This window comes from Aquila chrysaetos, chromosome 3 (genome assembly GCF_900496995.4).
Source record: "Aquila chrysaetos chrysaetos chromosome 3, bAquChr1.4, whole genome shotgun sequence".
Classification (NCBI taxonomy): Eukaryota; Metazoa; Chordata; class Aves; order Accipitriformes; family Accipitridae; genus Aquila; species Aquila chrysaetos.
In genome coordinates, this window is record NC_044006.1 from 59,532,653 (window position 1) to 59,741,133 (window position 208,481).

General features: G+C 41.1%; 1 protein-coding gene across 1 annotated transcript; it reads left to right on the top strand.

Annotated features, from left to right (window-relative positions):
• Nucleotides 1–19,825: 19,825 nt before the first annotated feature.
• Nucleotides 19,826–207,708, top strand: KIAA1217 (KIAA1217 ortholog). Its single transcript, XM_030008522.2, is given in 22 exon segments — nt 19,826–20,112; nt 25,056–25,342; nt 105,170–105,365; nt 122,470–122,668; nt 128,143–128,236; nt 152,201–153,033; nt 161,225–161,329; nt 161,759–161,811; nt 169,296–169,456; nt 176,042–176,217; nt 185,012–185,142; nt 185,388–185,535; nt 187,210–187,711; nt 188,449–188,629; nt 194,350–194,504; nt 195,123–195,269; nt 198,694–198,813; nt 202,911–202,988; nt 203,103–204,791; nt 205,251–205,373; nt 206,084–206,437; nt 206,439–207,708. Coding segments are annotated over 22 exon segments (5,946 nt in total). The 5' UTR covers nt 19,826–20,042; the 3' UTR covers nt 206,583–207,708.
• Nucleotides 207,709–208,481: the final 773 nt, after the last annotated feature.

Below are 208,481 nucleotides of genomic sequence, written 5' to 3' on the forward strand. Positions count from 1 at the left end.
GGTGGCTGGGAATCCACTGCTGCTTATGGGCCCCCTCGTAGGAGCTGTTATACAAATGCCAAAGAGGTTCTGCACCCCAAAAGTCTTAAACTGTGGAAAATTCACATTTGTTCTCCTTTCGCCACCCCCTAGGAACTGAGATTTAGTAAGCAAATGAGGGACTTCCTTAAACTTTCGTGCAGCCGAACTCAAAATAAAATAATTAATTAAAAAAAAAGAAGAAGAAGCTGGAGATGGAAGAAACATCTTCCACCAGGTAATTTATCAAGGTATTCTCTGCAAGCCCTTTCAAGCCAAAAATGTTGCTGCAGGTGTGAAGTTAGTTTGCTCGTAAAGCTGCTTGTATACCCAGGTGTGCCACCCTCACACACCGTCCCTGTCACGTACGTGCTAGCCTTGAGAAGAGATGCATTCCGGCGTTGAGTGTCTCATCCCATCCCATGTTTTGCTTTGGGACTTGGCCAGGTGGGACTTGTTTTCACTTTTATCTTCCACAGACAGTATCACCTGCTTTGGATTTCTTAAGATCTCTGTCAGATGTGCGTGCCAAAATGTGAAACTATTAATGTTTGTTTCATTCGTGCATCCATTTAAGAAGATTATTACTAGTTTTAAATGAAAGTTAAATATTTAACTGAGAGAGCATATCTGCAATCCATTTTAAAGTATCATTTATTTTACTATGAGTAGTAGCCTGAAACCCATACCAGAATTCAGTGGACCATTGTACCACACACTGTACAGGAAATTCTTGTGCCTCTTGATACAGTTTATAATTTAATTAATGATGAGCAATATAGAGAGGGAGAGAGATGCTGTGAAACATACAGGTGTAGCTTTATGTGTTTGTGCATACAGGTGTATATATGGGATAGTTCAAAGTTTAATCAGGAATAAATTGAGAATGTCAGATTGTCTTCCAGCCTATCTATATGAACTTATACGTTTTTTGAAAAGTGTCAAATAACTAAAGATTGCAGCATTGTCTTTATTTCACTTTTCTTACATCACTTTATTTTCCTGTAACTTAGGGCCTTTGTATTTCTTGCAAGCAAAAGCCCAGATTTCAACTTTTAAACTACATCTTAGGCAAATTTCAGGAATTCATGTGCCTTACTTTCATTTTTATCCTGCCATTGGAAATCCCGAAAGAAAATTGGTAATTTGTCTGTAGAACATGTTGGGTGCTTTTAGTGTGTTTCAAGTATTTGGAAATTTTACAGTTATCTCTTCCTTTAAATAGAACTGCATCCGTTGTCATTCCAAGTGCTGAGAAGTGGCATTGTAAGGCAATTCTTTTTGCACTCGTAAACAAGCTTCCATATGACAGTACTTTGAAAGTGTTTTTTAAATTGTGCTACATCTGTGTCTGATGTTAAAAACATTAAAAAACAGCCAAAACCCAAGCCCTCCTAACAACCTCAAAATGCAGAATATGTATACACCATATATATTCAAAACTGCCTATCTTTAATTTAAATAGCAAACATAAAAGATAAATGCCCCCCTAAGCTTTCTCCACAAGCTTTGCTGCTTTATAGACTTTCTCTGCCAAACTTCCCTGTTCTTGCTTACAGCTTCCACGTCTGGGCAGAGCCAGTCATTCCTTCCACTCTCTGACCAGAGCTATTTGGATGTTACCTTGTCTGCAGGGTGACGTGGCAAAAGACCCGTGCCCCTTGCCGCAAAGCCCGCAGCACCCAGTGCCCTACACCTTTGCACCTTCTTTAATTGACCCTCGCCACGCTGCCCCAGGGCTGGCACAGGCAAGGCTGCGGAGGTACGGGTGGCACTGCAGGAAGAACCAGAGCAGCCAAACCCCACCTGCCTGTGGTGCAAAAACATTGGGTTTAATTTATCATTGGAGAAGCAGCGCAGATGGGGGAAAAAGTGCTGCAGCAGTCTGCAAAATGCCTTTGGAGAGCAGGCTGCTCACATCGCTGTGTGGTGGTGAAGTAGCAGAAATCACGACCTGACACCCGGATTGAGTGGTGCTGGGTTTGTCCAAGGTATGTGATGTTGTGAATGGACTTGCACTGACTTTGTGTAAGGGTGGTAGAGGCTGTCAAAGCCCAGCAGCCGTGTATTGGTAAATTAAGCCAGCAGCGGGCTGAGAGAGACTAGATCAGCAGAGTAATACTGGTTTAAAACGTAAATAAGTTCATAGAATTCATTAAAAAAGAAACCTTAATTACATTTTAATTTTTTACCTAATATGAGTTTAGAAGTATTATATTGTGTGTAAATAAATTATGGTGTCTTTTTAGGAGACAGTAAGGCCTCATATGTGTATAAAATAGAAGTTAAAACACATAAACAGTAAAGTTAAGTATATGTGGGAACCACCTTGTGCAGATATTACCAAGATACATTAAATTTTGCCTTGACAGTTTAGCTTTGCCCAGAAAACTTAATGTATTGGGTTTTCAGGGGCTTTAAGTCAAAGTCAACAGAATTTTTAGGTTGTAATTTTGCAGCAAATTGTGATTTTTATACAGACCGGTGAGGTTCAGCATGGTGAGAGGAAATTTATCCATCATTGGAAACTGTGTGAAAATGAGTTTTACTTACTGTTTGGATTTAAATCGATTCTCTTTTTATTTCTTTGCTTATTGATTAATTTAAAGTATAGGAATAAAAATTAATAGGTTATATTACAATGGCTAAATCTTGACAATAGTTCTGTAGGAAACAGACCATGTAAATGCAAAATCAGAATGGTGTGTTTTCCTAAAGTGGTACCATATGTTAGTTGATTAACAAGTTGTAGGGCTATTAGAAGATCTTGGCTGCTGGTAAGAAGGAGCATCTGTTTTCTAAGTCTTTTATCTAATATGTGTAAAGACTTTGCCAAGTCAAGTTTAAGCTTTTTTTTGTTTGTTTGTTTGGTTGGTTTTTTTTGGTTTTGTTTTTGTATATCAGCTATAAATTCCTTGGGTATTTTTCTTTCCATAGGCAACACTAATGCATTCTTGGGGTTTAAATCTAATCCCATCCCTGTGAAGAAAATGCAGTGATGTTAAGAAGTAATGCAGAATGTCTCATGTGTGGGTATTTTATATGAGCAGTTCAAAATTCTTCCAGCATCACAGCTTGTATTTGGTGTAAGCCATTATGTTTTGTTTTGTTTTTATCTTCAACCAGACATCAACCCCAGTAACTGAAAAGCAATTATAAAAGTTGCATTTTCCTTCAGAACTCAGCAGTTCACATTGATGGCATTGCAGTGAGTATGCAAAGTGCCAAGTGTGCATGCCTGCATGCATCATCAGTGTAACTACAAAAACAAGCCTCATGAGTTTTTATAGAGTAAAATGTACCATCTTCCACTTAAGACCTATTTTGAGATCTTAAGTAGAGTTTAAGTGGTTAATCAGTCTTATTATACTGGCTTGCAGCAGATTCTCTTGTGGTCTAGCCAGTTTTGGGGCTGTGGTGAGAGCCAACAGTCTGAGGCTTCACCCTGAAAACAAATGAGGTCTTTCTTAGAGACAGACCGGGGATTTGAAGTTGTTTCATGCCTGCCCTGTAGAGCACTTTTACTCCTCTGTGTTCAGGAAGATCACAATCTGAGGTTTCCCAAACACAGCAACTAAGAATAACATTTAACTTTTCTTATCCAGGCCTGATAAAGTTTTTGGACTTTTCTCTCAGTCAGGGGTCTTACCTTAGCAGTCTGTTTTGATGTGACTTCAGGCTTGGGTTTGTGCACAGCACTTTGCTCAGAGTTACCTGGGAGGAGAAGGCTGAGGCAGGAGCTGGCTGGCCATTAGATGCTGTAGACCAGCAAGGACAGATCGTATAAGCTCTCTAGAGCTGCGCTGGCTCCCTGTCTGCCGAGTCCTGCGGCATCTCTGATTTATGCAGCGCTGCATGTCATCCTGTGCAGTTGGTTTTGTTCCAGTGGACGAAAGCAGCAGTTGAGGTTAGATGAGGCTTCGCAAGCCTCAGATTTAAATATCAAGAGACTTTTCTCCTGGTCTGAGGGAACCTGAGCACGTTGACCCTTCAGAGCGGGTGTGAGCCTTTGGTACAAGGAGTAAGTACATCAAAGAAATAATTTCTCTCCACATGTTTTCAGTGGGAGACTCAGGTTTATGGAGAATAACTTTGTTTTGCATCCAGATGTAAACTGGCTGGGAATGTTTCTGTTTTGTTTGTCCGTCTGTTTTTAATTAGATTATGTATCCTCTGCCATGGGAGAGATGTCTTACAAATGCAGCCAGAGAGACCTCTCTAGGAGCAGCCTGTCCGTATTCAGCATCTCTCCCTCCCCTTTGGCGCTCCCACCCTTTCTGCTAGCTACAGCGCTACCAGAGCCCGTCCTTGCCTGGCGAGTCTCCGGAATAACCTCGCCCTCGATGGGAATTTCAGGAGCTGTGTACTGACTGCCCGGCAGCCGAGCCGGGGCAGAGCCGGCCGGCACCCCGGCTGCCCGCTGCCAGCCCTTCGCCCGTGTCTCCCCTTCCCTCTGTAAAATGCCACGCACCGCATCACGGCAATACACGACGGGTCCTGCGTGGCTGTGACCTCGGTGGGCGCGGCGGCGGGCGGGGCTGCCCGGGAGGGGGCAGCAGCGCACCGGCTGCCCGCTGCCCCCCTGCCCGCTGCCCCCCGCCCGCTGCCCCGGGCACGGCTCCCGCCGTTACCAGCCGCAGGGAGAGCATAGGACGTGCTTCTGCAGGTTATTCTTTTTGGGGTCATTTTGTTTCGTTGAGGATGAGGGGCAAATGAAAATTTTAAAAAGATTAAAAAAAAAAAAAGTGGTTTGCATGTTGTTGATATCTCTATTGGCAAAGTCTGATTTCTCTGTTCATCTGATTTCTCCTTACTTTCATTAGAAGGCTGTAATTTGAAGCTGCGAAGGAAGTTTTGAAGCAGACAATGGGTGGAGATCAACCTATTTTCTCAGTGCTTTGGGACTTTCCATGGTAGGAAGCTGTTTGTTTAGTTTTGCAAAAATTGCGTGTATTTCATTGGCAGTACATTGAGCATAGCCGTCTGATGACCACAAAGTGAAAAGCTAGGACAAGTCTTAAGACAAAGTAGCAAGACAGGAAGCAATTTCCCTCTCCTTCTGCTGAGCTGCATGCTTTAAGGAATAGCAGCTTCCATGCCTGCAGGAGGTGAGTGCTCGCTTTCCCTGTAGGTACTTATGCTGATGCTGAACGGGCTTCAGCTGTTGTAAACCCCCAGCCCAGCTCTCTGCCTCTCACCAGTCCAACTATCCAGTCTGTCCAGCTACCGACAGCTTTGAAATCTCAACCTTTTAACTATGCCTTCATCTCTACATACTACCGTAGCTTTTCTTCATGTGTTTTGCGGTGGGTGCTATATGGGGCAAAGTAAGATATGTTGTCAGCAAAGTATGTTGAAGATGACGAGCCAAGAGATGAGAGGAGAAACAGCTAAGCAGGCAGTCGCAGCGTGCGCGTGTGTGTTTGCGTGAGAGGAAGAAGCGTTACCTTCTCTGCGTGGTGCCATATGCTGCACAGACCTGAGATCCCGGCGCTGCTCAGCAGAGCCCAGTGTGGATGTCGCGATGCGCCTACATGGATTGGGGTCAAAGTGTAGAAGGAAGCGCTGTTTGCAGCTCTTCTGGCACAGCCACAGCAACCGCTCGTGAAGTGTTATGGACAGAAGTTTAAGAGCAGGCTTCATGCTTCAGTTTTCAAAGCCTGGCCAGGAGTCATGCAACAACTCCATCTGGTATGAGACTGCAAACAGAAACATAGTGCAGGGGAAAGACAGACAGTCCTCAGCCTTGTAAAACAGCATTTTATGATGGTGAGAGTCTCCTTAGAATATGCTCTGGGTTGGATTGTTCTGTTTCAAGAGAGAAGTGTTTAAGAAACTGTTTGTCTAGTCTGCTGGCAGCAAACCAGTATGACAAAAAGTGTTGGGCAAAAATAGAAATAGGAAAGTCTTCACACAGAGAATCTGGAACATGAGGCTAAAATTTAGGATTAAATATATGCTTGGCTCTTGAGGAAAACAGTCTACATGTGAATCACCCACTGCCGAAAACATTGTGGATATGTTAAAAAGAGTATTAGAAGATATTTCCACGTATAGACAGTACATGTTTTTCCAAATAAAAATTTAATTTTATTTTGTTCTCAGAACTATTTAAGGAAGTGTGATACCATCCAAAAAGCTGTATGTGCAGATGTTTTCAAGAGACCACCACTACTTCCAGTGGAGAGCTGCCCACTGAACAGTGCTCTGCTCTGCCCGTGTGTGAGTCACCTCCTGTAACATTGGCCCTATACGCATTGGGCGTTTAGTCTAATGTGTATGCCTCTTTACAGTCAGGGAGAGATGTCTCAGAAGACTAATTCACCCCATCCTAAAACAGGTGTCTAGAAGGAGTGGGTTTACTAGGTGAATAGCTTACACTACTTGCTTGTATTTTTGATGGGTGAGACTAGGTGAGGTGTGGCAGGTTGACTTCTATTTGGAAGAAGGAAGCTCTAGGATTCTTTGGTGGCATCTAAGGAGAAGTCCCATTACCTAGAAAATAGCACTCTGATTTTGTCTTATTTGTAGTGTCAGTATTGCAGATGGGCATAAACCAGCTCTAGAACAACCAGTGCTTCTGCAAGCCTGCAGCCACCTTTGCAGGTCCGTATGCAGGGGCCCTGGTCTCCAGCAGAGGACAGATTTGGCTGCTCTGTCCAAACAGCAGTATGCAAAGGTTGCTTATGCAAGGTGTTGTGAACTGTGTGTGCTCCACACCCATGAAGCTTCTGTCGGTTTATTTTTAACCACTTCAGATTTTCTGGGTCAAGAGTTACTGAGATACATCACTGTATATCGTGTCATATGTGCATCACTTTGAAAAACAGTATTTAATCAGGCAAATAAAATGTTTACAAAGAGTATTCTCCAATATATCCCAGCAGCTCCCTGTTACTGCAGTAGCTCCAAGTGCATGACACTCCTTACTAGTCTGATACGTTTCTGCAGTTACCACAGAAGTACATAATCTCAGGTATGAAACTGCCATTGCTTTCCTGCAAGTTTGATAATTCAGTAAGAACTGCTTTCTAAAGTACTTGAAAATCTAATGAGATTCTGGATAGGCCTCTTTCAAGTCAGCCAGTCATAACATTCCTTGAGAAATTGGTAGTAAAAAGTTTCTTACTGTGCATAGCTGCTTAATAAAAGGTGTATTATTCTTTGCCCTTGAAAAATCTCCTGACTAACAAAAAAAAAAACCCAAAACCGAAAAGCCCCCAAATGCTCTCCAGTTTTCTTGGAACAGGAAAGCAGGGAGGTGGTTAGACATCTCAATAAGGTAAGGAAATAGTAAAAGCAAATTTCCAAAGAACTGCAGGGACGAAGCATCTGATGCCTTCATGGAGAGGTTGTGTGCGGTAGTGTGGGCAGATATTCAGGTTTCATGCTTCCAAATGAGAAAATTGCAATGATCCTGCTGCTGCCAGATCCCAGTACTATGCTGTGGAGTACTGTGCACTAACCTGCACAGCCTTGCCTGCCCTTAACCATGGGTCCCATATCCCAGAAAGATGGGGAAGGGTGAGGGAGGCTTGGTGCCACCTTGTGCTTCAGCTTGAGTCATGGCACCTGAAGTCCTCCAGAGTGGCCTCTCTGTAGTGGGGCGTTAATGAGGGAGAAAAGATGATCTCAGCCCCCCAGAGCTGTACGGATTCCTTGTTCAAAAGGTTTACTAGCGTTCTGACACTTGGTGGTAGCCCGAGCTTCGGACGCTGATGCCATGTAAGATTTATGCTGCATTGTCCGCCACAACTGTGGAATAGCTGAAGCACTGCAAATTCATTCTCTAGCTTCCACTACACTAACTTTCCTGTGTAGACAAATGTTTAAGGCCTTTTTTACAACAGATGAGATGATATGACTTACTGTATTGTATGCCATTCATTCTCTCCCATATCCTCACTCCAGGAGATTTCCGTACGATTCACACTACACAGCAGAGTGTTTTGATTAGGTCTGGGGTTGTTATTTTTCTGTTGTAATGTAAGTGCTTCTGTTTCTTTATGTTTAGTGCGTATGACAAAGTGTTACTGTCAGCATCAGGGCTTCTTGTACCTTGTCAAATGTAACAGCAGTTGTAGCAGGTCAGACCAGAGGTCCAGCCTGACAACCTGTCTCGAATGGTGATGGTTACCTAGGGAAGAATACAGGATCAAGGAGAGTACATAGTGATACTTCTGGAATATCCTCCCAGCTCCCAGCAATATATGATTAAGAGATTACTTGAAAGAAACCAAGGATTATGTCCTTTTTTTTAACATTGCTCAATGGAATTTTTTTCCATTATCTTGTTGTTTTTTTTTTTTAAACTCTTGTAAACTCAGCAACTGCAGTGTCCTACAGCAAGAAGTTTCCCAGCTTACCAGCACTTCCACAGTGCTCTGTGAAATTAATATTCACATCTATGTAGTTTTGAATCATTAGCCTACTCGTTTCATTTGATGACCCTACAGTCTGTATTGAGAGAGACAATGAAAAGTCTTTCCCTATTCAGCTTCTCTCTGTTACTCATGTTTATAGACCTCAAGCAGATGTTTGAGTCATCTGTTTTCAGAATGGAGAGTCCTACATAATTTAGTTGTTCCTTGTACAGAAACCGTTCCCTAACTTGGATCATCCATGCCTCCTTTTTCTTAACATTTCTATTTCTGCTGTATCTTTTTTTTCCTGGAGTGAATTAAAACTGCATGCAATATTCAAAATGCGGGTAGGCTGTGGATTTGTGCAGTAGCATAATGATATTATCTGTCTTGTTCACTATTCTTTTCCCAGCATTTTCTAACATCTGTTTGGTTTTTTAATCACTAATGAGCACTGAGCTAAAATTTTCATAAAATGGTTATAACCTCAAACTCTTTTTGAGTGCTAATAGTCTGTTCAAAGTCAGTGTGCATCACTTTGCATTTACCTACATGGGATTTAATCTGTCACTTTACTGCCTAGTCAGTGAATCTTGTGAAGTCTCTTCTTCATAATCAGCCCTTGTCTTTACTTCACTGAATATCGTAATGTTCTCAGCAAGCTCTGCCACCTCACTTACACCCTCTTTTCCAGCTCACTAATGTTGAGAGCTGCCTGGACCACTGCATTCTCTGTGATGCCATTGGTAATCTCCCTCCCCTGGGAAATTTGCCTTTTGTTCCTATGGGGTCTTTCCTATTTTTAGTCAATTTTTTATCGATGGGAGAATCGCCTCTCTTTGTTTCTTTACCAAGGGATGTTGCTACATGGCCTGGGGAAATCCAAGGGAACCGTATCTGCTGGCTGTCATGTGTCTGTTCTTTCACTGGGTTGGGAAATGGAAATGCAGTTCTTGCTTCTGCTTTCCTCAACGCATATGAACTTCTGTTTCAGGTTCTCTCTGCAACACTAAATTATTAATTTCACAGGACCACATTGGGGTTTTGCTACTTGCCTAACACGTTGTCCACAAGCAACGTGTCAAGAGTCCTATTGGGGAGTGACATACGCTGCTTTCTGAAGTCAGGGGGAAGTGTTTATGGTTCTTATTTTAGCTCCATCAGCAAAAGAAAATTATGAGCGATAGTGCCTCTGTGGCTGAATTTGTGGTTTATTGAAAACTGTGGCAGAGCCCACAAGATGAGGAGAGAAAATAATGTCTGATTTTAAATTTCAGCTGTTGGCTGCAGCTGCAGCTTTCAGAAAGCTTTTCAGCCTGGTTCCTGCCCCATTTTCTCCTAGCTTCCTTTACTGCAAAAGGAAGCTGAATTGCAACACTGAATGCTCCATGACTTAGGTTTTTTAGTATGCAAACAACTTAGCCTTTAAACGGCATGGCTTTGAGCATAGGAATTACCAGATGTACATTATTTAAGAAGGGGCTGAAGATACAAAAATTTTTAATACATTTTTTGAAGTCTGAATATGTAGCAATGTATTAGATTTTTTAAAAAAATAGAAGGTGAATGATTTAAGCTGTCTGCAAGGGGCTGAGTTTTTATGTTGATGTTTTATTGAGATGTCATTCCCTCAATGAACTAATAGCCTCAGAATTCACAGTTACTTATCATGTATCGAATAAAGCTGCTATATTCTTACAACTGGTGACAACTTCTGCAAGACGAAGGGGAATTAGTCTTTAACCAAATAAAGAATCCCTGCAGCATGGCAGTCCCACGCTGATGAAGACAGCTGAGGAACTGAAAACATGCTACCTTTCAACAACCGAGGCTTTATTCGTGTCTTGGAAACACTCCTGAGATTTGCATGGAGCTATGAAGAAAAGGTATTTAGCGATGATTTGCAAAGCACTGCCACACTCTTAATGTCTGTGACTAAAATCAAGTACAGTGTAAGACACTGCTGAAAAAGGACCTCATGCTGCCCAGGAGGCCTGGTGCGGCCTTGTCCTTGAGAGGAATATTTCTCAGACTCTTAAAGTCAGAAGACCACCCAGTCTTTTCCTTGCAGGGTGGGGAAAACAAACAAATTACCTTCTTTGATGGTTGGGAAAAGAAAGTGATTGATAATTACTGCCTGTAGCATTTTAACCTGTAATTGTGGTATTCAGCGTGTATTTTCTGGCTGCATTTAGGCACTTCTTTAGAAAACTATCCAGATTTGATTTAGGTGTTTCAAGTAATGTCAGACTTCTAAAGCCTTCCGTCCTAATTTCCATTCTGCAGACCATCTTCTGCACTTAGGTTTACTCCCATAGTCCTGGATAAAGGATAGCTCTGGATAGAGCTTATCTACCAGGACCTGGCTATTCTTGGTTTGAGCTCTTACAGCAAGACGCCTTGCAAAAAAGCAGACTAAAAGCATTGAATGAATACTACTCATGGGTTGCAAACTCATCCTTCGCTTTCCCAGCACCTGCTTCCAAGGGCATTCCTGCTATGAGAGAGGATTTATAGGAGCTTATAAAACTGAAATGGGGGCATGTAAGTAATATTGTCATCTTGTCTCAAAGAGATTTTGATACTTTATTCCTTCCAGCACTTTGCCCAGAATTTCCTCCAAATGGTAAAAAGATTTAGATATCATTCCAGCTGCAGTCTTGAAGTACTATCTTTTAATGGCAGTTGTAGAGCAAAAAAGCAAAAGAGGGAAGAAAGTCTGAATTTATCACTGGACCTTGTTGGGTTAATTATGAAAGATTAAGGCAATAGTATGAAAATCATAAATAAAATTGAATAAATCACAAAGTTATATTTTGCAGGTGAGTCTTGGAAATCAGAGTATTGGAGTATTTGTGTATGCAGTAAAAGCTATGTTACCAATTATTATTTAATAACCTTGTCCTTTGGAGTGAAGAAAACCTGTCATTGTCACTACTTGCTTCCTGTTCCCTGTCCTCAGCTATGCTGCATGTAAATACATGTGCTATATTATGAGAGGTATTTGTATACCTCAGTGCAGACTTCCAGTTTGTAGAGGGAGCTAACTAATATGATGTCATTTTATGTTGTTGGTGGAGAGCTTACTTGTGAGTCATCACATTGTTTGAAAAGTTTTTGTAAGAAATACAAAGCAGTTGGAATTAAATTGTCTTGGGTTATGTATTTATTCATGAGAGAGACAGAGGCTCTACCTCTGAATAAGCTTAAACCTTGTATGACACCTTTCTATGCTGACGTTGCTTATTCTTGCCTTCACCCCAGGCAGTTTTGTGCGCTTCTTGGAGCCTGATGAGACGAATCATTGCTACTTTTTCTCCCTTTTTGTCTTCTGCAAAAGTGTTGCACAGAAGGAGCAGACTTCCCCTTGTAGGAGAAATAGGATATGACACCAGAGTCGTGTCAATGCGGTTTGCTCGGTGCTTGGACATTTTGCCCTTGCCAAACCTGGAGCATGGTCTCCCTTTTCGGGAGGAGGTAGCCACAGCCACGGACTCCCTGTCCTGTCTGGGGAAAGCTCTCCAGCCTCACATCCCTTTCCCTGGGACATCTGTGCTGTCGTGCAGCATCCAGCTGCACCAGTGTTTTCAGAGGTAAACTTAGGTCTTGTACCCCTTTGTTACTGTTAGTATATTAAGTTCAGAAGAATAGGCTCTGATAATCCTGCTAGCTGTACTACAAGAAGATGGGAATACTAGAAAGAAAGGGAAGATAGGCAAAGACTTGATTTCCAAGATGAAAACCAAGACTGAGGTATAATGCAAGTCTTCAGGAGCTCAGCTGATGTGAGCAATTGAGGAGGAGGCTGTGAGGTGGCTTTCTTGCCAAGCACAGGTCCTACAGAATTGGTGGGTCTGGCTGACAAAGGGGGAACAAGTCTGATCACTGGAAACTGAAGTTGTCAACTTTACCCTGATGAAATAGGAAGCAATTTCTTAGCGCTGAGAATAATTAAACATCAGTCAATTAACTATAACGTAGTCTTTGAAATGAGAATGGGTATATTTGCAAAGCCATGTTAGCCCAGGTGCAGCAAGAAAGCCTGTATTTAGGGGGGTGGTTGTTGCAGGGTGGAGGGTCGTGGCAGCCCTGCTGCTGCTGGATGTGGTGTGCCTGAGCCGTCAGCTCCATCAGCCACCTTCGTGGGCCTGCGTGCTGAAATGCCCTGAAATAACATGCTTGTAGCACTGGCAGCTCTGTATTAAAGACAGTGCTTATAATCAACTGTCGTGCTTCGGCCTTGCAGCAGGTAATGTGCAACGTTCAGGGGGATTTGACCCCTTCCATGTACATTGGGCAATGTATGTTTCGAGGTGCTTTTCTTTTTCCCTTCAGGTTGTTTTCATGCACAAGAGACTGACTGTGCTGGAGACAGTGAGTGGCTGTGTGCACCACAGCTTTGAGGTTAAGATAGTTTGGGGTTTTTTTAAGGCAGATGTCTGATCTGGGAAATTAAAGGCAGAGGAAAGAACTTTCCTCAGGGTTAAGTTAGTTGGGAGCTTGATGTCCTTCTCTTTCTTATGCTGATCATCAGGGTAGATCTCATCACATGTGTGGTGGGGTTTGAAACAAATGCTAGTGCAGATGCAGCATTGGTCTCCTGAGATCAGTAATGTGTTCTTCATCTCATTTAAGTGTTTGGCCTTTGTGTGAGGATGCCATGTCAAATTCAATGGCTTGTGATAGATGGGAAGTCAGACAAGATAATCAAATGGTCCCTGTTGCCCTAAAGCTATGAAATCCTAAATACTGAAGAGTGAATTAATAAGCGTGCATCCTGGCAGAACAGATTGGGCAGGCCTGAGAAAGAGCAGGAGTACCACTGCTGTCAGCTCTGATAGCTTTCTTACTAATCAGCTGTCTTAATGATAGCATCAGCATGGTCCGCGTACGTCAGAGAGGCACTTTTGAGGGAAGGGGAGGTACATACTGTTGGAGAGGTCATGGAATCATTTCCAAGCTGGAAGTTCTACACTAGCCCGCTGCTCAAAAGCTTTACAAACCGCAACCTGTGACCATCCATGCTGGGTTAGAAATCAGATCCGCATGGAAACAAAGCTGTAAGAATTTATTCTGCTTGTCTTTATCTCTTTTCAGACATTCCGATTGTCATTTGCTGTGTGGTACTGCCTTTGTGGCAGGAGACAAAGGAAAAACTGTAGTAAGAACAATTAAACATGCCAACTAATTTGGTCACTGTGGCGCTGACCTCTCTAGTGATTTTAGTCTGAGTCCCAGAAAAATATCTAGTTCTTGCCAGTGACATTGTGGAGAAAAGTCAAATATATGATTGGGTACAGACCAGAGATGAATAAAATAATAGTGTTCCCAAAAAAGTGACTTTTCAAGAAAGACCATCATCACGAATTGTGTGAATGCTGTGGGTTGGCAGTACTGGTACCATTGTGTTAATTTCTAATCATTATTTACTAATTATTTTATTTAAACCATTCTTTTGCAGTAGAATATTTATCAGAATGGCCTGTTGGTGAGTAAGTAGTTACGGTAATCACAACAAAACTTGAACTATTATATTATTTCTGGACCCAGGCTCCATCAAAGTACACATCAAAGTATTTCCTATTAATTCAAGCAATCACCTGACAATCTTATAAACTCCATGTGTACTTGGTAAGAGCTGAAATAAAGGATCTCTCATGATTCTTTTGAAGTGTAATTGTACTTTGCAGAGAGCAACTCTCGGTACCTTTGATCACTAAAGCATGCCACCTCATACATTTACAAACAGATCCTGCAGACATCCATGAAACCAGCAATAGTCAGTGTTTCAGGCGTTAAGCCTATTCTTCTGGCAGTGCTAAAAAGTTGGACCAATTTGAATCCAAACTCTCACCAGAGCTCTGTTTGAGTGAATTCATCCAAAAGGGAACTTAACAACCCCAAAATGCTTTACACTGGGGAGAAATAGAATTTGAATGTAGAGCAGATGGACTTAAAAGTGACCTTCTCCCCTCCCTTTCTTCCACCTCCCTCAGAAACAATTCCCTACACTGTTCCTTCCCACCCACATATTGCTTTTTATTTGATTAAACTCCAGTGATTGAAATTTCCGCGATGTAAGGCACATTTTCCTTTCACAGAGTTATTTGTTTGGTACCTTACAAAAACATATGTTCATATTTTCTATTTCTATGTTTGCAGGCTGATCTCATTCCTTACCATAGGTGATCCTGTAATGGGAGGTGTGATGTGTGAAGGGCTGGCCAGGCTGGCAGGCACGAGGAGGAGCTGTAGTGTGCCAGAGTCTTCAGTTCAAAGTTGGCTGCGCTGGTGGCAACATACTAATATTAATGTTAGTTTCGTATGGTGGGATGACAACTATGTGGGGTTAAAAAGTCTGAAATAAGGTGTTGCGTTACACGAGTCAGAAACATGCATCCTGTAATTATGCTCATTTAGCTCTGTTCTATCTTACCTCGGGCAGCGGGAAGGGAAGTCATGTTAAAGTGTATCTAGAGTTAGCTTTGTTGGGACTGTCCCAAATTAAAGAGGAAGATAAAGTTATGGATGAAAGAGAAGAATCATCTTTTTTTTTTTTTTTCTCCCCCCACTTGCATGTTAGTGCCTCTTTGTGATGACCACAGTCCTTTTTCTCAGTTTGATTTAGGGCATGCACAAGTGTTTACTGCTTTCAGACCTTTTCATTTATTTAAAAAATTGGAGGGGAAGGAAGGAAACAAGAATAAAACTGGGAAAACCTAACCTATTTAACGTGAGGTAGGTGTCCACGTGTGAGAGTTGTGAGCTTGAGCAAAATGTCTTTTGGAGTGAATGAAGGATGCTCTGTTACTTGGAGATGTGCGAGACACTTAACAGCACAGTGCTTGTTGGTGGGAGGTGGGCTGGGACACCGCATCCTTTTTCATACCTGAGAGCTCAGTGATGCCAAGTGGCAGGTGATCATAGCTGCTCCCCAGAGCTCCATTTGAAATGGAATTAGAAAGATGAATGTATCTTCTGCCTGAATATCTCATGTTCAACCTCTTAGTGACTCTTTTTAATAGTTGTTTTAGTGATTAAGGCTGGTGGTGGCTCTTGGCAGCACTGTCAGTCTCTGAACTTCTCTGAAGAGCTGAAACCTGTAGGTCTGTCAAGACACGATGAAATTCTGTTGCAGAGATGTGTAGAGAAGCTCATATTCAATTTTCTTTTTTAGTTCAGCTGGAGTGTTACCGTTTCACTCCTTGGGCTAATTTTTCCTCGCAAGTATGAGAGTTCTTAACTGAACTGGAATGTAGGGAGTATAAATATTGAAACTCTCCACAGATTTTTTAACAGCGAAGGTAATTTCATGATAAATAATCCCAGAGGTTGTATTAGATTGTTTGTCATTGTAAATTTTAAAATCAAATTCAGATGTTTTCCTTTAATTTAACCACTGGATAGTTTAACCACTATCCTTGCATTAGAAACAGGACCCAGTTCACTGAAAGCCCTTACTAAGCAGATGAGACCAAATGATCATAAAGCACCCCTCCACATCTTAAAAACCTTTGATTCCTTGTTGTACAATACCAAATCACTAGACAATTAATTTTAAAATAGTGTGAACCTCTTTCTCCCCAGATCTACTTGCATGGATTCGTATTGATAGACCTCAGAGACTTTATTCATTTTGCTTGTACAAGCTAGTGGCTAGTATTATATCATCTTTGATAATATACTATCTGAACATAGTCCTTTTCTTTTAGGAGTGAGTCTGGTTTAGTTTTAAGCATTGAGAGACTACAGCAAGGACGACAGTGAACTCGCTGAGCGCAAATGAGAACAGAGACGCGCTCAAATGAATTGCAGCACTGAAGCTGCTCTCTGCTGGCTGAGATGGAAATCAGAGTTTCACCCCCCTCGGGGCTGTTTTTCCATAGTTGGTTAAAGTTATTTTCTCCATTTCAAATCTGACCGGTTGGTAGCGAATGGCCACCCACAACTCCCTGGCATGGAGGGGAGGTTTCCTGACTCGCTGGAGCATCCTCTGGGTGCTCCCCTCCTCCAGGGAAGGCCCAAGACATCTCTGGCTGGGGAATGGCTTGGAGAGGTGCTGCAGTGTGACCTGCTTGGTGCTCGTAACTCCTCCCAGACTTCTGTCTCACCACTCCAGGTCTAATATTTATTGTGTTTCTGAACTATTGTAGGCTAGACAGCGGTTGGCTGGTTCCTGCCGAGAGCATTCATGACATTTTTCTCAGTGGCTACATGATTTCACATGGGCATGGAGACAGGTCTTTAATTATGGGATGCCTCTTCTGATTTAACTATTAATAATTAACTTCCCAGTTTTTTAGTTGTGAATAATTGCTAGAGCCATGGAGTTGTTGTATATTATAAGTTTGACTAATTGAGCGCAGCCAGTATTTGTTAATCGTTCCTTTTATGCACATTCTAAACCCAGAAGTGTTTAAGTTGCTCTGAGACATTAATTTTAAACACAATTAAAACAGCATAACCTGTTAGCAATTATTCTCCGTGCATTGTTTTGATATTGACGGGTCCAGATCTGAGCACAGTAATTAAAAGGAACCACTGTTATTGTTGATCCCAAAGATAAACAAATGCTGATTGCATGCTGTGAACTGGTTAATCAAGTTTATTTAACTTGTCGTTAGTGATTCATCCCAGTGACTGTGCTGGGGAGCTCTTTATTTGAGCCTAACAGTATAATGGTTCTGGCTGTCTCCAGATTCTCAGCTGGTAAAGGAGTTTCACCAATTCTTTTAAATAGTCTTAGGTAACATCTTAAGGAATGGCATTGTTACATATATTATTTAAATGCAGTTTGGGACCAAGGACTTTTCCCTTAAAGTCAGGACATGGTTTGGGACCTTACTGTCGCAACTATTCCCTGTCCTGAGCAGCAGCAGAGGCGATTATGTTTCCTCTGAGGCTGGGCGGGCTCTTTTGTTTTGTTTGATTTTGATGATACTGAAGCGTGCCATGTTTAGTCTCACCTTTTGCCAATGCTCTTTAATCTGGTTGGAGAGACTACTTCTGCAGCCACAGAAGTTCTCCTAATGTGACACCAGCTTTTCAAGTCACACATCCACAACCAAATAAGCAATCTTTCTTAGATCATCTCTGCATTTTGGGGTCCATGCTGCTCAGGCCCCTTAGCAGCATCAGCAATGACATTTAGTGTCAGTCTCAGCAGTGGGAGCATCTTGCTGTGGCCGTGAAAGCAACAGCTTCAGACCAGGTTGGCACCGTCCCAAGGGGCACCTGGCTGGTCACTAGGACATGTCAGTGGGAGAGTCAAGAGACTAACTCTCTGTCTTGTGCTCTTGGCTGTGGAAACTAATGGTGCTGGCTAAAAGTAGATATTTTAATATTAATGATTTTTTTTTTTTTTTTTTTTTTTTTTTTTTTTTAGTCTTAAACTAATTTTCTAGGGGTTTTTTTTCCCTACCGTGGATGGAGGTAAAGCCTTCTCAGGGGCTAGAATACATTGGTTTTGATCTTATCAAAGCTCTTGGTACAAACTGTACTGATCTCCAGAGCTAACCCTGTTTTTGTACAGGGCTGCAAGAGCATCTTCCTTTTAGGCATTTGTAGGCAAGTATGTTTTGTGCTTTCTGTTGTGTTATTTCAGGATAAGGTCTTTTTAAATGTCCTTAGTTTCCTAACTCTCAGTTTCTGAGGCCTGTGTACAGGTAATGTCTCGGTACAGCTTTCATTTTGCTACTCCAGGCAACTGCACTGGCTTTCTTTTCTCATCAGGGGTTTCTGAGTTATTTTTATATTTCTTGAAGTTGGTGGTGTTCAGCGATCACTATTCCTGTAAGATCCCTCTTCTCCTTCCAGCTGGCTGTGAATGTAAATTGCAAGAGGATCATCACGCTTGCCAGACTCTGGAAAACCTCAGTGTTAAAGGCACATTATTTGTCCATATCACAAAAGGCAACATCAGATAAGTGGGATGGCTGGCCATCACTTCTCCTCCTAAAATAGTCCACAATCAGAATGAGCAGGAGTAACTCAAGGCCAGTAAAAACACTACTCTAAATACAATGTGTATCACACTGTTTTCTTTATATTGCAGGGCAACTATAGGAGTATTCTGTTGGGAGCACTCTACTGCAGACCTTAAATAACAGTGCTAATGTTTAGATTGTATTTTCATCTTTTCTATGTTTTCCGTGCCAGATTTCTGGGACCTTTGCCAGGTTCCGAGACCATATAGAATTAATTGTTAAAAGGGAAAATAAATATTTCTTAAGTGCTGGAGAATATGTACGTCTGATCTAATGAACAATAGTTTTGTTCATTTATCAATTGTTAGTTGTAATTTACTCAAATGGTTTTTCTGTCTGGAAGGAGGAGGATCGGGCCATGAGGAGAGTGATTCTCCTTGAGCTTCTGTATTGAATTTATATATACACAAAACATTTCTGCATTCAATAATCTAAGTAGACAGGATGACATTTCTGCCAGATAGAGGTGTAGAAGGAAACATAGGGGAATTTTCCTAGCCTGTTTGGACTGGGTGGTTGAGAGGTCATTGCAAGCAATTTAGCTGATGTTATATTGAAGTCAGAGTTGAAGAAAGCTTGGAAGATGAGATTATGCTAGATCTGTGTAAAAAGACATCCAAGATACTAGCTGTTGTCTGGTGTTGCAGTATGAGGTTGATTTAAATGAGAAATTGCATATTTTTATTAATATCTCAGTTATGCTTTGTTCTTAACCTCATTCAGAAGTTGTCCGCAGATAAACCTTTTGGTCTCGATGCTGTAACTCAACACTCGGTTTGTTGCACCATCTCTGGCTCTGCGTTAAGATTTTGATAGACTAATTCGGTCTGATATTCTCCACTAAATCAACACACGTGGCAGCTGCTGGAATCTGTGGGATTTGATCTCGTCCTTCTCAGCCACGTTATTTTTTGCCTCGCAGCCCAGTGGATCTATCGATTCTCACGCAGGCTTCCGGCCTCTGATCTGCCAAAAGAGAATTAGTTCTATGTTTCTAATACGCTTTGCTACCGAGGCTTCAAAATCCCTCTTAACCGAAGTCCCCGCTCACGGATTGCTACCATTCGTTTTTATTGGCTCCACTAAAGTTGCATTCCTGTATCTTGATTTTTCCCCAATTCATTCTCCGAGCAGCTTGAAAGAATTCGGCAGAAAACAAAACCTCAAAGCGCTTATATAATGAATTACTTTTAAACGAGACGCTAAAAAAGACAGAGGAGCATTTATCAGGAATGTTTGTGGGCTTGGTGGTTACGAGCTTAAAAAAATATGCTGTGGAAAGGCTTTTGTCCCATGACAGAGATTTAAAAGGCTACGGATTCGGATTCCAGCAGAGACCCGGGCCTGTAATCATGTTTGAAACGTTCCCTTTCATAAGGCTCCCCGGCTGCAGCGGGAAGCGAGCCGGCTAGGGGCTCGCCTGCAGAAAAGCCCATCACCTGTTGGGGCCCCGGGCTCGGGGGGCTCGTCCGGCCGCCGCCGCCCGCCCTGCCCGCCGCTGCGGCGAGGAGCCCCGCTCCCGGCACCGCGGGCACGCCGGCGGCTTGCGGGGGGACCCGGCACCGGCGGGAGGGCGACTCGCCTTTCTCCTCCCTGAGCCTGGAGCCTGGCGCTGACAGCCCGGGCGCTGCGGCTTCCAACTTGGAGAGGGGAGCTTGTGCGGTAGGCAGGGACAATGGAGGAGAAGGAGAGCCAGAAACTTGAGCTGTGCCTGGCTTGCTCCGCAGACAGCAGGCAGATGAAGGGTAAGTAAGGGAAGCAGGCAAAGATGGAGTTACATTGAAACGTGCCCCTCGTTGCTGCTTTTTGTGACCGGAGGCAGAATGCATGGAGGGGGAAGGAAAAAAAAAAAGAAAAAAAAAAAGCATGTCTTTCTTGTGCTAACGGCTCTGCAGATTTCCCTAACGCTCCGACTTTGCGAGTTTAACTTTCTCTTCAGAGAGATTCCTGTCTACCCTTTAAAGCAGGGAGCATGCTATACTGCTGTCACAGTTTGCAGGACACTCACTGCCTGGTGCGGAGGGTGCTGCTCCCGCGGGGTGGGGGGGGGAGAGACATAATGTCACGTTCCCTTTAAATGCTCTGCATGCTTCACCTATGGCACAGAAATAGCTCTTTTTTCATAAGAGGAGGTTTGAGCTCACCTTTTCCTCGGGGTGTCTTTTGAAAGAGGGAGATTCACGGCAGATTGTCACAGCCGTAGTTTACTTTGTGTGAAACCAGTTGGGTTTGTTTTGGAGCAAAGCCAGGAAATTATAAGCGTGGTTTTCACGGCGGGTCAGCTGCGGTGCATTTGTACCATTACTGTTGCACTATATATTTTGTCTAAAAGCGAACGAAAACTATTTCCTGGGGAATTCTACGTGGGCTATTCCACGTGGAGCGTAACATTCAGGTAGCATGACAAATACCTAATCTAATCTGTATCTATTATAGTATTTGTGGAGCACCTGTGAACATTCCCAGTTCATGTGTATTGTATTCTTCATAGGCACTTCAGAAAAAGTTATGCTACTGTGCTTCTGTGAAACAAATAGTGCATGGTCAGGTACATGTGGTTTTAAAAAAAAAAAAATCACACAAGTTTATGAGTCTGTAATACCAGAAAATAGTGCCTAGAGAACTCTGGAGAAAAAAATACTCCCCTCTTTTTAGGGGGAAGGGGTTATTAATTGCTCTTTTGAATCATTTTTTTAAGTTAAAATACTGGGCAGTGCAAGTCACGTGAATCTGTGTCTCTATGTGTTTGTGTTTAGTGGGACGGAAATCTTCACTTAAAGGATGTGTCTGAATAGGAAAAAAAAAAAATGAAGCCTTCAGTAACATATTTCTTCTGTAATGGTTGTATGAAGCTGCCTGAGACATGTGTGGAGCTAGGAAGACAGACGTCTGACCAGACCGATCCTATGATTCCCCAAAATTGTGAATGCTGAAAGCTCATAACCAAATGCAGTAGTTCTGGCCTATATCCAAAATTTACATTTGAAAGTTCCTTTGAAAGAGAGCTAATTGTAAAGACAGTGGAGTAAATTAGAATAATTCCAAATAATCTCAAATTTACTGCTAGCATAGATATAATGGAGGTGGGTTTGACTCATGCTGTTAAAATTGTATTCTTTTTTAAACTTTAAGTATTGAATGTGGTTTGCTTCAAGGCTCAGTTTCATAGCATCGGTACGGGTCAGGTCCATACTTGTTCCTTTCTCAAATTATTCTGAAAATGTTCTTCTTTCGTGTCACCTGGGTTGCAAAACGGGACTGTTAAACTCTTCACAACATTTAAAGTAATGAAGCAAAGTGACTTTCCTGACCTTTGTAGACTTCATGGAGGGTGTGACTTAGAATTGCATACCAGGACATGTTGAAGGACTTTTTTCTTTTTTCTTTTTTTAAATTTCTAGCTCATAGCAATTAATCCTTCATGATAATTTTCCTTATAGTCCTAGGCATACTGCTTCTACGCTGCAGACCTGGGCCTCTCCTGTAGTTATATCCACTGCAGTAATAACTGCATGTTTTTTCTTTACTGATGTAAAGAAATCTTGACATTTGTTTTCAGATCAGAGAAGCAACTGAAGTGTAAGGGTTACTCAAGCCTTTGGATAACCAAAGCCCTCCCCTGTCAATCAGCAAGTCTTGCTTTTTGTTGCCCTCTAGACTTGCTACTATATTGAACAGAAAGACCTTCAGCTTTTAGCTTCTGAATATGAGGGAGGGAGAGAGGGAGACAAGCTTATCTCACACCTCTGTGTTTTCCATTGGCTTCTCTTTACTCCTTTTCCAAGGAGGGTACTTGCATAATTTATCCTTTCGCTACTCTTAGCTCTCTTCTGGGAACCATCACATGATCCTTCACACATTTCACAGTCATCTGTGGGGATCGATCTTCTAGGCCTATTATCTTCACTTGGAAGATACGGAAAGTTTGCCCACGCTGTTATCGAGCAACCCCAGGACCCAGAAAACCTCTCTCAGTTTGTCATCCCTGTGGAGCTTATGTACCCTGAGGTACAGGGGGAGGGTTCACAGTCCCAGCTTTCAACCTTGCCATCAAAGTCACTTGTCCCTATCTAGGAAGTGGCCAAGGATGATTTTTTTCAGCAATTACTAGGGGAAAGACCCGTATTCAAACATGACAGAGAGTTTGGTTTGCAGAGAAAGTCACGTGCTGCTGTGTGCTGTAATGCTGCGGGATCATGCTGAATGCCCAGGTCAGCTCGCTGGCAAGACTAGCAATTAGTTTGCATAGTTTACATTCCTTTCTTTTCACTGGTATTTATACAGTTTTTTCCAAATATATGAAAGAAAAATAAGAGAATTTGTTGATCTTTCTAATGTAGTATAAGAAAAATATGTTATTTTTGATTCCTTTTCAAGGTTTCACCCAATAACAAATAGTGGTAAAACACTGTACTTGATATGTCTCTTTATGTTCCAAATAATTAGCTTTTTCTTGAACCAGTGAAATGACTGAAGTACAGAGTAGGGAAAGGCTTTGCATGAGAGAGATTTAGGACCTGAAATGCACATTCATGAGCTCTCGGTTGTGTTTCTCAGCATAGGTTTACCTGCCTTCTTGAGGAAGTGCCTGCCACCAATTCAGTGATTGAAACTGCTGCTGTGACCATACTTTAAGGGTTTATACCAAATTGCTGCACTCAGTCACCCACGCTCATGCTGACTCCCTTGAGCTCCAAGGAAATCCCTTATTTATGTCTGCCGCCTTTGTTCCAACAGCCTCAGGGATATAACCTCTGGGTTCTTGGTGCAACAAATTGAAGATGGTAAATTCCAGCCAGCCCCAGCCCACCTCTTTTTCCTGCTGTGTAAAATCCATTGAAATGACTGTCCAGCTTTCAGAGGCTGTTGAGGCTGGATGTTTTTTAATTGAGTTGTGCTTGGAAAAGTTTTGTGTGTGTGTATGTACACATGAGGCTGCTGCTCTGAAGGTTTAACCAGGATTGTGCTTCTAAGAAGGTCTTAGAAGGTGCTGCAGAGATCAGAGATGGCATTTTGAATCTGCGTGAGAGCAAAATTTCTCTGTGAACCAAACCTGCTTCCAAAGTCGCGCCTGGATCTGTGCTCATCAAAGCGTGGTGCCACCTGCAGTCTGGGCTCCTGTGTCCAGTTCGGCTTTCGGGATAGGTTTCCATGAATGCAAACAAGAGGGTGTTGTTGGTATTTTGGAGTCCTTGAGCATTACAGGGAGCTTACAGAAACATGCAAAGTCTTTGAGGACCTTCCAGGGCCCAGTCCTGTTGTGAAACCCAAGGGATTTGGTTCCCCAAGGGAATCGGTGGGACATCACACTGGCAGCGGCTTTATTACCGGGGCTTGATGTTACGTGGGACTTGGCAGGCAATTGACAACGCACACCAGAAAGCTGAAAAATCCTCAGCATAAAATCCTGAGGCAAGTGGTAGGCAGGGTGTCAAACTGACTGACTGAACCATAAAAAGAAGTGAGTAGGTGCCTGTTTCCAAACAGCAGTGCCATATAAATGGCAACACACAAGGGAGACGGTCGCTGGAAGGATAAAAGGCTTCGAGGCAAAAAGTGTCAGACGGAGAGGAATAGAGTTGTGTTAAAAACACGTAGAGGAAGGAGCTTCCTGCTCCTGGGGAGGTGCTGTAAAGGGTTAATGCTGAGGCTGCCGGGTAAAGACAGGGAAGGCCACATCAGACTTGGAGAGGCCTTTTCAATGCTTCTGGTTTTTGTGGTTTGGTTTTTTTTTTTTTTCTTTGCTGACAAAGGAGTGAGGCATTTTTCAAAGGTATTAGGTAACAAGGCTCCAGACTACACTTTTTCATGCACCAGAGGGTTCGTGTTACACAGTTACCTGAAGATAAGCCAGCACTTACATACCCTTCGTGTCTGCCTGTCTTTACAAATGTCGTCATGGTCTTTAGTCTTAAAGTAGATTTTAAAGTTAAAAAATGTATCTGAGGGGTTTTTTTTTCTTTTTATATCGCACAAAACTTGCTTTTATTCTGTTTCTTAAGAAATGGTTTATTGAAAAAGTGATGTAGTATTTTCCAGCCTGCTGTCCTGAGACGTATAAAATCCAAGGGAGATCCGTGAAATTTAAAACCAGACCACAGTCAGAAATGAGGGAAAAAAGCCTCCAAAACCCTCTTATTATTTCATAGGTGTTTCAGAGCATGTTGATAACACTCTGAAAAAGATTAAGGATTTCAAATCTGCTTTGTCAAAGGAATTTTATCAGTTGCTATCCTTAAGGATACTAGTTACAGGGCCATTGAGTGTACTGGAGCCTATTGAAGAAACCCGTTTCTTCTCGTGGAAAGCATCCTGTAGATTTTAAAGGTCAGGGAATAAGGGCCCTGTCATATCTTCTTTTCAAGTCACATAGTGGTAAAGATGATATAAAAGGAACATCTACTTTAATGATGCTCACTTTTCTGTGAGGCAATACTGCGCTTGTGTGTTAAAAGTATATAAGTACAGTGCATAGCTTATATAAGTGATTATTTCCGGGCCAGTTCTTATGTATATATGCCTAATGATGCAGGACATGCCGTTGAACACTACCAGACTTTTAGAAGTACCTAGCTTTTGTATTGATTATTTTCTTTTTCTTATTAATGTGAATGTTGGATGTTGGGATTAAGTTCTTATAATACACTTTTTGGTTTGGTTTTTTGTTTGTTTGTTTGTTTGTTTTCAGACCAGGCAAAAACCAGTTTGCATGTAACATCACTAGACGATGCAGAATGTCTCCGATCTAAGGAGCTCCTTTCAACCCCAAACAGTCACACGTCTTCTAATTCCAAGCCCACCCGAAACATCCCTCGAAGACATACAGTAGGTGGCCCTCGCAGTTCCAAAGAAATACTGGGAATGCAAACCTCGGAAATGGACAGGAAGAGAGAGGCTTTTCTTGAGCATCTGAAACAGAAATATCCCCACCATGCTACAGCAATAATGGGACACCAGGAGAGACTGAGAGATCAGGTATGAAAGTCAAATTTGTATCTTGCTTTTTGTTAAACAGTCTTTATAACTCCTACAAAATTGAGTGTTACCTCATTGCAAAAGGTGAGAATGTAACAAAGCGTTAAACAGATTTTTTTGATGTAGCCTAAGATTCAGTTGTTCCCTTGAAATTCAAAGAAACAATAATAAAAATGAAACTGTTCAATATTACCTTGGAATTGCTTGTTGAAACTGACATTTTTTGAAGAGCTTTTCAATTTTTTTTAGAACATACACGGAGAAAGGGATGAAGGTGAGATTCTTGATCTTAGTATATGGGTCTCCATCTACTTTTCACAGCTGAAGGGAAAATACAGAACAGCTGTTAACTTCTGTTACACTTTCAGTATTGGCACCACTGCCTGGGAGAAAAGAAAATATCTGTAGCGTGTGTCTATATGCTTTAGCTGGCTCTGTTACCCTTTCATTTGCTTTCTTTTCTATTTTTGAGTCTTTTAACACAAACAGAACAGACTTATCCACAGGTATCTGCCTCCTCCAAGCTGTTTTGACATCCACGTTGGTCTGTCAGCAGCGTACCTTAAGGTGGTTTGCTTCTTGCCTGCCCACAATTGCTTTTCAGCAGCGAAAAGTAGATGTAGGGTCAGAGGAGATGTGACACGCTGATGTATTTCTCAGAGCAGGTGGAGGCTGTCGTCACACCGACCTTCTGAATTCGGGGAATGCCGTGCAAGGATCTCTTTGCAGCCTAACTCTGGGCTCTGGTTTTAGGTGCAATGTTAGAGTTTAATCTGTTCAGCTTTACAGACAATCTACTTTCTATTCCATAATTCATTTTTTGCAATCAACCAGCAGAATTTAGAGTTCAGGCTCAAAAATCTTGTGCCCATTATTCCCAGTTTAGCAAATGATTGACAGCAAACCTTTTATAGAATTTTTTTTTTCTTAGTGTTTTATGGGTATTTCAGCACTAACAGCAAGTTAATTGTAAGTAAGGAATAAAAACAAGTTGGAAAAATATTGTACTCTGTTATGGGAGTTCTTCCTGAATTCCCAGCCTCTTTTGAAGCTTTCCAAACCTTTGGGGATCAGACCGTTGTTATAGGTTTGGAAAGATTGTAATTTGGTAACTCCCCTTTACAACGTCTCTTTGACAGGTTCTCTAGAGATCCCAGGTGCTATCACTGCCTCAGAACACAACTGCTAGAAGCCATATGTATCCAGCTAAAATTGCTGCAAGACCTCAGCTCTAATGAGGATGATCCATTCCTTATATTTAAACAGCTTCCCTCCTTTCCTTTGAAAGTCTTGATTTTTTTTTTTTTTCTTCCCACTTATCTCTTCCATGAACTTTAGTGACTGTGTGGAATGTGCTGGGTGGTGGATAAAGATAGCATACAAATTAAATAAAGGGGATGGGAGGGGGGTGAAATCCAGAGATTAGATCTTTTGGAGTCATGTAAATATTTAGTTCCAGGGTTGCAGACACTGCAAACCCAGTTTGAACAGCCTACAGCATTACACCCTACACATTTTGTAATTTGAGTCTTTTCTGAAGGCAATAAATTACAGAAGGAATGCAGTAACTGTTCCTGCTATTTGTTTAAAATGTGTCATCCTTGCTAATTTATTGAGGGTAAAATTCATGTGAATGTCTCCTGCTTCTACTTTTTGATGATTAGACATATGTATTATATGTAATGAGTTTTTTAATAATTTTAAAACAAAATAACTTTAAGTTACTATTAGAGCATCAAACTATCTTTCTTGGGAATGGGAAAGACCGAAGACTTCATCCATTCAGCATAACTTAAAAAAAAAAACCAAGATAACTGAACAGAAGCCACATTAAAAACATGCAAAAATAAGTTATACCAGTCGACAGTAAGAAATTTGCTTAGTTGAAATGTAATGAATCAACAGTCTGGCTCATTGGATGCAGTAAGATTATTATGGTCGTGGTATTACAGTTTGGAGGGTTTTTTTCTTACCAATTTTGTCTGTGTGTGCACACACATATCTGTGTATTTTGTGTGTGTGTGTTTGTGTGTGTGTATATATATGTACCTCTGTGTATACACAGCTATATGTATGTGTGTATATATATGTGTGTGTGTATATACAATGCACGCTTACCTAGCTGCTCCATGAATAAGACCATGATATAATTTTGCTTTGGAGGGTGTAGCATACATACTTCCTTTCCCCTGCCCCATACATATGTATGTGTGTAGCTGTGGTATAGAAGACAAACTACATACACATGTAGTAGGTATGTGAATGTGACATATATATGTGTATATATATCTCACATACAAAATCTGTAAAATGTATGGGAAGACATAGAATTAAAATGTCATGATTTATTTTCCAGGTTCCTTTCCTCCCTTACTTCTCTAGCCTCCTCCATTATCTGGAAAGTGGCAACATTATCCATGGTGGGAATTTCCCCACGGTGGGAGATCTATCAAGGATAGTAGCTAATGCAACAGCATTTTCTAATCTCTATGTCAAATGGTGCAGCTGGAACATAAAACATCCCACTACTTACAACCAGGAGATAGTCCCTTGAATATCATATAATTTGTCTTCTGGCTTGCTCTAAACCCTGGCAGGTCCATAACCAACAAATATGAGCCAGAAAATCAAGATTAGTAATTGCCTCTTTTTCTGTGGACTTTCTTCTCTTGTCCGTTTTAACCATCAGTATCTGAGTATGGCAAACTGACCCCTGGTTTGCAGAAAATAAACGTCAGGAAAAAAAATATTTGATGTTGTCAGATCATACTGTATCACCTCCACCGGCAAGGTTAGCTCTGACTGTTGTCCGTATCTTCCACTACATTATTAATGGTTTCCTGCAGGCTTCGTTTATTCAGATAAATCCCTCCCTGCATGTGCCTCCTGAGGACCCGTTTCTACTCTTGATAACCTGCCACAAATCAGAAGTACAATCATGGCCAGGTAAAATGCCAGCGGGGATTACTGATGGTTAACTAACGTGGTGACCTGAAACCTCCCAGCTGCGCACACAGATCATCCCTCCTCCACCCCGCGGGTTTGTTGGCCTGTTTGCCATACCTTATTCTGGAAAGGAAAGCTGACAGAGACGGGGGGGCTGTCTTTATTTGCACAAGGGCCTCGGCATACTGCCGCAAGGCAAATAACCTGCAGCTAAGCTGGTCCGTGTGGTAAACTGGGACGTGAGTTTGCAGCGGCTGCGGGGGTGCAGGCGTGCCATGCCTCGTGCTCCCCAAAACGCCGCAGGGGAATGCAGCACCCCACGGCCGCAGCTCGGCGACCCACAGCCCAGCGGCTCGCCCTCACGCTGCAGGGTTTCCCCCTTGCGAGACAACCCCGCAGCCGGGCACCAGAGCTCCCTCCACCTGGAAGCCTGGAAAGCCCAGGAGCAAAATCTTTTTTCATAGGTAATGCAAGTTTCTGCAGGAGCTTTGGATACCTTGCCTCTGCCAAGGCTGTCTCGTCTGCGTTAATGAAAGCAAGGCGCTACCGTAATCCCCAGGAAAGTTAGGAAAAAAAAAAAGAGAGAGGAAGGAGGAAAACGGTCTCGGTCTTCTGAAGTTTGAGATGGTGTGAATCATCTGCTGAGGAGCTCATGGCAGGACGCGGTCACCCACTTAGGTGGGGCTGACTCCGGTCACCAGAGAAGGAAAGAGCAGGAACAAGGGTAAAAGCTGGGCCAGCGGCTGCGAGGGTGAAAAAGAGTTAGCAATTAAGAGGTTAAAATGCTAACCTGGCCATGGGAGGGGGCTAATCCCTGCCGCGAACCTGTTTTACAAGTCACCTCGCTAAAAAAAAAAACTTTCTGAGGGGCAGAGAGCAACAATGAGTGCGTAGAAGTTTTTCAGAGCCAGAGCTTATGAGCGTGCCATAAGAAAACGAGCTGGAAGATGTTTGCCACAGCTTGCTTTTGTTGTTGTTTGACTAGAAAATACACTGGGAGATGTGGAAGGGTCAGGAACAGCTCTAGTGTTTCAGCCAGTGATCCGTGAAGAACAAATATATTGGCAAATGAAATTAGATTTCCATCAATTTAAAAAAAAAAAACAACCAACCTTCTGCTGCCTGTGCAAGCCTGGGTGCCTAGAAAATGGTGGCTGAGGGTTTTTTTGTTATGTTCAGTTAGGTCTGCACATGACAGGTTACTTTGGCATCTGGGCAGGTGTGGTTAAGGTTACCATGGAGATCCATGATGTCATGCTTGATAGAGCATGTCAAGACAACTAATCTAACATGTAGATGTTCAAAAAGTCCCATAGGCCAGAACTAAGCTTTATGCAAATAACAAAGTTACACTGCAAAAGGGTGAAAGAAAATACGGCTGAGATATGGCGTGCGTTTTACCTGGCTGCTTGAAAGGATTATTACAGGCTTCATCATAAATTAAAACTTTTGGAACTAAAGGAAGAGGATTTCAGACCGTCTCTGGCCTCACCTGTGGAATCTCACATTTTGGTAAATAAGCCTCTTTCTCTCTCTGCCCTCGCTGTAAAAAAATGCTTTTGAAATCGTGGAATTTACTTCACCACGTTGTTCTTCCTGGCAGTAGGGCTGAGTCAATAAAGCAAGTTTTCTGGCATGGCATGTTCCCTTTTCTCTTTCGAAAATGAGTTCTTTATTGAATGAACAGAGAATTCGGAATTATTTGAAAGACATTGTAATGTATTATGTTGATTATATGAATCATGCTGCAAAAATGTCCTAGGTAGTGTTTTGGAGGAGAAACTAAGAATGGAGACACTGTATTTATTTGTAGATTATTGCCAGATGTCTCTCCTTTAACTGTTAAAATAGAGCCCTAAAATTACAACAGCATTTATTCCAGGATTTGATATCTGCAAAAATATCAAAGCTTTTTTTTTTTAAATGGATCATAGTATCAATTCGTTAAACTGACTTTGAGTATGTGCTTTGATACCATAGGGTAACGCTGGGGCATTTCTTAATAGATTTTTTTCTTGGGTAAAAGTACATTAGTAAAGGGTAAGCAGATTTGGAGGTAAAAGTCCAGCAGCAGAAAGGCTGTTGGGACTTTTGGGTTTTAGGTATAGCAAAAGGGGGATATTTTCAGTCCCTCTGGAAAGAGAGTAAAATCCCTGGGTTCTTAGTTGCAACCACTTTTGTGCTTACATCAATCACGACAGATCCAGTAAACATCAGTAGGTAAGGGATAGCCCCCCCTCTGGCACTGCTGTGATACGGTGACGGGAAGCAGGTTCAGGGCTACAAAGTTCAGTTGGTTCAAATCGCTCAGGATGAAAAGGGTTAGATGTAGGTGGGAAAGGGTGGGGGCTTGCGGTAGTTAACGTCCAAGCTTAAAAACGTGAAAAGAGAAAAATCTTAGGTTCTGCCTAAAGACACCTGAGAAACGTAAACTTGAGAGAAACTTCAGTTCAATGTAAATCCTCAACAGGATTTAGGGAATGAGGCGGCTGCAGAATATGGTAAGAATGTTATCTAATTCCTGGTGAAAAAACAGGTTATAAAGGTTTTCTGATGTTCTGCGTTGCTTGATCAGGCGAGGTTAAATAAATTTTTGGAACATGTATTGGTTATTAAAGTGAATGGATTGAAAGGAGTACAAAGTGAAGAAATCACTAATTTTTTTTGACCACAGCTCTTTTGCTTTTACTCCTGTATCTTGAAACTAAGCCACTAATGGGAATATTTTAGAATTAATTTCAATTTAACCTTTCTCCCAAAGTCTGAGTGTTAATTATTTAGTACTAGAATATGTACAAATGACAATGTGTCCAATGAACTAGCATTTTTGCATTCATTACACTGTTGCTGGTTGATGCCATGGAATTGGGTAAGGAGAAATTGATTTAGTGTTAATATTGTGTGAATACTTTTCTGGTCTATACCATTTAAAAACCAGAGTTAAAAAATTACATTTGTTTTTAAAATGTACACAGTGTCTGTGAAGAATGTGATTTTAATCTGGATATATGTTGCTGCAGATTTTTCTAGTTGAGAAAATCCATTTTGTTGCATACTACTTAGTTCACATACTGCTGTACATAATGTGTCATCAAAAAACGCCTATTTTTATCTGAGAGTTCACTGTCATACAGCTAGAACTTGCTGTTGTGTAAGCATAGGCTGTAGGTATTTGTTTAGGGAATAAAAAAAGTTTCAGAAGTTGTTTCAGGAGATTTCTGTGAGTTCCTGCCTCCTCTCTGCCGATGGCTACTATGTCCCTGCCCAAATGAGATGGCAATTCCCCCTCTTCCCTGGAGAGTCTTTGTAAGCCCAACAGAGCACGTTGCACATTCGGGAAGGGGGGACCCTCCGCAGCATCCACACGTGTCCCCTGTCTCACGTACCATCTGGTGCAACAATTTATTGCTTTCTAGTGCTGCAGTATGTTAAGGGCAACTGCTCTTATTTTACAATGTTAAAAGTACCTAAGAAAAGCTATGAAAATGAACGTAAGAAACATGATTACAAGCTTAAGTCTCTGCTGGATTCCAACCCCTTAGCTTTTGTTTATGGAAGGACATGACATGACATGTCCATTTGTTTTGAGTTGAAACATGCTCTTTAGCCCCCAGATAATGCTGTGATTGCGAGATATTTATAAATAGCTCAATAGATAAATGAACAAAGAGCTTGTTTATTAGCAAAGAAAAGTGGATTTATTTGTATTCATTATAAGTGAAAAAGTTGAGGAAGAAGAATATTCCTAGTAGAATGTCTCAGTGGAAAGTCTTTCAATTTTACTCTTTAGTTTAAAAAAGTAAGGCAGCATATTAAAGTACGTATTAAACTACTAGCCCTAAGGTATCTCGGGGGTGAGTGGAGTTTAACTAGAGTGGTAACACTTGCTTTGATAAACATAAGTTTCTTCATTTATATCTATTCAGTTAAAAGTAATAAAAAAAAAAAGCTGTTCTTTTTCAAAAGAAAACAAAACAAAGCTGCAAAAAGGCTCATAAAGCAATTCCTTTTCTTTTTCCTTCCCTCCCCCCATGCAAACCACACACCAGCGCAGTTACTTTGCCCCAACAGGATTAGTAACTTCTCTTCTATGGCAACGCCTCTGCATTTTAAATAGCATGTATTGTTTGTAACTCAGAAGTCCCAGGTAGTTGTTACATGCTTACCTTTGTTCATGTGAATTTTGTACGTGTATTTTTCTAATCTAATTTTATGACAGTAATCTTGTTTCGGTACTTAGGGTTAGATCCAGTAAGAATCTGCGACTTTGGTACCCCTTAAAGCACAGTTCGGGCAGACACCTGAGATTCCTTAGGTTTCAGAAACTTAAGCTTTTCTGGCTGAAAATATCCTGAGGCATTTATAGATGTGTTTTCGCACGTATTCAGTTTAGTCCTGGTGCTTTCTGGGTTGCCTCTGTAGATGACTACCAAAAACTGCACCGAAGCAGTCAGCAGGGCCTCGTTTGGCGGATGGGTTCAGTGCAGGACTAACTCCTTCAGCGGTGGTGGAGAGGAGAGGAGAGCCCGCGTCCTGCGCGGTGACCTGGCAGTGCCACCCCCGTGGCAGAGGCATTTCCTGCCTCCTCCGAACCTCTGCCTGGTGCCCTCCTTCCTCTGGGGATGCTTGGCGGCATTTGGGATAGGCAAACCCTACATTTTCCCTTTTGAAGTCAAGCCGCTGGGCGATGACGTGTTACAGGGTTCGGTCGCTGTAGCCTTGTGGTTAGCCCCTCAGGTCAGCTGCTGAATGAACCTCATCACAGGGCTGCAGAACTGAGCTCCTCTCTTCATGCTCTCCCTGGCCAGGGAGCCTTGTGCTCCTTCTTGGCAGCAAAGTTTCAGGAGTGAGTGATGGAGAGAGCCCTGGCCCCGTGTTGCTTTAACCTGGTTATCGAGGTCCTCTGCCCTGAGACGGAGACGTGGCTGTAGGACTTCCTTCAGGCTTAGGCAACCAGAAAGCCAAATCTTCCCCTCCTTCTTTACATATTCTGCAGAAGTAGATTGATGTATGAAGGGTGCTTTGCCACTGCTTCCTCTTCCAACTCTACTTTTAAACCAAAGCACCTCAGGTTGCTGTGTTTCATGCCCAGCTCAGGGGTGAACAGCATGGGAGATGTCCTCCGAGCACCATTCTAGGCGGGGCTTGTCAGTGACCCCGGTGTTCATTTCAAGCCCCTTATTCACTTAAGAGAGCACAAGAAGTTTGTGATGGAAGTGAAAATGAAGCCCTGTTCTACAGAAATCTTTGGCCATGCTGTTTTTGAGCAGGCGTTCTCCCTTGTCCGTAGTTCTGGAGGTGTGTTACAGAAGGTATGAGAATCACTTGGCTGGCAGAAGAGGAGCATCACAGACAGGCAGAGGTCTTGGGTTAGGGCAACAGATAGTGCTGGTGGTAGAGCTGAGGTTACAGCGTAGCTTCCCTGGTCATTGGTCAGGGGTTCCTTCTGTAGCCTGTGATTAGCCTCAATGTTTATGAATATTTGCTGTGTCTCAAGATCATTTCCCTGCAAATGGCTGTGAATGTGCTTGGGTTGTTCAGCTGAATAGTTCTGTTAGCTTCCCACTGGGAACATTTTTGTGCGCTTTGCACATTGTCACTTGGGAGGGGAGCACATATTTATGTCAGTCGTTAGCAAAGTAAATGCACCTCTGGACCATTGCTGCTGCGTTACACCATTTTTCAGTTGATTTTCTAACAAAGGCAAATTGCACTGAAGTCACCTGATTAACTGGCTTGGGTTAACCATAATCCCTGGGATTTAGATCTCTTTTCTGGGCTCAAATAAAGGAACAAGAGTAAATAAGACAAGCAAATCTCTTATGAACATATATTCCAATTTCCTTTCTCTTCAAATGAGTACATCAGGAGAAAGAGTGCTATTGTTAAAATTGCAGCCAACACCTATGACTCTGACAGCAGCTGCTGAAATGTGTGTTTTTAATGTTCACCCAATCATGGTAATTGTACCAGTTCAGTAAATTCAGAATCTGGTGGTATTAAATTTTGCATCTTGAGACATCAAGCCAACGCAGGGACTTATGGTTGGTTAAGATGGTTTCGAAGGATCCTTTTTTGGTTTTGTGGATTTTTTTGTCATTAATTACCTTTTGTACTACTGCATTTTGTGTGATCTCTTGTGTTGTGGATCGTAGTGATTCCATTTGTTCACTGGGAGATTGCTGCGTTAGTAAACACGGAGTGTCGTAATTTGTTTAAGTTTAGGAGAGGTTTTCACTGGCTGATTAATACACTGCCATAGGTGCACTTCACTTGGAAAAAAAAAAAAAAAACCCACAACCAAAACCCACCCTAAAAATTAAAATTAGTTGTTAAAAAAAGGAATAGAGAAGCTATTCTCTTAGGTTATGTCTGAAATGCAGAAAGACCAGTAATATGTTTTTCACCATGGCTTCTGCTGTGAGTTCTTAAGGAGGTTCTAACAACCTCTCAGGAGGTGGGTGTTGGATAGTCGGCCATGCACATCATGTACATCTTTAGTAGTTGCAGATTATTTTGTCCCACATCTTGAGATTTATTTTATCTTCAAAAATTACATTCTTGTTAGTTGTAAGACTGGATCTTCTTGATACCTGCATGACTGTCCAGTTCTGGTTTGGATTGCTAAATTCTTGATTATGTTAATGTCTCATGACTTTAAATTCCAGAGCTCAACTAAGTTTTAAGAATATTTCAGCCTCTAAATGGTTTGCATTTTTTACATATACATTTAATAGACTGTCTCCATGCTCTTGCACTGATTACATTCAAAATAGAAAAACTAATTGTAATTCAATTTCAATCAAAGGTCAAGTATTTTTCCAGTCTGGAGGGAGATGTCTGTCTTCCAAGGACGGAGGAAGGCAGCAAGAGGAAGAAGTAAACAGTGAAAAACCAAAGAGTTAAAACATTTTTTTGTTTGTTTGAAAGAAGTTGAGTCTGATTTTAAATTTTACATGTTATATTCACTTCCAAATACACTTACTGCCAGATGAATAAGTAGAGGCTTTTCCAATTTGCACCTATTTTGTGGGTATGTGGGTGTCCAAAGTCTGGAAACAGACCTGCTGTCAGTGTCTGTGTATGAGCTTTGGGCTTTCTTCCACTGTGCTTTGAAAACATAATTTTAGCTGCATTTATTCATTTGTAGCCCTATTTTTAGTAACACAAAATACCATACATCAGACTGTTGTAATTAGTAATAAATTACTCACAGAAGGAACAAATATTTGACTTTGATTAGAGTAAGAAAGAAGAAATGTCACTTATTTCCCATTGGCTGAATAATTGTACGACATTGGTTGGTTGATTTAAATAACAGTAAATATTGTTTGGAAGGAAGAATTATTATTTAGCACACTGTAAAAAATTTAATTTATAAATATACATGTAACATAAACACTTCCATTAAAAATGTGTACCTGAAAAGCTAGGACATTTATAAAATTTCCTATAGATCTTAAAAAACTGTTTTGTTTTGGTTTTTTTACAGAGAGATGGTCATTACAGTAAATTCTTGATCTAGGTTATATTTTTCCCTAAAAGCCTTTAAAAAAAAACCAAAACAACACTCCAGAACCTCACAGGTGATGTGTGCGAATTTCACTCTTTCATTATGCATATCATGCATTCTTTATTTTTAAAAAAGCTATTTCATATTAAAATTGCTCAGTAGCTTTGCATTAAAAAGACAACGTTATGTCAACATCTACTACCGAGGGCTATGGAAGAACTGGAATCACCAGGGCATTGCAGGTACCATGATTTGTCAGTAAATGCTGGCAGTATTTGGTGTTTTTTTTAATTGGGATCACTATTTTTTCAGTCGGTTTTCAGCTGCTGGTCCAAGCTGCCATCTTTGTTGGCTAATACTAAATGCAGTGCTGGGGGTACAGGCAGGATGGTGCCTTCTGCCAGCCCCTGGCATGCTCCTGTGTGGGTGAGCGGGGCCGCGGGGGGTTTCTGTGCTCCGCAGCCCGGGGACTCTCTCTGGTTTACCACAGGCAATTGGTATGGTGTCTGCCGCTGGAGAATTTAAATGAAAACACGTGATAGAAGCAGCATCGAAATCTTTCTGGAAATCAGGGGAGAACTTCTCCCTTCTGAACATCGTAAAAGGGTGGGATGGGATGGGGTGAGGAGGCGCAGATCACAAAATGTTTTCCTTGGCCCTCACGGCGCTGGTATTGTCGATAAAAACGTTCCAGCTGACCGGAGTACAGTTGGCTCAAACCCCTAGCAGGCTGTCTGACCAACGTGCTCTTCCTCTGAAATCAGATGCAAGCATTTCTGGCTTATGTGTACTTCCCTTCTATTTTATTTTTACCAAGCGTTTTCCGCGCCGGACACCGTGGCAGGTCCCGCAGGCACCTGCTGCTGCTCTTGCTGCTGCTGCTGCTCGCCGGCACGCCGGGCTCTCACAGCTCCTTTGCACTCGGCAGCTGACGGGCACTGCTGCTGCGAAGGCAGGGCTCCCGGCCACGGCTTTCTAATCCCGTCCTGAACAACTGGGTTAATCCCATACCGAGCCTGGGACCCTACTGCAAGGAGTCAGGTTTCTTCCCGAGGCCAATGAATAGCGTTCAGTAACGCAGGAGCAGGACCGTTGCGGAGGTCGCGTGTGATACTTGGTTGTTGCTGTAGCTTAATTCCACGAGAGATTTCACCGTAGCATTAACTATTTGTATTACTTTGGTCGCACTTTTTGCACATGTCTTTTCGGTGTGCATGTTTTACCCTCTTTCTTCATTGTTAAATCGTGACCTCCTTGGTCTTGGGTATTAATCCTGTCACAGAAGGGTAGCTCTAGCCCATGTGCAAATGTGTATTTGTTCAATCCCCACCCGTATGCAAGCATGCAGCCGTGAGAAACTAGTATTTTTTATTTATATGAGTCATTCATACACCCGGATGTGTAACGAAATTTCACGTCAGATGAGGCTCTGCTGCATATGCACACCTATAGAAAATCTGCACTGGGAGGAAGAGGGACTCGGGCTGCTCCTGGTTCTGTTGCTCTGTGCTGGCGGCAGTCTGCTACCGAGGGGATGGATTTTGAGGAGGAGGTAACCACTCGTACTCCTGTGGCACAACCAAGAAGAAAAAGGAGCCTCTCAGCTCTTTGCTGCTCCTCTGGTGCCTCTTCCGCAAGCCAGGTACAGCTCTGATGAAGAGCCAGGGCTTTGCTTTGTGGGGCTTGTGTAGGAGCTAGTGGAAGCTTTTGGATAGATCATTTTTTTTCAAAAGCCTGCTCCCTGTAAGAAGGAATGTCCTGAAGTGTTCGTTAGTATTATCCTATTGTCTATACACATTTCTAGTTGATTTTGAAAAGCGCAAAAAACTTCAGGTTGCTACAGTAGTTATCAGAAGTTTTTGAGAGGGAGACTGACAGTCTACAGAAGAAAGGCTTCCCGTGAACCATGCTAAAATACAATTCGATTTCATCTCATGGTTTCAAAATTTGTCATATGCTGTCCAAAACCCAAGATGCTTTCTTCTGTAATTATAGAGAGTGTTTATATGTAAGGTTTAATCTATTTACTGGAAGTCTTCCAGGACTCTGGAGTAACTGCTACTTTGTGGGCCTCTTCTGAATTGAAGGGTTAGAAAACAGGAGACTTCTACTCCGAAGATACTTGGACAGTGAAGATGAGCGAGCTACTTTTTTTCCCCATGTCTTCTCTTGCTTCTGGTGTAATATTTTGGGTTTGAGATATCTTTTTTCCTCATGCTGTGACAGCAGGTATTACTTTGTTTTAAAGAAACTGCAAACTCACAAGTTCAGTCTTGTTTCTGCATGACTTAAACCTGTCTCAGAGATGTTATTTTGCCAAGAATAGTTCCACTTACGTTAGACAGATTTCTTTGTGACTGTGTTACATAGGCAAAGCCAGATTGGAATTTAGGGAAACTTTTAATAGTTTATAAAAGGATAACTGAGGAAATTAAAAAAAAAAAAAGTTCACAAGTACTTCAACAGGTACTTGTGAGATGCTTCTCATGTTGGGTTGGGTCTTTTTTTATTGTATTTTTGCGGATTTCTCACAATACTATTAGCAATGTATTACTAGAGAGAGAAGGGGTTGGGCTTTTTGCAATATGTCACAGCTATGTGATTTTAGTTGTAGAAACTGGAGCAAATAATTCTGAATTGATACCAAAAAAAGATTTTCTGTTTAAGGTGATCCCTCGCTGTGAAGACTGTTTTTCCTAAGGAGATGTGTAACCTTTTAGGTTAGATTTACTCGCTGTGTAGCATTTTAAACACACCAGACTAAAACTAATGCGGGGTAAAACCTAGAGATGTATTGAGTTGCCTGGCAAAACAAGGGCAGCTTAGATAACCGTTCAGTAGCTTATTGTGGTAAGATAAACATGGAATTCTAGGTATTTTCTACAATAAAAGAACTTATGTGTTCTTTTGTTCTGTGCTTTCTGCTGCCGCTTGTCAGACTTCCCTGGATACTGCCAAAATGTCGATGCTTTTTTCATTGTCTTTCTCTTTTTTTAATTTTAGGATCACACTATTAGATTCTGAGGGCAGAATAGCTTTTCTAACTTCTAACTTCCTCTGAAAAAAAGCAGTCAGACAAAAGTTATCGAGCCTTTCAAGTGAGGTTTGTCTAGCCACTGCTGCTTTGTTTTTGGCTTATCTTCCCTGGGGTTTGAAAACCTTCTTGAATGTCTGGGTTCTGTGATCTTTCAGAGGTCTTTTAAAATGCAGTCATCGTTTCAAAGTGTTCACTCTGCCTTCAAATAGTTTCAGTGGAGACGAGGGTGATGATCTGGTTTTACTTACCTCAATATATGGCAAGGACCTATGTTTGGAAACATAAGCTTACATACTGTTTGACTGCTCATTTAACTAAAACAGCCAGCCTGATTTCATATTGATATCTCTGCCAACCTACAAAATCACCCAAATTCAGCAAAGTAGCTGAGTCTGGCGGCGTCCTGTTGCAATAGTAAGATTTAAGTTATTTTATCTGAAATCTAAGAGGGAGGGAAAGTTGAATAAGAGTTATGGGGGGAAGAAATGTCTTGATTAGCCATGGCAAACGTTTCACCTTGAGTCAGTTCTAGGTGTGTTGGGTGTTGCACTTAAGAGCAGAACCATTAAAATCCTTTTGAAAACTAATGACTGGCAGAGACTGCAGGGTTAACAGTATATTGTGATATCATGCTCAACAAAACCACGTAGTTTGTCTTTTACATTGCTAGACTGCCTTGGTTCATAAATAAAGGGAGAATTTCCAATTTTCTTGTTAGTAACAGACAGGTAAGCAGTCATACCGTAGCTCTACTATTTGATAATTTGAAAGTTCAGGCACCAAGAAGCACTGCAAAGAACAAATCTGCCCAGCTCCAGAGCCCATGTGATGTCTCTTATCTCTCCTGTCACTTTGTTCTCATCTAAGAGGAGGATCAACCAGTTGTTTCTCATCTAAGCCCCTGCTTCAGACACACATTAGGCATGATGCTCAAATATCCCCCATGGAAGTGAAGTTGGTTGTCAGCAGTTTAATAAAGGCACTGTTTTTGCCCACTGCCTTTCCTAGAAGTTCCATGTAAATGTATGACAAGGCAGATGGTGTGTAATAACTAAGCTCTTCCTATTGGAAGGTCTCAAAAAGTAGGAATATACAAACATCAAATTGACTTCACCATCCCAGGTGGGTGTTTGGGTTAACTGCTGTTCATTGTAGATGATTTCAAAAGCATCTGATTAAACTGTTAATACAAGTGCTGTTTTTCAGCAGTATTTTTTGACTGCTAATATGATTGCAGTTTGCTTCTGTGAGTCCAAAGTGCACTGATCAAAAGAAAAGTGATGCTGAGATTTGGAGACATTATGGGAGTTGTACTTCTTTGCCTCAGCCTAATCCAAAAAGACACAATTGAAACAAGTTAATAATTCATCATATTGGAAAATTTCTTAAATAAATACTGTACTACAAACTCTGTTTGGCTTGAAGGAGAGCAGCTACTCTACCTTCACTTAAAAGAGAGGGAGATACTCCTTCTTATCAGTAGAGCTATTTCTTTCCTGCCAGATTGTGCTGGTCAGAAAGGATAAGGGATAAGATCACAGGCCATGTAACAGGGCCTTTTCACCCTTTTTCTAATTAGCAGTCTGAGAGTCAACAGGACAAAACCTGTATTTGTTTCTCTGACACATCGCTGTGCTACTTCACATGAAAGCAGCGCAGTCTTAATCTAAGCAGTTTTATACAACTTGAATTAATCCAACTATTAATAACAAGCTCAGTGTTTAAAGGTTTGCAGATACTGTTTCACAAGCCAAGAAACTTCTCAGAGTTTTGTTCAGCCACAGTATTAGATAAACAAAATGAAAGCAAACCATGAGGCAGCTGTTTTGCTTTTTCTTTCCTTTGCAGGGTGTTTTTTTGTCTTCCCTCCTGCATTACAGGCTACCACAAATCATTTGTAGAGTACAGTGACCTTTACAGAAAGACTAGTAGTAGCAAGTGCTTAGGGAACACTGTCTTGATACCTGGAGAGAGAAGATTATTGTAGCATCCAGGAAATTATCTAAAGGATGAAATATCAAAAAGATACAGATTCCTCCCAGCCTCAACCCCTTGTAGAGGAGCCAGAGGTGTATTAGCCTCCAGTGTGGCTGGACCATTGGAACAGGTCATCTGCTTTTAGTCCTGGGAAATAGCTGGTCAGCGATACCAACATAGTTTCTACTTTTCCTCTTGGAAAACTGAAATCAAGAATGTGATTTACATGTGGTCACAGGCAGGGGAAGGCCATCATCTGGATGTTTCCCAAAGGAGGTTTTCAGGAGAATGATCAGGGTGCCTCAAGACTTGCTCCCCATTGGGACTAGCAGAGGGAGAAGTAGGTGATGTTTAACATTTGAAGAAATCCGTGGATTGCTCCAAAGGTTGGTAATAAAGTACTCTCATCCTGGTTTGTCAACTTGAGTTTAACACAACATTGTTGAATTTGGTTGCTCAAACCTACTTTATATTTTTTGTAAATTTGTGGTGAAATGAGTTCATTTGGGAAGAGGTAAATATAGCTAGAAGTTAAAATTTTCCATATAGAAGAACGTTATATGTGGTCACTTCTTGACACGGTTGTTGGGAATATGTTAAAAGGCAGCTTTTATAGAAATGTAGCTTGTTACTGGGATCTGGGCTTTGGTCAAGAAATTCACTCTGCTTAGGCTGCCAAACAATTGCATTACAATCTTTTGCCATAGGAGTTTGACATATTGTCCTGTCAGGTACACAGTACCTTGTTACAAAATCAGAGTGTATCCTAACCTCAGAGGGTGTATTTTAATATGAGATTATCTTTTGTTTCCTGAATACTTCATACTAAAATACACAAAAAAGGTTGGCAAGAAATTCTTTAAAGATGTGGAGAGACACAAGTGTTAGAATTGTGATTTTACAAAGAAAATTGCAAATGAAACAGGTGAGGAAGGATTTTAGTCAGATGCGTAAACATGTCCTTTGGGCTAAAAGGTAAAGCCAGAGGTAATGAACTGTCAGACCAAAGTGACCATCTTTGGAAACGTGTGCATGTGTTTGTGCGCAGACAAGCGTATGGCCCGCACACAGTTCCTGTGCGGCCAAATCTGCTGCTGATGGTGTAGAAGCATGCAGCTGCCTGCAGAGTCACTTTCTGGTGGTAAAGAGTAGAGCCAATTAATGATAATGATTATGAGCTTGGTATAAATACATGATGTATCTAAAACGTTCAGTAAACTGCAATACTACATGGATCAAACTTTTCACACACAAGAGCCTAAAAGAAGATACCAAGTTGGTATTGAAAGAACTAGCAGTGGCATTACAAACCTACAAGACCAAATGATTTTGTAAACTTCTGCGTTACCTTTTGAAAAATTTAATGGAGAATGAATTAACCGCATTTGAGCAAGCATGTGATCATGAGTCATAGCAAAGTCTAAGTTGGAAAGGACCTCTGGACACTATCTGAACTGCTGTAGAAAGCAGGAGCTTAGATTAGGTTATCCACGGCCACATCAAGCTGAGTCTTGAATATTCCAAGTGAAGGAGATTCCATCACTTCTCTGTTCAATGTATTGAAGTTTTTTATTGTTGTCGTGGTGAAGCTTTCTTTTTTTTTCTTATAGCCAGACAATTTCCAAGAATGGGGTAAGCTGTACCCTGGAAAATAGTAAGTCTGGAAGGGATTTAAGGATCTTTTGAACTGCAAGTTCACAAGAGTTCCTAGTGTGATGCTATCATATAAGGAGAAGGAGTTACTTTCCAGGAAGACAGTGGTTAAGACTCAAGAACAGTCTTCTCTCTGGATGCGCACTGTGACGAATGCATGCTATAGTTTCAGGCTCAATATTGTTGAAGGGAGTGTTGCAGAAGTAAATCACCCCAAATGGTATGACATCTGGTGAAACTATTTCTCTCCAAGAACCATGAATTTCTTAATCTGTTGATCCTATCAAAATAGAGCACCTCCTTGATTAAGAAATGTAAGTCTCCTGAAGCAGGAGAAAATATGCTGGTTTTATATTGGCTCTTTGGAACAGCAATGAAAATCATAACACAAACTAAAGGTTATAACTGGAGAGTTGGGCAGATTCAAATCAGGAGTAATGCACAACATTTTTCACAGTAGAAATGATTCATTATTCTGACAAATTATCAAGGGAAGCAAGAGGTTCTTCATCTCTCTAAATCTTCCAGCTATGACAGGTTGCTTTTCTAGCTGATACGCTTTAGTCAAACAAAAGTTACTGATGAATAGGGCTAACTGGCAGAGATTTATTGGTTCCTCCTTGGCCTTGGTTATGCAACTGAGGCTCTTGGCTATTCATGCAATTTTAATGTTTCAAGGGCTGTTCATAAGGAACTGAGTTTGACCCAGCTGCTTCTGAATATAGCACTGTAACAAGCATGAGCTATTTCAGAAATAAAAAATTGCTTCAGTTTTTAGAAATTTAGGTTACTTGAAAATTTAAGATACTAATAGGAGTTATAAGTGAAATATTACAAGAAAAAGAATTAGGGTGAATAGAATTAGGGTAAATAGAATTTACCATTTATCATTATAATAGTAATAATAATATATATTTTCTTATTATCCCAGTCAGGGTACCAATATATAGCTATCATAAACAAGCACGAGAAAGGTCTGAGTCATCACGGCGTCAAAAACTTCCCAGTTTTTCTCCTCGGCTATTCCTTGGGAAAATTCTTGTTTACATCAATAAGAGTTTGGGCAATATTAGAGATCTCGGGACTGGTCCACCCTGAAATTATTACTTCGTAAGGTACTACCAAAGTCCCCTATTGCTTCATGTACTGTCGCTTGCAAGTAATGGATCTGGTTACTGTGAATTTTTCTGAACATGGACAGAACTGCAATGTATCTTAAAGCAGTCAAGAAATAGCCCACACCAAATTATTTTGGGGCATGGTGGGATCAGGAGGAGACACAAAAAAAAAACCTTTCACCGGAGCTATGTTCAACAATGCATAGAACTGTACCTGAAAATGGGACATTGCACCAGATTGACAGTTATTTGCTGGCACAGTAGAATGAGAAATGGGAGTCTGTCTGGAGGAAGAAGGTGACAGAAATCAGAATGAGTTTTCCGAGGGACAATGAGAACGAAGTGACATAGTCTGAGAATGGGGAACTTCTGTTAGGACTCGGGCCAGAAACAAGAAAGGGGCAAATGCTATGTTTGCTAAAGTAATATGAGAAATCTCTAAGCAGAAAATAATTCTCGATATGCTTTTATAATCATAGCAGTATGTAAAAAAAGGAAGGGAGGCAATGTATTGCATCTGTAGTGTTATAGGCTCGAGGCACAGCACGAATCTTGCTGAAAGGCATGCACAATTTTAGAAGGGGTTAAGTGAACGCCTGCAGTGCTGCAGAGCTGATTGCAGCAGAAAAGCGTTGTGAACCCAGTGGCTGAGGAGAGTGCTGCACAAAGCTGCTGGTGCTGAGGAGCCTAATGCTAGTAGCTGGGAAGGATGCCCTGAATGATGTACAGGAGGACTGTATGTCTGTGCCTGGGGAAATTAGGCTTTGATTTGGTTGTGTGTAGCCCAGCTGGAGGTACTGTCCATCCACTGGATGGATAGTTGGGGTTTGGACTACTGGTTCCAGAGACCGTCTGAACTGTATCTACTTTAGAATACATTTACCTGTGAAAATATAATTTTCTTGTAAAACTTTCTTTATTGAAACCGTCAGCAAAAATTAAAGTTTTTGTGATTTGTAATTTCCAGTCATGAGAAGGATAAATTGGCAGTATTGTCAGTTGTAAAGTTGTTATCCAGCTCTGCTTTCTTTCTGTAATGCCTGTCTTCCCTTCTTTCTTCTTAGACCTTAATTCCATTTTAAGCAAAATCAAATTTGTAATAAAGGTTAACAATTGCCTAAGTTTAAGAGAAAAAAAAGTCTCTATCCAGGTTATACTTTGTCTAGTTTAGACAGTCTGCATTCATAAATACCCCATTATTGCATTAAACAGTAGCAAACTTGACAGAAGTAAGCATAAGAACTAAATTTTCCTCATGCCCCAGTGGTAGACTTTCCAAGTTTGTGTGGGCACCCCCCCAGAGGTTTGCAATCTCACTGTGAGCTGTATTGACTCTGCAAAATAAGCAGAGAAGTTCATCTGCAGATTCCTTTGCTGGTGTTTAAATGCAGGGGACATGAATTTTCAAAAAATAAATGCTATTGCCAAGAATTTAGAAAGACATTTTCCTGTTTTTTTCCTGAAATTTCAGCCTGAATGAATCAATTCAATTAAGAATAAAAATCAATCTCAGCTTTGTCCCAGCCTCAGTATGTACCTTTTTTCAGTTTAATTGGCTTTCTTTTTTTTGATGTTGTTGTTTGGGTTTTTTGTTTAAAGGTCACTGTTTTAATTTCACTTCCTGGTTTTGGAAGCAGAATTTCTGAAATGCTGTGAGGCTGGAATGCTTTGAAAGTGCATCTTTCCATGAGGAGTACCTAATTAATATATAAACTGTGCAAATTTAGATCAGTTTCAGATGAAAAATCAGCCACATTTCAAAAGGTGAGTCAAGAACTAAGGCTGTGAACATGGGGGTTCATTCAGTGATAAAGCTCTTCAGCTCTGCTACCAAAACGTCATTCCTTAGACCCTCCTGAAAAGAAGCACCCTGAAATGGAAATTTTCTAAAGAATAAAAGTTATTTGCTGTTTTCCAGCTAATTGTGATCTAAAACATTTCTTCTTCCAGAGTATGTCAAGTTCCCTGTAACATTCATTTCAACCAGTAGTTCCTCCCTTTTAAAGGGAATGAATGTTTTGTTATATGAAACAGAAGACCAATGCACATTTCGGTCTTTATTAGAAGTGTTTTAATTCTCCATCTAACATGAAATAAATAATTTAAAGGAAAACAAAGCATCCAGAGAAAGTGCTAATGAGTCAAGTATATAGTTGCTCTTTATATTAGAGTTCTTGGTGGGACTGAATATTATTTGGCACAGGCTTTTTGAGCTTTGCTAACAACTACAACACACCTGTAGGATGTGGGTGATGGAGTCAACCAATTAATTACTCAAAAAACCCCCAAAACCCCAACACCAAAATGCACCCTGCCGTGTGTTAGGCAGTCCTGGTTTTCTCTCCCTGTACTTTTCCTGAGTTTGGGCCTTGTTCTCTATGAAGTCTCCAGGCTGTGTGCAGAGCTTTGCAGCTGATGAGACATGCACTTCTGATGTTTTATGCTGCTTGACCTGGGTCGTCATCAGTTCTGCCTGTGGTCCTCAGGCTGTGGGTTGCCGGTGCTGTATAAGTACTGTGAATAACACTAAGCTTATGGAAGACCTTTAAAATTACGTGTTAACCAGCATGAGACAGAGGGACTGAGTTTGTAAAGCTCCTTGAAAAGAACGCTGGAGTATGAATTTGTTTTATTTTCCTTTATCCCCTTGACTCTGTTGCTGTTACAGACCCAGCACCATTTCACTAATCATCCTCTCTGCAAATACCCACCCTGTGCTTTGTTCCACCACTTGGTGAAGCCTCAATTTCATCGTCTCTGGAGGCTTCTGACCATTTCTCCATGGTCTGAAGGGATCAACATGAAATGTGGTGCACCCTTTCTTTCCAGGACCTGTGCTTGGCTTGCACTGCTCTCTCCTGCCATGGAGCACTGAAGTGAGGCCAACATACGAATGCGTGCTACCAAATTTTTTTCTGAAATGCAAGCACATTTTATATTTGAATTAACGCAATTGCATTTCTGCATAGAAATGGTACTTTTAAGCTATTTTCTTCATAAAATTTCAAAGGATTGCTGCCTCCCCTCTCTGCAGTGAGGCTGGAGAGCTTGGGGAGGGGAGGGATAGCTGTGAGAGCACGGATGAGCCTGGCAAAGCGCCGGGGGCGGCCCGCAGACCCGTGCCATCAGGCGAGTGCAGCCGGGCAGCAGTGACCTTCGGTGTCCTTTGGCCGTCCAGTGCCAGTGGCCAGGGTCAGTGGTATCACTGCGTGACCTTTCCCAGGGGAAAGCTTTCTCCCACGGCATATTTGTGGAAGCCTCTTGTATTCAGGCTTGGAGAGGAGGGGAATTTTACCCTCTATTTATGCTAAAGGAGCATATTTATGGTTGCTGCCAGTGAAGCATTTTGCACAGCATAATGCTATTTGGATAAGATGCTAAGATGAGGATATCAGAGTTCATACCACTTCTAAAGTTCATGTAATTCTTTTAAATACTGAAAATGTTACTTGAAGGAATATCTGTGTACTGTTGTGTTGCAAGAATGAAACAATAGCACATTTTACTTGAGACCTTGAAAATATTTTCCTCTTTCTAATAAGATTGAAATAACTTTCCAGCCACTTGCCTGGAAAGTTGGCAAGAGGCTGAAGAACAGTTATAGAGTATTACTATTTAAGTTAACTTTTGTGGTCGTGTTTGTACCTGGATGGAGAGACATTTATTTACTCAACTGTGCAGAAGGAAATCTCAACTGCGGGAAACAAATCTTAGAACGTGTTTACTTTTAATTGTTTTCTTCACTGAAAGTTGAGGAGACTCATAGTCTTGCATTAAAATGAAAGTCAAAATGTCACTCAATATCTTAAAAAAAAAAAAAAAGCCAAGACATGTTCCACCACACCTACAACTGGTGGAGAATTTTACGGAGATCTGTATTATAATATGTGGTGTTTGTTTATAATGAAAGCAGCCGTCATTTTAGAAAACCAAAACCAAATATTAAAATCCATTTTCTGCCTTGGTTTGCAGTCCATGCATATCCAAAAATTAGGGCTTTAAGTCATATGAATTACAGAGAATTTGATGTTGTCACACAAGGATTTTAATAGCATTTTTATGTTCCTTAAAAGTGGTGACTGTCTTTATATTCAGTTTTAAATATGTAGGAACAGCATCATCTATTACAGATACTATTTTAAGTTTTGTGAAGTGAGCTAGTATTTGTTCAGCTGATGGGCCATGGCATGGAGGCTTTCTTTGCAAAATAAAAGGAAAAATAGAACATCTCATCCAGATAGAACTGGACCAAAGGTGGATATTCAGGGCTGTGAGCACAACAGGGACGCATTTGGATAGGAAGGAGAGTGTCCACCTGCCAGCTTCAAACACTTCTTGTCCCCGGGAAAGACAATTTTTGTCTTAGCTCTTCATCCAAGATCAATAGGTAACTCTTAAAAGTGTGTACAGCAATGTTTGTGCAGTGAGGGCTAAGGGCACTGTCCGAGCAGCCTTCCCAACACACCCACGTGAGTGAAGCACCGCAGGTGGGATTTTGACTCATTCCTCTGATGGTGCAGATAAGCCGTAAGCTCTGGCTAGACAGCAGGAATTTCTCTAGTGAAAGGAAATTGCCAGGTGGTTTAAAGCCAGTATGTCCAACTTTACTCAATTTCCTTGCAGTGGTACTGCAGGATGAGGTGGAGCGGTCATGGCCAGTGCTGTCACTGTCTGGTGGTCTGTGGCTGCCGGCAGCTTCCCGGGACAGGAGAAGCTTAGAAATCCCATGGGCTCCTCATGCTTGTACCAGGGAGGTTGAGAGTTTATTACAGGAGCACAGAGGTAGTTACCTCCCCACTCAGATCCCTATATTCAGCTAGATCTGTGGTTCATGTAAGTTTGGTTGTGGTAATTTTAATAATATCTGAAAAGCTCAGATAGTGGCGTACCGAGGCAGAGTAGTTAAAATTGACAGGCACCCAAATAAAATGGGATGAGAACAGTATAAAAACCTTGGAACTAACAGATCTGAAAATATACTTCAGGATTTCTACTGAAAGCAGAAAAAAAGGACAGGGTGATTTGAGGTTTTTATTAAAAAACAGCAAACAAAACAGATGGGAGACATCTTAGATTTGTGTCTTCCTAATGTGAAGTACCAAAGGGTATTTTTTCTGTTTTTCATTTTGAACATGGGGGTGGAGATAGATTAATGGGTTTTGTTTTAGCCTCCAGTTCTTACATGTCTTGCACTTGAAAACAGTGTTTTTCTCCTCCTTTATACCAGATGTTACACTCTGGAGAATAATTTCTTAGTATTTTCCAAGTTCAGTGAACTGCCTTGTATTTTAATGATGTTGGTTAGGAAATGTACCAGTTCATAGCCAATGATGTACCTAAGGCTGTTTATAGACTGCAGTATGGGATCCATCACAACTGAAATGGCTTAGGAAGATGAAGCTTGATCCTTTTGGACAGCTGTGTACTTGCACTGAGGAGGGGCAATCAAAAGAGGAGGGATGATGCTGATTTTTTTACATGATGAGAAGTTGGGTAGTTTGCAGTTGTTTAAACAATTCTTCAGGATTTACAGGACCAGAATGATCCACAGGTGGCAGGGCAGCACACAGTTAAGTTCAGATCGTTTATGACTTGCTTAAGCTGAGTATGTTAAGGTAATGTAGATAATATTTGTGAGCTTTTTTTTTTTTTGCTTTTTCAGGGATGGTTTAGTGAAATATGAACAATTTCCTGATGGATTTCTTATGTCTCCTCTTTGTGGACAGGGTGTAGCACTAGGCATTTCTCTGAAATTCTCAGTTCCATTTCCAAGTATTATTTCGAGCAAACTAATTGTGAGAGATCATTTACTATTACTCACTCCATTACACTTTGTCCTTTGTTTTGCAACATGTTTCTCTGCTTGCTTCTTTTACATTATTTTATGCCCCCATTAAGCCCTGAACACGCTGCTTGAATAAGTTTGTCCCTTAAGATTTTCTGCCTTTAAATCCCTCTGGCCGACTGGCACATTCCTCTCTGAGGTCTGTGCGTACCATGGCATCTTAGTGGACTAACAGGGTGCAGCTGCATGGCTAGTTAGTGCAAGCAATCTCGCTAATTAATAGAGCCTCCCCTTAGGGAGTGGAATCCACAATTCAGTACTCACCCTGAAGGAGTTATCTAAAATGGATCAGATGACACGTGTCTTTAAAATGCCCACTGTTTTTTAAGGGAACCCAGAGTGACAAGCTCAGCTGTGGGAATCTACAGTGTAGGTGTCCCGGGTTAGCATTAGGGAAGATCAGTGCTTGAGTAGTTTTGTCTTCTAAAAATTTTTAATTAGTGGAGTTAGTGCATTGCCATCCTTTACTTGTTTTTCTTAAAGTTTGAGCTCTGTGGGGAAGGGGCCATCTAACTTCTTGTTTGACAAGTGCTTAATGCATAGTGGATACTGTCATGATGTTAGTTAATTAGGGTAATAACAAATTTTAGAACTTGGGGTCAAGGCTGAAAAAACCCCAGGTGTTACAGGGCAACACAAGGGCTGCAAAACTCAGTTCAAAATCCAGAATTCTTACTGCAGGATCCTGTCCTGTTTCATGAAAAATATTGAGATACCTGAGAATCTTTTAGATAAATTACAGTTTTTAAACAGCTGCATCAATTAGGTTACAAATAGAAAGCATAAAGCACTGTCGAATGGTACATTTCCTTTATATAGCAACACCATTGTGTGGCAGTAGTTCAAAAACCAGTAGAAGGAAGAAACAAAATATGGCTGGGTAGTTCAAATACGAGGATATATAAAATGTCACACAGGGCATAGAATCAAATAGTAGCTGGGAAGGATGCCAGAAAGACTTATGGTTTCAGTTCAGAAGTGCTTTTAGTTACATGTCTTTTTTGAGGGGGGAATTAAAGTACCATTTTTTTCTCCTACGGCCTTTCCTTCAAGGGCTTCTCATGTAGTTGTTTATTAGTAAACAGCTGCTTGCAATGAAAGACGATTACTTTATAGCCATAGTGGTTTCTGTTAGATGTGTTTGTTGATTGGGGACTGGTTGCACTTTTGTTTGTTCTAATATAATCCAGATAAGAATATGTAAGTATTCTTAAACTGGGCAGATAACTCACAGAAAAGCTACATAAAGACCAGATAACAACCATGATTATACATAGAACTTTTGACCCTTAGAAATCCTTAAAGTAAAATAACTCATTAAAGTGTACTAAATGTAAGTGCTCATATGAAAGCTTTTTAATATATATAATATATATAATATATATAATTACTATCTATATATTATCTGCCTATTTATTATATGTGTGTATATATAAAAAAGTAAAGATTATTACAAACATGTCTACTGAGCTCTGCTTTTGAGGTAGGTGCTTGAGAACACTGGAAGAAGATACTTGCTTGATATTCAAGTACAACAGTATCAGAATTGCTGGTGTTGTCAGCTGGTGTCTGATTTGTTCAAACTGTTTAAAAGATGGGATTTATTGGAGATTGAAATCTGTAAGATTCAAATAATTAAAATAACTCTCTATATAAATATGGTTCAAATCTATAAGATACAAATTCATTAAATTGCAGTTACATACTAACCACTCTTGTCAAAAATTTGAGGCTAGGCAATTGTAGTTGAGTACCTGATATAAGTTGATCTTTCAATTGGGATGGTTTTGTCCAGTGTGGAGTCCAAAGGGGATTGAAATGTGGGAGCTTAACATTTTGTATAGACTTGAAGCTTGCTAAGCAGATGAAAGATGACAAGCTACAACATCACTCATGTTGGTCATCTGACTGTATTCTCACAGCTTTGAATAATCAGGAAAGTATTGTCTCTAGGATGTGGGATATATAATTTAACACAAACAGGTCGCTGTAGCTTCACTTGATTTGCTTTACCGAGGTACAGTAACCTAAAAGACTAAGCTTCTATGAACATCATCATTAGACTATTCTGTAGATGATTTTTTGGGGAATGTTTTGGTATTTTGAAGTAAAAGAATTGTATTTTCTTTTCCTTGTGCTTGCATAAGATGAGCTACATAATGACTCTTTAGCGATATGTCTCAAAATGATTGACAATTGGTAATTGCTGAAGACCAACTGTAATGAACTGCAAAATGATCTTCACACTTGATGTTAAAATGGCAGGTGATATTCAATTTAACCAACTGTAAAATGTACCACATAAGGAAGACTAATCTTAACTTCATGTACAAAATGGTAAGCACTGAGCTGAATATTACCACTCAGGAATAAGATCTGGAGGATATTATGGATCCATGCAAATGTCAATGCAGTGTTCAAAAACAATCGAAAAAGCAGATCTGATGTTTGTAGTTATTAGAAAAACAGACCAGAGAACAAGACAGAGAGTATCACCTGCTCTATAAATTAATGGAGCATATGTGGTGTGTGCAGTTCAGGTGTCTCCAACACCAAAAAGGTGTGATAGAACTGGGGACAAGGTTTAGAGAAGGACACCAGTGATCAAAGTTAGGGAGTGGCTCCAGGGACAAGTCAGCACAGTAAGAGATGAGGTGACTGAGTGAGATATGATGGAGGGGAGGAAGAATAAGCAAGTTACAGAGCTGCAAATCTAGGGACCGGAAGAGAGTTTTGGGGTAGCGTCACTATTTGCATCCCTGTTCTTAACCTCTTCCCTAGGTATCTATTTCAAGCTGGTGGTGGAAACAAGCTACTGGAGTAGGTGGACCTTTGGTCTGGTCCTTCTTACTCCTGAAACAATCTCTAGACCACAGTAACCCCTGAGTGGCTAGGATGAAGTACAACATAGCACCAGGAGAAGCACCAGGTGTGGGGAGAAAAGTGAAGACTTTGCCATTTGAGTCCCCTGCCGTAAGCACTGAACGCAGAAGGGTCTCCAGCTCTCCAAACATCACCAGGCTGTCTTTCTCCAACTGCTCCCCAATATCCTGCCTCACATAGTTTTTCTTCTTCCCAGAAGATTGTTTTCTTGTCAGCAATTTCTCCTCTGGCATGCTATTGTTTGAACTGTTTCTCAAGGGTGCTTTGACCATCTGCTTCCATGACTTGGACAAGCAGTTTTTCCTTTTTTTCAGTAGCTGGTCTGTGATACGAATGAAAGCCTGTTTGCATGCAGCCAGCTTGCTCTGTTCCAAGTATGAAAGTCAGAGGAGTGGGAGGCAGGAGTGTATTGTTGAAAATTTTCCAGCGCCATCCATCCTTGTGTCACACTAAGTTAAACTCTCACCTACTTAGTGACATGCAGCTTGTATCATCTTACATATGACCTTTGACTTTGTCCTGCTAAATGGAGCTTGAGCTTGTGAAACTTAAATGTCAGAAGGCTAGAGCAGGTCGGAGCAGCAGAAGAGCGTAAGTTAAAGTTGGCCCTACTATTAAATTTGTGCTTTACTATACACAGCCTTTAAAGAAACACTATTGGCTTAAGAATTTGCACTTTGTCTTGAAAAAATTGTGCAAGTGATAAATGAAATCATTAGACAGAAGGCTTAGAGAAAAATTTTCTTTTTATTTCAGCTTATTTATCCTCTTGCTCACATTCGTTGTACATTTGGTCAATATTTCATCTCTTGTTTGGTTTGTTGGATTTTTTTCCAGAAGAAAACAACTTTAAATCCACCGCAGTAATAGGTAACCCAGTAGTCGTAAACTGCTTTTCCTTTGTTGACATCTTTTGAAAGAGGAGGTGTCTTGGTACTGATTTAGAAAGGGGACTATATTTGGATAAGTAATTACAAATTCAATGTAGAATAAGTTAACATTACTTAATGTACATTTTTAATGCTAATAGGATTTGATGGTCTGACTTCTGTTTCTCCTCTAAGAAAGCATACATATGCAATAGAAAACTTATTTGTAATGCATTTATCTAAATACTCTGACTGTTCAGTAAGATTCACATGCAAGCTATGTATACATTTGGATGCTTGTTTATGGGGGTAAAGACCTTTCTTTCTAGGATACACTCTTAGTGCCTCTCTACTGATTTTCAGCACTTTGGTTTTTTGGTCGCAGGAGGTCATTGAAACCCAAATGAACTGGGCAAAGAATTTGGTTGTGACCTGTGATCTCTTTCTTTCTATGGACATACTCTTGAACTAAATCTTCCCTTGATAATGGTTTATAACAGTAGCATGTGGACTTTAAATCCTTAAAAATTATTCTAGCTAAAGACCAGAAAGAATAAATACATGTTTCATGGCCTGCTTACTCATGAATAACTTTGCCTGAGATGTCTGATTTGTAAACCTGGAGAACAAGGAAGAGGAGTGTGTCTGAGCTGCTTTTGAGGTTTTGTGGCCGAGTGCCTTTCTGTTCCCTTTCCTGGAGGTTTTGTGGCCAGCAGGGAGTAAGTAGGGGTTTTGGCTCTTAGTGATCAAGAACATTGTGTCAAACCTTTTAAAAGATGAAAATATGTAAAATTGACAGTAGTCTGGTATATAGCTTAGTTTAGTTAGATCATAATTCTGGCTCTTTTTTTTTTTTTTTTTTCATGTAATTACATCCAGAAGTGGACAGTTTTCAGCTGTGTTTAAATTGTTGCTTGCTACTTGAAAATAATAAGCTACACGCAAAGTTGATTCTTGGTGTGAGCCTCACATGGTTTCTTCTAATTCCAACTTGAAAACAGAGTCTGTTGTTGAGCACACTTGCTGTACCTTTCTTGCCTCCATGAGGCTCTTGAACTGATGCTTTCTAACTCCAGAGCTTCTTTTTCCTGAGATTGCCTCAGAAGAAATCTCAACCAAAGAATGCTGTGGTGAGATTTATAGAGGAGGTGCAGCAAGACGTGAGGGAGAAAGAAGATAATTCCTTAGTTTTCAAAAATAAAAAGAATCCATTCCTATTACAGGTCTTGGAAATCTTGTCCAAGCTCTTGTGAATGTCGCTATTTAAGTATACTGTTCATGCATGCATGCATCATCTTATTTCCAGCACTGTTTAATCACCAACACTAAAGCTCCAATCTCACCCCTGAGACAAACAACATCCTTCTGGTTAGCTTTTATTAGATTAAGAGAAAGAAGGAAAACTTACTACTCACGTCTCCAGTGAGGCAGAGGTATTTCCCATTTCTGGAAGAACACAATGAAGGAAGCACATTTCTCTACTTGTCTTTTTGCAAGAACTTTTGGGGCCTTATGGACCTGCAGCTTTCTCCTTCAACAGTGGCTACAGCCTTTAACTGCATGGCCTGGCTGCCTGGCAATCACTTACATCAACACACCTCTCCCACTATATAAATCATAAAGCTCATCATAGAACCAAGGGCTAAGCTAGATAAAGTTTAACAAATTCAGTGGCATGGAGCAAGGAGTGTTTTGGACAGAAGAGTAGGCTCAGAGGGCAGGAATGGAAAGAGACCCAGGTTTAAAACTGCTTTCTTCCTCCTATCCTGAGAACAAAGGTGCCCTGTGACCTGCTGTTTGTGGCTCAGTCATCCTGAATAGTTCCTCTGGGAGAAAGAGAGGAGCAGAGGACAGGGGCAGGCTGCCTCGCTTGGTTCCTGGCTCCTCAGTATGAGAGTAAAGCTCAAACCAGTCCCTCAGCCACATAATGTTGCTGGAGGAGCCGGTCTCTGGGGAACAAGTCTCGGGGGAAAAAAAGCACAAGAAAGAAATGTAGTAATTGAATACATTAAATTGTATACAGAAGGGGTTATAAAAGTTTTTTACCTATTTTTTTAACAGACTTTATTCATGGAAAAGTCTTCGTAATAAAGAAAATAGGCAGAGGATGCAGCTTAGACTGGGATACTTCACTGCACAAAGGGAAATTCCTCCTCTGTGCAGTAGGAAATGCCATAAATGCATTCCCTGTGAGGTGTAACCATTGTACACAGCAAATACAAACCTGAACTTTTCAGGAAAAACATGAGCCTTCAAATAGAATCTGTCATTCAAGCAAGTTAAATTTGATCCTTTTCTAGCAGCAGAAAAAACAGCCTGGCTGCACCATCTTGGTCATTGGCTAGTTCCTTAGGAAGGTCCCAAAGGCATTTTGTCTTCGTCCGTGTGCCTCTGAGCATTTGCAAGGTGAAATTGCACCATGCCCTGTGGCTTTGCTGGCTTTGCAGTTTGCAAGGTGTAAATATGAAGTCCAATGATTTGATCGAAAAAGAGAGGCTTGGACATACTTCTGCGTATTGTTGTGATCCAGGGTGAAGCGAGTAAACCTCTTCGTTATCTGCTAATGTTGGAAACAGAAAGGCAATAACTTCAGGGTGGAAATAAAAGGTGCGTCAGAAACTGAGTTACGCACCCGTACTGTCTCGCTGGGTGCCTTTGGTGCAGTGCTTAGCAGTGGTGATGAAACTGTGCCCTGCATTTACTCATGTCACATCTGATTTGCAAACCGGCGTGTCAGAGTGGCAGGTCAGTGCCTCCCTGCCCTGGTGTGAACACTCGTGTTCCCTCTCCTCTGCAGCCGCTGCCAGGAGCCTTTCCAGAGCGTGCCTTCATCTGAGGAAGGACGCAGACGCTGAAGTGACGATATGTGCAGCAGAAGCACAAATGGGGATGATTTAATACAGCGGGCAGGCAAGCTCTGTCACTCAGGCCTGTGACAGGGAACTTAGCACTTCCCTTTCTTCAAGAAACTTCCATCTGGTGGAAGTGGCTGTACATGACACTGCTGCATTGGCTGGTCCTGTCCTCCTGTTTGTCTGCATATCTCATCCTGGCATGGATATTCCTTAGTCTGGGAAAGTATTGAGCTTTTGAAGAGGAAATTTGGTGTCTCTTCTCTTCCTAAGTGCTTGTAAAGAGTGAGAATCAGGCATCTTGATTTTCAGTTTCATAGAGATGCTCCAATGCTGATGCAGACCTGAGGGAAGGTGCTCTCACTTGCCACAAAGGTGGCTGGAAGGATTTGGAAGTTGATCTCTCTCTCACAGATGCAATGTTCAAGGTGTGCTGTGCTGCCCCTGGTGTTCAGATTTTAAGATCTACTCTTCTTTTGCAGCCGTGTTTGAGATAGCTGATCTGCATAGCAGTTGAGTGCACTATGTCCCTGAGGTAGTGACATGAGGTTTGGGAGGATTCTAGGCAGAGAACACTACAAGGTTGCTTCCTCTTCTTTTGGGGTTCTTGTTCACTAAAAGATCACAGGATTAGCTTAAATGTGCTTTAGCCTTTCATGGACCATGTGGAAATGAATACCAGAACGCTGACAGCATTAGGTGGAGAGAAGTAGAAGGTTCTTATTCACAGTGTTCTTCAGAAATTAAAGTACAACTTAACTTTTAAGACCTTAGCTTAAGTCTAACAAGTAAATCTGTGTTAAGAGAATAAAAACAAGCCTTGGCTTACCAGTGATCTTGGAAACAGGTGGAATGAAGGCAGGGGTTCTGCCTTCAAACTAGGCAAGTCCTCAAACATATTGGCATCTGATGGCCACCAAGAAGCTTGCCCACTGCGTCTTAGAATGCTCCGTGCTAGCTAAAAATACATCTCACCTATTTCCCCCAGGTTGTTTCATTCAGATCTCCTCAGAGTGTCCTCTTTAACCTCACCTTGAATGAATCCCAGGAGGAAGACGGGTGGCCTGTAATCCACTCTTAAAAAACGCAGAGAGAAAGACCAGGCAGTTTGTGGGCTTGCCCAAGGACTCCAAGGGAGCGGCAGCGAAGGCAGGAGCTGGGGCTGCTCCACGACCCAGGGGAGCACTGCAACGTGAGCAGAGCTGGCTCCATGGGACCATCACCTCCAGGGGTATGGAGAGTTCTCTCCATCTCCTGCTGCTGTGTCCTTCTCACTGGAGGGACCACGCAGTCTGGGAGCGAGACCCAGAGTAAACCTGGAGTTTCTGACCAGGGCCAGTGCCGTGGCAAGGGAGAGGCCAGCTGGTCATCCTTGTCAAGGCCCTTTCAGATCTTACACAAAGGCTTGTAATTACATTTGGATTGGATTTAAATAATACATGAAAAGCCAAGTCTATGCTCATGCATTTAAATACAGCAACTACTCTGCTTTTCTGGTTTAGTGAGGATTGTGTGAATCAAAAATACCTTACTCATCTGCAAAAAGGCTTAGTCCCAGCAAATCATGGCTTTAATTACAGGAAATAATCATAAACTACTTTATATGCAATTAAAGACACTTTCTTTTGGAGATATTTTTGTAATTTGTATTTTTTCCTAAAACCAATTATCCAAAATATTATACTTTTTCATGCCTGCAGTGCAATTTTGACTTGCATATAAATTGATTTTTTGAAATGAAACTTTCTTTATGTATAATTGAAACTTGAGACTCTTTTACCTTTATCTAGGTAATTCATTAATAGGTCAGATTACAGCTGCTGGTTAGTAGTAGCAGCTAACAGTTTTATGCTACAGTTTGCTCGTTTAGATAATTGTATTAATTTAGAATGTAAATTGACACAATTACAATGGCATTTTTTAAAATGTCAACATCTTTTATGTTAATGTCTAATCAGCCTTTAATCAAATGCTGAAACTGTCTGAAACAGAAAATACCTTTAACACTGAAATTTAATTTAATGCTGGTCCAGAGCTCATTAGTTTCATGGGAAGACCAATGTTGGATTTGGACCATACTCATAATTTTATCGATCTATTGAAACAGAAGAACAACATTCAAATTCAGGCTGAACAGTGGTGTGGCCCAGAGCTTTCCCAAGCAGCTACCAACAAGTAATGGAGTATTTCGTGGCACTGGTAGATTTGAAGGCTAGGGAAAATGTGTCCTGAAGGATATGTGCCCTTGTGGTAGCTACAACCCATGACATGGGAAGAAGAGAAAGGAAGAAATTTTGTCGTCTTGTCCTCAAAGTGACAGTTTAGGGAAGATCCTTCACTTGTAATGAATAGCTATGACTCAGGAACAGAAACTAAGCAAACATCCAGGAAAGCATCAGCATGGTCCTTTCTGCTTAGCAGCCAGGATGAGGAGCCGTGCTGCTTTCAGGCTGGGTTCAGGCTGGGGCCCCGCCGATGTCTCTGCTGCTGCCTGCCTCTGGCAGGAGGCTTATGTCCCTTATGGGCAGTAGGTCATGTTTCCTAACTTAGCTGTCCGCTTTAATGAGAGAGATCACCCCAAAGAGAGAAGGGCATGGAGGTCATCCTGGGAACTCATGGGCTGAGGGGGAACAGGCAGCACATCTTGAAAAAATGGTATCCCTTCCCAGTGAGCTTTGCTGTTGGAGGCATTTGGTTGTTCTCTGTAAATTTATTAGATGGATGAAGAAGAGGGGCACAAAGGGCCTAGTTAAAGTAAAGGAGAGTGCTGGCATAAGGCCAGCTGGTACGTGTTGGCTTGGGTGAATTAAGGCAAGAGGCTCTCGCTGCCGGGGTATCTGGAACACTGTGCTGGAGCAGTGTGAGCAAAGAGGTTGCTTCCAAAAATCAATCACCTCCTACGCCTGATTGCCTGCAAGGAATGGACATGATAATCCAGCAAAAATTGTTATGCTTGTGTGCTCTCATGGCTGTTACAGCTGAGCCGTCCCAGTGCCATCCACCTTAGTAAATACATGACTGGATTATTGAGAGGATGTGGCCGGATGATGGAAAAACTGACACACTTTTCTACAGGCTGCCTTGGGAAACCTTCTGCCTCAAAACCCAGTCTGCCCATGAAGTGAATTTCGTGGAGCCACGTTGCTCTACCAGCTGGGGCCACCACTGAAGTGCTGGCGTCAGCACAGGGCTCGACCACCTGAGCAGGGCAGGAGTTCACACACCTCCGTGAGTACTGCTCACGCTTTTGATCAGTCCTGATCTGAAACGCGATCTGGGGAATTTACAGAATCTTTTAATTCAGCTGTCAAAACTATGCAAAGTTAATTATAGGCTGCATTTGGCATAAAAGCTTAGACACAGTGTTTTCCATCAGCATTTGTATTTGCTGTTGGAAATGCTTTAGCCCACAAATCTGTGCAGATAATGCCGATAGGGAAAATCACTAACAAAACATAGTTTTACAGGTGGTTTTAGGTGAATTTTCCATCAACTTTATGTGCCTGTACCGTGTCATTATATTCTTTTCTCAGCCATTAACTTCTGCTGCGAAGCATGAGATACTGCATTCCTTTTGGCTTTATTGTTCGCATCTGTCACCCTTGCGCACCTGCCTGGGTAACGCGCCTCTGTCCGCAGGGTGCTGTGTGGCCCCCCGATGAGGCGCAGAGGTGGGGGACCCGCGGTAAGGAGTGGAGGTCCCCACGAAGGCCAGGGCAGAGGCAGGCACAGAGGGACAGGGCAAGCTGGAGGAGGCAGCTGGAAGAGCCAAGAGACAGGATGTGGCTCCCGGTGACTCTGTCTGTACTTGATATGAGGAATACCGTGAATGCCAGTGGTATGGCATCTAGTTAATTTTACTTTCTCAATTTTACTTTCTTAAAGGCAAATGACTATGAAAATGTATCCGTTGAAGGAGAAAGGCACAGGTTTCACTGACGCATGTAAGTGTCGGTTGGGAGATGAGGGTATCCAGGGCCACTGGATTCTTCTTTTGTGACCTTGGGCAAGCCATTTATCCAATAAGTATAAATCAGCTGTTTCCATTAATTTTTACTGCAGCAAGGCTAACTTAGGGTAAAATTGCATGTTATGGCTATACTGATCTAACAATCCGCTATCCTTCTTTTCCTCTTTTCCCACACGCTGGTTAAAGACTCACTGAAACAAGAGAAAATTAACCTTGGTTTTGGCGAATGAGAGGAGAAGACAAATTGTTTCACCTTATGCATGGGGAGGGAGATGGGGATATGTGGTTGGGATGGGGGCAGGAGGACTGAGAAGGAGTCCCTCTCTTCCAGCTGCGCTGAGCTGTTAGATCAGCCGAGCATAAATACGTGTCTTCAGCCTTAGATTAGTTCAGGATGTAATCCTTCATCTTTACCCTTCCCAAGGAGTCACTGCTGAAGCTCTTTTACTAATAGCAAAATTTTTTATTCAGATACAAGATAATCATTTGTTTCACTTGTCCCTCCAGAGACACATGAGTAGATCCCATTTAAGTAAATGAGAGTGCTGCACACCTAATTAGAGACAGAGTGAAGTCCACAGTCCTGTGCCAAAATGCTACATCATGAACTAAAATTCATGGAATCTTAATACAGAGTCGCAATTTATTTGCTATATTTAAATCAGACTTTAAAAATTAAATAAAGCCAATACAACCAATAAAACCCTGTAATCCAGGCTGTAATAATAAATCTCATGCTGGGATCCTAGTGCAGATGAGGGTGAAATTGTAAGTGCATTGACATTAATGTCATAGTGCTTCTTGACTTCAGTAGATCCAGGATTTCTTTGGTAATGTGCTTAGAGTCTTAATTTATTAGCAAAGTAAGTCGTTTGGGATTTCCTGTTTCCCCCACAGCCACAGATGATGTGATCAGCTCCTAGGACAATACTAAAATACACTCAGCTGGATTTCTCTGTCAGCATCAGCCGCCTCCTTTTTCCATCTGCCTCCCAAAGCCACTTCTCTGTTTCTTGCTGACCTGCCTGCAGTACACAACCTCATCAGGTGCACTGGCTTATTTGGCTTTTAGACTCATTTCCTAAGAGGAGCAAGCTTGTATGATTGATTATGTGTCTTTTTGTCTGCAAAACTGCCTTGGACAATTTTATTAAAGTTCAAAAGGAGAATAGCTATCCTAAAGGCCACTGGGTAGAGGAGGCAACCCCAAGTGAGCTCCCTGCGCTGCCCCAAGCCCGCCCTGGGAGGGAAGCGGCGGCAGCACTGCAGGCAGCGCATTCCTTACTCCAGGCTAACCGTGGCAGGGGTCTTTCCTTCCTCAATGGGGATGGTGGAGGGAGCGTGGGTAGGTTTCACGCTGTCATGGTGGGTGGGTGAGGAGGGGTTAGGGGACAAAGGACAGGACACGAACGAAAGGCAAAACAAGCTTCAGAGTTGTGTGCTTTGCAGAACTCTTCCCCCCCCCCCCCCCAACAGTTTCGTTTCATGTGACTTCAACTCCTTCCATTGAATGGTGGCAACACAATGATCTTTGGCAAAGTGGCTGATTACATTTATTTAAGAGGTGTCTAGTGGTAGCAAATCAATAACAACAATTGATTTGCAACTTTTCCTGTGCTTTGCAAAAGGCATGAGAGTTTCATTTGCTCTAGCTGGTGGAAGCAAGTGAAGAGAAAATAGTTCATAAGTTAGCAGTAATTATTAGTATACAGCAATAAAACTTAGAAGATGTTTCTTGAAGAAAATTAATTTCTATTATTACATATTATATTACCATACATAAATGGTAATTCATTTAATGTTCTTGGAGATATAAAACAATATGGAAACCTGTATAAATACTCCAAATATATAATTTTAAGAGCTTTTGTGCTCAATTATTGCCATTGGATTGATCTAGTATTGTGTTGGTTTAGCTGTAGCTTAAAGCTGGGGTTTATGAGCTGGGAAAAAGCTAAGGTGTATGCTCTGTCTGTACCTTCTTTTATTGCCTGTGTACCCATATTTTCATTGCCTTCAAAAGTATTTGCAGATGTGCAAGAGGCACAAGACTGGCTACTAATGTGCTGACTACTCCCTTACTGGTTTGAAGGGTTTAGCAACTCCTTTACAGAGACTTTTTCATTCATTCTACATTTTTTCTTGGTCTTACCTAAAGATGTCATTTTGCAGGCTCCTGTACATGTGTTTATCTTTAAAGATATTATGGTACTATGGATGTTAGGCAGGTTTCTTGAAGTTAAGCATATGTGTGTTTCTGCAAACTTTAAGGAGAGACAGGGAGACACTGAGCTGACATCTGAATAACAAACACCTTCATTTTCGGTAGAGGTGAGACGTGAAATGTTCCTTAGAAGGTTGCAGACAGGTTTCGTGGACAGCAAATGCACTGGGGACTGATCTATGAGCACCTTTTGTCTGCTAGATCAGAGCATAAATATGTTTATTCTTATATATCACAGTAATGAGGGCAGTGCAGTGGCAAGCAGATACCTGGCTGACCAGCAGATTGAAGGAGCGAGGAGAGAATTCATAGTTCTTCCTTGATCTTGGAAACCAAGCTTATGGTTCTAGCGTGCCTGAAATTAGGGTAGGAAAAAACGGATGTACTGGGAGTAATCAGAAATTAGATTACAGTGGTATGTTAATAATGAAAAGGAGAGTTCAGTTCTAATGTTTACTCCCTTATTATTTATTTTCTTTTCTGTAAGGGAGTCTTTCTTTCCTGTTTGGTGGGTAGGATTCATCTGTAGCCCAATTTGCTTGCACTGCCCCACCCTTCCAATCAGTGTGCGTCAGAAGGCTCCTACATACAGTTGTTCCCGAGCAAAGTCTTTGCTGCCTGCAAGCAGCAGTGGAGAGTCATTTAGTGCTTATATGGTGCCTCCTGTAGAGACAAGCTCCTGCCTCTAAGGTCTTCCTTCTTGTTCATTATTTAATACCTATTTTATTTTGGGCACAAAAAAACCGACCAAAGAGAAATGGGCACTGTTCTCCACATCAACGATTTCTGCCCTGCAGATATGAGGGGAATAGTTTCTTTTCCACAGGAAGAGTAGCCAGGAGCCTTTTAGCCAATTACTGCAGCGGCATGTAGACGACAGCAAAAGAGGGATTACTTCTGCCTTCTGTAGTGAGGATTAACACTGCTGTGCTACACAAATGGACCTTTTATATTTTATCTACTTTCATATTCTAAGGAAATGAGAAGTCTTGAAATGAAAAAGCCCTGGTAATAATGAGGTGGGTTATCACCACATGGTTATTATCAAGAGCATTTTCTTTTTATACTGATGTGTGTTAGAGAAGAGGCATGTCCCTTGTTTGCCTTGGAAGGAAAACCATTCAAGTTTACTCTTGTCAGATTTCTGGGAAGAATAAAACATTGTTATTGTTTGTGAAAGAAAGATGACCTAGTCAAACCTGGCCCACCAGTTGTCTTCCCAGAAGCCGCACGCAGTTGTGGGTCTTGTCACATCTAATTCTACCTTCGGTTCCTCATTGGGTCCAGTTGCTGGTGCTGGCAGTCAATTCTGCATTCATTATCTCCAGTAAAGTTACCTTCTTTGCAGTTAATCAAACAGTGTAAAAAAAAGTTGGACTTGGGTGTTTTGTGACCAATGTGGACATTACCTGTAAGACAGGAATTCTTTTGACAATGAACCGCAGCTGTTCTCCTCTAGAAGCTAGTAAACCTGGAAGTGAAAGACACTATTTAGCACCCACTATGTCCCTGAGGTAAGGTTGTTTTAAAGTATATCCCTGTTCATGGCCTGATGTCCTTCGTGCTGTATTTGTAGTAGACTGACCATAGATGCAAGCTGATGTAGATGCAATTAATTGCAAGTAGACCATATACTTAAATTTTATACAATAACAGCTGCAGAGAGAATTTGTAAATCACTATTCACTGTGACTTCTGCATTAATCTTGTTTTCATGCAACGCACTGTAATCATGTTTTGTGCATCAGTCAGTGAGTTTTCACTGAAAACAGCCAGATGCATAAGGACCTTTGTGGTAGTGCTGTGCTCCAGAGTCACTAGCACAAGCACGGAGCCATCTGTTTGAAGACTCTTGCAACCTCTTTGTTGAGTTTCAAGCATGAAACTACATTTCTGTCCAGTGAAACTGTGGAGCAAACCAACAAGAGCCTTTGCAGTGTCACACTGTAGTGTACACTTACAGTGTAGTGTTACACTAAAAAGTAGTGTTACACTACTACTTTGTAGTGTCGGCATACTGCAAAAATAATCAGTGTATAAATTAACATATGAGCATTCCAGAATTGCATATGGTAGGTTTTAGCTTAAACTTACTTAGCAACATGGATAAGGTGGCATAACCTATTTAAATATCTATGTAACTTTGTCCCTGACTACTTGTAATGTAGATGCTTTCAGATGCTTGTGGATGGCATGTATAAAGCTTTTATGTACTATAGGACTTGTATTAAGCATCTCAGTATGCCCAGCAGCCATTATAACAAGAAAGAACTAATTGAAAATAGGAAACTTCTTAATCTGTGATAAGGGATTGTTTGAAAATTTCTTCAGAGAAAAAAGACAAATTCATAAGAAGTTTGTGCCACTTTTAAGCCTAGCAAAGTAACACATTTGGATTCTAAAGCTAATTGGAAAGCAGGTTTTAGTAATTGTTCGAGCATCAATAACAAAGGCACTTAAAATTCGACAAAAAAGGAGTGCAAATAACTTTGTAAAGCTTTACAAAAGCTTTATAAAAGTAGACGAGATAGTGCATAGCTGGATATGCTACCATAAAGGATATGAAAGAGCTACGGAAGTAGAAGCTCTGGGATTCTTGCAGACACGTGAAGTAATGCCTTGCATTGTTATGTGGGCAAGACTGTTTTTCTTGGCCTTAATTTAGGAAGGATTTTGTATGTTATCATCAATAAATTAGAACTTGAATAACAAATCTTGGATATAATCATCACAATCTGTTCCTGTTGGGGAGGGACAGAAGGAAAAAAAGCTTAATGTAAAATAGTTTAAACCTATTTGATGAAAAAATACATATCACTTATTGTCTTAGAATAGCTCATCATTTAGGTGGATTTTTTCTGTTGAGTGATTCATAATCATATAGTCTGCTTTAAGAGTTCCTAACTCAATCATACTGCAGTAGTGAGCTCTTTGTACTGTACTACCTGGTATCTTGTGTCTGCTTTGAGTTCCATACTGAAATGGAGTAATTGAACATGTCAGACTGTCCCATAAAACAAAAATGAATAAAGTAACATTGATTGCAATGTGTTCTCCATATTGTGTACCTGCCTTAAGAAATTACTCTTTACAGGTGTTTGGAACACAGTGTAACTGCAGCTCATATGCATTCATATATATGGTTATGTCCTTTTTTTTTTTTTTTTTTTTTTTACGTGTGTCAATATGTATCAGAACTTGCCTTCCTCTTGCCCTGTGATTGTGAATATTCTTTGAAGGTGCATATGTGAGGGTGTCAAGTACTAACACCTTGTTGAACCTCCAGGCACTCATGCTAGGTGGCATTTGTTAGTTCTTAATTTAGGAATCTGAAAAGTGGAGCATCTTTCAAACAATAAAGTGGATAAGCTGGAGATTTTGCAGAAAAACAACTTTTGCCTTGTCTGGGTAAAAACTGAGAGGAAAGTAAATTTCTAATATGTGGGGATGAAAGAAATGCAAATTTGTGAGCAAGAGGCATAGGAGAGGTGCATGCATTCTCATTTGCAATATACTGGAATATCAAACATAATAGGAATTACTTCTGTTTCTTTGCTTGCTTTTTTCTTCTTTTTTTTTCTTTTTTTGGAAGGACAAACCATCATTTAAGTGAAAACTGTTACATGAACTAGAACCTTTTCATTTATTTTATCACCCAGATATCCTCCTGCCCAAACAAACTTGGATTCCTTAGTATCCCAGCAGTTTCCAATTTCTAATTGATGACCCCACTTGCATCCATTTTTTCCCAGCTGCACCTAAACATAAAATCTCCATTATGATTTGATAGCATTTTCAGTAACTTAAAAAATGTTAATACATTGGTTTGGAGGAATGAAGTGGTTTGTTGAAACTTAAGTTGCTGAAAGTCATTAGAAAGACATCCAGTGAATTTGTTGGTCTTTAGATGAGTTTCTTAGTGCATGAAGGTTTTGTGGGGCACAGTGCTGTGGGGTCGTTCCATAATTGCCTTCATTTAGATGGTTTTGGTCAACTGCATTTCAGATTCAGAAGCATTTACATTGTCCTGCTGTGAATCATAGTGCTTCATTATGACATTTGCATTGACAGTTACGGGAGAGATGTGCTGAAAGTCCCTAGGCTACATCAACATTTTCAAACAACTCCCACGTACTTCTTCACATTTTTATTAGGATCTCCTCAAAGTTGGTTACACACCCTCTTCGAAACCATTCTTTAAAACTCAGACCTATCATGTTGCCTGTACAGCACTCATGAATGACTGGGCAGCTGGTATGCTAATTGCTACCTTACTGAACTGACCATAACGGTATGTACTTTTTTGTTCTTGCAACCTTTTTGTATATTCATGTTTTCTCTTTGACTGTACATTTTGATCATTGTGGCCTTTGAGTGGATTTTGTTGTCGTCTTCAGGCTTTGCAGTGTCTGTGTACAGCACCTTGCACTGTGAGACCTAATCCCCAACTGGGGACCGTTCTAACAGTGCAGTACAAATACATTATATTTCAATATTTTTTATTTTATTTTGTCTTCATTCAAAAGAGGTTTTGTTGCTGTTTCTCAATTCCTATTTGACATACTAGTTCTGCAGTGATTTTCTGGCTATTTTAAGCAGTTTATTTGGGGGAAATACAATTCAGTGTTTTACAAATAATACACTACACAGCATAGGAAACAAATCCCTGTACATATGGATTAGGAAGTTGATTTGTGGCATGTCTCTGTATGTAGTACACAGTATGTACTTGAAAGGTAGGATGTGTGAATTCTGCTGCCCATCTTCATAACTTTGCACAACATGGAATTGAAGAGCTGGGCAAGTCTGCTTGTTTGCTTTCCCATGTTGAAATGGTAACTGTATACCATTACTGTGTCTTACTGCGTTTAGAAAAAAAGGGACGAGAACATTTTTGCTGCTCTGTATGCCTTGCGGAGCAGGAAAAGTAAGACATCATTTAAAGCAGCTATTGTGCTGGAGGTTTCTGGAATGTTTGGCATTGCATGTTCAACTTTGGCATTTTGTCATCAAAAACTGGAGCAGAGCACAGGCTCTCAAATATGCAGCCGGGCCTCCTGAGCTCCTGTAAAAATAAGCTGGCAAACAAACCCCTTTAATAAAATGCTGATGCTGGAAAAGATACACAGTCATCACTTCGTTATGCTACTTTTCTCAGCATGTCTCATTTATTTCCGAAAGTAAAAGAGAGAGATGATTACCAGATAAGCAGCAGCCTTGATGAGGTGAAATCCTGGCTTCACTGAGACAGGGGACAGCTCAACCATTGGGTCGAGCTTTGAGCCATGAAATGTCCCAGTGACCTAGCCAGGTCACTGGTTTCAATGGCCATTAACTTGCCTGTTAGCCAAGGCAGTTTCTTCTCTCTTCATGCTCTTACGATGTCTGTTGTTCAGCGGTGTATATGGGGCTTACGATTTTTAGTTTGAGCTTTTAATTACTCTGTAGGCAGTCAAAATGCCCCCCTGGTGCCTCCCAAGGCTTGACTGCACTGGAGAGGTGAGAGGGGCTTCTGGTGTTCGGAGCATTGCACCGCTGCTGTTAACCTGGGCAGTGACGGTGGTGTCAGTGCTGCTGAAATAGTCTGGGGATTTTCTACTTACTGTTATTTTTCCCAGTCATTTTTCTCAGGATGGTTCACTTAAAATTTTTGACTCAATGTATTTCTTGATACCAAACCTGTATAGCTAGTAGCCATACTTGCAACATTTTCTTAACTATCCTGCACTCTTGCCTTCAAAAAGAACTATATGTTTTTAGTATATACTGTGTGGGATGCCCGTGTAGGATAGTTGAAGGAAGAAACAGGAGTAATGACAGTCTGGAAAAGTAAAGCAATAGAATATTTAGTTATTTAATTCATAAATTACAGTTCTATTTTTAAAAAAATCGGATTCTCCTGTTAGACTCTTTAGAGTCTATGTATCACAGTTTGCTAACAGTGACAGTAGAACTTCCTTGAATACAAATAAAAGGTGAGGGTAGAGAAACTTCTTTTAAAACAAACACTTTGGCAGTGCTGAAAATGGTAACTCCAGTGATGTTACAGAAATTGCAGTATCTTCCCTGTCATACCACACTGGCAAGTGGGAGGCTGGAATAAGAAAAATACTGACTTGAGAATCAAAATAATTTGGTAGAGGGGGAGTCCATGGAGAGACCATGTGTGGCAGACCAGGAGCACTAACAAAGCTGTCTTCCAAATACTCTTGTGTGTGATAGTGATCAAGTAGGTTCAGAAGAAAATAAGTTTTTATGAAACTACTTATATTGGAAGGTACTTAACCTGTTTTCTGTTTCCAAATGAAACGCTTTTGTACTGCCCTCCCGCTTCTCTGGCCAGCTCTGCTGGGCACCCATTGCTGCCTCGCAAGGAGCCCACATGTGCCTGGCAGACTAAGCGTGTTGAATGAACACAGGACCTAAATAATAGTCTTCTTTCCTCCTTCAGAGAGTAGTATTTGTTAAACTGCACAGCTTTAAATCAAGAGGAAACAGTACTTCTGATCATCTGTAGTGACAATCAATCGTATTTTTTCTTTGTGCTGTTCAATTATTGGGGAAATATTTAACCATAAGCAGCTTACATGTTTTTGAAGCAACTCTCTCTGATCAGGTACTGTTTTGCCTCTTCAATTTTGAAATATCTGGAAAAAAAAAAAAAGCACTCTGTCAGGAAAATATTATTATTGGGTCTCTAACCAGTAACGTGTTCTATATATTTTATTAGAGTGGAGATGAGCAACGTCAGTGGTTTGCAGCTCCTTTCTTGCTAAATTCAGTAGCTGTTGTCTCCCAGGGCATTGAACAACATGGTTTGCATGTGGTCTCTGCTGCTCATATAAGCAGCTCCAGGGTTTTTTTTTAAACTTGTATCTTTTTTAAGGTCCTTGAGCCTGGCTATCTTAAGCTCACCGGAGTACAGCATGTTCTGTGTGCTGCACTCTCCTCATCACGTCTCAGAACTGTTCTGGGTGTGCATAGACACCTCCTCTCTCACCTCTCATGGCTTCTCCTGTGCAAGCTGGTTTTTGCAGCCAGCTTTCCTCCTCCTGACTTCTGGAACAGCCTCTAGCATTGGAGCAGGGACCAGGACTCAATCTACAAAGCTCTACTAAATGAAGTTTCCAATGGGCATCCAAAGATTGTGACACTGTATTTGTGGTCATAGCCAGATGTTACTCTTAATCCTCTGTGGACAAGATTCCCGGTATCCCAGCTGTGTTTGCAGAGGTGGGGGGAGCCATAGACCCCACTCCTTTGGGTCTCAAAGCTCCATGAGAGGGAAGAAGGCTCTTGTGAAGCTTCAATTTGCTGTACATGAACTGCCATTGGAACATTTTTAGGGGACTGTAAAAAGAAATTCCTCAAGTTAAACAGTTTCAAAACTCAAATAGAGTGGTTTTGGCTTGTTAGCGATGGGTGAGATGAAACACAGAAATTTCTAACATTTTCACTCCCTTTATCCTCTCTGTAGGAGCTCAGCAGGCAGGATGTACAGTGATTTGGAAATTTCTGTGTTCAGTTCCTAGAACAGCTGAGTCAGCTCCAGGGTTTCTCACGGCTGTGTTTTTAGCTGTCTGTTACATAGATGGTGATAGGACTGTGGACTGCCAGTGGTGATAAAAACAAATATATATTTGTGGCAATTAGACATTGATGTATCTGGAGCTAAGCGGTACTGTTGTTGGCAGGATTACAAGAGCTGGGTTGCTTGGAGATTTAATGTTCTCATTGTGGCTGTTGTAGAGCAAGACTGAAAGCTCATAAAACTGAAGGCAGAGCATATCAACAGACCAGTTAAACGCAGTGTGTATCATGGATACAAATGTTTGTGAGCTATACTGCTTACACAGTAATCATTATTTTTGACCTTTCAGCATGAACTCTGTTGATTCCCCATCACTTTTTCACGCAGGATAGTCTGCTAGAGAAAACACTGTCAGACATGACTTCATACAGTTCCTGACTTTAGTTGGACTTCTGCAGTCCTACTGATTTAAACCAACTCTGTTTTACTGGAGTGATGTAGGGGGCAGAACAAGCCAAATTTTCCTTTCTGTGGTTTTCACTATGTAGGTTATCTAAAAAGATGAAAATGTGGTTTTCCCAACAAGCGCCCTTTTTCCCTTCAGTTTCATTAGTAAAGTGGAGTTTGGGTGGATGATTATTGTGTCCAGTTGAGTGGCATTTGCTTTAATTACCTGTTTGCAGGTGGCACTGTCTTTTTTGCCAGGAGATACGAGAAGGTCTAAGGATTTTTTCTGTTAACGACGCAGCTACTGGAAAAGCAGCAAGATAACTCAAGTTGCAACCACAAGGCTGGTAAAACACAGATAACATTAGACATCTACATTCAAAACAAATTTCTCTCTGTCTCATCAGTTCCTGACCAATTTATAATAAAACCAAGCTTTAGCTGTCCTTTTGTTCTGTTTGCATAGAGGCTTGTTTGCATGATGCAGTTGCAAAGGAAATATCTGTTTAGCTTCAGTCTGACATTTCCATTAAGATTTAGACTTGGCATAATCTTGCATCACAAAAAGTGATTCAAACTTATGCAGGGCCTTATTTTGTGGTAGAAAGATGCTGAGCCCAACTGGTGAGGAGGGTTCTTAGTTGCTGTGAATTGAAGAAAAAATGCACAGATTTGGAACTTTTGTTGAATACTTTTTTCATGTGTCGCTAGTTCTTGCTGAAACCAAACTCAGCCAGAAAGGTGGTGCCCTGATACCAGTTGAGAAGGGTGATATGGTCCTGCATGTCAAATCATAATCATGACAAAACCCAAGTACTGGCCAACTGGCAGCTGACCTAGCATCCTTCTTTATGATGTATTTTCTGCCTGACTGTGTTCAGGGGAATATGCAACTTTTACATTACTGAAAGCTGTTAGTCAAGTACCTTTAAATGGCATTACACAATGTTCTTGAAAACACCAATCATTTGTTGGACTTTCATCCATTTCTTGCTAAACACCTGAGTTGAACTGTTGCAAGCCACTATATCCTGTACCTTTTCCGTTATGATTTTCTGTTTTTTTTAATACCGTGGCAACCACACCTAGTAATAAGTAACAAAGAAAAGTATGATGAGCAAATTTCAGTTCTTAAAGCTCTCTTCAATAATATGAATTGAAGCTAAACTTGTCCTTCTGATTTTTGTCCTGCTGAAATCCCAACTCTTTCCATCAACTAAAATCAGGATTTCAGCTTCAGAAACATAATCTAATATTAGCATAATCCTAATATTGTTAGGACCAAACTGATTGCTATAATAGCTTTTTTTTTCCTGTCTCACATGCTTTTTTTTTTCCTGAATTAAAATGTACTCTTTTATCAGAAATCTCTTGTAGGTACCCATGCTACATGATCAAGTCACTTTTTTGTATTCTTTTGGATAAGGCCTGCAGGGAGAGCTTCTCTGGCATCTTCCATAATTCAGAATTTTATAGCTCTTTTCTGAATGTGCTGAAGTTTTTCAACATTACTTTTGAAATACACACATCAGAACTAACCTTGCATTATTTTATGGTCCTGTCAGAGCCATATAGAGGAGTAATGCTGCTTTCCTACTGTTACTTTGAATCCCTTCATATATTGTATTCATTCATTGCAGCATAGCATTGGGAGTTCATGGTCTGTTGTTGCTTTGGTTTTTTTAAATGATTACCTTAAAGATTGTCATTTGTCAGTGGCAGAACCAACAAAGGTCTCCCAAATTTCCTGAACTTACTTGTGCAAGGTGGGAAAAAATTCAACTTACTTAGTCTTTATTTAGCTTTTCAATTAGCTCTTTACATTGCTAAAGCTGTTTACGTTACTAAGCAAAACTCTTTAACTGATGGCAAGGCGTATCAATAATCATATAATCAGTAACGTAATTTATGATTTCCTTAAGGTTTTTGACAGCTGTCACAGCCAATAAAGAATTGCAGTCCTACAATATCCTTATAGAGTTGGGAGGTGCTGTTTCATTTTGAAGTGGGGAAGCTGAGACACAAATTTGTCAATGGTCAGAGTGTTGATATACCTGTACTGAACCCAGTTTTACTGAGTCCACAACCGATTAATTCATCCATCTTGGGCTGCTTAGGAGAATAAATGTTTTATACCAAACGTCACTCCATCATGATATTATTCTGAAAGTGCTTCTTTACATGTGGGGGTCATACATGTTTTTAGGACAGTCCTGTGTAGGTTAGTGGTCTCTTACCAGTGCCTGAAATGCTCCATGGCAGCATGAATTGCATCGTGCAACAGATCTGTGTTCCTTGGCACATGGAGCAGGATAATACTGCTGGTGTCCAGACCTACTGTTTTCATAGTCCTGTGTTTCCTCACTAATAGCTTATGAGGCAAATGTCTAAGTGCTTACTGTTCCATATTCTCCTTTTATCTCATTATTTATAGAGCAACTGTTAGTTAGGGTTGTGAAACTATAATTTTTTTTCCTTTTTGAAAAATAAGATCAAGCAGCAGAAGATAAAGACTTCCAAGTGTGCACTTACGAGTTTGTTCCCGGCAACTGTTTTGTCTCCTGTGGTTCACTCCTGGCACTCCTGCGACTTAGCATCCCCTGATCAGTAAAGCCTGCTGTGCTCCAGTGCCTGAGCTCCTACAACACCTCCGTGTCCTCACTGGGAACGAATTTGAGAATTGTCAGACCCTGGTAGATAGATGCTCTCCAACCCTTAGAAGTCCTGTCAAGTCTACTAAAGTATCTTTTATGGTGGAGAACAGACACTAAGTGCTTCACAGGACTTGCTCGATGTTGCGGCTTCTTTTTCTCTCTGCTATAAAGATACAGGGCTCAGGTCAAGTTTCAGCATGGGACCTGCATCATGGAAACTTTTGTACTAGAAGGAAAAGCTCACCTAGTAGTTACACTAAAAGAACAACTACTTTAGGAACTTTGGGTACTTTTGTTGGGCCAGATGCTGTGCATCTCCTGGGGAGCAGGTTGTCGTCTTTGCAGTACGTGTGTTTTGCTCCCTTTTGTACCTGCAGGGGGTTTTTGCTTGAGTGTATTTGATGCTTTTACCTTTCCCGATCACCCACTATTGCTGTAGCAAAGGGCTCTTTGGGATGTTCCTTGTTCTGCTCGGGAGACCAGTTGTTCCTCTGACCACAGCTGATTCCTTGGACCCCACTTTGGACTGCAAGCCCTCATCTCACCTGGAAGGGGATTGCCCCTTTCTCCCCTTCCCCATCCCCTGTGGACAGCCAGATTTACCTCACAGCCTGGATTGCTCCTCTGTGCCTGCCCCATCTGGAAGCAGAGTCAGGAGATGACAGGAGCTGTTCAGGCAGCTGGAGCTGGAAAGATGCTGGTGCCGATCCTGGAGAAGCTGAAGGGATCTTGGTCTGAGAGGTCTTTCTCTGAGCTGCAGTTTCAGCCCCTCTGTTTTCCCCACTGGTGCAGGGCAGAACGAGGGGGTGCCCTGCTGCCTGCCCCTGCCACGTGGCATGGCCTGCTGCTGCCAAAGGGCAGAGCCGAGGGTTTTCTGCGGCTCAGGGAGGTGTGGGAGAATCCGACATGGCCTCCCAGAGCCCAGCTGCCTGCCTCCTCTTCGCTGCCCGTACCGACCCGCCACTGCAGGGCAAGCCTTGCGATCCCCCACAGCCCCCAGGCTGCATTTTCCAACGTCCCATTTGCTAAGAGAAGGGAAGAGGCTCTTTTAATTATTATTTTGGGGCTGTTTTTTTTTTTCTTCAGAACATACATCAATCTCTAGAGGTCTAGAAACCACGGTCCCATCCAAAATCTTAAATTACTGCCCTGACCGAGCCCACGTCCTTGCCCAGGGGTCAGTCCCTTGGCTCGTTAGGTCTGGCGTTAGATGCAGCCCCTGAGTCGGATGCCGGGTCGGGATCCTGCCTCCTGCTGTCCAGAACGCTGGTGATCCACTCTACAAGAGTCTATTAAAGAACATAGTAATATGCATTTTGGCTAGGGAGTGTTTGTTTACCCTTCCTTCCTGCTGTACATCCATGATCATAAGGTTACTAAATTTTTTTAGTTTTTAAGTGTAATTAGCAGAGCTGTTTTAAGGCACCTTCTCTTCAGACAGTGCCCGAGCATTTGCAGAGGGGAATGCTGCTTTCTGTGTGGCCTTTTCATGCTTGTAGCCACTGCCACGCTACGATGTCATTACCCAGTGTTTATTTTAAATGTCTGAAGTCCAGAGCTATGCTGGTATGTTAACCCACCACCTTTGTGTAGTCTGGAAATGTTAAAACTATAAATTATTACAAACAAAGTGCCTTTGGGGTAGTTTATATATTGTGGTTATTTAAGTAGTCCTATAGATTTCTGCCTTAGTGTAGTGCTCGTAGAATGTATACGTGATCAGAGAAATACTCCACAGTTCACTGAAGAACAGAGGTATATTTCATGGAAGATGTATTTCTACTGAATATATGCTTTTTTAATTAGGATTTTAACTTAAAAAAATAATTTCAGCTTGCTTCATCTGCTCTCCATATGTGGCTATTTCAGCTAAAACACATTGCTAAAAGTTTAACCGAATCAATGCTGTAGTATAAATGCATAATTTACATATATGTACATTGCTCATTCTGATAGCTTCCAAAAGGTAGCTAAGTAACCATTAGAATAATTTAACAAGAAAAGTATTTTTAAGTGTTTTATAAGACGTAAGGTCTCCTACATAAACTACAGCATGCTGGAACTAATTTTCATTGCATGTTTATGGTTAATGGTCAAAAATTTTCAGTCTGTGCAGAACCACTTCCATACCACTGACCCATCTGTTTTAAAGAGACCTTGTCTTGAATAATACATGATATTTGGTCATTGAGGAGGAACTCCCACAGGCCAACGTATACTCAGTGCATCCTTGAAATATTTAGTCCTTGGGTTTGAAAGGTTCAGTGTTGCAGTCTCTGGGCATCTTTAGCCCTCAATGAATATTTTGCCAGAATAGATAAAGTGCATGCCAAGTAAACTGCTATAGTTTCCAACCACAGCCATGAGGAACAAAGTGAATTAAGGCTGGAGCCTAAAATTTCTAGGCAGAAGTAATAAAGATTCTCTTTGTTGAGGTTTTAGATGCTGCTTTGTTCTCATATGCCCTGGTGAAAAAAATGTGTGTCTTTTAAAAATATATTTTACAGACACTTAATCTTGATTGCATCTAATGCCTTTCAATATTTTTAAAAGAAATTCCAAGTGGATGAGTTATTTATGTGTTTAGCTTTTATTTTCCATTATGTCTTTTAATAGATTCCAGACCTCATCCATATTGTAATGGCTTCTGTGTTACGTAGCAACACAATTTAGTGGGTTAAATATCCATTTTTCTTGCCTCTCTGACATGAAAGTGTGATAGACCTATACAATAAATTGTTAACATATTTGTGAGCTTGAAAGTCCATACTGTCACCCTCACTGTCTGCATGCAGGCTTCACCAGACATGAGGAGACCCCGGCGCACTTCAGCACACCTGGAAGCATCATGTTATTCCTAGTATTCAGGTTAACATGCTTGGAAGACATTATGATTAAAGGCTGCAAATGGAGAAGTGTTCAGGCTTGAATTCTTTGTAAATTCGCTTCCCTCAACCAACATGTTGAAGCACATGTAGAGCGTAATTTTATAGATTTGTCTGAGACCTGGGGTATGGAGATGGAATATGTGAGTTGATGGAAAAAAGAAGAGATAACCTGAACTGCTGTGTTTGCCTCCCTCCTCCTCATCCTCTCTTCCCCAGGCATTTCTTTCTTTCCTTTTTTTTTTTTTTCCTTTCCTTTTCTTTTTTTTTTTTTTTTTTTTTTTTTTTTTTGTGCTCTTATGGCTAGGTTTATTTGAGTGCTTGGGGAAAGCAGGTGTTAGGGGACAGAACAGCACAGGGAGTGGGTCTGAACTTTTAGCATCTTGGAATTGCCACCACAAATCCCTAATTTTTTTATATTTTTTTTTTTCTGTTCTCTGACAGTATAAGCTCCAGGAATTGAAATATATAGCATTCTGCACTCAAGAATTATTCCATAGAAAATGTGAGGGAGCCTATAATTAAACACTTGTGCACAGATAGCAGTATTGGAAGAATAAATTTGGTGCCTGTCTCTCCAAAAATGGTTGAAAACCGTAAATCATGTATAGAACAGATAATCACAGATATAACAAACTGTAGCTGCATCTGCTGATTATTTTCTCTTCAACCTCTTGTGTACAATTAAGAATTCAGATTTAACAGCTGGGAATGATTTTCAAATGTTGATCTGAAGCAGAAAGTTCTATTCAGAAACTTTCAGCAGTTCTTTTATCTTCCCTGTTCATTATTTTTTCTGGAATAGGTTAAAAAAGATAGTACTTGACCTGCTCTGCACTGAGATAGAAAAAAGATCATTATAAACTCAGATATGGATTTATGCTTAATGATCCATCTTCTTATGTGGCTGAGTTCAATGGCAGACAGACTGAATATCTGTCAACAGGCTAAACTTTCTTTGGTCAAGAAACTTTGTCTGTTAATATTTTATTTTCCTAGTTCAGTAGGGAGACATTTTTCAAAGGTTTCTTGCTGATAGTTGTGGCAAAGAAGCTAAGGTATAAAGCTCAAAGTGAGTGCCTGTCAAATTAAAGTTAGAGATGATAAACAAGTAAAGACTATAAAAAAATGGAGGGTAGGTATTAATGCAATCACACATCATTATATACATTGATTAGTATAGAGTTCTATATGTAAACATACCAATATGCTGAACGGATAGATCTGTGTGGACCATGTCTACATATAAAATTCTCACAGAAAGGTCTCACGTCTGTCACCATGCTCTGCATGCATGTGAATTCAGAGCATTTGGCATTTCGGGTGTCAAAAGCAGCTGTTCCAGCTTTAGGACTGGGGGTTTATATGCTTATGTTTTGTCAGTGTTTTTGTATTCTGCCAGTAAAACCTCTGTCTTTAATGGGCCAACAAGCAGATATGGGATCTATTATCTGAATATGTATGCACGTGCACTTACACACTTTCTTTAAGACAACAGATACTCAGAGATCTTTCCTTAGTCTAGTAAAGTGAATTGTGCATCTTTGTTGATGTGGTAGAGGAATATTGTGATGAACCTGGTTAATTAATTAGTCCCTCTAGAAATGGGGAAAAAAAGAATTGCATTTTTGGTAGAGGTATGTTTTAACAGGGGACACTTAGGGCATGGGTACTGCAGGAGTAAATACTGATAAATTTATTCTTATTGGACACCTACAGTAGTGGTGTACATTTTACCTCCAAGTATTTTCTCCTCTGTTATCTGTTCTTTCAGTTTGGGCATTTCCAGTTTCTTTTCAGTGAAACAAAAGATTTTTATTTTTTAACAAACTTTCAAGTCTTACCATATTGCTTGCAGATCAGGTCCAGGAAACATGTCTGAAATCAATCACCCTACACAGTTTGAGATTGGGATTAGAAAATGTGTAACGTTTTGCATTTTTGAAACATAACCTGCTTTATCAGTGAAAGAACCATTATTCTTTAGAGCCAATATTCTACTATTTATCTTTCTCTTTTTTTTTTTCCATTTGATTGGTTGGTTTGTTGGGTTTTTTTAATTTTATTTTATTACAGCAGTATGCCCAGACCTAAGCTGTTTTCACTTTTTTTCTTTTCTTCTATTTTTCAGAGACAGAATTATGCCCTCTTCTCTAAGTTGGTCTTGTACTCATGGTATCTGGTCTGAGGAGTTTACTTATGCAGACTGTTGTTCAGGTTAGGGGGCTAGGGAGTTTTCTTCCTACAGCCTTTGTGTTTTGGGTTTTTTTAATGATAAAGACATAACAATTCTTTACATAATTTTACTAGCTGAACACTGAGAATAAAAGGACTGTTTCAATATAAATTGAAAAACCCAGTATTCTAGAAAATTTGCATAGAATGGAGGAGATGATATCAACTCCATTTAGTTTTCCAGGCTGGTCACACTAATTTTCAGTGCATCCAGTAATTATGGGAAGTTTTGTTCATGATAGCCTGTGACATTTACTGGGATTGCAGCTGGAAGAAAACAGTAAAATCAGCTAGTGGGGAAAGTTTGTAGATGGTACAAGATGGGGAAATAGTCAGCAATGAGAAGGTTCTTAGTACAAAATTACCTGCATCAACTGATTAACTCAACTCAAACCGGTAATGCAATTTTCAGCGTAGCCAGATGTCAAGATGTACATCCAGGGGCAAAGAACATGGGCCATGCAAGATGCTGAGGACTCGGGCCTGTAAAGCACGGACTTCAGAAGAAATTGAGAGCTGTCATTAGATATTCAACCAGTAGTGACCTCCCAATATGACTGGGGGTGGGAGAGCCTGCATGGCCTTGGGGTTTGTAGGAGCAAAGGACTCTTGAGTAATGCTAGGAAGACCACGCTACTTACCCGCCTGGAATTGAAGGAATTACTCCTGAACGATTTTTTCTAGTTCTGCTTTCCCCAATTCAAAAAGAGTGTTGAATGATGAAGATGCAGAAAAGCCTTCTAGCTGATAGCCTGAGGAGATTATTCATCAGAGTCAGCAGGAGTTCCCAATTTTAGTCAAGATCCAAACAGCTGGAAGTCAAGAAAAGATGCATGCTGTTTGTAGCCCGTGTTTTTACATAAGGAAAACTATCCACTGAAATAGCTAGCTAAGGGGTGTGAGGAGTTCTTTAGCACTGATTTCTTTTTTTTTTTTTCTTTTTTTTTTTTTTTTTTTTTTTTTTTTAAACCAAGGGTGGGTTTTTTTTGTCTTTGTAAGATGTGCTTTATTCTAACAGAAAATTATTTGGATTAGCCCCATTGACTGGGTTCAGACTAGTGGGTTTCTCTTAACTTAATCTTCGTTTGTGTGTTTTAATTTTCAGGAGGAATGCGAGCATTTCTAATTTTCACCTATTTAAATAATTAGAAACTTTATAATAACAGTTTGTGGGATACTAGCTTTTCTGCTTTTCTGTCATACTTGGAGATGAAAACTTTCCAATAATAGGGTAGCAGACTGGAGAAATAGTGTTATGAACAAAGAACTGTTGAACCCTTTGAATTAAAATAAAAGCAGTGTTACTCTCCACCTTAATCAATAGAAAGGGCTGTTTGGGCCATAGGGTTTTTATATTTCTTTTTTGTTTACGGATTTACAAAGAGAATTTTCAAAAGTTGTCCCCAGGTCTTTCTTCAGAGTGCAGTTGCAATGTAATTGTCAGATATATATTGGAGAAGAGGGAGCACGGAAAAAAAGATAGCAGTGATGATGGTTTTCAAATAATATATTTTTATACAGCAGGAAGAAAGTGATTACTGAAAGGTTAGCCCAGATTATTATTCATGAGTTTTCTGAGCTTTTAAACAAATTGTTGTGCAAATGTTTGTAACCTCATCATTTCTCTCTCTCAGAAGGTGTTCAGATCCCCACATGTGCGATAGATCAAGGGTACTTCCAAAAATAGGCACGCTGTTTGTGCTTGCAATTCCAGATGATCTTGTTATAGCAACTGAGTCTCTGTGAGGAGTTATCTGTGGGCTGTGTGGATCCTTTTTCACACAGTTCCTCTTATGGCTGGGAGCTGCTACTGTACTGCAGGACAACCCTCTCCTTTTTGGGCGCAGTGCTTTGGTTTCAAAGCCAAATGCAATTAAGTCATCCTGATTAGATCATTAGAGCCTTCAGTGAAATCTGCTCACTAACATGCCTGAACTTTCACTGTGGTTCCAAATGAATAACTTTTTGGTATTTGACTTTGCTTTGAAATGTGGAGCACTCTTTGCCCGAAGGGGTATCTGGTTTTGTATAAACATGGAAGGTTTCAGACCATTTGAGGGACGCAGTGCAGAATAATTCAGCCGTGCTAAAGATCTGAAGGATTTCAGCGATATTATTGACGGAGTGTTCTGTATCTGCTTCATCTTTTGAAAACTTTACAAATCAAGGGGCCTCCTCACCAACACGCCGGGTAGAGCTTGCCAAGCAGAGCTAGCTGAGATCACTTCTTCCTGTATAACTGCCATGCGTGACCCCAGGTACATTCAGCACCAGGCATAAAGTTTTTAAGGGCATCTCCCTCCCCAGACGCCTTGCTCCTATGGTATGCCACATGCCGTCAGAGTGGTAACTGAGTGTTGCAAAGCATTGGACATTGGGTATTGAATATTCTCAGTGCAAAAGCTGGCATGAGGGCATCGTTTACCAGCAATGGGGAATCCTTAGAGAAAACGGCAATTTGCTTTGAAAATTAGGGTCACTTTCACATGTTGGGTGCCATTAAGCTACTTTCTGTGGCAAGCCTCTCCCCTGACCGCAGTGGTCTATGGGAACGGACAGCTACCAGATGCATGTGACATTTTTACTTGCATGTCTTCACCGTATCGTAGGGGTAAGACATGGCCCTAAGAATCACCAGCTGAAGAAAATACAGGGAGGAGTATGAAGGTAATAATGAATGATGAAAATATAGATCTAAAACTGTGAAGACAAAATAGACAGAAGAAATCCCCTGAACATCTGACACCACCAGCTGTGCCTCCACCTACTTGAAAGTAGTTGGATCATTTCTTGTGAGCACTCTGGCTTTGTTTTTGTTTGTTTGTTTGTTTTCAATGCTAGAAATTCAGAGAGATTTACTGCGGGACTAATCATTGCTCAACATGAGTTAGACTAGCAGAATTTGACTGCTTGACAATATTTGAGAACCAAACATGTCTCCGTTTGAAATCATGTACATTGTTGTTACTACCTCATCTCCGGTTTAGTAAATAGCAGTTGTTTTTTGATTCTCTAAGATCTGAATATGTATTGGCAAATTGGGCCTGTCTTGTTTGGTTCTGGGTAAGGCAAGCAGTTACAGCTGAAGCGTAAATAGTATGATGCGATCTACATGCTTTATTTAGCAAGTAAATTCAGGTATATTAGTGTAAGACCTCTTTGTCAGAAACAAAACAGCCACTGAAAATTCAAAGTAAAGGCTGGTAATAGTCCACATTATTTCTTTTATCCCCCATGGCATCAAACTAATAACTGATAGTTAACACCATTTTGGTGACTCTTGTTTTAGAAGCCAGACTGTTAAAACTACTTATTTTCAGAGTTCCAAGCCTTTTTTTGCAGTTTATAGAAATACAACATTAGTGCTTTAGATTTTACATCAGCTCTGTGCCACTGAATTCGACTATATGAATAGCTGACTTCTTCCTTCCAGCAAAATGTGTACTTCACAGCAAGCATTTTTGTGTGCTTTTCTTTTTTTTCACTCCAGTCAACATAAGAAAATCAAGAAAAGGAACGATAGCCTGAAACATAGTTGGCAAACATTTTGTACTTTAATACTGAAATGTGTTTCTTTTGCCAGTGAGTTTACTAGAATTCCATTTTTTTTGAAACTACAGTGCCTTAAGAAAGCTGTAGTACTTGCTAGGGAGGTCATATTTATTAACCAGAAAATAGTAATTGGAAAAGAGATGAAGCGTTGTCTGTTGCTTTAGAAGTTATTCTTTGAATTGGCCGATTTTCAACTGTAAGGAGCTCTAGAAGGATTTTATCCCATTTCTGCCTCCTAGCTTTTTTTTCCCAATAGCACACTGATAAAAGGTTTTTTTGTGAGGCTTCTATTTTTCCAATAGACAGAGGAAATCTAAATTGCCTCTGGGCATTTTCTTAGTTCTAATGAGTTAAGCCTGGTCGGGAAAGAATACACACAAAATGGAGAGATAAAATTTGGAAATGTGTTTTGCTGTTAATACAGGATGTTGTGAAATAGCAGATTGAGGCATTAGGAATGCAGCACTTTGAGGCGGTAGGTTGTGACTGTACTTGCAGCAATTTGCATAGCATTTTCTGCAGGTCTTTATCAGTTTACTTTTATTGCTATTTCATTTCCCATGATAAAGAAGTGGAAGACCCCCTTCTGGCAAAGAAAATAGTCTTTGCAAATTATACTGCCCGAAAGAAGAGTTGCCCTCCCTGATCCCACTATTCCATACCCACCATAAAGATTTTTAAGTTTACACAGTTACTGGTTTTCCCTTCTTTGTGCTGCCATCAGTTTTGACTGTGGAAGAGATGCACTTTATCTAACCCCAAAAGAGCAGCTACTTACTTAGAAGAATTTCTCAAGTGCTGTAATATGTTGTGCTTGCACTTTTAAAATACTTCTTTATTGTTCCTTTTAGCCAAAAAGGCAAATATTAAAACCACTCAGGAAATACCAGATAATTCATAAGGCATATGTGAAGGCTAGGTATGGTCTGTCAGATGTTCTTAGCTATGGCCCATGGATGGTTCGTGGCAGTCTAGAGAGAGAGAGACCTGGCTCTTCACATGTGACTGACTTTTCTTCTTCCTGTATGTGAATTAAATGAAGCTAAATCTATTCCATATATTGCCATATAGTTTTTTCCCATATAAGCAATTGCAAGCAATCATCACAGGGGCCATGACTGGAAGAGCTGCTGTGCTGCGGGCCAGAGGTCCTTGTTTCGCTTGATGATCTGCCCTGCACCAATATGAATCATCAAGTAGCTTGAAAGCTAGCAAAAATTGCTGCTTGGAGATTTGCCTACGGATTTAAACATATGCATCTCTATAGGTGATGCCCAGCAGGTGAAGGGTGTATGGCTGGAGCTGTGTTCCCCCACTGCTCGTAGCCTCCTTCACACTGCCCAGTGTGGGACAATTTAGGAGAGCTCTGTAGCCACCTTAATTTATCTGAGCTATAACATGGCTTTTATGGCCTTGGCTTCAAGGAGCTGAGGATGTTCAAAGTGGCTGATAGCTACTTGCCTTTGTTATCCCTGCAGCCAAAATCAGGCATATCGCATCTGTTAATGTGTGGTCGGAGTTTGAGAGCTCATCTGAAAAGCAGTTCCTTCACCTTGTGAAGGTTAGCGTTGGGTAGGGTTTTTTTGTTTGTTTGTTTGCTTGCTTGCTTGGGGTATACATTTGACAAAGTAACAGGAGTTTGCAAACTGTTTTACCTGTTACTTGGACCACGTTGTTAACAAATTTTCTCAGTCCTCGCACAATAAATACTGTAGCTGGTGTTGCAGACTTTAATAAGCTGGTATCTATCCTAGATCCTCAGAAGAAAGTTTTCAAAGGGTAAGTACTGTTTTGTTCCCCCCCCTCCATTTAAAATGCTATCTAATAAGGATTCATTCTAGACCATACGTTATCATTATTTGTCTAGTATTTATTAAGGCATAAAGAGAGAGTTGCCCACTTCCAGAACGGTTTTTGTTCCAAGTTTCCATTAAGTATTTTGTGTGAACAGGACGTGCAGCCTCTATTAACTACATTGAAAGGGTTTATGATGGGAGGGTGTCTTTCCAAATTAGCATTGTCTACAAAATGCTTTTAAAGACATTTGTGGGGTTTTTGTACTCTTAGGCCACACAAACATATTTTTTTTTCATTTTCCTTTGCTTTTCAGGCAAGAAAAAATAAGAATATCTAGCTAATTTAGAAACATACTTTTCTGGATGTTTTTCACTTACTTTTTTTTCTCCATATTATTCAACTGTCTGCCTTTCTCTCATTCCTCTTGGTAGAACAATTTCAGTTTTCCTTCTACACAGAAGTTTTCTTTGTAATCTTCAACGTAAGAAATACTGCTGGAGAGCGCAATCTGCCCTTATCAGTCAAACCTTTCCTAAAGCAGGGTCTATCTTTTTAATGAAAAAACAATTTTTGTAGAGTTTTAAACCATTCATTTATAAATCATATAGCCTGATACTGAATTAGCTCTGTGTCCTACAAAAAAGTGGCCTTTAAACTTCACACCTTTCAGTTCTGAAATTCAGCAACAGCTGTCCTAACAATTATTACAATTTAGAACCTGAAATTCCTCCATGAGAATTTTCCTAAAAGCTTTCAATTTTCCAGACAGGCAGATTTAAATTAAATTTATAAAAACGTAATAGATATTAGGAATTAATCTAAACTGTTATTTATAAAATCAACAAACAGTCCCAGTTCACATCCCAAAGGGGTCTGAGGAATCATAAATTTCTTGAATTACACCGGTGAATCAGAAGAGACAACTAGGTATTGCTGCTACTGGGTCCTTTTGCCATGCCCTACTTTCTTCTGTTAGAGCTCTGGCAGAAAGATATGTGACATGAAATTATTTATTAATAGCTTCTGAAATAATAAAATGATTATTTCTTTTTAGAAATCAGTGTTCCTTCAGAAAAATGAAACATAAATTTATTTCTTTCAGCAGTGTTGTACAACTTACACCCTTGCCTTATTGGCTACTATCAAAATTACTAGCCATTTATTCAGTTCCTCAGATAAGCAGAACTGAAAGCTCAGTCAATGCATGTCAGAGCCAATATGATCATCCGCTAGACTTTTTTTTCCACTTGGCTTTCTTACACTACCTGACCTTCAGTGAACTCCTTTTAACATCTGCTTTCACAGAATTCTCCTTAATCCACCTTCATTGTCAGATTGGGTTTTCTGTTTGATTTTTAGAAATAGAGAAATAGTGATGCTTCTGGGAATTTCAATAACTAGAGAAAATGGCTGATGATGGGAACTCATTTAAGAGGGTTAAAGGTATATTAGGGTAATGCAGTCAACGTGACTAGAAGTCTGGAAATATTTTCATGTCTTCATAAGAACTTAGTATTCCCTCTTGAGTTACTGAGATCAGAGTATCTCTTCAGTTTTGAATTACTTTTGCCCAGAACCTTCAGGATTTAAAAAAACAAAACAACAACAGAGTTCCTCAGTCTCTCTTCTGCAGCAGTCTGCTGAAAGATCCTATAGTATGGAATACTTGTCATAACACCTGTTACCTGCAACATAAACCATCTTTGCGTCTCCTTTCTGTGTGGATGGGAATAAGAGCTATGTTTTCTAGCTCATCAACCTGGAGGTTATTCTGAGACCAACTACACCTGTGTCATCAGTTTATGTTGTGAACAGCATATTGAGTAGTATAGCACTGCTGAGTATATCTCAGGGTCATCTCTCTCAATCACAATTGATTTAAGTTGCAAGCAAGAAGATAATCTTTTGAGGACACTGAAGGGAAAAAATGCACCTCTACAATGCACGCTTGGATGCTGTAACCTACCACGCACAGAATTTTCCTTACAAACAGTTACATCAGAGAATAGGAGGTCTTGATGTTTGGAAATAGAGAATATGCATTTCACTGCTGTTTGGAGAATAAAGATGTATTTCTATCCAACAAAAATAGGCAAGTGAGTGATGAGGAACAAAGACAAAAAAAAAAAGAATGTAAGTATTGCCCCATGGCCAAAATAGGAATTATTTTCTAGTTTCCAAGATAACACCAAGACAGAGCAGGCAAAAACTACCATAGAATGTCTGCAGAGTCTATTAACACATTTATTTTCACACTGTTAGGCACTTCCACCCGTGTTCAGACACATATAAAAAGGACCACTGCCAGTATGTTTTGCTTTATAGGTCATTTCCTACAGGATCACCTGTTGGAATGTGAATTATTCTCAGAAAAATTCCTGAAAGAACAATACGCTAGAACCCATTCTTTCTTCACTTTGAATCTTTCAAATCCATTTTTAAGGCTTAGAGACACTAAAAGAGGGTAACACTGTAGGCATGAAATCCTGGCCCTCTTTTAATGCCTGTAGCAAAACACATTCCATGAGCTTCTGTGGAGGCAGGATTCCTTTTGTGTGCATACCTGTGAATCATGAGATACATGTGCTTGCAATAGTTTCAGTAACCAGGCTGAAATGGATAATGCTCAAGTACAAACCTACATTATGTTCTGGCTACGGTATTTATTGGCTAGTGAAGAGTGTGCCATGTCGTTAGAAAAGACTGAGACACAGCTTTTCCAAATACTTGTGTATATCCTTTTTTTTTTTTTTTTTTTTAACAGATAACATTGTCTTTTGCTGAATTTAGGGGAGGGAAGGCACTGAGGAATATGAGGTCATTGAATGTTCATGCAAGAGCAGAAGAAACTATGCACTGCTCATCTGGTTTTGTCTACTAAAGGTTACTTCATTTCAAAGTTTTAACCTTTGATTTGGTAAATTTTCAGCAGTTCTAAGAATACTAATGCTAAAAGAAAAGTAAATCAGCAAAGAGAAAATTCAAATGTACATACTCTTTTCGCGGCATCTCCCTCTGATATCCAGAAAATATGTCTATTGGCTCATATTAGGCTTGCTTTCTCTTAATTTTTGACACTTTGTCATTTATGAGTGGTGCTAGCACTGTAACTATAAAGAAGGCTTTTTGATGAACAAAGATGTTAAAAAGTAACTTGGGAAATGTTTAAGCATTTGAAGAGAGGGCATGCACAGTACAGGACAACAAGATTTTAGAAAGACATCTCTCTTTGTAGCACATAAGAATATGAAATTTCACATTCCTTTCTGCATGAATGTGTTATATCCCTCCTCCAGTTTCTCCTCTGAAAAACCCTAAACTGTATTGCAAATTATTATCCACTGGCGCGGGGCCTGGACCCCTTACAAGTTGGAAACCATTTTATATGCTGTAGATTCCTTTCAGTTTTAAAGCCCTATGTTGGCTTGTGAACAATGATGACATCAACTCTTGAAATTCAACTCTAGCTCTATTCCCTGTTCTGTAAGGCTTATAAAGTCAGTAGCATCTGTCTATTGTTTCCAAATGGGATATATTTGAACTGACATTTCTGATTAATGAGCTGATATTATGGTTTGTTTATTATTTGTTTTACATTGTATCCCTTGAATGTGAGTAGCTAATTTTAAGAAGTAGGTTTTGCAATATGTAATAAAACATATTGCAACAAGGGCATTTGAACAATGTATAACATTTGAATATCTCTCTCTATAAATCTGAAATTGAAATTAATATTTAAATTTCCTTATCAATGAAAACGTACGGTGTTGTTTTGCAATAGCAATGTCAAGATAATTTTCCATAACCTAATGTTGGCTGGCATTAATTACCCCTTGTATCATAGCAGCAATATCTGATTGTATCAAAACCAGGATTCGCTCAGGACATTGCAGAATCTCACTGTTTGTGTATAGTGTTACATGTACTTAATATTTATCTATCTCACTAATATGAGATAACTGATATTATGAGATAATAAGACTGACTTATTCAGCTGGATTCCACTCTAATTACTCTATAACTATTCAAGTGTAAGCTGGTATACGCTGCACAAAGGCATTTCTGAGCTCATATCTCTCTTGTAATTGTGTAGATGACAGGTACGTGTTTAAGAAAGAGTGGAAGGTAATAAATTCAGTTAATAATAAGACAGGTAGACTTTTTATGTTTGAAGTTGTAGTTCAAAGTTTTAGGTGTTCTAAAAGAAAATGTAGGAGACTGTGGTTAACAAAATCTCACTACTGTGCTGAGACTGTGATCCTTACAAGAGGTTAAGAGCAAACTTAATGTGGTGTATAAACGTGGTACTTTTCTATAGCAGTTTTCCCTGCAGTGTGCTGGAAACTGTTCCTGAGTTAATTATTGCAGAAGCCTTGTAAGGTAGATAGGTACTGTAAATTCTGTTGTATATGGTGGGCAAAGGACAGGAAAAGTGGTTTTGTAAGGACTGAAATGGGAACCAAAGCTTGATAACTCTCAAACCATAGAAAGCTGTGATTGGACATCTTTGCGGGCCTACTTAAACAAGAATTTTTTATTTTTATTTTATTTTATTTTTATTATATTGGATTTTTGGTGGGGAGAGAATTAGAGCACCTTTGGGAGATGACTGCTGTATGCAGTTTAAAGTGAACATAACCAAATTTATTCACCCGTTTCTTTGTGGTCAAGGGAATTCTGATTAATGAAAGTTTTCTAAGAACGCTTTAGTATATCAAGAAATAATTGGTAAGAGAACACTCACCAAGGAATAATGTTGCCATTGATTTGTCTTACCCAGATTACCCTCGACTGGTGTTCTCTAAATTGTTTCTGCTCTACAACCTATTTTCTTAAAAGAAATTAGGCCCATTGAAGCACGTAAATGAAGTAGTTTATGGCTTTCCATAAGAGCTGAGCACAAAAGCAGGCTACTGGGTGCAGTCCCCTAGCATCCTGATGTAGGCAGGTACTATACTGCACGAGCTTTTTCCTAAAGTTGTCTAGGACAGTAGTTAAAATGGCGGTTCTTACCAGAGACCTACAGTTCCCATCATTCAGAGCTATGGGGTTTAAGTTTTTAGAAAACCTGTCCATTAATGTTGTTTTGTCTTACGGAGGTACACAGCAGAAAGGTGGAACAAAATGTGTGCACAGTCACGTTTTTGTTTATCCTGTCTTCTGCGTAATTACCATATAATTTTTTTTTTCCTTTGGTGTGGGGGAGCAACTCCTGTAACCTTATCATTTTGAATAGGAAATAATCCAAATTTTGATCACTTTGAGTAGCTTTTATAAGGTTCAAATGGATGAGCTGATCACAGCCTAGAAAATAAGGTACATTTAATCAATAGTGAAGGCCAAAATGAAGTCTAAAAGAAAGAACTTATAAAAGAAACATTACAATTAAATCTGAGCTATGGAGGATGACAAGGCCATGCGTTTTTATGCATTTCAGAGGATGCTGTTGTCAGTAGACCATCAGTTGTCACTGCATACACCATACTGTGCTTTTCAGTGATGGTTATTGTATGAATAACCAGGTCAGCCAGTTGTTTAAATAAAGTTGAGAGAAAAATACCACAGAAAAATGAGAGAGAGGAACAGCTATGTTCTTTAAACATCATATTTTCTCTATTATTCTTACTTACTTTTCAAAATACTAGAGACAGCTCATGAAAATCTTTTCCTTCTTAGGTCATTATTGTTTCTTTATTCTTTTATAAAGAATCGTAGTAGGTTTTTGTTGTTTATCTTCAGCAATATATTGTAATTCCAAGAAGAGATGATAACAGTAGGAGGAAGGGAATGAATAATAGGAGATACAGACTACTGGAAACAAAGATACTGTGTTTGTCTAATTGTCCCCATTTCTAACTGTGGGACAGATACAGAAAAATGGTAGACAACATTCTTGCCATTTAACTTAGTAAAGTTTAGTGTCTGAATCCATATTTATACTGCCAGATATCTCAGATATTACATGTCAGTGGCCGAAAACCCCTAATTGAACCACTAATTCAAAATTGCTGTGTTCCCTACAAATTTTACCAGAATTAGTAGGAGGCATGGTGAGGTACCTCCTTGTAAACTCGTATGCCTCATTAGGCAAGCAACTTTGAGATCTTCAGCCAATGTTTCTTCAGTTTTCCATGTCTGTACAATGTAGGCTTTTCACATACAGAATTTTGCATCACATAAGAGTGATGGAGGTTCAGATGCACAGATTCAAATCAAGTTCAGATTACCTTAGAGAACCTAGACCCAACCACCATTTTTTCTCCTGCATGGACCAACCAGTCTGGGTTTGCATGTTACATTGCACAGTGATACTTAAACACTGTAGCAGGGGACAGACAAATTGTAAATACAGGAATAATCTCTTTTATTTATTTTCTTGGTTACTTTTATATGACATTTGGAAGGCAAAGAGTCTGATGAGCACTCACCACTATAGGTGTTAGGGCCCAACAACAACCAAATGATCAGTTCATGCCTAACTTTGCTAATGAAAATAGTCCCATGGACTTCTTGTATGATTATTCTTAATTGAGTCCTTAATTATATACTTTTGAGCATAAATGCATGATGGAACTAAGACTGAAGTATACAATACCCTGCAGGATCTTGCTTAAAGAAATCCTAAACTTATACGTCATCTAAGGTGAAAAAGAAGTTATGTTTTTCCTTGATACTACATGTGAACTGCAGTATAGGTACAATATTGTATTTCTGTTGAGACAATGCAAAAATACAGTTTCAAGATAACATCTCCACATGGGTGGAGAGACAGCAAAAGGGGGAAGGCTGTGTGACCCTGGAGAACTTCTAAAGCTCTTGAATACCAGACTATTTTTTACTTTAAAGGTGTAACTATTTTGTATCTCTAAAACAGTATGATTTGGAATATGATCTGCAGATTGCTTGCAGTTGATCCTGTACATTGACTGTATTTTCATGTGACAAAAGACTTCACCCTTTCATTTCTTTGGCAAGTACTCGTGTGCTTAAAATTTCTGCTGGAAGAGCCTCTTTGGCCTGAACCCAACTGAGTTACCATCCTGACTTTTTCCCACCCCAGTATTGTTGAGAAACATCACTTTCTTGCATCCTCCCCACAAAACCATTGTGCACAGGAAATAGGCAGTTGATCCTCATTTCCTTCCTTCAGTTTCAAGCTGTTTAAGAGGACTTATGAGTCAGCATCTTGTTTAGTTGTATATCATCATCTACATACTCATCTCTAGCCCTTTGCGTTTTCATTATCGTTTCCCTCCAGCGTAGGCTGATTGCATGTCTCTGCAGGATCTCACCCAGAGACTGTAAACCTGCGGAACGCTAATTGGCATTGTAACGTCCTGGCTAACCCAGCTTTGCTTCATACCACGCCCCTGCATTTGTCGGATTTTAGCCACTTCTTGTCTCAGGAGCTGTGTCATCTTCCTGGGTGACCCATGGTAAATGTAACGTGTTTAATGTATTCTCCCTTTGTAAGGACTTCCCTTTTGAAATCCATCAGAAGCACAAATCGAGGGCATATTACAGTGACTGAAAAAAAGGGGGAAGCTTAACGTGCTCCATTTCTCCACTTTTGCAGCGCTGCCAGTGCCTCAGTGAAAAGACACTTTGGGTTGTATCGTCAAAGCCAGCAAGAACAGCAGTGCTGCATTCCCGTGGTGGGAGCACATTGCACTCCTAACACCCTCCTGTGACGTTATTTCAGACTGACTCAGGAGTACAGATGTCTCCTACTAAATCATCAACACAAATGTCTCAAGCATCTGCGTTTTCCTTTGGAGACTTAGATTTTCAGTGTTCAACAGGCCTGATCCTGCTTAAAATGGTGAATACTTTCCTTTGATCTGCTTAGCAAGCAGGTCCCACAAGGCAGCCTTACAGTTCACTCACCCTTGTTTTGAAAGCCCTGGAATAATGACTAATGTAGTCACTCAGCCCCAAGACATTAATCCTTGTCCTCCCTAAGTTACTGCACGCTAATCCTTTGGGTACTACCTTACAAGTGGTATTCACCAGACCTTTCTTATGACTTCATTTGATGACATCCAGCACATTCCTGGCAACTCTGCTTTCCGCCTATGACTCTTAGCTTTCTACACCTTTTTTGAGGGCCACCACTTGCTCCGTTTAGGTTTAAAGTTCAAAAGCAACGTGTTTGGCAGCTATTTCTTTCATCTGTGGTACCTTTCTCGTTACAAAAAAGGCTGGCTCCTGAAATTAGTTTTTCTCCATGTAACACCCCATCCTGCTCATACTTGCCGTTAGTGAGGCTCTGCAACCATTCCGTTAGCTGCGTGCTGTGTCCCAGCCCCGGTTTCCGCTCTCCTCCTTGGCCTCTAACATTTGCCACTTTTTGCCAGAGGAAATTACTTATGCTCTACTGTTGATTTTCTCCATATTACTTTTACATGCCTACCTGCCTGTATTAATCTGTTTCTTTGCATGCCAGTCCAATATGGACAAGAGTTGGTACCTGTTGTATTCTGGCTATTTGCTTTCACAACTCAGGAAGATTTAACACTAGTTTCAACAGGAGCTGCTCTGCTCTGAGGGTATTTGGTAACAGAGAGTGGAAGTCGCTGTGGTTCTTCCAGCTCACTGGGGCGGGCTCACCTTTTATAGGTTGTTCTTGTGCTGTTCAAGCTGGTCAAGTAATGTTCATTCAAGCCAACTAAGGATCTGCGCTCTCATATACGGGAATGAAATCACAGGCTCTGTAAAACTCCATTTAGGAGGAGGCATGGGATCCTATCTGCTGGCCAGCAGAGGTTGCTCAGAGCATGTTAGTTGAGCGTTCTGCACTCTACAGCTCTTTATTTCTTAGTAAGTCAAGTCCAGGGTTTTTTATTCTGTGGGATTTGCTCCAACATCCTGTTTCTCCCCTCATGCTGGGTATTTGCTCTGATGCCTCACCTCTCTGGAACAATGACGGAGTTGGTGAGGGAAGTAGGAGATGGGGGATTGTCTCAGAAACCTGTCCCCGGGGCGGTCGAGATTGCAGCCCTTACTGCATTTGGAAATTGCAAAGCTCTCCTTGAATTCATTTCCCATCATTGTGGACTATATATATCCGCATGCATGCCCACAGATGGAAAAAAAATAATATTCCCCTACAATCTAGGAGGAAAGGAAGAAATAGATCATTATTGTTTTCCCTCTTTAAATACCCTTGAGGTCATCAGAGTGCTGATGAAGGCATCAGTGTGGTGTTGAGTTTGGAAAGGAATATAGAAAGTTAAGAAATATTTTGGAAAGTTCCAAAGGAAGCCATGCTTCAGGTTTGGAGTCAGACCCAAATGTCTTCAAATTTCATTCATAATAGGGTCTTTACGTGGGCTGCAGTAATGGTCTGGATTATATTTCTCCTATATTGGCATGTCTGGATCTTCTTCAGTTGATCTGAAGTTTGCTATATAACACTGTGGAGGCCTCATTTGCCTCCTTGTGCTACCTTATGCAGGAATCAGTAAAGCCTGCTGCTGCACTGCTGTTGTGGTTCTGTATTTGTGTGTGGTTCATTTTCTCCTGCAAGACTGTGTTTATTCAGAGAACACTAAGTTAATCCTGCATCACATCCGTATGATTTCAGATCAACTCCTGTCAGAGGAGGGAAAGACTTCTGGATCTAGGTGGACTAGTTTTATATATTTTAACTGCAAATCCTCATCCATCTACTTGCTTTAAAATTAAAATAAATACCATGTTATGGTAAGAGGAGGGGAAGAGGTAAGAATGCAGACAACATTTTCCCTGGGTTGAGGGTGGGAAGTGTTGCTGGTTTTGTCAAGCATCCTCATTTCCTTACCTGCTCTTAGGTCAGAATTGATGTTTCACTTCCTTTGGGAGTAGGAAAGTCCAGAGAAAAGCAACACAGTTGTAATTCCCCATGAGGTGACAGGGTTTGAGGAAACCAAGTAGCTCAAATTGATCCTATGCAATGGCTTTAGGGAGGGTGACTGTTGAACTCTTTTAATGCTGCCATTGTGCAGAGTAATGTCCCTTCCAAAGTATGGTCTTGATGGTAATGATGCCTGAATGTCAAGCAAACATGCAGCATGAATTTTCCTTTGGAAGTCTCATGTATTTGGCATTGAGATGGGATTTAGACAATCCATAACTTTTTTCTTTTTAATCAGTAGAATAGTTTAATCAAAGGGCAAATAGGACTTCTCAGGGTTGCATGTGTGGGGTGGTGACATTATAAAAACATAAAAAACCCTAATACAGTTTCAGTATTACTGAGACACTAGCAACAGACTGTTTTGTCTTTGTGGTTTGGAATTGGAATTTATCCAGTTGTTGCCGGAAGGCTACATTTAATTTGTACTGTGTTTGCATAAATAGCTTATTTGTAAAAATCACATTTTACTTTAACAATTCTAAATGATGCATTTATCATAGGGAGAAAAATGATCTTTTGTTCTCTTTAAATAAAATGGTACTGCCCTTCCAAAGTATCCAATCGACAAAAACATGAAAAATCGTAGCATACTTATATGTTACTTATCTCATCCCCAGAATCAGCTCTCATATGCTCATATCCTCTGGGTTTGTAAAATTCAAAAGATTCTTTGAATTACTCTCTTAATTATGATGTTGGCATCATTATAATTACTTGCTAAATAAGATTCTTTAACAATGACGTCCTTGTTAACAAAGCAGTTGCATTTCTTTGCCTGGTGTGAATAGCTGCATGCTCTGAATGGGGCAGCAGCAGTTGTCGTGGGAGCCTGACTCTGGCTCAAGGAGGAATCGATTGCTCAGAGAAGGTTGTTTAGACCCCTATACAAAATGTCTTTTACCTCCACCCTGCAGGCAAATGAAGATTAAGGGAAATATAGGACCTCCACCTATAAGGACTCAAACAGCAGTAGGCAATTTTCCCCTCCAATTTGCACCTCATTCATGTGTTGGAGGGAAAAAATGTGTGGGTTTTTTTGGCCCTTAAACCCCCTTTTTGGCCCTTAAACCACTTTTAGCACATTTTCACATTCTGTGTGCTTTAAGAACAGATGTAGAATAGTAAAGAGAGATGTGATTGGAGAATACCTTTTAATCATACCATAGTTTATCTTTTATTCTTTTTAAATTTGTGGTCAATCAAGATTAATACAGTATTTCTAATTTCTGCTTGAAGGATTCCATGTCTCTCTAGTAAGTGTGAAACCAACACAGAAGTGTAATGACTGCTGCTAACTCCAGCCAAGAGTTGTATCATTTCTTAGGAAGAATGCATATTTTGCCATTTCTTGTCAGATATGGTTGCTAGATATATATTTGAGTCTGTGTGGCTCAACTCTCTGCCACTAACTCTTATATTAGAAGAACATTCTCCATTTCTTTGACACACCACCACACGTAGCACATCCAAACTGAGTCCAGCAAGGGTCCCTGAGAATATTGCATATTAAGTATTGATAGAGCATATTGTTCCTTGGCAACAGTGGCCTTCTTCGTGAGGAGAGGAGGAGGAGAGGAGAGGAGAGGAGGGAGAGGAGAGAGGAGAGGAGAGGAGAGAAGAGAGAAGAGAAAGAGGGGAGAGAAGAGAAGGAGAAGAGAAGAGAGGGGAGAGGAGAGAGAGGAGGGGAGAGAAGGAAGAGAGGGGGAGAGAAGAAGAGAAGAGAGGGGAGTGGAAGCAGAAGAGAGGGGAGACGAAGAGAAAGGAAGGGGGGGCTATAAGATCTATTGGGAGAGAGCAAGTCATCTCGTGTCATCACCTCTCTATCTCTCTCCTCTCCTCTCCTCTCCTCTCCTCTTCTCTTCCTTTACTCAGTATACTTTCAGTATGTACAGGTTATTCTCTTTTAATTTCTACTGTTCTCCTCCTTTTCCTGTTAACAATTATCTCTCCCCCTCCCCTTCTTTTCTCTCTTTGATCCACAGGTTTTGCAGTGCATGTTGGTCTCCCTTCATTCAGAACTTGACATTCAAAGGTACTTGATGAAAATTGAATCCTCTCAGAGAGTTAGTACTGTACTTTCTTTTTTCTGCACTCTGCTGTGGATTGAGTTTGTTGCCCTTTAATCGTGTGTGTCTTGCTTCACAACTAGCGTTCTCTAATAAATATGGTTCTGCATGCTTTTCGCCTCTGTATTTCACAGCAGTGAAGTGTCATTCATATAGATTAATTGCATATGGGAGTGTGATGCATGTGCATCCTTTGACAATCTCTTAATTCTGACTTTTCCTTTAATGGCATGATAGACGTGAAGTACACACTCCTGTCTTAGATGCTTTGAAATCCACCAAAATTGAGTGGGAGGTCCTAGATAAATAAGTGTTCCCTACCAGCTGTCCCAATTCTAACTTTATTTATGTATTTACACACACTTGGAACTGGCTTAAGGGATAAAAGTCGTGCTGCAAAGTTAAGGACAGCTCTGTGGGCACAGGAGTAAATATTTTTGTATCTGACGTGCAAAAAAGCTTAGTTCTGCAACTTGCAAAATGATCTTGTATGTACACTGTGTGCCTGTGAAGTCACCTGTATCTCACCTTTCTTCCTATTGAGCTCCTCTTCCATTTCTATATGGCTCGTAACACCATATAGAATGGATGTCTACTACAGTTACTTTTTTTTCCCACCCAGGCAGTGCGTGTGCACATGCCTTTTAAATACATATGTAAAAGGTGCCTCTGCATGGTTTCTACTGCAGTCAAAAGTGTGATCACAAAAGCACCAAGACAGTACATGCTGCAAGCAAGGAGCGAGGCCTTGGAGCATGCAGAGTGCACAGCCGCTTATTTGCACCTGATTTGTCACTTCCCGGACTCATTTTGTTTCCACTTACAGGATTTAAGTAGGCCAATAAACATGCCGACCACAGGGAAGGGTGGGAGAGGCAGAGGTGTGGAGAGCAGTAAGGCTTCTCCCTCCTTTGCCAAGGAGATGGCCTCGAGGGAGGGAAAAAGAGGCGAAGGGGTAGGGTGACAAGTTGGAAGAGAGGAGCAGGAGAAGCCCCTCTCTTCCACAGCATCTCTCTTGCAGCAGCCCCCTAACTCTCCCCAGGTGCCAGAGCCATAAGCTCTGATAACTGCTTCATCAGACCTTCACTTCATGAGTAAAGGCTAAAAATAAGTCCCCGGCGTGGGTGTGCTACTGCCGGAGGCAGCTCTGCCTCCCGCTTGCTTTTCCTGGGTGTTTGTTCTTGCTGGGGGCTGGCAGCACCTACCGGCTGCCGGCCGGGGCCCACACAGAGGGCAGCTCACACCCTGCCCCAAAAACCTCGCTCCCACCCACCAGCCTTCGTGTTGATGGCTCTTTTTTCGGTTGTTTTTAAAATAGCGTGTTAATTAAGAACTCCTTCTTAGCTTGTAGAAACACAGAAAAACAGGTTTTTCCAGGACCGCCGCATCGTGTTCCTTTGCTTTGGGAAACAGACACCACAAAAACAGACCCTCCTCCTATTTTCCTTAGGGACATGTGTGGGAGAACAGGGATGGGTAGATAATCATTTTCTTGAATCAGAACACACTATCCCCTAGGTACATTTAGGCATCTGGTATGTATTCTTTTTTCCGTGCCCCCCGCCCCCCCTGCCCCGCGCCATTTTTGCATGTGGTTTTAAGCATGTAAAGATCTTTCCCCTTTAATCAGCATAATGACAGTTTTTGTTTAAATCATCCCTTTTAATCTTCAGAGTTCTCATGACGGTTTTAGGGATTGTGTAGGTAGGAGTTACCTCACCCGCTGCTGATGAAACGCAGCCATCTCCCCCGGATGGAACAAGGGGTCATGCTGGCTCGTGAATGCTTCACAGTAGGGTTTTTGGGAGGGAAAAGAGAAATAGCTTCCAACTGAAACTGCCATAAGATTTTAATTAAGACAAATGTTGATGTCCAGGCTGGAATTTATGGATAACTTATTTAAACAAAGTAATAATAAACTGAAGCTATGGTGCAAGAATATGACAAAGACTGTGAAAGAACAAATTTTGCTGTGAGCAAAATTGGTGGAGCCATAGAAGACTTTGCAGGGAAAAATAGTGAGGTGATCCGACACTTTTTAAATTTGGCTATCATGTATAAATAAATACGTCATGTTACAAAGCATTAGAATAAAGCAGAGAGTTATATGATTTTATTTTAAAATGAAAGATTTCTTTCATTCAGTGTGATTTTTGCTTATTACCAATGGGTGACTATTAGTTTTGTCTATCGTTTTACTTCAGTTTCTACCCTAAAATCTCAGGCTGGCATTTGTAGAAAGAGAAAACCTTGGATTTGGACAGAAACGTACTGAGAAATATTTTTATACTTTTACATGGATGGCTTGGGTTTTTCTGATATTTCACATATTCCAAAGAGATGCCACAGCATGTTGCATATTTCAGTCTGGACTTGTCTGGACCAATTAAGCTGCTCTTAGACGGGCTGCTGAGTTCCTTAGGGCAACATTTTCAAATGCAAGTTCCTCCAATTAAACATCTGAATAATAGGTCTGGCAGAGTGAGTGCTGAGCACCTACAGCTTTTATTGCTTCTAATGGATATCTTTACTGTAAACACACAGCTTTCCTGAAAAACAGGCTTCAATTTATCTAGGTGCTTACAGTTAGAAACCAAAGTTTCTAAAAGTTACTTCATGTCAGTCATTTATAACAGAGTTTCTTGAAAAACTTTTTCTGCTAAGTCTGGGGATCACCCTGCTGAAGAATGAGCCATGGTCCTGCAACGGGTGAGCAGGAGTTGGCAGCCTGTGGATGTCCTGCGTGGTGATTCACAGCTCTCAGGATTAAAAGAAATAGGGTTTGGCAGCTTGCCACAGCAGGGAGCATGCAGCTGACCACCAACAGGAGCTAGCAAGGCTCCTGGGAAAACGTGCAGATTTTTAGGATTATTTGAATATCATTCCAACCTAAAAATATGACAGATAAATTCTGACACATCATTAGACATGTTTTTTTCCACTAGGCAGAAGAAACTGGGGTCAGCATCAGCAAATACAAGGAGTGGTGATAAAGATCCTGTCATAAGCAGAGAGGAGTTTTGCCTTCAGATAGATTCATAGAACTGAGTAGAATAACCGCTCGGCGTGGCGTCCTGACCCCGCCATAGCGATGGGCTCTGGTAATGCGTGGCTGTGACTGAGCATTACCAGGTTTTAATGCAGCACCTTCCTGTGGCAGCTGGTGCCACTGGCTGAGTTGTCGTCCCCTCCTTGTTCACAGTGGCGGGGAAGGGGAACGCTTCCTTTTACCTTACTTGGGAAAATTCTTCTGGGTCTGTTTCTGCCCTTCCTCAGAGCATGAAAAATTCTGCACCAGGGCTGTACCTCAGGTTCACGTACACCGAATTCATTGCTTTGCTTAATTACCGCGCTGCAGGCAGCCCAGGGAGGACTCTGTGATTTGTGCTCCGCTTGCGTTCCTCCTGTGGTGAGCATGGTGAGCTCAGGCTTTCCTCAGGACCACCGGTGGCAGGAGGAGGCCAGTAGCACCACAGCCAAAGGGGAGCTCAGGCAGCATCCAGTGCAGAACGTGCCTCAAAGTCAGGGAGGCTGCAGGCAAGTGGGGTGCCTTGGTTCAGTGCTAGGGATGGTGGGCAACCATGGCTCAGGCACTGTGTCTCTCCTTATCAAGGAGGAAAGACTTCTGGCCATTCATACCATAGAAATTAATATTGCCATCAAACTGAGACTGCTTGTGAGCAGGGACCGGCTTTGTAAGTCGTTGTCATTGATTCAACAGAAAACAGTGAAATGTTTGTGTTTGAAATACAGAAACAAAAGCCAGAGACATCCACTAGCCCGTGAGCAGGCATCGGAGAATAGTATAAATACCTCCGACAGAGTCTGCACGGTGTCGAGTGGGCAGTTGCCCTCCTGCTCTCTTCAGCTCTTGAGAGCACGGATGCTGGCGTGTGCCTGCTCCTGGCATGTTACCGTTTCCAACTGATGGTGTCTGAAAGGAAGATGCCATAGATTTTTGCATCTCATAATGGTGAAATAACACACAGAGAAAAGCGAGCATGTCATGAAAGGCGGTTTTATGTTGCGTTCAGCTGCTGAATCATCTCCCTGCTCCCAGTTCCGCCAGTGAGAGAGAGTATCCAAATGCATCCATTGCACAGATGTAATTATGAACTTTAGTTTATATAGACATGTATAAGCAATTAACTTTTCTGAGAAAGTGCTATGGAAAACATTGTTACAATAAATGTTTAAAAATAAGAACATGTGGGTAGTATTCGCTTTCTCTCCAACAGCAGTATGTCACTAATATCATGTCCAGACAAGTAAAACCCTGTAGCTGTGATAATATAGGACTCCAAAGACTCTGTATCTTTGGAAAAAGCAGATCCTTCCTTCAGACAGCCATAATTTGGATCTGACAGAAATGTGAGGAAGAAATATTACTGTTGCAGTAATAAGAGCTCATGTGCTGTGACAATATTTCAGAATTAATAAACTCATCATACATTAAACACAGCCTGTTTATATGCATATTTGCAGTCTGTCACATATCCTGTAGCCATCTTCAGCACAAGTCACAGGACAAATAGTTTACGTGAAGGTCAAGAACAGCAGGTTTCCATTTTTCTTTTATTTTTTCTTCTTTATTTGAAATGTCAAGAAGACTCTCAAATGATTTTTTTTTGTTTTGCCTATGCTAAGTATGTTCTTTAGAACATATGATTGGAAAGAGTTATTTTACTAGCACTGTATTATTTTTAATGTCTTTGTTTACCGTTTGTACACTGCCAGGAGTGCTAGCAACTTTGAAGATATGTATGATAAGATTCTTCTCTTGAAGAGATAAGTTTCTGTCAAGATAAAGGCTAAGGAAGTTCCTGGAGACAGGAAATAAGAAGTGTGAATAGATCAAGAGATGAAATTAAATCCTTCTTCAGGTCATGGGATTTTTTCTTAGCTCTTTTTTGTTTATGAAAACGTGTGAAGCAAATTTGCAGGAGAGATTTTTTAAAAGGAAAGGAAGTAAAAAAGGTATCAGTTATATAGATTAGCATGGAAAATAACTGGAAATGAGCATAGAAGGACGTTATGAAGAGCAGAGCCATAAAACTGGGTAGAACAAAAGGGTGAGAGGATTAGTGGGGGCAAATGTGAGCAGAGGACCAGAGGCAGAAGCATGCACGGAACTTAAAGAATATCTCTGGTGCCCTGTGATTGCTTATTACATTGGCATCTCTGCAGTATTTCACTTTTCCTTATTCAGGTGCCTTCTGATTTCATGCCTAATTATTTGAAATTTTATTGCATTCAAAGAGCCTTGCACTTTTTTGCATTTTTTTTTTCTGAGGCAGTGGAAGAACTAAAGCAGATATGTTAAAAGTTCATACTTTGGATAAGCTGTAACAGAGAGACATCAGTTGTGAGGCATGATTAACCACGGTTTTAATTCTTGATCAAATCCAAGAGTAGTTGGAAGATACTGGATCTTCTGTAATGGCTACCTCCGTGTGTTATACTTAAATATATACCCTGAAAATATATACCCAGGATATAGATCCATGTAAATAGAATAGTATATCCTAAATAAAACAGTAATCTCAAAGCACTATGTAATTTTATGTAAGTTTTCTTAACAGAAACCAGAACTGTTTGTCCTTGTTTTGGCCTTTCCTTTCTGCTGAGCTTCTTACCCAGAACTAGCGTAGCAAGATCTTTTATCAGAGAAGTCCTCAAGGAGGTTCAGCTTTACTCAGCTGGCTGAAAAATCAAGCCTATTGCACAAAGACACACGCAGGGGGCTGTCTCCTAACATATAGCTGTGGGGGGAAGACCATGGCTGACTGAGGAAATTGTAACCTAACTAGTATTGGCACAGGGGTCAAAGACAGAGACCCGCTGCCTAGTTCTGAACCTTCTGTTTTCTGGCAACCATCCCAGAGGTGTGGCTTGGAAAGTGCTGGTGTTTCCTTGGTTTTGTGTGCCTCTGTGGAGTATCTGCTTACAGATGTTTTACTTTTGGATAGTGCTACTCCTTAGTGGGCATGTCTTGAGTTTTCTTCTCTGTTAGGTATTACGGATTTTGCCCTTTGCTAGCAGATATATTAAAAAGGCAGCCACCCAGGCACAGTGATGTCCCCGTTCATTGCTTCCACTGGATTTATGCAACAGGCAGCTACAGTGCCATCTGGACTCTCATAGCAGCAGTCTACACGGTGACTCTAGTTGGGTCCTGAAACATGGGCTATATGGTGAACATTTATTTTCACCTGCATGCCAGTTCCTGAAAAGTACTTAAAGGGACACTTCCTGAAATATTATTTTAAGCTTTTGAACATTTTTTAAATATGTTAGTGAACATTCTATGGAAAAAAAATATATGGTATGACTTACTAAGTATTTCTTTGCCATCTGTCGTATTTATCTTATTTGATGTTGGAATCAACAGACTGAATAATTATTACAGGGGTTGGATAATGCTGAAGGTTTCTGCCCTGCTTTCTTCAACCATCTTTACAAGTCCTTGTAGGTTATGGCTCCATAAATGTTGCTTGTCCTCTCCCCACTTCATGGGTTGGTTTTCCTAAGAAGTGCTGCCTAGGAATCAACTTGATTATTAAGTAGCGTCAAGCCTAGTGCTGCTCATTGCCAATAATAAAAATGCTTTCCTATCAAGTATGCACTCATATCTCTCAGCTTCTTGAATAGCCACTGTTGTTGCTGTGTTTGAGGATTTTTTTATAATCTGTTTAAAATTCAGAATTGCTCCTGAAATGCAATGTTTACACGAGTTGAGCATGACAAATAGCTTGAAGCCTTTCATAAACAGTATGTGTATATATGGTGGATCTCATTAATAGCTTGCATTGGTTTTACATTTGTATTACTCCACTTACTAGAGTGGAACTACTATGGATTTGCAGTGGTGTATGTTAAGAGGAGAACTGGGCTTCATGTCTGAGCAGAATCCGTGATGTGCCTCTGCCTTGCTTCAGAAGGCTCTGGTATGCCTTTTGGGGCTGCAGTATTTAAGGTGAGGAATGAGGGCTGCCAAAAGAAGTCTTTTTTAGTGTGGTGGGTTGACCTTGGCTAGATACCAGGTGCCCGCCAAGCTGCTCTATCACTCCCCTCCTCAGCAGGACAGCGAGAGGAGAAAATAAAATGGAAAAAAACTCGTGGGACAAGATAAAGGCAGTTTAATAAAGCAAAAGCAAAGGCTGTGTGTGGAAGCAAAGGAAAACAAAAGATTTATTCTCCACTTCCCAGGAAGTAGTGCTTTAGTACGCTTAGCAGTTGCTCCGGAAGACAAACGTCATAATAACGAATGCTCCTCTTCCTCCTCCTTTCTCTTAGCTTTTGTTGCTGCACAGATGTCCGATGGTATGGAATATCTGTTTGGTCAGTTTGGGTCAGCTGTCCCAGCTATGTCCCCTCCCAAGACCTTGCCCACCCGCAGCGTGAGGTGGGGGGAATGTTGGAGAGACAGCCTTGATGCTGTGCAAGGACTGCTCAGCAGTAGCCAAAACACTGGTGTGTTATCAACACCTTTCTAGCTACCAGTACAGAGCACAGCACTGTAAGGTCTGCTGTGAGGAAAATTAACTCCTTCTCAGCCAGACCCGATACATTTAGTCACAGTAATGATGGCATTATCATCCAGGGGGATCTGAGTTGCTGTATGTTAGGTTCTAACGAATTGCCCCAGCGACAACAGAACACAAGAAACACAACATTGCTGAGGTTGGCTCCATCTGCGCATTGACAGGACACGCTGGGCAACTGCACAGCTAAAGCTGTGCCTGTTACTTCTGGTAATGAAGTATCGCCTTACTGCTTAAATATGCACCTGTTCATATGTGTCAATAAACTATATACATGCAACTGCCTGTCTCACATGAAATCCGGGGATTCAAATGAAAGAGAAACAAAAATAAGCAAAACCAAAGCAAAATAAGCTTGATTCATATTAGCAGAATATTTTTTTCTTAAAGAAACAAAAGCAAGCCCCTTCCCAACAAACTCAGAAGTTAAGGACCTTTTGCAGGTTGATTTTGTTGCTTATTTTTGCGTCATGTTTTATTTTTAGTTATGGTTTTCTAGAAAGTGAGAATTATTTGCCTTCTAGCTCCCTATTAATGGATACATACAGATAAGTTATTAATCAGTACAAGGAACTGCAAAGCTGTAATGACTTGGCTTGGTAGTACTTCTGTAATATGCCTGTGTAAATAAAATACTTTAGCAGTGATGGTTCCCAAGCCATTTTGGAAAGTTGAATGAAGAAGTACTGACTAATCAAATTTTTTTCTGTGTTTGCGGGTCACTTGTCACCTCTCTAAGTTTTCAGGCACAAGTCCCTGTATTGACAACCTGCAGACTAGTGCCGACCGTGTCAGAGGCACTTCAAAGCATACTTTAGTTTGCTGAGAACAAATGTTGTTAGCTTTAAGTCCTGCAAAAATTCAATGCTCTTGAACAATTTCACTGTGGGACATTGGATAATACCTAATATTTTAATATTAGCATTTCAAAAGTGAAAAGTTCTGGAGGGTTTATCTTTCTTGTGAGGTATTTCTAATTTACTGTAGTTTGTGAGCAACTGCACAACTTGGCAACAACAGGCCTTTATAGCCAGCTAATGAAAATCTGATAAATGTTAAAGATCTTCATACATTCAAGGTCACATAAGGAATATTATGTGATGCATGCTATTGCTGAAATGAGCTCACCTCATTTCACTTGAAAAACCACTGAAGGAACCAGATGTCAGCAAGATAAGTCATCTTGGCTTTCCAGAAAGAAGCAAAATCTGTTCTGGATCTTGACAGCATCTTCAAACCTAGAGTTGAAGTTGATTTTAATACAGAGGATTTTTAACGTACTAGTATCTGACCTTAAATGATAGGGAAGAGGAAAGCACATATGTTTTATGACATCTTGTGCCTGGTGCTGATTATAGGCCTTTATAAAGTTCGTATTTACATACTGGATTTGGGACAGAGTAAGCTTGCTTTGCGTTGAATTTCTTCTTGTACAGTGTCTGTTCCAGTTTGTTGTGATACAGAGTTTGCATGAGAGACTGGAAAAATTATTCTTCCAAAGTAATAGTAACATGTAGTTGAGGGAGTTTCACTAAACAGTATTGCATATACTTCTTAAAGCAACCCCTCTTTGTAGAAAGCACTTACAATGTCACTTATAGTTAGCAAAAAAATGTTCAGGACATTGTATCTCCTACTGAGTGTGTTTTTATTAGGCAGATCTTACAATGAAGAGTCAGTAGAAGTGCATAAATAAAACCATTTCCCGCCCCTCCTGAGAGAGTTGGCTTTTTCCAGATACAGTGTTTAGCAATTTACTAGTATGATTGCCCAGTAAAAATCATAGTTTATTTGGTCAGTTAATGAAGACATTTCTGATTTATGCTGATGCAACAAAAAGTAAAATAATTGTTTGTGATTTCAGCCAGAAATGTTGGATGGCTATTTTGGCTTTGCTGCATGACCTGTACCTTTCGTAGATGGCACAGCAGAATATACCGAGCTCGATAGCTTACAACTACATCACAGTATTTCTTTTCAGAGGATTTTTCTTAGTGGACTTTTCAACCTAAGAGAGTGTGTGTGTGTGTGTGTGTACATGCCTATGCTATAGTGGTTGTTTGAGCAGCAAGGAATGGCATTACCATACATCTCCTCACACATGTCTTATCCTCAGGGCCTTGTTAGCAACAAAATTTGCAATGTGGATGTACAACCATAAAAACCGTAGCAGAATACCCAAGGACGCTGTTTTCCTAAATAACCTACACAGAAGTGACCTTCAGCATACCAGTATTTGAAGAAGTTTGGACTTCTTCCCTCTTCTCTTTGTTTTTTTTCCCTCCATACTCCAGTTTCAGTAGACCAATAACGAAATACTCTGTTTTGCAGACAAGAAGCCCAAAGCTGTCCCAGAGCCCACAGCCCAATTTGGGTGACCAGACAGAACACCTCTCTGAAGCATCTGCCGATTCCTTAGAGGCCATGTCCGAAGGCGATTCTCCAACCCCCTTTTCGAGGGGCAGCCGCACGCGGGCAAGTCTTCCCGTGGTGCGGTCGGCAAACCAAACGAAGGAAAGATCACTGGGTAAGACCCTACTTCAGTCCTTCTCCTCTCTGCTCTTAGCCTGTGTTTTCCATTTGTGCATTTAAAACAGTTTTTAAATAGTTTGGAGTTAAAAAAGTAAAGACTTTGGTAGCACATTGGTTTTAATGTCAGGTTGTTCTTTGGAAATGTGCTCAGTACAGGGTAATAAGTAACTTGGGGGAGCAGTGAAATTATTTTCATAAGATCTGAAAGTGTGCTGAGAACATGGTAGGCAAGCAGAAAGACACAGACCCTGACATGAAATGCTGATTAATGGTTAAAACCCAATATTGCAAATACTTTTTGCCAAGCCTGCACACGTATGTGGCAGTGAACTTACTACAAGATTGCACCCTCATTTTCAGACAGGAGACAGGCTTTTTCACTTCATCATCTCTTCAAAGCCAGACCTAGTTGGAAGAAACCTAGAGATATTATGGCATGACAGATCCAGGTCTTAATGAAAAGGTTTGGTATTTGCGTGGCGGTAGCTTTCCAGGCAGAGGATTTGAACGGATATGCTGACGGAGATGCCCTTTACTTCGGGGCAGTGCCCTTCCATCTGTGCAGTGACACGGGTGATATGTCAGCACAGGTGGATGGCTCTGCTTCCCGCGTTCTTCCCATATCTCAGGGTTGAATTAAGCCCAGCTGTGAACCAGAGCTCCTTTTATGATGGTGGGTTTTGTCCCGGAGACTCTGCTCTCAGCTGATGGATGGTAAAGGCTGTTTTTTTGAGGAAAGACACCAGAGGGCACTTAAACTGCTGTGAGAAGGCAGCGTAACTTGCATGTGGATTGCTGAAGAAGGCAGGTTTTGCTCAGAGGTAATAAACTGAAATGCTGCTTTCCTGTAGACTCATCTCCCAACATACAGAGTGACATAAACCGAAGGCTGGGCTGTAAATCATACCATGCTTGTAAGCTTGTCATGGTGTTTTACTCATTCCTCAACAATCTAAGACAGTTTCTGTCAAGAGTATTATGATATCCGACAAACTCAACAAATGAGAAGAAAACAGAGCCGAAAGGGGTCCCTGCTGCCCCCAGAGCTGGCAAGTGCAGAGCAGTGGGACTGCGGACAGGGGGCTGATCCCTGCCCGTTGTCAGCTCACAGGGTAGCACTGCTGACGTCCCAAAGCCTGTTGGGCCACCAATATGTCAGGCTCTTTGGGGAGAAATTTTGAAGACTCCAAGCTGGACAAGACTGTTTGATTTAGAGGTGTTTTTAAGAGCAAGCGTGTAGCACATGTGTGTTTACTATACTTGCAGGGGATTCATCTCTGCCTATACGTCACTGCTGGCTAGGGCGTCCTCAGAATGGCTTGCTTCACCCTGAGATTTTCTGGAAAACATGTATTTGCTTCAGTGTGATGTCAAGTGGATCGGGCCTTTGCAGGTCCCCGTGCAACTTGCAGTCCAGCCTCACCACATGGGTTTTGGCTGGCATTCAGCAATTATCCCAGGACACGTAGGGTATCTCAGCTCTGAACTTCTGTTTCGGATGTGAGCTGAGAATTGATAAACAGCTTTCGGAAAGCTTTTTGTTGGCATCAAAGGGGGTGGCCTGCTATGCACCACTGCTTTGCAGTGTTTTATTCCCCAAAAGCCGAGCTTGAAACAGCTTTCTCATTGTTAGTGTGTACATCTGAAAAGAATACAAGAGCCCTGTTTCTGGAAAAGACTTAAGTGCTCAATAACACGAATAAACCTGGTGACAGGAACATAGGAAGGGCCACAACGGATTAGAACAAGAGTCTACCTGACCCCTTATTTTGCCTCCACGAGGGACCATAGGCAGCTAGTCTAGGCAAAAGTAAGAACAGGGTAAGTATGTTGTACCTATGATCATTCCTCCGAGTACTCTGCCGGCCTCAAGCTATCTTCAGCTTAGGGATTTCCTGGTTATGGTTTCTGTCTGTATAATAACCCTCAAGAGATGTCTCCTCCAGGTATTTGTTCAGTCTCCCTTTGAACCCATGTAAATTTTTCACATCCGCAACAGTGCAGCTGTGACTTTGGCAGCAAGTTCCTGTTGGTCTACTGCCCAGCCATTGCTTTTCTCTTGCTTTGTTTTGTATTTGCTTATCTACTCTAAGTTATGCCCCCTTGTCCTTGTGTTGGAAGTGACAGCAGACATTAGATCGCTATCTGCTCCCCCTGGGCCATATCTGATTTTGTAGGCCTGTCATTTCCCTCAGGTCATCTCTTCTCCAGGCTGAGAAGTGCTGCTGTAATTACTTGTTCCTCATCCAGAAACCATTCTGGACATTTGATTAGCATGTTGCCCTTCTTTGCACTTTTTCCAGTTCGACAGCATCTTTGCTGAGATGAGACGACCAGAAGCTCACTGTTAAGTAGTCCACTCTTAAACCCTTTTTTAGGCATCTGTTGCATATACTGAAATGTGTTGTCCGGGTCCTAACGGAGGACAGTCCCATGAATATGTACCATTTTATTTGACAGCCAGGATTTCAGACCCTGCAAGGCACCCTGTCTCAGCCTGTCTTTCATATACTAGAGACAAGACCCTGGCTTATCCCAGCGTGATCAGACAAAATGCAGGGGTGGGGGGAGAGGAAGCAATGTAATATGAAGCATTTCAGCTGAGAGTTTTTAGATTTGAAACTGGAGCAAAACAAGCCTTTTCTTTCCTGTATTGCAGGAAGTGTCACAGCTATGTGTGTGGCTTAAGAGACCATCATACCAGCCAAATAGGAGGTAATATATTGTCACCACCCCACAATCTGTAACTTTCAAGATGTTCCAGGAACTAGTAATAGCAGATAGTTTGTTTTAAAAGATATTCTAAAAATGATTCTAAAATAGTTCAGTTTTAGGTTACTATTCTTCAATGTATTTCTTTTACAATAATGTCCTTTTCAGTGTTTTCTGCCAGTGTTTCCTAACAGCACCATGAGCAATGTTCTGAAATTTTGCTTTTGAGACTCTTTGCAGACTGTGGCCCTGTTAGGACTGTTTTTTCTTCCAGCAGTACAAGGGGAGTGTTTATTTTTAAAAAAAACAGGAAACTGTTTATAACTTCAATTTTAAAAGCATCATGAAAATATTTCTGTTCACATGATTTTAAACAAGTTATGTATAATCACCTCTCTTTCCATCTCTACTAGTTTTTTAAATTTAATCTAATTTAAATACAAATTATGTTTTGATTCTCAGCCAACATAATTTCAGTGAGGAAAATGACCAACTTTTGTGATTTTTTATTAATTTTACATTTAATATCTCAATGCCATCATTTTAAAAAACTGATGTTTCTTTTTGAAATTCTAGTTCTTCTGTAGGTTCCTATTTTACTGACTACATATGAGTCAGTTTGGTTTTAAATTGTGGTCTGAATTAACATGGAGCCTGAGAAGGAATAGTGGTAATGCATTTTGGCTACTCCAACATCATGGTTTTGTCAGTCAGGACTAATCTAATAGGACATGGTATTCTGACTAATCTAATAGGACATGGTATTCATGTGGAGTCGACCCAGAAAACAGTATTCCAATTGTGGGCCCATTTAAAATTTCAGCCACAGCTTTCGAAACGAAGGTCTTTCTTGGCTAAGAGGTCCATCAGAAATCAGCACTTGTCTCATCAATCTGCAGCCTGGAGACACAGTGAGATATTAAAATAAATTAATTCACTGTGCAAGAGAAAATTAAATGTATTTTAAAATATCTCTTTGAAAGCTGGGAGTTTTTCCAGTGCGATAACTGTGGGAAAAAATTATCTAGCAAAACTGTCAGAGCGAGAATCAGCTGAAATCTGGAAAGTGCTCAAAAGCTTTCAACAAACTTCACTTGCAATTTGCCTGGAGGAAGCAGAACCTGACAAGCACCCAGCAAGGTTACGCCAGCAGCCAGCCTGTGCCCGTGCTGCAGCTCACTGCTGTCGCTGCTCTGGTACCTCCACAACGAAATGAAGACTGACAAATATTTTCACTCGTAGTCTCTCAGGTGGCACATCTGTACAAACGATGGGCCTGATCCTTTGTAAGGGCAGGTGCCAGCATCCTCTGCGATGACTGAGCGGTTGGGGCAGTTGATGCGATCGGTCGCAGCCCCGAAGGGCAGGTCCCGCAGGCTGTACATGCGGGTTTGGATTAAGGAAGAATATGGTACAAAGGAGGGATTTCCATAAATGCACAAGGATTTGGGCTTGAGAAGTCACTGAGGAGGTTGGAACTTTATGGGTCGAGGGTTGCAAGCACCTTCTCTGGGTGTCCCAGCCAGGGTGCCCAGTCACTCCAGTCCAGATGAAGAAGGGCCACAGGATGATCAGGCTCCTTGCTGGTAAACCTGTGCCTAAAATTAGGTGGCATGGAAAGGCCTCTGCAGGAATGTCTGATCCTGCCAACATTTGCATTTTATTTGCCTTTGGAGGGATTACTTACAGGAGTAAAATTACACAAATGCTTAAGGATTGGCATGGGGAGGGTCTGAAACAATCACAGAGTATTCTGAATGTTATTTGTTAGCCCCTCAACCCCAAGTTTAACAGGCACAGATTTTAGTGTTTGATTAATTAGGTTGCTGCCACCTTCCATGGAAATGCTGTTACTGATTATAATAGTAACACCCGGATCTTTTGTAGCATTTCTTGCAGGTGTTTCTCAAAGCCTGTTAAAAGCAAAGTCAGTGCTGTAATTACAGTTTTACACATAGGAAAACTTTTGTGGAGAGAGGGATAGTGACTTGGTTGCTGTCACCCAGCATTAGAAATAACTCTGCATATGTGCATGCAGTGCACTGTAAGACTTACACAGAAAAATATAAATGCTAAAGGTAGACTTGTATATTATATTGGTGATAATTAATTGTTATTTACTATTTATGAGCTAGAAATTAAAATAGGCATGTTAAATCAGGCAGAAGTTTGTGAATGGCCATAGACTTTTTAAGAGAAGTTTGTGATTTGTTAGCAGTGGCACTGCCCTCTCCGATTCCCTACAGCATGATTCAAGCCTAATGAAGTCAGCAGGATCTTCAGTTTAATTCATGGGAGAGGAGCTCCCTGGGAACTGCATTTCAAGTTAAGGCTGAGTATAGCTTTAATGTATTCAGTCATCTTAAAGAAATTTTCCCTACCTTGTCTTTTTACAGTGCATGCAAAGCAGCCAACATGCAAAAAGGTCATGCAAATATTTGCTCTCATGGTCAGATACATTAACATGGACTGGCAGGTCTATCAGAAAAACAGCCTGAAACAACTAGTACCAATTATTGAATTGAAACACAGACCCTAGGAAATTATAATATTCAAAGGTAACAGCAGTTTTCCTGTCCAGCTTTTCTAGACTTTATCTTCTTTCACATTTCTTCAAATTATAACTGAAGTTTTTGGATGTGGAAAGAAAAAAAACCCATACCTTTTACCTGAAATACTTTGCATCAAAAGAGCAAAGGAAGGTAAAGAATCATATCGACATATCATAGTGCTGAGAGTTTTTTCTGTTCCATTTATTGTCCTTACATGGTTTGTGAAATATAGCTGTATGGAGGAGTGAAATATGGGCCTTCCCAGGCTAGCACTTGTGCACTCAAATGTTGTTTACTTGACACATTCTTCCTCCTGTAAGAGAATGTCTTGTGTGTACCTGAAAAAAAAATGCTTCCAAGAACCAAGATCTTATTTAGTACATACTGTCTCAACAGAAGCACTGCCACTAAAAAGCTGATAAGCAGTATATTTTAGATGCTGTGTCACACTGGAGCTGAATTTAACTCCATTGCAACAGGGCTGTATCAGCAAGGATCCAATGGGTTCATTGCAGTGATACTGGGGTAGAAGGTGTGCAGTGTGCTAAATAAAACCATTAGCTATGCAAGTCTGTATCTGTCACTGCTGTTAAATGTTTTTTGAATGCAATCTTTATTATTTATTTGCAGTGCAGTAATACCAAAGGACCTCAACTGAAAATGGGACCTCACCATGCTGGGTAACATACACAGTGAGAAAATACTCCTATTGCAGGACCTTGCAACATGAATAAACCAGAATGAAAAGTGGTGAAGATAAAGGGAGAGGTAGAGTAATTAGGGTCCAAACTGACAAACTGAATAAAGCTATGTCAAGGTGGCAGTGGCTTTCCTCTTTGCCCCAAATCATGCCCGCACAGAAGGTACAATGTCTTCATCCTGCTCTACCACCACTTCGTACTCTGATTTAGCAGCAGCAGTTTGGGCTTTCAGCATTTGGTGTCTGCTGGAAGAGGGATTTGGCAGCTGGAATAGCTTGTACAGGCCAAACTACCCTTCAGAGGAAAGGTAGGAGGCCAGATGGAGCTGTCCCATGGGTTGTATCTGGCACAGGAGCTATCACTTGGACAAATTTGATCTAATTTTCACGTTAGGTAAAATTTGTAAGTCTACCTCTAATACAGTAAGTCACAAAACCACCAGACCTTCCATGTGCACATGGGCATGCAAAGAAAAAAGTGTATTGCAATTCCATGCATTGCAAGAAGTGCAGTATTTTGGCCAGAGAAGCATAGTACTAGCCTGTCCCTCAGCACAGCGTATTTAGGATTTGCTGCCAGTGCTGACAGCAAGTCCCTGAATGAGAACAGCTCTTGGATTTAGTCGTTGCTGCCAATACTGTTTATGTATTTAGGTAGTGATTCTAACGCATAGTTACTACGCTGGGCCTGAGTTCAGGTTTCTGTTCTCAAAGGGAAATACTGTCATCTCTGTGGTATCATATAAGGCTGTCTCTTGTTTTTGTTCTCATTCTCTATCTCTCTTCTGCCTTTTTGCCTGTAGAGTAGCCTGATTTAAACAGGATAACAGGATAATCACTGCATCAGAGGCTTGTTGATAGCCTGCTGATTAGGGTACTCTCTTGGGACAATAGGGGCAATGGTCTGAGCAACTCTCAAGATGGGAGCCCTTCTGGATAAATTTTTAACTACTCAACTCTTTCATAAAAGACAGGCACTTGGTACCATTGCTTCTACCCAATTACCTTCTTTGATGAATAGACCATCTGTGGGTATGAGGGTAAAGCAGTGGATATTGTTTATCTTTGCTTTAACAAGGCCTTTCACATGGCTCTCATAGCTTTCTTGTAGCCACATGGGGAGATATGGGTAGCCTTCAGAGAGAGTAGGGCTTAATACTTTAAAGTCTAACTGGCAGCTGGTTTTCAGCGGTCTTCCCCAGCGGTGAACTCTGGGCCTAGCACTTTTTAACATCAGCAACCTGGCTGTTGGGACGGAATGAACCATCAGCAGGGTCAAGTCTGACACCAAGTTTGGGAGAGCCTTTAATATGCTGAAGGGACAGCCGGCCACTCACTGAGACCCCAGTGAGCCAGAGGAATGGGCTAGCAGGAATTTCACAAAGCTCCACAAAGGCAAATGCAGTCTTTCAGCAGGGACAGAATAGCCCTGTGGACAACATAGGCAGGGCTTGGGAGCAGCTTTGCAGACAGGACTTAGGGTCTGACAACAAGGTGACTATGTGCTAGCAGCGTGTCCTTGCAGCAGTGAAAACTGCATAGCTGGCTATAGGAAAAAAATTTAGCCAGCAGGTCAAGGAAAGTGATTATTCCCCTCATCTCAGTATTTGTGAGGTTGCCCATGGAGTATTATGTCCAGTTTTGGCTCCCCAGTACAAAAGAGATAATGATAAACTGGAGTGCACCCAGCAAATGGCCTCTTGGCATTCTTCTCCTTAACCATGCTAACTGAGGTCACAGGTCCAAGATCCTGTTTAATGTAGACCTTAATGACTTAACAAAAAGTCAAGCTGCTTGTTAGAGCCCATGTAGGTGGATTTCTGGTGTGATGCTGTAACCAGCTGTGCTTTTACATGCTGATGGCTCAACCCCTAAACTTGCTACTGACAGTAGTGAGCTCTTTAGAAATGAAATAACGTCAGAAGTATTGAGAATTCCTAAGTAAATACAGAAAATGTGGTAGATGGAGCAAGACTACAAAGTTATGCATGGCTTACGTGTCTTTAATGCTCCATGGCTATGGAGTACTAAAATGGTCACATTCTGCCCTTGGAACGCATCACTTCTACATGGTTTAGTACTAAAAACAGGGTTTGTAAAAATAGTCACCAGTCAAGTAATGTGTGTTTGATACAGCTGATTTATATAGGAAGGAAATACAACTGGGTAAGATCGATCTCTCTGTGTGTTTATTCAAGAGGAAGAACACATATTCCAAGAAATTTAATTGAGGTTTTCTTGTCTTTTTGCTATTGCCCCTTTAACAGTTACTAACAAAAATGCCCCTATGTAAAATACTTGCTTACAGTGTCCATAAATGCTTGACATGTCTACGTAGTCTTTGGCAGACACATCCTCTGAAATTGTACTAGTCAGCTTGGTACCGTTGGCTGGGAGACAGCTGGCCGTGGCTTACTGGCTTCTTCAGAGGTCAGGGGCTCAGCTTCTCGTGGGCCAAAGCAGCGCAGCTGCAAGACCCTGTGTAGGCAAGTTCTGTGCCTGTTCCTGTGTAGTTCTCTGATTTTACTATGCTAAATTGGTGAATGTGAACTGGAGTAAATGGAGCATGGCAGAGGCTTTGGGCCCTCTGAAAAATAGCTCTGGTACACATGAAATTTCTACTTCATCTTACTGAGTTGTTCAGTTGTCATTTTTTTATATTTTGTCATTAAGTATCATAGGATTTTTGTATTCTTCCAAGTTTACTGGCATTGTTTTGTTGGTTAGGGATATGAAAAAGTCATCTTGCTGGTCAGTTGGGCTATTCTGGCAAGAGCAAGGCTATAGATGCGATTATTGTCCAAAAGTCATCCTGCCAGAACATTGTTTTCCACTGGGGAACTGGGTTAAACTGAAATGTTCCCTCAGACTCTCTAGATGATGGAAGTAACTATCTACACTTGACGGACTTGCTGACATAGGTATATGGACAAAGTTGTCTTTTGGCAATAGGCTATTTCACAGGTTTTATCCACAATCAGATAGGACAAATACCAGTTTTTCTTTAGGTAAAAAAAAGTTGTCCATTTTCTTTTTTTGGTTTTTGTTTTTTCTTCTTAGCCAGCTAAGTGTATCCGTTTGTAGAAAAGTGCTAGTATTTGAGTGACAGTTAAAGCTTTTTATTTCTCATAACACTTTGGTATAAATTTTATGTAACTACTGAATTTTCCATGTGTTTTTTCATTACATAACAAATTTATGGCAGAATTACAGCAAGTCACTGTATATAGCAGAAAAGGATGAAATAGCAGTAAGAATTACTACTGGACTAAATTAAACAGTTCCTGTTTTCACTGAAATTGTTATCAAACAACTTAATACCTTGAGCAAAACTCTTCAGGCTATTCTGGAAAAAAAATATATAAAATAAGTAATTGTTTTTATTTCATTAAAAGATCTATGTTTTGATTCTCTTAGTACTTGAAGACAGCTAAGGATACTTACAGACATTTTCTGAATCTGGAGGACAGGGATTAGCTAATGGCAGCTAGTACGAGAGCTTCAGGCTGGAAATACAAGGATCATGGCAATGACAGACTATTTGAAACTGTGTGTGGTAAAATAGGAGAGTCAAGTCTTGAGGGTGTGGAAAGTACGAACTGCATATTGAGGAATTTCTTCCACACTGCAAGAGTTGTTACTGTAATAAACTTGTGTCTACATAACTTTTGCAGAATTTGGTGATAAGGACACCAACTATGTGTTATCTCTGTTTATCTGACAGCCAGGGATGGGGAGGGGAGGGCAGGCGGAGCAGAGAACAATATGGGCCTATGCCACCTTTACAGTCTTATTTATTACAATTTTGTCAAATAAAAATCAAAGAAAAATTGGAGGTATCTTGGCATTTTGATTTTAAAAAAATAAAAAATTGTAAATTGGATTTTGAGGAAATGCGTGGCTGTTTTTACTGTGATACCCTCTGGATTGTCCTGAAGTGTCCCAACAAAAATAGCTATCATCAAGATTTTAGAAGTTATACTTAGTTTTTAAAACTGACGCAAGTCTCAACTAATGATTCAACATAAATATGAGGAGGAAACAAGGCAGCATTTTCTTACTTTGCTTGGCATTACTGCTGACTTCAGCGTGAGGGAAAGTGCAGAGCCAGTGACTCAATGGACATGTGGTGGAAGATCAAGCTAAACCAGCATGCAAAGACAAAGATTGTCCATCATCTCAAAAAGATACTGTTAACTGGTGGTTAGGTAAAGAGTGAAACAAATCTAATGACAACTTTACCAACCTCTGACTCAACATTTCGTTACTTAATTTACTTTACAAAACATAGCTCAGCTTGATTTCTGGCAGTTCTCACTGCTTTTCCTCACCATGTACTCCATATTTCTTCACCTTAAGATACATTTTCTTTGCTAGTTTGTCTAATTTTCCATTCCTTATATATCCTGTACTGATTCCTAATATACTTTTTTGATGTTATTTTTCACCCAACAAGGTCTGAAGGCCTCCTGTATGTATTTTCCCCATGTTTTAGTTATACCTAGCTTTGCACCTTTGATTTAAAGAAATTCCAGACCTCCCAATGCATCCAGGTTTCGATTGCTCTAGCCCAACCAGCTTTACTAATTACTTGAAATTTTCAAATTGGACATGAAATTTCCAGAGGATACAGAGTGGCTAGGTCAGAAGAGAGTAGCAGTGCTTTGTTCACACCAGTGATTTCTGGTTCTGTGGGAAGGTTTCAATGCTCCAGCACCCAAGCATCCAACATCAGCCAAATACAGATACTGTCATCAGTTAATACTTCTCTTCAGACGGGAGCTCATGGATATTGCCAAATGTCAGTAGGATTTTTCAGTCCAGACATTTGCAAGATGTCTTGCCTTCACAGAGAATGTCCTGTAGCTTCGCAGGAAAGAAACACATGAACTCCAATTTAAGCTTTGTCTGTATTTTATTTCATAACACTGAGGAGTTATTTAACTCCTCTGGCAGTTCTCACTGCTTTTCCTCACTGGAAGTTATTTAACTCCTCTGCCTCAGTTTTCTCTTCTTCATTATGAGAAGAGAATTATGAGAGGATTATGTGAGTACCAGTATTTTGCCACTTAAAATCCATTGTGTGTGAGAATTAACTGATATTTGTAAAGGTCACAGAAGATGACTCAATCAAGTTTGTTAACTTATTCTTGATTTATCAGGTATTTAACTTTTCTTTGCTGTTGTATGCTTCGTGTTTTTCTCTCTTAAATAACCCATTTGTAAGGATAATTCCTGTTCTGTAAAGAAAGTGAGTTGCGATTAAGGCTCTTCTAAGCATCTAAGCTGCCCAGCACTGAGATCACTGTTAGCAATGTAACCATGATAACATGGTGCTTAGTCAGGGTTAGGTCAGCACTGTGTATTAGATGGAGGTGCTGAGAGATGTGAGTTGGGTGGTGTCATGCTGCCTGCACAACATTAGCTTTTGCCATAAGGAGTAAACCTCTACCAGTTGTAACTAAGGAGTTATGCTCTTACCGGTACGGGTACACTGCTGAGCCATTTTGGTTATGCAGCTTCTTGCTCTAAAGCCAGCCTAGACCCCGTGAGTTCAGGTATGGTTCACCCTTACGCCATGTGGGCACATCCTCAGCTGTCAAGTGGGTTTTACTGCCCAGCAGCAGTATCTGAGCTGAGCATCTTGCCGTGCATCTGGTGCATCTGTGTGAGCTGCAGCCGCAGCACGGGCAGTTCTCAAAGCTGTGCTAGCTGGACTAAAGGTGCAGGATGGCTGCTCCAGGCTCCCTCTAAACCCAGCGCTGATGGATTCAGCTTGTGCGAGAGGCACTGCCTATATAAATCAGGTTAACGGCGCATCTTTCATTGCACTGTGTTGCGTTTCATGTAGACCATCCCTGAGAGAAATGATGAAATATTTTGCAAGTCCTTCTGTCACTGACTCTTGGTAAAGGGGGAGCAGAAAGTCTTTCGTTTCTGAAAGAGCTCTGTATGCAGGGAAGGGAAGGGTGATCATGTGGTGTGTTCGCATGATCATCATCAGGTCTGGGTTTTATGCTTGTAAACTTTTCTTTGAACATGTCCTTTCACCTCCCAGGTGTTTAATTTCCCCTACTATAAAACATACCTTTCTGTTGACAGGAATGTTGTGAAGCAATTTGTAAAGAGGTTTAAGTTTCTGAGCCCTGGCTTACATGTAAATGTTTTCTGCTATGGCTTGTGTTTAATGCCATGGCCTGTTGCCCATAGGGTGAAGAATGATCAGAAATTCCAGAGGTATTTCTGAAACTAAGTTATACCAGCACAATGAAGGGGAAAGCTTAACATCCCAGTTTGCCTTGTAGCTGTAGGAAAGCCCAGGGCTGGCAGCATCTAGGAGCACCTAGAAGTGGTAGCCACAGTGTTGTCTGACTTGCACTTTCAAAACGATTGCATGGTGTAGTTTCCTCGTTCACACTGATCTTCATACCTGTTTTCCTGGAGTAGCAGGGCATTTCACAGTCCTGTTTGTTTTATGTTTTATAAAAATTGGCACAATCTTCGTGTTTCAGGTAAATCCATTGTAAAAGAGAAGCATAAGTGCAAGAGGGACTCCAGGGTACATGGAGACATTAACATCTGTTGTGTTTAACTTTCTTTCCAGCAGCTTTGCTGGCATATGTGCTGTGCCCTAACAAAAGTCATGCCTGAGTTATATTCTATTTCTTCTTCCTTTAATTCTCCATGGGATTAATTTTTTAGCTGAAGGTAAAACAAACCTCAGAGCTCCAGCAGCTTCCATGAAGTTGGGCCGGTGGGTATTGCTGATGTTCAGAGTTTCAGCTGGGCAATGTGAGGAAGAAAAATAATGTCAATGACCTAAAATAATGGATTTTGAGTCTCTTTATTCTGTCATGCTGAAACAGGATTTTTAGAAGTGAGCAGTTAGTTTTGTCAAATAGGAAATGCCCTAAAGCATTGCTATATCATGATAAGGATCAGACAACTCAAGAGGAAAGGCAGTAGGTTTTTTTTAAGGGCTTGTGATTTAAGGGAGAGTAAGGAAAAAAGAATTTATTGTGCCTTTGAAAATGTCTTTTCCCTTTACAGTGAGATGGTGGCCAAAACATTTCTCTGAGTTGTATGTTAAAGCTTTTAAGGCGTGATCTTTTTGGATAACATGCATATTTGCTTTGAAAATCCAAGACCCAAAGACAACTTTAATTTTGTTTTGGATCAATATTTTGTGGGAGTATTAGAAGACAGGCAGAGTCAAGACAGCTCTGAAATGATTTAGACTTGTATATAAGGAAGATTTTTCAACTTTACCATTCCTTTTGTGTTAATGGTTTTGGTAGCTCAATATTCAGCATGTTTTTAGTGGCCTGAAATGCAAAATGAGCTTTTTCTGCATTCTGCACTAACTTTTAAAGTGGGCAGAAAAGAGATTCACACACAACTGATACACAAAGTCTGTATTTTTAGCCAAAAAATCATTTTTTTGCCACTTACTCCAAGAAAGTTTCAAATGCCAAAATATAGAAGGTTCCTTATGTTCTTCCTAAGAACTGAAAGCTATCATCAAAAATGAATATGTTTTTGTACATATTGGAACGGTGAAATAAATGCAATCATTAAAAGCATGTGTACTAAAATTCTAAAGAACGCTTAGCTGCATAGAATATGTGAATGAGCACTAAAAAGCCAATTTTACCTAGAAGAACATAAAGAAATAAATGATGTCTCAAATTAAAATGAAAAATAAAAAAAGGAAAAATAGTTTAACAACTGTCTAAATATTTGCATTAAAAATAAAATTTTTTGGAAAATTCTCCTCAATCTTTGAAAGAAAACTAGTTACTTTTCAGTCTGAAACAATTTTTCTAGCCAAAGGAAAATGGAAGTTTGTAGTAGGATTCATAAAGGATCTGATTGCAATCTTAATGAAAGAAAAAGTATCAGCTCTTGATAATAGTAGGAAAATTATGTTAACAGCTCCATAAAAGCAGCCTAATATTAAGTAATGGTTAGGTAATGTTGAGCAGTCTGTTTAGTATTCAGAAAGTTAACATCTTCCTTCCCTAAGTGCAAGCACAATTATCTCCCCACTGATTGTAGGAACATCTGACTGTGTATGTGTTCATTCCTCTATAACGATTATGGACAACATAGGGACAAAAATGCTAAAGACTAAGGGGAAAGAGAGCTCATCATAGATTAAAATGCCTTCTCTTCTTTTCATTAAATGCCTTTGTATTCTAGAACCTTAGCTTTTCCCATTGCTTTTGCTCAGTGTTTGTATCTCAACACCATAAACTGCCCATCCCATTGCTGATGACTTTCAAGTGAGAATCACTGAGTTACCATCTAAGTTTTGTGATTTGCTGAAATTTGATGATGACTGGTGGTAACTGCATTGAGGACTTTGTGTTCCCAATCCTCCTGTTTGTATTGGCCATGGGAGAGCAACATACAGTGCATCTACACTGCAATTACTGTGGTGAATTCAGTTTGTGTAAATCCTCTGCCTAGGTTTAGCCTACCTGTGTTGCTTATTGGTAGATGCAAAGGCATGGCAGCACAGAATCTGCTCAGGCCCCGAAGTCTGCCTGAAAATGTAATAAAGATTTCAGCAGTTAGTTCAGCTGTCCTTCTACCATTGTGTCACTAGCAACATCCAAACTGGGTGATGTAAAACTGCCTTAATTGTTTATCTACATGAGCTGCAGTGAATTCAGTGTAGATGTTTCTGTAATCACTAATTCTTGAGCAGATCTGGTATTGTTTTCCTTTTCCAAATAGTTTCCAATGGCTAGATAGCTTTTGAGCCACTTACAAAGCATTTAGCTGTGGCAGTACCTCTCAGACAGCTGGTGGAAATACAAACTTCAGTAGTAATTTTACTGTCTTTATATTTTTCCTTCTCCATCTCATTCTGGGCTGCTAAATGTCTGCAAAGTGGATGCACCAATATACCTTGGGGGCTCCTGAGCTGGAAAGCAGCTTGGCAGAAAAGGATCTGGGGATCCTGGTGGACACCAAGCTGAACGTGAGCCAGCAAGGTGCCCTTGTGGCAAAGAAGGCCAATGGTACCTTGGGCTGCATTAGACAAAGTATTGCCAGAAGGTCGAGGGAGGTGATCCTTCCCCTCTACTCAGCAGCACTGGTGAGGCCACACCTGGAGTGCTGTGTCCAGTTCTGGGCTCCTTGGTACAAGGGAGACATGGACATACCAGAGAGAGTCCAACGAAGGGCCACAAGGATGATTAACTCGGTTGCAGCATCTCTGCTACGAGGAAAGGCTGAGAGAGCTGGGACTGTTCATCCTAGGGAAGAGAAGGCTCAAGAGAAGGGATCTCACCAATGTATAAAAAGTACCTGAAGGGAGGGTGCAAAGAAGACAGAGCCAGGCTCTTTTCAGTGATGCCCAGTGACAGGACCAGAGGCAATGGGCACCAACTGAAACATGTGAGGTTCCCTCTGAACATCAGGAAACACTTCTTCACTGTGAGGGTGACCAAGCACTGGCACAGGTTTCCCAGAGAGGTTGTAGAGTCTCCCTCCTTGGAGATATTCAAAAGCTGTCTGGACACAATCCTGGGCAAGTGGCTGTAGGTGTCCCTGCTTGAGTGGGGAGGTTGGACCAGATGACTTCCAGAGGTGCCTTCCAACCTCAACCATTCTGTGATTCTGTGATCTGCCATTTTATTGTTTTTACACCACTGCAGAAGCTATACCTGCTCCATCTCTTACAAATAGCAAGAGAGTAAAGGTGTTTCTTCCTGGCGCAATGCAGTGTTGTACAGACACCTGAGATGGCTCAGAAAGAGCACAGTGTGCTTTTAGTGATCCATGCTCAGGCAGGACATCCGTGCCTTGAGTATGGGTTGGATACGTACGCTCGGCTGGGATTCCCAGTTCCCGTTTCCTCTGTATCCAAAGTCGTTCAGCTGAGCATTTGCCTCTGTATCTGCTCCCTAGTGCTGTGGATCCCAGGAAGTTTCTTAGTCTGGTTGCAGTCCTGTGCAGCCTTTTTCCTGCTGTGCAAGTCCGAATAAGCCTTCCCACATTGGAGATGCTTATGAGAAGACCTTTTGGTGGTCTTTAGGAGCCAGGCCCAGCATGGTCAGAGCTAATGAACCCCAGTCTGATTTCTGCTGTTGATTGAGATGGCTCTTCTCAGTGCTTCAGTCCTTGGAGGGCTTTGTAGCTTGGGATGGCATGGAACTGGGCTGTAGCAAAGCTAATAAGTCACACTTGTGCAGTACTGGCCAGTGGAGTTCACGCACCCGCTGGTTATGTGGGAGTTAGCACAGCCCTGCCAGGGGCAACACAGGCATTGTGGAAAAGGTATTTGGTATCCCTTCACTGAGTCCCTGGTCTGTGTTATCCATGTTTTTTCCATTATTGAGCATCTCACAGCCTCCCATTCCCTGAAAGTAGAGAGTTAGCTATATCAGAATGGTGTTCTTTTTGTCTTGAGTGAATAAGAATGTCTGTATTTTGCAATTCAGCATCTAAGATTACTCATGTTTCTCCCCGAGTGCTAAAGATGCCTATTAACAGTGCTGTGAAACTGAAAGGATCCAAAATTGCTCCTGTTTTTTTGTGAGACCCCAGTTTTACTCCTGCTAGGTGTTTCACCTGGAGCTTTATACTATATAATGCCAGCAAATTGAATTGTGAATATAAAATTCCTAGTGCTAAAATGGAAATCTGTTTTTGGCAGGGTTTGTTGGGTAAGTATGAAGCTAAAATGCAAAATTTATGTTTAAGAAAAACTGGGTGCTATAAATGGATAAACTGCTTCCTCAATTGCTTGAAAAAAAAAGTACCTTGTGATTTACCAACACCTTCCACTGCAGAGCAGACTTGGTGTGTTTGGGATTTTCCATTAGCCTTCTTAAGGTAAACTTCTGATTTATCTAACTGAAGAACAGTAAAAGGCTTCTCAGCAAAGTGCAGTACTGGGGCAAGCATATTTATCAAGGCACAACCGTATCACTGTTTTGTGCTCTGTTCCAATACTGTGTTGAAAAGGAAAATGTTGTATGTATGTGCTTTACAAGTAAGGAATGTGAGCTGATTTTTCTCTTCTCATTATGGGCTTGGTCTGTGTTCCACATGGACTTTGAAGCCCAGATCATTACTGTGCACTTAAGAATATGTAACTTGCTATTATATTTTGCTTGTAGGTGTTTTATATCTGCAGTATGGAGATGAAACAAAGCAGTTGAGGATGCCGAATGAAATCACAAGCACAGACACAATTCGTGCCCTTTTTGTAAGTGCCTTCCCCCAGCAGCTGACGATGAAAATGCTGGAATCGCCCAGTGTGGCCATTTACATCAAGGATGAGAGCAGAAACATATACTATGAATTGTGTGATGTGAGGTAAGTAAACACGGAATTACAGCTGTTGGTTTTTTGTTTGGTTTTTTTTTGTTTTGTTTTGGGGTTTTTTTGTAGTGCACTTACAGAATAAAAAGGAGTGGAGTTGATAAGTATCTGACAGATAGTGGCCTGACACATAAAGGCATGTTCAGTGGTATCTGAGTAATATGGGAGGTCTGGTCTGACACTGCCTTCAGCTGTAGGTGCAATATCTGTTGCACAAGCCATTGATAAATGGCATACCTTGTTCCAATATTCATATAATACATGCAAGTTCACATATTTAATATTTTATTGAATTTTAACTGAGACATAAATATTTAAAATACGCAACACAAAATAAACATTTACAGAAAGACTGTTTTTTTCTTTGCTGGTAGTGCAAAGCCTGATCCTTGTGAGCTTAAAGTTACAAATATGAATGTCACCCATGTCCTCACAACAGTGCCAGTTCTGCATCGTCTAACACTGCCAAAGATCTGTGGCACTGGTGACTGCTGCTGCAGCAGCCCCACCACCTTCCTGTTTTATGTCAGGATGCAGCAACTAATGCAGTCACTTCCCTTCACTAATTCAGAACTTGGTCAATAAATGATCTGAATAACATCTGGGTGCACCTTTCCATCCTTTATTTCGAGGGAGTGCAGCTGCATAATTAATCACATTCCTTCAGTCCTGATGTCTGTGCACTTTGAGCAGAAGGACCAGGTTCTCAAGATCCCTAGAAAGTCCCAAATCACGCAGTAACAAAGCTCTCAGGCACACGTCAGACATGTTACACTCTGTAAAGCTGTGCAGGGAAATATGGTGGGCCTTTGTGCCATCCTTTTCATAAGAAGTTACATGTTAAAAAGAATGGACAGAGGAGCATAAGAAGATGAAGGAGAAAGCAGAAAAGGTGTTTCCTCTCTGCCAGTCTGCCACTAGTGCAGGGAAACAATGTGAAAGTAAGAGAAGTGTACTGTCCACTGCTGCCTTGTTTCTTCTGGAGATCTTGTGGCTCAGGTGTTTCTCCATATCACGTTGTAGTTAAAAGAGCAAGCTGGAGCTTTTCTAGCCTTGCCACTTCCAATTCCCCCATTCCTCTTCTTAGTTTTTGAACAGCACCGCAGTCCATTTTCTCACCTCTGTCTTGCTCTCCTCAGGCTGTCTATCCAGTGTCTTGTCATTAGCCAGCCTCATGGACTTCACTTTCTGGTTTTTTTTAATCTTCCTGGCTTTACAGACTCCCACACCCCTGTTTGGCCACTGTAATGCCTATGTTAAGACCCATCTGATTTTTTGTGTCATCATCATTCATCATGTATTCAAGTTTCTTATACATCAAACAGTCTATTCACAAGATCAGATCAACTGATTAATTCAAGATAGGGGTTACTATGTCTCTGTTGCCAGGTGCGTTATTGCCAACCATCATCTGGCCTATTGGCTCCTTTTCTCTCACTTTATCCCTCCATCTTCCCTCAAGTTTCAGACTAACAGTTTGTGACTTCATCTCCTCCCTGCTCCTGAGAATGTGGTTGTTGATTATCTTAATACCACGCCACCTTTTTTTCCCTTGCTCCCATTGCAGGCGTCACTCTGCCAACCTCAGGCCTGGCTCGGTCCCAACATCTGCTTCCTCTGTTCCTATGCCTGTATCGTAGAGCATTTCTAGAGGAAATCCCACAACCCAGCTGACTTCCTCCATAACAAAATTCCCTCCTTCAGTTCTGCCACCCTTCTCACTAAGGAAACCTCAACAATTCCAGCTTAATGGAGTCCAAAGCATGCACTACCAGCTGCATTTTCACCACCTTTGAATAATTTCCACAACAATTTCTCCATTTCTGTTCCTTACTCTTCACAACATCTTGCCAGTGTAGTCCCTCAGAGAACAGATGAAATGAAGTATCATTTTTCTGTCCTTTGCTTGCTGTGTCTTCCTTCAATTCTCTTCTTTCTTCCTTGTCTTAAATACAGGTGTTTCAGTCAACTGTTTAAGCTCACCACCTCCCTCAGAGGCTGTCTCACGTTCCTCTGTGCCTTGCATCCCTTGCGTTGTCTTTTTATTAATTTATTGCTCTATTAAAGTGCCTACTCTTACATTGCAAACATGTGTCTGTGCCTCCCAACAAAACTGTCCCTGAACACAACATACATTTCCACTTCCCACCCCATCACCTTTTTCTCTTGCACTGAGCAGTCGCTACAACTGTTGACTGGAGTTTTACTCTTCTAATTCTGTCCTAGACCCATTTCCAACTTGTCTGGGGTTTTATTCTTCTAATTCCAACTTGTCTTTTGTTCCCTACTGTTCCATTGCAGTTGTCAAAGTCACCAAATGGCCAGCTTTTGTGAACTCCTTTTTTCTCTCGGATGTCTCATGTACTGACAATGTTTTCTTCTTGAAACGTTTATCTCCCTTTGTTTCAATGGCTGGTCTTTCCTGATTTCTTCCTGTCTCTCTCCTCTCCTTTCAGGTGCCATATGAGATGTCCTCTTCTCAAACATTGATTTTCTGTTGTGTTTTTTCAGGGCTTTGTCCTCCGTCCTTTTCCTTGTCTTTACCTGTCTCCATCATCTTATCCCTGTGGATTAGTGGAATTATCAACTACCTGGTTGACTCTTCCATTTATTTTTCTCTCTCTCCTGTAGGATGGGATTCATCTGACCAAATGGAGATTTTTACATCCACATTTTGAGCTGGTTGTGATTAATCCTATAAAATTGTCTGATAAATTATACATGCTAGAGAACCTAGCTCTTGATGTCTTCCCTGTGAATGCCTGTAGTTGGATGACATGAATCCTACCTCTTCTGTCCAAACTGAAATCTTGATCTCCTCTTTTAATATAGTCTCATGGGCCGTTAGTTTCCTAACTTAAGGAAGCCCTAGCTTATGTTGTCCTTCATTAGGCTATCATATTCCTTCCCCTTGTCTGTCCTTTTTTTTTTTTTTAATCACTGGGGACAAAGCACTATCTTTCTACTTAAGCCCATAACCTGGTCCTTTTCTTAAAGTGGTTCAGGGCTCTGCCTCCAGTGTAGTTTTCAGTTTTTTTCTGCATAACGTCCCTATGATGCAGCCTTTCCTTTCCCACCACGTAGTGAAAAAACACTCAGATAATTCATCAGCTCTTTAATAGCAACTGCTGTAATGGTCTTTTCTTGGCAGTTAACACAGGTAATCTGGTTCACTCTTACCCATTCAAATGAAGCAACAAAGATCATTCTCCTAGTTTGACAAGCAGGCTGTTTCACATGCTTTTTTTTCATTTGTCCTCTGACTGTATCTTTTCCATCTCATTAAATATAAACTACTTGTCTTCATTATAAGGGCTCCTCCAAGCCCACTTCAACACTACTTTGCACTTCTTGTTCAGTACCAAGTGCCATCTGCTTCCACTTAGTGAATAATGGCAACTTTCATTCTACGTGTCTTTAATTTTCAAACAAGTGCCTTCACGCTCTCTCTGGGGCAGTCCTCTAACATGCTTGGAAGGCGTCCTCTGCAGACGTCCGCAAAGCCACTGTGTTGGTCTCCTTCCCGCTCTCTCTGTTGCGCTGCCTACTCCGAGCATGCCTGTGGTCCCAGGATCTGCTTATTGCTCCTCTGGCTTGAGAGACTATGGTGTTCTCATTTATTTTTGTTCCCTTATCTTTCTGCAGCTATCCTGTTGTCTTTTGTGTCTTCTATTCATGTTGTAAGCTGGTGAAGAGGTTGTATTCCTGGGGTGTTTATACAGCACACACAGATCAATGAGGCCTTTGAACATGCCAAGGGCATCTGGGAGCTACAGTAGTGCAAATAATAGTAATAATAAAAGTACAGTAACATATACCTGTTATCAGTAATGTTTATCTTTGAATAGCAACATGAGGTGAAATAGAATTCACTTCAGAGATCAAATGCCAAGTATTTTGGTGCTTTGCCTTGCAGCAATGTTTTACTTTAAAGTGTCAAGTTTCTACAAGAAATATTTACAGAGAACGCTTTTAAAACAAACTCCAGTTAGTTGAGGTACCATCTCATAGCCATCAGACAGAAAAGACAGCAGATAAAATTTATTTAAATGAATAATATACTGTTTCTTGAACTGAAGATGAGAGAGCTTGCTTTGTATCGAAAAGAACACTTTTCCAAGTCTGAGGCAGAAAATGGTAACTGAGACTCCCAGTGCAAGTCTCAAAGCAAAAGGGTCATGTCTGCAAGATGGAAAACAGTTTATGTTACCATAAATAATTGAAGAACTTCAACTTGCCGCAAGGTAGCTATTTTCCTATGCAGTCTACAAGTAAACACTCATAAATACTAAACTTCTCATCAGCCAGTTCTTAAACAGAAGGCACTGATCTGTCTCTTAAGCTGTGGCGTGTCTTTAATAACTACTTGACATCTACAACAGCAGCACGCGTTCTGACTAGCTACCCATTCAAAGCAATCACTGATTGTAATATGACATTGTAAGAAAGAAATTGGACCTGCCCAAGAATCCTTTCCTTCATTTTTAAATGATAATACCAGTGATTACAATCAGTTCACTAGACTTGTAGCTGCACCTGGAGGAAAGGAATTCAGTCACATGCGTAAGTAAATTCTCTAGAGATCACTACTGGGAAATGAAAGGAATCGTAGCTTTGAAAGGACATAAGTGAGTGTGAATTGGAGGCTTTGCGACTGATTAAATGTGAACAAGAAATCAGCAGAACTCAGTGCAAGTGTCTAAGACATAAAATTATTGGAAGGTAGGTTTTGAAACAGAAAACTGCTGTCATTAACTCTTTTGTAAATGTAGTAGTTGAAAAATGAACTAATCAATGACAAAGTGTTGGGTCCTAATTAAACAAAAATATTCTCTTAAGGCTTTCCATCTAAACCATTTCTGTGGTAGCTTTCATCAAAACTTTTACTTGTTTATTTGTTTTTGTAATTCGTATTTTTTCCCAAAAAAACCTGTCTTTATTATAGATAAAGTTTAGAGGAAGGATTTATCTGCTACTGAATTTTGAGCTTTTGTGGATTTTTTTTCAGGTTTGTGAACAAACTGATAATTAGAATTGCCTCAAGAATAATTGCAGTTAGAAAGACTGCTTTTCTTTTGATATCCTTGCTTCTTAGAATAGCAAAAATTCACGTGGGCTGAGTACACAATAAAACATGTAAATATTAACTAAATCCTTTTGAGTGCCATGTAAATGTTGAAACTCTATTGTCTTCAAAGTGTTTTCACTCTATGGCAGGATCTTGAAAGAATCTTAACACTATCTAATTTTTATGGGTGTGGAGTTGTAGTGAAAGAATAATACTTCCCATGGGAAAGAGAATCAAAGTAGGCTTTTGTTTGTTTGTGTGTGTTTAAGTTATGGCATTTAGGTTTTTCTTATAGGTCAGCTGCAGACCTACTATGTTTGTCTGTCACCTGAAACTTTCGGGCAACAAAATAAATAAAACTACTTTCATCTGTTACCATTGCTGATTCTTTTGATTCCAGGAATATTCAAGACCGATCTTTCCTTAAAGTTTACAACAAAGATCCTGCACATGCATTTAATCACACTTCCAGAGCTGTAAATGGAGATATAAGGGTAAGTACTAGTGCTGCATTTATATTCCTCTTTCCTCCAGCTTTTATGTTAAATGTTTAAATTCTTAACTGTAGTATGTACACTACAATTCATAAAATTGAGGGTATATGTATGACACATATACAGAAGAGGGAATTGATAACGCTTCCCATAAGGTTTCTTAACTGCTTTGCTTTTTCCAATTACTTGCCCTGAGCATTAACAGGTTTTTTGTTCTTGTTTGCTAGCGTTAAAGCATGTGAATCAAAACATAGCTTTTAATTACTTATTTTGGGACACAGACAATGCTCAGAGTGTATACAACTCCTTATTTCATGTTTCCAAACCTTTTACAGTGAAGTATGACATGGTGTTAGTTCACTCCAGCAAGACTTCAGCGTGGACTGCTTTGCAGTGGCTGAGCAGCTGTACCTAGCTTGAAGTCTGTTGAAACACTTTGTAAATGACCATTTCAAATAGAAAATTCTGATAAATACCTGTTGTGGTGTAAATGGTTTTGTCTTTTTCTAAAATTTTCTACCTGCACTGAACAAGGACTAGGACGTTTGCATTTTCAAGTGAACATATTGTATCGGGAAACTATAGAGAAGGCATCTGAAACATAGTAGATTTCTTGCTGTCGCTGGCTCTATCTTTTGCTGGACTGTTACCTCCCACCTTGATGACAGCTGTGTGGCACCTCTGCCACTGTGTTACCCACAGCTAATGTTGCAGGAGGAAGGGGTGGTGGTATTACACAGCCTCACCTCCTCCCCACCCCATCCTAGGTCTGTCCCCAGGAAACGATGCAACCACATGAGCTCAATGGAGCCAGAAGGGAATGCCCCTACTGTCCTACCTGCCTTGTGGCTTTTATGTGTGCTCCAAAGTGGATTCAACCGCATGGAAAATTTCCTGTGAAGTGATTTGCTTAATTGTACATTTGCTTCTTGGTTGCATTATCAATTCTCAGCATGTCTTACTGCTTTATTATTAATATTTCATGTAAGCAATTCTGCTGTTTCAACAGTTTAGGGCCTCATTATTTTAGAAAGATTGCAATAGTTTGTTTACAGGCAGTATTCTCAACCACCTCTCATTTATGTACTTCAATTGTAAAATGGTCCTTTTGATAGGTCAGATATCTAATTACTTGATTATTCACACTGCTGCACACACAACATGAGAGAGCAAATAGATGTGCTTCAAAGAGCTGATGTGATAGTTTTTAGTGTCTTCTTTAAGGTCCTGAAATTCTTCAATTCTAGTTATTTTCCTGTAGCAGTAACTGGATGTATCTGATACATCTCATTTGTATTCGAAGGCATGACATACTATCATTGTGCATTATGAAATTAACTCATGTAACAATTTCACTGTGGCTTTATGAAGTTATGCTATACTGTTCTTGTTCCATGTGCAGTGGATGCTGAATGTACCTACTGTGGCTTTATTTGTGCTCTAGACCTGTTTTCAGATATGGTTAACTACTGTGTTAGCTACCTATATTCAAAAGTAAAGATTACTTCTTTGGCCCTCTTCCAGGCATTTACTGCCTAACAGAATTGTTTTGAACACAGGTGCTGCTTCTGTGCAAAAACTGTAATAATTTCTATTGCTTATTTTAAAATACAGTGTTGTACAACTGATATGCACACTTGACATCTCCTGATTAAGCTTGAGTTATCTCTCTTTGGCCGTAACTCGGAAATAATGGTGACAGAGTGATGACCTTTGCAGAAGTGGTGATTTCATGGTAGAATATTGTGTTTTGCTCTGTTGAAATGCCAAAGATGCCATTTCAAAATTCTGTGTGTCCAACAAAACAGCTACTTTCTCATTTGGCTTTTCCTTTGCATTGGCAAATTTCTTGTCTTTCTGGTCTGAGAGGTGAAGTCAGAGCCAGGACAGGGGCTTTGTGGAGAAACATGCAAAAAGTCTTCCCTTTGATCTATGTGAACTTCTGCACTTCAAAGTTATGAGCATAGAAACAAGCGACTTCTTGAGCTCCGGAAATAATGAAGCCTGTTTGTCTAAGGATGTGTGTCTTCTGGTTGGGTTCTTCCTTGTGCAGCAACACTCAGATCCTAACTGAGGCTTTTCCCAATGTGGAGGGTTGTGATAATGCTCTCTCCAATGCTCATCCTCTGGAATCTAAAAAGCTGGAGTACACACTGCAACTTTTCCTCTATTCAGCAGAAGTACTGTAGGATCTTCTCGCAAATCTCTAATTTGGCACAATTTGTAGAGACATAGTAGTCTAATGGTTTTTACCCTTTGGCTAAATCTGGTTTGAAATTTGCCTGCAGGATCACAGGTTATTAGGTCAGGGGAGACAACCACCAAAAAGCAGATGGATTATCTATCTCTCTTTCCTTAGCAAACCAGATTAAAGGGGTTGGAAATGTGGGGGACTAAGTGAGAAACATGTACATTTTATGTACTGGTATTGCATGGTACCCAAAAGATTGTGGAAAAACCTTTGCTTCTCATCCCTGCTTCTGTGTTTGTGCATCTTTGCATTGGGTAAATTGATGTTCTTCAATCTCACATGATATATGAGTGCTAAATTCACTACAGTGGGAAGAGGGTAGTAACTCTTGTAAACACTGTGCTCTGCATCATGGTTAACTTTAAAAAAAAATACAGAAAATCAGCTTATTGTCAGACTGGTTGAAAGAACAGTATTTAGAATATCATGAATTAGCCATTGTAAGTACATTTTTCCATGGTGATACTGTGAGTGTGGTTGTATCTCCTGCCATATGTGAGTTAAGGCTTTGTTTTTTTGAGGTTTGGGAAAGTTTTGCCTTTACAGATTTTTCTACTGTTTGCTTTCTTGTCCCTTTGGAACCTTTATCCCTGGGTTTGATGATGTTCAGGCTTCTATTCATGTGATTTATAATCATTTCCATGTAACAGACCCAAAATAATCTCAGAAAATAATGTTAGCTGCCAGCTGGGACACCTGTTTTAACTACCAAACAGATGTGAGACCTGTATAAGAATTGGCAGTAACACTTGAAGTATTAAGTATTATCCATATGGACAAGAAGACTCAGAATGTGCGAGAGGAATGTGGGATGTGTGAGTTTCCTATCTCCTATCAAACTGCTCAGCTTTCATGTCCATTAATTCTAATTTTCCTGGTCTTCTTTCTGTTTCATGCATTTTTCTGAATGGGTTGTGTTTGAGAAAAGGCATTTTGTTTGGGGTCTAAGCAAGCTCTAAAGGACAGTTTCTCTTGAAATCCCTCAGAGTGCCTAACTTGCTTACTGATACTGTGCCAAGGCCATTTACAACTTGAAGAGCTTGGTTTGTTTGACAGGTCCGCCATGCTAAATGCTGTTCAAGCAAGAGGTTAGCCATATAGTGCCATCTCACTGAATATTTGTGTTTGTGCTCTTCCTTTTTTTATAAATCCTTTCCCCAAATGTACACTAAAAATCTGTAGCAGCTGCTTTCTTTGGAAAAATGTATCTTCACATTGCTGCATTTCTTCAGTTATTCCTTCGCCTGAGCTTGTAACGTTTATCAGCACTTTCTAGCTCTCTGTGCAACAATACTTTCTTTTGACAAAATACTGTCTCGTGTCCAAATGTTTAGATGATCTTTTTATTCTCTCTGGTACTGTTTTGAATTCCAGTGCAAATGCATGTACACAGCCATGCTGATCATTGCCGTTAAAATTAACGTTTGTGACTTGCATACATGCGAAGGGCAAAAGGCTTTCTCAGACTTACTAGGTGTAGGGTCCAGGTTGCCTCTGTTCTCACATTCAGCGGTGGTGTATAGATTGAACGTCAGTAGATGACACTAAAGAACTGACGACGGATTTTTGTATGTTGCTGAATGAATTGAATTTCTTTGGAAGTGTCACAGCTGCTTTTATCCTGGGTTGTTGCTGTGAGCCCCTGGTGATTCCAAGTGGAAGTGATTCCCCCACTGAATGTGCACAGCGTATTTATTTTCTGTCCTCATTCCCTACACCCTCCTTTTATGGAGTGGTTAAAAGGGGAAGAATCCTAAATTATAATCTCCCCCTTCTGTCATTGCAACTTGTCTGTGTTTCTGGTGGCACAGTTGGATACTAATAATGTTGGTTTATGCAGCAGTTTGTTTTGGGCTTCATCTGTCCTCCAATTTTGAGAATCGGGAGGGAATTTTTACTTCATAACAAACCAGTGGCTATTTTCCTTGGCAATCTTTCTCTTCCCAACCACCTGCCCTAAAGTCTGTGGGTTACACTTTGTTTTAAAATGTCCTAGACCCACCATGTTTTTGCTTAATTCCCTGACTTGCATAAGACTGTAGCAGGTCAGTGCTTTATCCCAGACCTCTGCTGGGTGGGTGAGGCCAGAATATCCAAAGAATGCTTCTTGTGGCTGCTGTTGTATCGAGGTACGCTTTGAGGTGTTTGGGATTTTTTTGAGAGACTGTTTCTCCAAAAGAACAATTAGGGCAAGCTGAGTCAGAGCTGAGCTGGGGGTACCTGGAAACTCCACATTTTCTGGGAGTTAGAATGGCACAAAGGTGATGATGTTCCTGGCAGTGATGGGGGTTTGGGCTGCCAAGGTGAGAGAGGATGAGTTAAGATGAGTTGTACAGTAAAACAAGACAGACATTTGATAAGTTGGGTAAACTGTTGTGCTGAATAGCTTTTATTAATGAAATTGCACAACAGCAGCTTTTCATTTTTCCCCTGTAAGTGCCTGGCTAGCAGGTTGCTAACATTTTAACTCTCTAGAGTTACATGCAATTTGTGAACTTAAAAAAACCCTACAAGTGCTAAAACCCCTCAAACAACTCCCCAAGAATTTAAAGCATCCAAGGAGCCTGAAATTCAGTGCTGATTTGCAGGAAATATAGATAATAAAAGCAGGATCATGCTTCTGTGTTCTTAAGGTACCTGTAAATACATCCAGCTTCTTTGAGATGTTTAACTTCTTTTCATTGAATTGTTTGTGATCTTAACATCAATAAACATAAAAGCTGCAAATGCTGCCAAAATTACATTTGTTCATTGCATAATACAGCTGGAAAAAAAAATAACAGCTCCTTGAACTACGTAGAGGTATTTAGAACAAAATTATTTGTTGGAAAAGAATTCAAGCAATAAATTGGGTGAATACATTTTAGTGCTAGGATGCCTATAGGACAGCATTTATATAAGTTGCCATGTGCTTGCCTTACTGATCCTATTACTATAAAACTTTGTTTTCTTTTGGGAAGAAAAAGAAAAAAGAAAAAGCAAACTCTAATACCTCTATTATCTGATAGAGACCTTCCAAATGATACAAATCTCATCTTTCCTGCTGTTTTGCTGTCTGCTTTTTCTAATGCTCTTTTTGTCATTGAGAGGTTATGACAACATGAGCCATATTGTATTTATAAACATCACGTGTTTCCTTGATATGACTTGCAGTGTCTGCCAAACAGAACACATGGAAGAAACATTTCTCATTAGCTCAGCATTGGTTTTGGTTATACTGATTTCCGGGACAGGAAAAATGCCTTCCTTACTCAGATTTAACTTTCATACAGTAGAAAGAAAGCCTCTGAGTGTCCATGAAATCTCTTGAACAGAGACGCTGCAGCTCTTTTAGCCCACATACTTTGTCTGAGGAAAAGAGCAAAAGCAGTTTATTTTAAAGAGAAGATGTAATGGTATGTATTGCTGAAACTAATTCTGAATTAAAATACCTACCAAAGTCGTCTAGAAACGGAACTCACGAGGAGATGTAAGGTAAGATGATGCTTATAAATAATGAAAGATATCTAATTCCTTTTCTTCCTTTTTTTTTTCCCACCTAAAAGATATTTTCAGATTAACTGGGAATTTAAATCAGAACAATGAAAACTGTTTCTTTTTCCTTAAGCCATATGAGAAAATAAATGATTAATTGCTCTCTAAATCACCACTCTCTACTCAGATTTTATGTCTAGTTTCAAACCTACATATTAAACATAAAGAGTTATTTTCCAACTTGCCATTACAAATCTTGCTGAGATTTGAACACAATATATAAAAGAAGTCTCTGATGTTCTGGATATTTTTTTTACTGATATGGATTTTACTACTTTTGCTTTGAATGGGTTGTCAGTAGTTGCCAATTATTTATGCAACTACAGAGCTGCAGACACTGAGAAGTAGCTGCATCAAACCAGACTGTGATGAAAGACTGTAAATGTACCTGTTCTCTTTCATTCATGTGTCCTTTGATATACAATACCTACTGCTTTATAAAGCCTATGTTAGTGGGAAAGTGGATAGAATTTTAAGGAAAAAATATTTTTTTTATTGTAACTACACATAAACCGATACATAAATCTCAAATGTTATCTGGCAAAAAGTTGGTCTGTTTAAGGATACAGATCCTGCGTTACAGTTGGATGGATACTGCGTTGTGGCTTTTTTAATACGATGGCTATATATGCTTTGGAGTATTACATCTATTTCACAAACATTGTGTGTAAGGAATATAACTGTGTAGATCCTATTATTATACCAATATTTTAAAAGATATCTTTTTAAAAAATTTTCAAATAATGAGGATGGATTTTAAGTTTGTATCAAGCTGGCCGTTGAAAGAAAGTGTCATGTTTTTGATATTAAACTGTCCAAGGAACATGAGCTTGCCACACCCATGCAGTAATCTTCCAGTTAGTCTAAGAGGAGTGTCATATGGTAGATATCACAAACCAGTTACCTGGAAACTCCCAGAGAGTTTTGTCTGTGGAAACAGATCAACTTGCAACCACAATACAGTTGTTTTAGTGGAATTTTTAGGGGGAGAGTTCTTTATTTCCCACTAACAGGCCTGTATTCAAGCTAGCCTGCCTTTCATGTTGAGGTTTGCTTAGAGCTTGCCCTGCAGCTGATGAAGTTACTTAATGACAACATATGATCCATCTTGTGTGAAAGTCCCTTCAGCCCTTCATTAAAATTAGAAGTCTTATCTCTCACATAAGTCTGAGGTTCTCAGGCAAAGCTTTCGCTGCCTTCAGTGGGAGCTTGCCCTGAATAAAAACATAAGTATTGGATTTGAGTCCATTTTTATTGTCTACTAGTTTCTGGTTTTATTCTTACTCCACCTCTTTTTACATCATTTTCCTTGTTCCAATTCTTTAGATGTTTTACTTTTTTTTTTTTTTTTTTTTTTTAATTCTCTGCCCTTGCTTTTAGTAGAACAAGTTGCACTAATTTGGCTGTTTAGTTGAAATGCCTAAGTAGCTGGCAGTCAGATGTTGCCAGAGCTCCTTAAACACGTTGACAGATGATTAAAATGCTCATGGCTGTGACCTCCCTTATTAGGAGGGGAGGTCCTCCTTCACCTTCTTTGTAAACCAGGTAGCTTATCTGAATTGCCAGAGTCCTGTAAGCCAAAGTCCAAACAAGCTTTATGGCTTCCAGTTTGGTTTCCGAATAAGCTGTTACTCGAACAGGGGTTAAAAGTCACTTTGTGGAGGTGGGTGTTTTGGTACCACAGTCCCTAGAACCCAAGTAAAGTTAGAAGCAGTGGTTTTTCTTCTTCAAACCTGCCATTCACTTGTCATTCAGGACCTTAGCTTTCCCAACAAGTTTTTCACAAAACCAAAATGTGATACTTCATGATCGTGACCCAAATCCTCTCCTCTCCACTGAGTCTTCACTTCAGTATATTATTAGTTACCTGCCTCTAGATAAGCCTAATGAATACTAAAGAGAATTAATTCTGTCCCTATCTTTCTTTTAACAAAGAGGAGTTAACCAGTACCTGGTGTCTAGGAGAACACAGCTACATATCTGAGGACCTTGGTTCTTCTCCATATTGGATTGTACTTTTTCTAATAAGGGCTCTGGAAAACTAATCAGACTTCTGAAAATATGAGCAGTAAAAATATCTTTTCTTGGATACATGTTAAGATTTGGGGTTAAAAAAAGCCTCAGTTGGCAAAAGCAAGACAGTTACAAATATCAGCAGGCAACAGGACTCCATGAGAAATGACGTGATGCTGAAATAATTTTTTGTGTGAATATATGCCTTCCTTACATCATTGCATATTAGAACTCCATGTGACTAAGTGCAAAGACTGAGAAGGTGTGTTGGGTAAAGGGCTACTATAGATATCTTGAACTTGGGATAAACTAGGTTGTTTACTTCAGTCATGCTGACCAATTCATATATTTTTTTAGATAGAAGGAAGTAAAATGAAAAGAAAATGTAGGGCTCAAACAGTATAGGAAGAAATTTGTGAGCTAAGATGACTCTTAACTGAGGCACTGATAGCACCTCTAATATTGCAAAAGAGGTACTTACAACTGCAAATACTGCTGGGCCTTATAGCTATGAGGTGCCATGCAGCTTGGACACTTATGTTGCAAAATCCAGTTGTATATAAGGCTTCCGTGACCATTTCTCCTGCTGATAGTGCTGACTTCAAAATGCAGCACAGCAACTTATTTCTTCTGATTTTCTATGTCCTTATATTGGAAGAACAGCTGGCTACAGGTGTAAACATGCTGCTCAGGTCTTTTAACCATCAGCTGTGTTTTATAACATTTTTATATTATTTACGTCCTAACCTATTCCATATATCTGTAATAGAAATTGTATTTTGACTCAGTTCTTTGGTAATGCCAGATGAGACCAAGGGTTTCCTTTATGTTCATTTAACCATACCAACTTGTTCAGTTTTATTTGGCTTCAGTGCAGTGAGAAGAGATACAAATATGGAACAAAAATAAGAGCTGAGTCGTTAGTACAGCGAGTCAGAAAGCCATGCATTTATTTTGATTTATGAGTGCAGTTACTAACAATATTTCTTTTTTTAAAGAGCAGAAATCTGATATACAGCATATTTAAACCAAATAAAAATGCTGATCTGTACCAGAACTGTACATGTTTGAAACTATTCCTTTTTTGGAAAAAAAAGGGATGACCCCATCAGTTCAGTGGTGCCCTGAGGAAGTGCTGAAATTGAGACTGGTCTGAAGGGTTTGGCTCCCTGCATTGGTGGAGGCTGTCTATGTTATGTACATGATGTGCTTGATCTCTTCAAGTAGAATGGGGAGAGGGGAGGAAATGCTTGCTGCATCTTCATGAATTACATGACTCCTGTTTGTTCTCAGAAAAGTCTACCTAAAAAAGCAGCTGCGGAAAAGCAAAAGAAACAAACAGTTGGTTTGAATGCAGCACTAGTTATGAGGGGTGTCGTAATGTTAACTTAAAAAAAAAAAAAATCAGTAACAGCTTTTATATGTTCAGTCCAAACAGTCTAGTAGCTTATGGGATGGGTGGGCCATGCTATACTGATGAGATAAACGTGGATATTGGCAAACCAATGATGTAATTATGTAAATCCAACCTTTTTAGGATTGAAATGTGTTATGTTTCAGTGTGTTTATATTTTTGTCATTTGTGATAACACCCTGAAAAATCTTGGCTGAAATGCCAAGAGGTTTCTTAGTGTACTCACCATGCTATTCTGTCTGGAAAGTACACTAAGGCAGCATAGGAAAATCAAGCATGAGAGATTTATTAACGTCTCTCTGCTTAATTGGATAATTTAAACTTTTTTTTTTTAACTCTCACATTCCATTTGTAGGAAATGAAATACACTTGTAAATATGCAGAAATGAGTGCCTGTTCACTGCTCTGGATGATTGTCTTGCCGATCAGGAATAAAGTAATGCAGACTGGTAGCAGGGAGATAGCTCAAACAATGAAATGTTGCCGGGGGAATAAACCTCCACACAGAGGCACTGTGATTTCAGTCAGGCCAATGCAAAATGTGCTACATCTCATGCATCATTTTGCTCAGATTGCCTAAAGCGTGGCTAGACTGGAAGCCCACATGGGACTGCTCTGGGTCAGGCTTTACATGGCCTTGTGCTCCCATCGCTTCCAAGCAGAGTTCACCCAGTGTGTCACCCAAGCTGTCTCATTGACAGCTGATCTGTGACAATGTCAACTAGGGAATGTCAACAGGTTCAGTACAGGTGTAACCAGGCTAGTCCAAATATAAAGCCTGCTCCTCTACCTAGATTTAAGCTGATGCATGTTGTAAGCTCAACATTGTATGGCAAGAAGTGTAATATTGCTTTCCCCTTATCTTTCTGTTGGATTCTTGATTTACACCTGAAAAAAGGTGGTCTTAGTCTAGGAATGGGAAGGGCCATTGGACATTAAGATGGCCAAAGAGCTCTTGATGTGCAAGTGTGCTTGGGGTCATAAGTCTGTGTGGTCAGGGGGTTGATAACATGATGGAATTGATATGGGAAAAAGTTTTCTGACAAGTAAGGGCTGCATGCACATATGACATGTCTCACCACTTGTCAGAGCTTGGTAGTGATTTCATCAAGCCAGAATTTCTCTTGTCCCCCACTAATGACCAGACCTGTACAAAAGGCAACAGCCACCTCAGCATTATCTCTCAGCCCTCAGTCCCACTGCAAGTTGAGTCTCAGAGATGTTGCACTAAGGCCTGACTTGTAGAGAGATGTTATTTTCTGCAATGTCTGAAGGAGATGAAGCTGTTGTGAACCTTAACTACATCTTCAGTGGGAATGGCTAAACTAAATGCTAGGTTTCAAAAGCCATTTGTAGCATTAAAGTGCATCTCAAATATCTTTGCTTTGAATATGAGAGTGGATTGCAAAGGCAAGTAGTTGTCATAGCTTCTTAGCCCATGTCCTCAAGCATTCACGGGTCACCCCAGCTGCCATTTACTTGAAGTGCTCTGCTCACTTCTTTCCTAAAAAACACCCTCATGTTCTGACCACCCCTGGCAAAAGCCCCACAAAACCTCAGAATATTAACCCAAACTAAAGAAGTTTATGTTGGATGTATTTTCTTCTTTCTCTTCCTTCTTCTCCTTCCTTTCTTTCTCTCTCCCTCCCATGCCTGCTATGCTAGGCTACAGCGTTGCAATAAGAAGAACTAATGCAAAATCTTCTAGCCTTGAAGAAAATTTGCATTAGTTCATGTTTTTCCACTCTCGTTCTGTTTTCTCATTCTTCCATTGAATTTTTTGTTGAATTTCCCTTCATATGCTACAGGCTCTTTAACTCCTCTTTTTCTCATCAGTTCCTCACCTCCTAGCTTAAGTCTCCTATTTTTGTTTCTTTGTTATTTATTATCCCTTTCTTGTTTCCCTATTTAGTTCTCAGCACTCCATCTCCAACATTACCCTCTTTCATCTCTGGCCTCTTTCACAAACTCCTATTACTGCCCTTTACCCCGTTTCATTCCCTTTTTGTTTTGTCTTTTTTCCTCTTTCTTCTGTAGTTTTACACTCCAAATTCCCTATTACCTTGCCATAGAATTCTTCTTTACCTACTCTATCTCTTCCCAGTGTCACAGAATCATAGAATCATTTAGTTTGGAAAAGACCTTTAAGATTGAGTCCAAGTCATGAGTTATGTATTAGTTAAATATTAGTTAAATGTTTGGAGCATATGCCTCTTGCTAATTTTTATTAAAATTTCTGCATTACATATGGACTAAGCGGGAAAAACTTCGTGCTACAAACTCAGTCCTCTACATTCAGGCTTTAAAAAGTTTAGGCATAAGTAAATGTGCTAATGGTTGGACAGAGGAAGAGGAGAATGAAAAGTGGAGGTGCTTCTATATTGGTCTGTTGATAAAGAAATAATGTTTATTACCAGCTTCAGGCTAGAGAACCTTAATTCTTAGTTCAGTCATCAAACAGGAACCACAGGCCAGGTTGGATCCACCAAGGTGGATCACAGCAAAGTTCATTGCATGGACTAGTAAGCAGCAGCTGGAATGGAGCTGCCATTATCCCTTCTAGTTATAGTATCTCAGGCTTGACTTATAAAGAAAAAAAAAAGGAAAAAAATAGAAAGAAAAACAGAGCAGGGAGTGAGCTAAATGAAAAGACATATGGGCAGGCTCACTATAGAGAATTAGGAAAAAAGTCTAATCCTTATAAGCTTAGGGTAGAAATTGCTGCCCATTGCAGTCAGTGGCGAGAGGTTGGGAACACCAAAGGGCAGCTTGTCCCACCGGGCTGTAGAGGGAATGAGCTGACTCTGGAGGGTGCCTGGCTGACTGTCTTTTAATGCAACATTAGGTGAGACAAATCCTCAATACAGAGCAACTAATAGTGCCGTCTTAACTTTTGAGAGGTGCTTAATGCATGTATGTCTGCGATACGTACTGTGATACTTTCCTATAGCTAGGAAAATGTCTTTGTTTAAATCAGTACAGAAATGAGGGGGAAGCATGAGGTTTAAATTACAGGGCAGAGAGACAGACTGCAGACCTGACGTAATAGTTCAGTTTTGCAGAACCTTCTTCATGCGACTCCAGTGAGAGTTGGCTATATTTGCTCTAGTAAACTTAAAATAAATTTTTGAGAGGCTGGAGACTCTCCAGCACAGGATTTCCCACTTGTACTTGCTTGCCTTTAATTTTTTAAATCCCTAAAAATCTAGAATTCCTCATTATGTTGCTCTGCCATCACCAAAGGATAGGCCAAAAATGTACTGCTGGTATGCAAAACATATATGTATGTATGTATGTATACATGATGTTAATATACATGTTACAATGAAGCATTGCTCTCCTGGAGCTCAGATGCTCACTTGTATGCTGGTTCAAAGGCCTCGTATACAGGTTGCTCCATACTGCAAACTCCAGCTGTTCTACAGAGTGTGCTTCTTTGACAGCAGTAAAGCTGTAGAGCTGCCTGTCCCCTTTACAGTGGTTCATTCTAGCTAGTAGTTACGTGCTCTGTGGTGTGAGAGGGCTTTTTGTTTGTTTGTTTGCATTTTTTTTAAGAACTAGGGAGTTTGGAATAAGTATAAGAGAACTTTATGGCACTTGTGTCTACTCCAAAGCATATCTGTTTCACTGTGTGCCTTCAGAATCAGTAAACAGAGGGAGTAACAAACAGCATGTGTGTTTAGGAGATGATAGTGTAGTCTGTACATAATCTCAAATCCAGTATGTGTCAGGCAGCCAGAACTGTTCTGTTCCCTCCCTGTTTGTTTAGCTTGGCTTCCCAAATTCAAAGAGCTTCTGTAGGATTTTCAGTCTTCAGGGAAACACCATCCACATCCTTGTAGGTATAAATATGGGCAGTGGGCTGGAGAGCTGGTGTGAGAAAGTTGAAGCCAATTTGAAAGAGTTAGTCAGGGTCATGGAGAGCAGTGTGGAGTGCAGGGTGGCACCAGCACAGCCTGGCTGAGTGCTGGGCTGTGTGTCACCTCGGTGCCTTTGGGAAGGACAGCAACTTGGGCGTCTGTGTTCTGCTCCCCCATTTTTGCCATGGGGAAGCACCTGACACTGAGATCAGGATTGGATATGACCACTTTTTTCTTCCTCTCCTGAATGTTTGGAGGCAAAGCTAGGGGTCAGTCTTTCTCCTTTCATTGCAGAAAGTGGATAACCACACTGAGAGGTTTCTGTCACAGTGCTTGCCTAAGTATAGGGAAGAAAGATGCTGATGGTGGTTCTCCAGCTGCCTTGGAGAGTCTTGTGTATGAGAGGCTGCGGATTTAGGAGATCCTGCGGACAACTCCATACATAGGTCTTTGTCCTCCTACACTGTTGGTTTCTTGGATCAGAATTAGAAGCTGGGTGGGCTATAGGACTGGTGAGGTGGCATGAGACCTCCCTTGGCAAAAAAAGCACCCCCAAAAAACGCAAACCCAACCCCCAAACCCAGGAGAAAATAGTGCTTCTTTTGTAATACAGCTGTAAAAGCCATCATCAGCAAACTGTCTTTCCATTTGGATTCTGCTGGACTGAACTAACTTGTTGCATTTAAGCAAACCCCCATTGACTCCATCACCAGCTTTGCTCCCAAGTGCTGAGAATGAAAACAAGTCCTGAGTTAGTGACAAGCAATCCATCCTGTAAGTGCTTCCCTGTTTTCTGTCAAGGAAATGGTTGTTTACAGCAGTACAAGGCATTAACTGCTTAATTATTTCCATCCATGAAAGTATTATTAAGGGAATAGGAACCAAAAGAGCTGTTATCAGGAACAGAAAGAACTTTGATCAGCAGTCAAGCAATAAGTTACATCTATGCCACATGTGTATACCCCACAGTAGACTTCAAAATATTCTCTGGCTTTATAATTGTGTGTTTTACTCATGTTGTGTCTCTAACATTTTTTCTGCTTAAAAATGAGGAAAGCAAACAGAAAATAAATTAATGTGATGGGCAAATGGATGGAAAGGTCCAACAGACCAACATTGTTAATAACGTAGAAGAAAGTAGGGTGACTGGCGATTTAGCTCAGTGGTAACTTGGGCTTATCATAAACATAGACATTAACACTGATTTTAAAGTAATAAGCTAACCTAAACTTCCAGGCTTGATCTCAGTGAAGCATAGGGTGTTGTGTCTCTTAGGGGCATGCCCCTTGTTTACACAGGGGTTTAAACTGAAAAGGAACTCTTGTTCTGTACAGTACGTTATAAACAAGTATATGGCAAGTAATTAGACATGGGATAATACATGGCAAGTTAGACAAGGCTTGAGGGCTCTGATAAGTAATTGAAATGGAAAGTGATGCTTGAATGGTTTGTATGCATTGTTAGAACCTACAGATTAAATTACAGCCTTGGTAATGATATATCTGTGCAATATTTATGATGTTGTGCCTGATGTATTTTAAAATTAAAAGAAGATTCATTCCTCTCATGAACAACTTTTCGTATGCATCAGATGTACTTGAAGACTCTTGCATATAGTGCCAGATGTATGGAGAACTAGTTATAGTATGTCTGATGTTCTGGGATATACTTTATCATGCTAGAGTCCAATTACTGAAAATGTGCATCCTACCAGCTTGCAATTCATTGCAGAGAAACTGCAGTGAAATATAGTGGTCTTTTTTATCCTGCATATTAGCATAATAATGTGATTTCTCACTGCAGGTTTGTTAGCCTGTAAGGAACAAACATGGGTTGAAGAATATACCCTGCAACTGTTGGAAAGCATGTGTGACATAAAAGTATACTAGGATAATTTGCTTGTACTTTTTACTCTTGATGGTTTTGAGTCTGGTTGGTCAGCAAACCTAAGCAGCTTTTTAACTAGGTCAAGTATATACATCCATTCATTAAAAGGGGATGCTTGACTGGTTAGTTAAACCTGCCAAATATAAACCAGATGCTTCAATGGTAAATACTCCTTTACTCCTATACTGCAAGAAACAAGCCTTGACTGATTAAATTTGAAATAAAAATAAATAGGTTTAACATTGTTTCTGTGCCATAATAATACTTTATCATAGTTCTAGTGCAAATATTTAATAAAAATAATATTTTAAAGTATATTACAGTGAAACTGAAAACTAAATATTGAAGACAAAATGAGTATTTTTTACATTTCTGAAAAGACTGTTTATATTATACTACATATCAATTTTGTGAAGTTCTGGTCAAGACCAATAATGGCATATAAATTTACGATGTACATTACAAATCAGTCTACAAAGCTGGAGGGCTTCTCTGCTGTTGGGCTGGGTGTAGTAAGGGGTGGCACACCTGGATTTTTAGTTTTCGCTACCAGATGTGCTCTGATCTTTGTCCTGTTACTTAAATGCTTTGTGTCAGATTGTCCTTTTGTAGCGGAAATGAATGATGCCTCCCTCACTAATAGCTGAGAGACTGAGAGCAGTACTGTGAAACAGAAATGTTACTCCAGTGAGGTCCCATTATGACTTGTTCTTTACAGCTATATTAGCTCACGGTCATGTGCTTAAATTGTATTTTGATTCATTTGAATGCCAGTCATGATAATACAGGCAATTTTTTACTTGCATAAAACAAAAACAAGCAAAAAAAACCGCAAACCCACAGCAAAAAAACTAACCCCCCCAAACCAGAAGATAACTGCAGGACTGGGAAGTGCTCGCGTCATGAGATTTTCCTCTATGATATTTAAGTGCCATCTCTTTTAGACTGTAAATACTGTATTTTTAAGTAGACATTTTCTATATTCTGTGGTCTTTTGGGGTGAGGGGATGGAAGGGAAGGAAGCATCCTTTCTGTTCTAAGTTGTTTTTGACATTTGCTTTCTCTATTGTGCCCTTTTTAAAAAAAACCAAACCTAATCATAATGGCTAGTGTGGTGTGCTGCAGAGATAACAATGAGATTGATTTATGGGAGCCCCAAAGTTCAGGTTAGCCAAGCAGCTCAGGTGCGTGGTTAATGAGTAGACAGCCTCCTCTACGGGAGGGGCTTGCACTTCCTTCTACCAAATGTCACTACCAATCTGAGTATGTGAAAAGCTTCTAAGGTTTATAAGTGCTGTATTTTTTTCTAGAATTGTATGTACTGGGTTTGCTAAATAATTGGAGGTCTTCACCTATTGCAGAATTAATGTGTATGTGTTTATATTGTTGCCTTTGAAACGCAGTCTTACCTAAACGGAGGTTACTCACTATTTTATTTATGGCTTTCCCCTTTGTGAGTCTCTCTTGTGCTTCTTCCCATAATGTTAGTGTCTTTCTATACATCTTATAGGCACACATTAAAAAATGGTTGAGCGATTGAATCACATAGTGTTGCACAGTTTGTGACTGGGTGACATGCCAAGGAGGTTATTTAGTGACTAATTTCGAAGGGGAGGAGAAATTGCAGGCTTGTCATGTGGAAAAGTACTTCAGTCTATTGAAGCAGCGTTACTTAGATGACCGGGTAAAGCAAGATGGCCTGCCCCTGTTGTGAGCAGGGGGAACAAGGAACATTTTTACTGTTTCAAAACCTTTTCCCAGAAGGCACGGATATACAAAATATTATACTGTAGACTGAGGATTTAGATTCAACGCTGAAAAGAAAAAGTGCTTTATTAGAAGAAGTGGAACCAAATGTTCATCTCACTGCTGTAGCCATACAAGTGATTTCCTTAAATAACAGTAAGTGGCTTTCATTATTTCAAAGCAAAAATCTTATCAAAGTTTGTTTTATTTGTCTGTAGATAACAATATTGTCTAAAAGTGTAATAAGAGTGCTACTGTGTTTAATTGTAGAAACAAATACCCAGAGTAGCATCAGGATAGCTGAAGAAATTATGCCTGAAAGAGCAGACTGTGTAGGATTTGGTCTGAAACTCTCCTCTCTGCTTGTTTGCATAATCCATCTTCAGCATGCACATTGACTTAAAAGCAAGGTGAAGCAATCAAACATTATTTTTGATATTACCATTAAATTTGTTTTGTGGTTAGCTTAGAATTTTATGGATCTGTTTTACATTCAGTAAAAAGTGAACTAGGTATTCTTTGTTCTCCCCATGGGAGCTTTAGGATATGGTATGAATTAAGTTTATTTGTAGTCAGGGATATAAAAGGACATACTGAGACATGTAAAATACCTTGAGGTAAAACATTTGGATTGCTGTAAGGACTGCATTCATGCACAAGTGTGTGTTAAAGATATAGGTATAAAATAAGGGACAATAATGTTAAGAATGTGTTTGATGCTCTATGGCATGGAAAGGGAAGTGATACTGTGGCTCAGCTTCAAGCCAGTGTATGGGCAGTTATAATATGGCATCCTAAAAACTCTGCTCTTGAGGACGAAACAGTGCTTATGCCATGACCTTTGTGTACACCTGCATAACTGGCAGAAAGATATGGAGACTGGACATCGCAGTGATATTGAGTAGTATGGCGACCTGATTAAGATTCACTCAGGATGCCTCCTTTCTGGAAGGTCATGTTTATGTGGTCTTAATTCCACCTCCTAGGATAGTGAACATCATCTTCTGTTTCTCCTATTTTGTTCATGTCAGCTTCTAGCCAGCTGAGCCCGGCAAAAAAAAGTCTATGAACATAGAAACTGGAGGGCTGGGTGGATTCACCATCACTTCCCATCACAGGCTCATCCTAAGGAACCTCTTATATTGTCTCATTGCAGTGTTATTGAGCGAGGGAAAGAAAAACCATAGAATTAAGAACATAAATGGAAGAAGAAAACCCCAGTGATTCGCTTGCCATATCCATATATGTCCAATTCAATATTCTGTTCTGGTGTAATCAATCACTAGAACCAGAAAATTACAGTTTCATAGATGTTCTGAGTTTTTAGCTCAACTGAGTTTTTAGCTCAACTCTTCTTTCACTATAATGCAGAGATTTTACAGCTGGGCATATACCAAAACTGTGCAAAAGGAGATAAAGAACTGAAACCTAGATGCATGCTAAGAATGGGAAGTTAATTATAATAAATGCTGAGATTTCTCAGTGGGTTCTGCAACTCCTTGTCTGGAAAATTATCCAGGAAAAAACAATGGAAATATGTGGGACGTGTTAAGAACTGCTAGCTGGGCCTTGGAGTTCCCCATTCATGGGAAGTTTGAACATTTGAAATCAGTTTTATTTTACCAGCATGTGGTTCCCATAATGAAAAACAATTGTGAACCCTGGCAGCTCCTACAGCCTTGTACGGTGGGGCCAGACTCAGCTGAGGCCAGGTCTCCAACTTAGCCTAGGTTAGCTGTTTCATGGTCTGAACTCTCTCTTGGGCATCAGGGGTCAGTTCTTAGCCAAAATTGCCAAATAAACTTCTAGTCTGGAAGCACTGCTGAGGAGCGATGGACATTGAAACCCCTGGCATGTCTTACTACTTGGTCTAGAAGATCACCCCCAAACTACCAAGTACCCACTCTGCTGAAGAGACCATGGAAGAGCTAGGGTCCCTATCCCAGGGCAGACTCTGACCAAGTTGCCCCAGGTCTATGAATCTGGAAAGCCAAAGCTCTAAAGCACTCCAGGGGCATCTGATAAGAAATAATGTCAGTGTTTGACTGAAATCTACTGGGTGTTTTTTCTCCCAACTTTTGTCTTTACTGATGTTTTTACCAAATGTTTCAGCGCTTTTGGATTAGCATTGTCTACTGAAAGTATTTTTCATTGGAAAGTTCCTGACCAGAAAAAGCTAAAAATTATGCTAATGTGTTTGCAGTTTTCAAGTATGGCACTGGGCAGCTGGAGGAGCCTGCAGCTGCAGCCAGCCTGGTTTTTTTTCTGTAATGACCCACTAGAACAGGGAAATTTATAGGAATTAAAAGGCATACTATGAGAAGGCAATAATAGACAAATGTGACAACGTCTCAGTGATGTCTGATAGCGTAAGGATTTGGCTTCAGACAGATAGTCATGGTGGAGATACTTAAAAAATTTTGTTTTCAGACTGTTTAGCAATTCTGTAATTTTCAAGTGCACTATTTCTTATTGGAAAGTATATTATTTTAGAAATATTAAAACCATATATGATAAGTTTTTTGCAAAAGCAGATTTGTGCTTTTAGCTGTCCAAACCCAACCTGAATGAGGTATCAGTCATGACAGAAGTGGTATCATACAGTGCAACTACTGATTAATCTGAGGTTTTTGCACAACTAGTACAGTAAAGCTGTCGATTTATTTTTATGAGGAAAGAACAAACTAATGGATTGTATTGTTGTTGGATTTGAGGTTCTTTAATTAAGTCTTTCCTGATAGAAAAGTGAAGGATTGCCTCACTTTTTAGAGGATTTTCTTCTGGTGAGCAATTTCCATAAAAGGTCTCTTTACAGACAGATGAATCTATCAGTATTGTATCAGTACTTAGTGTTTCTGTGCCTTTTTCATCAAAGAGTCTCCAAGCTCTCGATAAAATTCTTTGCAGGTGTCCTCTGTTTACTGTTGGGTGAGCCAGCTTGAGGAGCATAGGTGCAGTTTCTTCAGGGAGACGCAGGATGTCAACGGGAGAGTAACAAAAGTAATAGCATCACATGCCTGAGAGGTGATTAATGGAGTCTGCTGAGAACTCCAGGGTGTCTCCGAGAGGGTGTATGGATAAGCTCCATCTAGGGAACATGCTCCATGTAGGTATTTTGGCAGGCTGAAATCCTTGGGGCAAAGCCAGTTGCCGTGTTCTCTGTTGGTGTAGACGAGGCCTGGGAGAGCAATGGGAAGGGCTGCCAGGTCAGAAACTCTGGCCTGCTTTTCCCTTTGCCTGTGTTTTGCTATGAGATGTTAGCAGATAATGGCAGTGAGTCAGGCTGCACCTCCGATATCCAGCTGCGTGGTGAGGTGAAGGGTTGGTGCGGTGCTGATGAATTAGTGGTAGGCTTAGTGCTTACTACTAGCTGGCATTGCCCTGGTGTGTGTACAGGCATGGCTCCCGTGCCCTGTCTGGTGCGTGCCACAGGTGCAAATGATATGTTGAGGCAGCTGGAGAGACAGAAAGAAGGATAGTTTCTTCATTGTGAGATGCTCATGTTGGGACAGACCATGAGAGTGACCTATGAGGCAGGACAGCCCTAACAAATTTAGAATAAAGATCAGCACGGTGTTGTATTGGTCCTGGTGGACAATAAGACAGACTGGATTGTACTGCAGAAATCACCAGCTGTTGAACCACTGAATAGCAGGTTGCTCTTTGCTATCCATAAGGCTTATGATACCACAACTCTGTCCTTTCAGGGGAGTCGTGCTATTTGAGAGGCCAGGAGCTGCCACAAGCTTTGTATTCTGCTGTGTGCAGAGACTCTGGGTCTGCCCATCCTTTATGTGAGCTACCAGGAGCAAGACTCTTTATAAGGTCATCCATTTGGGTGGATGGATAGCTGGTTTGCTACCTTTCTGCATATAGTCATATTCAAAATGCAGCGTTACTGAGTATGCCAACTAGTTTTGAAATAAAGAACATAACTGGTTTTATATTATGTTCACTCTTCAGTATACAAAGACACTCTTCAGTGTCTCTATTGCTCTGTTTTAAAAAAACTCCAAATCTGTATCTTACAGACTTAAGTGCTGTTAGACTGACCAACAACCTCCATAGGAGATTTTTAAACGTGGTGTGATCTTTTTTGCTACAGAAAGTGAAAGATTCTTAGTGATGCCTTTCCCCCTCAAATGTTGTATACAGAAATTGTTGCTAGCTGTTTGCCATATTTTAACCTAAGGTTTGACAAAACAAGTTTTTATTTCAAGGATTACAGTCTACGGGCAGTAAGAACAAGGAAGAGATACGTGCTGAAGAAACCACACCCTCAGGCAACCGTATTACATGGCTGCAGTCGAAATGCACATGATCCTATGCTTGCACTAAAAAACCTTCTTCCTTTTGCCCTCAAAGCAATTGGCTGTGCTACCACCTAGTACTTAGAGGCTCAGATAAGGACAATATCCTCTTTCTTTGTCTCTGAGCCATGCAGTTGAAGTCCAAGAAAGTGGCTCAAGACAGCCTGCACATTTGAGTACATGTTTTCATAGAGCAACATGGGGGTTTTGTGGTGGAGGACAGAAGAAGAAAAACAGCACAGAAAGTGGGGTATATATGAGAGAGAGTAGTGTGCCTTGAATATCACACAAAAGATGTATAGATGAGAAGCAAGAACAGACCATCATTCACATTTTTAAAGTTGCCATTAGCAAAGAATCTGGAGATTTTGGAGAAGAGAGAAAAGTGGAAAGAGAGACAATATCGACCACGTGGCAGAAGACACTGTAATCCAGCCAGTAAGGCTGCCTGGCTCCCGATCACCAGCTCATGTCCCTGCCCGGCCCATATGCCCCGGTGCACCTGCCCTGGGCACCCTGGACTCTGGCTCCGACTGCTCTCCCCTTCTGTGCGCTCCACCCAGGGGCTGAGTCATGGCTTAAAATAGAAAGTGAACTATTCAGGAAGGGGTTGTCTGCCCAGGCGTTTGTGCCCTGCCCAGCCCAATGGGGTCTTGATTCAGGCTGTGCACTCCAAGTGCTGTTTTAAAGCAAAAGTAAATAGCATTATATATGTCAGTACTCAGACACAGGGTTTTGAGCAATAGCTCAGCCCCATATTTGAACTCAGTTCCATCTTAAAGTATGGCAATATCTTAAGGTGGAAAATAGGAATTTTTCTTTGACAGATTTCTTTGACTTACGAGAAATGAATGAGCACACACAGGAATATGAAGTCCAGAAGTTAGGGGAAATTAAACCTGTTGCTTTCAAAGCTTCCCATGGAAATTTTCCCCTCTCTGCAAGGTAACATTGGAATTTTCCTCTCACTGCAACCCAGCCTATCCCACTGTCTATGGTTTCTGTGCCAGATACTATTGCATCTATTGTAGCTCTAGCTGAAGCAACTGAACAGGGCATGGTATCGCTTGTACAGTAGAAACCAAGAAGGATTTTCTTTCTCCAGGCTCTTCTCTCAGTGCAAAACATCTGCAGCTATCCCTGGAGGCCTGATCCCAAAGTCAGTAGGAGTCTTTTTGTTCTGCTGGCCCACGTCCAGAGTCTGAATGCACAATACAGCTCAGTCTGTTGCAGTGTTTCTTCAAGCCAATAGAAAACTATGTTGAATGCCCACTGATAATTTTATTAATACTGTTTAGTTATATTTTACTTTAAATTCCAAACTACAGTAATTCTCTGTGCAAATGAAAAAAATTATCCCATGTTCCCCTTTGGCTTGATGACTTTTGTCTGGCTAATTTATGGCCCATCCTAGCGCGCTCCTTCTTGCTGTTACACACTTATTTATTATTGCTGCTGCCACAATTAGGTTATCTCCTTTCTTCTTTCTGATACCTGATACTCCAGACTTTTGATCTCTGGCCCTGGGGAATGTCATTTGTAATTCCCAAGTGCGGAGCCAGCCGTGATGAGAACAGCTATTGTTTATATACCGCCATTTCAATTTCCTTACCAGTGGAAAAACCTGTGGTGGGGCAGGAATAGAATATAATTTCTTGCCTCATCAGCCATGGATCACTGTAACTGCAATGAATCCAGTCACATTGTCAAAGCAAGGAGTGAGAGGGGAGAAAGACGGTGAAGATTTCAGATCTGCAACTTCCACTGCACATTAGTGTATGCTCTGTAACTTTAGGAACATGTAGTCAGGCTTGGTGATGCTCAGTTTTCTACAATCTCTTGGAAGTGATGGAGAGGGAAGCTGAAATTGCCAACACAAATTTTAGAAGCTGTAATTATTTTCCGTATGTAGTTGGTGGAACCCAGCTGACTCTTTCATCTCCCTGTTTATCCACCTTACCCTAATGGCACCAGAGCAGGCACATGATGCTTGCTAGAGGGAGAATTTATCCCGTCTCTGTCATTGACAATGTTCAGCCATCTAGAGAGGTCATTGCTGGGCAGAGTGAGATGCTACAGTCTCAGAAGCACATGTATCCATTGCAGATTTTGCCAAGGCCTCTGTTAACAAAGCACTAACATGTTGGTATGGAAATTTTCCCTCTCTTTTCCTTGCTTGCTCATTCCTTACTGCTGGCAGTTATTGCTGCTGCTTACAAAACTATGATAAAATGTTTGGTGACTTTCTGAGTGCGTGCTCCACAAACTGTCTGAAGCACTGCTTTGCAATGAAGGAAACCTGTGGCACATGTTTTATAGGGTCAAAATCTTTTCATGCAACTTGACTGTGTTACAGTCAATAAATTCTTGTGTGTGTTGTTCTCCTGTGCTTTGTGTATCCTTTGTGTAATAAAAAGCACATCAAGTTATTAGCAAAGGCTAAATCCTGCGCTGAAGCAAATGACCAATTAGTTGTAGTATTTATTTTTCTTGTCTAAGGACTTTAGGTCTGTTTGTGATGCCAGAGCACCAGCATTTTGTTCCTGGTTTGGAATCAGTGAACTGTAGTCTGCGTGTCTGATCAATAAACTGTTTAAGTCTGTCACTGGCTAGATGTACTTAGAACACCTGGCACTGAAATCCCTAATTTCAGCTTCAGTAGCTGTGAATATCAGATTAGGGTAAGGTGGTATTTGTGTAAGCAAAAGCATTTTCAGAACTCTCATGTTCCTTTAACATGCAGCCCATTTTATTGCTGTTTATAGTTGTTATTTTCTTTAGGCACTGAGATCCCAAAGTGTTTTATTTATGCAGATGACAAATTATTTGGTCTTGAGGGTTTGGGTTTTTTCCCTTTTTTTTCTGTAGACGTCAAGGTTGTCACAACCCACATCAGGTTTTGCTCATTCAGTAATTTTATATCTTACATGTTTTTCCTTTTCTTTCCAGATGCAGAGGGAAGTTGCTTATGCGGGCCGAGATGGCCCAAGTGCTTCCCGCCCGGGATCTGCCACACACCCTCCTCATGCGATGCCTAGCTCCCCACCCTCCACCCCGGTGCCCCACTCCATGCCTCCCTCTCCGTCCAGGATTCCCTACGGCGGGGGCCGGCCCATGGGTGTGCCAGGCAACGCCACCATCCCCAGGGACCGGCTCTCCAGCGTGCCAGCCTCACGCTCGATATCGCCCAGCCCAAGCGCCATTTTGGAGAGACGGGACGTGAAGCCAGATGAGGACATGAGTAACAAAAACCTTGCCCTGATCCGAAATGAAGGTCTGTACGGTGACCCCTACTTGTTTCACGAGGGGAGGATGAGTGTGGCTGCACCCCACTCTGGACACCCCCTCGATGTCCCCGATCACATTGTAGCCTACCATCGCAGTGCCATGAGATCATCAAGCACTTACTGCAACCCCTCTATGCAGCCTGAAATGCTGGAGCAGTCCTTGTACAGACAAAAGTCGCGGAAGTACCCGGAGAGCCATTTGCCCACTCTTGGCTCTAAAACACCTCCTGCCTCACCCCACAGGGTGGCTGACATGAGAATGATCGATATTCATCCTCACCATAGCGCTCACATTCCCCCCCACACCATCCAGCCTGACAGGTCTTCCCCCAGCCGCCAGTCCTTCAAAAAGGAGCCGGGACCGCCTGTGTTCGTGGACGCGAAAGCACGGAGCGCCCTTGGCCTCCCAGGCATGGCTGAGGCAGTGCCGTCTCCAGTCGACAAGCAGGCTTTTGGCTATGGGTCACCTGCGATGCCCAAGGACAAGGAGACAAGGTAAGGCAGGGCCGGGGCTTAATTCATGCAAATGAGAAACGTTCCTAATCTGCACATCTTGTAACACCCAGGGGACAATGTAATGTGCAGGAGGCCGCTGCACTGGGCTGCAGTGTTTATTAGCCGTCTGTCAAGGTAGTTAGTAATTTAGAGGAGATGCGACACCACCCGTTATTAATCTGAAAGTATTGTCAACCCATGATGAATCCCTAGTTATTTTCATTTGTGTAAATTTCAGTCATTGGAAAAAATATAATAAAATAAAATGATTAAGTAGGATTTTTCTTTCCAGACAACCAGATCATGTTACAAGAACAAATGATGTTCTGTTCCCGCTAATAAGGGAATATATTTCACCCCTGTTAAGAATGACACTCTGATATTACAATTTTGGTTCTTTATGGAGTGGAGTTTTTCTCATCTAGTGTTAGGAAATGGGAAGAATTTATCATTACTGTCTTATCTCCTGTAAAACATGAATTTGCATAAAAATAGGACAGTTGTTTATAATAATGTTCCTTGAGGGGAAACTGCTGAGAAGAGCAAGTCTGTCCCAGGGAAGAAATTGAAACACAAATGCTGTTCCCAATGATTTCTCCAGCATCACAGATAGTTGGTGACCTGACTGTTGTTAACTTTTGTGTGCTGACAATGATGACAATGATCTCTCCTGTCTTTTTAAGGACCAGATTTACACAAAGGTCTGTGAAGGCTTCTCCTGCCATAGACCCTGCCCTAGGAGAGAAAAATCGTTACACTGCCAGTCAGTTGCTGTGTATTTGTATGAGTTGCGCTAATCTCTAGTGTATTGTTTGTGCTGTTAACTTTTATAGAGCTCTTTAGGGAAGTGAAGATGAATAGCTGGAAAATGCTGAGCTCACAGAGGCCAAAGGTAACTGCTGACTGCCTTAACCACTGGGGAGATATGGAGCTTCGTATAGCCCCCAAACTTCCCTTCCACCTGAGCAACTTGCTCAACAATTAATTAGTCGCCTCTGATGACGCTTGGCCAGAAAAAAGAATGTGTTGTGAGGTCCATTGGTAGGGAGAAAATGGAGGACAAAAGAAAATCAGCCATCCACAGAAATTACAGGCTTATAGTGTGGTAGTTATGTTGACACAAGGGTATGAGTTAGGGCATATTACAATCTAGGGTCAGTGAAACCTGATTTGTATCTATTTATTTCCAAGAAAAAGATGCAGGTACTTGAAATTTCATTTCAAGCTTTCATTATTACAACTAGGAAATAACTTGAACTACATTCGCCAATTCTAATCCAAGAGATAGTTTTCAGATTGAAAATTTTACAAGGTTCATCTTAGAGGGTTGAAAATAAGGGAGGACACCAACAACTTTACAGTCTGTGCGACTTTCTCTCTCCTCTCTGGGTATCTCATCTGTTCACTCAGCTACACAGATGTGCACAAGGTTGTGTATTTGTGAACATATAAGGAGCAACTATACAGATAGTTCTGCAGCTCCTTAAGGGGAGCTTTGCACCAGGAGTTTTAGTCCTGGTCCCAGAATATATTCACAGTGATGAAAATAGCATTTGCATAATTACACTTCCAAATAAATACATGACCTTAAAATTCAGCATGGTGTGTATTAGTCACATGGCACTGAAAAAAAAATCATTCTGAAAGCTGCCCTTATGGATTGTGGGTTTTTTAACCTTGAGAAAGTGTGACTTTTAAAAAAATCATTGTAAATACCAATACCGAGCAAATGGGTGTTCTTTCTAACCACTGCAATATTAAGAATTGGTTTTGGGTTCTACAGACACAAAATGCTCTAAGCCTTATTTTAGCTTTGTAATAATTTCATAAACTTTGAAAGCAAACACTGTTGAGATTGCACTAAACAAGGAACACTAAGGATATCCAGGCTGAGGTGCTCTTCTCCTGCTTCAGCAGGGTCTGAATTGTTACAAGGTTGTTATGAATACCTGAAAAGTGACGCATATAATGGCAGAAAGGTATACCCTACCTTGTTGTGTAGGTCTTACAGTTTATACCCGTAAGCAGCACAGCTGGGCTTGCTTCTGTGAGTAAGAATATTTGGGGATTGGAGAGATGGGGCTGAATTCATCCTCTCCCAAGCATGGTAAAATGAGGTCTTCCAGGCCTGGTAAAATGAGGTGTGTGCTGCTCTGTCATGCATATTATCCACTTGCTGATGACTGTGCAAAAAGCCTAAAAACCAGGCCACAGAAAGCGAATGGTGGTGTGTTCCGTCAGCCTGCATGCAGACAGTGGCAGGTGTAGGGTAGCAGCAAAAGGGCAGATTGAGAATCTGTTAGCCTTGGGGATACTGAGGGAGGTCTTTTGCATTTGTTCACTGTGACAAGAGAGACTCCCCATCCTGACTCATTCAGGAGTGGGCTGAGGACCCTGCAGGCATCAAACTCATCATCTCAGCACTGTTGTTCCTTCAGTCCCTAGTGAAGTGTGCTGAGAACAAAGAAAACATCGCTTGTGCCATCTCTTTGTGGAAATCACCTTGAAGTAGCACTGTCACAACCTCAGGACAATGCATAGTTTAAACATAAGTCAGAGAAAAGATTAAAATGGATAGTGACAATGCCAGAAGTTAAACTGAATCTCTCTTCCACTGTTAATTCTCCTTCAATTTTTCCAGTCTGGGGCTGAAGTGGGATATATATGTACTTTATCAGAATATGTTAGGTACTTATAGCACATCAGACCTCTCATTGACCGTATCCTGGTTTTATTGAAGAAAATGGATCCATTACCTTTGGAATGTTAACTGCAGCAGATGTGGGTCTACAAAAGATGAAAACCGTTATTTCCGATCTCTTGGAGTTTCCCATTTTAGTTTTGCATTGCGGAAGCCAGTCTCATCAAGCCCGTTATTTAAGCCAGAGTTGAGCGGGATTTAATTGCTTCATGTAATACTTTCTTGTATCTGTTTTACCTCGAGTATTTTCAAGGTAGCTACTTCTGCAGTGTAAAGCATTGAATAAATACTCACATTGAATAAAATCTCACAGTAATTCATTTACAAGAAGAGTTCCATATAAAGCTCTTTTACAACAGTGACAAGAAACAAATTCATGGAGATTTAAAAAAAAAATGTTAGTATTCATATACAAAAAAATATTAGAAGTTGTAACAGGTTGCAGCAGTTCATCTTCGAGGGGTCATCCTGCCTTAAATCTGAGGTTTACAGGAAGAATGAGTAAATTTTTGTGAGTGAGCATGAGTTGTTTAAACAGTGATTTGCTATCATATTTTTGGATGGCCCATTTATGTAGCTTATGGTGGACGGTTCTGGAAGTCACTATAGGCAAAGCAGATGTTTAAATGTTGATAAATTGGAAAAGAAGCAGTTTACCCAAAAGTGCATTAAATTAAATGCCATTTAACTTACATTCTTTGCATTTAAAACACACATGTTGCAAAATTCTAGGTTATTTGATAGTGCTGAATACGTATACAATAAATGCCGCTACTCACTAAAATACAATCCTTAGAATAGCAAGATAGCTGTTTAGAACATTTTTCTTCTAAAAGCATTTCAGGAGTGTACTGTGGTTGTCTTCTGCCTGAACACAACTTTCGTCCCCTTCTTTTTATGCCACATTAGTGAGAAAAGATGATGGTAGAACTGAGCAAAAAATGTGATCAGATTCACAGCTTGTGGCTTGCAGTTCAAGACTAAAGTGTAATGGCCACGTATAGGTTATTGGATATTGTTCCCATCACAAAACCACTTTATTGTTTGATATGTTAAAAGTATGGATGGACTATCTACGCATTAGGAGAAAATGGTCATACTCTAAAGCCATGGACAGCGGCAGACTCCATCAGCAATGCACTGAAAATTGTATAAGAAGGGTGGACTTTGCAGATATACCCCCTCAGACACTTTCCATGGGGCCAAAATTGCATCTTCCTTTGTGAAAGATGTTGAATAACCAGGCAGAAAAAGATGAATGCAAATGACCAATACAGGATGGAGGAAAGGTAAGCTGTACTTTGGCTTCCTTCTGTTGGAGGAACTGTTTGTAGCAAGATGAGATGCAGGCTCTTGGATAAGAGTTGTAAAATAGTATGGTAGCTGGCAGTGCTTCAGAGGTTCCCTTTTCCCTTTAGTTTCAAGCTATAGAAAGTTTGCATTTAACCTTATTCTTAAAAGATTGAAATATTGACCTGTGTGTATTTTTCCCTTGGGAGAAGAGCAGAGTAGAGAAGAGTTCTGCTGGTCTTTGCTTCACACCCTTCCAGCATATCCACTCTGGTGTTTTGGGGAAACTTTGGGGTAAAGTCTGACTGTGCCACTTTCACTTGGTTCTAGGGAAGCCAGTGGGAAAGACAACCTACTCCTGTTTCCTTTCTTTTCCCAGTGAGATAAAATAATTTCTAATGAACTGTTTCTCTCATAGTGTAATACAGAAAGAAATGTATTTTTCCCTGTCTCTGACCCTCTTTTTGATTACTATACAGACTTCACTCGGGGTTTAACTATAAAGTATGAAGTCACTGAAAATCTTTCTCCAGGATAGTGTGCCAAATAGTTTATGGTGCCAGACTTGGTATTTGAGTACGTCTGTTACGGATGATGCACTGCACAGCCTAGGGTCGGACAGGAACATGAATGAACAGTTACACAGCCCAGTTCTAGTTTGCATCTGTACGAAGTATCTTCTCAGTGATGTGAATATTAAAGATTTCCCCAGGAAAGGGAAGGAACACGCAAGTCATGCTTAAATAGCATCGCTGTGAGAAGTGGGTACCAATTCAGCAATACACTGTACCTTGCTTGGGATTACTTCCAGTTAATTGCAGTAGAGGGAATGACATGAAACCTCAGTGAAGCTGTAAGGAAGAAATCTGGTGCTGAAATCTGATGTCTCGGTGCACAGTCCCCAGAGAAGCAAGGGCTTGTTTTGCTGTTGCTGAATTCAGGGAGCGAGATGCTAAGGCAGGGCCCCAGTGCCTGGACATACCCAGGGCCGGGGCTGTGGACCAGGCTGCTGGGGAGAACCGGGCTGGTGAGCGGGCCGTGCCTGGTTTGCCGGCCAAGGTCTGTGACAAGCCAAAGCCAGGTCTGACAGAGAGGCCTGCTACAGCTGGGAGTCGCTTCTGACCTTGCCGCCTCCCTTCCGCCCCCACCATGCCACCACCTCTGACTCTCCCAGCATTCACAGGAAAACAATGAGAAACAATGCCTTTCCGTGCTCAGGCTGATAAAATAGCCATTTCTTTCCCAACTGCTGCAGGGAGGGCCCTGCTCTTCCGGGGTGGTGGAGAGATGCAGATTTATCTGGGAAATTAATCTGGGAACAGAGACAGGGTTCAGCCTTCTCATGCTGCCACCTCCGGCAAAGGGGCACCGCTGCATTTTGTTCTGCCTGGCCCTCTCTTCTAGGGCTCCGCATCCCGGCCTGCCCTGTCTGCGGGGGCCCTGGCCTGCCCCATGTCACTGGAGTGCCGGCCTGCCCCGTGCTGTGGGGACCCTGGCCTGCCCGGTGCGGGAAGGGATGGTGGGGCAGGCCGTTCCCCCCACCTTCCTTCTCCACAGCAGGGAGCACAGCGAGAGGTAGAGAATATAATGTTGAGAACCACAAATGCGCAACCATCGTGACAGTGCCAGCATCCCTGACAGACCCCAGCCTGGCACAGTCTGAAGAAAGCGTTCGTTTTCTCCCTCCGGAGCTGAGGTTGCTCCAGCCCTTCACAGGGAAGGCAGAGGGGAAGGGGGTGGCTGCGGAGCCCGTCCCTGCCCCTCCAGGGCCATGCGGCGGGTGTTGGGACTGGGCCACCAGCCCTCCAGCCATGTCAGCCCAGGGCATGGCCCTGCCGCCGTGCCAGCCGCGTCCCTCCCTGCCCTCGCTGGAGCGCGCTGCCTCCCACCGCCTTCAGTCGGACCGCCAGCTCTCCGAAAATCAGGTCGTTTTATTTAATGCCTAAAAGGCGCCTCCTTTCAGACACCTGTTTTTGAAATGTTTGGTGCTGATGGCCATAACGAGTCTGGGTATTACAGTGAAACGATTACAGGAAAAATCCTGCCTTGTCTTTAACGGAGTAACTCCAGAGCACATGTAGATTCTTCACATTCTTAATGCTTTTACCATATGAAAAATAATGTGCTCTGTGCAATTGATTCCAGTATTTCATTCGTTTTTCATCATCTCCTATCTCTGGAACATCCCTCTCCCTCTTAACAACATATTTTCCTAGATTTCATGGCAAAGGACAAGATCAGCTTTGTGTTGCCATAATCTCTTTTGAAGCAGAAAATTGTTTCCAGATTATCGAATGTGGGATGGAAAAAACATCATATTTATGAATTGGTAAAACAGATAGACTTCCAATTGAGTTTAGTTCCAGGAAGGTTTTGTGATGATTAGCTGGGAAAAATAAATGTTTTCATTATTAAGTGTCAAAAATGCTGCATTGAAGTTTGTTAGAACGTATTTATCCCAGGCTTTTAGTACTTGTTTTTGTTCCAAAGGTTACTGTAGCTTGAACCAGTTTCTTATTTTAAAACTTACAATAGTGGAAATTCTGTAACCTATTTCTTGGTTTGAAATGAATTAGGTCAGATTCACTAGTCTTCTCATCACCGTTCAAAATACCTTTCAACATGAAGACAGAAAAATAAGACGCGCACGCTGTATTAAATTGCAGTAAGAACATGTCTGCCGGCTGGGGACTGACTGGGCACTCTCTTCCTCCCTCCTTGTGTCTGTTAGCATCTCATTACTTGTTTTGCTGCCCTGTTTTCTCAACGTCTGGGTGTCTTGGAGTCTCTCCTGGCTGTGGTATCTGTGTGCTGTCCCAGCAAACCTCTATTTCATTCCCTGAATGTGAATGAAATAATTAGCCTGGATAATCTGGATGGCTACAAGCTGGGCTGGTTATTTGCTCTGTATCATGTCAGCTTGCTTTTGCCTGGTATTGGTACCTACATCTGAGTTTATATGGACCTTATTGATTGGCATTATTGCTTTGGCAACCAAACAGCAACTGGAGATGGGGCTGGCCAGAGCTTAGCTGCTCCCATGTTCCCAGGACGCCGCAGTGGTGGTGGATGGCCCCTGCAGCAGGCTGAGTCTGGGGCTGGGTGTGTCTGTCCTGTCTTCTTTCATCAGGCATCGCTGCTGGTCTTAGTCACTTGCTTTTTGAAAAGTTTTGTTCCCAGTCATCTTCCAAAATCACAGCCTGCTGTTAGCATTTGCTTTTGTGTGTCTCCCCAGTCACTTAACTGCTGGCATATAGGGATGCATTTTCATAAGGTCCTGTCTGAGGTACCATATTGATGTGTGTCTATGTTGTGGTGTGTCATTGACATACTGGCATGTGAAAGTAGGCACCTGTGTGAGCAAAAGGCTGTTCTGGAGTCCACCGAGGAAGTCACCTGGTACCTGACTAATATATGCATTTATGTAAACAGATAAACGCACAAATGTTAGCCTTCCTATCCAAAAAAAGTCATTGTTGTGTAGTGGCCTTTGGTACCTATGAAAACACTGACCATACCTATTACAGTTCTTCATCTGTTTTCTCATAATTTTTAGAATTTCTCAAGATATGTGCATGAAAGCAAATCTGTTTTATGATAATGTTGCTGTACAGTCTGCATTTGGTGTCCTGTGCCTTTCTGTCACATTGCTGTCCTTTCCAAAGCAGACAATTGTGATGTCAGGTGCAAAGGATTTGGGCTGGGAAGTACTCAGCTTGGGCAGATTAAATGCTTCGCAGACAAATATCCTGGGTTTTGGGAAAGTAAAAATAGTAACAAGAAGTGTAAAGTCTTTAATCCTGAAACCTTATACACAGGCAAAACTATTGGCCCAGTGTAGGTAAAAGAGAAAATATATGTAATGCTGAAAAAAATTATTTTTGCTAGTTCCGAGAGGCATTAACTGATTGTTTTAGGTGCCTGTCTCATGAGAGCATTAGAATTTTATTATCTAGGTGGTTGTTTGTTTTGTTCTTTTTTAACCAAGCAGATGTCTTTTTTTATTGTCTGTTACCACGCAAAAGCTGTCCAAACCAAGATGCGGTAAGTTGCTGCAACAAGGTATATGCAAACTGGTACCCATGGGCCTTTGCACAAACTCTGTAGTGTCTTTCCAATCCTGTGGTAATCATTCACCTAGAAAAACAAGTCTGAAAGCAAATATATCTGGCTTTAACAAACGGTTCTCTTGTCTTACAGAGAGAGGATACAAGCCATGGAGAAACAGATTGCCAGTTTAACTGGTCTTGTTCAGTCTGCGCTTTTTAAAGGGCCAAATACAAGTAATAGCAAAGATGCTTCTAGGTAAAAAAAGAATTCATTAAATCTGTTTCTCTGTAATGATTTTAGTAATCAATCAACAAAAATAATATTTGAATGTAATAGTAAAAAACCCGTGAATGCTCAATCATTTTTAAATATCTTTATCATCCCCATGAGAATGCTAGGCAGAGAGGAAGAATATGCCAAATGATAGATGGAGATTAACTGCATTACTTTTCTTTGTGTTAAAAAGAATTAATGTAGCTACATCTCTGTGCTTTCTACTGCTTATACTCCATTCCTTGCTTAACTTGTATTAAAAGCTGATTTTAAAAAAAAACAACTGACAAGCTACTGGTGATATAAATTAAATATATATATAGACAAGGCCATTTAATTTGCTGATTATAAACTTCACTACAGTTTTATTGTTAGTAAGTTAAAGTTATGATTTTTATTTTTATTACTTAGTGAGAAGATGATGTTGAAAATTGTGTCCAGCAAGAGCAGCGTTGACACTGCAGGTAAGATAATTCACTTTTAATTTACAAGTCATTCAGATATATGAATAGCTCTAACATTACTACCGTCCCAGCTTATGGAAATGTCAAATTTACTTGAATTCCCATAGCTGTACTGTCAGAACTGAAGTTTAAGTTCAGGATATGGGAGTCAGTCACATCTTTGTTAAGAGAGGAATTTCTGACAGGTTGAGGTGGTCTTTGGAATGAATTTCGCACATGCGCTGAATGGTTTAAATGAGATGCAGACTCTCTGCATATGGTGAATTTTCCAGTGACTCATCCCATCTATAGTATATATCTGTCATTAACCCCAGATGTGTCCAGATTGCTGTAGAAGGCTAAATATTTCATTCCTATTCTGGTCACCTGAACTTTTCTCTAAGGTTCTTCTGTCAATAGGATGCTATGGATGTAATGACACTAAGGAATTTAGCAGTCAGCAAGATAGCACTTTCCCTAATTAAGCCGTATTGATCTGTTACTAATTATTAGCATGCGCCTAAACTGTTCTGAGCAAGCATCAATTATGAAGCCAGTAAGAGCTGGTCTTATTTTAGTTTCCCACTTGAAGAGCTGTTAAGTGTTTAAAAGATGGAGTTAAGGCTGTTGTGAAAGAAGATCTCCATGTGATTGGAGCTCTTTGTGTATGGGCTGCCGCTGGAGATGTCTGCAGGGTGTGTGTGTGTTTATATGCCTCCTCTTCACCCTTTGTCATGCACTGAATGCAAATAAAGGCAGTTCCATACTTCCTGGTAATGCTCTTCCCACAGGGAGGTCTGTGCTCCGGCAGGTAGTAAACCACACACATTTATTAGCAAAACTATTATGTTCTTAACAAGCCTTTCTGTTGGAGCTGTTAGTTCACGTTCAGGATTCCTGTTTATCTGGAATTGCAGTATGTCCCCCTAACTGACAGAAATCAAACCAGACCTGGAAACTATTGAGTGTATGCAAGAGAGAAAGAGCTAAAGTCCTGGTACTGGAGCTTTGCTCCCAAGCCACTCTCTGGTCCCGTTCCAACTCTTCCCCTCCTGCTGGCCCCTGGATGGGGAGAGCAATACTTAAGGCTGTGAATAAATAAGTTGTAATTTATCAGTTTCAGACAACTTACTGAAAAGTCCACCATTTTTCAAAACAGCTGCAAAATGCTCTTAGACTTTTCCCTGTTTCAGTGTCATTACACACTGAGAATTTATGGTATTTCCCACTTGCATAGGCCTCGTCTCATACAAAGCACCTATGAAACCATCAAATCCTGCACACACATTGCCTTGTGTTCCTCTTTGTATTGTACTACTGTTCGGCCTTTCAGCTTTCCCTGTGTTTGTACTAATTCAGATAAGTACTTTGTGGCAGGCACTGAGCTGGAGATCCTGATTTACATGGGCCCTGGTTTGAGTGGGACTTTGGACCAGATGACGTCCAGAGGTCCCTTTCAACCTAAATTATGCAGTGATTTGTGTGTGCGTGTGTCAATGTGCTCTGAATGAAATGAGAAATGGAATAATATTCATTGGGAAAATGGCCCTACACAAAGCAAAGGTGGGGATTCCTCAGGGTGAAAGTCATGCCCAGCCCACCAGAATAGCATGGTTCATCTGACCAGCAACCGTTTCCTGCCACTGTTGTTCCCAAAGACTCCTCACTCACTACCTTATCATATGACTGAACGCATGTTCCTGAAAGGGCAAAATTACATCTAACAGCTGCATGTCCAAACGTGGGGGGGGTGGAGGGTGGGGTGTGTAATTTACTGTCAAAAGACCAGATCAGCATCTGTCACCTACTGACAGAGACATTGACTGTCACACGGCCATGCCCGTATCCAGCATGTGAGTAAGGATACCAGTATCCAGGTTGTGCAATAGATGCCTTTCTGATCACCTGGGGGAGATGGGGATAGGGCAGTGGGGCCAGCCATGCAGCTAGCTGTCTGCAAGGTTCCCTATCAGTGCTATAAAGTATAGTTGCAACTCCAGCATCTGCATCCCTAAATCCTGTCCTTCCAGCACGACTCAGCCACAAAACTAAATTGTAGCGGGTAAGGGAAACAAGGTGTGATGCTGACCCCAATATACTACAGTATTGTAACCCGCATCAGCTATTATTGAAGACTACTGTATAATAGAATAGTCCTGTATAATAGAATAGTTTGCTTTTGCACTTGCTTTTGAAATTGCGCGTGACAGGGTCTAATAAGTCAATGCAGTCCCTGCTTACTTGAAAATTAGGCAATCTGCCAGAATATGTTACAGAATGTTTCTCCTTTTTGTAAATATGCTTGGGTTTAAACGTGCCAGCAGCACCTAGAAACACTTCTGCTGACCGCTGGTTTGTTCTTCAATTCACCCCAGTCCTTATTAAGTATAGCCATTTAGACAGTCGACTCTTACTATACAGTTCCACTTGACAACTGTGCACTGAGATACCAATTTTAGCAATTTCAAAGTCTATTTGAAAGAAAAAGTAGTATGAAATGTTGATTGAGCAGTCCTTTCTAGAGCACTGGTAAGCAGAAACGTGAATTGCTTCCCATCCTGAACAATAAAACATCTGTGTAGAATAAAATTGGCTCATCAATGTTGAACCAACATTATATTTTCTAGTATGTGTTCCAATGATAGGAGACTTTCATGCAAAAAATAGAGAACTAGCTCACTTGGGAAGGGAAAGAAACCCAAATTTCTAAATCCTAGATAACTCTCTATAGCTAGATTGTGAATACTCTGGTATTTTATATAAACCAAATTGTTGTATTTAACATGTTTTTGCTTTGCCAGTCTGTAGCGGATTCTTTAGCCTCAAATATTAAAGACTCTAAATAAAAATGCTTTTTCACCAGGGAAAATGAGCCTGTAATGATCATGCTTGTCTGCATTTCTGATGTTTTATTGCTTTAGGCTCAGTTCTTTCATGGGGGGTGGGTTCAAAGAGCAGTAACCTTCCACAGACTGGCTATGTCCCTTCTACTAATGTCAGGAGAAATCCCATGACTGAATCCTTATAACCTTCTTCAGTTCATCAAAAGTGGATGGCATCAAGGGACTCTTTACTCAGGAACAGTATGTGACTCTAAAACCAAACCATACTAGGAAGAGTCTCCTTGAGATTACTAACAAATATGCTGAGAAATGCTCACCTACTCTCTTTTCTGTAGTATTTTTGTTCATCAAGTGGTGAGACTGATAGATTAAATCCTGGATACATTGATTAAATTGAGATCAGTTTTATCGTGGATTACCAAAAAAAGCAATAGGCCTTGTTGGAAGTGGAAGAAGGACATTTCAGTATTTCCTGAAAAGGGATCAAGTCTTTCTGCACTAACACCACCAGTACAAACCAGGAGAGTGAGATGGCAGCAGGGAGAAGTATTACACATGTAGGACTTGGATTTGATTCCTCACTCTTTGTGAACCGTCTTGTCATCTGTGCATATCTGTGTGCCTTTTTCACATGCATGACTCTTGCTGTGATGATCTGTGAATTAAAACCACTGTCTTTATCTGCTTGCTTATCTCAGATTCAAAGATAGATCACGTCAGTCTTTGAACTCTGTCAGTGCTTGCAGGAAAAACATGATCCTGAATTCATTGTGGATCAATGAGGTGAAGTTGCATACTAATATATAGAGAATATTTTATTCTTTTAAGGGTGCTTTAGTGCCTTGCCTTAACAGCTTGTTAATGGTAGAATTGCAACCTTAACGTTGCATTTGCCTCTTTGCTTAGTGGATTCTAACTGGATGGAAAGAGAACTAAGTAACTGTCACATGTCTCCCCAAATGATGCTTGAAATTGTTGTGGCTCCTTAATAAGAAGATGAGTAATTTGTGAGAAAACATTGCTGGGTGTCTTCTGATAGCCTTTCTTTCTAGCCTGCTTCAAAATAAAATCTTAGCATTTTAGAAAGAAAAATAAAATCTGGAAAACAGGAGAGCGGTGTCTTTGCAACCATAGCAAAAGTCAAGTGTCAGGGAGTGGAAGTTGTGTTCCTTACCTTCCTGAGCCTGGGCAAATAGCAAATCTTTCCCCTTTCTGCACATCAGTTCTCATTGTACTTTAAAAATGGCAACTTAGTTCATTAGCCTTTGTAAAAAAAGTTAGCATTTGTTTTTTGTCCAGAGTATTAGGGAATTATGGAGGGTTTTTGCATTCAGGCCCCCATAGCTAGCTCCAGAAAGGGTTTATTTAAAAACCTGCAAGCCAATGCTGTTTCTTTCCCTTCAATCCATCTGGCTGCACATCTAATCGCAAAGCTACAGCCTGGGACTATTTCCAAAAGCGAGCTATACTCCCTAAATGAAGCAGCCCCTCATTCAGCTGCCCTTTTATTCCTTTTTGATGAAAATATGTATCTCTGAGAAATCAGCTGCTGAACCTTACTGCGCTCCCATGCTCACTTGGTGTCTGTGGTTGTGTTTCACACCCTTGGGAGTCCCACATCGTGCTTCACAGGCTCTGAGCACACTCTGCAACAGGGACACCGTGGCAGCTGAGAGTACCTAACGGTGAGAAGAGGTGGCCGAGGCAGCAGAGGAGGAGAGCTGCTTTGTAGGGAGTCAGAGACATTTATTGTTTACAGAAGCATATCACAGTCCATCTACACTAAAAAGAAAGCAGGCACCCCTTCCTGAGAAAATATGTGAATTGACTGGGGTCCAGCATGGGGAGAGAGACTGGCGGGGACTGATTCATGCCTTGGCTGCATCATCACAGGATTGGGGGCTGAGGTTTTGGAGCTTTTGCTTGAGGCAAAGAATAGCAGAAAGGTAGATGTGCTTTCAAAAATAGTCCAGATTTGTGGCTAGGGATCAGAACTCTTGGAGGCTTATCCGCATTTTTCAGACTCTCTGGTGGTTTCTGTCTGTAGGGTTTATGAACTAAATACTCTTTCTTTGAAAAAAATGGACAAAATAGTGCATGTGGGAGCGAAATAGATGCTTGATTGTAGGAAAAACTGCAGTGTACTTGTAGACAGATAAGTATTAGCATGTATTAGACTGAAGCACGGAGTGGGTACAGAATGGCAGTGAACAAGTGACTTTATTTCTTGAGTGTTGCTTTCTGTTAAGCAGCTCTTTGAAAGTCAAGAGGGCATTGAATCATACTAGAGTATAGCAAAAATGTGCAGCAACTTGCTCAGCAGTGAAATGAAAAGTGCCATTGTTGAAGCACTGAGCAGATCTAGCTGGAGCACGTTTAGGTAAGGTATAGCATAACAACGGCCAGCACTAGGCTAGAACAGCTTTTTGTTGGAGCGTGTCTCTGGAAGCCTATGGCATGGCATACCGTATATAGCATGGGTACAGCCAGAGGGGCCTGTGCTTTTACTGACAGGAATTGCAAATGTAGGTAAAGCAAGAAACATGCTTCTTCAGAAACCTTTTAGCCTATTTTTAAATAAAAATAGTCTGGCATAATTTCCATCCTTTAAAAATGCTTCCCCCAGATGAATTTTGCAAAGGCTATGTTTGAGGTGTCCGTACCTGTTGGCAAAAGAATAACAATGTGTTGTTACGCTGAGCTGTATTCACTCAGGCACATGTGGAAACTTTACTGGTTGAACAGACTACTAGGGATGAGAGGGTAGGGATAAAACTTACCACTCTTGGATTCATACTCATTCCAGCCAGAAAAATGTGTCATGCCCTTTGGTGCACTGAAAATTTGGCTTCAACAGACAAAGAAAAGCTCACAACATTAGTTACTGTTTGATTTCATTGAACCTGATAGAATGTGTGCTTGTGGGAACAAATGATGACCAAAATCCCTCTGCAGATCCACTGATGAGTTATTTTCTGTTTCCTCATATTTTTGTTTTATTCATAGAGAAGGAAGAAAATGAAGTGGGGAATGACATAATCATAGAATAGAATCATAGAATCATTTAGGTTGGAAAAGACCTTTAAGATCATCAAGTCCAACCATTAACTTAACACTGCCAAGTCCACCACTAGACTATGTCCCTAAGCACCATGTCTACAAATCTGTTAAATACCTCCAGGGATGGTGACTCCACCACTTGCCTAGGCAGCCTGTTCCAATGCTTGATAACGCTTTTGGTGAAGAAATTTTCCCTAATATCCAATCTAAACCTCCCCTGGTGCAAGTTGAGGCCATCTCCTCTCATCCTATTACTTGTTACTTGGGAAAAGAGACCCACACCCACCTCGCTACAACCTCCTTTCAGGTAGGTGTAGAGAGCGATAAGGTCTCCCCTCAGCCTCCTTTTCTCCAGGCTAAACAGCCCCAGTTCCCTCAGCCGCTCCTCATAAGACTTGTGCTCTAGACCCTTCACCAGCTTCATTGCTCCTCTTTGGACACGCTCCAGTACCTCAATGTCTTTCTTGTAGTGAGGGGCTGATAATGCACTAGTTCAGGGAGCAGCAGCTATCTAAGCCATCTGAGCCTGAGGGACAAGGTGGATCTGGCACTGTCATCAGAAGAGTATGCAGGGCTATATAGTGCTGGACTTAGAAAATGAAGTGTGCCTCACTGACAGTCTGTCATTTTGCCTGTTGGTGGTGGGGAGGGGAAGGGACACATGAGAAAGAAAATTTGAAGAATATGTGTATGTAAGTGCAAATTGCTAGAAGAAGCTTTAACATGACTTTTAGCTGATAAGCTGAAATTTGCTTGTACCCTGTAAATAAAGCTTCTTCCCAGGTATTTGAGACTGAAAAGAGCAAGCTTGACATTGATGCTGTGTAGAGGAATTTATTTAACCATTATTTAACGAAGAAAGTCTTGTGAGGACATTCATTGTGAGGACGGTTATTCTCAGTGTGGCTCAGCTCACTTCCTTGTGTTACGCTGTATTCCTTTGTAAACACAGTCCTGAATAAATGACAGACCGACGGGGAGTGGGTGGATGCAACATGGCTGGAGAGCAGTTCTCTGCCACACCATCATTTCACTTCTCTTCTGGTTTTATACGGTAGCTGTTGGAGACAACTGATGATAGAAATAATGCAACTGTACTTTAAGCAGCAAAGCAAGATTCTCGATAGAAACCCTTTCCCTACACTTGGCAGTTTGTCTGAATCTCTCTCCAGTGATAATTAATCAACAAATATGCAGTTCAGGAGTTCTGTGAATTTGCATCAACTCGGTCTCAGATGGCTCCTGGGAGGACAATCCCGACTCTACTTTCAGCACCAATTTGATTTGCTGCTATTTGTGTAATCTGCAGTTATATCTCATTATCCCATCTCCACTACATGTGGTAGGAAGCAGTCTTGTGGTAATGCAATGCTCTGGTATGGCTGAGGTTCCAGCACAGATACACTGTGATATTGTACAGTCTTCCCTCAAAATATATTGGATAAGGAGGTGCCAGTCCCCTGTTAACACTGAGCATTGGCAGCTGTAGTTTTCTTTTGTTGTCCATCTGTGTGAAATACGTGTGGATTCAGTGTGCAGAGGAAGGATCATGTTTGCAACTTCTCTGCTGGTGAGCTCAACCTGTGCTGCTGCTTATTGCAGGTGCTGCTAACATATCTGGGGGAAAGAACGCATTGGGAACTGTGGAGTCAGCTGTCATCCATCACCCTGCTGGAGCCCCATCAATGCAAGTCAGCCTGCATGGTATGAAACGTAATGTGTCAGATCTGCGGCTGCAGCTGCATCAGATGAAGCAGCTACAGGTATGCTTATCTGGGTAATGCTGGGAAGGTGGGTTGTCAGAAAATGCCCTTTCTTTCTTTCTTTCTTTCTTTCTTCCTTCCTTCCTTCCTTCCTTCCTTTCTTTCTTTCTTTCCCTCTTTCCCTCTCTTTTACATTTTGTACCTGAGTGATTCTTAGCAGCAGAGTTATAGCAAAGAGAAGACCCAAGTATTACAGACACAAAAGTGTATTCTGCTCTAGCATACGCCACTTGCATAGTCCTAGAGGTATGAGAATTAGGTCAGATATACTGCTCAGATATTGAGAAAAAACTTTATTTCTAGCTTTGTTTGATGATTCTAGACATTAAAGCAGTATTTATATTACAATAATATCAAGTCTTTGATTACAGTTTGGACCCTGCTATGCTATGTGCTGTGTAAACATGTTGGAAGAGCCGTGTTCCTGCTCCACACTGTTTACAGTTGAGACAGTTTTTAAGTTCCTGAATAAACAGCTTTGATGTCAGTAAACTCAAATGTAGCTGAGGATCAGTAGACATGCATTAAGCCAGAGTTCGAGTCCTATATTTACAGAATCCAGAAGAATAGCCAACTTGAGCAGCAAGGAAAAAAGATATTTCAAAAGTTGCTGCAAAGGTTCATTGTGCCCTACTTACATTCACGTTTTACCAGTACTTTCCTAACATGCATCAACACCTCAAAACCTGCAAGAAACAATAAGAACAATGAAGAGTTAACCAAAATGTTTTGTTGACACATACTGTCATGCTGCAAATGTAAATATATGCTGTTCATCTCAGACACTGTGAAAATAAGTGCATGCAGCTGTATAGGCCTTCAGCCCTTCACTTAACTGGAAAATGAAGAGCGCTGTGTATCGTCTCAGAAGATGTAAAAGGAGGTAAAGCAATTTCTTGTAAGACAAAGTGGACAGCAGAGGAAAATTCCATAATCTGCCAGTCCTCCTTGCCTGGAAAGTGACATCACGTGTTTGGCATTGTAGGGCTGCAGCTACTGCTATTATGACCAGGATGGTTTTGAATATAGGAATGGTACTCTGTCAATCATCTCCTTTGATTTGCTGATTAATTTTAGAACAGAATAATGATAATACAGATCAGAATTCAGAGAACATTTTGCCTTCACTTCCCTAACTAAAGGAAATTGAATTATGAACCAGTCATAGGGCAAGGGAGCAGAAGGGTGAGGTAAACATCAGCGTAAAGAAAATGTGGCTAAGACTGAAGATGCTGTGATAAGGTCCAGTGCTTATTTTGCTGGTAATGAAGAGATGGCAGAAGCTATTTGGAGCAAACAGTTGTGTCAGCCAGGTGACCTCTGCCTGTGATACAGCACCCATGTATTTACATTTTCAGTTTAGGATGAGTATGTTCCTATGGCAAATGTATCTTTCAAAAGCTGTTCCCAGCAGTGCTGCCTATATGCTGGCCATCATGGTCCCCGTCTAATTCAAAGACTGTGGCTTGGGATGTCTGCCCTGGCACACTATGTATAAGTGTGTATTCTTCCACATTTGTGCTGCAAACCACTGCAGCCCCTCTGTCCTTCTGTAACCCTGTGCGCCAAATGCAGCTCTTGGCAAACACCTGCAGTCTGGCCACCAGCTGTGCTTAGCGTGTGGCCTCATAAAGTGGGATGGAGGTTCTAGTGCTGCACTGGAGGCAGTGAGCACGTCGCTCTCACAGGGCCTGCTCAACAAGGATGTGGCATTTCTCCAGCTGCACCTTGTCTCCATGGCCCGGCCCGGGACGGTAACCTTGCTTTTGATCAGATATAGCATTATGGCACACAGGAGTGAAGCAACTTGTACCATCTGCACAAACCAATGCTGCCAAGGAAGTCTTGAGAAGGAAAAAAAGGACATATCCCAAGTGTGCTCATTAATTCTGGCTGGCTTCCCTTATTTCAGAAATGATAGCAAATTTGGTGCATTGTGCCAGTAGGAAGAGCGCAATTTTGTGATAGTCGGATGGAAGAACTTGTAGCTCAAGGGAAACTTTGGTATATTGGATACAAATTACATTCATGAGAGTGAGGTTTTGTCATGGCTTTCCTGAATGGGTGGAATTATTTTGAAAAAGAGCTCACAGTTTGTAGGGTAGCAAGTGAAACAGGTAGTGTTTTAAACTGAAGAGTGTTGAAATATCACACTTCTAATGCAAAAAAATTACGCTATGTTTTTTGGAAAATAATTCTAAGTAAAAGGGAAAAGTATTTTTCTGTTTTTCCAGGTTGTTTGCATAATATGTTTGACAGTACTTCATATTTTTCACTTTCACTGTTTCTCCTGGGTTGGCAGTCAGTTTGTTCCTGTTTGTGTGAATTTTTCATACAGTGACAGACTAAAAGAAACACTTCCAAAGAACTGAAAAAGATGATTGCACAGGCACAAAAGTTGGCAGGATAACTAAGAAACAGGAACAGGACATAAAACTATATTTAATACTGTCTGTGGTTCAATTTTCAATTGATGATATCACTGTAAGTTCTCACTCATTCGCTTAATAGAATCAAAGAAACATGATGGAAAAGACGATTAATTCATGTAGCCTTTGTCTGTGCTGGCAAAATCCTCTTTTTAAAACATATCCAGCAGCAATTGATCCAGATGTATTGATTCACACACCAGCTAAATGTATATGTTAGCAGATGGAACCAAAAAGTTAAGACTGTTTCAGTCTGTGGTTGGATTTTAACCAGAGATTCTTGAAATAAAGACATTTGCATCATGGCAGTTGCTAGAGGTTAGATACACTTCTTGCTACTCCACTAGCACCTTCCTTAAGCGCTCTGATTTTCAGAGATACTCAGGAAAGACTAGTTTCATGGTGCTGTGGAGTTTTCCTCATTGCCAGAGGAATGTAATCCAGCCTGTGTCCTGGATGCATTTGTTGTTGGTAAGACTGGAGCCCATGATGAGTTCAGTGGGGCTGTTCATTCTGCACTCCCAGATAATGAGAAGTCTTAGTGGCAGGTTTGAATCAAGCCTTAGAGTTTGTGTTCATGGCATATATCATTACCTTATATGTACATTGGATTTTTTTTTGTCTATTCCTTCCTTTCTTTAATTGAACACTTTTTAAGGGAAAGCAGTTAGATATGATTAAGGTTCAGTATTAGGAATGTGTGTGCATGCATGCTTTTCCTTCACTCAGTGTCTTATTTGCAGGGAAATGAGTGCTGCAGAAAGGTTAGAAAATGTAATAATAATGCTGTCATAAATGGTATATGATACTCAGTCTCACAAGTGTAACTTCAAATTAGAAATTCAAATATGTTTTGAGCTGCATTATAGAATTGGTGAGACTGTGTTTAATCTACGTATGGTAACATACTTCAGGAATTAGATTCTACAGAGATCCTGAGCTGCAGGCAGTCAGTCCCTGTTTGTGGCTGTGCACTGTAGTGTGTGAGGAGGTGGGTGGCCCAGAAAACTCTCCCAGCAGGGCCTGGGAGGCTCCCACTGGACAGGTCATGCTTGTCTCTTAATGAGAAGTGGGCTGTGAACTAATACTTTGTTTTCCAGTTACCTGTCCCATAGATAATAATTGGTTCAAAGTGAACTAAACTGATTACCAGATTATTCTTGAAGTGGGTGCCGGAGGCAGCGCTGGGGTACTTGTAAGAGAGCAGTGATAGATAATGGCTGGAGCAGTAGCCAAAGAAGAGGGACAAGGTAGGTATCTGGAGAGATTGGTCAGGCTGGGAGTGAGAGCCAAGGGTAATGAATGTAGGACAGGATGCTAGAATTCTAAAAAAGCATGTTAAATTTCTTTCTGTTTGATTGCTGCTTGCAGTTTTAAGTCAAGTTACCTCTAATTAGCAAAAAATTGCCATTTGGTGGTGACAGGAAAGCCTGCATTGCTTTTCCTTACCTTTGGGCACTTGACTTTGGAACTTGAACACTGTTTTAACAAAGTTTCTTTTCAAGTGTGAATGCCTGAGATGGTTTATTTGGCTTGTTTTCAAGCAAACTTAAAGTACAAAAAGTTCTACTCTGTGGAACCAAAATAACTCTGGCAGATCCATAAAACATCTTCCACTTGAGGTGGTGGAGTAACTGGGAGAGGTGGTCTGAGGGACAAATGGGTGTGCAGTTAGCCATAGAGTCTCAGATCTGATACCTGCTGGCAGAAGACAGGTAAGAATCAAATTCAGTTCCAGAACATGGAGGTAAATGTGCTGTAGCATCCAGAGACTGCCACCTCTTCCTCAGCTCTTCCCCTCTGTTCCTGCTTGCCCTGCCTCATGTTGTCCTTTGGCTGGTAACTCTGCCCTGCTTAAACCCACAGTTACTCCTGTCCCCTGGTTCCTTCTCTGCTCTCTCTGTACCCATCTGTACCTCTCCCTTCTCATTGTCTGTCCCTGTTTCCCAAGCATGAACAAAACCATGTTTTCCAGAACTAGCCAAGTGTTGCATGAATTTTCATAGAAATGGCAAAAACATCTCTTTGGTACCAAGATGAGTCATGTCCCAGACTTCAAGAGCTCGCTCCAAACATCGATGTTTGGGAGTCCTCAACGTAGAGGCTTTTTGGAAATATTGCTGAGTTATATTTTTATTGCCTAATCTTGTTATCAGGAATGGGCGAACTTTTATGCCTGAAACTTTCTAATACTGTTCAAGCACTGCATAAATGGAAGTGACAAGCACCTTAGCTGTAGGTGTCACTACAATAAATGTAGATCCTCTATATACCCCCATAACAGGAAAAAAAGTGTACCTGCCATTGCATGACTTCACACTCTCACATGTAATTTTGGTATTGCTGGGAGCACATAGAGGACTTAAATTCTGGACACCTGAGACATAAGTCTGACTCTGTTACTGACCTTCTCACTGACCTTGGGTCAGTTGTTTCATGAATCCCAAGTCACTTCCCTGTCAAATTTTCCCACTTTTTAAAGAGCTGTGAATAAACTGTATGACTGAAATGTTACATGCTCATTCACTCATTTATTCATTCATTTATGTTTTCCTTCTTGAAAATATGGCACAATGAAAGAGATGTGTGTCTCAGATAGCTGTGCTGGCCTTGCTGTAAGAGGTTTTAATTTATCAAATCCAAACATTAATCCTGTAGTGGGGAAAAATACACATGTGCACTGTCTTCAAAAGAATCCAGTCTGGTATAAAGCAGCTGACAATGTTTATAAATCTGTGCTGTTTCAAATGTTTTCCAGCTTCATTTTTTTCCCTAACTGCTAACACTTATCTTCAGCTGAGTTTTGAGCTAACACCTCCTGCTTGTCACAGCTCAGACCCGCCCCCCCCGGCCCTGTACTTTCAGTGAAGTGTTACCCTCCCTCTCATCACAGTTGTGTCGCTGGAGAAGGCAGAGTCAGGCACAAGGACTGAAGAGTCGTGAGGGGAGAGTTGAGTTTGTTCCTCTAATTCCCATACTGATTGGAAAGAATGACCTGGGCAAGGACTTTTTTTTCTCTGATTCCCTTGAATTCTCTAAAGTCAACTTAAAAAGAAGTCTTGTTGCAGTATACTGTCTTGTAGGTAACCCATTTTTATGATTCTTCCTATTAGGCAGTGGTTTTACTTTGTATGTTAAATGCGGTTTAGGCTGTTAAGCCTGGATGTTTAGAAGACAGTTGATGGTTCAATTGCTAGTTTTAAAACTGGAACTTCATCTCCCATTTGACACAGGTGTTTTTTAAAATCTTACAGTATGAGATGGCTGCTGGGCTAACAGATTCATGTTCATGTTGCCTATATGTTGCCTATGTGACTAGATGGAGCCCTGCTTATCACTCTGAATCTTGTGATTTGCTTAAGAGACTTAAACAGGTTTGGTTGTGTGAGTGTGGGGTATAGCTGCTCTAGGGCTACCCATGAAGAGTACAGTCTAGTTTGCTTTCTTAGCTGTGTTTTGCTCTGCAAACTTAGTGAGAATATTAATACTTTAGGTCCTTAATATAAGGCTAAAACAAGAAAGAAGGTGTGACTTGTGCAGTTCTCAGAAAATTACCATATTATAAAGGAGGTTTTTTTGGTGGGTAGGGGAGGTTTCATGTATGGGGGATGAGCTGTATGTCTGTACCAAATTACACCGGATGGCACAGTCCTTCCTCTGCCACTTGAGAGACTGAAAAATTCCATTCTGAGTCTTGACATTAAGGTGTGGGATTATCCACTAGGCACGTATGGGCAGCATGATGCATAAGCTTACAAGATACATGCAAAGTGGAAATCAAGCTTCTGGCATTCTCATGAGGCGTGATTAATTCTTGATTCATGCTGGACTGAGCAGAATAAAGGGGCCACAATCCTTGCAGAAGTTATGCAGTGAAGGTGGTGTACTGATCCCAACATATTTTGTTCGTCACTTGCAACTGGAAGTTAGATATATACATTAGAAGTTAATCAGATTTAGGCTTTTCTCAGTCGCAACAGTTCCTCAAGAAATAATGTTTATAGGTAAAGTTAAAGAGGGAAAGAAGAAGGTAAAAACTCTTTCTTGCTGTAGGGCTGTGTTTATCCCAACCTATTTCTGAGCTCTGCAGTGTATTCTGTTGCCAGGGATGTCAGTCAAGCAGGAAAAATTGAAGTTGATTTCTTTTGTGCAACAGCTGCAGAACCAGGAGATGCTGAGGGCAATGGTGAGGAAAGCAGAGCTGGAAATCAATGGCAAAATGATTGAAACAGTGAAGAGGCTTGAAGATCCTGTGCAGCGACAGCGCAACCTGGTGGAACAAGAAAGGCAGAAATACCTCAACGAGGAAGAAAAGATTGTAAAGAAGTTATGGTGGGTTGAGAAACCTCTTAGAATTTGTTGCTCTTGCTTGGCTTTTTCTTCCATAAAGTAGTAGTTTTCACCACTGTCTTCAGTGAAATTGCACCTGTGTATGCTGTTTTACCTGTGTTTCCTTGCATTCATATTGGCTGTAAAACTGTATCTGTGTTGTACAAATCAGTGGTCCTGACTGGGAGTCCTTCTTAGTGTAGCCCACTGGATAAGTCCCACCAGTACAAAGAGTTTCAACCTCTTCGGAAGTCCCCTGTAAAGGGACAGATCACTGTAAGGACTGTGACCACCTCCATCTTCTGAAAACCTCCCCCTACAGTAGCTCTCCCCTGCCGCTTTAGGGAAGGAGGGAGGAATTTCCTCAAGAACAAATGGATGCAAAGGAAGGTAATGAATTCGGCTTTAAGTACGAAAATCAGGTTTCAAAAGTAAGTGATTTGGCTGTTGCATGGGAGAGGTAAGGGAAGCTCATAAATAGAGGATTGAAGTCTAACAGCAGTCAGAAATGCCAGTCTCCGTCTAAAATTTACTCACCAGCATTTCCATACACTTAACTGCAGATAAAAATACTTTTCCTTTTTTTTTGCTGTTGTGTAAAGGCTCTTTGTAAGACTCTTTTTTTCCCCAAAAACTTTGGCCTACCAAGACTGGTGGGATCCAGTTGTTTGTTTTAGTCCATGTTCAGAGTTGGCAGGAGGCAAGATGAAGCTGAAATCAATAAACTATTTAACTAGTTCTAACACTCACATTTGTAAGATGCTATATAACTAATTATTTCTCATTACCACATTTAGTTCACACCTGAAGAATCGCTCCATAATAGAGAGAAACTTCCTAGTCAGCTTGTCATGGGAAATGATGATTGAAGAGCCGTAGGAGTACACTTACTGACAGCTAAGGAGAGTAAATCTTTCCTGTTGGTCAATGTGTTGTCAGATGAATAAGATTTGCAATAAAAATGGTGCATCTGTAAAGACAAAGTAGAGTGTTACTAAGGGAGTGTATGTTTTCTGTGAAGAAAAGTTGAATGTGCAGTAACAGTCCATGCTAGTATATGTAATCCTCTCAGCTGGTTTCTAGTCTTAAATAACATTATGTTGTAGTTTTAAGTAATTACCCTCCTGTTCATCACTTTATTCCTGTGTACCTCATTGCCTAGTTTCTAGATTGTTTGTTCTCTGTGGAAAGAACAATTTGTGTGATGGCTGTTTATCTCATTGCCTCATAAAATGGATACTGAGTGAGGTCAAGTGCAAATGGCATTAGTTGTTACAGCTGTTCATTTAAGATACAACTTTGACTGCAATATGGTTCTGTTTTATCAGCGTTTGGAATTTTTTGTGTTCACAGAGTTTCTGCTGCTTCTATGCTACTTCTTTTGTTAATGTTACAGGGAAATGTCTTACTTAGATCATTCATAGGCTATAAATGTTAGTTCAACCCTTTTAGAGACATGCTAGAAACAAACGTGAAATCATAAACGATTATTTTTCATCAGTTGTGTCCAATGAAATTTTTTCGTCATGTATTTGCATGTTTGCAGGATCAGAGCCCAAAAGAAAAAACACATCTGACAACAATGCTTTAAGTTCAACAGCTGATGGCTGTTAATAATGAAGAGCATACATCACAAAACTACACACCAAATGTCACTGGCAGTATTCAGAAAAAGGTTAACATTCTATATAGGCACTTTCAATTAAGCTGATTCCAGTGCAAATAAATAAATGCAAAGCAACAGGGCAAAAAAATTACCATCTTGTAGTATTTCAGCTGTTGCCCTCTTGACCTTTCCTAAATCATAGGACTAAATCAGTAGACTGGCTTCATGCAAAACAAGGGAGCTTAAGGATTTCTGCAGTACTTACAGAAGTGTATTTACTGCTCTGAAGTGGTGCATCTCAGTTTAAAAAGCTCTCCTTTCTGCAATTCTGAAGGTTATCGCTGGGAAAAAAAGAAATAAAAATATTGGCAGTTTCATGTTGTAAACAGCAGAAATGTCAGTGTACATTTCAGAGCAAGTTTTCTGTTGAGCAGCTATTCATGCTGGTGCCTACAGAAGTGTGCCCATGTGAGTCACAGCTGTAGCAGGATTACAGTTCAGAGTTATCTAATGAAATCTAAGGAACATTGTTAAACGTAGTGCTTATGCACACTTCTAACAGTGAAATACACACTCAGAATTAACTGGGTAGGTTTTTTTCTATCTAGTCTTTGGATTCAACATTAGAGATGTCATATATGACACTTTTGGGGTTGTAGATACTAGCCTTAAAATTTACCAGACCAAGGACAAATTATGATGATATGACACGTTGACTAATGAAGTATTTATGTTATGAGGAGCATGTTACAGGTATGACTACTATATGTTGTAGATTATTGTAAGCACTTTAATAGAGGGTGTTTTACAAGCACAGTATTTAAATTATAGTCACATCCAATCTGTCTAATTGGATATGATCCATAGCAAGTTACAATTTATATTTTTGTTAGGAAAAGTATCAGACTTTTTAATAAGAATAACCATGCTCAGTAAAAACAAAACTCCACTTAGCTGTCTTGAAGAGCAACTAGTAGCAAATACTTGGGAAAGGATATAAGAACATGGCTCAGAGCGCATCTCCTTGCTTTTAATGACTTATAGCTCAGGGATTTTCCAAGTCAGAGGTGGTACCTTCATATGCAAAAGCTCTGCATGGATTGTTTACTTTTCATGAACTTACGCATTTTTAAAAATTTATGTAAACTTTGTTGTGTATAGCATCTAGGCACAATGATTCTACAGAGTAATTTTTTCTTGGCTAGAAAGAACATATTTTTGTTTGTTTTTGAATCTTTCATCTGTCAATCAATCCCCAAACTCTTAAATCATACACAGCAGAATATTCAGCCTTGCCATGCTAGTCATGATGTTATAGATGCTCCCCCACTCCCTTTCCACTCCCTTTTCCCCCAGTCATGCCTTTTCCAGCCTGAAAAGTCCTAGGCCGCTTAGTTACTCCTCTTGTAGAAGCCTTTCTGTACATTTTTTCATCTTCTTGCCTTTCTTTATGCCCTTTCTGACTCTAGGGAACATCTGTGAGATGGGGATGGGGAGCGAGGAGAGCCCTGCAAAAGCTATATTGGATGTGGGCACACCATGACTTCATTCCATGGTGTGGTGATGGCCTCCCTCTCCTCATGTTCCACATGAGCTTTCCATTACAAATTCAACATCTCACTCACAATGGACGATTATCAGTTCAAAGTTCATTACTGTGTATAGAGACTTAGGGGTTTGGGAGGTTGTTGGTTTATAGGTGGGGTTGGTTTTGGTTTTATTTCTCCTCTTCTCATGAGCATTGCTTTACATTTATTACGAGTTAATTTAGTCTTTGGTTTTTTTTCTGGTCAATTGGTATCCGATGGTCCATCTGCAGCCCTCTGCAGTCACCTTTCATTTTCATTATTCCCCTGAATAATTTAATATCCTTTTCAGATTTTTTTTACTATACTATTCATCCTCTTTTCTAAATAATTTATAATATGTTGAAAAGCACCAGCCCTAGTACTGATCCCTGTGGAACCCACCAGCAAACTACATTCATTGAGTAAGCTGTTCATTGATCCCTTCCCTTTACTTCCAGTACTTTACCCATGAGAGAATTTCCTCTCTTGTCCCATTGCAACTTTGCTTTCTTGAAAGGTTTTGCTCAAATAGCTTGCTGAAAGCCTTTTGGGCTATAGCTTGTCCCCATGCTTTTGTTGTTTCCTTGTGGATTTGTGAGACTTACCTTCTCTTTACACAAACCACATTAATTCCTCCCTAACACAGCATATTTATCCATTGGTCCACTAATTATTTATTGTTTATTCTTTTTTTTGGTATCTATCAATTACACCAGTCTGGGTGTCAGTCTCACCAGAGTAGAGTTCCCTGGATAGCCCCATCCCCTTGTAAAAAATTTATTTGTATCATCTATGACACTTTCCACTACTCTGGTGCCAAAGCAATTTTAATCAAGAAGTTAGATGCTTAGCATCAATTGTTTCACCCTCGAATTGCTATTGAACTCCAGGGCAAATACTATCTGGCTTGGGTGATTTGTTACTATTAATTTTGTCAGTTTGTTTTGTAACCTGTTCTACTGATACTGCAATCTGAGAGAGATCTTCTGATGTTTTTTTGCCTAAAGAAAGTTCTCAGCATTAAGAGTTTGCCTCAGTTCCCCTGTGTAAAACATAGATGCAGAAAAATCATTTATCTTGTATTAGCCTGCTGAAACTACATTAATGTGTCTTGTTAATTGGGTTTGCTCAGTCCAATCTATAAAGCCAAGTTGTTTCCCCAGTTACAGAAAAGAAATGCTGGAGACTGCTGGATCTGTTTCAGACTTTGGCTCCTGAGGGCTGAAGTTTCTTGTCCCTTGTAGTTAGCAACATGAGGCAGTGTAATATGGTATCCCCTGAGTAATTTCAGGATCATTTGTCTTGTATAGTCTCACTTTATGGAATCAAAGGGATTTATGATGGCTATTCCATTTCTGCTCAAAGAACAAAGGGGAAAGAAAGCCATTGTCAGCTACCTGGAAGTCTTTCCTTTATCCCCACATTTCCAACAATTATAAACCTACGAAAAGATTGTAACATTGTTCTGTGTTTGCTCCTTTCTCTTCTGTCCACCCATGAACAAATTTAAGCTTCTGCCCTTATCATTTTTGATAAAAAGGATGTGAATATCTGTGAAGCTGCTTTTCCAGTGCTGATCTACAAAAGGGAGGGGTGACACCCTATGATTCCCAAAGTAGCATTGCCTAGCCTGAGTGCCGGTATCAGGGCATTAAGAGTAGGGAGAATGCATGACTGTAGAGCACCATTCTGGAGGGCAGCAGCCTTTGCATCGTAGTGAGTGACAGAAAGCCGAATTCTTTTTCCAGCTCCTTCCTAGACTGTATGTGTGCCCTTTATTGCAAAGGCAGACACAGAGACAGCAGATGTCTGCGTTATTGCAGCCTCTTCCACTGGAAAAATACCATGAGAAACGTTCCCTTGCTGCCATCGTGTGGTCCAAGGGATTGTTTCCTGCAAGTACTCTTGTGCTAGTGGAAATTGTGACTCCCACAGCTTTCTCAAGGCAGAGTCTTTGGGAGCAGTGGTCTTAAAATGGGAACAGGATCATTTACCTCCACTTGTTTGTGATCTGTTGAGAAGAAACTTATGATTCTTAATTCAAAATAGTTTTATAGTTTCTAAAGTTCTTAGTCCTTGGATTGAAAAGAACTCTTTGCTGTGTGCACTTCATGTTCACATCCTGATACTATTTCTGTTTCTCTGTATATCAGAAGTACTATTATACTGCCATTTATTGTTCTGTGTGACTGTGCTTCCACTTTAAATTGACCTAAATGAGGAGTGGTGCTGCAAGGGATTTTCTCCTTTTTATTCCATTACTGGCTACCTACTCTTCTCTTTTCCTCCCCATGTCACCCGTTCACTGGGATGGATCTAGGAAGTGACCTGGCTGAAAATAACTAATTTTCTGCTGGATTTGTGTGGCAGTGCTGGTGCAAGGGAAATATCTGGAAATGCAAGACCTGCAGTTGGTGCAGAAGGCAGTCTTCCCCTACTCCTTTTCAGGCAATAAGCCCATACCTTGGTTCTCTTACAGCAATTGCAAAACTGCTACCTGAGTGGATGCAAGAAATGAGGCCCAAAATTAGGTTAAAATGAGTAGCCGATTTGTCAGTTCAGAGTTTGCTTTGCATTGTTTTCTGCCATGCAATTAAACTGCTTCTCAGAATATTCCTGTTAGTGAATTTGGTATCTTAATAGAGTTGGATTTCTCTTAGAATCATAGAATCACAGAATGATAGAATGGTTTGGGCTGGAAGGGACCTTAAAGATCATCTAGTTCCAACCTTCCTGCCATGGGCAGGGACACCTTCCACTAGACCAGGTTGCTCAAAGCCCCATCCAACCTGGCCTTGAACACTTCCAGGGATGGGGCATCCACAACCTCTCTGGGCAACCTGTTCCAGTGCCTCACCACCCTCATGGTGAAGAATTTCTTCCTCATATCTAAATCTCCCCTCTTTCAATTTAAACCCATTTCCCCTTGTCCTAGCACTACACTCCCTGATAAAGAATCCCTCCCCATCTTTCCTGTAGGCCCCTTTTAGGTACCAGAAGGCCGCTATAAGGTCTCCCTGGAGCCTTCTCTTCTCCAGGCTGAACAACCTTACCTCTCTCAGCCTGTCCTTATAGGGGAGGTTCTCCAGTCCCCTGATCATCTTCATGGCCCTCCTCTGGACCCACTCCAACAGATCCATGTTTTTCTTATGTTGGGGCCCCCAGAGCTGAACACAGTACTCCAGGTGGGGTCTCACGAGAGTGGAGTAGAGGGGCAGAATCATCTCCCTCGACCTGCTAACCACACTTCTTTTGATGCAGCCAGGATGCGATGATTGGCTTTCTGGGCTGCGAGCACACATTGCTGGCTCGTATTCAGTTTTTCACCCACTAATACCCCCAAATCCTTCTCCTCAGGGCTGCTCTCAATCCACTCATCACCCAGCCTCTATTTGTGCTTGGGATTGCCCAACTGATGTGCAGGACCTGGCACTTGGCCTTGTTGAAGTTCATAAGGTTCACACGGGCCCACCTCTCAAACCTGTTAAGGTCCCTCTGGATGGCATCCCTTCCCTCCAGTGTGTTGACTGCACCACACAGCTTGGTGTCATTGGCAAACTTGCTGAGGGTGCACTCAATTCCGCTTTCCATGTCTTAAACTGCGCCTGTCCCAATATCGACCCCTGAGGAACACCACTCATCACTTGTCTCCACACGGACATGGAGCTATTGACCACAAGTCTTTGAGTGCGACCATCCAGCCAATTCCTTATCCACTGAGTGGTCCATCTGTCAAATCCACGTCCCTCCAATTTAGAGACAAGGATGTTGTGCGGGACAGTGTCAAATACTTGCACAAGTCCCGGTAGATGACTGTTTCTCTTCCCTTATCCACCGACGCTGTAAGCCTGTCGTAGGAGGCCACCAAATTTGTCAGGCATGATTTGCCCTTAGTGAAGCCATGTTGACTGTCACCAATCACCTCCTTATTTTCCATCTACTCCATGATCTTGCCAGGCACGGAGGTGAGAGTGACTGGCCTGTAGTTCCTCGGGTCTTCCTTTTTTCCTTTTTTAAAAATGGGGGTTATGTTTCCCCTTTTCCAGTCAGTGGGAACTTCCCAACTTCTCAAATATGATGAAGAGTAGCTTAGCCACTTCATTCGCCAGTTCCCTCCGGACCTGAAGATGCATCTCATCAGGTCCCTTGGACTTGTGCACTTTCAGGTTCCTTAGATGGTTTCGAACCTGATCTTCTCCTATGGTGGGAGGTTGTTCATTCTCCCAGTCCCTGCCTTTGCCTTCTGTGTCTTGGGTGGTGTGCCTGGAGCACTTGCTGGTGAAGACTGAGGCAAAAAGGTCATTGAGTACCTCAGCCTTCTCCATGTCCCAGGTAACCAGGTCTCCCGTTTTCTTCTGGAGAGGGCCCACATTTTCCCTAGTCTTCCTTTTGTCACTGACATACCTATAGAAGGTACCTATAGAATAAATATAGAATATATATGTAGGTACCTATAGAATAAATATTCAAGAGATGATCCTTTTATGGTATTTCCATGGGTGTTTGTATAGTTGTGCATAATGCATTTCAGGGTTTTTTGAGAAATTTTTAAGCTTAGGACGAGAGGAGATGGCCTCAAGTTGCACCAGGGGAGGATTAGATTGGATATTAGAAAAAAATTTCTTTACTGAAAGGGTTGTCAGGCATTGGAACAGGCTGCCCAGGGAAGTGGTGGAGTCACCATCCCTGGAAGTGTTCAAAAAAACTCATAGACAAGGCACTTCAAGACATGGTTTAGTGGGCATGGTGGTGTTGGGTTATGGTTGGACTTGATGATCTTAAAGGTCTTTTCCAACCTAAATGATTCTATGATTCTATGTTTCTGTGTGGAAACTCCAGCTAAATCAATGTGGTCTCAACCTTAAATGGAAAAATAAAGTTTATGTGTCTGAAGGATTGTGAAGATTTATGTGAAGTATGGAAGCACTGGAAAAAATATTGGGGAAGGTAACGAGGAAGTGCCAGATGGAGCAGGAGGAAGTATGGGACAGCACTGGTTGGAAAAAACATCTTAAGTGATTCATTCTTGAATCCAAATCCAAATACTGAGCAAGAGCTGCACACAATGCACACTTGCTCTTTCAGTTTGGCTCCTCAGGGAAACAGGACCCTGTATCCTGTCTAGCAGGATCTGGCAGATAAACAAGGTTGCATCAAGGGGCCATTAGTGCCAGTTTTGGGATTGTTACTTCACTGTTGGGCATTCCTTTGCATGTCATCAACAATGAGAAAATGCAAGGTGCAAACCAGTACTGGATGTAGTGGTACGGTGTGTCTGTACCCTTCTAGGATTTGCATCCCCAGAGGGCTGGCTGTTAGATGTGTTTCACCACCCCACCTGCCCTTTGTAGTGTAGCTGCCCTGAGGTCAATATGCTCTGCACATCTGCAGTCTGTCAGGGAAATCAATGACTTGGGCTAGTTACAAGCCTGTTCCTCTGCTGTGAGTGCAAGCATCCTCACCTCCTCTCATAGTACCCTGCTGTTTTTTCAGCCTGTGGTGTCAGATTTAAAGATGCCACAGCTGAGGTTTCTGGTTTAGTTTACTCCATTCATTTACATATATTTGATTGTAATGTGAAAGTCCTGCTTGCATTTTATGTCCACTTTTTTTGTTTTGCCAGTGAGCTGGAGGCATTTGTTGAAGACCTGAAGAGGGACTCCACTGCTTCCAGCAAGACAGTTACACTGAAGGATGTTGAAGATGGAGCCTTTCTTTTGCGTCAAGTGGGAGAAGCTGTTGCCACCCTGAAAGGTATATGCTTTTCCTTTGTACTTTTGGTTCTTTTCTTTTAACCACAGTGGCTGAGAACAGTTTTGCCTTTGATCTGGGGGCATTAACTTTCACTTCCAAAAAGATTTAAAGTTGGGATTAAGGAGCTTGTTGCATGGCCCCTGGAGAGAGGTAGACACTCAACTGTTTAACATTCATGTCATCATCCATTTCTCCCCAGAGGTTTTATCATTCCTTCCTGAGCTTCACAGTTGTTGTCTTTGCAGGAGAGTTCCCAACATTGCAGAATAAAATGCGTGCGATCCTCCGGATTGAGGTAGAAGCTGTGAGGTTCCTAAAGGAAGAACCACACAAGCTAGACAGCTTGCTGAAACGTGTACGCAGCATGACGGATATCCTTACCATGCTCAGGAGGTGATTATTTTTTTTTTTTCTTCAAAACCGACGAATTTCCTCAAGCAGGGCTGGAACAGCTTGTGGGTTTGGGTTCTCCCCCTCTCCCCAGGCAATTTTGAGAAATGCAACTTGCTTGCAGTATTTTATAGATTCTTCCTAGAGCCCTCTCAAGGGAAAACAAATAATTAGCCTTTCCTGTGCTCTGTGCAGTGGTTCTGTTTTGAACAACAGCCCCAGTCATCAAGGTCTTATGATTGAAACTAGGTCCCTCTGAACTTAACACTTCCAGATTTGGGAAGTACCTGGATGAGAAAGCTTACAGAGTGGCATCAGTCCCATATCTGAGCTAATTAACTGTAGGCATTTACAGCAATCTAAGCTAACAGAAATATTCTCTGACAATGAAATGTGTGTCCCCAAAAATGTAACAGTAAGAAATAACAAAGGAAAAGATTCTAAGTGGATAAAGATACCCTAAACCTTCTGAGAGACAGAAATATTATTCAATATGCTTGTGAATTCATGCAAATTCTTTATTCTGTTCTTTGCAAGGAAGATGTGTTAGAGAATGGTGAAATATTAGATAAGATTTGTGTCCACTAAGTGCCAGTGTTTAGCTATGTTTGTCAGAATATATGAGAGCAAATGACTGCTGCTTTATATGAGGCAATAGGTATTGGATTTAATTCCTACTCAAAACCGGTGAATCAGGCCAAACTGTCAGTGGTGGTGGTCTCAATTTTACTTCACTTACAAGAAGATGGAAGTCATAAGCTTGTTGATGCTACCATTATTCTAAGGAATGTAGGGTTGTCATTGTTTCCATATATTCTAGAGCATATGTAAAATGGATTTGCCAGTACTGGCAGATGGATAAAAAGGTTTATGTAACAGGTCTTCTAAGAGCCATCACTTATTTTTCCTTGTAGATAAACATCTATATCCTTTCATATTAGTTTTCCTTTGCTTAAAAATTACTACAGTTATTTCCTGTCTCGCCCTGTTTGGGAAAAAAACCAATAAGCTATGCATGCCAAAATTCTACCAAAAGTAATTTTTTGCAGCAAAAGTATGTACTAAGCCTCATAAAGTCTGTTTCAGTAGTGGAAAAACTGATGGCATTTGATGGCTAGCAACACTCCGAAGCTCAGTCATTTCACAGCTAGCTGCCAGAAATAGTTGACTTTTCACATCCTCAGCTCATCCTACCTCAAACTCTGACAGACAAGACCTTCATGAAGTATCATTTGAAGGTTTTGTTTTGGCAATTTGCCAAACTGCTACCTTACATTCTATGTAACTATCACTTTTTGTGCTAATAGTCCAGGAACATCTTGTTTAGCTAGATACAGTGTATAAAATTTAAGTCAACTGATTTCCATTCTCCGTCTAAAATCAACCCACTGTAACTCATGGTTTGGTCAAAAAGTGCCAGTACATCCATGAAGGTTTGTAAACATTTTAAAGGGCAAAAGCATCCTAATTAGAGTGGCCTCTTTAAAACTCTGAGTCCCTGAGTCTGACAGAAAGCTATAAAATCACACAACTGAGAGCATCTGGAAGAAAAAAACCTATTTTGATGTTGTTGATACAGGTGCTTTTCCCTTGAAGAAGTTTATTGTTAAGTATTGCTCATGACTTGCCTGTATGCTAACCATGTGCCACGCTGTTGTGTTCAATTTGGCTGGGCAGACATGTTACAGAAGGACTGCTGAGGGGTGTGGATCCATCCCAAGCCGTGCAATACTCTGCCTTGGAAAAGGCCACTGCAGCTGATGCTCTGAAAAACCAGGAGGAGTTGAAGCATGCCCAGGGACACACACAGCAAAACCTCACAGCAATCACATCAGAGTCCCAGGTGTCATCAGTCAAGTCAGAAGTCATCCCCTTCTCAACAATGACGGTCCATCATGTGCAGAGCTCGCCTGTTGTCATCCATCAGTCTCAGCACTCATCAGCCCTGGTCAACCATGCCCAGAGTTCACCCACTGCAGCCAGCCACAGCGAAGGTGTGCCAGCGGGTGGCCACCTCTCAGCCACCCCACCAGCCCCCCTGCAAGAGCCCACAACAGGATCCCAGCCCACACAAGCCACGCCAGCACCACAGGTCTCTGTCAATGGCACCACCATGCAAAGTCTTTTCATTGAGGAAATTCACAGTGCAAGTACCAGAAACCGAGCTGTATCAATTGAGGTACGGTGTATTCTACTCAACCAGTTGTCCTCTCTTTGGGCCTGAGCTCCCATTTTCACTCTTGAGACTGCAGGTGGGATTATTCAACTGCATTCTGGGGATTTATGCGCTTAACCCCTAACTACACCATGCACTGCTGAAGATACCCTCTGATTTTAAATGCAACGGGGTAATAACATGTAACTAAAAATGAATAACTGTGTTTTTTAAATAACCTTTCTAAAAAAAAAAATTAGAAAATCTTTTTTAGAAAACCTTATTTTTGAACAATAACATGATTCTCTGGGAACACTTGCATCAGTGGATTTCATTCACTCTTTAAATCTCCATATCCCTCATTATGGAGAGGTAAAAGTGAAAGAGTGTGAGGTTCCAGTGGTTTCACACAGAGATACTGAGAAAACCCACAAGTGAACTCTCATCTGTTATTACAGACATGTACTTTAATCACCAGTGTGATATAGTAAGGCAGTGACCCAGATTTAAATTTTGCCTTTGTTTCGTTAGTGAGCAGTGGCCACTGTCAGTCTGTCATGTGTTTGTGCCATATGTAGCACAATGGAAGTCAGAACCAGTGTACAATTAGTGTTAATATATATAATTTCCTCTAGTTGCTGACTAGAACTGAAAGAATCTATCCGTATTCACCTATAATGTTTACACATGGAATTTTTTTAAAGTAAGTGATCACAACAGAAGCCAGAGAAATAAATAGATGCTTTACTGTTTTTGTCTAGAAAGCTGAAAAGAAATGGGAAGAGAAAAGACAAAACCTCGATCACTATAATGGAAAGGAATTCGAAAAGCTCTTGGAAGAGGCACAGGCCAATATAATGAAGTCAATTCCTAACCTAGAGATGCCTCCCCAGCCAGCAGCCCTGCCTAAAGGGGATACAGTGGAAAAGCTAGAAGTCTCAGGTAAGGTTTGCTAGAGTAAATGATGCTGAAGAATTGCATATCCAGAAAAGAGAGGTTATTTTTCCTACTTCCTAGAATGGTTTCAGTTTACAGATTTCTGTGTTCTTGATCATACCTGTGAGTATGTCCCTGAGGAATAATGCAGGTCCCGGGGACAGGTTCCAGTGATTTTGCAGATGCCAGTGTGGGTAACCGGCTGAACATGGATTTCCCTGTATTGCAACTGAGAGAGTGAGTGTGTCCTCTGGAGATAAAGACTTCTCATGAGCAGGAGAGTAAGAGTACACCTTGCTTTTGACAGAGATGAGAGTTATCTGTGTACTATAGCATATCTATATCTAGTATACTGTGTTCAGTTTTGCACTTAAAAGTCCAGCATTACAGAGAGCTCTGGAAAGAATCACAGAGTTTGAGCACAAATGATCTTACCATCAGAAACCTAAAAAGTTCTTTTTGTAGACATATTTGTTATCAAAAGAAGATCAAGACATGCCTGAGGTTTCTGAGGGTAAGGAGGCCTTTTAACTTTGCAGAACATGTTCCAGTAAGTTCTAACAATTGGAAGCTGGAGCTAGAAAAAGCCACATTAAAAATTAGCTGTCAAATTTGACATTCACTGTAACTAATCACTGAAGTTTAATTATGAACATATGGGATTCTCTGCCACTTCAAATCTTCAAGCAATACTATGTTTCTTTCTGAAAGGCTGCTCAGACACAAGCTCTGTGCATGATGCAAGACCTGCTTAAAGAAATCCTTGAACCTATGTTAAGTGGAAATTCAGACTATTTTATCTTAATGATCCTTGCTAACTTCATAATCTTAAACTATAAATACAACCAGTGTTTTGGATGAGTCCCTCAGAGGTCTGAAAATGATCTATGATGCTACATAACAGAGTTGTCTTGGGGAAATGGATAGATACATAGGAATGAAGGAGAGTGACTTTCACAGTAAGCATTCTGGCTGTCCATAGCTATGATACAGATATATCAAGTTTCAAATTGAATGTGAGTCAGACTGCAACCCTGTAGCAAAAAAAGGCAAACATCATAATGAGATGAACAGGAATATCTACAAGACACAGGAATCTGCCTAGCAGTGGTGAGCTCTTACATAGAAATTCCCAAACTCAATGTTTTGGACTTCAAGGAAGACTGAACAAATAGGAGGGAGTCAAGATGACAGTGATGATAATGACCAGAGCTCTAAAAAAACATGATCTCTGGGGACCAAAAAAGAAAGAATTGGTTTTGTTTAGCATGATGAAGCAAAGGCTGAGGAAGGACAAAGCAATCTCTGAACAGATAAAAATCTGCTAAAAAAAGAAAAGACCAACTTGCTTTGTGTGGGTAGAACAGCAGCAGAAGTTGGCAATTGCAACCAGGAAGATCCAGGTTAAGTATTAGGGAAAAACCTGATAATGATAAGGAAAGTGAAGCACTGAAGAAGGCTGTATGAGGCAATGAGGAGGATGTAAGATCCCCATCATTGGAGAGAATGGCTTAGACTAGCATTGATCAAGAATTATATAGGTAGAGCTAATTTGTGGTAGCAGGATGATGGGGTGTCCTTCCAGTCCTATATCTTTCACAATTTAACATAAAAATACATGTCTGAATTTCTTCAAAGTTCAAGGAGCAAAGAAGATGCCTCAGCCAAACCTTGGATTTACCTCATTAGCCAAATGTGAGTCAGCTGCAAAATTCTTACCCAGCTACTTAAGCAATAGTCCCTCTGGCTCAGCAGTCTCTCTGACAGAGGCAATGGGAGATACTGTCTGTGGGCAGCACAGAATCTGGCCACCTTCTGCAGTCTGCCAGTACTCCCCCAGCACCCCCAATTGATACTAGAGGGAATATCCCAACCTCCTCCTTTTCATATCCATTATGGACCTTTTATCCAGTAATTCCTCTATACCTGCTTATACCGTTTGCATCCCCACTGCTGTGGCAGCAAGCTCCCCATCTTGTGAAGCTTTCCTTCATCTATTTGAAACTGATCTCATACCATCTTCACTGAGATCCCTATAGTTATAATATTCTGCAATTTGGGAAACAACAGCTCTGCATTCCCTTTATAAAATCATGAAGGCAGTGGATAAAACCTTGATCATATCCTGGAGATCTCAGCCTGCCCCACAGGCTCCAAACTGCAAACTTGCAGCCTTTCTGGTCCCTCCATCTAGGCCAGCTGCTCCCTCCCCAGGCTCATTTCAGTTGCCCTTCTCTAACTCCACTGTCTCCTTCTGGAGCTGTGGAGACCAGTCCTGCATGGTGCACTCAAGGTGTTGTAAACAGCTGCAAAGCAATGCCCTGGAGCTTGTGTAGACAAATTCATATAGAATTTGGGAGGAGTGTTTTCAGATGCAGCATTTTGTTCCAGGCGCAGCTTTAACACTGACAAGTTGTAGCTCCTTGGATGTTTCATGTTTAAAATAAATTCTGTTGAACCTTGTAAAATAATTTTAGAATTCTGGCACCATTCAGCAAGGTTACTGGCTATCAGCACAATTATCTTGTATAATGTGTAGCATAAATAGAAGAAGTCAGTGAAAATAAATACCATATGGGTGCAGTGAGCTGTGACATCTTAAGAAGTGCAGAGCACAATAACAGAAGTTTTGTAACTTGCAGAGTTAACTAATCCACTTCTAGAATACAATTTTGCACAGTGTGTAGCCAGCAGATTTAAAGAGAAATTTGATGAGATTGCGACATTTGCCTTCTGTTGTGCATAATGGATCCTGTAATAGTAACATAAATAAGGGAACAGCAAAACTTTTCCTTAATAGCTGCTAAACATCTCACATGCCACCCAACTCTTCTATGATTCAAGATGAAAATTTCTGTATCAGTCTGCTGTAGACTAGAAAACTGAGCAACATAAGGAAAGAGAGACCACCTACCTACTAATACAGCACATAAGACATTTTGGCCATGAATTAGCAGAGTCCTCTGTGGCCTTCGCTGCAGAACCCAGATAGATCACATTGCCAGAATATGTTGTCTCAGCCATTCTCCACACAGAACCCAATTAAGAAACTCTTTTTTTTCCCCCTGCAAAGCACAAAACAAAGTAAATTTACACACTTTACACAATTTTGCAGATGACTCTGTAAATAATTCTTTAATGTCTTGACTCTAACTCAACTTTGTTATCAAGATTGTTCAGTGAAAAATATGGGGAATGTCTCTAGCATGTACATTAGAAATTGGGCTCCTTCATCTCTCTTTGTGCCTTCATATGTGAGACTACCCAGATTTTTGCAAGTGCTGAGTGATAATAGCTTCCATTAAGGACAGTTTGCTTATCTGACTACAAAGGCTGCCTCAAGGCAAGCATTATTATTTTGAGATCTTTTTAAGACATGTTGGATTTTTTTGGTGCAAGTAGAAGTTTGCATGGTGGGAGAAATTCATTCCAGTCTGTCTCTGCCTGTTGAAGAATGCTTCAGCTCATTGAAACAGCTGGCAATGAACAACTCCCATTTTGTTCACAGAAGTGCTGAGCCCTTTGGCACCAAAGAAGGTTCCATAAAGTAATGTTTTTGTTCATGGGTAGTCTCAGACTTAGTGAGTTGTAGTGTCCATTTACTCCTCCCTCTTTAAGTACACTAGAACAACTCAGCCATAGGAAAAATAAAGTATTAGAATAAGGTCTTTTCCTCATTTTTTTCCTCCAAATTTTTTTTCCTTCCCATTTAGATTGGGGAAATATAATTGTTTAGTAAAGAAAATAGAAATCCAGCTTTGAAGTTTTGTCTTGCCCAGTGTCATTGCATTGACTGTAAGCAAACCCTATCACAATGTCTCCTTAATGACTCCAGCTAAGGGGTGTGAGGGGGATTAGCCTTCGATAGCCTGTGCACCTGCCACACTCACTGACAATTTCTCTTGCTCGTGTTTCTCCTTTTTATTTGAAGATGGAGATGGATGATGTCTCACAGATGTGAAAGAGGTGGTGGGAATCATTCTCTCTTTGTGCCTTCCATGTCTCTCATCCAGCCTTGCTCTTAATAAGTATGAGAAAAACTTTGGTGTTCTTGCAGTCAGAGCTGCTACCCGTTTGAGGGTAATGGGTTGAGGCCATTAAAAGAAGTAGTGATTTGCACAGGCCCTACATCGTAGTCTGCTAAACACCATGTTAGAGAATTACTCTGATTTTACAGTAGCATATCTTACCTTGCGCTGGTAGAAGTAAATCTGGTGTCACTAAAAACTGAGTGGTGTGTATTGACCAAAGAAGTGGTCTAATCTAAAGTGCATCTGGAAATTCCCTCTTCTTTCTTGCAATTCTGCAAGTGAGTGCCAGATAACCAGGGAGGGAGATAATACAACTGAGCATTTTTTTAAGCTTAAGCAGCTTCAAAGATCATTTGAGCTAAGAAGGGAACGAAGATGAGGCCAGGTCAGACAAGGGCTCCATCCAGGCCCAGGGGCCAGCCGGCATGTCGGGGGAGCCTGACACAGCCCCAGGAGCGGGCAGTTATGCAATAACTTGCCCAGAGGGAACACTTAGCCCTAAACAGCTGGGTAATCCCAAAAGCAGGAGGTTTTATCTTTCTGGGTTATATTTATTCCAGCTGTTTATATAAGACTGAGTAGCTGCAGAAAGGTCGTTCTCTCACTCTTGAAAACAAACATCGTAAACAGCAGTGTGAAAACATGGCTGGTGACGTGTGTGGTACTTAGCCTGTGACCAGAAACACATAGGGAATGGTCACAAACAGGGTAATGCTGCTTCTGGAAAAAATGCTGTCCAGTGACAGTGGGGAAGAGGAAGTGGCAGCTGGGTGGGGAAGCATCGTGGGGGCTGGGGGGAATGCTAGTTGGAGAAACTGGTCTTCTCTCGGAAGACTCTCCTCGGAAAGCAAGGACTGGCTCTGCTCAGCTGTTGTATTTAGTATTTGAATCTTTGTGGGTTAGCAAAATATACATAGGGCTCTTATATGATAATTCAAAGGCAAAACTATGCATTCCTGGAATAGTTAGTAGTAAGTTAAGTGAAAATAAATGCTGTCTTAGAAGAGGAGGAAGTACAGTTGCCCCTGGTGGTCCCCTGCCCTGTTCAGGGGTGAGAGGACTCATTGAACTGCAGAGGTGGCATCTCTAGAGCAGTGTTTACATTTTCTCTCTCACCCTTTGTCTGAACTTAGCTAGTTTTGTCCAGCTATAAGATGGACAAAACTCTTCAGTTCCTCTCCTAGCACCTTGCCGGCAGTACCTCCCAGGCAGAGCAGAAATGTGTGCTGTTGCCTCAGAATTCCTGAGAACAATGAGAAGCCTCCAGGCTTGGTGTCTTGCTAGTATCCATGTCAGTGGCCATGCCTTCAAAGGAGACTATGGGGCACTACCTGTAAGCAGGTACCCAGCTGAACCTGCACCTTATATGTTTCTTTACAAGTGATTAATCTACAAATATGTTCTCTGCTATCACACTTGTACACCAAGGGCTGAAACCCAGCTACAGTGGCATGGAGGACAGGAGTTTTACTGAAAACTTCTGAGTGAAGTGACCCAGTTTCTCTGTGCAAGTGCAGCACTGTTTACTTTCATTCAAGGCGGTTCCACTTGAATCCCAAATGTGTTTCTATTCATATATATTCAGCAGTAGGACCTTTTAAGACATATTTTTCCTTTCCAGTTGAGGCAGGGATGCATATACTTTTTTCCCCTTCTTCACCTATGCTCACTTTGTGCTGCTCTGTTTACCTGCAGAAGAAGTTCCTGATGGAGAACAGGATAATGACAAGCTGACCAAGTCTCCACCCCCTCCACCTCCACGGCGCAGTTACCTGCCAGGGTCAGGACTAACCACAACGAGATCAGGAGATGTCATCTATGCAGCCAGAAAAGAGGCTGCTGCTGTCAAGGTTTGATGATGAGACTCTACGCAATCAGACTGTTGATAAGTGGCTGGCACAGAGAAGCATCCCTAGGCTTGGGTTGTGTCTATAAACCACAAAATAAGTTGGGACAGAGCTACATCCTGGAGGGCTACTGAAACTGCTTACCAGGAAACACTACTGTTAGGCCAAATGAACAAGTGAGGTTTGATCAGTTCTGTTTACAGGAGTCTTGCTGCTCTTATATCCTAGCAATGTAGAAAGCGAGTCACAGGCTGCTTTCATTTAGAGTGGTAAGAAGATTAAAAATAAAAAAAAGCTTGCCTTACACAGATGGGGAAGATCAGCTCAGATTTGAGGGCATTTTTACAAAAATGTTGCAAATTAGTTTCTTTGGGCTTCCTTTCCCCATCTGTTCTCTGAAGGAAGTGGAGGGAAGTCCAAGTTAGGAAGCTTTTTAATCTATGCACATGCTATCACATCAGCAATATTGGTTGCTTTCAAACTGATGAAGTAGCAGTCTCTTTAAAAAGGAAGAGGGACCTTGCAACAGGGGAGTTGCAGTAGTGTTGAATTTTCTGTGTTTGCTTTGCATCAGGAGGGCTCAACTATATTGTCTGACTGTGCTTTCTCATCCCCTTGTAGGAATGCAGTGAAGATGCTGGGCAAATAGCACAATCCAAAGCCCCTAAAGAGGATCAGGCATTGTCTCGGAGCACAGGACATGATGTAGCATCAGCTGCAAAAGACGAAGAGGAAGAGGAAGGAGATAAAATAATGGCAGAATTACAGGTATGCCTTTTGGGTTGCACATGAAGACACCTGTGCCCAATATCACTTCTAGGGCCTCAGCACAATTTCTAGCTCAGAACGTGAAGGAAAGTAGGTCTTCCAGTCTCACCCGGTCCCACTTTATTGTACTGGGTGGTACATGTTTTGTAAGCACCGCCCAAATTTTGTTCAAGAGGTCTGGAGCTAAAAGAATGGTCAAGAATGCAGTGGTTGCCACTGGAGAATCTTACATATGTAGATGGGACAAGTAAAATATTGGTGTGCATTTGGCATGATTGTCCCTGGCCTAGCATTTCTCACTTAGTACCAGACCAGCAAGGTGGTGAGAGTCCGTCATTCATGTTAACATTGGTGGGAACAGAGACTACGGGGTCTGCTCCTGGTGGGCTGCGCTCACTTGTTCTGTGCTATGGTCCAATGTTTCCCAGAGTGTTTGAATGTTGAAACACTTGCTGTTCCCTGTTGTGTAACTGGTACATTACTCTGCCAGTGGCATAGAAGTAGTGCTCTCTTGCTGGTCCTTTGCCTGATAGCACATAGGCCGGTTTAGTTCAGTGATGGTGATGCTGCACTAAAAGCCAACTATTCTAGCTACAATCAGCAAGCTCCAGCTTCCCAGGGGCACCATCTGTTCTCTTCCATGCCCACACGAGGAAAGGAGATGTGGATCAGCTTAACTAACTGGCTATAACTTCTGATGTTGGGGTGTTTCAGAGCACTGTTAATGACATGAGATGATCCCTGCTGTCCACCTGCCAAGAGGTGGGTTTGGTGCTGCCCAGGGAGCATTTGCAGCACAGGAGATGCGGACTTTAAGCAGTAACCATTACACGTGATGGGTCCACCCTGCCCCTTTGCTCAGCTGTCACCCACCAGTGCTTCAGACACCTGGTTAGCAGGGAGTGAGAACAGTGGTTTACCCTTATCCCCTGTTTGTGTGCTAATGGCCAGTGCAACAGGAGAGCTGGGGACAGTGAAACTGTCACATTATGTCCTGTCTAGGAAAGCAACCTGGCTGCCTTGCAACTGGTGACAATGAAGTGGAGGTTAAGGTCTATAAAGGGGGGCTGAGGGGAGCTAAAGAGGAGAAATAGGCATGGTAGCTCAACAGGGAATGAGTGTTTAAATGCTAGTTTGGGGCATGAGCAGTGCTCATTTTAAACCAATACCCAAAATACCGGGTATATTTTAGAAGGTTGACAGAGTGCCATATTTTAGAAAGGGCAAACTGCTTGATCCAGGAGCTACAGGCTCATTAGTCTGATATCAGTCACAGGCAGAATGGTGGAAAATCAGGGACAGGATTCAATCAGTGAAGAACTAAAGGACAGGCATAAACAGTTATGCTAGTAAACACATTGTAATGGAACACAGATCTGTCAAAGCAAACAACACTCTTTGATCAGGTAACAGGTTTGACTGCTTAAACTGAATTGTATACCTATAAATATTTTTGTAAGTCAGTCATTTGATCAAACATCATACAACATTCTAATAAAAATCTAGCACCACAGAATATACAAAAAAACCTATCATAGGATGATTGAGAGCTGTCTGGCTCTGAAAGTGCTGCCCTTGATGCAGGTGTTTATAGTCAGGTCCCACAGGGATCAGCTACAGGCCCAGTGTCACTCTGTATCTTCATCAACAGCCTGGAAATACATTTAAAATCCTTACTGTTTAAATAAGCTTAATGCAAACTAGTGAAGTATGAGAGCAGGGAGATGTTAGCAATCACTTAATGATCATAATACATTCACTGAAATATAAAGTCTGCATGAAGAACAACAAAATATAGGCCAGACCACAACTGCATGTCTTGGAAAGAAACAGGATTTGCAGTAACAAGTTGCCAGGACCTCCCAGGTCAGTGCTGTTGCCACAAAATTAGTGTCTGCTTTGGGTGTACATGTGACAACAAGGGAGTGTTTTTACCTCTGTGTGCAGGATCAGTGAGATCTGCAATGGGCTGCTGCATCCATGATTAAGTCCCCCATTTGAAAAAGCTGTTAAGAATATGAAGGTTCAGAAGAGACTTGAGTACAATGTGGAGGTACTTTCATGGGAAGTACCTTTTTAATCTAGGAGGAAAAGGCATAATAATAATCAGCTGCTGTAGCACAAACTGTATTTGGACACTATTACAGATATTTCAGAGCAAAGGTGATAAATAAACAAATTACCAAGGGAAATAGTGGCTTCTTCATCACTTAAAGTCTGAAGGACTTTGAGGATGCTATTGTAGATGGTATGCCTAACTCAAGAACATATCACTGGTCTCACAGTTGGGTAAGCTGGGGAAAGGCCATATCCTGTATTATGAGGAGCGAGATTACTTTTTCTAATAGTTTCATGTTGTCTTAGATACTCTAGTCTATAAACACACACAAATAGGATGTAACGGAAAACCAAAAGAAACTGTACACTCTGATTTTTGCACTGTATTTTTTCATTATTGTTACTTTTCTGATTTTGCATAAACATGCAATACATATGAGGAATACAATATTTAAAGAACAGCTCTGATTCTACTCTGTAATCAGGGCTATTAATTTCATGAAAGTTGCCAGGAATTAACTAATTTCCCTAATACATGGTATAAGAATATAATCTTGCATATCATCGTGTGTTTGACTCCCATAAGCACTCCTCCCTCATTCTTCTGGCTGGCAGAGATGTCCTGCCTGTACATCTTACTGAAGGCAGACCATGCCAGTAGGGACCTGCGGAAATCCTGGTGATGAAAACTTGCAGCCAGCATTGTGCAGTGGTGGCACTGATAGTTCTGTGCCTCCGGATCTGGGAGCCAGTTGAATAGAGAAACCCAAAGGAAATGGAAAGAGGATAGCAAGATAAAGCGCTGAAAAGTCCAGGCCATGCCCTGGGGTACACATGGTGGGAGGCCAGTGGTCCCCAAGCCCATATGTTGGGACTGTCACTATCTGGAGTGTTAGTGAAGACTGTGGCAGACACATGTCTCCAAGTCTAAAGTTTTAATAACAGTTTGTGTGGGGAGAAGTGGAGATATGTAGCTCTTGCATGATTATCAGCCACTAGGAAGTAGGTACTGTCACAAACCCAAAGTTTGTCATGGGCTTCCTACTTAAGTTTGGATAGTTTGCAGCACCTCTGTGTGCCTTCATCTCCCCATCTGTAAAAAAAAAAAAAAAAAAAAAAGCTCATCTCCCTGCAGGGAATGTTGAGATCAGTGTGATGAGTTTGAGTGCAATCTTGGCAGACTGGAGGGGATGCCCTATTTCTCTTAGTCTGATAGTCTAAAATCTCTATTATCTCATGAGCTTGTAGATAGTATTGTTGAGCTGTGAATGCTAAAAACAAATGGTCTCTTTGAAGTTGGTCATCTCCAGACATTTCTGTGTAAAAGCTCTTGGTCTCCTGATAACCTGTAGTATTTATTTCCTAGGCTTTCCAGAAGTGCTCTTTTGTGGATGTAAACTCAAACAGTCATGCTGAACAGTCCAGAAATGACACACATGTTAAAGACATAAGGCCTGGGACTTTAATGCATCACAAGGAAAAGAAGGTAACAAGTGGCGTTTGTAAACATGCCACCCGGTCTTGGCATAACCTTCTTTCCTTCAAAACTAATCTTATATCTTGTGTCCTGTTCTCTCTAACCCCCACCCACCACTGCTCAGTGGTTTCCTTCCTTTTATCTCAGTATGGCTCAGAAAAGCTTATGTGGAACATTATATCAATCTACATTATGTGTCTCATCAGCAATTATACAATGTTTGCATGAAGTTTTATGATTCTGTGAAACCAAAATTAAAAGAGGATCCATCAGTTTCTGCCAAAGACATGCTCATACTCCTTAAAACATCCTTCCAATGCTGTTCTGGCAATGGATGGTGAAGCATCTCTCCTAAGTCTTGTTCTTGTCTTGAGGAGAGTCAGTGGTTCCTCTCAATCTCAAAAGCCACTTTAGAGAATTTCTGCCTTATTTTGTTTCATTTGGCGGTCCCAGAAATAGTTATTAGATATTCAGAAATCTCGTTCAGTTTATTGGAAGACAGAGTCAAGGGTGGATGGGCCAAATTTGCCCTTACTCTGAAAGTTAATGGCCAAGATTCACTCTTTGGTCACGGGACTTAGAAGAGGTACCATGTGTCTGGCACTATAGCCAAGTTGGGGTGAATTTCACAGCTGTGTCTGGACTGGTGTTGTCAATTGAGTTGACTGGTCTTAGTGGGCAGCCAATGTGCACGATGCAGAAAAGGACAAATATTTCTGCCTTTGCAGTCCTCTTTTTTAAGTTTAAGAATAATGAATTGAATCATTGCTGGGTTTAGGGGGTCGTGCAGGCATGACAGAATGCCAGTTTGCAATGATGGGGGGGTATGGTAGGGAAGGAAACACAGCTCTTCAGCACAGCATTTCAAATTTGTCATGCACGTTGTGTGTGTATGCAAATTGCAAATAGCAAATAGCAGTAGTACCTTTTCTGACATAGCATCATGAGTAGCTCCCAAGGATTTTATAGGAGACATTGTACTTCAACTTCATTTAACAGAAACTGAGGCAGGGAGAGAGAAAATTACTTTGCCAGGTCCCCAAGGCAGAGAACCCAGCTGCCCTAACCATAGAATCAGAATCATAGAATCATAGAATCGTTTAGGTTGGAAAAGACCTTTAAGATCATCAAGTCCAACTGTCAACCATGCCCACTAAACCATGTCCTGAAGTGCCTTGTCTAGGTGCTTTTTGAACACCTCCGGGGATGGTGACTCAACCACTTCCCTGGGCAGCCTGTTCCAATGCCTGACAACCCTTTCAGTAAAGAAATTTTTCCTAATATCCAATCTAAACCTCCCCTGGCGCAACTTGAGGCCATTTCCCCTTGTCCTATCACTTGTTACTTGGGAGAAGAGACCAAGCCCCACCTCGCTACAGCCTCCTTTCAGGTAGTTGTAGAGAGCGATAAGGTCTCCCCTCAGCCTCCTTTTCTCCAGGCTAAACAACCCCAGTTCCCTCAGCCGCTCCTCATAAGGCTTGTGCTCCAGGTCCTTCACCAGCTTCGTTGCCCTTCTCTGGACGCACTCCAGCACCTCAGTGTCTTTCCTGTAGTGAGGGGCCCAAAACTGAACACAGGATTTGAGGTGCGGCCTCACCAGTGCCAAGTACAGGAGGGCGATCACTGCTCTAGTCCTGCTGGCCACACTATTTCTGATACAAGCCAGGATGCTGTTGGCCACTGTGGCCACCTGGGCGCAGTGCTGGCTCATATTCATCTGGCTGTTGACCAACAGTCCTTTTCCGCCAGGCAGCTTTCCAGCCACTCTTCCCCAAGCCTGTAGCTTTGCACAGGGTTGCTGTGACCAAAGTGCAGGACCCAGCACTTGGCCTTGTTGAACCTCATACAGTTGGCCTCGGCCCATCGATCCAGTCTGTCCAGGTCCCTCTGTAGAGCCTCTGTAGAACCACAGTTAGCTGCATCTGCATAGGGCACTGCAGCTGTAAAGCACATGGTGGTGTCTGATACATTAGCATCAAAATCCATACTCCCCCGGAAGGTACTGCTGCCAGGTCAGGGCACTGCACACAAGGACTTGGCGTGGAGCTACCCAAACAGCAGTTCTGGTCTAAAGCTGCAAACACCTGGCTGGGTGAGGGTACAAGTTCATGGGTATGAGTAACAGGGAAAATTGCTTTGTTGTGGAGTGTATGACAGTGTTACAGAGAAATAAAATTGTAAATGTGTCTCTATTCGTCCTCATTACTACTGGGGTCAAAATGAGAAGATCATATTGTTACATGAAAACCTGGGCCACCACACAAGACACTGCACATCCTGTAGCACAAATGTTTCTTTGAAAGGTGCTGCCAAGTAATTGCCATAAACTGCTATTTATTGGAATAACACAGAGGCCAGGAAATTAAGGTTAATGAGATCTGGTTTTGTCATCTGACATGACAGAGTGTTTATTGGCTTTAAATATGGAGCCTTATGGTCATGTTAAACTCATAGAGGAAATGGATTTTGTTGTGGTTTTATTTTTTAGTAGAAAGGCAGCATTTCCTAAAATGAGATATGTTGTACAATGACACCAGGAGATGTAGCACTGATGCTTGGAACAAGAAGTGGAAGTTGCTAAAAAAACATAGAGAGAAATGGGAACTCAGTCACTGAGTCAGCATATCCACAGGCCACAAGTGCCATTAAATGGCCTGCCCTAATTCTGGGAGCTCTGACATGTAATGGGACTGGGAGGCACTCACCACTTAGCAAGTCTGGGCCTGAGGTGATCACAAGCCCTGGTGGTTTGTTCTGATACCAGCTCTCAGCACGAAGTGCAGACAGTGTCAGCCTGCCCACTGATGCCTCACTGGCTGTCGCTGGTTTGCGTGATAGCTCCTCCTTATTTAGAAATATGAGGGTTGTCAAGGTATCTGTGGAGCGCTGCACAGCCTTGTTACTGCTAATAAGCCTTTGTAGAGATGAACTGTGACTCTGGTCTATTGCTGACTTACTCCTACATTTTGATTGTGTGTGAAGTTTTTCTGTGTAAAATCCTCAGACAGTATATAAGAAAATATCCCATGAGATGTAGAAACTATACCTTGTGAACCTCTGTATGCATGGGGAGTGCATGCACTAGCCAACCTGTGGATTTCTGTACCGTCACTTATTCATCTCAGCTGGGATGGCAACTCTCCTGACTGATCTTCTGCACATCTTGATGCTCATTTAAGTATAATCTGTCCTTCTGGTGCATTAGGAGTCAGCTTCTAGTCTCAAGCAATGTCAGCAGTAACACTTTTGGCTCACTGCCTTCAGGCACTCAGGGCCAGATTCATTTCCTTCTTGGCGAGCCGTCTTTTGACTGTAGATTTCTCTTTTGCTCGTTCAGAGGCATGGTGTCTCTTCAGGTCATTCCCTCACCCTGATGATTGGTGTTTATCCTAAGCTGTCACTAGCACTTAGCAAACCAAGCCCCAAAGAAAAGCCTGGTATTGTGAAACAGCAACTCCAGGGGGAGCTCATTTGAAAATAAAGAGGAAATTCCCCTTAAATTTGCATTGCTGGGAATATACTACTTTTGAGCTAGTGGATGACCTCTCTGTGTGATGTTTGGAGTATAAATGTAGCTCAATGTTTCATTCTGCACTTCCACAGGCGCTGCAGGGTGCCGCTGGTTATTTTGAAGGAGTACTTTTAAGCTGCAGCAAGGATTTAGAAATGCTCAGACTGTGATCATATTGACTGTGCTGCTCAGGTGTGAGCAACATTAGAAGCAGCAAAATGTTGTAATTTGAAAATCAGCTTTTACCAGTACAAAACTTCCTTTCAAGGCTAGCCAGACTCTCATATTTGGCTCTCCAGTGAGCTAGCAAGCTGTAGCGCCCTGCTGTCAGCCCTTCTACATCAAGCTCCCTTTGATGTGTCCCAGCAGAACTTAATCAGATACTGTGAATCTTTTCAACTTCAATCTTATACAGACTAGGGATTTTTTTTTTAGCTGTACAGTGAACAGGTCAAAGTAGCACTGTGTTGGAAATAAGGTAATTGGTGTGCTTTTGCATATTCTGGAGGCCTTGTTAAAACAGGAGCCCTAGGTAACAACCCATGCTGGCCACATGCATAGAACTGAGCAGTAACATCATGCACTGTTCTGCCAGAATTTGGAATTTTGCCCCGAAGACAGACAGGAATCAGATGACAACTTCAGACATGCCTCTGCAGCAGTAAACAGAGTGGTGAGTTCACGAGGTCTGCACTTCCCCTGAGCATATGATGATTAATTTTGGGGAAAAAAAGTCCTGTAAAGGTAACAGCCCTGAATAACTAAGTAATCCGACTTTCCCCCTTAGGTGTATGGGGCTACAACAGGATCTCCCACAGATAGTGACCATCCTAAAGAGAAGAGGGAAGGGAAAACTGAAGAAGAATTGGGTTCTGATTCCTCCAGCACAGCTGAGAGTAAAATTGGCTTTTCAATGAATGACAGTCCTACATTTAGCAAGGGTTTGTTTGTAGACAGTAGAGACTATTCTAAGAAAAACCTTCAGAACATGAGCACAAACCTGTCTGGTGTCAGCTTGCTAGAGGATGACAAACGAAGAGGGGCTCAAGATATTTTAGGATCCCATTTTCCAGCTGTTGAAACTGGAAAACAAAAGCCAAACTACAGACTCTCACGAGATGCTCACCAGGGCCTGCCACAGGGTGAAGCCTTGCAGAGCACAGGCAAGCATATCCCCATCAGCAGCGTTGCCCCTCTCATGAGGCACACGCAGGAGGCTACGGGGCCTCAACCTTCCTCGCAGGAGCAAGAAGCTTCTGCAGTCAACTACAATCAGGTTGTGCTAAGACCCAAAGCGTCCAGAAGTAATAGTGTGAACAGCATTGAAGAGACAGAGTCTCCAGCTAGCTCTCCAAGTGAAGACAACCCACCCACAGAAAACATTGCCTTCATGATTACTAAAACAGCCGTCCAGGTCCTCTCGAGTGGGGAAGTTCACGATATAGTCAGCCGGAAAGGTGGAGATGTGCAGACAGTGAACATCGATGCGAGAAAGGACATGGCATTGGAGAAGGGTATCCCAGAAAACACAGACAGCGAAGAGCCGGTGGTGTGCCTGGACAAAAAACCTGTCATCATCATTTTTGATGAACCGATGGATATTAGGTCAGCGTATAAGCGGCTTTCTACAATTTTTGAGGAATGTGATGAGGAGTTGGAGAAAATGATGACAGACGAAAAGATAGAAGAGGAAGAGGAGGAGGAAGAAAATGAAGCACGTGAAATCCCTGAGAGCCAGAAGGAAGAACCACTGGTAGTTAATGACAGAAAAGCAATTGCGGACTATTCAGTGACTCACGGTCTCAAAGAGCAGTACATATTTAATGTTCAGTCTTCCTCTGACTCTGCAGAAACCAGACCTCCTGCAGAGGAGGAAAGTACAAAGACGAATTTTAACAAATACCGTCAGATCTATGGGCTAAACACAGAAGCAAACTTGGACTCTGCCGATCAGTTTGGCAGCAGGCAGGATTCTAAGAAAAAGTTTAAATTCAAATTCCCTAAAAAGCAGCTGGCTGCTTTGACGCAGGCGATACGGACAGGAACCAAGACTGGGAAGAAGACCTTGCAGGTTGTGGTCTATGAAGAAGAGGAGGAAGATGGGACCCTGAAGCAGCATAAGGAAGCAAAGAGATTTGAAATCACCAGGTCTCAGCCTGAGGACAGTGACAAAAGTCCTTCTGGGAAGCAAGAGGGACTCCCCGGAGCTGCAGTGTCCCTGTCTAGGACTGATGAAATTCGACAGAGTACATACCGAACGCTAGACAGCCTTGAGCAGACTATAAAGCAGCTGGAAAACACCATCAGTGAAATGAGTCCAAAATCTATCCCTGAAAACACATACAGCTCTGAGGGAAGCACTGTCCCCTTCTCTGCCCAGATAGTACCAGAGACCCCATCCCGAGAGCTTGTAGTGCTGGATGAGAGCCTTGCTGGTGTAGAGCCCCCTCCGTCAATCCCAGCCACTTCACGTAAGGTACCTTAGTCCAAGAAATCAAACCTCCAGCTGCTTTCTAAAATCTGCAATAATCACCATTAAACAAGAGGGTCTTGTGATTTGGTTGCTTCCTTTCAGGTGGCTTGTTTGGGCTCCCCACAAGGTGTCTAACAGCTAATAGACCATTGGGTTTGGTTTTTTTTTTTTAATCTTTGCTGCTGATTGGTGATGGGCAAATGCAGGGGAGCTGGGTCGAATAATCTGCTGTGTGAAATGACAAGCGTCACTGACATGAAATCCAGGCTGATCAGTAGCTGAGCAGTTTTCTCCATTGATTCTGGAAATTAACACCTGTGGTGTGAAGCTCCTGAACTTTCCCTGCATGTAGTACTGTGGCTTTTTTTCGGCGCATGGTGTGCAGTCTCCTCTTCAAGCACACCGGTACTGATCACGCCTTCTCCTTGTCTCCCCTCCCTGCCCCTCCACTCGTTTCCGCAGGGCTCCAGCGCTGCCTCGCAGACAAGCCGGATGCCGGTCCCCATGGCTTCGAAAACTAGACAAGGAAGCATGGAGAAAGCAGGCAAACAACACAAGCTGCAGGATCCACGCCAATACAGACAGGTAGTTTTACCCTAAACCCAGTGTTTGGATGGACATTCCATGTTGTTTGTTTATTTAAAAACTCCAGTAACTGACTGAGATTATACCAAATAACGGATGCCTGACTTTCGATTGAGGTCTAACTGGACGTCCTGGATCCTGGGGGCATGACAGTACCTACTGATCTTTTTCACCATGCTTGTGCATGCATGTCTGCAATAAAACACCTGCTGCTTTTTTTTTCTTTTTGTTTTTTCTTAAACTGTGGTATTCAGCTGTAATGTTAAGATGTCAACTACCTGTTTACTTTCCCTTTGGTAAATGTGGCGGTTCCTTAGGAGAGCTGGGAATGCTTCTGTTCAGAGTGTCTTTACAGGAAGCCTTGGACACTAACCTGTCGGTGTAATAGATGGCAGTAGATGCACATTAACTCTCCGGCCAGACATGTCTATTCACACGTTAATAACCCTGAAGCATGGCCAATGTAGTGACCGGTCCTTAACCCATAGGTCGCACCTTCTCACAAAAGCTTTGTTGGCTCTTTCTCTCTGTCTATGCACTCTTTGTTGGGCACTTTGGGTTTTCTACCAGGTCCAGTCCATGGCTGCAAGACTTAGCTCAGGCCTCAAACTGTTAATTCTCATTCTCTGTAGGGCTGTTTTCCCAGGTCCTGTTGGTTTATCGTGTTACTGGCTTTCTGACAAACTGTCTCCTGCCGTCTTTATTTGCAGGCTAATGGAAGTGCTAAGAAAGCTGGTGGGGACTATAAGGCTACTTCCCCTACCCTACCTGCTTCTAAGATCCCAGCCTTTTCTCCCACTTCTGGGAAAAGCAGCTCAGCACCTGCTTCTAGCGGTGACAGCTCTAACCCTCTTAATCCACCTACTAAAACCTCCATTCCTTCCTCTAACCTTCTCGGTCCGCAGACAGGTCGCATAACTTACTCTACCTCCCTCATCCCCTCTCTCTCTAACGGCTCCTCCAAGTTCCAGAGCCCCACTTACCCAGGGAAAGGTCACCATCTCTCGTTCTCACTACAGACTCAAAACGGCCGGCCACCCCCTCCTTCCTCCTCCTCTACCTCCCCCCCCCTCCTCTACCTCTCCCACCTCACTGAACCAAGGTATGAAGAGCATCAGGACAATCCACACACCTAGCTTCACCAGCTACAAGGCGCAGAACGGAAATGCCGGCAAGTCCACCCCATCCACAGCCAAGGAGCCATCCTAAAGGCTAAGCACAGCACGCGTGCAAGTTCACCAAGGCTTTTTGTTCATTTTCAAAGAATCTGCAGCCAATATTTTAACCAGGGAATGTAACCATTTTGCTGTATTGCTGGAGGCTTAATACTAATCACGTGCTAAATACTGAATTACTACACTAGATTAGAGTGAAGCTTTTTTGTAAAACTCTGTTGCTGTTGTAATGATAAAAGTGTTTTCTTCCTATAGGCAGCACCTCTTACAAAAAAGTGTGAAGGTGTGTGAGTGAACTTGACTGCGTGTGCACAGCTGTGTACTGAGCATGGGAAAATGTATGGTTAAAAATTTAGTAAGTTGTTTTGTATAAAGCTATTTTTCATTATGGGGACTAGAAGTGAACAGAGATATACTGAAGTGTGATTATACACAACTGTAAAACTGAAACTAAAATATTTTTCTTTTATTTTGGTGTTATTTAGCTTTGTTACAGATTTCTATTTTTGTCAACAAATGTCACGGTTCCTTTCGAGATCTTTTTGCCAAAACATTTTGATACTATTGTAATGTACATTTGAAAGTAGGATGCTGGACAGTAAACCTCTACACAAGAAACAGAACAAGACTGGTCTTAGTGTGTATGAGGCAACTCAACCTATTGCACTGCCATTCAGATTATATTTAAGAATTTGCCAGGCAAGAAAAAAAAAAAAAAATTCTTTTACACATATAGGTAGTAGTTGCTGATTACTTTTTTTCTTAGCTAAATCCACCCTTTTTCCTTCAGTTTTATTTCACTGAGACCTGGTAACCCATTAATGTATTGCAATGTGGATTTTAAAATGTACACTTCTGTACTGTTCTGTATACTGGCAAAACTTTTGTACATATCTATAAATATATATAAATAAATAAATACTGTATGTGGCTGGGCACATAGAGTAGTTTTACCACACCAAAGTTAATTTTTATGCATGCTTAAAAATATATATGGGGAAGGGTTGAAAAAGATGGCTATCAGTCAAATAGGAACAAATGCAAAAAGCTTCCATAGCTCATGGTTTTGTAAATAAATTTATTTGTATAACACCATAATGTAATATACAGAACTATGATAAGCAAAGATCTTTACAAAAATAAAGGGCTGCATGCTTATATATTTGTATCTTGTCACTAATAACTTTTATAATGGTCTCAATTAGCTGTTAAACTGTTTGCCTGAGAGCATTAAACCATCAGGAGAAAAATTGACTTTATTTTCCCCAGATTAAAGCCATACATAGGTATTAATTTTAAAATGGGGTCTTTCAAATTTACCTGGACAAAAGCTAATTGCTGGTACTCCAGGTTAGAAAGCTAGCAAGGGAAAAAAAAAAAAAAAAGGCACCTGAACCTTTGATTGCATTTCATCTCTTCCACCTTTAAGCAGTCTGTTTTATTCCTCCTTGTGAAACAGGAAGTTTCTTAAAATTCTCATTTCAAGGCCGAGCCCTCAGACTGCACATCCCTTGCAGCGGGAGCAATGAGTTAACATTTACATTCTTTAATACCTCATGAACATGACACACAGTCTAGTTCCCGCAGGGTCACGCCGAGTGCCATTCCCTCCGCTGGCATGGCAGCCAAGGCACGCAGGACAGGGAGCTCCAGCGTCAGGCTGAGAGCCGAGCCCAGGACAAAGCTGGGTGGCTCCAAAGCCAAAGCGAAGCGTAAGGCGCAGTTCAGAGCGCTCACACTGAACCACTGGAGTGAAGCCAGTTCCTTTGCAGCCCATACAGAAAAGTGGTGGGTCCAAAGCCTGGGCTGGGAGCAGCTGATTGAGGAGGGAAGAACCTCTCAAAAACTGCCACACTGCACACCCTGGACCATGCACTCCCATGAGCGTTTCCTACCATCTCAAGTGCTGGGTACGTTACTCCCTTGCTCGGAA